This window comes from Guyanagaster necrorhizus (assembly GCF_019112545.1).
Source record: "Guyanagaster necrorhizus MCA 3950 unplaced genomic scaffold BT62scaffold_11, whole genome shotgun sequence".
NCBI lineage: Eukaryota > Fungi > Basidiomycota > Agaricomycetes > Agaricales > Physalacriaceae > Guyanagaster > Guyanagaster necrorhizus.
Genome location: NW_025064890.1, coordinates 523989 through 788961, shown reverse-complemented (window position 1 = coordinate 788961; position 264973 = coordinate 523989). Strand labels below are relative to the sequence as shown.

The window sequence follows — 264973 nt, the reverse complement described above, 5'->3', positions numbered from 1 at the left end:
TTACTTTCTGTGAGGCCATCAGAGCTGCCTGGATCATTGGGTCCTCCTGATCTATCTGATCTATCTGGAAAAGGGTTTGGTGAATTACCATCTGGTTCCTATTAGATGGGAGTATGAGTAGAGGTGTCTTTATTTCTGCCCTCTGAGTCTGGGCTGTCTGAATTCCTATGCATGTTGCTCAGAGATAAGAGGTCTATTGGGAGGTCAGTTCAAGCACTATACATCAGGCTGGCCCATTGGGCTCCATTGGTTAGGATGCTAGTGGTGTCAAAAGGGTTAGAGAAATTGTCATAATTAGGTTGGTAGGCAGTGAAGCTAGAGTGATTGTAGGTTTCTCTACAGGAAGGTTGTCCTCCACTGAAGGCTGATCCAAAAAGGCCTGATTGTTCCTTTGAGGCAGAGGCTGAAATGTCTTCCATGGAAAACATGTTTGAATGGGTAGACTGGGTTTGTTTGAGATTGGTTTCTGTGAGTTGAGTGAATGTGGTGGACATGATAAAATTTTCAACTCAAGGGTTTGAGTTCAAATATACTATTAGGAATATGCCAATTGAGTGGGCTTTAGTGCATGCATGGAGACCAGCAGAATGCATAGGCATCAATAAAGCTATTGGCAATGTCACCCTTAAGTCAGAGCCCAAGGATCTGGATGGACAGAATGGACTTCCATCAGAAAAACAAACAGAAGTATTCTTTGGAGTGGAATCTGATGGATGAGATAAGGAGAAGTTGAAGTGAGTGTGAAGTATAGATGGCTTATCCAAGTTGATATTTGAACTGAGTAGTTACAATAGTTATACATGGCTTTATATACTAATAGTAGCTAATTTCGAGTTAGATTCCATTGGGTTCTGATGTCAATATTTGCTATCAAGTTTAGGGTTTAGATATTACAATGTAAAATATGGATGTGAAATAATAATAGTAAAAATGAAATTAATAGGTAATAGAGAGCAGCCAGAGTCCAGTGGGTTTCCATGATTATATTCATGGTTGGTTGAGATGACATGAAGGCTGGTGGCATGCATGTAACAGAGTCTCAATTTGAGCTTTGGCTAATAGATCTCTGCCTGGAGTCTTAGATCATCAGATAAACTTCTGCAATCCTCTGAGTTCATCGAGCCATTCTAAGGCTCTACAGTGCTCAGCTTTTCTTATCTCTTTTATCACTTTGTTGACCACTTCTTTGGCTCAGGTCTTATAGATCCAGTTTCTGAGTATGGCTTTCACTGCAGCTTCATCCTTTGTGTCCTTGATGGCTCACCAAGTCCATTCAGTATCAAATGGCTTGAGCCAGTCAGTGGGGCTCTCTGCTCCTGTTCAGCCCATAAGTAGTTGAGTTTGTTTCTTAGACAATTTCAACTTTTAAGTGGTAATATTGAGTATATTCAAATGCATGCATAATTTAAACATAAATAGTACTACAGAGATTGAATCAGTCCATCCAGCATCTGCTTGTAACACACTACTTGTTATTCTGGCTGAGTCAGCAAAATCACTCACTGCTTGGCCTCCCTTTTTATCTCCTCAACCTTCATATTCAGTCTGAGGACTTCTTCCTCCTTTTATAACTCAGTGATTTGCATCCAGATGTCTTCTCAGGTGCACTTGTTCTTCTTCTGAGAGCAGTTCTATGCCATGTGACTCTTCTGGCTACAGTTAAAGCACTTTTCCTCCTTCTTGAGTTGATCCATGTCTATTGGCTTACTCATTCCAGTAAATATAGTGTCTATATCAGTTTTTTTCTCACTATATGAGGAAGTTGATTGAGCCACCAGGCTTAGTGGATGTGGTTAAATTGGAAGGGGTGGGTTTCAATCTCTGTCTCTGAAGCTTCTGCTGTCTCTCTTCCAGAGTTGTCTGTTCCACCTTCTGTCACTGCCTTTCTTTGTACATCATAATAATGTAGGCCTTCCATTCATCATATCCCTTCAGAATACTATGGCCAATATCCAAGATTATCTTCAGATAGGAAGGTGGCACTTTCATCTTCATATACTTGACCATTCAGCCCATGTCTGCAATATCATCCTGAACTCTGATGAGCTTGCTAAGTCATTTCAACTTGTCAAAGTATTCTATTGCCAATTTATCCCTCATCTTGTATTCTTTCATTTTCTGTTTGTATATTTTCTGCACTGTGAGATCTATAAACTTATCAATGATCATTTGCTTGAACACCAGCCATGAGGGCATCTGATGATGCTGTCACATAATTGACCAGAATGTGGAGGCTAGCAGTATCTATCACATTTTTGCTTTGTCTTCTATATGAGTCAAGGTGAACATCACCTTGTACATATCAAGCAGAAAGTATGAGGTAAATACTTAGAAGTATTGGTCACAGTCAGTGAGGAATCAATTGATGTCATCAGATGCTCCCTTAAAGGAATAGAGCTCTCTAATGAGAATAGATTTGCAGTTTAGAATAGTCATGTCAGCCACAAGTGTGGTCATTGGATTCAGAATCCCATCAAATAGCAGGACATTCTAAGATGTCAGGAGTCCTGGAAAAGAATGAAGGGAGCTGTTGTCAGTGACAGAACTTCTTAGTGGTAGGGCCTTCTTGTGAACAATATGTCTATTTTAAATAGTGAACCTGAGTTCTAGTGCTTCAGAGTCATCTTCCTCAGGTGGAGATGCTTCTGGAGCCTTGCTACTTTCTTCAGCTTTATTTGACAGTAGTTGGCCAGCAAAAGGTTGGTGCATAGGCTGGGCTCATAGATTCTGATAAGGGTTCTTTGGCTTGGGTCAGCTCTGTGTGAGCTAAGATGCTGTGCTGTAAATAGCTGAGATTGTGAACATGTATCAGGATGAGTTAGTTCATATCGACAGCACTGTATAGACAGCTTGACTGAGTGCCACACTCAGTGTCTATAGTATAAGCTCAATGTCAAACCTAGACTTGTATGCTGGTAGCAGCACTAGATAGTTTCTTAAGTGATTTTTATTATAAATAAAAATAGCCTGCTCCATAGCCACATATTGTAAAATATCTATGTGCTTGATCCTGTTAGCAGCAGTATACCTTAGTCTCATGAGTGACACTAACCAGGTGTCATCCATCCATAATGTGGCTGTCTCTTCCTGATACAGCTATAAGAACTCACTCTGGTGCTCCTCCTGCACCCTCCTGGCTAACTCTTTCTTTGTTGGTTGATTCATGAATGTACTTCTCCACTCAGAGAGAAGATCCCATTTCTCCTTATTGCTGAGCTCTCCCTTATCATCCATCTTGCTCTTATCCCCCTTGAGGAGAGAACTGTTGCACAAGTTATAGATGTCCAGAGTGATCTGGCTGCTGCTGCTGCTGGATACTGGATTCAGCATTGCTGAGTCCAGAGTGAGGAGAAGGCTCTCATCTTCTTCACTGTTGCTCTTCTGCTTCATTTATTGCTGCTTCTACCACCACTACTCTGTGATATCAGCAGAAGTTTTGATAGAAGTGGAGTCAAAGAAAGAACATTATGATATGCCCATCTAGGACTTGCTTAAGGTCTCCAGTGGGGTTGAGGTGCTCATCATCACCCCTGAGGTCTCCTCTCATGCTTGAGAGGTCACTTTCTCAGGCTAGAATATCATTGGTATCAGTGATTGAGTCAGTCCCATAGGATAATAGATGATTATCATTGAGATTGAGTGATGCCCTTTGGTGGATGTCATCTATATGGATAATGCCCTTAGAGAGTACTGCCCATGTGTTGGGCTCAGATATAGCAGGAGTGCTAGGTTTCCAGAATAGAGTGTCAGAGGATTTGATAAGAGTTCTGTTGAAAGTGAAGGAGTCAAAGCTCTCTAAGCCTCTTCTCCAGTCTGCTGCATCTTGAGCTCAGAGATATCACCTGAAGAGAGCATCCTCTCTAGCTGCCTTATGCTCAATTTGCACCTGCTCCTGAATGTATTTGGTAAGAAAATCAGTGTGTTGAACTTCATTCTCTGAAGGGAGGACCAGGTTGACAGAGTCAGTTTGTTATACTAGACTTGGTGGGCTTTGTATGCTTCTTGCTCAGTGAGTCTTGTAGCATCTCTGATGCTGCCCCATTCAGTCAGTGACTATGGCTGCAGCCTGCCAATATCTCTCTTTGCTGCTATTATAGTTAAAGTAGAGGTCATCCATCCTGATGACTTCTGTTCTTTCTTCTTTGCTGTCAGTGCTCTAGTTCCTGATGTATAGCTCAGCAGAGAAACTCTCTCTGCTTCCTGTTGGTGTTGCATATAATGAGTTGTGATCATTGTTTGGAAAGGAGCTCCTGCTCCCTCAAGCCACTCTAGTGGCATCAAGAGAGTCTCTGGCACAGCATCTAATGCCAGACTCAGAGGATGCAGTTGAGGAGTTGGCTCTCATTGTAGGAATGTGGCTGGGGATGTCTGTGCACTCAACATGCAGAATGGGCATGTTGGGTCTTGGTCTTCAAAACCCTGTAGCCTAAGGGTTGCTATCATCTCTGACAATTGCTATCAGGGGTTGCAGCAGATATTGATGTGTTTTTTCTCTAGGATGCTACATATGCATGTTCCCAGAGTCAGCTTCAGATATGATTTCTTCTGTGGGCTGAAAGGACTATCAGACAGAGAGAGAGATATCATAAAGAGAGAGGTCAGAGGTGACATTGTGTAAGATTCAATGGATGTACTGAAATTCTTGATAATAATAGATTGCCCAGACAGTGATTGATTAGTGTCTATAGCACAGCTGTATGATCACCAATAATCCTAATAAAGTTCCAATGATAGATGTGAGGAGTTCAAAGAACTCATGAGTGAAGTTTGGGTCTGATAGGTTGATTGCAGAGGGCATTTGGTTTCTTAGCACAATTGGGCTTGAGAAAGGGAAGCTAATTGTTAAGCCCAAATGACACATAACCTAAACATATGATAAACTGACACTGTCTCACACTTCAGACAATGATGTTAGAGTTCACTTGATATGCTATATAGCTCTGTATCTCAAGGCCTTTAGATTAGCTCAAGGTAAGATGATGAAGAAATAAACTTTAGCTCAAAGCTGGAGTTACTACAGTGAGAGCTATGCTACTTATATACTAGTCATTATCCATCTAAAGATAAAACTACCTAATTGTGCATTCTGGCATTATAGAGCATTTTGTCCAGTGTCATTAAGCTACCTACAAAAGAGTATTGTCTGTTGTCAAGCAGTTACTGTTGCATTGAAGGACAATAACTGACTGGGCATTGTTGTACTGACTAAGCCTATCCCACAATCCTAAGCACTGGTCTAAGTGCTCTGGCTAAGTGAAAATAGAGGTCAATTCTTGAATAAAAGATAAAAGTGAGGAAAAATCATAATAGATACAGTGGCACTGGTTAAGCTCATGTTGAGGACTTGGTTCTTTGGCAGGTTTCACATTTCTTCATGTACTTGTCAATATCTGGTCCCAACTTCAGCCACTAGTACTCTCTTAGTACCAACTCCTTTGTCTTTGAGATTCCAGGATGTCCAGCTATAGCATAATCATAGAAGAGGGCAATAATTTCTCCATAAAGTTGGGTTGCCAGAGAATATAGATGCATCCATCATAGTATAACAGACCATCTTACTTTATAACACCTCTTTCATGATTTAGCAATATTGCAATACCTTTGTCCCATAGCCTTAACTGTCATGTTGTGCTGCATATTCTGTTATAGATCTTCTCTTCAGTCAGCATTATCATAGTGTGAAAATACTCTAGTTTTAGCAATATTACTTCCTTATTGTCCTCTCTCTCTTGGTCATGGTCAGCCCATCAGCTTAAGAGATCAGCTTTCTTATTAGCTGCTCCTGCCTTATAGTGTAGGGTGTAGTCATATTTGGCCAACTCTGTTATTCATTGAGCTTGTCATTGATTTAACTTTTGGAGAAGTTGAAAGTACTATAGGTTTTGATAATTGATCTAAACTTCAAGTGTATATGTCACTCTAATCAGATAATGCCACTATTCTACTACTGCCAGCATAATAGCCAATAGTTTTTTATCATAGATTTTGTAATTTCTCTCTATAACTGATAAGGCCTTAGAGAGAAATGCCACCAGTCACCACTTGCCCTCTTGCTCCTGTGAGAGAATGGCTCTGACAGCCCTTTCACTGGAATCTACTTCCACCCTAAACTTCCTATCCTAGAAGAGTATGGCTAGAATAATATTCTCTACTAATCTCTCTTTCAGATTCTTGAAAGCCACCTGTTGTGCAACTCTCCAGGCTCATGAAGCATTGCTGGTGAGTTGTGTCATTGGCCAGATGACCTTGCTATAGTTGTGAATGAACTATTGGTAGAAGTTGGTAAATCTGAGAAAGGACTGAAGTTCTTTCTTCTTTATCAGCTCTGGCCATTCTGTTACACTGGCTATCTTGACTGGATCCATCTGTATGCTTCTTTTGCTGATAATAACATCTAGATATTCAGTCTCTAAGATCTCAAACTTGCACTTCTCAGCTTTGAGAAATAATTTGTGCTTTCTCATTAACTCAAATACCTATCTTACCAACCACTGATGTTCTTTCTGGTCCTTGGATATAATTAGTATGTCATCCAGATAAATAGTTACCTTTCTGGTGGCAATCAGATCCTTGAAGATGTCATTCATCATTCACTGGAAGGTTGCTGATGAGTTTGTCAGACCAAAGAACATAATAGTTGGCTTGAAGAGGCCCTGATTGGTGCAGAAGGCTGCCTTCCATTTATTCCCCTCCTTAATTTGTATATTGTTGTATCCTCATCAGATGTTGAGTTTAGTGTAGTATCAGGCACCTTGAAGCTTGTCTATAAGCTCTGAAATGAGTGGCAAGAGATATCAATTTTTGATGGTCATCTTATTCAGCCTTCAGTAATCTTGTACTGGTCAGAGCTTGCTATCCTTCTTTTTGATGAAGAAAAACAGAGAAGCCATCAGAGACTTAGATGATTGAATTTACTCACTGAAAAGATTTTCATCTAAAAACTTGTTCAGTTCTTGCTGCTTATAATGCCCAAAGAGGTACATCTTGCAATTGAGATTCACATTTGCATTCAGGACTAGCTTGATGGCATGATCCTATAGTTTTGATTCAGGTAATTTGTCAAAACTTTTCTTGGCAAATAAGTTATGATAGTCCCATGCTCATTCAGAAACCATCTCTTCAAATATCTTCTCCTTCTTCTTTTCATTTACTCTAGCTGCTAGCTCATTGGCATGATGAGTTGTTCATGCATATAAGGCCTGATTGTTGATGGCAAGAATCATCTTGCCATTCTCCATCTCCTCATCCCATTAATCTGCTGGATCTGTATCTGGAAGGACAAAGGGATTCTTTCAACAGAAGGCACCAGGTGAAGATGATTCAACCAGTCTTCCAGTTGATGAGTAGATTGTGGCATATTAGCTAATCATAGCTGAGGAATAGTTTCTTTGTTTCTAGATTGGTAATAGCTAGATTGATCCTTTCTGAGTGATCTCTGATAGTTAGCCAGAGTTCTATGAACTCAGTGATTGATCTGACCTGATTCTTCATTCTGTTAGTATTATAGATGGAGATGGAAGCTACTGTGGCCTTTGTTGGAAGTTCATGCTTGTTGACAAAAGCTTGATTAATAAAGCTCCTGGTGCATCCACTGTCAATGAGAGAGGTGACCATGAATGTGATCTGATTTGTGAGAGTGTGGATCTGTGCCTTGATCATAAGATCTTGACTGTAGGCTTTTTATCATTTGATGAACTTCTTAGGCTCTTGCAGTTCATCCAACCATTTCAGAGCCTTCTCCCACTCTGCCTTCTGTATTTCTTCTATTAATTCTCTGTCTACTCCTCTGACAGTGGTCTGATGTATTCAGTTTTGCAAGATAGCTATTGCCTCTTCTTGGGTTTGTGCTTTATTAATAGCTTACTAAGTTCATTCAGTTTTGAATGGCTTTAGCCAGTTAGTGGAGGCCTCTCTCCCTGTTCAGCCTGTGGGTGTTTGAGTATTGGGTTTTTGTGATTCTTTAGATGTTAGAGTAGTCTGAAAAACTCAGGATATATTCAAATGCACATAAATATTAGTATCTAGAGAGAGCATATGAGTCTGACTCATAGCTACTAGTAACACACCATTAAGTCTTTTAGCTGACTGAGTGAAATCACTCACTTGTCAGCCTCATCTTTTATCTTTTCATCCTTTGTGTCTATTCCTAGCTCTTTGAGCTCAGCTGCTTTGTTCTGGAGCTTGGCAATCTGAGCCTAAATATCTTCTCATGTCTGTTTCTTCTTCAGGCAGTCCTTTGATATATAGCCCTTTTGTCTGCAGTTAAAGCACTTCTCCTTCTTCTTAAGCTGATCTATATCTATCAGTTTTCCACTGCCAGTGTAGGTTGTTCTCATTCTGGTCTTCTGAGTGATATAGAAGAGTGTTGAGGGTGTTGTTATACTATTCTTAGTCAAAGATCCACTATCTGTATTCTTTCTGTTTCTGGTCTGCTGAGGCTTCTTCTGCTTGATCATAATTCCTGTGTTAGCCACCTTCTGCCACAGCCTTTTTTTGTTCATCTCTATGATTCTGGCCTTCTATGCATCATAGCTCTTTAGTATATTAGTGCTGATATTAGAGATCATACTGATGTAGGATAGTGGTACCCCCATTTTAAGATACTCCACTATCTGTCTATCATTATTAACACTTTCTCAGACTCTGGCCAATGTTCTCAGCTGTTTCAGCTCATCAAAGTACTTGCTGGCTATCTTATTGCTTATATGGAGTTCCTTCATCTTATTCTTGTGAACATCCTAAATAACTGAGTCTATGAATTTGTTTTGTACTATCTGTTTGAAGATGGCCCAGGATGAGTAGTAGTAGTGTTGGTGGGTGATGGAGCATAGGACCAGGGCAATTAGAATCTACCAACATTTGACCTTGCTTTTGAAATAGGAGGTAGTAAAGGTCACCTTGTTCATGTTCAATCTTAAATATGCAGTGTATATCTCAAAGTACTTCTTGCAGTCAATTAGGAACCAATCAATGTCATCTGATGCACTCTTGAAGAGTTGGAGGGTGTGGAGAAGATTGGGTTTGCATTGAAGCATGACTGCATTCTGAGGTAGCACAACTATTAGATTAGGGTATTCATCAAAGGGTGGGCATTTTCACTCTGCTGAAGGTCCTGAAAGTGAGTGTAGTGATCCATTGTCAGCTACCAGGCTCTCTTTGGGATGTGCTTCCTTTTGTATAATGTGTCCATTTCATATTGTAAATCTGAGTCATATAGTCTCAAGATCATTGCCTCCTGTTGTTTTGTCCATCAGATTTTGCTCTGCACTGACAAGCAGCCAGCTCCCATGGCTGGTCCAGGGGTTTCAGAATCCAATGGATTGTAGGAGTTCTTGAGGCTTGGGCTGGTTGATCCTTATAGCAGCTTCTCAACTGGTGATGGTGGCTTGTAAGAGTCAGCTGCTGATTGTTCAGATTGAGAGAGCATAGTATTTGGCCTGCTTTGGTGGTACTGGTAGTGTATTTGGCATGGGCCAAATCTCACTCTGATATAGTGGCAAGACCTTTAGCTAGTCTTCAGGGTCTATCCTGTTATAAATATAGATTGTATGGTCAGTAGCTGCATACTGTAATAAATGTTCTTTTTCTTTATTATCTGCATTTGGATATCTTCTTCCCAGTGGTATCATTAACTAACTGAAATTCTTTCACAGTGAAGCTGTCTCCTTCTGATACAGCTTCTCAAATTCCTTTTGTTGATTGTGGTCTATCTCTTCTTTAAGCACCTCTTTATTGGTGTTCTAGAACCAGATGTTAATCTTGGTGGAGACATTCTCCACATCCTCATTGTTCTCATTGTCCATCTCACTCTCCTTAAGATAGTTAGCAGGCAGATCATTGATGGATAGCTCAGGAGCCTGGACTATCACCAGGAAGCTCTCTATTAGTTTGAGTTCAAGTGGTGACACTGGTAGCTTGAGTAGAAGGCTGCTGGCTAAGTCAGAAGGGTCTCACTCTGCCAGTCTCTTGGTTCCTCCACTACTCTCTCTCTCTCCACTCTCTCACTATATTGGCAGAAGTCACTATAGAACTCATCATTGAGAAAGAGATCAGTGATACATCTATGTAGAAATTATTAGAGAGCTCATTTGAAGACTCTAGTTCTAGGAGAGACCTGAATCCCATATCTATCACAGATGAAACTAGCATCACTGGAGAGTGAGCTGTCACTGGTACTTTCTTCATAGGTGGAGGGTGGAGGCTTGTAGTCATCATCAATCTGACAGGCTTCATCAGTGGTGAGGACTTGGGCATCAGTCCAGCAGTCTCTACATGAGGCAGAAGTATATTCATTCAGATAATGATAAACAGTGGAATATTTTACAATATTCTGCCACTAAATATGCAATTGACACTTACAACAGAAGGCATCTAGAAGACCACCTTGGCAAATTGCCAAGGTACAAGTTAAAGTATGACATTCAGCTGATGCTGTAGACTCTGTCCACTATCCTGAAACAAGCTATTTACATGGCTCTATCAATCTGAACCAACAGAAGTCAATACTTATACACTATGCTATTGATTCAATCATTGGCAATTTAGCTCTCATGATTCTGATCTCAGCTGACCAGCCACTCTACTAAATTTTGAAACTCATAGACCAGCAAGGAGAGTCAGCTTCTTAGCAGACAGCCAGATGAAGCTAAAGACAGTGGCAAGGAACCAGTCAAAGACAACTCCAAGGCAATTCATCTCAGATTCACTATACAAAATAGAGTAATCATGTGAAAAGAAGTTGGACCAATGGAAAGTCCCATTATAGATGACAATTCACTTCATTCATTCTCTGGGCCACCAGCTGAGTGGCATCATCCTTCCTTCAATCAATGGCCAAATCTGATGAGGATATTACCTGAAAATGCCACTGTTCTACAATGTCATCCCAACCTACTTAGGAAACTCTGCTCCTTCAAGAGAGCCTCCAATGATATAGACCATTTTCTCATTAATTGCAAGCAGTACTTTGAGATATATATTACTTTTCTCAAGACTGATATGAACTATGTTGTGTTTACATTCTCATACCTCAAAGATAAAGCCAAGACATGGTGGATTTTGATCTCCTCTAACTTCTTCTCCACCTCCCACCAGCATTACCAACTGCCATCCTGGCTGATCTTTAAACAAATGCTCATGGATAAGTTCATCAATCCAACAGTGCAGAAAATCTATAAGACAAAGATCAAAGAGTATATAATGGATGACAAGTCAGCTACTGAATACTTTGATAAATTAAAATGCCTTGCCAAGCTCACTGGGATCTAAGATGATATAGACAATGATGGCCAGATGGTCAAAGCCCTTAAATAAGGTGCCCTGCCTTCCTATATTAAAATAATCTCAGATATTAGAATAAACATCCTGAAGGACTATGACATATAGAAGGAACAGGTCATCAAGATGTATAAGGAATAACAACATCAAAAGGCAGAACAAAATAACCTGTAAGAGTATCATAAACCAGTGCAACTGACAAACTCAAAGCCCAGGAATCAGACTGGCACTGGTAAATCAACTATATTGACAACCAGCATCCCAACATACAGGATATAGATGACAGGAACAGAGACAACATATATCAGCAGTGGAAAGCTGATGGATATTGATCAGTTGAAGAAAGAAGGGAAATGCTTCAACTGCAGCCAGAAGAGCCACATGTTGAGAAATTGTCTAAAGAAGAAATGAACATGTGAAGACATTCAGGCATAGATTGCTGAACTGCAAAAAGAGGCAGAAGAACTCAGCACAGAAATGAAGGTTGAAGAGGTAAAAGACAGAGCTGACCAGTGAGTGGTCCTATTGGGTCAGCCAAACAGAACAGTGTATCAACAGTAGTCAAAGGACAGACTAATAGTACCTCTGTAGGTATAAATATGTCTAAATTATCTGTGCATTTGAATATACTCTCTTTCCTGACTACTATATGCACACTAAAGAGACCACCAAACCAACAAGCTTAAGTATCTATAGGCCAAACAGGAGAAGAGACTCCCACCAAATAGCTCAAACCATTTGATACTAAATGGACCTGGAGAGCTATCAAAGATGTGAGAATCAAAAAAGAAGCCAAGACTGTACTCAAGAATTGAGTATACAAAACCAGAGCCAAGAAAGTAATCGACAAGATGATGAAAGGAATGTGACAAGCCAAATGCTGTCAAGCCTTAGAGTGGCTCAATGAACTCTGGAGATCTCAAAGATATGTCTGATAAACCAAGACCCCAGGTCAGGATCTGACAACCAAAACCCAAATCAAGACACTCACAAACTGCTCAATGTATATAGTAATCACCCTGATTGATAGTGGCTGCATCAGCAGCTTCATTAACTGTGCTTTTGTTGACAAGTATAATCTCTCAATCTGAGCAACAGCAGCATCAATCTCAGTGTATAATGCTGATAGCATCAAGAATCAGACTAGCTTGATTACTGAGTTTGTTGAGCTCTGACTTACCATTAGAGATCATTTGGAGTGAATCAATTTAGCAGTTACTGATCTAGAGATAAAGGAGGTGTTTCTCAGTCATGATTAGCTGATCAGGCATAACTCTCTCATCAATTAGAAACTAGACAAATCATCTTTACATAGTGCAAGTGCTAAAAAATCCTCTTTGAATTGCCCAATGAAGATTCTGAGAACCACTGAGATGAGAAGATGGAAGATAGTGAGACAATACTTGCCATCAACATGCAACAGGTGTTGCATATCCAGGTAGTACATCATGCTAATGATTTAGTGGCAAAGATCAATGCTGGAAAGGAGAAGAAGATGTTTGAAAAAATGATTTCAGAATAGGCTTGTGACTATTGAGACTTGTTCAATAAAGAAAGTTTTGATGAGTTATCAGAACCCAAGCTCTGAGACCATATGATCAAGCTAATTCTGAATGCCAATGCTAATCTCAATTGTAAAACTTATTCCCTCAGCAATCACAAACAGCAGGAGCTTGATAAGTTCCTAGATAAAAACCTCTCCAGTGGATGGATTCAGCCTTCAAAGTCTCTGATGGCATCACTATTCTTCTTCATCAAAAAGAAGGATGGCAAACTCCAGCTGATACAAGATTATCAGAAGCTAAACAAAATGACAATTAAGAATTGTTATCTACTTCTATTGATCTCAGAATTAATGAACAAGTTGTGAGAGATGAAATACTACACAAAACTTGATGTCTGATGGAGATATAATAACATGCAAATCAAGGAGAGTGACAAGTGGAAGGTGGCCTTCTGAACAAACCAAGGGTTATTCAAACCTATGGTGATGTTCTTTGGACTGACTAACTCATCAGCCACCTTCCAGTGGATGATGAATGATATCTTCAAAAATCTCATATCCAAAGCACTGACAGCTAGTTTGACAGGTTTTTGAACTGATAAGAAAATACAAACTTTTTCTTAAGGTTGAAAAATGCAAGTTTGAAGTCCTAGAAATAAAATATCTCAGAGTCATCATCAGTGAAGAGAGCATTTGAATGGATCCTGTCAAAGTGGCTAGAGTAACTGAATGGCTGGTGCCAATGAAGAAGAAGCTCCAATCCTTCCTAGGGTTCACTAATATCTATTGCTGATTCATCTGAGATTACAGCAAGATCATCAGACTAATAACACAATTGACAGAGAATGTCTCATGAAGTGGGAGACATTCTCAACAACAGGCATTTGATGACCTGAAGCAATGATTTGCAGAGGATGTCATCCTCACTATCCTGACTCAGGAAGAGAAATTCAGGATTGAAGCTGACTCTAGTGAGAGGGCAGTCAGGGCAGTACCATCCTAAGAACAAGATAGGAGGTGGTGGCCAGTGGCTTTTCTCTCAAAGGCCCTAATAGTCACTGAACACAACTTTGAAATATATAACAAGGAACTACTTGCAATAATGCTCACCCTAGAGGAGTGGCATCATTATCTGATTGGAGCAGTCCAGATCTTCAAAGTCTGAACCAATCATCAAAACCTTTAGTACTTCTGTTCTCCCCAGAAGCTTAACTGCTGACAAGCACACTGGATGACTGAGCTATCCCAATATCAATATATGCTACACCACAAAGCAGGAATGGCTAACAAAAAGGCTGACCTTCTTAGTCAATGAGCAGACCATAACTAAGAAGGCAATGAAAATAAGAGAGTGGTATTATTAAAGCTTAAACACTTCTGAGCAATGATAATGCCCATAGAGAGGGAAATTCATGAACAAATCAAGAGCACAACATGTGACACTAGCAAATGGGACCAGCAGGTGGCCCTATCACTCAACTGCAAGCAAGAAATGATGAAGAAAGGAGGATTGATCTATTATGATGGGTGAATCTATATTCTCAGAGACCAGCAACTTTGCAGCAAAATCATTGCCATATATTATAATCACATGACTGCAGGACATCCAGGGATCACCAAAACTAAAGAGTTAGTACTATGAGAGTATTGGTAACTAAAAATGGAGCAAGACATTGAGTAATATATAAAGAGCTGCAGAACTTGCTATTATGATTTTTATATTTTTCTTTACTTTTAACCTCTATTTATGCTTAGTCAGAGTGCTTAACCAGATGCTTAAGACCATGAGACAGGCTTAGTCAACACAACAAGCCTAGTTGGTTATTGTCTTTCAATGCAACAGCAATGCTTGATGATGCACAATGGATCTTTTGTAGCTAGTAATGATGCCTGAGAACAATAGGCATGGTAATAACCCTATGCACAATAGGTAGTAATAATTATAAACCAATGACTTGTAGTATATAAGATAGCTTGTTCTTACTGGTAATCTCCAGCTTTGAGCTAAAGTTTATCTTCATACTACTTTACTCTCAAGCTAATCAGTAATAGCCTTAAAGCATATAATCAATCAGCATATCAGTGAACTCTGACAGAACACTCAAATGTGAAGTGATATCAGTTTATCATGTGCTAATGATCATGTGCAACTTGGGCTTAATAATTAGCTAGAAGCTTACACTTTCTTTTTCTTACATACAATAAGTGTGAAGGAAACTGAATGCCACCTATGAACACCTCATCAGACACTCTCACCCACAATTTTTTTAAACTACTAGCAGCTATTATAGGCATGCTTCTAGGACTATTGGCAATCATTCAGCTTTGCTGAGGATGACAATCAGTAATAGCTTGGATAGTCAGGTATTATCAAGCTTTCCAACACATTCAACAAATTCTTTGTAACATAACCCCTGACCTTCTATTCCATGACATCCCTGACTCTATCAGAACATCCTTCCAGCCTCTGCATGGACTCTTATCTGAAGCTGAGTCTAATAGCTTGAATTTGAAGAACATTCAAGAGGAAGAAGAACACTGATACTCTCTTTGACCTGGATGATCAAACAACAGACACAGTAACCCTCACCTCACAGGATTCAGAAACCCTTAGATCCTGCCCCTCATCTCTAACCACAAGAATAAGGACCTCCCTCTGGACTTCTTTAATAACTTGCTATGCTCTGATCCTTCTACCACCCCAAGAGAGCCAGAGATTGGAGACCACACCAGAAACTCTCTTAATGCTCCTAGAATGGCTTCAAGACCCTGAAGAGTTTCATTGAACATAAGCTATGACTCACTATATGCAACCTCTGCCAGAAGCCTCACACTATCAAACAACAACAATCACAATAGCAATAGGATGAGCACTCTCAGAACAGACAGCAAGAGATGAGAAGCCACATGATGAGGAGAAACAGCCTGAGACCAAATCATCCAAAGGCTATTTCTGAACTGAGACCTTTGAGTCTCTTTTAATTATAATATAGCAGTACAGCAGCAGTAGCAGTGACAGGAAGAGCAGGCTCAGGCTGATCCTGAGTAAGCCTGAGAAGAACTTGCTGAGCAGGCCAGAGCAGCAGCCCAGCAAGAGTATGAAGAAAAATTTTATAATTAACAGTGGCAACAAGAGCAGCACCACTGAGAAGCTGCTATCTGGGGGTCTGCCTTCTCTATCTGGTATAGACTTGAAACCTCTGACTCCTCATTTAGAGAGCCTAGCATCACTGCACATAATGAGATCAATCTCTGAGCAGAGTTGGCTAAGACTGTCACCCCTAATGAGGCTGCCTGATACACTATGTATCTCCTCTATTTCTGAACTGACAGTATCACTGAGACTGATACTATTCTCTCTCATGCTGAGTTCATACTCAATGTCTATAGGCTTTGAGTTCTCAAAAAAGCTCATATCTTTAACCACAGTCTCTAAAGGTTCCTGAGAGGAAGAGTTGCAGCACTCTTTCTCAATCCTTGATACTATCAAAACTTCCATATCTATCACTGAGAACTGAAGGAGCAGAGAGTGTGCAGAGGCAGCTAGTACAATATCAACATCAGAGCTGGTCGATCTGTTGATCAGTCTCCTCCTCAAACTGCCTCTTCTAAAGCAGAACTGTTAGGCTCAAGCATCACGTGAACAGATACACGTGATAAACAGGTGTTCCTTCGCACTTCGAGGAATCACCTGAGTCCACTTGGTATGTACCCGTCTAATGTGACACAAGGTCAATTGAAGACTCGAGGTAGAATGGTGTGTATAAACTTTAGCTCGAAGCTGGGGTATCCCAGCAAGAGCTGTGGTTCTTAAATACCGTACGGTTGTCTGCTAATTATACTACTGCTTATTATGTATGTCTGCGTCCATTGTGCTCATTGTCCTTGAGCGTCGCTATCGTACATAAAAGGACGATTGTGTGTCGTCGAGCACGACCGTCATAATGTCTTGATGGAAGGTTTAGTTGTGCTGACTAAGCTTCCCATGGTCTTGTGCCTTCTGACTCAGCGTAAATAGGGGTAAAAAGGAAAGAAAAAGGGAATAAATCATAACAAGAACCCAGTATCTGAATTGATGATCAGCTTGCCAGTAACCATCAAAGCCTCCACCCAGTCCATCTATAATCAGCTCAAGAGCTCCCTCATCAAGGACAGTGAGAATAGAGAGGACAATAAGGGTAAGACTGGAGAGAACAATGAGAAAGGCCTTTATAGACTCAAGAACTTCATGAAATATGCTAAGAAGAATACAGATGAAAAAGCACTAGAGGAAGAAATACAAAGAGCTAGAGAAGAAGAGTATCAGGGCCTATATGAAGAAGGGGTCACTTTTTTATAGTGTAATGCTAAATGGCTAGCATCTCATATGGGACAATTATATATTAATGCAGAACCAATGAATAGTGGAAAATTTTGCAGTATTCCACTATGAGACATGCTGTCTTCATCTACAATGGGAGACACTCTGAAGACTAACTCACTGACTTGCTAAAGTACAAGTCAAGATTCAACATACAACCAATGCCATAGATGCTGCTCATAGTGCTAAAGCAAGCTATTTATATGGCTCTATCAATCTGAACAACCATGAGTCAATACTCATATACTACTCCTTCAATCTGGTCATCAGCAACCCAGCTATTCAGATCCCAACTCTTACCAACTACCTGGCTTATTAGATTCTGAAATCTCTGGATCAGCAAAGAGAGTTGACTTCTCAGCAGTCAACTCCTGCCAGATGAGGCTGAAGGAAGTGGAACAGGAAAGGACTCTGTATGAGATGATCCAGAAGTGGTAAAGTTAAGCTTTACCATCCAAAATGGAATCATTATCTGAAAAGAAGCTCCCTTTCAGAGAAGTTCTATTGCCAATAATAACTCACTATATTTATTCTTTGGCCCACCAACTGATTGGCAGTGCCCATCTTTTAATGAATGGCCCAATCTGATAGGCATGCTTTTAAAAAATACTGCAGTGTTGCAGTGCAAGTCTGCTCTACTTCAAACACTTCTCTCCTTCAAAGAGGCTTCCAATGATATCAACCAATTCCTTATAGACTGCAAACAATATTTCAAAGTCTACATCACATATTTGAGAAACAATATAAATAAGATCATATTTATGGTCTCATACCTCAAAGAGAAGGCAAAAATGTGATGGATATTAATTTCACCAAACTTCTATTTTACCACATGCCAACACTATCATTTTCCCTTTTAGCCTATCTTTAAACAGATGCTTAATGACAAGTTTATCAATCTGGCCATCCAAGAAGTTCACAAATCTAAGATCTAAGAGTTTCAGATGGGTGATAAAGTGGCTATAGAATACAGTTGACTATCTCACAATGCATATGATCAGGAGACACTAAAACCATATGCATTTATAGATTTATGCAGAATCAAAATAGTATGTGATGTGACATGTGACTTATGTGACAACATCATCATTGCCTCAAAATGCTGTCAGTGGCTTTTGGGTCAGCTTTCCATGCATCTTCTTGAATAATGCTCCTCTCAACTTCCTCAGCTGTGGTACTAATCCACTCTGGTCACCTTGTGAAACACAAAATGCCTCCAGCTTTTGAACAAGCTCAAATCCTTCCTTTGTAGTTATTAAGATCTGTTCTTTCTCACCCTCCTCTTTCTCATTATCATCAATGACAGTTATTTCCCCATTTTCTACTGCAATACCATGCTTGACAGCAGCAACAATCTCCTCATCTGTTGGCATTGCCTCAAGATCTTTAGTATACTCTTCTGCAATAGGGTTAACTATCTCTTCAATAGTTGGAATAGGACCAAACATGTGATTTTGTTGTTTCAATTTGACAAGGTGGTCCTTCAACATTATCTCTGCTGTCTGAAGCTGTTGAATAGAGGCAATTTGAGTGGAAGATGTGTTCATTTTTGACTGTGATGAAGGAGCCAACTGATTGACTGCTTCCAGTGCTTTATTAACATCATTCTCTGCATTCATAACAGCCATAAGAGCAGGATATCAGTCAGCATCAGCATATTGGTTTCCAACCAGATTCTGCAATGCCTGTTCAATTCCTGGAAGTGTGTATTTGTCTGTTGAGACAAAGTCATAAACAAGGTTTCATGCAGACTCAAAGAGTGAGGTGTCTTGGAAATCATTGGATAGTGTGGTGGACTGTGACTCAGATGCATTGTCAGGCATTATACCAGTGTGTTTCCAGCAGTTTGCTATCGTTTCACTGCCGACATTTGCCCAAGCATCATGAGCAATAGTCATAGCTTCAAGAGGATCAAGCTTGAAGATCTCAGACTCTCTAAGGTCATCAAGATCAAGTGTATGAATACACATGACATTCTAATAATATGCTTTGAAGCATTGGATAATACCAGCATCTAGTGGCTGGACATATAGAGTCATGTTGGGCTTGAAGAACTCCAGCTTTGTGTTATGGGGTGTATAAGTGATGGAATGCCCTCAAAAGTTGTCTAAGGTCAGCAGAACCTATTGCATCTCTCTCTTCATCTTTAAATCAAACATCTTCACCCACTCTGTAAATATTTTGCTCATCATCCAGGCCTTCTTGTTATTCTGATAATAGAATCCCATTGTTGTTGGACTCTTTTTTTTGAAACATTGTGGTTGCTTTGACTTTCCAATGAAAACAACTGGCATCTGCTCACTCCTATTTGCATTTACAGCAAAACACATGATGATATAGAACTTGTTTTGTTTCTGTCCACTCATAGGACTAGATGCCAAGGTATGATCTGGGATGGCAAAGATGACAAGACCAGATTTATCAATATTCTATCTGTCTCACATCATATATTTCACCATAATGCTGTGAAGGCATACATATTCTTTTTCCACTGTCACCATATCCACTGAGCCTGCTTCTCTATGTCATCAAACCTCCTGAATCTTCCATGCCTTGCAGAATGACCTCAACCATCCCTCTTCTTTTAAACACTAATCCTCTAGAATATCCATCAGATTTTCAATCCAATTTCACTTCTTTATCAGTATTGCATCAGTCACAGTCTCACCTCAGAGCTGCATATTCTGATACCAGGATGCAACAATATGCTCCACATCAGGTCAGATGACAATGCAAGACTTTTTGGATGATAGTGCATTAGAGTTCTTGTTTGTATGCTGTTCAATTTTTGTACAAGATGCCAGTTTCTATGAAAGAGTTGATTGGGTAAAGAGTAGTGCACCTTTCTTTCAGTTTGTGAAATGTGCCACAATATCAGCATGTTGATGGAAAGGATGGTTATCAACATATTTGAATACTATGAGCCAGTCTCCTGTTGTGAGGTGTGGGTGAGAAATCTGCTTTGAAGGCTGAGCCAATGATATGTATATTGGGACTTTCTTCTTCTGTTTTGTATGCTCATATGGATTTCCAGATTTAGCATGTGGTTTTCATGTTAGTTCAGGAGGCATGTTTATAGAGATATAGGCTGCACTACACCTAAATAAGATCCTGCAGATACCATGAATACATATCTCCACCAACATGATCACTGGACTCTCAGAGTGTAATAGCTATAATACTATTATTATCATCATCATTGATTGTTTCTTCAAAGCAATCATCCTAATCATATGCTCAACAGAGTTGACATCAGAAGAATGAGCTAAAATTCTATGAGATGAAGTCTATACCAAATATAGCATGCCCCAAGTAGTCATTTCAGATTGAGAGCCACAGTTTATATTAAAATTTCTTAACAATCTGTATCAACTACTTAATATCCATTAAAACACATCCATGATCTACTACTTCTAAATGGATGGCCAAACAGAATAAGCCAACTAAGAAGTTGAAAAATACCTCCAGCTGTTTATCAACTATTATCAAGATGGCTGGGTTGAATAGCTGGCATTTGCCACCTTCCAACACAACAACTGAGTCTATTCTACCATAGATAACACACTGTTTTTCATTAATTATAGACAACACCTGAACATCTCTTATACTGAATGCACACACATAATAATGTCCACCTCCTCTGATTTTGCTGCCACTATGACTAAAATCCATGATGAAATTCAGACTGCTCTTGAATAGGCAGCTAATACAATGAAAAAACAATATAACAAACATTACATTCTCTCATAAACTTACAATATCAATGACAAGGTGTGGCTCAACACCACAAACCTCCATCGTTCTTGCTCAAAGCAGAAACTGGATGACAAATGGACTGATCTGTTTTTAGTATTAGCCAAAGTCAGTGCCTCTGCATATAAGCTGTATCTTCTAATAAACTGAAAGGTTCATGATGTCTTCGATAAATCACTTCTCACCTCCTATATTCTATCTGCCTTCCCAAATCAAGAAAGACCCCCACCACCTCCACTGGATCTCATTGATGATAAGGAGCATTATAAAATTAACCAAATTCTCAACTATAAACTGCACAAAATTAAAGTGAAAGAGAGTGAAATAATGACAACTGTCAATTATTTAGTTAGTTGAAAAGGTTACAGACCTAAATCTAACTAATGGGTCAATGAAAAGCAAATGATGGCTGATAATGCTATACAGAAGCATGAATTATCCCTAAATTAAATTATCAGAACAACAATCTTAAGAAGAAGGTAATGTTATGATTTTTATATTTTTCTTCACTTTTAACCCCTATTTATGCTTAGTCAGAGCACTTAACCAGATGCTTAAGACTATGAGACAGGCTTAGTCAATACAACAAGCCTAGCTGGTCATTGTCTTTCAATATAACAGCAACACTCAATGATGCACAATAGATCTTTTGTAGTTAGTAATAATGCCTAAGGACAATGGGCATAGTAATGACCCTATACACAATAGGTAGTAGTAATTATAAACTGATGACTTGTAGTATATAAGACAGCTTGCTCTTACTGGTAATCTCCAGCTTTAAGCTAAAGTTTATCTTCACACTACTTTACTCTCAAGCCAATCAGTAATAGTCTTGAAGCATATGATCAATTAGTGCATCAGTGAACTCTGATAGAACACTTGAACATAAAGTGATATCAGTTTATCACATGCTAATGATCATATGCAACTTGAGCTTAACACTTGCCAATAAGGCAAATCATTAACACAACCATCAGCAGCACTGCTCTATCTGAATGAGATTCCTCAATCACTCTGGACCCATATTTCAGTGGATACAATTACTGAATTACCAGATTGCAATAGTTATAATGCAATCCTCATTATTGTCAACTGGTTCTCAAAGATGGTCATTCCAATTACATGCTCAACAGAGTTAACATCAGAAGAATGGGCCAAAATGTTTCACAATGAGGTATATACCAAATATAACATGCCTCAAGTCATAATCTCTGATTGGAGACCACAATTCATCCTGAAATTCCTCATTGACTTGTATTGACTACTCAACATCTGACAAAATGCATCCACAGCTTATTATCCACAAACAGATAGACAGATAGAGAGGATCAATCAAGAGATTGAAAAATACCTCTGACTGTTGATGTGCTTGGTAATGGCTAAGTGACTAAGAGAGGTGAATGAGGAATGAACTCTCAAACACCAACACCTAACCACTCAATACACAATCACCAAATACAGTTGAGGTCAGTTGTTTTGAATATGATAGAAGCACTCTTGCAGTCTTAAGTAAAATCAAAGAAACAGTCAATAAAGACAGTTATTCAACTCTATCTTGCTTTCTAAGATGCAATACTCATGAGAGTAGTTTATAGCAATGTTTAAGTATAATTAGGACTTAGAATCAATGCTAAATTGCCCTCCAAAGCAACTTAGAATATTCTGAAACCTAATAAACTCCAAAACTCAAATACTAAGTCTATCAAGCACTTAGGCTTGACTAGCTGCACTCTTGGCTGGCTAGCAGTCCTCAAAACTGAAGAACTTTTATTCTGATGCTGAAACCCTTATAGTTTGGAACCCAAATTAATCCAAAACCTAAAGCACAGTTATTATTCCAATCTAATCCTCTCTAAGTGACAAAGCAACTTAAATAAATCACTAAGTCAAAGCAAAACTCAAAATCTGTTGTCCCAGAGACTAGCTACAGTGGGCTAAAAGGCCTGAATGCAGAGGTGGGTTGCTTGCTTCCTATTTTTCCCTATTCTCTTCTTTTATATATCAACAATAGGTACAGAATCTATAAATAAAGCATTCAAACTAGTATTTCTCTTATTTAAAGTAGAATCATACTATTATTCTGGAATAGTGGTGCTCTTAGACTCCTCTAGGCTTGTCCAGACCTGCCTGGCCACTGCACAGCTTTATTTTAAGCCTACAGTGCCTGTGGGTATCTAACTTCTTTCTGTCTACCCAGAGTTTTAATTCTCTGAGTTATTCTTAGTAGCTCAATTGATCAGGCCCAGTCAGGCCTGGTCAACCAGTCTTATCCACTCTATTCCTCTCAATTCTAAGTCCCTTAGATCACCTGATATCTAAAAAATTTAGACTTAGGAATTTGAGTCAAAACTCAGAGTGCTAGCCACAGATCATTGAGTCCCTCTTCTTACTACTTCTGGATAATGCTATCTTTACTTAATACTCTACAACTGGCTATGGTATTACCTCTAGCTGTCTTAGAATATACTTGTCTTAGTGGCATATAGAATTGGCCCCAGTTGAGATACCATTTCTAAGTCCAACTTGGACTTAGTATTTCTCAAAGTGTGGTGTAGAACTTTTCTAAGTTCAAATCTGACTTAGGATTTTTATCTTTAGGCCATGTTATTTTATAAAGTCTCTTTTGGACTTAGTATTGGTGACTAGTGTGACTATCAGCTTGAAGCCTCAGCCATAATCCTCTACTGGCTAATAGTCTTCAGTTACTAGCATATTCTAATGTGTTATGCAGAATTTGCAAATTATAGAGCTGGATATGTATCCTGCATATCACTATTCCTTAACTACTGCCAAGATGATTGGATGGAGTGGCTTGCTCTTGTGGCCTTTTAACACAATAATCATGTCCATTCTATGACTAGTAAAATCCTCTTCTTTATAAACCACAGTTGACACTCTAATATCTCTCATATAGAATGCATTCATACAACAATATCCACATCCTCTGACTTCACCCAAATGATGGACAAGATCCACAATGAAACCTGCATCATCCTTAAAAAGCAGCCACTACAATAAAAAACAATAAGATAAACACTGCATTTCTGCCTGCTACTATAATACCAACAACAAAGTATAGTTGGATATGACTAATCTTCTGTTATGATTCTATCATTTCTTTTTCTCTTATTCTTGAATGACTCCTATTTATGCTTAGTCAGAGTGCTAATACAAGCACTTAACACTGTGGAACAAGGCTTTGTCAGCACAACAAGCCAAGTCCATTATTGTCTTTTAATGCAACAGAGTTGCCTGATGATGTACAAGAACTCTTTTATGTACAGTAGTGATGCTCAAGGACAATGGACACAAAGAACTCAACAATATACAATAGGAAGTAGTGTATTTAGCCATGACCTGTATAGTATTTAAACAGGCTCACTCTCACTGGTAGTCCCCAGCTTCAAGTTAAAGTTTATCTTTATACTATTCTATACTCAAGCCAATCCTAAGGCCTTGTGACACACCAATCAGAATATGCATCAGTGAACTCTGTCAATCACCCAAAGTGTGAGATGACTTCAGTTTATCATGTGTTTCTGTTTATGTGATGCTTGAGTCTAACAATTAGCTCAAAGCTGCTTCTTTTCTTTTCTTATGCACCATAGTGTGGAGAAAACTGAATGTCTGCCATCAACACATTAGACCCAAACTTTGATCAAGAGTTCTTTGAACTTCTAGCTTCTATTATCAGAACACTTTTAGGCTTACTTGTGATTATTCAGCTATGCTAGAGATGTCACTCGATTACTCTCTGGGCTATCTGACATTACAATGAATTCTAACACATCAGACACATCCTCTGCAATGTCACCTCTGACTTACCTCTTTATAACATCTCAGAATCCCAATGAATGACCTACCAGCCTCCAGGCCCCATACCTGAAGCTGGACCTAGCAATCCACATCAAGAGGATGGTTAAAAAGAAGAGAGAAACCAATATCCCTCTCAATCCATCAGCAGAAATGAAGATGATCAGCTCACAGGATTCAGAAACCTGTGAGTCTCTCTCTCTATCCCCAACTACAAGAATGAGAATCTCCTGAAGGACTTCTTTCAGCAGTCCCCCTCTCCCAATCCAACTACTGCCTCTTTAACCCCTGGAGTTGGCAACCATGCCAGAAATTCTATTAATTCCACTAGAGTGGCTCCAAGATCCCACTCTTTCTCTAATGAGTGATACAGACCTTCTGCCACTAGCTCTCCAATGTCAGGCTCCCCTAGAACCAGTGCTGAGATAGGGAGAGTATCAAGTGACTGACTTGTTAATAAAAACAGAGGAAGAGAGGCTCACAATGAGATCATCCACCATCTATTTTCCATCTGGGATCTTAACATTCCTTTCAACTATAAAGAAGCCATCAGACAGAAAGAGCAGCAACAAAGACAGACTCCAGAAGAGCACCACCAAGCTCTCAGTAGCCTCAAGCAGTGAATCATGGAGAAAGGACAACATGCTTAGAACACTATAGCATATGATGCATGAATCAGAAGTGAGCAGCATCAAAATGAGAGGGAGTGACTATAAGTGGGATTCTCAGACTGGTACAAGCTCTGTTTGCAGTTATTGCTCTCAACCCCTATATTCTATGAATCCAGTACAGCAGATAAAGATCTATAGGCAGGAGGACTCAGTGAAGTCCTTACCACTGATAAAGCCAAAAGATGGGGAGACAGAGGAATCTCTCCTCCACCATGGGATGATATTACAAGAGCTGCCTTCTGTCTCCCATCTCTTGAATATCCCTCTCTCAACAGAACCCCCAGCATCAACACCACCTTTGAGGATGATGAGTCTATTCTTAGGCACTATGGGCTTCAAGTACCTCTCAATGCCCATATCTTCACTCATGCTCTCTGAGAATATCTTAGAAGTAGAGTTGCTCAACAGTTCCTTGACAAGCAATATTATTGAAACTTCCACATCTATAGCAAGCAAGTGGAGATGGCATGAGCAACAGAGGGCAATTGGTATGACTCAAACATTGGAAGCTGTCTTAGAGACACCTACATTAACATCACCACTCTAACCAGTGTGAGCTCCACTGCTGGGCTCAGCACTCAGCCAGAGCAGCAGAACAATGATATAACCACTAGAGCATGAGGAGAGTTTCTTAAACCAGCCCAATGATTCTCTCCTCAAGGAAGGAGAGGATGAGAACAACAAAACTGAGAGCAGTGAACTGCTCTATGCTGGCAAAGAGCTCACATACTTCCTCACAGAAGACATAAACAAAGAAATATTGGAGAAAAAAATCTATAAGATGCAAGTAAAGGAATATCAGGATTTGTATGAGTGAGAGGTAACATTTTTATGGTGTGACACTAACTGGTTGGCATTGCACCTTGGAAAATTATATATTTCAGCTGAACCAAATAAACAAACAGAAATTCTGCACTATGCTGCTATGAGTTATGCCACAGAACAGTACAATCAGAGCCATCCCAAAGACCTGGTCAGAAGGGTATTAGAATACCAACCTCTGACCAAAATCCAATTAATGCCATAGACACCTCTATTCACTCCACAACAGGCTGTGTATATGGCTCTGACTATCTGAAGCAACTATTCATACTCCACTCTGTTAATTCGATTGGTGGCAATCCAGCTATCACAATCCTGACCTCAGCTGACTGTCTGGCCAAATGGTTATTGAAACCTCTGGATCAGCAGAGAAAGCTGAATACTAGAGGTCTAACTCTCAGCTGACAAAGCTACAGAGAGTAGGACCAGAAAGAAACTGATCTGGGATGACTCTGAAGCAGTGAAACTCAGATTCACTATTTAGAATGATGTTATCATCTGAAAAGAAGAAGCCTAGAAGAAGAGCCTGGTCACCAACAACTACTCTCTTCATTTATTCCCCAGACCACCATTGGAGTGGTGCTGACCACCTTTCAAAGATTGGTCCAATCCAATGGAGCCCTTACTTGATAATGCCATCACTCTACAATGCAAACCAGATCTACTTCATAAACTCTGTCCCTTCAAAAGAGCATCCAATGATATTGACAGGTTCCTAGTCAATTGTGAACAATATTTCAAGGTATATGTCAGATATCTTAAAACCCACATAAACAAGATTGTCTTTGCTGCCTCATATCTTGAAGACAAGGCAAAAATGTGGTAGATCCTCATCTCTCTGAACTTCTGATCAACAACTCAGGAGCATTATTGATGCCTCTCATGGCCAGTCTTTAAACAAATGCTTCATAACAAATTTATTGATCTAGTGGTGCAAGAAGTACATAAACAAAAGATCAAGGAGTACAAGATGGGAGATAAGGTAGCTACAGACTACTTCAATGAGCTGGAACAGCTCATAAAGCTTGCTGGGATTTGAGATGACATGGCAAATGACAGACAGATAGTAGAGACCCTCAAGAGAGGAGTCCTCTTCTCATATGTCACAATGATCTCTGCTATCAGCATCAAAGCCCTGATACTGGTAGAATACAACAAATGGAAGAAGAGAATCATTGAGATGTATAAGAAGTGACAAAGGCAGAAAGTGAAACAGTCAACTCTGCAAGACTTCCCCAAGAAATTAACCTCACCAACCCTGAACAACTCTAAAACTGTGGGGACAACTGCTGAGAAATCACAGAAAACCTCAACAGCCTCTACCTATCAAACTCAGAAGATAGGCACAGGCACCACATATACTGGGATGAGAAAACCTATAGACATTGACTGCATGAAGAAGGAAGGAAAGTGCTTTAATTGCAGTCAGAAAGACCATATGGCAAAGGACTGTCTGAGAAAAAAGAGGATCTGAGAAGACATACAAGCACAGATTGCTGAGCTCCAGAAGGAGAAAGAAGAACTCAGTGCTAAAACCAAGATAGAGAAAGTAAAAAACAGGGCTGACTAATGAGTGATTTTACTAGATCAGCTAAAGAATCTTATAGTGTGTAAACAGTAGCTGCTAGTCAGACTAATAATGTCTCTGTAGTCACAAATATGCCTAACTTATCTATGCATTCAAATATATCTGCTATCACTACACACACTGAAGAATTGCTAGTAAACACTCAACTGCCTTCAAGCCAAAGAGAGAGAGAGACCCCCAATAAGTGGCTCAAACTATTTAAAACTGAGTGAACCTGAAGAGCCATCTGTGATGCACCTATGGAGAAGGCTGCAAGGGCTATACTCAAAAATTGAATACAAAACTTGAGTAGAAGAGATTGTTGATGGAGTAATCAAAGAGATGAGAAAAGCTGAGAGATGTCAAGTCCTGGAGTGGCTCAACAAACTATGGGGACCAAGGAGATATGTTTGCTGCACCAAGACCACAGGATAGGACCTGATGATTAAAGCTCAAATCAAGATGTTAACAAACTGAGCCATCTATTCAGTTACTGTCTTAGTGGACAGTGGCTGCATGGGAAGTTCAATCAATCATACTTTTGTCAATAAGCACAAGCTTTCAACAAGGGCTACAGCTGCCCCTATACCAGTGTATAACACTGATGGAACAAAGAATCAGGCCAGTTCAATAATAGAGTTTATCAAACTGCACCTCATAATTGGGGATTACTCTGAGTGAATTGACTTGGCCATGACAGATCTCAGTACCAAGGAAGTCTTCCTCAGGCATGACTGGCTGATCAGGCACAATCTGCTGATCAACTGGAAAACTGGAAGAGTAACATTTGCCTAGTGTAAATGCCACAAAATACCATTCAAATTACCTGATAAAGACTCTGAAGACTGATGGGATGAAGAAATAGAAGACAGAGAAACCATCCTCATCATTGATATCCAGTGGAAAGTGCATATTCAAGCAATATGCTATGCTAATAATCTGACAGCCAAAGCTCACAAACAAAAAGAGGAAAAGATATTTGAAGAATTGATACTAGAGTGGACATAGGACTTCCTTGATGAAAACTTGTCCAGCAGAAGGATCTGACCATCAAAATCCCCTATGACATCCTCATTCTTTTTCATTAAAAAGAAAGACAGCAAACTCTGACCAGTTCAGGATTACTGGAAGCTTAATAAAATGATGATCAAAAATCATTATCCTCTTCTCTTAATTTCAGAACTGATAGACAAACTCAGAGGCACCAAGTATTATATAAAACTCAATGTTCAATGGGGGTACAATAATGTATGAATAAAGGAGGGTGACAAGTGGAAGGCTGCATTCTGAACTAATTGCAGGGTGTTCAAGCTGATGGTTATGTTCTTTGGACTCACTAATTCACCTGCAACCTTCCAGTGGATGATGAATGACATCTTCAGGGACCTCATTGCCACTGAAAAGGTGACCATATACCTTGATGATATCCTGATCATGTCTAAAACAAAGAAGGAACACAGAAAGCTAGTATGCCAAGTACTGGCTTTAATGAGGAAACACAAGCTCTTCTTTAAGACAGAGAAATACAAGTTTGAAGTACTTAAAACTGAGTATTTAGGAGTCATTATCAGTAAAGGAAGCATATGGATAAACCCCATCAAGGTAGCAGAGGTCATTGAATGGCCTGAACCCATTAAGAAAAAGGAATTCCAATCCTTTTTGAGCTTTACAAATTTCTACCAACAGTTCATTTGAGATTATAGCAAAATAGTCCAACCTATGATGCAACTCATAAGAAATGCCCCTTGGACATGGGGACCATCCCAACAACTCACCTTTGATGACCTCAAATGGTGATTGGCCAAGGATGTCATACTCATCATATTAATGCAAGAAGAGAAGTTCCAAGTAAAGGCCAACTCCAGTGAGAGGGCCATTGGTACTGTACTTTTCCAGGAACAGGATGAGAGGTGGCAGCCTATAGCATTTCTCTCTAAAGCCCTGTTGACCACAGAGAGGAATTATGAAATTTATGACAAGGAACTCCTAGCCATTATGCTAGCCCTCAAAGAGTGGAAACATTATCTAGTTGGTGCAGCCCAGACATTCAAAATCTGGATGGATCACCAAAATCTGCATTACTTCTGACAACTGCAGAAACTAAATCAGTGACAAGCATGATGGGTAACCAAACTAAGCCAGTACCAATATACCTTACACCATAAGGCAGAGACAGCCAACAAAAAGGCAGATCTGCTCAGTCATCAGGCTAACCATGATCAAGGAGAACACAATGATGAGAGAGTAATATTAATCCAGCTAGAACACTTCAGGGCAATGATTATACCCATGGAGGAGAAGATCCATGAGCAGATCAAAAGTGCTATAAGAGATACCAGTAAATGAGACTAATGTGTGGCCCCATTTCTGAATCACAAGCAAGGGATGATGAAGAAAGATAGGATGATCAGATATAACAGAAGAATCTATATTCTATAAGACCACATACTGTATAGTGAGATCATTGCCACCTGTCATAATCATGCTACTGCCAAACACTCTGGAATCACCAAAACCAAAGAACTAGTACTACAGGAATATTGGTGGCTGAAACTGGGGCAAAACATTGAACATTATATTAAAGCTTGTGAGACCTATTAGCAAGGGAAGTCATTGACTCAACCCCACACTGCACCTTTACATTCTAATGAAATTCCCCAAACACCCTGAACCCATATCTCAGTAGACATGGTAATAGGACTGCCAGACTATAATGGCTATGACACTATTATTGTTATAGTTGATCACTTCTCAAAAGCAATCATTCTGATTGCTTGCTCCACTGAGCTTATATTAGAAGGCTGGGCAAAGATTCTTCATGATGAGATATACATCAAGTACAGCATGCCTCAAGTTGTCATTTCTGATAGAGGCCTCCAATCCATCTCCAAGTTCCTAGATGACTTATACCATCTCTTGAACATCAAGCAAAATGTGTTCACAGCCTATCATCCCCAAACAGATGAACAGATAGAGTGAGTGAACTAAGAGGTGGAAAAATACCTTCACCTCTTCATCAACTACTGACAGAAGATTGGACCAAATGGCTAACACTCACTGCTTTTTAATATAATAACTAAATTCATGCATCCACTGGTAAAACCCCCTTCTTTGTCAACTACAGTCGACACTCCAATGTTACCAAAACTGAACAATTATGTATGACAACTCTGGCTTCAATAGATTTTACCATCACAATAGCAAAAATCCACAATGAAACAAGAGTAGCTCTTAAAAAGACTGCCACAGCAATAAAAAAACAATATGACTGCCACTGTCATCCTGCATATAAATACTCCATAAATGACAAGGTGTGACTCAATATGACTAACCTTCACCTTTTCCATCCAAAACAAAAACTCACTGACAAGCAAACTAGCTCATTTTCAGTTCTTACTAAAATTAGCAGCTCTGTATACAAGCTCCAGTTGCCTCCCACCTGGAAAATTCATGATATCTTTAATGAAACACTCCTGACACTATACATCACTCTGGCATTCTCCAACCAGGAACAACCACCACCACCACCAGACCTAATCAACAATGAAGAACACTACAAGATCAATTAAGTCTTAAATCACAAAATGCCAAAAGTCAAAGTGCACAGCAGCAGCATGACCATGACAGTGGATTATTTCATCAGTTGGAAGAGCTATGGACTAGAATCTAACTAGTAGGTCAATGAAAAACAAATAGATGCAGCAGAGACTATACATGACTATAAATTATCCCTAAATTAAGCCATCAGAATGATGGTCTTAAGAAGGGGGTAATATTATGATTCTATCATTTCTTTTTCTCTTATTCTTGAATGACTCCTATTTATGCTTAGTCAGAGCACTAATACAAGCACTTAACACTGTAGAACAAGGCTTTGTCAGCATAACAAGCTGAGTCTATCATTGTCTTTTGATGCAACAGAGTTGCCTGACAATATACAAGAACTCTTTTATGTACAGTAGTGATGCTCAAGAATAATAGGCACAAAGGACTTGACAATGTACAATAGGAAGTAGTATATTTAGCCATGACCTGTACAGTATTTAAGCAGGCTCACTCTCACTGATAGTTCTCAGCTTTGAGCTAAAGTTTATCTTTATACCATTTTATACTCGAGCCAATCCTAAGGCCTTATAACACACCAATCAGAATACACATCAGTGAACTCTGTTAATCACCCAAAGTGCAAGGTGACTTCAGTTTATCATGTGTTTCTGTTTATATAATACTTGGATCTAACATTTTCATCTCTCTCACCTGAAACAAAAGCTTGCAGATAAACAAACTGGATCTTTCTTGGTTACTGCAAAAGTCAGTACTTCTGCCTACAAGCTCCATCTCTCATCTGCCTGTAAAATTCATGATATTTTTAATGAATCTCTTCTTTCACCTTACATTGCTCCAGCCTTCTCAAATCAAGAATAACCCTCTCCACTACCATCAGATCTTATTGATGATGAAGAACACTATAAAATCAATCAGGTTCTCAACTATAAACTATGCAAGATCAAGGCTAAGAGGGAGGAAACTATGACAACAGTAGATTATTTGGTCAGCTAGAAGGGCTATAGCTCAGAATCTAATCAATAGGTAAATGAAAAACAGATGAATGCTAATGATGCCATATGTGAATATGAATTATCTCTTAATTAAGCTATCAGGATGATGGTCTTAAGAAGAGAGTAATATTATGATTTTTCCTATTTTCTTTGCATTTAACTCCTATTTATGCTTAGTCAGAGTGTCTAGACTAGTGCTTAAGACTGTGAGAGAAGCTTAGTCATCACAACAAGCCAATCTATCATTGTCCTTTAATATAGCAATAAACTCTTGACAATACATAGTGGTCTTTTGTAGGTAGTAATAATGCCCAAGGATAAAGAGCACAAGGACTTGGGCAAGTACAATAGACAGTAGTATAATTATCTTGACATATAGATAGTATATAAGTAGGACAGCTCTTGCTGGTATAACCTCAGCTTCAAGCTAAAGTTTATTCATATTACTTCATTCTTGAGTCATTTGCTTATAGCCTTAAAAGCATATTAGTCAATAAAGCATAACAAATAGACTCAGGTGTGACTGTACAAGTATAATACAGTGTCTGTTTATCACATGTTTTGATTATGTGTTCTTCAAAGGTGTCAATGAGACAAGTATCTGGGCTCCACAAGGAGATTCTGAACCTGAATACCCAGACAACAGAAGGTCTGTGCCACAAGGAAATCATATAAGCCTCTCATCAGTGACAAGGCTCAGAGTAAAAATCAAGACATACTATAGATAGTAGTGTCATTCATGAGACTCAAATGTGCTTCAGTCAACCTAGGTCTAATATCATCTCATGATCTAACTTACAGAGAATATCTCCTAGACCTAGAGAGTCACTCAACAATCTGCATTTAATGATTTGAAAAAGTGGCTATCAGAAGATATGGTACTTGCAGTATCAACAGAAGAGAGAAGGTTTTGAGTCAAAGCTAACATGAGTGAGAGAGCAATCAGTGCAGTACTCTCACAGAAGCAGGATGAAAAATAGTGATCTATTGCATTTCTCTCAAAGGTATTATCCACTACTGAGTGCAACTATAAAATTTACAATAAAGAACTTATAGCCATCATGCTGGCCCTTGATGAATAGAAAGAGGCATTACTTGATCAGTGCTATTCACACCTTCAAGGTCTAAACCAATTATCAAAATCTATGCTATTTCTGATCACTGCAGAAACTCAACTGATGACAAGTCTGTTGGATCACCAAGTTGGCACAATACTAATACACTCTACACCACAAAGCAGGAATGACAAACAAGAAAGCAGATCTGCTGAGTCACAGACCAAACTATGACTAAGAAGGGAAGAACAATCAAAGAGTCATGCTTTTGAAACCAAAGCATTTCTGAGCTATGATCATACCAACAAAAGAAGAAGTTTACAAATAAATCAAGAGTGCAATATGGCAGATAGAGTTATAGGACCAGTAGATTGCCTCTTCCATCAATCACAAGTGAGACATGATTAGATCAGAGAATCTGATTCACTACAACAACTGAACCTATATTCCATGTGATCATGCCCTCTAAGAGGAGATTATTGCAATGTCTTATGATCATATGACTGCAGGACATTCAGAAATTGCAAAAACAAAAGAATTGGTATTACAAGAGTATTGGTGGCTAAAACTGAGACAGAATATTGAGAAGTATATCAAAGGGTGTGAAACTTATCAGCAAACCAAGTCAAGCATCTAGGCATGAGCTGCTCCACTTCATCCCAATGAAATCCCCATAGAACTCTGAACCCACATCTCAGTTGATATAATCACTGGACTCTCAGAATATTATAGCTATAATGCAATTATTGTCATTGTAGATTGATTCTCAAAAGCAATCATCCTAATCATATGCTCAACAGAACTGTCTTCTAAGGGATGGGCAAAGATCCTACATAATGAGGTTTATGCAAAACATGAGATGCCCTAAGTCATCATTTCAGACCATAGACCACAATTCATCTCTAAGTTTCTTAATAATCTCTATTGCTTTCTTAACATCTGAAGCAATGTGTCAACCATCTATCACCTATGGACTGATGAACAAATTAAATGCATCAATCAAGAAATCAAGAAGTACCTGCAGATGTTCATCAATCACAGACAAGATGACTGAACAGAGTGGCTCACTCTTGCAGCATTCCAACACAACAACTGTGTTCATTCTGTGACCAACAAGACTCTCTTTTAGATAAACCATGGATATTATCTCCACATCATAGTTATAAACTGGCACAATACTACAACCTCTGCATCCTCCAATTTTGCACAACTCATGTCTATTATTCACACTGAAACATGCACTGCACTTGAGAAGACAGCTGCTGTCATGAAAGTACAATATAATAAACACTGACAACCTGCTTATGAATATATTATTAATAACAAGGTCTGGCTCAACATCAGCAACCTTCACCTTTTCTGACTGAAACATAAACTTGCTGACAAATAGATCAGACCATTCCTCATACTCACAAAGATTGGTGCTTTCTCTTACTGCTTTAAATTGTCTGACACATGATGCATACATCCAGTCTTTAATGAGATGTTGCTCACACCATATGTTGCACTGGCCTTTCCCAACCAGAAAACTCCATCTCCTTCTGAACCAATCTTAGTCAATGATGAAAAACACTATAAAGTTAAATAAATTCTAGTTCATAAACCTTGTAAGATCCAGTGCCATAGAGAAGACAGTCATTTTGTTATATATTATTTGGTAAAGTGAAAGGATTATGGACCAGAATCCAGTCAATAGATTCATGAGTGGGATCTCAATGCTGATGATGCAATCTATGACTATGAAATCTCTTTTAATTGATCCATCAGAACAATGGTCTTAAGGAGAGAGTGATGTTACAATTTTCTATATCTTTTTTTTTCTTATCTAATCTTAGATGCTTATCTTATCTTGAGCACTTCCTTAAAGGGCATAGAAATCTTAGGTAATTACAATAGATGAGGCACTATTATCCTCAGTCACCTCATCCACAGACAATTTCCTATTGTCATATCTTCAATGATCAGGCAGGATCAGCATCATAATTCAGAATAATACAATAGAACAGTAGTTATAATTATAACAGACAGAACAGTATGTAAGTAGGATAGCTCTCACTGTAAGAGTCTAGCTTCAAGCTATAAGTTTATTCTATACTATTCACACTCAAGCTGATTTGTTTTTGGCCTTATAGCACTTGTCAGCCTAGCATAACAGTGGACTCAGATGTGACTGTATGAACACAATACAGCATCTGTTTATCATATATTATTGGTCATGTGTAACTTGGACTTAACAGCAGCCAGCTTTGTATACATATTGTGATGGGTCTGATAGGCCACTTTAGAGTGCCATATGTATACCAATAATAACATATGTCTGATCAGATATCATGGTGCTGAGCCATGCCTATAGCACTTATTATTGATTAGAAAGTTCACAAGGTCAAGAAAAGTTGGCAGATAAAAGAAAAGTTCATATAATATATGATCTTTGCTCACAAGAGAATGTCTGTGAATAATAAATAGTTCTCAATACAATTACTGCCATTGAATCTGAAATGATTGGTTTACTGAAAGCCTGTCTAAGAGCAGAAGTCAAAAATAATTATTAAGGCCCATGATTTCAGAGCACAGAGCTTAGAGGCTTATCAATGCCTTTACTAGAATGTCTCCATTCTTTACTAACAAGGGTTACCACCTCAATATCACTGTCTATTCTGAATGAGATATTGCCTCTACCCAGGTCTGAGACTTTGTAGTTAACCTTGATAAGCTTTATCAAGTACTAAAAGATAAAATCTCTAAAGCTCAGTCTCACTATAAGACTCAAGCAGGCAGGCATCAGATCTCAGCACCACTCTTCAAAATTGATGATAAGGTCTATCTCAGTTTCAAGCACATCAAGACTATCTGATCTACTGCTAAATTTGCTGAAAAGTTTCTTGATCTGTTCAAGATTATCACTCAATCTGGCTCCTATTATTTCACTCTCAAACTTCCACTAGACCTCTGTGCTATTCACCTAGTCTTTCACATCTCTCAACTAAAACCAGTAGAAGAAAAAACCATCTCTAATCACATCCAGCCTCTGCTGCCTCTAGTCAAAGTCAATAGTAAAGAACAGCATGAAATAGCTCAGATTCTGGACTCTAAGCTTGACCACTGATTTCATTGTCCCCTACTGTACAAAATCCAGTGGCTAGGCTATGAAAATACTAATGAAGAATTTGCTTGGTTATCAGCCTCCAAGTTCTCTGCTAATGAATTCATCTAGGACTTCCATCATCATTATCTAGACAAATCAGGATTCTTATCAAAGGTTACCACTTGAACACTCACTTTCAAAGCTTAAGTTCACTCAACAGAAACCTTGACCCTATAGAATTCCACTGTCTCCAATCTATTATTAAACTTCATCTCCAACTCTTCTACTTGAATTTCAAAATAAGAAGTTACATTTTTTTTTTGATTCCACCTAGACTCCAAGCTCTCATCACACTTTGACCTATAAAATTTATATATACAAATTCTCAAAACAATGATATGACATCTGACAGACCTGCTACAGTGTCTTTCTGTCTAAAAGTCACCTTCTCACTCTTATCTTCATCTCTCCTCAACTTCTCTATATTTTCATCTAGCTGTAACTCTATTACTCTCTGCAAGGCCTCTATCTCTGACCTCTCTAATATGAGAAACTTTATACACACTGACACTCAAGCCTCCAGATCAGATATTACCAGCTCCTCCAGAAACTCCATTCCATCAGATTTGTAGTTGTTGAGAAGATTCTCCACTATTCTGTGAATATCCACTACCTTCTCCATCAACTCATTCACTCTACCCAGTATCTTCCCCACCAATTCCTCTATTCAACTCCTGAATTTCTTGAGGTCCTTATGAATTTTTTGAAGGGTGGTAGTGACCTCTATATTTCTGACAACTCTGTCACCACTGCCACTCTGATTAAAGAAACACATGGCCTTCTTGATCTTGCACCACATGCATATTCACCTGCATCCTGCTGTCATCCATACATAATATTGAGTATTGTCTTAATGGTATTGGTTGCAATGCTCTAAAAAACTGTTAGCCCAGATATCATCTCAGTCAAGGCCACTCACTTTTGCCCACAACCTTCTTTTTATCCTCTACTAGCACCACCACATTCAAATTCACTTGCTTCTAGAGATTTTTCCTCTTCTCAATATCAGTCTCCTCCATTATGCTACTTGATCTTACTCCCCTTCATCTTTTCTTCTCTGCCAGTCTCTGCATTTTCCTTTTGCCTTTCCAAACTGCTCTCCTCTCTTGCTCAAAACATGCCTATAACTCTGCAGAAATCCCACTCTCACTATCTTCAGATGAGGCCAGTGCCTGCAAGGCCCTCACCAACTGTGTGCCAAGGCCTGCTGGACTCAACTCTATTTTCACCAACAACTTTCTCTGCCAGTAGTCCACACTGTCTGCCAGTGCCTGAGCAGCCTTCTTCTGTGGCTCCTTCACCTCCCCTACATCTTCTGCTGCTCTTTTCTCTGTCTCTCTCTCTGTCTTCTCCACTCTCTCTCTCCTCAGCTTCTGTCTGTTCCTGTACCTCCTCTTCTACCCTCAGCCTCTTCTGCTCCTAGTGAAGCAGCTTCCTCTTTTTCTTTGCTAGTTTCTGCAGAGCTTTCATCTTCTTCTTGCAAACCAGATGCTCTGCCTTAATCTGGCTCTCCCACTCTCTTCTTGCCCTCTCCACTTTCCATTTTTCATGCCTTCCTATGGCCTTCATGTGTTCATTGGCTATGGCAGTCTGCTCTAAACAGAATACTTTGACATCCTTCTGAAAGAGGTCTGCCAGAGTCAAGAGGCCACATACAGCTTGGGTGTTTCAGAAAGGTGGTAGAACATAATAGTCAATATGTAGACTAAGATAACAGAGTAGACAACACAGAGATGGTGATGATTGAGGTTCAAGTTACAATGTTCCCAAGCTCCCATATATCTCTTTCAAAAACTTCTCTGAACTCCTCTTCCAGTCATCAGGATCTGTGCTCTTGAGAGCAAGAATGCTAAAGAAGAGGTACTTTTACATGCATGCTACTGAACTCACATCACACAAATGCTCTGTCAGTCACAGAAAACCACTGGAGCCTGATTAACTATCAATTCCCTTTATTTGAATTACTTTCAATATTTCACATCTGTATTTCACATTTTAACTGTCAATCTGAAGTTGGTAGTGAATAATTAAATTCAGAGTCCATTGGAACTCACCTTGGACTCTGACTCAGCAGTAGCTACCAGTATATAAAAATCTGTATAATCATTATAGATACTCAGTTCAAATATCAACTTGGATAGCCATCTACACTTTGTGCTCACTTCAGTTCCTCTCTCTCTCATTCACCAGATTCTGCTCTGAAGGATATTCCTCTTCACTTTCCTGATAGAACTCTGCTCTGTCAATCTAAATCCTTAGACCTCAACTCAAGAGTAACATTGCCAATAGCTTTGTTGATGCTCATGCACTCTATCAGTCTGCATGTGTGCACTCAAACTCAATCATTTGGCATGTTCTTAACACTGTCCAGCCTGATGACCATTGGGCTTGCACAATGCATATATAGTCAAAATTAGATGGGCATCAAGAGCTGCAGTAACAGAATAGTCATTATACTAGCTAGAGACTGTGTCATGCTATTCAGATTCAGGATGAACATGGTATAATCCTGTTTTCAACAAGAAGCTTAGAATTTATCATGTTTCTTATCTCAGTGTGTTTCTTTTAGTTCTTTCCATCTACCACAAGTTTTGGTGAGCTTTATTCTAATTTTATACATGCTAATAGTTGGTTTTTGCACTAGATATGTATATACTCATCTGAAGGAGTGGTCTCTAATATACAGTTGACTATCTCACAATGCATAATGTTGAAATGCATAATTCTGACTTTGCATATGGATTGAGCTAGAATACAGTTGGGGAGCAGGAAAATAGGCTAGAAATGCATATCACATAATGCATATGGTTTTAGTTAGAAATATGCATTGTCAGATTCAAAATTGTAGTAAGCTAATATAATATTGTGCATATATTAGAACAATAAAGAATATAATTTGTTTGTATAGACTATGACAAACACAAAAAAAATTATTGTAAAGCAGTGCAGCCTATATCTCTATAAACATGCCTTCTGAACTAACATGAAAACCACATGCTAAATCTGGAAATCCATATGAGCATACAAAACAGAAGAAGAAAGTCCCAATATACATATCATTGGCTCAGCCTTCAAAGCAGATTTCTCACCCACACCTCACAACAGGAGACTGGCTCATAGTATTCAAATATGTTGATAACCATCCTTTCCATCAACATGCTGATATTGTGGCACATTTCACAAACTGAAAGAAAGGTGCACTACTCTTTACCCAATCAACTCTTTCATAGAAACTGGCATCTTGTACAAAAATTGAACAGCATACAAACAAGAACTCTAATGCACTATCATCCAAAAAGTCTTGCATTGTCATCTGACCTGATGTGGAGCATATTGTTGCATCCTGGTATCAGAATATGCAGCTCTGAGGTGAGACTGTGACTGATGCAATACTGATAAAGAAGTGAAATTGGATTGAAAATCTGATGGATATTCTAGAGGATTAGTGTTTAAAAGAAGAGGGATGGTTGAGGTCATTCTGCAAGGCATGGAAGATTCAGGAGGTTTGATGACATAGAGAAGCAGGCTCAGTGGATATGGTGACAGTGGAAAAAGAATATGTATGCCTTCACAGCATTATGGTGAAATATATGATGTGAGACAGATAGAATATTGATAAATCTGGTCTTGTCATCTTTGCCATCCCAGATCATACCTTGGCATCTAGTCCTATGAGTGGACAGAAACAAAACAAGTTCTATATCATCATGTGTTTTGCTGTAAATGCAAATAGGAGTGAGCAGATGCCAGTTGTTTTCATTGGAAAGTCAAAGCAACCACAATGTTTCAAAAAAAAGAGTCCAACAACAATGGGATTCTATTATCAGAATAACAAGAAGGCCTGGATGATGAGCAAAATATTTACAGAGTGGGTGAAGATGTTTGATTTAAAGATGAAGAGAGAGATGCAATAGGTTCTGCTGACCTTAGACAACTTTTGAGGGCATTCCATCACTTATACACCCCATAACACAAAGCTGGAGTTCTTCAAGCCCAACATGACTCTATATGTCCAGCCACTAGATGCTGGTATTATCCAATGCTTCAAAGCATATTATTAGAATGTCATGTGTATTCATACACTTGATCTTGATGACCTTAGAGAGTCTGAGATCTTCAAGCTTGATCCTCTTGAAGCTATGACTATTGCTCATGATGCTTGGGCAAATGTCGGCAGTGAAACGATAGCAAACTGCTGGAAACACACTGGTATAATGCCTGACAATGCATCTGAGTCACAGTCCACCACACTATCCAATGATTTCCAAGACACCTCACTCTTTGAGTCTGCATGAAACCTTGTTTATGACTTTGTCTCAACAGACAAATACACACTTCCAGGAATTGAACAGGCATTGCAGAATCTGGTTGGAAACCAATATGCTGATGCTGACTGATATCCTGCTCTTATGGCTGTTATGAATGCAGAGAATGATGTTAATAAAGCACTGGAAGCAGTCAATCAGTTGGCTCCTTCATCACAGTCAAAAATGAACACATCTTCCACTCAAATTGCCTCTATTCAACAGCTTCAGACAGCAGAGATAATGTTGAAGGACCACCTTGTCAAATTGAAACAACAAAATCACATGTTTGGTCCTATTCCAACTATTGAAGAGATAGTTAACCCTATTGCAGAAGAGTATACTAAAGATCTTGAGGCAATGCCAACAGATGAGGAGATTGTTGCTGCTGTCAAGCATGGTATTGCAGTAGAAAATGGGGAAATAACTGTCATTGATGATAATGAGAAAGAGGAGGGTGAGAAAGAACAGATCTTAATAACTACAAAGGAAGGATTTGAGCTTGTTCAAAAGCTGGAGGCATTTTGTGTTTCACAAGGTGACCAGAGTGGATTAGTACCACAGCTGAGGAAGTTGAGAGGAGCATTATTCAAGAAGATGCATGGAAAGCTGACCCAAAAGCCACTGACAGCATTTTGAGGCAATGATGATGTTGTCACATAAGTCACATGTCACATCACATACTATTTTGATTCTGCATAAATCTATAAATGCATATGGTTTTAGTGTCTCCTGATCATATGCATTGTGAGATAGTCAACTGTACATAGAGTGCCTATATTTTCTCAATATGGGCTGGGCTTCATCAAACCATTGACAGTCACCATTTTGCATGATAAATACATTTCAGCTGGCTTGTAGTAGCAGCACATGTAATTAACTTTTGATCTGACAGTAGACTGGTATGTACCAAGTTGCCCATAAAAAGCTTGCTCAGATGACTCTCACTATAACTTTCATATAGCAGACAATTGGATGAGCCAAACATACAGCTAAATGCTTGTCTCTCTCATGAGAAGAATCCACAAGTGACAAAGAAAGGGAAGTACTGCTGAAGTGGACCCTAGGCCTGCAAGCTTCAAAAGTCACAGGACTGATGACAGACTGCCAAATTCACAACTGGTCTTGGTCATAGAAATATTTATTAAGCAGTTGAACCAAGATAGCTACAACTGTTTGTGATGGTCTATTGGAAAAAATAATGTTTTTATCATATTGTTTGTCCAAAGCCATTCATTGAGGCACTTGGCAATTTTGCATCTGAATCACAGTTCATAAGCAATATTTCCATTCTAAAAGACTACCATGTCTGACACTTAAGGGTACATGTACTCTGCTCACTGCTTCTCTCCTTGCAGATTTGTTCAGCAGTTGACATTGTCCCTTCATTTTGCCATCCTTTCAAATAATATGGACTTGCCTCCAGCCCATTTGCACGTTGACCAATCCTTCCTGGCCTTCATCATGCTTTATCATGGATCAATCATCATAACCCAGCCATATGCAGCTGACACGACTAGGTTTTCAGGACTGTGACCATCATGCAGTCCAAGATGAGAGACTCAAGTTCCAGATGCAGTACCCGGTTACTTGTCCGGATCCGGATGCCTGAACAAGAGGTATACAGTGGTGTCGAACACACTACAGCATGAGGTTGATTTGCTCGATGTATCTGCTGGCGGTAACAACATGAAGCAGAAATTTACTCCTGGACCCACGTACCAAGCCCATCTCGCACATGATGTGAAGAAAAGCAACCCTGGTTTGCTTGTCAGCGCTGTTGGGAGCATTACAGATGGACACATTACCCGAAATGTCCTTGATAGAGGCCAGGCAGATGTTGTGTTTGTCGGGAGGCTGTTCACGAAGAACCCTGGGGTGCTGTGGGCATTTGCCGATGATCTGGGGGTGACGATTAAAGTTGCAAATCAGATCTGGGGTCTTGGGGGACTGACGAGAAAGCGCGTTCATCCACATTGCTGTGTACTTTCTTGTCAACTGACTCTTGCAGGCTTTCTCCTGAGCTACCCTTGACCGAATAAGATAGATATATCATTTTCGGGCTTCTACCGTACAAGCAAAATCCCTTCGGCATCAAAGTAAATTTACTAATCCATATCCTGCGTAACATCTGCACATCGCTGGCATAGAACATCCTCAGCTTCCTTGGTGAAAGTCCAACACCGAGGACATTTCTCCCTCGTAGCAGGGCGAATCCGGATAGCGACGTCATAGGAATCCTCAGCAGATGTGGCAGGCTTCGAGAACTGATCTCCCAATATACTCAAGCTACGAATATAGATCCACTCCGGCGACGTCGTTCCCAGCGACCCTTCGTCCATTACTGTGACCCTTGACACGATGAAGTGCTTCGCCATGAAATCCTCTGCGAGAATTGAGTAAACGTACAGCTCCACCGAAGAGCTTATCAACACGCACCATGATCTCGGAAAAACTGGGCAATCCGTGTTTTTCCGTTGTCCTCGAGTGGTATAGCTTCCTCTTGCCCATCTGAAAGGGTGTTTGAAGCAACATCAGGAGGTTCTGGGAGGATAATATCCGCCTCAGCTTCCAAAGAGCTTCTGATTTGTCTGTACACGTTGTCAGCAAGTGTCAAAGAAGCGAACCAACTTGACTGACTTTTGCTCTCGAGCTTGTTCTAGCAGAGACGTAACAACAGGGCGCACTTCTTGCATCAACATGATCATGTCGTCCGAGTCTTTGTTCACTGCTTTCACATCGTCTTCTGTGTAGCCTTTGATTGCGAAGCCGCCATCCCGCCAATTCCACGGCTGCTCTAAGAAAACCGACCCTTTGCTCTTGTAGTACATTGAATCGTGTATTTCTTGAGCTAAATGGGGTAAAATGGGGGCCATGATGCGAACAATAGTTGCTAGTATCTGTAAAACACTGTTTAATACATGTCCCTTGAGAAAGAGGAACGACATACTTCTTTTAACACGAAAGCAGTAGCGCGCCGTTCGTACCCATTCAAAGGATTCGCATAGAGATTGTCTTTGTTTATATCAAAGTAGAAGGACGACAGGGTTATGTTGCAGAGGTTCTGGAGTGTCTTGACAACTTGAATCGAGGAAAGTCAACACATGAAGGACCATTGACAGCGTCGCTCCAACCTTTGGGGAAATTGTGTGCAGCATACGCCGTTGCACATCCCGCCTCGCATTTCTGCAGTTCGTTAATCATGTACCGGTCAGCCTGCAACCAGACTTAGTGTAGACCACAGCACTCATTTCGAAACAGACTTACCAAATCCATATGTTCCTTAAGATCTTCCCACGCGTCCTCATTGTCTTGCTCATAGATATCTCCAATATTTCCAAGTAGGAAACGCGCCGTGTTCCGAATCTTTCTCAGTGACTCTGCAGTCTGGTTGAGAATATTTGTTCCAAGAGGTACATCATTCCAATACTCCACCGAAGCAATACACAACCTCAAGAGATCGGCACCATACGCAGGTTCTTTCTTCTTGTCCTAGGACCAGATGAACAACCTCGCAAACTGAAACGAGCAATATTCACACACCTTACCACCAGCGACTACCGTTATGGGGCTTATAACATTACCCAGGGACTTGCTCATCTTTTTTCCTTTCTGGTCCAAGACCATTCCATGTGTAACGAGAACCTTGTATGGGATAGAGGACGACCTGGACCCCACAGCCGTAAGCAACTGACTCTGGAACCACCCCCGGTGCTGGTCCGAGCCCTCAACACAGACGTCCGCTCGATACTTCTCCCCCTGTTCATCTTCACGCTGTTCCAACATAGACCACGAAGACCCACTATCAAACCACACATCCATCGTGTCGGTTCCTTTGCGCCACACATTCGCTTCTTCACCTTCTCCTGTCTGCCGAAGGGCCGGAGGGATGAATTCCTCAACAGGTCCGTTCCACCAGTATTCAACGCCTTTCTCTTGGAGGATGGGGAGGATATGGGAAAGGGAAGCCGCGTCCAGGACTGCGCGGTCCGTAGGAATATGGTACAAAGCGGGTATCGGTACGCCCCACACCCGTTGGCGGGATATGCACCATTCTGAACGTGAGCGTATGAATGATTGTAGACGAGCTTTGAGGAATAAGTAAGAACTTAAGTGTAGCGAGAAAGAAGGGTTACACCTACATGAAGAAGGGAACATTTCTACATGTTCGAGAGCATTCAGGGCATCATCCTTGATCTTATCTAAATTAGCAAACCACTGGGAAGTCGCACTGATAAAATGTACATGATAAACGATGATGGCACTCAAGAGAAAGAAGGCCCAAACGTACGTGACGATAATCGGTTTGTCCGTTCTCCAGTCATAAGGGTACTTATGCTTGAACCGCTCTATTTTGACCAAACTATTGGTCTCCTTCAGTAGAGTCACTACCGCACGCGATCCATCTCCGAGTACGGGTTTTCCGACCAGAGTTTGAGCAGCCGCTTCACCAACGACATCAGCAACATTTGCTGTGAACTCTCCCTCAGAACCAACATGGCATAAAATCGATTCAGTGCCAGACAGTAGTCCTTGGTCCCGGAAGGTGTTGTAGTCCTCCACACCGTGGGCAGCAGCGCAGTGTACCAAACCGGTACCAGATTCGGCCGTGACGTGCGAAGCCCTAATGATTCTCATACAGTTTCCATGAGAGAAGATTGGTTTGTAGTATGCCCCAACGAGGTCAGAACCTAGTATGCAGATCAGGGAGGACAGAAAGACCTCAGAAAAAGCGACTCTGACCTTCGATGCTGCCGACATAGCGAATATTCCCTAGGGCAGAGAAGACGGGCTCCGTAGGGATGTCTCCCAGCCGACCAGTGGCGATAAGGAAAAGAGGACCATCCTTGTCATCCTCGCGTTCGACAAAGGTATAAGCCAGTTCCGGATTCACAGCAATTCCCTGCAGAGGTTGAGTGTTGCGAAGAAAAATGGCTCATAGCTTACCATGTTTGCGGTCAGGGTCCAAGGAGTCGTGGTCCAGACCAAGAACTTGATATCGCGACCATACTTTGCATATCTTTCGCCCGACTGTGCTACATCCAAATTGAAGGTAACATAGACAGAGTGGGAAATGTGATCATCCTTGTATACCAATTCTGCTTCCGCTAACGCCGACCGAGAAGAGGGAGAGAAATGAACTGGTCGATAGTGTCTGTAAATTAAACCTAGCAGTGGTGGTCAATTTTTCGCAATGTAAGCTAAACAAAGCATCCGCGAACCGTTTTCGACCATCCTTTGGAATATCGCTAGCTGCCGCATTTCGTATTCATGGTCTACAAGTGCCGTTAGAAGACCATATTTAAAGCAGGATGAGTACACATACCCAGAGTACGATATGTGGTTTCTTTACTCCAGTCAGCCATTATCCCAAACTGTCGAAATTCCTCTTTCTGTGTCTCAATCTCGCGCAGGGCAGTTTTCCGGGCAGCTGAACGAACGTCAGATGGGGAAAGCGACCTTGAATCCGACTTTAGTGATATGGGCAGGTGTCTTCAGTAGTAGTAGGAAACGACGAACTCCGAGGTCCTTTAATGCCTTGTTTTCGATAGGTAGGCCATGACAATCCCACCCAGGGATATATCTACGAAGAGAATGAGGGCTACGAGTTACTGGAAAGTTGACCGACGGACTGGACCCGGTCTCCAGAAATAACATGGAATCGGTTGATTATATCCTTGAGGATTTTATTCATGGAATGGCCTACATGTATGAGAAAAGACAAGGCAGAAATGAAGACTACTCACCGACATGCAGATTGCCATTGGCATACGGAGGACCATCATGCAAAACGAAGTCACGGCCACCCCTTCGACGTGCCTACGCAACCTGATGAGAATAACGCGCCTTGATTCGTGATTCGTGAGATGCTGACCTGTGCCCTATATAAATCCTCGCAAATCCTTGAACGTAGGGCGATTTCGCTCTTTTCGCGTTCGGCCCATAGAGGAAAGCAAGTCTTTGGCAAATTCAAGGTCTTTGAAAAGGCCTTGGAATCGACCTTGAATGTTACAGTCGATAGTCTACGGTGTTGTGGGGGTAGAGAAAATATTTTGCGACTGCATCCGAAAATTGCAGTTGAGTTCATGCAATCGAGTTGAAAAAAGGGAGGGCACTCTTTTTAGCGTAAGATGTGTCGACCATCATCACTTCATGTTTTCTACGACCCAACGAGTAGTAACTCCCTGGTAGTATATCGGTTAGTACACGCGCCTGTCACGCGCGAAAGCTGGGTTCGACTCCCAGCCAGGGAGCTTGTTGTGAGTGTTATAAATTTTTGTTCTGTCCGGAGCATGTATAGTAATATTTGGATTTTATTGAGAACTAGGATGATTCAACATAATTATCTGCGGCGGCTACTAATAATTTCAACCGAGCGTCGTTATTTTCCCAATGTTGAAGTGCACGCGACGCGGCTGTCTGTTACTGACTTTTTTTTTCTTTCAGTGACGCTCCTTGTAGCCAAATTTTGATTCAATACGAGCACAGCAAGTTGTGGATAATTCTGTTGGGCCCTCACATTGAATTTTCGTTTATTTTTATTTCCCATTTCTATGATTCCTTGGGGCTTGACTCGAATTGTGTCTAACCACCATCTGATAAGACGTCGCCTGATTCGAATTATCCTTCCTTCTTCACTTCGACCTTTTTCTGAGGTATCGTCCATGGATTCAGTAACACAGTCGCTGGCTGCCCTGTCCCTGAAGCCCAAGGCGACCGTGTCGCATGCAGCAACCGATTCTCCAGCAGCTTGGCGGTCAGCGCTAGCCACGACGTCCGTATCGGAGCCCTACGAACTCATCAAAACCCTTGTCTACAAACCCAAGACAGCGAAAACGGCCATCCCGGTCCCTGTCGTCGTTATCGCGCCAGAATCGGTCAATCCCAGCTCTGCGGCGATAGGGAAGAAGCTGAATCTAAAGGAATTGCGGTTGGCCTCCGAGGACCTTTTGAAGGAGTTTTTTGCCCTGGACAAGGACTCGCGTACGTTTTTGCTTTCTTTTCTCGTTGTCGCCGCGCTGAATGGCGTTCAGTATCTCCACTCGCTCTCAACGCGGGAAATTTCTCAAAAGTAGTCACCGTTGTCGACTCATCGATTGCCTCTTCATCGTCCCAGTTCGCACTCCACGCACATTCATCCAGTTCCACCGTTTTTCTCTCGGGGAAGGACGTTCTTACATATATCCAGAGCCTAGAGACGGCTGATACCAAGCTACAAGAGCTTGATCTATCTGATGCTGCTCCCGCAGCCGCTCCTGTACCAAAACCCGCCGCCAAAGAAAAGGAAGACGCTAAAATCGAAGGAGCTATCCAGATCGCCGTTGGTGTGAAGAAAGAAGTAGACTTTTCAGCATGGTATACCAACGTGAGTTACTATACCACTGCCATTCTTATTCTAATGCGCCGCTCTACAGGTCCTCCTCAAAGCTGATATGCTTGACTACTACAGTGTCAGCGGTTGCTATATTCTCAAGCCGTGGTCGTATAGCATTTGGGAAGAGATTCAACGTACGTTATGGCGCATAAAATTGATAATAAGCTCATAAGTGAAATCCACAGACTGGTTCGATGCCAAGATCAAAGAATTGGATGTTCAGAACGCGTACTTCCCTATGTTCGTCTCTGCTAAGGTCCTGGAACGCGAAAAAGATCATATTGAAGGCTTCTCCCCAGAAGTGGCCTGGGTCACAAGAGCAGGCAGCTCAGATATCGAGGAACCGATTGCTATCCGCCCAACTTCCGAGACTGCCATGTACCCTTGTACGGAATACTTAGCTGACCATATTTCCTTCACTCACAGAATCTTCAGACTACGCAAAATGGATAAAGAGTCACCGTGACCTCCCACTCAAGTTGAACCAATGGAACAGCGTTGTCCGTTGGGAATTCAAGAACCCCCAACCGTTCCTACGAACACGAGAGTTCCTCTGGCAAGAGGGCCACACTGCCCATCTCACCAAAGCTGAAGCCGACATCGAAGTTCGTCAAATTCTTGAACTGTACCGCAGAGTATACGAAGAGCTTCTCGCCGTTCCCGTCATTCCTGGCGTCAAATCGGAGAAGGAGAAGTTTGCCGGTGGTCTCTATACCACCACCATCGAAGGGTTCATCCCCACCTCTGGACGTGGCATCCAAGCCGCCACGTCGCACTGTCTAGGGCAGAACTTTTCCAGGCCGGAGATGTTCAATATATCCGTTGAAGATCCCGAGGACAAGGTAGGGCAGACGAAGCTCTACGTTTGGCAGAACTCATGGGGTCTGTCGACGAGGTCGATCGGTGTTATGGTTATGGTGCATGGTGACAACCAGGGTCTGGTTCTTCCCCCACGTGTGGCTAGCATCCAAGTCGTCGTCGTGCCATGCGGTATCACGGCCAAGACGTCTGACGAGACTCGCGCACAGATCAACGATGCCTGTGACGAACTCGCCAAGACGCTCAAGAAAGTGGGTATTAGAGCCAAGGCTGACTTGCGAGACGGATACACTCCTGGGTATAAATTTAACGACTGGGAACAAAAGGCATGCTTGGTTCTACTTGTACTTCCCCTTCATTAGATCTCTTACCTTTGCCGTCCAGGGTGTCCCTCTCCGCCTCGAAATCGGCCCGAATGACCTCGCCAAGCAACAGACGCTCACTGTCCGTCGAGATACAGGTGTCAAGAACCCCATCCCCACGGCCGACATTGGGAAGACAGTCACCGAACTGCTGCAGACGATCCAGAACGATATGTTCACCCGTGCTCAGGACACTTACTATTCCCACCTGAAGGAGATTACCAAGTGGGAGGATGTCGTGCCGACTTTGGATAGTAAATGTGTTGTGGTTATACCATGGTGCGAGGACGAGGCATGTGAGGATGATATCAAGGAGCGCAGTGCACGTGCTACTCTCAAGTTAGTAGCGTCTCCATCTTTTGAGCTTGAATGTTGCTAATATTTCTGCGAGCAGGGGTGAGGCGCAAGATGAGCGCGCGCCATCTGCCGGTGCCAAGTCGTTAGCTATTCCATTCGACCAGTCGAAATGGGCTCCCATTGAACCCGGCAAGACCAAATGTCCGGCTTGCGGGAAGGACGCGAAGCGCTGGACGATGTTTGGCAGATCCTACTAGTTGGCACTCGCTGTCTTTCGTGCCGGGGTGATGAGAAGATCTAGAATTTTGCGTGTGTAGAGATATTCGCCCAATAAAGAGCGTGGCTGTAATTCGATGTAGGTTCTCCGATGGGTGTGAGTGAGAGAAGATGATCTAGATAGACAAATGTATGCAAATACAATAAAATGGAACCTGTTGATTAAGTTGTGTATGTTCTAAGTAAATGCTGCCTCATAATCTACTGAACCAGGAATTCAGCCCATCATATACTAGAAAGACGATCCCACTGCTGGGCACTGCTCTCACGACGGTCATGCCGCACCCAGCATATAACCCTCTAATCCCATGCATAGAGTACATCCTCGTAGCTGTCCGATAAAAAGAGGTGGCCCCTTCCGTCATCTTTTTCCCCAGCTGAGAACGCAACTCCTCCTCTGTCTGCATCGCACTTTTCACTGTATCGGCGGGATACAGTGCCAGCACACACGCCGCGCCCGATATTGCACCAGAGACTGCCGACTCCCACGGCAGAAGCTCGCCGGGTATGCCCTCGCCGAGTCGCCGCCTCTTGAACTCTGACGCGAGCCATTCTTTGAGGACAAACCATGAAGCAGTACCACCGGCTTCGCGGAGTAAGGTTCCGGTATGACCTAACCAGAGTCCTCGAACACCGTGAGCTTGTACGACTGTCCTAATAATGGACGTGGGACCGGGTAGACGTTGACGATACGCCTCTGCCTCTGCAGGTGTAGACATTGACCGTGCAAGCGTGGATAGTGGTGAGCGCGATGACGACGGAGATGGAGACGATAGTGATTGTGTCTGTGTTACCATCTGTTTGATGGGCTTCGGTGTACTGTGAATGGGTGGAATATGTGCGCTCGTATGATGGTTCATCATCTGGACTTGCATTTTGCACTTTACGAGCTCAATGGGTGTTCTGGTGATGCATTAGTCAACGAACCGTTCCTTCCAATGTACGCACAGAATAAAACTGGTGACAAAGCCTGCACCAGCAGCTGCAAGGCCCAGCTGTGGTATCGAAAGCTCCAGAGATGATTCTTGAGGGTCTTTACGGAAGGAATAGGCACGGATGACATTTTGGAACGAGGAATAGGCGAAGAATAAGGCGGCGGTCTCTGCCATTGAGCCGACGAGAGGTGCAGGCAGGCCCTGCAGAAATAATTAAGCGACGAAGGCCACATTGGTCGCTACTCACCCTATAGAGTCCCTTGAATCCTTCGTCCCTCCATGTCTGCATCAAACAGTCCAGTGGTCCATTAAAACGTCTTCCAATATTTTCCGATGCAGGTGTCAGCATTTGCGACTGCAGCCGCACTTTTGCGAGGTCAAATGGATATTCGAACACCTCCGAGATCATTCCGGCTATCTGTGCAAAGTCAGAAAGAAGGGAAAAAGGCGTACTACGTGAGGTACATACACTCCCGAATGCGATATCTTTGAAGGCTTCTCTAGCCGTGACGATGGCGGATTCATCACCCAGCTCTGATACTGGATGGTATCCATCTGAATTCATATTCCTATAAGGCTCGTATCAATGAATTCGCATTGTCGTGGTACGGGAAGAAACTTTTTTGACGCGTTTTCGCGGCAGCGGGTCACCGGGTGTGATGTGACACATCTGTGACCCACTTCACAGAAAGGAAAAATGACGTTTGTCGAGTCAACGATTGGTGCGAGAAAATATGTGCATTCTGTTTTTCTACGACTGCTACGACCATTAGCACTTTCTAACATGATATTCGTACACCTGACAGGAATAGTGATCACGCCAATCCAACACTATAACATAACTAATTCCTGCGTTCCTCCCAGGGCGGATTTGTTGCACCAGTCGATCTGTTCCGTTTGTTAGTGGCATGGTTTTCAAAGGAAAAAACTTACGCGCATAATGTAAATCACCGTGAGATTCCGACGGCAGTGACGGTTAGACAACTAGATATGTCGTACTAACACATCAGTCGGCAGAAAGCCCGTCATGGTACAAGACGCGATTCACAAGTCCAATTGGAATATCGTATAGCTCCAGAACTGCATCAGGACGAGCGAACGAAGTGCATCCTTGCTTCCCCTCGCGTACGGGAAGATAATGAGACCGCGAATCTAACACCATAAATCACGGACTGAACACACATTGCAGCAAAAACCTCACCAGTAAAGGTACACGAGTCAGAGAGGGAAGGGGTGCCGTAGATAGCTAGCGCAAAGTACACAAAGTACGCCAGTAGAACCACAACAACAGAATATGCAGGAAGAAGGACTGCCCATTCTCTGAAAGAACATTGTTAGCTCCCCTGCTTTTCCTCGCACTCAACACTCGCCTGTTGGGATACCATGTAAGCCCAAGCCATTCAACGTATTCGTCTGGCAGAATCGCCCAAAGGAAGTATACGACGAAAAGAAGAGACGTCGACGTCCACGCGACGAACCCATAAAATTCCGGTGCTCGACTACGAAGCTCAGGAGGCAGAAGGGGAGGAAATGGTGCTAGGGGTGAAGTCGGTGGTTTTAATATCGAATCCCTTCTAGCCATTCCGCCAGGGATGTCCGATCCTTACTGGTCAAGTCCTTGTCAAGTTGTTGTGGACAGTCAAGATGGGGCGAGACCCTATATAAGTCACGTCGGTCCGGCATCCGAAGTCCTGTAAACGACTTGTCCTCATAATCTATTTATAATAAGTAGACGTATTGTACATCTCGTAGATAAATTCGACATGCTTATTAGTAACAATATGGTCGTTGAACAGGTAATACTAATTGTTATCTTGGATAACTTATTAGGCGGTTTGGTTCTTAAGCTCGGGCTTCAAGGCCGTAGGTCGCCAATGAAACTCCGAAGATATGAGAGGGGGATATCAAGTTGCCAGTAGGACAGACACCGCGGCAGTTATAAAACTGGTGGTTTCTTGGACTTCAAGCTTGTTGCTCTACGGGATTGCCATTTTCTCTAACAGGTCTCGCAATCCTCCTTCGCCAGTAAAAATAACGCAATGTCGGTCGAATGAAAAGGAATCCCAGCTGTAAGATATTTCGAGTCTGCGAAGGTTTAGAAAAGACCTGAGCCGTAAAGTGCTACGAGCATAGAACAAGAGACGAATACGACGGGTACATTGGAAAATTGATATTCATCGGTAAGGAAGGGTTGTGGATATGTGTTTAAAGATCGATGCTGAAGCTTGCTTGGCAAAAGGGATAAAATAGCATCATCCGTATAGCAGTTCGAAAGCGTTAACGATCGTAGATGAGAGATTTTTGAGACCAGAAATTGTCATGCTATGGCCTGGAAGTAGTATAGCACGGATATCCAGGGAGTGAAAGATGTGCCAGAAACAACAGCTCGATTCCATAATTCATGAAGATTCATGTGTGTAGCCGGACTATATCCATGGAGAACCAGCTGTGTCAAAGAGGGAAATGGTTCTCTCAGAAGTTCATCCACTAGTCCCGTCGGGATTTCCAGGCTTTGCAACACTGGTTCAAGATAAGGAGATTATGTATTTCTACACAACGTTGCTAATCATCCCGCCGTCCGGGATCTCGGATGAGTCGAAAGGGAACAAGATAACTGAAGCGACGTAGGAGAGAGCCACCGGCACATCCAATGGAGGAAAGATTTCGGTTTAGTATCTCCATTGGGCATCAATGTCCAGAATTTCAAGGCACGGCAAGGAGTTGAGGGACTGGAGAAGTGTGTTCCAAGGGCCACAGTAGAAAGCGGGATCGAAGTTGATATGGAATGTTTTCAGTGAAGGCATGGATGGCAGTGCCAATGCAAGCTTCTCGGATATATTATCTGGTGGCTCCAAACTTGCGATTTCTCGGCATGTCCCCGGGTATTGAAGCTCGGGTTGGGGTATTGCAATCTGAAGGGAAAAGGTTCTTTCAGAAGAGTTGAGACTCAAGAGATTTCATAGAAGCCGACAAGAACACGCACTTGATGCACTTCCACAGAGATATTAGGGGAAACTTGGAGCATTCGAAAGCAGTATCCGCCCCAAATCATACCACTTTGTCATGGACAAGTGGCAAACGTGCTTCCTTGAAGCGATGCCATACACAAACCAAAGATTTGAGATGCCGTAGCGTTATCTTTGACAGTAAGAAATTCGGATTCTGGTCTGCGATGGGTACAAGATATCGTGTAGCAGGACCTAGTACATCTTCATCAATTGTGTCCAGCTTCGCCATGTTTGACGTCTGCAAAAGTAAACTGGCGTCGGACGTCGTGGTTGAGTTGCAGTTTGAGTGGCCGAGATATTACCGAGGAAAGAGCTTTCAAAGTCACTGACTTCGTTAATATGTTTATAGTTTATGAGGGACGCAATACCGCGCAAATACTACGCATCTACGAAAGTAGCGAATCGAGGATTCAGGAATCCTGTCATTGAACATAAGCTATTTCTAGCTGCAGCGGGAAACTCACACTGTTTTTCTCGCCGAGCTCAAAGCACTCGATGGTTTCTCTTACATTTATGCATGCATCCCAATACAGCCCACTCCCTGGTTATTCTCGGTCTCATGAAAGAGTGGATATTTTGAGACAGTATCACTATATCTGAGGGAGATGCGATGTCTGAGCTTGTACATATTCGAGGGAGATAACAGAATTCAGTGGTTCCTAGACTGCGCAAAAGAGTCGAGCAGCCAGACACAATCGTGCGTAAAGACATATTCATGAGAGCATTTAAGCGCTTGCTTGTTCTCAAGGGGCACAAGCATCCATCATTTTCGAACGGCTTTAGGAATAAAAAAGCACGGAGGAAGAAAAACCGCAGAGCTCAAAGGACGAGCTGTTTTGGGCATTGTTGAACCTTTTTACACAACGCGGACAATTTTGTCATTTCGATCTTTTGGAAGTTCGCTCTGTGCTGATGATTTGTTCTGTTCGAGGTCGTGTGAGACTCTGCGGAACGCAATTAGTTAGTCCGCCTCTCCATGATGTCCTGGGTACGGGCGGCCACCGAACACACGCGCATCAGATATAGGGACCAGTGCCATGGCATATGCCAATGATTCGACTAGGAATTCGAACCCGTTTTTTCTGGTGACAAGAGATAAACAGGGGAAGGGCATGACGAAACATTCAATGGACGAGGAACCTGTATCCTTCTTTACAGAATGGCACTTTATATTCCTTGAATAACAACTGAAGAAAGAAGGCATTCAGATGAAAAGGCCATTGTTATTTTGGCATTCCATGCGAGTGCAGCGAATGACTACATGACTCGCCCATCTGCATCACCAGTGATCCTCGCAAGATTTCGAGCCAGTTCCCTGATCATGATGAGTGACGACTGATAGTATTCTGCGTTTCTTCTGTACAGTAAATCCTCCAACTGCCAAGGCATGCACTACCTGAGAAAACATCAGTCGCTTAGGCTCCAAGATGACCATCGTAAGTATCGGAAAAAGTTGGGCTTGACGGGTGGTCGATACACCGGATAAAGTATGACAGGGGTCATTTTACCGTATATAGGTCGTGCGAAAAAAATGCTGGACGCGCGTCGCGTTCACCAGCGATCAGCTTGCCCGTCACTTTTATACCACGATGCCCGTCCCGACAGAGTTTGCTATCTCCGTTCAGTCTGAAGACCCCCAGAAGAAGAAAGACGAGAAAGATGGTGAAAAGGACAAGCAGGAAGGCTCGTCAAAACTGAAGAAGGATGGGAAGGAGGTGGAAGGGGAAGAGCTGGTACGTTTTCTATCTTCTTTATCTCTGCAGGTTCTGAGGTTTTACGCTGCAGTCAGAAGAAGACATTCAACTGCGTACTGAGCTGGAAATGCTTGTTGAACGGTTGAAGGTGCGGTTAATTTATTGCCAGGTCCTCCGTGTTACTTCACACAGCACACAGGAATCGAATACGGACCTCTATCGACCAGCCTTGGAGACGCTCAGGACACTTATTAGGACCTCTACTTCATCGATGACATCCGTCCCTAAACCCCTCAAATTCCTTCGCCCACATTATCCTGAACTGCAAAAGCTATATGACACATGGCCTGCATCTGAAGACAAGGTGTGCCGTTTTCAGTACCTTACTGTACCATTGAATCGATTTTTGCACTTGCAGAGCTTGTTCGCAGATATTATGTCTGTTCTTGCCATGACCTATTCGGACACGCAACCTCGTGGCACCCTCCGCTACCGTCTTCTATCAGCTTCCCTACGTCCAGCCAATTCTCCTCTCGCTGATCCAGGCACCTGGGGCCACGAATACGTTCGCCACCTCGCGGCTGAGTTGGGTGAAGAGTTTGTAGCACAAGAGCAAGGAGATCTTGAGCCACCAGAGAAAGGTAAGGAGAAGACAGAGCCCATTGGTACCATTGAACAACTGCGTGCCATTGGAAGAGAGTGTGCTGTCTTTCTCCTGGCTCACAATGCCGAACCCGATGCTGTTGATCTCTTGGAGGAACTGGAAATCGTGGACCAGATTGCAGCTCTGGTGGACGAAAACACTTATGGACGAGTGTGCCAGTATATGGTTCGGTACGTCTCGTTTGTGTTCCTCCCTAATCGCCCGTTAATAATCTGTAGGTGTGTAAACCTCCTTCCTCCACCCGACGACACCTTGTTTCTGCAAACAGCGCATGCTATATATGTGCAACAACACAAGTTCCCTGAGGCTCTTGCCTTGGCAATTCGATTGGGTGACCCTGCCCTCGTGCGAGAAGACTTTAATGCTCCAGGGAACCCGTACGCTCGTCTTATTCTAGTCACATTGACGCGTGCCTAAATATACATTGCAGTCTAATGCAACGGCAGCTGGCATTTCTCCTTGCGCGCGCCCAAGTTCCTCTGGAATGGCTTAAACCATCCATTGAAGTGGGTGAGGGTGAGGATACCGACTTGGACGAACTACCCGAAGATCTCGTAGAGTGTCTAAGCAATACCCATTTGAGCACTGATTTCCGGCTATTTGGTAGAGAACTAGGCGTTCAGGATCCAAAGAGTCTTGAAGACGTCTATAAGACGCATCTGGAGCATACTCGTAAGCTCCAGACGTGTGATAACGCTCAAACAATGCTAATTCCCTGCCAGGTCCTGGGGTCCAACCTAATGTGGATTCTGCTCGTGCCAACTTGGCTGGTACATTTGTTAACGCATTTGTCAATGCTGGGTTTGGAAATGACAAGCTTATGGTAGAGGCCGAAGAGGGTAACAGCTGGATTTACAAGAACAAAGATCATGGTAAGCGTCTTTCAAGTTTCACGGTTCTAGGCTCTGAGTTATAGTAGGCATGATGAGCGCTGCCGCTTCTCTTGGTCTGAGTTTGCTATGGGATACTGACCTGGGTCTTACTCACATTGACAAGTATACGTATTCATCGGAGGAGTACATAAAGGTACACTCTCATGTTCTTAACAAATATCAATCTGATGTTTGCTTCTAGGCTGGTGCACTTTTTGCCACGGGTCTTCTAAACTGCGGTATTCGAACAGAAGCAGATGCCGCCATGGCACTTCTCGGAGAGTACGTGGAAAACAAGTCTTTACCCCTCAAAACCAGTGCCATAATGGGTCTCGGAGTTGCCTACGCCGGGTCACACCGGGAAGATATCCTGGAGTTGCTACAACCCCATATCTCGGACGACAGTGCGACTATGGAACTTGCCAGTCTTACTGCCTTATCTCTCGGGTTTATCTTTGTGGGCAGCGGGAATGGCGACTTGACCGGGACGATCCTGCAGACACTAATGGAACGAGCCGAAAGGGAGGACAAGGGATTAGATGAGAAGTGGGGCAAGTTCTTCGCGTTAGGCTTAGGGTTGCTATATCTTGGTGAAGCATTTTCTGCTCTCTCCATCAAGCGTAATCCATCTGACAATCATATAGGCTTGCAAGCTCAATCTGATGCGACGTTAGAAACGCTTAAAGCTATTGATCACCCGCTGTCCAAGACTGCGCAGATTATCGTCGAGGCTTGTGCCTTCGCTGGAACTGGAAATGTGCTCAAAGTTCAAGGGATGCTGCATCAGTGTGACGAGCATATTGTACCTGTCAAGGAAGAGAAGAAGGAAGAAGATAACAAGGACAACAAGGAGGAGACCAAACAGGAAGTCAAACAGGATGATACCTTCCAGGCCTTCGCTGTCATCGGTGTCGCCCTCATCTCGATGGGCGAAGATATTGGTGCTGAAATGTCACTAAGGCAGTTCAACCACCTGGTAAGATCGGCTTGTTTTCTTATTTAGTCACCCTCCGCTTACGCGCCATTCAGATGCATTACGGCGAGCCAACAATACGGAAAGCTGTCCCACTTGCTATTGGTCTTGTCAGCGCCTCAAATCCTCAGCTCCCAATTCTCGATACGCTCTCAAAATACAGTCATGACAACGACCTCCAGGTCGCGATTAACGCTATCTTCGCGATGGGTCTTGTTGGCGCTGGTACGAATAACGCACGCCTCGCGCAAATGCTGCGTCAACTGGCTGGATATTACCATAAAGAACCTGATTGTCTCTTCATGGTACGAATAGCGCAGGGTCTCGTTCATATGGGCAAGGGGACCATTGGCATCAATCCTTTCTTCTCAGATCGGAGCATCATGAGTCGACCTGCTGTCGCTGGGCTGTTGGCCACACTGACGGCATTCACTGATTCAAAAGGATGTATGTTTATTAAGTTTATCCATGGAGCGTACGCTGACTATCTTTCCAGTCATCCTTGACAAATACCACTGGATGTTATACTTCCTCACGCCCGCAATGTATCCTCGTTTCTTGATTACACTGGACGAACAACTCATAAGTACTCCTGTGACAGTCCGTGTTGGTCAGGTGAGTTTTTTCTGCTTTCTGTAACCGTACGTATCCATTGATGATACTTTTTCCAGGCTGTCGATGTCGTTGGACAAGCCGGAAAACCCCGAACTATTTCCGGCTTCCAGACTCACCAAACACCAGTCCGACTGGGAACGATCGAGCGCGCTGAGCTTGCAACAGAGGAGTTCATACCTTTCAGTCACGTACTAGAAGGTTTCGTCATATTGCAGAAGAACCCTGGCTGGGAGAAAGAAGATAAAATGGACATATAATGATTTCTCAGTCGTAGACAGCGCAAATCTAACGAATAATTATCCACTCTGGAAATGCCATTCAGACTATGTTCACAGATGATGCATATGAAAAGGAAGAAAATGTATAATGCTAACTGATGGTTGGTGGCTACGATATACACAGGAAAGCCCGATGGAATGGATTGGAAAACAGGTAGAAGTGTATAGTCTATATTATATACAATGAACAGTGGTGGCTGCGCATGGTGAAGGAAGACGAGTCGACAACAATTACCAATAAAAACAAATCGAGCGCGAGACGAAAAATGAATTTAAGGTCAAGAGGAAGAAAGGTCCGTGCTGGTATACATAGGTGAAAGATACGGAACAACGCCAAACCCACGGCGGAGTACAACGAACGGATCTAAGGAGATAGCGTGAACAGAAAGGGACAGCCTGTCGGCGACAGGGACAGGGAGCGATGCAAATGAATAAGATAGTCGGAGTTGAACACGTTGATTGGGATTAGATGAAATGGTATGCGACGTAGAGGATGCCAAAAATGAATGACCGACAGTGGAAACCATAAAAAGGTAATAAAGTCGGTCATCAGGGCAGAGAAAGGGTGATGAGGACCCTTATGATTTTCGTGAAAGTAAATGTGCATTCACCATTGCCTCTTCCTTGGCAAGTTCATTCGTCGCGCGCTGTTCCCGGATTTTTGCTTTCAGTCCTGGCAACACTTCCTGCAGTTCGACCTGCGAACCCTCCGTCCAATTCTCTAATGCCCACGCTCGAAGATATACACTAGCCTACGGTAACATTGTCAAAAGCTGACTGGAATTGATCAGGGAAAAATGCTTACTTTCATGTTTTGTTTGCGAGCGAACTTTTTATAGAACTGCTCGTGACAGACAGGCTTGAGGATATAGTTCAACATCAAGTTGGCCGTTGGTATGATTTCGCTCTGTGAGTATGTCGAATAATGCGCCAAATTAGGGGTCTAATATAAACCATGGATCAGCAATGCAACAAATTCAAAATCAACGGTCTTACCCAATCCTCCATGTTCAACGCTAGCCGCGCCAGCAACATTGCTGCAGCGGCCAATAACGACGGAGGGGCTGCAAGTAATCTCCACTCCATGCACCCAATCTCTAACAGATACTTCCCCAAAGTACGGACTCGAACATTGAAATCGTCAGCCTTGCTTATCCGCCTTAGGAAATGCATGGGATTGGGATGATTCAAGTTGTAGTCCAACGTCTTCAGGATGTATCGTTCAGCTTGAAACATCTGTGCCTCAGTGTATGTGCCGTCCGTAAGCGAGACAAAATCGGAAGCAGAAGGTGTGACAGTCTCTTCGTACTTTGCCGCGATGAACATACACGTTATGCCCACTAGCTGGAACTTTACGAGAGAACAGACACGCAGCGACATGAAGCGATCCATGATATTCGTGCAGAGGTGGAACGTCTCTGAGTTGAGCCGACATCGAGCATGCACGCTAATCAACCAGTCCAAAAGGATTCCGCGCATCCGCCATGAGAGTTCTTTGTGCGTTTGCATGTAGTTCGGATTGGGCATTGTTAAAGCCTATGAAAAAATGTGTCAGGCCAAGGAACATGACCAGAAAGTAGAGACGTACCTCGATGTCCTTCAAATGTTCGAAGATCTCAACAACGTACTCACTGACCATCAAAGGATCATCAGCGTCATCAGCGTCAAGGTCGTCCCACTCATTGCCATCAGGGTCAGCTTCAACCTCGAATTCAAACGGTTGTACATCTTCAAAGCCATCGGCTTCGGCATCTTCATCCCTCTGCGTCTCTGCCTCGGCTGACTGTGTATCGTTGGGTATTTCAGGCACGTCAGACGACGTCCTTTGCCTTTTAACGACCCGATGATCTTCCGCGTCATCGTCGGGGGGCACCAGAGTGCGACTGGACTGAACAGAAGGACGGCTACTTTGCCGAGTTGAGCGGGCACGAACGGCTACAGCGGGCGGGTCGACAACCATGTCGTTGACATCAAGGACTTCGACTCGCTCTGGCCCCTCTTTGACACTCTCCAAGTCGTGGTGAACTTTTACGGTAACATTCTGCCTCGTCGAGGCGATCGTTCGTAGTGGCTGACGGGGTGCAGGTTTGGCTTTACTGATGACGACACCATCGAACTTTTTCGATGCAGCATCCTTTCCTTTCTCCCTCACCGGCCGGCTGATGTGGTTGGTGACGAGAGAGGTGACCTCTGTGAGAACTTCGCGTTTCCTCTTGCCAGCAGGGACTTCCTTCGCGTCACTAATGGACTTTGCCTTCGAGGGGACAAGGTTTTGAGAAACTGATGAAAGGGGTTTCACGCGAGAGGAAATTCGTGACGGACGAGCATGGGCGTTTTCGTTATCCTTCGCGGTCGTGCGGGTCGTTCGCAACGTTCTCCGTACCTTACGAGGCTGTCAGCCAGTGCACACTCGCGAAAAGAAAATTAAGAAGGCGTACAGGAACTGTGGACATGATGACTGGATATTTGCGCGCCTTTAACTGCTACAGAAGGACTGGAAATAATGAAAGCAAATGGTGGTAGGTGACGATAAGTCCAGAATAATCCGGCGCCGTTTTCCGAAATAGTCTGAACATCATGTGATCGTTTTCCTAAATAGATCCAAATAATGGCGACGCGCCGGCACGTGCAGGATATCGGACCGGGGGGTGCCTCGTCGCGAAAATTGCTCTCCTAAGACCATTATTGAGTCTCAGGCCTCAGGTCAAGCATTGTTGACACCAGGATCAACCAAGGTGTTTATCTTATCAATGATTTCTTATCAAAGCATACGGAACAGTGCAAATCTGAATTCACCTCAAGTCGTCGCAACTGTATAGGGAGTCAATTTGTAGGTAAACGATTTCTTTCGCGAAACCCATTTTGTAATTTACCTGAGCAGGCGGTGCAGTATTCAGATATTGGACCACTTCTAGTTCAACGCCCTTGCAGTTACCTGCTCCATCCGAGTCAGTGAGTACTTACATCGATTTTGTCGCCTGCCGAAGTGCCATGAATCAGGCATTTCAACTGTATCAAAAGCCTCTGTAACAATGAGCTGACATTCTCTAGTTGTGTTCACCCTTCGTATAACTTCGAATGACTCGGACCTGCCTGTTTACTGCCTTATCTTCGTCCCTCAAACTGGATGTCATCCTGGAACTCTTCAGCTTTTTACTTTCCAGGTACTATGTAATCCGCCACGTACGATAGGGGTGTTCGACCATCACCTTCTTGATCTGACACTGGATCGAGCGGGAGACATCCACTCATCTTCATCAACGTTTTCCGGACGAAGTTCACATGCGACATTCCGGATGCAATTAATAAACTACATTCCGTGTTCTCGACAGCCACCACCTTCGACATATCAATACATGCCGTGGCATTACCTTTATATGTACTCCTTAGTTTCATTCGTACTGACTTCCTATGTTACAACTAGCTCGTCTATTGAGCAAACTGGCCATTACCTCGAGATGTCTCACGCAGCTACAAACCTACATTCCTTAAACATATTCAGGAAGTATTTGTTCAGCGATGAAACCCTCTGAATCCTATAGTCTTTCTAGGAGGAGAAGAGATTTCGCTGTTGCTCCTTGAGTTCGTTGATCAATTCTCACGTCTTTGACTTCGGTTTCATGTGTCTTGTCCGACTGTTCCCTCGCTCTCGAGCTTATCTTGGGGGAACCCACATCGACGACTTTACGTTAGAGATGGGGCATTGCATCTTACGCGACCTTACACCAAACTCTACGACGAACCCTTCTTCCCGATTCGATGAAATTCCGACTGTTTATAGTTCAGAGTGTGTGGGAGGCTGAACTGTCTGAAAGGCTTTATCGGCTTTACAAAAGGACGTAAGGACAGTCGGAAATCGGCCTACCTCAGTCTGGGATCGATGGTACTGCAAGAAGCCGATTCAAAGCACTTCGATGGGCCAGGTCTCGTCGCTGAGCGTTGAGAGAGTGCAGAGAAGATAAGCACGTTTCACCGGTTGACGGGAGCTGGAGCAGTGATTTCATAGGTATGTCAGGCCGGCAGAATCATGGATATATCTGCGTAGAGGTCTCATGTCTGCTCTATTCATCTAAATTTCTGACAATCGAGCCTAGATCGCAGGATTGTATAGTTTATGCAAGGCTTGCCCCAATACTTCGGGCCTTTCCCTCCGTCCGCAGTCGGAAAGGCGTTTTCCTGGAAGCCGTATCGCACCGTGTCTGGGAATCTGCGAGCACTCATAATTGTAGAAGTACAGTCGTCGAGTGGGCGATTGATAAAATATAATATTTTTGGAGTGAGCAGCTCATTTCCACCTACTATAGAGGCATTCATTCACGCATGAGAAACATCAAGAAAATTTAATTGCATTGTGTTTATCACCGGCTTGTGAGAAACAAAGGCAATGACCAGGTGGTTGGTGGTCAGTGCGGTGGCAGTACTGTGCAGTACCTTGCGGACTTTGAACAATTACAGTCAAAAAGCTGTCATTTTTCAAACTCTCATCGATTCTTTTCCCTTTCCACCACCATGCCTGGATATCGTCTGGAATACGCTTCATCCAATCGCGCTAAATGCAAAGGTACTTGAATTCACTGCCATTTCCATCTTTTTCATACTGAGTGTCGACGTGGTTGCAGGCCCCAAGCCCTGTGCCGGTAGGTCCCCAAGGTCACTCAAGCTGCATCCATAGCTGACCGTCGCGTACAGGGAGCGTTATCTCGAAAGGCACGATGCGTTTTGGGACGACTGTGGAATTCCAAGGGAAACAGTCATTGTACGTCGCGCTGTCTCACTATCAACGGACGCGTCTCACCGCCTTGACTACAGCGCCTGGCGTCACTGGGGATGTGTGACGAAAAAAGTTCTATCGAATGTCAAGGAACAGTTCTCGAAGGCATCTGAAATGGATGGTTACGAGGATATGAAGCCTGAAGACCAAGCCAAGGTCGATAAGGCATGGGAAGACGGCCAAGTTGCGGATGAAGACATCCCGGGGACGGCCAGGAAAGCTGAGGGTGAGGCTGAAGAGGAGGAAGAGGAGGAGAAACCGAAGAAGGCGAGGAGCAAGAAGAAGGCAGATGATGGTGAGGAAAAGCCCAAGAAGGCGAGGGCACCTAGGGCCAAGGTATGTGACGCTGGGAATGTCTTCGCCATATCCAGACCAATTTTTTTCTTTAGAAGCCGAAGGCAGATGAGGACGCGGAAGAAGAAGCTGAAGAGAAGCCTAAGAAGAAGCGCGCACTCCCTAAGGTAACCACAATGCTGCTGTTTCTCTTCTCGTCATTGACCTTGTTGGTTTCAGAAAGCCAAAGAGACCGAGGAAGAGGATGAAGGTGAGGCGCCCAAGAAGAAACGTGCAACCAAGGTTTGTCTTTCACGGCTCGGCTCTCCTCATCTGAATCATTCTTATCAGAAAGCAAAAGAGGAGTCAGATGGCGATGAGGGAGAGGAGGAAGCGACTAAGAAGAAACGAGCAACGAAGCCCAAGGCTGCCCCCAAGAAAAGGGTAACGAAGAAAAAGGTAAATCTATGTTGTTCGACAAGTGATGTATCTGTTAACCTATGATCCAGGCGGATGACGAGGAATCTGGCGAAGACTTTTCCAAGGACGTCGATGCTGTCGAAGGCGGTGATGAGAGTGAGGTCGAACCCGAAGATACTCCCAAGAAGAAGGCTCCCACTAAGAAGCCCGTCTCGAAGAAGGGCAAGGCCACTGTAAAGGTATGCTCTCAGCAGGATCCAATTCAATACCTACTGATTTCTGCTTCAGGAAGGTGAATCTGCTGCTGAAGAGGGCAATGCTAGCGATGCCGAGGCTGGCAAGAAGAGAAAGGTATACATGATGTCAACACTGTTGATAGCGAACTCATAAAATGATCACAGAAACCCGCCTCCAAGACCGCCGCCAAACCCGTTGCTAAGAAAGCCAAGGCTGCTCCACGACAGAAGAAGAGTAAGGTTGTCGTTGAGGATGAGGAAGAAGCCATGAATGAATAAGTTGTTGATTCGTGATTGCTGGATACCCTCGTGCTGGAATTTCTGGACTGTTTGTTTTTTTCTCTCCCTGCTGTAGTGTTTTATACGTTTTCCTTCGTGCTTCTTTGTGCAGTTGCTAATGATATATGATAACTTTTTTTTTTTTCGCCTGACAGCGCGAACACGTGATGATATCGCGTTCTCAAGTAGTTTGACGTTCGATAAAAAGACAGGATCAAATGCCAGTTTGTGTACCTTCGCAGTATGTCGATTTCTCGTTCATAATTCATGCAGATAAAAACTAAGATGCTCTTCGCCATCGTTTTCGTATCTGCTCAGATAGTCAGGGAAATATTACAGCAGCAGCCTGACTCGACAAGATTGAAAATGTCCAAATGTAATGTGGTGAACTTCAGAAAAGCGAAACAACTTTCGAAATGGAAGTTCCTTTGTCAACGGTGGGACGTTTGCGTGAGTAAAGATCTCCAAGACTTCAAGGAAAGAGTTCAAAAGACAATGCTAGTCGCGTTAGTATGGTTTGGGAGGGAGGACTCCCTGTCGACGAGTGACCTATAACTTAGTCAAGGATTCCTTGCGCATGCCATTCCAGGGTGATCGTCTGACTTGGTTCCAATGATCATGAGCGATTCGAAAGTGAGGATTCAAATATCCATCTCTAGGATGTTCGCCAGTCTCAATCCTAACAGTACTAGATCGGTATAATTATTACGTAGTCAATGTCTAGGCTGTCTATCAATCAACTCTATAGATCAAGCTTCCGCCTCCACTTCATCAGGGTACCCGATAACGACACTCAAAGCCTGCTTTACCAACAGCGCCTGCTCTTCTGGCGATTTGAACACTGTCGACAGGTCAAATTTTCCATCGCACGTAAGTCGGAACTCTTCTGCGCGCTGCGAACCAAGGGACTTGAGGTATGACAGTATCGCTTGCGATGACTGTACCAGGTTAGTTTCGTTCTTGGCAAGGCGATGAAGGAGGCGTACCTCCAGATCAAGCTTTGCATCTGGACCTAATGCAGCGAAAAGGGTATTTTCGACTTCTTGCAGAGGCGCTTGAAGCATTTGCGACACCTTGGCGGCTGCAAGGATAGCCTGTTGTGACGAGGGATGTCGTTGAAGGTATTGCGAATTGAACGTCTCCAGCGATACTTCCTCGGGTAGTAGTTCCAATAAGGACTCCTTGAAAAGAGGTCCAATAGGAACCGGAGGTTCTTGAGGAAGAGCGGACGCTAATGATAGGCACTTAAGGAGTGCATACCGAGGACTATAAATATACATACCTGTTCGTCGCACATGAACAAGACGTATGTGCAACTCGGGATTTTCTACATCAATCGAACACGCGTGTTTCAAGGCTTTAGCGGCCTGTAATAGCTTTTCTGCATTCCGGTTAGTCTCAGTGTAAAACTACCTAGGATGACATACTCACTGCGCCTAATCGCAACATCATATACTGCTATCCAAACTTCGATATTTTGCGGAGCCAACGTAGTGAGCGGATGGAGGAACTTGGCCGCACGTTCTAGAGGATCACTGCATCCTAATAGCTTGATGCCGTCAACATCGTCGTCTTTGGGAGCGGTTGGTTCGAGGCCCTTGTCCTCGTTCGAAGACTGCTGGCTATTGCCTAGGAGACAGTTAATATATCAAAAAATGGTGCGAATATCCTCGCCTACCCTTTTTGGAGTCATCCTGAACTTTCTGTGCCGCTTTCTTGGCCTTTTTCTTTGCCTTCTTTTCGGCATCTGTGAGTTGACCTGTTGGTCGTGAGACACCTGTAGGTTATGGTGATCGACTTAACAAACCGGAGGACGCAAGCGATGCTGCTATTGAAGGATCATCGTGGACTGCAACGAATATCTATAATTTGGATGAGGGCCACATAAAAATAGATAAAGAAATGACGAACTCTGCTCGCAGATATAGCTGCTTTCACGTATGCCAGATGCGACCTTAATCGGTCTTCCCATGCAAGAAGGCTGTATCGACAATGTCAAGACATGGAACAACAGCTTATCCCTAAGAAGACGCACTTCAAATATATGTTGATTGTGAATTTGCGCATTGAGTAGCCGTGGAAGTCATACTGATCGTCCTCGACCTCATCGAAGACCTATGACGGCTGTAAGTGGTGTTCGGCAACTAAGGGAAAATTTATACTTTCTGTATGGCGATATATTTCTTAAGGGCTAAATTTATCTTGCCACTACGGTTCTGAGCATCCGCCTCCTCGATAAGATACAGCAAAGATTGCATATCTTCGAGGTCCGCACCAGGGCTTGTGGCGTCTTTCTAGTTGCAAATTAGTCAATCGCTATCCAAACGTGAGTATGAACGCTTCCCACCTTCGTGAAGAGGCCCAGCAGAGCACTAGCCTCGTCCACAAGCCCGGCGCGAAGTCGGTATTTGGCACTTTTGGTGTTCAAGAAACGATCCTGACCATCTAATAACCGTGCTTCCTCTACTGACCGTGCGGCACCAAACAAGTCACCAGCACGTTTGAGAACTCGGGCTCTGCATGTATATAGTTCCGGGAGTGTTGGCGTGTGCTTGAGTGCCTCATCCAGGATTTCGAGAGCTCGTCTGAATTGCGAAAGGTAGGAGAAATGCTGTGCCTGGAAATACAGTATCCACAAGTATGTTGTGGGCTGTGAGGTAAATGTCGACGATGAGGGTGCTGCAGAATCTGGCGCATTTTCTGCTCGGATCTCTTCGAGCAGGGCCTGGATCTGACTCAATTTGGCTTGATCTTTGTATAGCAACTTGATATCAGCAAAGAGTGAAGGAATGCCTTTGGTGAAACCTGAGAGGAGGTACGGTTTTGCCAACTCTTTGAACCGATCTCCGGATGCGAAGGAGAGGGCTAGTCGGCGTGGGGCGTTCGCTCGGGGTATCTGCGAGGAGATATCTCGTAAAATGGCGAGTGATGCCTCATCTATGATATCGTAATCCTGATTAATGAGATCAATGAACCGGGGAAACGCGCTTACCGCTATCAATTCCTTGGCTGGCAAGATATCCATGATAGTAGCTGGTACAGTCTGGGTTGTGGTCAATGAGGACACGCCATGCATGTTCTGATTCGTCAGACTTGAGCTTGGAGAGCAGGCGTGCTGTAGTGGCGTTTAAAGGGACACATTAGGTGATTGAACTATGCCAACAGACCTCTGGCTTCCATGATGGCAGTTTTGTCCACAATTACACGGGATTTAGAGCTGACATCGAGTAAAGAGAGTGCCTCAGTGAACTCCCCGAGTTCTTCAAGTAACCGGACATGATACATTGTTGTTTCCGAATGCTCAGTGTCATAGTCGGGAACGTTCTGAGCAACGGTAAGCATTATTACATCAGAAAAATCGGCTACGACGGCATACCTTCAGAGTTCTTTCATATTGTTCTAATACCTTTTTGGCCTCAAGAAGATTCCCACTGAGATGGTATGCGACGGCAAGGGACACCCAGTTCTGGCGGACAGTTGGACGAAGGCGCAGCAATATGTGTCGCGTCTCGACAAGCCCGTCATACAGCCGAAGCTGCGTTTGTAAGTGGGCAGCATCTCGAAGAATATTCAAGTTTTCCTAGTTCGCAAATTGGAACCACACTCCGTCTCTATGACTTCGCGACGCACCTTGTCGAATCGCAGGGCCTGAATATACGATTTCAGAGCTTCCTCGTAGTTTTTCTCTCCCTTCTGAATGAGACCGAAGACATGCCAGCATATGTGAGAAGTGAGATCGAGACGGACGCCCTTCTTGACGAGGTCAATGCCTTCCTCTCGTCGACCCATGTGGGTGAGAATGAGACCTTTCATGCACATTGTCTCTGCAGACGATAATCAATACTATGAGGCCTTGAGGTCCCGCAACGCTCACCACCGTGCTCTGGAAATTTCTTCAATATCTGATCCGCCGTTTTGAGGCCTTTTTTGAGCTGCCGGGCCTCGTACATAGTCAGGACCTCCTTGAAGAGAGACGCCTCCTTGAGCGGCAATGCCCTCTTAGGTGGTATTCCGAGGACTCTAGACATGAGTAGGCCGTCGTGGACGTTGAGGTGGCTGTAAAGATGACAAAATTGTCTGATGCCGGCGGCGAGCAAACAAGACCAAAACAACGCGTGCAACTACCGTGCCTGCACTTATTCCTCTTTCCCACATCTGCTTTTTCTTCCGTCATGGTCGCGCAAACCCGCCACGGCGGCCAGACATCTCCCGGGAAGCTCGCGTTCAAGGAGAAGCTCGTCACAAAGGGCACGACGACCGACGCTTTGCTCAAAAAGCTGAAGAATTTACACGAGGAGCTCAGCGTGTTGGACCAAGACCGCGTTGACACCAAATCACTCGACAGCGTCCGCAGGGAGCTCATTCTCAATTCTATACTACACCACAAGGACAAGGGCGTCAGGGCCTACGCTGCCTGCTGTCTGGCTGATGTTCTTGGCCTATATGCTCCAGAAGCACCGTACACCGTAACGGAGCTTGTCGATATATTCCAGTTCATCTTCCAGCAGCTCAAATCTGGCCTCAAAGGAACGGAAGATACGTACTATAATCAGTACTTTCACGTTCTCGAGTCCTTGTCAACCGTGAAGAGCGTCGTCCTCGTCTGCGACCTCCCAAATGCCGATGAGATGATGAAGCACATCTTCAGCGACTTTTTCATCATTGTGCGACGCGACTTTTCTAAGCAGACAGAGAGTTTCATGGGCGATATTCTTACCGCACTCATTGACGAATGCCACACCTTGAGTGCGCCCGTGCTTGAGATACTTATGGCTCAGTTCATGGATAAGAACGCGGTGCGTGTTCTGGTACTCTTGGTCCCACAATATTTGATGTCGTTTCTTCCAGCAACCGGACCAGCCAGCGTACCGTCTTGTCGTGCAGATATGCAATCAGACTGCCGACAAGCTGCAGCGACATGTGTCCATGTATTTTACAGACATCATCGTAGCCAACTCTGGGGATGAGGAATTGAAGGAAGTCCGTAAAGCACACGAACTTGTCAAGCGGATACATCTGGCATGCCCTACACTTCTTCACAGTGTGATACCACAGCTCGAGGAAGAGCTGCGGGCAGAAGACGTTCAGCTCCGTTCCATCGCCACGCAAGTTCTCGGTGAAGTGTTTGCTGACAAGGGTGGGTCCGATCTCTCCAAGAAATATCCGACGACATGGAGAGTATGGTTAGCCAGGACAAACGACCGTTCTGTCACGGTCAGGCTGAAGGCTTTGGAGTCGTCACGAGCCATCATATCCGGAGGATTCCCGGAGATGAGAGAAGCGGTACAAGGTGCGCTTCAGTAATGATCTCAATCATCCATATTGACTTTATTTAGAGCACCTGCAACAGAAACTTTTGGATCCCGATGAGAAAGTGCGCGCGGCTGTCTGCAAAATTTATGGTCAATTGGACTATGAGACAGTCGCTCATCATGTTACAGAAGCACAGCTCCGTGCTATGGCCCAGCGCGCCATTGACAAAAAAGTTTGGCAGTCTTGCGAATTCAATGCACGAACTCTGCTCACCTTCTTTTCAGCAAGTTGTACGAACTGAAGCTTTAAAGAGTCTCGGCAAGCTCTATAATCTCGCTTACCCTCAAATGTACGACTCCGCCGCCGACTTTCCTTCTAAAGCTGATGGATTTCAGTGAAAGCAATGACCCTATTGCTATTTCCAATTTCTCGTGGATACCAAATACTCTGTTTCCTTTGCTAGGCATGAGCCACGAAGCCAAGTAAGATCCTTGCGACTTAATTGTGCGTCTTTTCTGAATGCAGGTGTTTCAGGCCTGCAGTCGAGCAAGCACTTGCAGATTACATATTGCCTATGCCTCGATCTTCGCCGCCCGAAAAGGGTAAATCTAGTGACAGTGAAATTGATGAGGTGCTCTGGACGGATAGACTGCTCAACACGATGAAGTTCCTCGTTGAAGAGCGCTCCATCAATGGCCTTCTTGCCTTCACGAATTTGAAGTCATCGTATGTACTTCGTCGCTACTTTCCGCCTATTATCCTAATGCTCTACGTAGTCAGCCGGCTCACGTGCTAGCTTTTATAGATGCGTGCATTCAGAATAATGTGCGTCCCACAATCAAAAATGGTGTAGTTTCACTGAACTAATGCGTCCCAGAACGGTATCATTGACGGCGACAAAGAAACTACAGAAAAGGTGAAAAGTGACTTGACCCGACGTGTCAAACAGCTCGCCGGTATATTTTCAGCCAGGTGTTCCAAGTGCGCTGACGCTGACGCAACATCACAGCTCTGTATCCTGATTCATCAAAAGCTGCTGACGATCTGTTCGGTTTCGCCAAGTTGAATGATCAAACAGCGTACAAGCTTCTGAAGAAGTGTATAGATCCCCAAACAGACTTTAAAACGCTTGTCAAGCGGAGAGTGAGTCGATACGGAGAGCGACGGTGTAAACTGCTAATAGAATTCTTAGAGCGAATTCCTGAAAAAAATCATAGATAACTCTCCTGGTGTCGTGTCCACAATGTCTATTCTTCTGCGACGGACGACATATCACGTCGTTAATCAGTCCTCCATTCCTACTCTTCTGAAGCGTCTAGAAAATGACCGAGGAAGAGAAGCAAATGTGACTGCGGGTCATATACACACGCTGATGAGATATATCTCCAAGCACATGCCAGCCATCTACAAGTCCCACGTAAGCGCCCTGGTGAAAGCCATTTCGGATGAGGATGCACCGCCCTTGTTGGTTTCGTCGGCCCTTCAAGCCCTATCGAGCGTGATTCAATGGGATGAAGATCTGGCACTTAAGGACTCGTGAGTGAATTGGCAGTCTTTTTGTTTGCCTTCTAAACTGATGATTTTTGTTGCAAGACATACGATAGACCGTATCACTCGATACGTCACAGGCCCCAGTTGGAAGCAGGCGAAATTTGCTGCACGAATACTTGCTTCTTGTTCCCGTCAGAGCGAAACCTGTACGGAAGTGGTCGAGGTATGTTTCCATTCATTGATCCCATGCGCATCTTTCATCGAACTTCGTTTAGTCAATGGCCGACGGATTGTCCGATGCGTCGCCTGAACTCTTGATAGCGCACATAGCTGCTCTTGCACAGTTTGCACTGCTAGCACCGGATGCCTTTGAGTCCAAAAGTGACGTAATAACGGAGTTTTTAGTGAAGGAGCTTCTTATGATACCTCAGCTACCAGATCCAGTCAGTGACATGTGCCACGCTGTTGAATATCTGGCTCAATACCTTATACAGGACGATGATGCGGACGAAGAATGGGTGAACGATGATGCTATGCCTGATCTTCTTCGAGCCAAAATCCTTGCCTTGAAGGTGTTTAAGAACCGCAGTCTGGCATACGCCGACTCGGATAAAGGACTGATGGTGTCGGGGCCACCGTTGAAAATCTTCAAACAGCTAGTTGAGATGAACGGCGCGCTTTCTTCTGATGTTGCAGAAAAGTGGGTCTATCGGTGTATCTTACGATGTGCCGTGCTCACGCGTTTTTAGCCCCAAATTTATGGCACGTCTGCGTCTACAGGCAGCTATTTCACTGTTACAATTGTCGAGTGTCAAGAAATACGAGACGTCTGTGGCAACGGCCTTTACTCGACTGACGTTAGTTGTTCAGGTTCGTTAGCCAGTCAGCAGATGAGTTATTATCATGATTGATCACAACTATTAGGATTCCTGCTACAATGTGCGGTATAATTTCTTGCGGAAGATCATCATTCTGCTGTATGCCCAGCGTATACCGATTACTTTCAATGTGGTACCATTTTTGACGATTCATGATCCCGAAGAAGATATTAAATTAACTGTATGTTCGTTCTATTCGCGGTGTAACTATTATGTTGACATTCCATAAGGCGACATCATATATATCCACCGCCATTCGAACATTGCCGGCCAGTTAGTCACTTCCTCTCTGGTGTTTCCTCTCCTTGACCGTGCCTTGTAGATGTGCGGGTGCGCTATTTTGACATCAGTGTCATTCGGCTGATGCATCTGCTTGCGCATCATCCCGACTTTTCAATAGCCCTCGAAGACTTGCAAGATATTGGCAAGTGAGTTGAGTCGACCTCTCCCGTTACGTCCATCACCCATAGTTTTCTCAGGTATCTCAAATATTTTGCCGATCAAGTGGTCCAGGCAGAAAATATTTCCCTTATCTATCATTACGCTTTGAAGGGAAAGACTGTCAGAGATCTTGAGTCCGAAGAATACAGCCAGGTATGGCTTCTGGTATTGGGTTCAAAACTGATGCTGATTTTTTTTTCAGAATTTCTACGTAATATGTGAACTGGCGCAAGAGATCATTAGAGGCCGGGCCCGCCATTATTCGTGGAGTGTCCCAAGCTATCCGGGGAAAATCAAACTGCCGTCTGACATCTTACGCCCCCATGCGAGCCCCGAAGATGCCAACAAAGTCAGTCACAATTCTTTGTGATCCGGAGGAGCGTCCTTACATTTGTTACAGACAGCGAACACTGTTTACTTGCCAAAGGAAGTTGCAAAGTGGGCGGCCGAACTGTATAAGTCTGCTCCTGCGGCAGTGAGTTGGTTCCTGGTCTCTGACATTCGACATGTCCTTACAACCCTCCAGGAGAAAAAAGAGCGCAAAATCCCTACGAAACGCAAAGCCCCAGCCACAAATGGAAATGGACATGCGAGGTATGCTTCACATATTGTATTATTCCAGTGTTCTCAATTGTCTTTTACGTAGGCGAACGAGGAAGAAACGTCGATCCGATGATGAATCTGATGAGCCCGACGAGTCGGAGAGCTCAAGTGATGTTGAGATGGCTGATGGTGCCGGTCCACTAGAAGAATCAGAAGACGACGAAGATGACCATGAGTCTAGTGAAGAGGTCCTGGGACGGGGTGCTCGAAGTCGCGCTAAGGTAAGCCTCGTGCGTAGCTGTCTGACAAATGACTGATCGTCGTTTTGCAGAAGAAAGCTGCGCGGAAGGCGAAAGGTGCCAAGAAGCGCGCATCTGATGGTTGAGGGCTAGTTGTTGTATTCTTATTCCGTTCCTTCTACACGTTGTATTATTTTGTGCATGCATTTTTGTCTATTTGATCTGTTCTTCGCTCGCACTTTCTGTATTTATCTTGTTCTATATTATTTAATGTGGACCAATGTACGACTATGGTTCGGACTTTTGGAGAGCTACTGCAGCTCTTCACCGTGGAAGCAAACGCTCAAGATATGTAAGAGCCAGTCTCATATATGTCAATCTTTACTATACATTTTACTACTGCTGAAATGCATCATACCAGTGTGATACCTGCAGCCAGCAATGCAATTGAAATCGATGCCAGATCGACTTGGATCATCGTGGCCGCGCTCTCGCTCCTCTTCACAGCCTCATTTTCGTCCCTTCTCACCTCCGTAGCACACGAACAAGTAGACTCCGCGGCAAGTGTGGCTGCGCTAGCTGACACAGTCATCGTCTGCAGTTCCCCATCTGTTGCCGTCACGGTGACAGTCTCCGCCTCTCCAGCAACTGTAACTGTAAACACTTCCCCGTCGAACGACACCGTCTGTGTTTCCACTGGTGGCAGCGTAGCTGTAATTGTTGCTGTTTGTACTTCACCATCTACTGTAACAGTGACTGTCTGGACCGCCCCGGTCACCGTAACAGTCGCTTCAGCCCCATTAGAAGAGTCTGTGAGGGTTTGTACGAATTCCGTCGTCTCTGCCTCGGTGACGGTCACCGTTTGGATGGCACTATTGACGGTGAAAGTAACGGTTTCATTTAAAGTAACTTTGGAAGGAGGCAATGTGACGGTAACAGTGGCAGTCTGCACCTCCCCATCGACGGTAACGTCGACAGTTTGCACAGCACCAGTAACTGTGACGGTCTCAACTGCTCCATTGGAAGAGTCAGTCGATGTTGACACGAGTTCCGTTTTCTCTGCTTCGGTTACGGTAATGGTCTGAACGACACCACTGACCGTAGCCGTCACGGTTTCGTTAAGAGTGGTGGTGGTAGGCGACTGGGTGGAAGAAGTACTCGTGGGACTTAAAGTAGTAGTCACCGTCGCGGTCTGCTCCTCCCCATCCACGGTCACAGTGACCATCTGAACGGCACCAGTAGCTGTGACAGTCTCGACAACACCATTTGAAGAATCCGTAACGGTTTGCACGAGGTCCGTCGTCTCTGCCGCTTCGGTGACAGTCGCTGTCTGAATAGTGCCACCGATGCTTAGCGTAACGGTCTCGTCAACGCTTATGGTCGATGAAGCAGTGGCCAAGACGGCATTCGACGTCGAGGATAGAGTAGCAGTCACTGCTGTCGTCTGTTCCACCCCATCTATAGTAAGAGTGACTGTCTGAACTGCACCGGTAACTCTGACAGTTTCCTCCGCCCCATTAGCAGAGTCTGTGAGAGTCTGAACGAGCTCCGTCGTCTCGGCCTCCGTTACCGTGACTGTCTGGACGGCACCCTCGACGGTGAAGGTGACGGTCTCGTTGATGGTTATAGTTGGGGATAGAGTAGCCGTCACTGTCGCGGTTTGAACCTCTCCGTCGACGGTGACATTAACCGTTTGGATTGCACCAGTAACTGTGACGGTCTCAACCGCTCCATTTGCATCATTGGTAGATGTTTGTACCAACTCTGTCGTTTCTGCTTCGGTGATGGTCACCGTCTGCACGGTTCCACCGACGGTAACGGTAACAGTCTCGTTGAGACTGGCGGAGGCTGACTGGGCGAACGAAGTGGTTGGGGGACTCAGAGTGGCAGTCACTGCTGCAGTCTGCTGGACCCCGTCAACAGTAACAGTGGCTGTTTGAATTGCGCCAGTAGCAGTGACAGTCTCCACAACGCCATTTGAAGAGTCGATAATAGTTTGAACCAGTTTCGTGGTCTCTTGGACCTCAGTGACAGTGACTGTTTGGACGGCGCCGCTAATCGTTACAGTGACGGTCTCGTTAAGACTGTATGCAGTCGATGTTGCGACGACTAAGGAAGAATCAACGGTTGTATACGTGGCAGAAGATTCGGTGGTAGAGGAGGCAACATCTGCAGCAGTAGAGACAGTGGCCGTGGCGGTCACCACTTCTCCATCCACAGTTATAGTGACGGTTTGCACATCCCCATCCGCAATAGCCGTAGCAGTGACAACTTCACCATTGACGGTGACTGTCACTGTGTGCACTCCGGAAGAAACGCCACCTGTAGTATCGGTGATCCACTCGCTTATACCTAGCGCAGTTCCATCTACCGACAATGCCTGCACAGCAAAGTACGTCGACGAATCGAAAGAGGTCGAGTTGACTGATATAGCGGTCTCGAATCCAGTCTTAGTCGTATTCGACACGGAGTAGTAAGTCTCATTAGAGGAAGAAGCCAGAAGCTCCCATGTCGCGACTTCCGTTGCTCCGTTCCACGAAGCATATATGGTGCTATTGACAATAGCGAGAGAGGGCGAATTAGTTGGTAAACCCGTCCAGTTGTAACGTAAAACTCGGTCTATATCCCAGTAAGTTAATGATGGGAGAGTGCAAAACACGAAGATGACTCACACGATTGAATATCCCCCACACCGAACTGGGCAGTCCAGAGGAGGTTCCCGAGGGCATCATATTCCCCGAACCATGGGATGTCGCCCCATCTAGGAAGATGTGTATTTAATGAAGGTAGTTGATTTTGGTTAAACCACATACCCCATAAGAACGTTTCCATTCGATTGCACCTGTATGCTCCCTTGATCTTCTGATACTTGGCTCGTGTATGGCAGGAATTCTTGTACCAGCTCAACCGTCCATGAATCAAAGTTCAGCTGGATAATGAGACCACGGGAGGTGGTTTCGTTGGTGACGAGGTCAGTACCACCATTGTCAAAGAGTCTAAACGAAGAACATACGTCAGAGAAGAAGACAAAGAAATGCATATACACACGAAATTTGTGTCTGCTGCCCATCATTCCATCGTGCGTCATGCTGGTAGAAGAATTGTGTCCCGTTTCCCATAGTGAATGAGGAATTGGCGCCCCCAACTTGCCAGAGTACTTCACCCGAAGAGCCAGAGACGTAATAAATTGCACTGCAATACCTGGAGGATATGAGATAGTTGGATGAATTGTCTTTCTCAATGGAATTGAGGTCCTAGGTTGATTGCATCGGTAAGATGATAAAGAAGAGCAAAAAAGTAACCAACGAAGAAGTTCCAAGGATCGTCCTCTGATGAATCATGGTCGCCGATACTGGAATAGCATAGTCTCGCATCGACGTGATCGATCGCACTCCAGTTCCATATTGTTACACCTAGAAGGAGGATCAGCGATTGAAAATATAACAATCAAAGGATATACACACACCTGTATCAATGCTGACTTCTTGTGCGACAGAGTCATAGAGCCAGCCATTTTCGGGCCCTCCGTATGTAGTAAGATTCATATTGACGGCGCGATAAGCGGCAGTCAATGTTGTGTCATTAGAAGTAAATTCGGCCTGCAATCGTGTCAGCAATCGAGGCTATCCAAAGTACGCAAAAGTACCCGCTTCGTTACAATCAGTATAGTTCCCAGGAAGATCGATAGTCCTGCGGTACTATCAGTGCATAGGATTCGATGAAAGAGGGATTTATTTACATATTATTAACTATTGAGTAGTTCTGGTCAATCAACAACACAGAACCAATACCCTGTCTCGTTGTGTTCCCTTGCCACATTAGTATATGTGGTGCATCGAGGTAAGAGACTACCCGGAAGGATGTGACGGCGCCATAATCGGCGCCAGACCACACGAGCTCGCCAGAACTGTCGTATATGACTGCACCGGGTTGTACAGTATCGTCACCCTGGAGGGCCATGAACAAGTAACCGGAGGGAATGTTGGCAGTGTCATTAGACTCGACGACCCAATTCCAAGCAGCACTGAAGATGTTATTGGTCGGCATTTCAAGACAAATAAGGAGAGAGCCACTTACGGCGTGTAATTAGATGAATAGAAAGATTGAGAAGGCGTTTGGCCTAATTCGCCTGCAGAATAGGCCTCACTAGAATTGTAGACATTTTCAGCATTGACAACATGTAGAAGGAATGCGAAGAAGAAAGAGAGAAAGGGGGCGACGAGCAACATCGCCCAAGGGTACCACCAGAGAGAGTGAAAGGGTGAACGAAGGTCTGTGTTTGGGTATTGGTATCGAGTACAGGTCAGGCTGTTTAAATATACTGCAAACTCGGGACGCGGTCTCTAGTACATCCATAGATTGCTTTCTGGAAAAGGCGGCCGAGACGAAGTGAGTTTCAGAGAAGTAGCTAAGACCAATCTAGATATACCTATGAGGAGACCTATTGATGCATCTGTCCTGTTGAGAAGGGAACGCATGTTCCGTGCGCGACGACGCCCCTAGCTAGTAACATTATATAGCTACCGTTGGAGATACAGAGAATCTCTGACAACGTTCGAGAGAAAGCTATAAAGTACAGGTATTAGCATATATATAATGGAAAGCGATGCAGATACGAATACTGATGCCGGGTTCTTGGACAACGTAGTAGTCGGACTGGCGTGTGAGCAGTTGGGACACATCCCGCTCACGAGAAACCACACAGGCAGGCAAAGGCAACCAACTAAAGCATATGCTTGGTCTTCCAGCTTTGTTGTAGCTAAGTGTCGGCGCCCTGGAAATCATACAGATTGTGCCCTTGCTGCGGCTCGACTTACACAGCTGCTACCGCCAACCCTCTTAGCATCACTCTCCATGGTATCCGGAGAGCGGTGGTTCTACTCGTGGGCAGGACGCCTTAAAAAGGATGCGCAGCCCCGACGAGCAAGCAAGACTGTCATCTGAGCTGATACTCATGCGCGTATAAGAATCATGCATACTGAGAGAACAGGCACAAATCTTGTATACCATTCACCGGCCTGTAATGTTCGCTGGAATCGGACGCTCTGCATGAATATTCCAAGCGTTTGAAGTAGATCACAGGTTGCGTTCTATAGTAGATGAAGAAGAGACGATGCAAAGACAATTCTCACTGAATAATCCGTCATTGCCCTTGTAATTATTTCCTCGGTTCAGTAGCGCTGTTACCTTCGATATCCACAGTGTATCATGCATTCGAGGTGTCTGTTGATGGGGAAGGACAAGGAGCTAATTGCAAATTGTGGACGAGAAGCAGTATTTGTCCTTGTTGAATTGCACCGTTATTAGCTTCCATCCCCACACTTATTTCTTTGGGGTAAAATAGCGCGCGTCGTGTCGTGTGCAGGCCTAGGTGTTCGTCCCAGAGTAAAAAGTGGCCTGATTATTAAAGGTATACATAGCACAGCACCGGTTATCAAAGCCTATTCGACCCTGGAGCACCCTGCAAGAATTTTTCAGGAGCGTTCAGAAGTAAGCGCCAGAATCATCGTCGAGACGTTCGAAGCGCCACAGCTGGGTAGGTTCAAACTCGCCATCGATCGCACCGGGACCGAGCTTTACCTGGAACGGATATCAGAGTATTTCGGGACGTTGGTGGCGAAAGACGTACGTGAACTTCGGGAAGCTGTCGTGTGGGAGGTTGCGAGATGTTCCAATAGAGTCCATCACCATCGGGTGCCTTTACCTGTCACAGATATTATTATTATTAATGTAGAGATTCATAGAGGATGTTGAGTCGGCAACGAACCGTGTAGAGACCATCCCCTATAGGTTCCACTAAGAAAGCAATAGGATTGCCCCCATTGATGATCATGACATCCTAAGAGAATTATGAGTACAAGGAATCCCCTTGACGCACAGATATCACTCACATTCTCTGCACCAACTTGCCCCAATGTCAGACCCATGCTCCTGATCAAGAATCCTCCTTTTTCCTGCTCGGTGAGCTCCCACTGTACAAAAACAATGATGAGACGTAGCTTGGGAAACAGGTGAGTCAACCTACCTGCTCAAATACACCCAAAAGTTCGTAACGGTGCGAAAGCTGAATGGGCTTTCCATGCTGATGGACCCGTATAGTCGAGTGAGATGCTTCACTAATAATTCTGTACACGCCGGAAACAAGCTAAAAAAGAACCTATACGGTAAGAAAGAGACTGGAGGAGGATGGATCATTGAGCTGACCTTGGGTGTGTGTGTCCTTGAGAGAGACATGGTAGTCGGAAGCAAAGTGGTGTAAGACATATTTTCCAAGCGTGCCCTTCGGTGTGTATGTCCAAAAATAGATTGCGTCTTTTCAATCCGCTAATCAGACCTTTTTGTGTATTGCTGTGGATCGGTGACAAGGTAAGTTAAGTGCTCGATTCGCGATGATTAACAATTATTGCTCTTTTATAAATGCTCTGGGATAAATTTTCGGCCGTCCCTTGTGCTGTACGTACATACATCAATCCATGTATACGCTATTATCAGATGATATGATGTTGATTCCTCCACTTCTGCTTGGAAATCGTGTATTGAACGCGAAGAAAACGCTGTCGGGCCCCACACAAGCCGAGCCCCCAAAGATTCTCTGAGTCTTAATTAATTCTCTTGACGCTAGCCTTCTCACAAACCCTTGCTTGCTCAGTGCTCACTCGCCCCGACTCGGGCTGAAATTCTTCCATGTCATTTCAGCCGCTTGTGTCCTAATGAAAAGATAGTGTGCTGGTGTAATAGATTCTTACACATAGATATAACACAAGTATCCGCCTTTCGTATACAAGACATCCCCAACCTATGAAACACAGGTCAGGAAGGAAGCCGAAACATTGGTCAATGACGCACCGTTATACTTGGTATGATATCGTATACGTATAAAACCGTGCCCTCATTAGTTTCCTATACAGATGTGCGTTCGATGGAGCTTATTCAAGGAAGCATACGCTCTTACCACATAGCCAGTGGAGGGTTCACCTTGCGTTTCATATCCCACATCTGTGAGATCATGAATCCTCGATTCGTCGTCCCCTTGCCATTTCCACCAAACCTAACAGAGCAGACATGAACACCTACGCAAAATCCACCAATAAAGATGGCGCACGTAGTCTAGATAAGCATGATGCAGCCAGAAAATCGGATCATTCGGCGACGTCATGATGTTGAGCATCTGAAAATAAGAGTAAGCACAACGCTGAGTACTAGACTCCAGACTAACGTCGCCTCCAACGCCAGCATGACCAGCGTCATGCAATGTATTAAACAGATTCTTTTGGAAGTCAGCGAAAGCAGTCTCGTTGTTCACAGCGTCCACATATGACTGTCCAGCATACAACGAACTCTCCGCATCTAGCCGGCGAGTCACGAGATGGTTAGCATTCTCAGCCCCAGGTCCAAGGTGAGCAGTCAGATTGGCAAAAGGACCGCTCGTGACAGCATAATCCGACTCTGTGTCGCCTTCACCGCCAAAATCGAGGATGGTGCTCGCGTTTGCGAACGATCCCGCGTCCGGGACTTCATTCCAGTATGGGATCTGTTAGAGATGGGTTCGTCACTTTCAGATCGGGAGGCGTGAATTCAATGTTAACTTACCAGTCCGGTGTATCCACATTCCTTCCGGAGCAGCGTCTCGTGGGTATATAGGTAGTAACGGTGGACCTAAGTAGTTCGAGACGCCAATCAGTTAAGTTGGTTACTTCTCTTCTAGCCGACGATGGCTCACGGCGAGGAATCTACAAAGAGTGAATTTACTTCATTTGATGAAGTTTTGCCAGCCGACGCACTGTCCAGTCAGATGCCAAGTATCATTATCCGCATAGATGTCGCTCTGCTCGGAGTGAACACCGACCTGAATTTCTGTGGGTCAGTGGGAGACCTTTTTGAGGGAAAAAAGGCGGTTTCGGTAGACTTACCAGGTCTTCGTAACGGGAAGTGACGCCAGGTATGCTTGTTTGAGCAGGCGCCTTGAAGAGGCACAACTCGGCGTCAAAGTATGCGGCTTTTTCCTCATCAGTGAACGTGTTCCTACGATAATGTTCCTTTCAACGGCTAAAGGCGAAGTCACAGTGGTTGCATACCATTCTACCCTGATAGCTGGAGAGGTGCAGTTCGCTGGGGTATCTGGTGTCGACTTTACGCATACGAAGAAGTCTTGTGCAGCGAGATAGACGAAGAGAAGGAAGAAGAGATGACCTCCCATACTTGTAAGTGGAGGGGCCAGTCAAAGTCTAAGGAAAGACAACCAGACCGAGGAAGAGTCTCTTCTATATAGTGAACATCAGCTTTCTGACACGACACCGTGAATGGTTCTTGCATCGGAAGTTGTATTTTAGCCCAGAAGCTTGTGTCGAAACGCTGATGGAGGCGCCTAAATGGCCGGAGTCATGTTTATTGCATTCATGTATGTAGCGATCTAAATAAATGTCACGAGCAACCGTGCCAGTTGTAAAGTACCTGCAATCAAATCATCAGTCCTTCCATTTTTTTACTCGGAGGAACAAAAGCTGCGATGGAATGTAACACATACTTGAGTTGTTCAACGTTCATTTGGCACGATAACTATAGAAATCTAGAATCTGTTCCTCAGCGGGGTCTCTTGTGTGTTGTGCTGGCGGCAGCTTTTAGAATTCTATCTCGGGGCGCTCGGAATCGTCATGTCACATCGTCACTACCGTGACAATAATTTCTCTCTTCTCTTTTTCACAAAGAAGAACCGTGTTAACGGTCTTGGATACTTGCAGGGCCTCCATAGGCCATAAATTCAACTGGAAAAAAAAAAAGTCAAAATGGCCTCTTCATCATCCTCAGGACCCTCCGTCCCTGTAGTATTCACCACACAAACACCATACCCTCTACCAACCCAAAAATTTATGATTCCAGCGACATGGAGGCGGTTCCATCTTTCCCAGCTGATAAACAAGGCCCTATCTTTATCTATTCCAGTACCGTTTGACTTTTTGGTCAAAAAGGAGGTCCTTGCCAGTAGTCTGGGAGAATGGTGTGCAGAGAATGGCGTTGCCGAGGTGCGTCCTTTCTATGAAATATGACTTCGTTGGTTCTTACGAATTGTAGGAAGAAACGTTAGAGATAGAATACATTGAATCTCTTCTTCCCCCCGAAAAAATGTCCGACCTGCCTCATGAAGACTGGGTTTCGTCGGTTTCATGTGAACTTCAAGGGTGTGTGAGTGTTCTTTTGGTGCCTTTTTGTATCTTGGCCGGCCGTATTCCCTCCTTCCGAAATTTATCTCTGTCCTAACAGTTTAAGGCAAACTTGCTAACTTTTTTTGAATAGATACTTCCTCACTGGCTCTTATGACGGCGCAGTTCGTGCATTCGACTACTCACAAAAGCTGGATACGGCTTGTCCCATCCACTCTGCGCCTATATCTTCTATATGTGTGGTTCCTGTGAATGAGGACGACGGTTCACACCTTGTAGCAAGCGCCTCGCACGACTTGACCGCTCAGTTGACGCGAATTACATTGGGTGCTGAAACATCGCGTTCACAGTTACTCGCGACTCTGCATCTTCACACGTCACCACTGGCATCGATCGCGTCGAATAGCACAGGCTCACACCTACTGACCGCCTCTTGGGATGGTCTCGTCGGCCTTTGGGATACCAAAATACCCACCAGCGACGAAGTACCAGAGGAAACTATCGATCACGAACGAAAGAAGAGGAGAAAACTCGACGCCACGGCCAAACCCAAGCGCAAAGCCCCTCAGGCCGTCCTGAAATCGCACACTTTGCGAGTATCTCGAGCTTTGTTCAGCGACAATGATAGCAAAACGGCGTACAGCTGTGGATTCGATTCCACAGTTCGGATATGGGACATCGAAAATGAAATCTGTACCCAGACTATAGTAAGTGCGGCGTATCTTTTGAACGGCCTTTGTAGTGATTCTCGTTGATAGACTGCTTCTGAAAAACCATTTTTGGATATGATCATCACGTCGGATGGCAACACGGCCCTCGCAGCCTCTACTGATCGTACCGTTTCACTGTACGATTTGCGCGCCGGCGTCGTTTCTAACACCTTGTCATTTTTGCACCCCGCAACGCCATCATGCGTGGCCAAGGCATCGTCGTCGCTCCACCAGATCGTCAGCGGTGCCTATGACGGCGTTGTTCGGATGTGGGACCTACGGAGCACCAAGGATGCGCTGACGAGCTTCAAGGCCTGGGAAGGGAAGAAAAAGGTGCTCGGTGTCGATTGGAAGAGAGGCCTCGTTGGTGTCGGCGGTGAAGGCGGATTAGAGGTATGGAAAGCGGGAGAAGACGGCAGTAAATCAGGATAGATCGGATAAGTAGTAGCTGCGGTATTTGACAGCAAATGTAGCCGATAATATTTTGCCGCATAATACTCTTTTTTGGCACAAGGTGTAACGCAGAACAAGACATGTCTACGGAATTTTTCTGGGATGCGTGTGTAACGTTGGTATCACCGGTAGTACCGTAGCGAGAAGCGAGGATTAGATCAATGCGGCACGTGCGCTCACCGCCACGTACACCGTGACTTTTGTACACGTCTCTTTCGTTCCGTTTCCTTCATTTTCTACCATGTCCTCCAGGATCAGCATTGCTCGTCCACAGTCGAGTTCATACAATATCGACCCCCATGGGCTTTCGAATTCTCGCCCATCGTCTGGCTATCGAGCGGCTAACCCAGAAGACCCTCTGGAGAAGTTACGAACGATTAGCAAGACCATCGAGGATAACGTCGAGATCTACACCCAACCATTGAAACCCCATTTGCCGGCAATTGGGCGTTTTCTTATTGTGGTTACCTTCTTGGAAGATGCGCTGAGGATCGTGACCCAGTGGGGAGACCAGATTTGGTACTTGCAGCAGTATGTGGTTTGACCTGGTTGCCCGTCTTTTCCGGGATTTACCTGCGATGAATAGTCACAGAAAGTTTCCTTGGGGCATTTCACATTTCTTCCTTATTCTCAACGTTGTCGTGAGCTTGTTCTTTACGGTGTAAATGGCGGTGTTTCCATAACGTTGGTTCGTTCCTAGACAATGTTGTCCGCGTCTTCTGCGGTTATTCTCAAGCGATACACGGAATATGCGGTTGCAGGTCTCTTGGGCGTGGTCATTATCCAGGGCTTCGGTTACGGACTCATATTCGACATGACCTTTTTCCTTCGCAACCTCAGTGTTATTGGTGGTCTTTTTATGGTATTCAGCGATTCGATGGTTACACGAAAGAAACTCTTTGCCGGCATCCCTACTATAAGCGAAACTGACCGCAAGAAATAGTATGTCTACTTGTCCTTGTTCTTGGAATTAGGCTAACCGACACCCAGCTTCCTTCTCGCTGGTCGCGTCCTCCTCATTTTCCTATTCCTCGGGTTTATCATCCAGGGAAAATGGAGCTTAGCGCGTGTCTTTGTTTCTATAGTTGGTCTTGCTGCCTGTGTCATGGTGGCCGTCGGTTTCAAGGCCAAGTGGTCTGCCGCGTTCCTCGTCATTGTCCTCAGCTCGTTCAACGTCTTTGCGAACAACTGGTGGAGTGTTCCCTCTGCACATCCGCAAAGGGATTTCCTCAAGTATGTCTTTCATGACATCCTTATGCACATCCTCTGACCCTTTTTAGGTATGACTTCTTCCAAACACTTTGTACGTTCGGTAGGATTTCATTGTATTCTTTTCGCTAACTTCAACCGTAGCTATTGTTGGTGGTCTTATACTTTTGGTGAACATGGGACCTGGTAAGCGTCCAAGTCGCGTTCTGCATGAGCATCTCATCATACTTTCCGTCTAGGTGGTCTTTCCGTGGACGAGAAAAAGAAAACCTACTAGGGAGATGGTGTATGAGGCGGTCACTATGTTGGACACTCCTACACTTTGTATGTAATTGGCATTCCCCCAAAACTGCAGCTTCAGCTTTCACATAAATCGAAGGTTTGTAACATAATATTCCAATAAGATCATATTCTCCGGAATACATTTTTACTTCCACTCCGTACGCCCTGTCTACGTTGGGTTCGGCCTTTACGATCATGCTCTGCCACCTCGGCCATGGATTCGCCACCCCGTTCAAGGCCGGCGCCGAAGGTCTCGACACCTTTGCGCTTATGTTGAGACTTGGCATCGGCTTTTGGGCCAGCGTTCGAAGGCACCCAGCTGAGTTCCACCTCGCCATCGTTTGGATTCGATCGAGATGCGGCCTTAGACGGACCTCTGCGGCGTTGACCCAAAGTGGCGTCCCGATTCATACCCGAGCCATTTTGCACACGCATCGGTACCATATTGACATTCGCCACTCGATTTTGTCGTCGCGTTCGGTCATAAGCTTCTTTTGCACGAACATTTTGTTGTCCAGGACGCGCTCGTCGGTCGAATTTGGTAAGCTCTGAGGTGAAGACGTTGAGTACATGAAATAAGAATACGAAGGAAAAAACGTACCTCCGGCATCGCTGCTATCACTTCCACTTTCGCTTCCGTTTCCACTATCGTCTTCATCGTTATTGCCGAGGCCATCGGACGAAAATTTATCGCTCTCCTCTTCCTCCTCTTCCACAGCCGTCTTACCCTTACCGGTTCTAGCCTGCGCCACTGACGATGGGTTCAGCAGTGCGTACTCCCGGCTTGTCTCGTCAATCGCAAACGCCGCATCTTCAAACACTTGAGAGAATCGTGGGTCATTCAGCAAACTGGGTTTGTTCTGTTGGCTGGTTAGCTCATCCACATCCACATCCATCACGCTCTCTCCTTTTCTCTCTGCCGTCTTGCGCTTCTTCTTCAGGGCGCGCTCCTCATCCTTCAATATCTTCTCCGCTAGCACCTTGTTCACCTTGACGCCAACATCCTTCTTCGTCCGGATACGCGTCTCGGCCATCTTTCCCATCTTCTCGTGAACCATTTTCTCTCGGTACTCAGCGTATGCGAATGGATTGACAATGAGACGCGCCGTCTCGTAAAGCTTGAGCGAGACAAAGTATCCGTGCATGTATGGCTTCAATGCGGGTGTGCCAACCAGGTGATCCAGGCCCAATCTGGAGATGTGTCGACAATCAGCCACATAAACTGTAAAGTAAAAGCAATATACGAACGTTGACAATTCTTTCCTCTCAACAAACTTGTAATCCTCGTAAATCGACCGCAGGGTCTGGTCTTCCATTTCCTCGGTAATATTCTCAAGGAAGCTGGCCCAACGTGGTGCGGGTCCAAGTTGGGGGATGAAGTAAGTACCCATTTGGATGCCTTCGTTGGCAGTCATTAGAAGCCCACTTCCAGGAACATGGTGAACGTGATTGAGGTCAGTGGCAGGTGTGATAGAAACGAAGTTGGCTGAGGGCTAGAAGTAAATCATTACCTTACGGTCGAAGCATGCACGGCGGGTACAACATACCGAATTCCGATCCCAGATTTTGATGACCTTCTTGTCGGCACTGAGGACCATGCCATCTCCTGCCATACGACTACCACCCTCGATCCACACGAGGCTTTTCACGGGAAGACCGTATCCCTGATCCTTCATGGCAAATGGCCGCGCTGCCCGAATATCATATAGCAGTGAATGGCCCGTCGTCGTTCCCACCGCGTAAGTGAGCCCGTCATCACGAGATGCCAACGCCGTCACACTAACAACATCTGTTGTTGACAGTCTATTCGTCGGTATTCGCAGGACCCCTACGCTAGATCTCGATCGGGGATCCCAGAAATGAACCGAACCGCTGCCGTCTATCCCAAAGCCCCACAGCTGATGCGCTGGGTTGACATCGATAACGTTCACTCCAGCAATTTCTTCGTCGGCCTGCAAGGCCAAGGGAGTCATAAATCGACCCTGATCCAGATTGAGACGATATATTTCATTACCAGAGGCGGAGATGAGCGCATCACACGAAGGGAAATGGTACGCAAGTGAGCGTCCAAACCGTGGTATTCGTGTCCGGTAGTGGAAGCCCCCCTGTGTGTGTAGCTCGATAGTACGGTCGTTTTGTAGGTGTATTGATTTAGTCCAGTCATCGGACAGCATCTATGATAACATATGATGAGCAAAAGAACCTTCCCTACCGCAACAAGACGACTCACGTACAACAAAATCAACATTTTCAGCATCTGTATGCCGTTCAAATTTCTGAGACAGCTGGCTTAAGTCCCATACCCTCATTTGAGGCTTGTACGTCCCGGTAGCGACGGCATGGGTACCGTCTCGCGTGGTTTTTATACGATTACTGGCCTCTGGGAATTCAAATCCTTGAATTAGCTCAATAGTCCCTTCGAAGTGTTCCCGTATAGCGCGTTTGCCTTTTCCAGCTCGTTTTCGGGTGAGCCAGTCGGGTAGAGAAGACGATGAGCCCGTTGGGGCACCATTAACAGTGTATACTTTCACATCTTGTGCATCCGCAGCCATGAGAATTTGCTCTTCAGGGCCCGGAATGAATAAGGGCTCTGCCTGAACGTCGTCGTTGAGAGGAAAGAAATTACCGTCACGCAGGTCACACAGTAACAAGAAAGGTCAGTTTCCCCATTTGGATTATATCTGCATTCAGTGTCCACACATCGTGAAAGAGTGTGAAAAAGGACTCCCGAGATCATCATCAAGTTGTGAAATTCGGGGCCTGAGAGTTCAGCAATTTTTGGGTGCAAAATCCATGCTGCTCTTCTCGTGCTCTTCCCCTCGGGCCGCAAAACATCACACCATCATGTGTAGGCATTCAGCGTACAATTCATTCAGCCCTGAAGAAGTCGTGAGATGTTGGTCTCACCGGACGATGTTGGAACCGCTCAGTTTCTTGCTCACTTCCATCAATGCAACAGGAGTAGTAATGACTCCGCTCGCTCTCGAACGTCTCGACCCTGTCGATAGGAGCGATAAATGGTCACATTTAAGAACCTTTATCAGATGGAATTAGTATTGGAACGTTAACCTTGTGGCCGGACGAACTCGTATACTCATGGTCATGGACTAGACTTGGATCTTGGAACTTGAAGAGCTTCTAATAGTGGTCTGCTCACGCAATTTTACAGTCCTTCTGCGAGAGAGTGGGAAGGTGTTATTCTAGTATACTATCAACGTCTGTCCATCGTGGGTCCGATCCTGTATTATCCATATGGTTTTTTTAATGGAAAAACATTCCTAAATATAGAAATCTACGCGACGTGGCGGACCCTGGACCGAGGTAAGGGCGGCGGAGACTTCTGCTTTGCTCCCCCCTTTGGCTTTTCTTATGCTATAGAAATTCCTCTGCTCTGTATCCTGCACGCATGGACCAGCTGTGATTTTCTTGGTACATCGTCGGCCATTGGCGGTATTTCATTTACTCAGACCTGAAGAGATCTTATATCCGTGGCATTCAGCACGACCAACCATTCTCAAGCTTCGGCGTTTCTGCTCGAATACACTCTGATAGCAACTGCCTCCTGTTTCTCCGGTCCTTCTCTGCATAGTCTCCCATCACTGCCTTCCGGCATAAAGCTTCAGGCCTGTGGCCTCAAGGGCATCATCGCTCACGGTGCGAAGCGGGAATATATAACGCCTACGAAGACACGTAATCGATTCAACATCTGGAAAATCGGTCTTCCCAAATGACAGGTTATCTTTGGCTCGACCTAACTGGCTCTCAAGGAAACGTTTCTCAGCAGCTGGTATTGTCATCCACATCGCGAGCTGCTTCGAACTTAGCGGTACAACCAACGGCTTCCTGAGCTCCATAGGCTCGTGTAGATATAATTTAGATACAATGGCAACGCCAATGTAGAATGCTCCAGAACAGGAAAAACTACGGGCTGGAACTTGACCCAATTTCTATCAAATACTTTGCCAATTACTAGCACCGGGAAGCCTCGGAGACTAACCTATGTTAGAGGCCGCTAGCTTTACCATGAAGACATTACATCGTCCAGGCGTTTTATCCTTGATTGAATTCTTAGGGGCACGGCTTTTCGCGATCCCAAGAGACTGATCCATCCTTACAATCCTTACAAGTCTCTGTATTCCAATTTTGCTCTACAAGTGCCGCCGGTAGGTCTCTCAACAAGCTGAGAGCACGTTCCCTTTTTACGTTGTGGCATTCAATCTAAATCCTAATTCAGTCCCGGTGGGTAGTCGGGGTAACAACTACGGGTGATCAGTGATCAATTGACCCTGAATAGCCGATCAGACAAATCAGAATGTCAGTCCTGCATGCTAGATCCCAGCTAAAAATTAAAGAATCCCCCCTCCTTCTATGGAGCATTCTCTTTGAGCGGGTCGCCGAGTCGGTGCCGGACCTGCGTAGTGACTTTGAGTCTGTTTGTTTCTCCGAGATACTACGATACTTGCAGAGTTTTCAGTCGACTGGTATTCAAGTGTGGGTCATATATGCCGATAATCTGACGAGAACACCGCTGTCTAGTAGTGTACATGTATCGATTAACTCGGAGGGCCTTATCGAGACACTTAGCGAAGATAAGCAGGTACCTAATTCATCAGTCTCCGTGCGCTAGCCGCATAGAACTGTTCCCACTTGGCAACCTTTGACAACGGATGGAACCGCGGAGCCGCTAGTTCCTACTTGGAGGTCTTTACTATGCCATGACCATTCGGAGACAGGAATTCGCCATGTACCGTTCTATCTCGTTCTATGTTGACATTGTCGTCGATGTGATCCCCATGACTCATGCTACTGCGACGGTTAGATTTTATTTTAAATCAAATCGTTGTGTCCATGTATTCAAACGCTTTCCAAGACCGTTGGGTTGCGCCTAGCGCGGACTCTGATACAAACGACCGTTTTCAGTGGAATCAGTTCAGTGTTGTTGTCCTATGCTTCGATCTTCTCACGATTCTTGCAGCTCATGAGACCCTTTTTGAATTTCTACAGTTGTGGTGGTGGAGCATATGCCACAGTGGCATCGTTCTGCCCTGGCATCTTTCCACCCCTTCGAATTCTTGTCATACGTTTACCACAGGCAGGTTGAAGTCGCCGGCGTCCGATTGGGCCTCTGTCAAGCGCCTCTTCTATGCCTAGCAGTTTCCATTCTTCTCGGAGGCGAGATTCTCTTTCCAATGCGGCCCTTACGACCTCAAACGGCTGTTGAAGGACGAAAGGCTTCTTGCGACATGTTGCCGACATGCCAGTTCGTACTACCGGAGGATAGATATCGGCTGGTGTGTGGGCTTGAGCGCAGCCGTCACAACATTGTTACGGGTCGTCGTTGTTAGACAAGTTTGAACGGGTGCAATCTAGAGGTACTACGGCGTCGGCAAGGTCTCCCCTTCAGTACTTGACCGTTCTTTGGAAGCAAATGGTAGTAAATCAAAATCCCGCCTAAGCGCCGTAAAAAAATATTATTCCCCAAGTTGAACGATTGAGGTCATCGACGCGTAATTGAGTGCCGGTCCGCTTGCAAAGTACGCGTGAAGACGTTCCTGGACTGGAGGAGTGTGATCTAAGATGCAAGGCCACGTGGTCCTCCCGTTTCAGGCACCCTGCGTGGCGGTCGTTTCCTATGACATCACAACCAAACTTTTTTTTGCAACGTTTTTGCCGACAGGCCCGCATCGGTTTCAGTCTGCCAGCTGCCTTCAGGTCGCCTAGGGACAGGACATATAATGAACTCCATGGATTTATCTGACAAGCAGGAACCACTTCTTTAGTGCGTCACCTCGTTTTCTGGAGCACTGTTCGTCGAATTGACGCGTTGCCACATTGAATAGCTCGGTGCTCAATATATCAGAGCACGCGTCATCGGCGGAAATACATGACAGATACAGGGAGCTATCGCTCATTTTTCATCCTGACAAGCAGCGCAACGATCAAACGCGAGAAGTTGCCGCAAAGAACTTTCTCGACATACAGAAAGCCTACGAAGGTTACTGATTTTCTAGCCTTAATTATCGTATTGATTGATGTATCCCCTCAAGTCTTATCGGATCCTTTTCTCAGGTAACCAGGTCTCTGTATCGTTCGATCCAAGCTACTAAATCAGTTTCAGAAACGTTTACGACACTTTGGGTGGGCTTTGTCCCCGTTGCACGTGGACTTCAATTCATTTTTCTGTTCAAAGGCAACGATGGACTTAAGGTGATCTGGCCAGAGAGTTTGCGAAAGCTGCCCTCGCAAGAGGCTGGTGTCTAAAATTTTATTATTCATGCCAGGCTGTTTAAATGCTTCGCATAGGTAAAAAGGATGCTCAGTCAGCTGAAATGGACGTCAAAGCATCAAGACCTGAGGAAGCTGATATCTCCCGAAGCTCGGCTCAATTGCAGTATCGATGCGTCGTCCTTATTCGAACCTGGATTCTCACATTATCGATGGCCCCAAAGAATGAGACATCGGCTGCAAAACATATCTCTTCTGACATGGGGGCTAAAGTATAACACAAGGGTACATTTAATTGTACTTCCTGTCGGTTTGCTCTTGCTTAATAAAGGCTAATATAGAGAGCCTTGTCGGACAAGACAAATCTGCTACTCATGACCCGCATGAATAGTCGCGGTGGAGAAGCTGGCGGCGATGTTGTTGGCACGATAAGACATCAATTTTCTCCTCGTCTGACCTTCAGTGTAAGTGGAATGTACTACATAAATGCTTTGACTTATGTCACTCGATTTCTTTCATACGGATGACATAGGCGACAAGTTCCCTGTTCTCATATCGTACCGTAACGTTGGACACGCTTTTTCGAGATGACAAGATTGGCAGTATCTCCGTCAGAACGTACCTGCCCTTGCGAAAGACGGGAAGAGTGCCACCTGTTACTCTTTCCTTCTCCCGGATTCTCTCAGCCAAACACCGTTGGAAAGGTGATCTCTCCTGCCATTTTGGGCCTCTTCCACAGCTCTCAGTTTTTGTGACTGCGTCATCACCTTTGGCCCTTACCTCAGATGCTTCTGACTCCCCATGGGAAGATCAAGATACTCCTTCGACCCCAGTTTCGCTCTCTGTATCCGGCCTGAAGTCAACGTTTTCTTTTTGGACCTATGGAGTTTCCTTAAATCCCGGTGAGCCCAAGGTCATAGGTCAGTGGGGTCTCGCTTTCTCGGAGTTGGCCTTCGAGATCAAGGCTGGGCTGCAATTCGGACTTGATGGATTGTCATGGCTGGTCTCCGGCGGATGGACAGGCGACACGGCGTCAGTGAAGGCCTCCCTATCCCTGGGATTTTTGGGCGTTGAACTTGACCTGGAGTTCGTTGATTTTGCCTGTGTTCCCCCAGAATTTTTCATAACCCTTAAGCAGCCTCTATCATTTAGGTCAACGTCTCCACGTCCCCATCCTCCTCTCGAATGAATACGACCCAGGCCTCGCCTTCTGGACTATCGTTATTCCATCATCTGCTTTGGTTCTGGGCTATCATTTTATCGTGGTTCCTCGTCGTCGAAGGCAACGTATCAGGTGGGCCGTTACTAATTTCCGCCAGTAACGACTTTATCTCTGATGCTTGGGTAGCCAAATTTCTGAGGCTTGTCAAAAATTGGAGGAAGACACTACGATAAAACAACAGACGCAGAATACCATTTCCATTCTCACGGAGCCTGCCAAAAAGCGCATGGCGGCGGAGGCCGCGAAGGATGGTATGTAAGCACCTTGTGACGTAGTAATGCTGACTGCTCACGTACGGAGTTAGGGCTGGTTATTCTTGAGGCCACATACGGTCCTGCTGAGTCCTTTGACTTTGGGAGTCAATATGATCTCGATGTAACCATCCCTGTCCAAGCGTTGATATCTAACTCTCAGCTCCACATTCCTGGCCACAGAAGCAAGGTGGGTCTCTGTTGTCTCAAGCGGTAATCAGCTCCGGGGGCTGTTGACACTCATGCTCCTCCAGGCTGGCCTCCAAGGCTTTTATGACCTCGCTCCGTTCGCTGCCAAGACGCTGCGCATACGCTACACATTCCAGGGCAGGATTCACTATGCGGAATTCCTTGACGATTTACCTGTTGTATTACCTTTGGCAGGTAAAATTTTCTCGTGCCTTTAATGTCATTACTGCGCTCACTCCAATATTCTTCAGATCATCTTGTTGACTAGAAAGGCTTTCGAGTAATGGGTCGGGAGCCAAATAATCATCTGGAATCTATGTAGTGTCTGTCTGTCACTATGGATTTCTAGTTTTTCGCCATAGGATACTGCTTGCCTGTAATCTCAGGCCCAAGATCTAGGTGCCCAGAGGCCACCGACAGATCTGCAAGGAACTCACGAAATCCAGTAGGCTGGCCCTGTACCATTCGGATCCGAAAGCCGACTATGTGCACTATAACAGCGAGATCCTTCGAGTGCACCCGCAACATCTTATCGTTGTGTGAACATAACAGATCCGACAACTAGGACGTTCGTAATACATGATCAAATTTCCATCCGTAGATCATGGCATAGGATGTAATATATATCTCCGCCTGTTACCACTCACACCCTCATTCCAGGCCTTTCCCACTCCTAAGCGTATCCCCAAATTCAGGTACGATGAACACTTTCTGATACTCCAACAACATTGATGCTACTAGCATGAAAACATGCGGCAACTGCAACAAAGCTCATCGCAGGGGTTTGTTTCCGATTCGATGATAATCGAAGCCGATATCAGAGCACTGGGTAGATGGCCGATCAATTCAATCACGGCGTCCCTAAGGTGTTGTGACATTCCCCCGGCATCCATCCTTGGGGAGGGGGGGGGGGGACATGGTAATCAACCATCTCTTGGGGCTTGCGAATCCTACGGTCCGTTCTCCAATTCCAAACCCGTTCATGCCGGAATGCTGATGGTGGCTTTCTATCGATATGCGAAGAAGCTGCCAGTCCGAAAACCCTTCCCGAGGATACGTCCAAACGTACCATGCATCCTTTCAATCAATATCACGCTACATATAAAGAATTTACATACGATTCGTAGGAAGCAAGTCCTTCCTTGTACGTATTTCCACCAGACCCGGGGAAGCTTTCTCTCATGGCCGGAACATGGACTCCCACAGCACGACTTCACATTCCCTGTAGCATGATGGTAAATGCGCACATGTGGCGCTTCATTGTATTCCCATCAGCTCACTTCTCTATGTTAAGCTTTCAAAATTCATCGACGGCCGTCGGCGCAGTCGAATTTCCTGGGTTTGTGTATTCTGGAACATAGAACTGCAAGGATCCTATGGTCAGAAGTCGAGCGATCCACGTAGAGTGTCAACCACTCGTACACAAAGAAGAGAATTGCATCCATAGTACCAAATCTGAGTTTCTCCGGTGTTTCGACACAAATGAATCAAACAGCCATGCATCACGAGATCCAAGATATACTTCACTGATCTGCCTTTTCCCCATATGTTGACCAAATGGCATTCCGGCGTGGCATACCTTCGTCTTACCACTTCATGTCACAATTTTTTTGGATCGCTATCGTGAGAACTTCCCAAGAACGGGTATTCTAAGGTTCTCTCGCGAATGCTTCCCTGACATTCTACCCGTTTCAACTCAATTTAAACCTTAAAATAATGACCATCTCAGTGGTCATATGCACCCTGTGTATGTTCCCTGAATATTTCATGCTACATCATGGTACGTATAAAAGCCACACTCGTACTACGTGACAGGGTTTTAATTTCGTTCCCCAATGGATAACACCCTCATGCAGCGCCCTACTCTCGAGAATGTACGGATCCGGACTCCCCGTGATGCTCTAGTGGTATTCCATGGGGTAGCACTGAATATCCTCCCCCTCATCACGCGTCGGCTCGACATCGAGGAACGGAGGGCGATTGTGGCCGGCAACGTGTACGTCTGGGAGGAGCGTGGCGTCAATACGGAGACGGTTGGGCTAGGCATGGAACGGTGGTATGCCGGTTACCTGTTTCGTTCAGAGCAGATGATTACATTGTCTCTAGGACGGATGGGATGGGATGGGGACCAAGTCGTATGTGTCAGATCTGTTCGCCATTACCTTGCATTGAAAAACTGTGGCGCTGTATAGGCGTTCGTGATGTAATTCTTGGCTCCATTTCATCGCCTGTGCCCAGTTGACACTTGCCTTGCAGGAATTCCTGTTCTACCACCAGAAGAATCCGGATGACGATTGCGGGCCTATTACTCAGTCTCCGCCATGGGCACGGTTAACGAGGTTCGACCGATATATACTTGGCTCCAAAATCTGAACTAATGCACTTACAGAAGAAATGGAGAGTCATCCCATTTTCCAGGATATTCTGTATCATCAACATTCCGAACCTTGCCCGAAACCAGAAATCTCATCAAGCAAACGTACAGCGTTCACGTCACCCTCCCCATAGATCGATCCAAAGGCATTACACGGAAGTGGCACCTCAGTGAGCCGCTTGTTTTATGCTTCCTTATTTGTTTTAGCTCAATAAGCATACCTAGCCGCCTATTTCAGTCAGGAGACACTCGAATCTCTCCATACTGTAGAGTCTATCCAAGGAATTGGAGGTGTGCTACCGCCTGAAGGATGGTTTCGAAGTGCAAGGACAACGAAAACATCCCGTCGCGACAATCAGAGTCCCAAAGCCTTGGCTTATCCTCCCCCATCACCTCACAGTCCGATATCTCGACCCTACGCTTCAACCAGTTCAAACCAACGGAAAGAAGCGCCCTCATCGCACGCCCTCGGCACTCCGTCGTCGGATTCGGAGATCAGCAATGATGCATCGTCACAATCCAATGGAACTCCGTCGCCTTCATCACCCACTTATCCTAAGAGGACGATGCTCGTCCCCCTAGACCGCTTGCAAAGCGCATCAGGTCCTCGTCGCGACCCAGCGGATGAGCAGCTCCTGAATCGATTCTCGAAAAAGTGTTAGACGTTTAAGGCTCTAATTGCACCACGGACAGAGTTCTCCCATTTGTGTACGAATATATCAACGTAGCGAAGCAATCCCGGACTTTACTACTACATTTTGGTCGTAGACATCATTATCATTGTACTATACGTATTATCTACATCCTGTCGTCGCTTTCGAATTGCTCTTCAATAACCTGGCACCTATCGTACCATGTCTATTCGAAAATGAACAGTACCCGTCTGAATGGTTCCTCAGCGGAAGCAAAGGACAGCATCACCTGATAGTATGACGCATAAGGTACGAAGGAAGACCACGATCGTCGCGGACTTTGATTTTAGTCGATCGCCTGGATGGATCGGGATCCGAGGGAAGAGGGGTAGTTGATCCCGCCGCACCTTCTTGGAAGTGTTGCTGTGGCACACAACATGGCCGCCCGAGTTCTCCACTAGTTTCGAACTGACCTGGTCCTATACTTACCGAGTATGGTCCTGCATTCTTCGTCTTTCGGGTTCCTCCTCAGATTTATCCGCAGATATGGACGTGGGATCCAGAATATGTTTATACTCATGCGGTTGGCGTGAATCGGTGAGAAAAAAACGGTTTACGTCTGATTAATACCCAATTAGCTTCAACTTTTTGATTAAGAGCATGAATGATCTTTCGAGCTCCCTCACAAAGTGCAATCCAAAGTCGATATTGCACGTCGTTCCCAATGTGATCCCTTTTCTGATCAACGAATGGCGCATCAGTCATCTGGTCTACAAAAAGGCTCGCCCGTGGCGCCGAGATTAAGAGATACTCGATGTTCTCGGTCACACTCTATGACCTAGAACTCGTTGTGAAATCCAACGGCGGTAAAGCGACAACGTCGTTTGCCGCGTGGGCCAAGCATTCACATCCCTAATTTTAGACATGATGCATCAGCTAATTGAAATCAATTCAAGGTGGTTAAAAGTCTACCGGAACCAGAGCGACCGCTACCCTCGCCAAAGTCGATTCCGTCACCGGGTGACACATCGTTTCAAAACATTCCATCGGACAAATGCCGTGCACATGAAAGTAGATCTGAAGGGAACAAGGGTATCCAACGTCACCTGCTACGGTAAAGTCCGACAAGGGAAGACTTGAATTGAAACGGAGCCGTACACTCGCAATGTTCAGATTCAATTGCAGGCCCCAAAGGATAGTTTAAGATTCCGATACTTGGCGAACTCGGCCTTCTTGAAGCCGCAAGCTCTTTTAACGGCGAAGAATCACAGGTGTTACGCCGGTTGGATGCATTTGTGAAGATCCAGAGAGAATAACCAAGTTTTCGAAACCAAAGACAGGTCCCGCTGAATTCGAACCTCCTGAAACGACCGTCCTCTCTCCGTATTTCATGTCTGGGTGTTTAGGTGTCAACGAGTCCTATGGCGCATCAGAGATACCATTACGGAATGGAAGGAAAGAACATCAAGGCTAAAAAGCAAGAAACAAAGGGTGGGTCCGTCCTTGTCGCGACAGATCGAACCACTCGTTTGAAATAAAAAATCGGTTTTCAAGGACCAGAAAGTCTAGAAGGACAGCTGGCATTTAGAGATGTGCTAACACAGCAGAGTATGCACAGAGATTAATGTTCGGCCAAGTTCGAAGCAGTACAGTTTGCCGGTAATCATCTTCTCAACGCCACATTATGAGAAACAAGCCTTACCACTTCATCTAGATTTATTGATTGGAGCCTACAGGTATTTCGTATTTCGTTTCTGTTTGCAGGGTTTAACATTGTACCCGATACCCGAAGAACAAGTATGATGTTGACGGAAAGAAGATCGAACTCGCGACCTAGAGGGGAAGGAGAGTCCGAGGACAGATTGCTGACTTGGGTTCGTTCGTTTCATTTACTGAATCACGGATGCTGAATATATGAATCAGAAAGAGGGACGTACAGGGTTCCCTTGGACCGATGCAATCATGCGACCATCATCTCGTCCGACACTCCGTGGCTGGAGGATTATGTCTTCCGCGTTACTTGACGAGGCCCTGAAATAACCTGGATCATGTTAACAGTGTTTCCTTACTCGAGGCCAATGTTATATATTTCATGGGAGCGCGGGCTGAAGTATTTGAGGGTTAGTATCAAGTTTAATTCAGGACTGATTCCCATTGTAAAAATGGAGCTGATATGAAAAAAAAAACTACTTAACTGATTGGGATACTTGTTCCAACCCTGGTAACTGGATGTATGAGTGAGATGGCTAGCATGTGTTTGCATTGAAACTGACCTGACATCCCGTGCTGCGCCGGGCTGTCTGCCTCGGTGTTCTACAGCATGAATTACAAGCTCTAGTCCATTGAATGTGGTCCTGTCAGGTGCTGATAGGTAGTTTAGATCATGTTTACAGTGTTACAATGTTCCTGGACAAGTTTGACAAGAGTGGTATGGAAATTCTGCCTGGAGCTGGGGCAGTTCCCCAACAAAGTCAGTCCACATTTCAGCAATCACAGCAGTAACGAAATCATATACACGTTACACCTTGGAAACATGATGAGGACATCAGCCAACAAGAACAGCATCCTTGTTACCCCCCCATCTCGCTCCCCAAGATATTCAAAAGCAGGCAAGCTGTGTCATTGAGCATGACTACCCTGCCCCAATTTTGCCTGAGCCAGAGAAGAAACGATGCATGATCGGAATCAAAGCCACATATGCTCAAGGTTTTTTTTCATGGAATAAAGAACAAAGTCTTGTATGGATCCGCCGGTGATATTCTGCGAGCGCCTACAAGGAAGCACTGGCATTCGGGCAAATGGATAATAACTGGCCGCGAGATCAACGGTTCCATGTCGACGCGGAAACAGGACGGCGGTGGCGATAAGGGCGACGATGCGCAGAAGAAGGCCAGGAAAGATACAATTTTGGGAAACACTGATGGTTATTTCATTCGCGAGAGGACGAAGCAAGCCTAGCGCACCGCCGGCGGCTATCTATTACCTTTTGTAGATGTTTATGTCATATCTGTAACGCAGTAACGTGACCTGTGACGTCAATTCGCATCGGCCTTGGACCGGACCTCCACCGTCGCGGGGCATGATTTTCCACGGTTCCACCACGAACAACGATGCCAGAGCCTTCTGTGTCAAAGCAAGCGCAGGGACTGCCGGAACCCAAGGCTCGTGGTGCTAATCGCTCGACAAAAGTAGCTGGTAGGTCATATGAATTGGGTGCCGTCTCCACACTGAATTCATATGTTCCAGGAAAGCTTAAAGTGCTGCCGGAACAACCTGAATCTATCGTCGTCGTTGGACATGTTTTGCCCAAAGCGGAGGAGAGCGTTGGAACCACCGGGGATAGTGATGAAGGTGATATCGAGTCGGATTCCAGTGAACCGGGAGAAGTAGAGGTGCATCCGTATTATGTCTTGCTTGGGGGCTGTTCTAATAACGATTCTAGGTATACAACCAGATATCCCTCATTCCTGCTGGTACCGCACGACGAGACGCTCAACGATTGACCAAGAAGAAAGCCAAATCGCTTCCCCGAGTCACTGCTTACGCGACGGCAAAGTACTTCATTACCTGCGCCATTTCAAATGTGTTTTGATACTTATTTCATCTAGCTCTTACCGCATGGGCGACCTGATGAAATTTCTAAGCGCCCGCAAAGCCGCCTACCATACGGACGCAAAACTGATCGACGAAGTTATTTACACACCTTACCTGTACCAACCGGCTCAGTCTACCGATACCCGACAGTCCACAGCCAGGGCTCAGGCGCTTCCTGAAGGTGATCTTCTTGGGATACCCGAGTTGCGGCCAGGCGATGAACAACCAACGAGGCAAAAGAAGAGAAAGTTTGACGCGGCGTCCACGGAGGCTGAGATATTTCTCTTCGAGTATGGGACAGTCGTTATTTGGGGTATGACTGAAGCTCAAGAAAAACGCTTCTTGTCTTCACTGTGAGCATGGGCACCATTGAAACTCATGGCCATTAACTCGACATGCAGGAAACGCTTCGAGGTCGAAAAACTAGGTGCGTATGGATATGGCCTTTACAATTTCCATATCTAATAAACCCGTTAGCGCCGGAAGACGTTGAAATGGAGGACCTCAATTATTATTACGCTAATTACAGCAGGCGAGTCCATCTTTGTCTATATTTCATTGAATGATTAATGATGACATGTTTACATCTTGTAGAATTTATAATGATGTGATTACTCTTCGCAAGGGTTCAAGCTATATGTTAGACCTATCGTTCATTCCTTTTTGAGCTTCGGTTTCCCTGATGCAATACTGCCACAGGACGAAGCTATCACTTTCCCATGCACTATCACAGAGCGTCAAATGCTCTCTTGTAAGCGTTATCATTTCAGAACTCAGCGGCCCTTTATAAATACTATCATTCAGTTTGAAGCGCTGATAAGCAGTACTATTGAAGACACGAAGGACATTCCAGAAATCATCAGCGAGACGGGAAAGATTGGAATGCCTCATAAGGGTATGCCTTACTTTTAGGTTTTCGCAGATGGGTCAATCGGTACTCAATTCAGTTCTATTACATCTAGAAATCATGCAGAACATCGGTCAGCTGTTTTTGCTGCGCACTAACATCAACTCTGTGGGTTCCGTTTTGGATTCTCCGGTAAGTTCTATTCTGAATCTACAGTTCCTTGAACTCACGAACTGTTTCAGGAAGTATTCTGGGTACGTACATTCCCTCGGTGCCTGGCACATCCATCATCTGAATCGGCGCCAGAGCTTTCCCGACCTACAGCCACTGTATGATGCCGCGAGAAGTTACCTGGAGATACCACAACGTGTTATTTTATTGAATTCCCGGGTCGAGGTGGGTTGTGCCTCGTTTGTTCTCCCACACACCATGAAGACTTTCTCCTCCGGTAGGTGCTTCAAGACATGCTCCAGCTGCTCAAAGAGTCCGTATCAAGTCGACACGCCGAACGTCTTGAACAAGTTGTTATCGTTTTAATTGCCATTGAAATCGGTAATTACGTTGCCCTCTTGAAATGAGCAACTTACCTTATGATTTGTGCAGTCCTTGGCATCGTGACGATCCTCGTGGATTTGATTCTGTGATTGGACCAGGGGCTATACCTAACCGCCCTACTTGGGTTTCCCCACAAACGTGTCTTTCTGTTTTGCGCAGTAGTCACACCCCCAACGAAGCCTTCTGGGAGCATATGGTATTGTTCCGACAATTGTTATACCCAACGATTCGCAAATAATCTTTCATGGTATTCGTATTTTCATACTATCCACATGTTTGGCTCTAAAATGTATTACAAACTACGGTATTTACAAACTTACATGGTATTCTATGAATAACTTACAGCTACAATTCAATCGACGCACCATGCGCACACACTATTGCCGCGCACCTCGAGACGGATCTCGCTCCCTAGGTGGTCTAGCATGCGTGGCAGAGCCCGCCGACCGGTTCGTCGTCTTTCTGAAGCAAAGGAACTCGATACCGGTCGCCCGACGTGCATCTGCCAATGTCTTTTTTACACGATCCAGATTGCTCTGCAAATTTTCATCCCCAGGACGTCGAGCGTAAGCGTGGGATATGTTGTTGTACAGCTCTGATAACGCCGCATCTGCAGAGTCTGTCACATACTTGAGTAATGTTTGGTGCATATACTCAATCTCGAGAGTGGCCTTTGAACGGTGCTCAGTTAGAGGTAAGTCGGCATTAACTCAAGAAGCAAAGCGTACTCGCAGCATGCCACCCATTCCAAACCGTTTGACTTGTCGGAAGCACCGTAGCGCTTCATCGGCTAATTCATCGACAAGATAATTCATCGTCCGTTCCAACAGCGTGTCGGCCGTACTACTGATCTGTGCATGTATACCAACGAGGTACACCATCGTCTTGTACATGTACTGCCGAATCTCTGCATCATTATCCAATCAATAAGTCATCTACATCACTCTCGGAGGTTCATGACTTACCGGTTGGCTGAGGCGTCTCATACCAGTCCATACCACTGTCCAAAATGCCGCTGCGAACGAGATTCTTCACAATTGTCGCTTTCGATTGCGCATAGCTCTCAAACAATTTCTTGTCGAGGTCTAGAACGGACGTCATTAAAGTCTATCAATGTTCTCAGTGTCAACGCCCCAGCAAGAGTTTTCTATTTGATCTCACCTGCCGATCCTCGGTAATGCTGATTCCAAACGCGTTTTCAAGTTGCGTAATCATGCTAGGTACAATTACTGTCGACAGATGACTGAAGTTTGACAACACCAACAGCAAGCGAACGTCCTGATTAATACGTTGCCGGTCAGTTAAACGGTGCATGTCTGGTCAAGAAGCCTTACACTATTCGACAGGTCCAATAACTCAATGGGATTGACCAGGTCTAATTCGGAGTTGGGGAACTGCCGCTTTCCGCGAGCATTAGGCATCCCATCGGAGACGAGTTGCACCATGCCATTAAGGAACGAATACAACACGTCTATAAATGTTCTTGTAATCTTCGTCACAAACGCCGCCGTGATGGGATTCTGTTTTGTCGGCTTTGTTAGAGACACCGACGACAAGTCAACACCCCCGGCCAATTTATATGCGGCGGTGGTGACATGTCGTTGGAACATCTCCATCTGCGTAAGGTACAGGGTCGCCGAGGGGTCTGTAGGATTGGCCGTCCATGTCTCCAGATGATAGAAAAGTTGGGCATCTGTCAGGACAATCCCGCCTGGTCAGGGATGATTTAAATGTGGGGGAAAAGGACGCACCTCTCGTCCACGCATTAACCAGTATGTCCTCGAAACGCCAACGAGCGGTCTCCAGGAAACTCTTCAAACTCGCCGTAGCTTCGGCGGATATTTCCATTGCATTGAGTTCGTTCACTGTGTCCTGGATCTCACCAAGAATCTTCATCAGGTAATGTGCAGTTGATAATGAACTTGAATTGGAGGGAACGAGAGGTGGCAGGACGTTATTTGTTCCCCCTGGAGAGGACATCACCGCCATGTCCGACAGGGTGAAGAATTCTGAAATTAAGGAAATATATAACTTGATGATATCCAGAGCCATGGTCCTGCACTGTGTTGGACTCCGCCTGGTTCCGGTTGGGGTTTGAACCTAAGGAGACAATTTGAATATGTGGACACGGGAGACATACAAAACCCTATGTCACCTTCTTAAATTTACCCTCCGTGAAACTGGATGAAATCTTCCAAAAATTGGGGAGGGATGCCATCATCACTTCTGATAGATTCTTAGCCAGGTCCATGATAGCTTGCCATACGGGTTCTCCAGCGGACTCTGCTGTAAAATGAATTGGCACAAGCGATGAAACAGGCAGACAAGTTTACATACCGACAACGGCCTCAGGTTGCTTGGCTTCTAGGGCCGCCAATGATGCCTGCAGCTGAGAAATAATGACACTTGTGAGTGTTTCAGGACCGTCTGGATCGGTAGCCGTTTTTTCTAGTGCAGCTGATCACCCGAGCTCCGTCAGTGAATGAAGTCTCATCTACGGCAAGGGAGACGCACCGTTAACCGCAGCAAGGGACGCTCGATGCGTCTTGTTCATCTGGGAGATGATATACTTGTGCTGGCTATCGAAATACGTCCAGGCGGGATCCTCGTTTGTTGGAAGATCTAAAAGTAGTCTGGGAGGAGGTTATTCAAATGTGGAGGAACACGGAAGCGGAAAGGACCCACTCAATCGTCTTTTCATGCTCTTCAGTGCTTCGGCTCGGGTCCTGTAATTGTGATAGTAGGACATTTCTCATCTCCCCTATGGCTCTCTCTACACTAGCCCAGACCTTGTCAAGAATCCGTTTTTGTTGTTGCTCCGCCAGTGCAGATGTCTGCCCATCTTTCGTAGCGCCAATTGGAAGAAGCTGACCAGGACGGGTCTCCAGCAGGGTTTTTCCTTTCTTGTAGTCCCGAATTGCGACATCGTAACGCCCCTGGATTTTTGTTCTAGTCGTCGACGATACGAAGGGGCTAGGAAGGCCTGCTTACCGCCTCGATTGACTCGATTATAAAGCTGGGGAGATTGAAGAAAAATTTGGATCGCTCGAAAACGCCCAGTGTTGTCCGGAGCTTCTGGGCTTTTGACGCATTTTCAAGTACAGGGAGGAAAACTTGATTGGCCTTCACCGCAGCCTCTTTATATATTGCTTGTCAGCGATTACAGTATCATGACGAGATCGGGCATTGCTGACGCTTTAGCTGATCCCGAAGCGGCTTAGAAGCATATTCCGTGGACTCGGCCAATAGACCTTCCTTCATTTCAGCATACAAAGCTGTGTGCTGTGCGTCAATGACAAATTCTCCGCCGCAGAGCGCATAACCATACCATCGGTGGAAGCCTTCACTGCCACAAATCGGTCAAAGTTATCCTCGACGAGAATGCGGATGGCCTCTGAGCGGGCGTCGATAGACGCCTGAAGGTGAGATATTCCAGAGGCAAGGTCCTGGTAAGTCGCGTTGGGGTGCACCACCGAGAGAAAGGCTTTAGGGTCGAATGACTTGGAACTAATTAGAACAGACGCCTCTGTGGATAGTAAGAGATGCATTTGGCCGCTACGATATTGCACGAGTCTCACTGGATTCCATGTCCATGTCCTGCACGCTACAGAAGAGAATGAGCACCTAAGCCTTGGCCGAATATTCGGTTGACATACTCGACAATTGACCCAATTCCCAAAGGATCTCCCTCACCATCACTGCTTCCGGTGAGGGCTCCTGCCACGGAGTCACCCAAATCGTGGTCGACCTCTTCCCATTGCCTGTCGATTCAAATGCGGTCAGGTAGGGCAATAACAACACGCTCTAGTCGTACGTGGGATTCAGTGTCGAGATCTTGTACGCTTTCAGGAGTGACGCTTCATCGATATTGAAGTTTAGCTTTGGCATACCAGGACGTGTACGATGCACTTAGACGGAGGACGGCAACGGTGGAAGCGGTGAATCCACATCGGGCATCGACGGCAGGGCCGGGCCGACCGCCGTGCGGTGTCGCGGGTCCCGGTGCCATAGTAAGTTCTGGGACATCGACCTAGCTTAAACCTTCACGGTAAGAATCACATCAGTAAAGTACAACCGAACAAAACCTGCAATCTTAAGTTCGCCTGCAATGACGAAGCCTTCGATTGAGTTCAATTAGCGGCGGCAAACCTGCCCAATGGGATGCGTGTGGGGCCAACTTAATACTCGAACTTCTTGAAGACGTGATAAACGGGTCAGCCGTGTACGGTACCGAACGCTTGAATGCGGCTCCAGATCATTTTGCCGGTACTTAATGGAATGTATCGGTTGGGGCCAACGCTTTACTTTTGTTGCATCTCGTAAATGAACAGGGACGGCAGCTAAAGGGCTTCAGAACGGCAGAGATATCATCTAATCCATTTCACACATCACGCATAGCTGTCGAAGGTTAAGTACTGCAGAATGATACCAGTACCTCCGAACAAGGTTGTGGTCACTATGCTCATTTCTAACCAAGAAATCTGGCAAAAGTGCAGTCGAGTTACAATATATACTGATTGCAACGGATCATGATAAACCTTGACGGCAGCATCAAACACAAATACGACTAGAGCCTTCAGTAGCCTGGAAATTGTTCGACAGCGTGAGATGGTATAAAAATGAGATCTTAGAAAATAGATGGGCCTTAAGTGGTATACATATTATTTTCTCTCTCAAGGCCGCTTCAGAGCGGTAGCACTGTCCCAAAAACGTAGTCCCAAAATTTGCCTGGAACATTTTGTCAGTACGTCTAGTTTCGGATAAGGAAAATATATATACTTGTTACACCAAACGCCAATTCATAATTTTTGTAATGATGTGCAAGATGGTACCGCTTCAGCTCTTTCAAGTATGCTGGAAGGTTTGTATGATGAAGCCTATCATATCCGGGTGAATATTGAGATCTGTCAAAAGTGCGGTTGATACTTACGCGTAATGCATGCAGTCATAAACCACGTCTAGACCAACGATATTAGGCAAGAGGCAAGAATTAGCGAGGAGGGATTGACAATTGACACATACAGAATGCGAAAGCCCCGGTAATTATTCCGTTTGCGATAGGTGTTGGGAAGAGCTTGTACGCCAACTGAGTGAAAGGGAATTGCAGGGCAGTAAATAAGACAGGCGGCATGACAAGCCTCAGGCTGTAAAAGGTTAGTCGCAGGAGGCCGAAGATAAGACGGCTACGCACCGATCCATAGGGAGATAGTGATGGACACCATGTAGAAGGAAGTGCATGGTAAGGAACACGCCCTTGTCAGGAAGATGATCGTCGAGATGGAACAAGAAGCGATGCATCAAGTATTCCAGGATGGTCCAAATGATGTTCCCGGTGACGAAACAGGCTGCGAATTTACCATACGACAGTGCAGGAATTTGGAAGAGTAACTCCAATGGAAGAAATGGGTTTTCAAAAACCGAAGGTAGTGGCGTGGTGAATTGAAGGATCGACCGCAGGCCAAGGTAGGTTGTAATCGGCAGCCAGAACATAGGCACTACGTACCACACGGTTTTCGTGAACACCTAGGAGTATCGTGAGAGCGAAATGGGCCAACATTCAACGCGTCACACCTCAAGATAAGCTGGTCCGAACAAGCGAGCAGAATATGACAAATGGCGCGGTTGGTGAATTTGTTTCAGATAGAAACTCTTGCTATGGGTCTGCTGAGTCGGGCAGCAGAAGCATTGATGGAGAAAGCATACCTGAAGTTGGCGAACCACACTTGAGGAAGTAAAGGCCGGCGCAAATCCAGAAATTCGTTCTTTTCAAAATCCTGAGTAGAGTCTGTGTTTTCCGGATGAAAGTCGTCGGCGGCGGTCCAATCTACGGCAATTTGAGAGACTTCATTCCACACGAAACGGCTGATTCGCGTACCTTGGGTGCAGGTGTGTTCCTCATTTCCCAATTTTCCAACCAAAAACTCATCTAGCATGTCGTACGCGGCCTCTGAGTGTACATGCTCGTTCTTGTCGGCCATTACGTCCTCCACTGGCTGCCCGGCATGACGGAGAAGGATATCCTCGCCTCCTGGATGGTCTGCCAGGAATCTGGAGACATCGTATACTTTGCCCTTGTAAGAGACCCAGCAGCTGGAGGCCGTTGCATGGCCTCTGAGGTCCTCCGGAGAGTAGATTCTAATCCTTTTCGACATGACGAAGGGCGAGAGGTACCGTAACCAGAGAGTTGGGCCACCTTCCTAAATGGAAATTGAGGATTCACACGATCCCGTGATGAGCTCTGGACGCGTTCCGGCAATGTTTAGTTTTGATGACTGGACCAAGACCGGCGTGAAAATGATGTGTGGTACACGGACTGGGCGCACGTCGAGGTCTGCCCATTCATGTATTCTCTATTACTTGCGTTTCCGACTCTATCCGCCAACATGAAATCGCCCCGTCGCTCGGCGAATGAGTCCTGGATATTCTAATCATATATGAGTCAGTCACTTACCTCCAATCTATACTCAGTCTATTGTTTAGTCCATTGCTGGGTGCCAGTGCGCGCTGGTGACTTAGTCTTCATAAACGTTAACCTGAGTTGTAGATAGAGACAGTAGAAATTGAATTATTTCCCCAGTGCTATACGCTAGGCAACCCCGGTAACGGTTCGTATTTTTGAAAAAATTGCCACGTGGCTTGCTTTCCTTCCATCACTGGCATCAGCATGAACTTTTCATAGAGATTTTCTGCATCTGCTTCATGAAGCTTAAAATCGGTCTCCTTTTTGTTCTCATTTCTTCTTCAATACCTGTGCTCAGTACGGATAGACAAAACTCGACTTATTCCACATCTTTCGACTCGTTCACTATGGTGAATCCCGTGCCGGTCGACCATACACCGCCGACGAATCTATACCGGCCCATTCAAGCACCCTTGGATGTAGAACGCTATCCTGTCGCGCCTGAAGGATTGAAGTTGGAGCAAGTTCACGTATACGTGAGGCATGGTTCGTGGTTGACCCGACGTTAACTGGATACCTCTTCACAACATCTACTTGCAGGGGAGCGAAGTCCAGTAGGCGTTCGGCTGTCTGATCCACCAGCAAGCATACCCCACCATTGGATGCTCTGCACAAAGGCACGTCGGTACCAGGCTTCTGTAGTGACGGGATCATTGGAAGAACAAACTCTAAGCACACGGAAACTGGTGGAACGTTCGGATGGATCCAGTGCTGAAGGAGAATGGTGAGTGCTTTTCTCGTCGGTATGTCGCCCGAGTTGCGCTTTCTCTTTCCTCCTGGTGTATTTTACATTGTCATTTATGAACCTCTTCAAATATACAGTTTGCTCGGTGAACTGACAGATATCGGTCGCAAGGTATGGGGTCGGCGCTTGTTTCCTTTTCTCTCAGACCCTGATAAAATCCACAGTCGACATATAATTACGGTGCAGCGCTGAGACAAATCTACATTGACAAGTACATCAGTCTCTCGACCGTGATTTGTAAAGGACATCTAGCTAATCCAGTATAGACTAGGGTTTCTCCCTAATTATCTTCAAACGGAAGGACTCACGTATTTCCGGTGCTGATATACTATCCTTATCTTACCCAATATTACCGTCTGAAACACATTCCAGGAGCACCAACATGCCTAGAACAATTGAATCTTTGCAACAGATCATACATGGCCTTTACCCTACAGAAAAGTGCCATCCAACTCTGACGCCTCCACTGGTTGTTCGGTCAGTTGCTCAGTGTTTATATCTCTCATCAACATTGAGATCCGTCGCAGGAATGGGAAAGATGAGAATATGCTCGGGAATACATATTCGTGTAAACGATTGGAGATTCTATTAGTAGGGTTTGCCCAAGGTAGTGTCATCTTTGACTGTTGGTTTCATAATTAAATTTCGTCTTCAGCCGCGGCCTCCGCATATAACCACACACTCGAGCCCCTTGATAAGAAGCTATCAAAATACCTGGGTGGAAACCCCATCCGTGTCGACGGGAAGCCGCGAGCTTCTGGCATTTTGGATACAGTTTGATCACGATTCATTTTCCTCGATGATCGTAGACTGATTGCGTTTTAGATTCGAGCTTCTTTAGCCCACAATATCAAAGTCCCCCCAGAGTTCGAGGAGAAACCTGTCATGGACTTGATCGTATGTACATATCATATCCTCCCTCCATCTACCTTGTACCGATGATCATCAATAATACCCTGGCAGGAACGGGCCGTTGTGAATGAGTGGTTTTCAGGTATCGCTGACACGCCTATTTTCTTAAACGAATTTCTGCTAATCACGAGTTCATAGGGTGTGAGATCCACTTTCCATTTCTTTGTGTATTTCTGTGGCCAGGACGTTTTGACCGAGATCTATACAGACAAAACAGAAGAAGTTCGCCGTCTTGGCATGGGACGCTTACTGGACGATATTTCAAGAAAGATGCGGACCAAAATCGAGCAAGGTGATAAAGATCCGCTTAAAATCCTTGTTCATACCACACACGACACAGCATTAGCTGGGCTATGTTCGACTCTAGATGTGTTTGACGACAAGTTAAGTTCCCTTTGATGATCATGCGACACTGTATCTCAACACACCTGATCGGCAGATGGCCTGCCTTCACAGCGTCAATTACCTTCGAATTGTTCAGAAAGAGTAAAGACGATGAGTCACGGTCGATGTTCCAGACGATAATGGCCCCGTTTCATGCCAAACCTGCTGATGAGCACTGTAAGTTGGCCGTTCTTCTGTCCTCCTCACCTCGTTATTCATGGCTATGATGAATAGTTGTCCGAATGCGATACCAGAACAAGAACTTGCACTTGCCGATCTGCGCAGATGAGGGTAAACACCTTCCTGGTTCTCCAGAGTTTTGTACGGTCACTGCCTTCCTTGATCGTATCAAAGAACTTGCCCCCGTGGACTGGGAGGCGGAATGTACGCCGGCCGGAAGAGCATCGATCCCATAGAAGTCAGATAATTTATTCGCATTCGCCTAGACTTCAGCCACGAGGCAGTTGTACTGATAATTATTAAGTTCTGAGCCCGTCCACCTGGGACCTTGAGGGGGCCTGTGTTCTCATATGTGGCCCGACGCATTACCCTAGTATTGCTGACAATGCATCTTGAGTTTTGCAATTCAATTTCCGAAAGAAGACAAGTCTCTTCGGCCCATGTCGCAATAACCGGTGGACGTAAATACTGGATACAATTGATGTAACTGACAGTCATTTCCTGATGCATCTTTAGGAAGCTTAAAGTGGATTCGGAAGGCACTACTTCAAGCGTCCACTAGAAGGCCCACTTGAAACCCACCAACCTGGGACCTTGCACGAACGTCGCCCGACTGTTGGCATTCAGTCCACATATACATGTTCTCTGTTGGCTCTGAGCATTCCATTCAAGGCATCCCAGCCGTATCTTATTCCAATGGCCATCGTGTACTTGGAAATTCCCAGAGCAGTTTGTTTCCACTTCGTATTATGTTTTTCCGACTAGTGTCGCTGACAAATTCTCAGGGTTACACCGTTCGTTCACTGTCCTCAAATTGCTCGGTACAGGACACAGTGGACGAGTTGCGCTATGCGACTGGAAATCCCCCGAGATCTTTCCCCCAAATACGACTCTGCCTGTTATGCAAACAGGCAAGGGTGCACGACGGGAGTGGGCATCAAAGCGTCTCGTGGCTGTCAAGCAGCTCCGCAGGGTATTCCCAGGCGGCTGGGATGAATGCCAACTCCTACGGGAGCTCCAGGTTAGCTCCAATATGTTTTTCTAGTGCCTATAGTATAAATATTGACATTAATGTTTTATCAGATTCACTGCGAAATGCCAGTGCACCCCAACATCATCTCTCTGTATGACTTCTTCCTGAGTACAGATACAAAAACTTTGCATCTAGTGCTGGAACCAATGGAAGGCAACCTGCAGCACCTTATCAAGGCTCGAAAGGGTCGTCCATTAGCAGGAGGGCTTGTGGCTTCCATCTTCTTCCAGATGGTATCTGGTATCGGCCACATGCACTCCCTGAATTATTTCCACCGCGACCTCAAGCCGGAAAACATCCTCGTGAGCACCACCGGGTTGTTTTCCTACCGCTCTGTCGTCGCCGCTACCAGCGGCCGCGAGACGGAAATGGATATCGTCGCGATAGTCAAAATCGGCGACTTTGGCTTATCGCGCACGGTCGATTCTAGGCAGGTGTATACGGAATATGTCGGTGTGCGTTGGTACAGGGCGCCAGAAGTACTACTGATGGGCGCGGACTATTCTACGTCTATGGATATGTGGTCCTTAGGGGTGGTCATGGCGGAGCTGTTGCTACTAAAGCCTATATTTCCTGGTACGAGCCAGCTGGACCAGATTGATAAGGTGATCTCGATCTTAGGCGACCCAACGCACGACTATGGCCGTGATTCGTTCGGTGACCCTATTGGTGGCGGGCCGTGGCCAGATGGCGTGGAACTTTGTCGTTCACGGGGATTTAGGTTTCCGCAGGTTGGAATTACTATCTTTAATTTTTCTTGGGAGGTTCTATTGACATCCCCGTTTTTAGGTTCGCCCCAAAGATCTTCATACGTACTTCTCAAGAAGGGTTCCACCGACGTTGATTCAGTGCATAGGGCAGCTGCTTCGGTATGATGCTGAAGAACGACTTACAGCTTTAGAATGCCTGGAGCATTCATACTTCCGACAGACCATGCCACTAAACGATATTCCCGACCTTTCTGCGCCTCACTTATTCTCTGGGAGCACGTAGATCCCGGGATTTGGTCATCACAACGAAGAGAAGTATGTACATTATACTTAGAGACGTATACTAGATAAAATAATAGAACATCCGGCGCCAACCGGTGTAATGAATTAGGGAATAAGTATAGCGTATGAGAAGTTTGGACCTGTATAGATAACGAATCAGAACGCGCCCTCTTGATTTTGACTGCAAGAAGAAATGTTCAGGATTGGGCGTCAGATCTCCTAGAGGTCACTTACGTTTGTCCCGTGGTAGGTGTCGAGCCCCCGGCTCAACTTGAACTTCTCCCGCTTGACACAGCTTGAATATCGGTCGCTGCTTGCGAACCTGACGCCGATGCAAGCCACCGGCGTCTACGCCTAGGCGGAGGAGAAAGCGGTATGATATATTCCTCCAGCGGCAACGAGAAGCGCATCACGTCCACCGAAGACCTCTCTCGAGTGGGCAAATCGGGAGTGATCACAATCTGAGGCATTCTGATGTCACTCAGTGTATCGAAGTCGTTCGTAATCTGTTTTGGCCCTGTGTATCGCTGGCGCCGGGTGTCAGAACGTGATGGAGGGAAGAAAACCGGCGGAATCACCTCTTCTACAGTCTGTGGCATAATGGTTTCCTCCATGACGGTGGTCATAGCAGAGATGTCCCCAGAATAAGCGCTGGCTGCATACCCCGAATTGACATCGTTTCTCTGCGACATCATCGCCTGGTCCGGCACCACGATGGTAGATACGATATCTACGTTTTGAGGCTCTGCATAGCCGCAGAACAGCCTACGGAAGAAACGCTCGGTATTCTTCCTCCAAGTTGAAGAACGATGCGTTTGGTACACTCGTATCCTTATCCTTATACTGTGGATGTGAGAGAGCCACCGCAGCGGTAAGGCAAGAGATGGAGCAGAGAGCGGAGAGAGACCAAGAGGAGCGCAACAACCGTACATCTCAGCAGCAGAAGTAGGCTGTTAAGAAGAGCACAGAACATGAAAAACTTAGAGGCCCAGTCGAAGGTGCTATATATTTCTAACCTAGTGACCTTGGCCTAAGTAGTGTCGCTCGAACAGGACTCGAACAATGGATAGATCGAAGCCTTTGTTCCGTAGATGGTCATGTTTTCGTTGCAACGTAACCTCCATTGTCTGACACGCCGAAATAGGACACAGATACCGGTTGCATCACAATTCGATTGTGGGGAAGGGAAGGGACCAGTATAAGAAACAATGAAGGGCGGTAGGATGTGGGATACATCGGACGGCCCATGCGCACCGGCAACAATTACAAGTTGTTCGGAAACTCGGGCCGGAAACAACTGCTGACTGTCGGGTCGGAGGTCCGAACCCAAACGAACTATCTCGTATCTGCCTCTCAATTCTTCAGGTGCAAGTCTCTCGCCGTACTATAAACTCATGCTACTTATCAAGTCTCTTAAATACCATGCTCTCTGAGTCGGAGGGCACATAATCAGGGAAGCATTTTAACTTTTAAGGTTGCCGTCAAGGTGCTTTGACATATTTCATTTGGACGTCATTCCAAAGATCCACATCCCCAATGCCGTGAACAGCTTTCAAGCAATTCATAAATATATCTGATGATACTACAGTAGGACGGTAAATAATCTACAGTGAATGACGATAATTATTCAATATTCAATAATCGAGATTCTTCTCTTCTTCCTACGGTCTGATAGCAATTTTAAGTGCGCGCCTACTGCTCATCTTGTCTAACGCGGCCTGGTAGTCGTCTAGTTGGAAGACATCTGTAACCATACCCTTAACTTTAACCTTGCCACTGTCAAGATAGGCCACCGCCCGGGGGAAGCAATACGTCTGCGAAAATGACCCAATGATCTAAAGAACTCACTTGAATTAGACAAGTCAGCGATTATTTCACAGTAGCACGCACCTTGATCTCATCGCCGAAGATTTTTGATGGTGGCCAATGCACCTCAGCCTTGTTTTCATAGACTCCGTACAGCATCAACGTGCCACCTCTTCGAACGTAGTTGATGCTTTCATTAGCAAGCTTCTCTACGCCAGTCGCTTCCACGACAACGTCAAAGCCGTAGGGATTGTCATCCTTCAGCTTCTTCCATTGTGGTCCAGGATTCTGGCGGTCAAGTTCAATGTACTCGTCAGCAACGTCGAGGTCTTTGGCGATGTTCATCTTAATACCCTTGTTCGCAGCGACGACAATTCGGGAAGCACCATTGAGCTTCAGCAGCTGAGCAAGAATCAAGCCAGTAGGTCCAGCCCCTAGAAGGAGAACCTCGATGCCGACAGGCGGTGCCAGCTTGTCGAGACCATGAACTGCGCATGCAGCAGGCTCAAGCAGAGTGGCCTCCTCATCGGTGAGATTTTTTATCTTGTACAGCTTGTTCTGTTGACTGGACAAACAGTGAGAAGCGATACAAGATGATCAAAGAAACGACATACTAAACTATGTACTCCGCAAATCCCCCATCCTGGGTAACTCCCCGTGCGTTGAAGTTTTCGCACATGAGTGATTGCCCTCTTCGGCAAAAGAAACAATTGTTGCACTACAGCGTGACCATTAAGCTTCGGCATGCTTCGACGGAATTTGGACGCACCGTAATGCCAACGTCTGCTACGCATCGATCCCCAAGGTCAAAGCCCTTGACGTTCTTGCCCAACTCGACGATGGTGCCAATGGCTTCATGTCCTGGAATAAGCTGGGCAGGTCTCAGGCTGCGGACCTTGTCGGATGAAGGGGCTACGTACAGGGAACTTTGAGATAAACTCGCCTACGGCAAATGAGCCCAAGGTAATATCCCCAACAGAGCACACGTACCATCGTGAATGTGCGCATCTGTTCCGCACACGCCTAAGTGACAGCCTTTATTAAATGACGTCAAAGACTCAGGGTTGGCACGTACCACAGCAGCTCACTATCGACGTCGTCAGCGAAGGCTGGCTGGAGCCATGGGACGAGACACACCTTTGAGCAACACCTCATCGTCGCCGACTCCCGGTATTGGGACCTGCTTTATCTCAAAGTCTTGGGGCTGCCAGCACCGTGCTCGTCAGACATTGGGCGCACAGGCATGTCCTAAAAGACATACCGCATTGTACCAAAGAGCTTTCATTGTTCCTTCAGGCATAGTGGAAAGTATTGAAATATTCAAGGCGTACAGGAGATGGAGTGGGTGATAAAATGGTGGAGTCAAGAGGCCAAGGAGAAATTTATATCCCCTGTGCGCGCCTCACGTGCCTGATCTCCATGACGCCCGGTCGACGATAGACGTCATGGCCTTTTTTGGACTTTGCACATATTTCATAGCCTCGTTTCCCCTCTTCCAGCCTAGATCTGGGATACGCTGCGGTGCTCGATGCGGGCTGCGATGCGATATGCGATACCGGATCATGCTAGACAATTCTCAAATCCCTTTGAGCATATGGCGAGCTTGTTGACGGTCAAATGTTTAATCTCCTGCAATCAGCAATATGCAATCAGCGTCACCAACGGGCCACTGGCAAGTAGCTGATTGCTAGTATGTATTCCAGTACTTATATGCGGTCTCGAGACACGGTGATGAAGATTTGCCTTGAAGCGCCCTGCCCAGGGTTTCGTAATTTCAATTCTCTGTCGCCGAAACATCCAAACTCCGTTATCTCCGAATTTGCAAAACGTTATACGTCATTCCGGAATTCCAAAAATATGGAAGATCACAGGCGGAAGAGAACGGACCGAGAAGCTAACCCGCCATTCAAAGTGTGTGCTCTATCATGCGGTCCAAGATGGATGTCAGGTTCCTGACATCGGGAATCATTCATGTGCGGAAAGTATACATGAAGTCCATCTGATGAGCTGTATAGAAAAGATGACTAGAGTCGCCTCGTACTTCACTTTATCGGACATCTCATCATCACCCTCACCTTGCTAGGGAATAGAACAGTTGATAAAAGAAGGGAAACAAAGAAGCTGTCTTTTTTGGGCACTCAAGAGCTCGGAGCAGGGATTACAGCGGTGGCGACATTGCTTCCCTCGCCTTCAGCAGGTGGCGGTGGAGGGGTTACGAATGAACCAACGGAGGCTTTTAGCATGCTATGAGCGGTGTACATGTGGTCAGCGCCAGAAGTAGCATGTGGAAGCTCTAACAACTCACTTGGCCGCAGCATCTCCATCAACTGGAGGGGAGCCCCCGGTACCGATAATAGTCTTGTGTCCAAAGCTCGGTACTCCTTCATCTGTGACAATGTAGAGGTAAGCCGGTCCGGGTGGATATAGTCTGGCGGTAGACGGTCCCGTGACGGTAAGGGTCGTGCCATCATCTGAGAGAGAACAGACGAGCTTGAGCAGACGTTGGTCCATGTGGACCGCATGTGTAGCAAAACCCAGGTCCATCAAAGACACTTCACGGGCATTATGCATTAGAGAAGAAGAATGTATCGGAATTGGAAGCGTACCAGAGGCATTCGTCGCAGTTGGAGGTAGATCAACGGTCAGAGTGAAAACTTCTCCGTAGTTCACTGTAGCAGGCAAACCGGTATAGGTTGGACGAGGTTTTGCCATATAGGGAGGAGAATAGAACTCCATCCTGATACAAGAACGATGAGAAGTCGAATCAAAACTCGATACGACATGGATACCTATATTCAGTGGGATATTTTGTAGTCGTCACATCGTCGTTTGGGTTGGAACCTGCTGTCCGAACGCACACACATATGAGATCATGTACAAATTGGGGGACTAAATATTTTTATACCGAGCATGATGGTTCCATTGGGCGTCAAAGACGCGGTCGAGTGATAAAGCCTAGCGATATTTGTGGCGGGAATTCCAACATCTGAAAACCGACCACCTGCTGGAGCTGACGGATCATAGACGACTGGGGTAAACGCGGGATTGTCGGCATTGCTTTGACCAACACGGTTGGCAACCTGTGCATTCTTTCTTTAGCCAAGTTGAAGGATTTTACGATGCTGATGCATACATTTCCATATCCTGCGACACCAGTTTGCGCCCCATTCACAATCAGAACTCTCCCATCTGGCAGCAATACCAGTTCTGGCATGACTCTGGCTTGTGGCATATGTTCCACCTGCCATCCAGCGGCTATGCCCGATTCGTTCAGAACTAGTCGGGAGCACTGAGCCGATGCAGGGACTTGTGAAGAAATGGTCGATGGTGACACACTGTCAGAAACTGTGGATCCTCCGCATATCATCACTTCTGGGGTATAGTTGTTCTCTGGAGTGAGAGGAAGAAGTGTGGCGCCTGCCGAGAACGGCGAGCTTTGGCAAAAGATGTGACGAGTGTAAAAGAACGATGAGTATGTTCTTACGTTATGCGAACACCGTTAGGGATTCCTGGAAGAGCTGTTTCAGTGTTGGTTTGCCAATTGAAGATCATTGCGTCTTGGTTCGCGGCAACGAAAATGGTGCCATCCGGAAGGTAAATCATAATGGGGAAATGGTTCCCATTAAGAGTATTAAGAAGGAATTGACTGGGGATCTGAACTCCATTGTATCCTATATCACTGAGGTCAAACGAGAGGAATTCAATTCGACGATAAAAAGATACCATTGATGTTCTTTGGTGGAAAGAACTCGTAGGTTGGATTGTTGATGGAATTTGAGTTGATGTATCTAAGTGGGTCAGTAAAAATCAATGAAAATGAGGCATATATGCGAAATTAAGTACCCTCCGCCGACAGAACCCCTGGAAGATGGTGAAATTCAGTATCGTGGACGATATATGAACGTCAAGGCCTTACCCATATATGATGATAGAACCATCCTCAATACGTATCTGCCGAGTGTCATAAATGATTGCTTGACAACCAGGAAGAGCTATAGAACCAACGCACGGATGATGGGTACCATCTGTTTGATGTCAAATGAATGTGATTGGGGTCTTCGAAAACATCGCAGGTTTTGTCATCGCAAGGTGTGAACATCCGGATGGCTTGCAAACCATTAGCGCCTACAGAGAGCCTCGTAAACGTCGTGTCAAGTAATATGCTCATGAGTGCTGACCGGTGATGACAACCGGATTTCCACCAGAATTGACTAGGGTGCCGTTTCCAAGGAAGCTACCGGTCGCGCACCAAGAATTACTCAGAGGGTTCAAGGCGCGTACAGTCAGAGTGCTGAGGTCAACTTCGACGGACCATGCGACATGTCCGTTAACTGTGAGGGGATTGTGCTCCCTTTGAAATATCCCATTCTGAATTCTGATAGACGCTGGTAAGAGTGACGTTGACGTACACTTTATCATAAATAATTGCGGTGGTTTCTGACACGATTGCGAGTTGCATCCCACTAACGCCGGTGGTTCTGTGAAATGTATCAGTCCCAGGTCATTGATTGGATGGAGAGGATCCGCTTACCCTTGTTGGAGCAAAGTCCAGTTACCATTAGCGAAAACGCGTCGCCCAAGGGAACCGTGACGGTGAGCAGGTCCGGCAAAGAACAGAGGAAAAACGGATAGAAGGATAGAGCATAGATACAACCCACGCGCCATCTTTTACAGAGAAAACGATCGATGTAGAAAACGCGAGTTCAGGAGATGTACTGGGTTGTCCTCCCTTTACTGCCAGTGATATTCCCCTGCGGCTTTAAAGGATCATCAACATCAGATTCATGAGCGATCCATGAACACTATTACGCAGAGACTGTAGGTTGACATCGGAGATGGGCACATCAATACCAGCCATTACGCCAGCCATTACGCCACGATATAGCAAATAACGGTGTACGAAGACCATCGTGAGCTGTGAAAACAGTACGGGACTGCTCATAGGACTCATGGTTGCCTCGCTACGAGCAGTGGCAAGTAGTAGGGTGACGGTTAAGTATCAGCGCATAGGTTGCGCCGCGGATCTGCCGTACTTTTAAAAGATCTTTACGGCAAGACTCATTCAATTGCTATGATGAAATGATAGGGAAAGAATGCATACAATGGTCTGGATTTTCGTTAGTATGACAAGGGCAGAAAATTACGAGACAGCCATTTCGCATGACATGTGATCGAGAGGAGGAATTTGAGCGAAAATACCTCGAGGCACATTCGTGCCGAAATAGCCGGCGGAATCGGCAAATGAAGCACCGGAACCTGACTCAACGATCCACTTAAAAGATAAGTCGTTCAATGGATGTAGACTTTTACCCTAGGGAGTGTAACAAAATTTTATTTCCGTTTTATTCAAGGATATTTGAAGGTGATGACATCTTGGCGCCAAACGATTGCTGTGAACTTGCAGTACGTGTTGTCTGTTCATCGAATTATCGGTTGATGGCAACACCTTCGTAGAAGTCTTTTGACTTCAAAGAGAACATATCAGCACGAGGACATTGGACCGACGACCGCACTGGCGTGAGTGAAATTATACAGTGGTCGTGTACGACAGTGAGCTGATGTCGTCACTATCCTCCTTCTGTGTATTGTGTCTCTCTGTCTGACACAATCATGGCAGACTACAAATCAGCTATTCCTTTGTATTTTTTATTATGTAGACTCGTTTTGGCTCACTGGTGAGGCTGGCTTCGCCTCCGTTTCAAAGACAGTTTAGCTGCACCTCTCAGCTACGTGTATCGGGTGATACTTGCCCATTTTTGCTCTTTTCTGGACGCGCATCGATACATAGGGACAACGTTGACCGACGATGAGAAGGCGGCCTATTTCGATGCCGAATTACGCCTGTGTGGCTGCCTGCTCAGTTACGCCGAGTCGTTTCGCGATGATCTGGTAGCATATGCTTTCCAATTTCGTTTCGAAATTCATTTCATTCTTCACAAAGGGACATCCCGGATATGGGCGACTGAGAGCTCCCCGCCTGATATGAGCGTTGCGAGTCATTGAGTTGAATGTATGGCTGACGGCAGGTTTGCCCATATTCTTCTCTGTGAGCACCCTTTCGAGAGCAGGCGGGTTCAACGTTCAAGCTTCTTAACTTTTGACATAGATTCATTGGCTCTTCGTCCACATCTACTAGACTCCGTTTCGCGAAGAATGCCGTTACACCAGCAAGATCCCGTATGTGAGTAAGTCCCTGATGATAGAGCATTTGCACCATCGTCTACCGTGCTCGATTTGGTGGTGAAGGGGTGGCGGAGTCTAACTGCTGTTGTCGATGGTCCTGTCGTCTTGGTCTCGGAACTATCAATACTAACCATCCACTCACCTGTTAGCCTGATGTAAGGAAACCACTGGGCAGGTTCAGGGATGGCCTTATTCTAGGAGATTCTCTCTGTTTCGCTTCAGGGAGCAGGCAGTGGGCAGTGGAGAAAATGTGAGTTTCTTTTTAGACAGCCCAAGAGTTCATTCTATTAACGTTAATTGTTTGATTCTGGATGGTCAATATCTTAACGGCTCTATCTTTCGGATTCGAGCCATTTGCTTTTATGAATTATTTGAACATTCAGTTGAGAAATATTTCCTTGTAGATTTATGAAATATCCTGTGTTTCATCCCTTGGGGCATAACTTATTTTCTACAAATTTAATATAACAGTGCAGAGATCTTCTTTGTGAAATGGTGATCCTAAAGTATACTTTTCTTCCCTAGGGAGATTCCATTCTGCAGCTCGTTGCGCCTGCAGCGCTGGAATAGTTTCTGATCGCTTGTGCATGAAACGGTACCTGCTGAAGCTGACAGGCTTTGTCACTTATAGTGACCGACGTCACAGAATAACTTTGAGATCAACGGTTGACCATTGAAGGAGGTAGGGATTGAATCTTGCAAGTGTCTACGGTAGACCTGAGACCCGGTCGTATTTCGCTAATGTCCATTTTATCCCATCGTCTTATCCATCCACCTATTCCAGCATTCACTTATCCGGGTCGATTGACTCAGGCCTACAGTACTAAATGGTTCGATACATCAAGTCTGAACTTGATACCGAGCCTAATACCTGGATGAAGGCATGCCTTCCGAGTAGTTTGAATTGTGTTATATTTACACCTGCTCATGACCTCCATAATATTACGTTGGAATGGTAGGCTGTCAGCAAGACAAACATCACGATGAAGCAGCGATGTGAAAAACCGGTGTAACTAGTTGCCGTTTTTGCACAAGTCCTGGGATCTCTCTGTCTGCTCTTTGAATAGGATTTTATTTCTCAGCTAACTATTATTGTTTACATCAGATTTCTGTAATTCTCTTAATTTAGTTTTGCATACAAAGCTGCTGGAAGCCACGTGATCGTATTCGCTCCATTCTTCCCACGACGATTCAACTTCATATTACTCACCACCACTAGCATCACGACCTATGGCCACTCCCAATATCGATACCGGAAGAATGCTTGAGAAGGCTGTTCATGAACCTGATGGACCGCTTCCTATTCGACGTCTGCAAGAATCGTTGATAAATCGAATTGCTGCAGGAGAGGTTCGCTTTTTCAGCCGGACTACGTACGATATGATTGAACTATCGTCTTCAGGTAATTCATAGGCCAGCATCTGCCCTGAAGGAGCTGGTAGAGAACTGTCTCGATGCGGGGTCGACGTCAATACGAGTCACGGTGAAAGACGGTGGCATGAAGCTTCTACAGATCCAAGACAATGGGTGCGGCATTCGTGTACGTTGATTTACATCCGGAGAACTGATTACCTGTTTCTCACTTTCCGAAGAGAGCAGACCTGCCGATTCTGGCGGAGCGGTTCACGACGTCCAAGCTGTCTACCTTTTCCGACTTGTCCAGGATTTCCACGTATGGCTTCCGGGGAGAAGCCCTCGCTTCCATTTCTCATGTTGCTCATTTGACCGTCGTGACCAAGACGAAGACAGAGACATGTGCATGGAAGTAAGGATCCCGAAATCCAAGATACTCGACACGGCTAATCTTTCTGAAAAGAGCTTCCTATTCTGACGGAAAACTCGCAGAGACGCATCCAGGGCAAACTTCTGATCCTAAGCCTTGTGCTGGAAATGATGGGACCACTATCACCGTAGGCACTTCTTACTTCTCCAGATTGAACTAACTCTGTCTTTAGATAGAGGATCTCTTCTACAATATGCCCACTCGGTTATCTGCCCTTCGAAGTGCGTCGGAGGAGTATTCTCGGATCCTTGACGTGTTAACCAAGTATGCTATTCACAACCCCAACGTTTCGTTCGTTTGCAAGAAGGTATCATTACCACATCAAGCGATCGTTCTTTGTGCGCTGACGGTGTCGAGATAGGCAGGCTCCGCCGCGCCGGACTTATCAACTCCCTCTTCTTCTTCAACGCCTCGAGCCATACGGATGCTCTATGGCCACTCCATTTCCAAAGAGCTGCTTCACTCTGAAGTCTCAAACAGCGATGACGATGGTGGTTCAGAGTCCTGGTCTGCCGAAGCACACTTCACAAATGCCAACTATCAGGCGAAGAGAATTATGTTCTTGCTTTTTATCAACCGTATGCGTAACACTTTTTACCGTGGGCATGGTCCGCTCATGTCCTTTTTAGATCGACTCGTGGAATCATCTCGGATGAAACGCGCACTTGAGGGTGTTTACAATGGCATCTTACCCAAGGGGTCTTTCCCTTTCATATATCTAAGGTACGTTGTTCTGTAGTTACACTTGCCGGTCTTATCATATCCCAGTTTAACCATTGATCCGCGGTCAGTGGATGTTAACGTGCATCCCACAAAAAAAGAGGTGTATTTCCTGAATGAGGAAGCTATTGTCGAACGCATTTGCGATGCATTGTTGCAAACACTTACCGCGAAGAATCATTCACGAGTATTTGAATATCAAACCCTGCTTACCGGCGGAGTATCGGACAGCCATAATCAGGTCATTTCTAAGAATGGCAAAGGAAAGGAACGCGAAGTTGACCCAGAGACTGAAGAAGCGGAGGAGAATGCACTATCATCAACTCGTAAGAAGTACTTCTTATCGTTCATATTATTTGACAATTATATCAGAGGCAGAATCTCGGAAAAAGACATACTCTCACAGTAAAGTTCGCACGTCCCTACAGGATCGAACTCTGGATTCAATGTTCCCAATCATAAATCCCGGCCAAATAGAGGGCCCTTCTGGTACTGCTGAAAATGTGTTGTCACCGGGAATGACAAAGACGCGGGGGATTAAAGAATCGGAATGTATTCTGACTTCTGTTCAGAATCTAAGACATAGTGTGGGCAAAGGGAAACACCGACGTTCGTGTCTTCTTATCTTGGCTTGCAGAGTTTCTGATCTTGGACCAAGTTCTCACTGAAATTCTTGAGAAACACATATTTGTTGGTATTGTCGATCTTAACCGGTGCCTTTCTCTAGTCCAGCACTCGACTAAATTATATCTTGTTAACCATGCGGCTCTTGCGTATGTGACTCATGCATTCATTTACTTCTCATATTCATCGTAGGGATTCCAGGGAAGAACTATTTTTCCAGCTGGCGCTCCGTCAATTCGGCGATATGGCTAAATTAAAGCTGGAACCGCCGCCGCCTCTTCGAAAGCTGGTACAGATTGCCGTAGACGCAGAAGATACAACGGAGGATTCGAAATTGACGAAAACTCAGATTGTTGATGTCAGTATATCACTTTTAAATATGATATGATTGCTGACTGAACCCTCAAACGTAGCGGATAGTCGATATTCTCGTGACACGGCGAGATATGTTAGCGGAGTATTTTTCCCTTGATATATCACCCGACGGCTTGGTTGAGAGTCTGCCCCTTTTGCTTCGAGATTACACGCCCAATCTGGACAAAGTCCCCTACTTTCTCATGCGCCTTGGTCCGCAGGTATGCACCCCCTTCAGGGGTTTGATTAACATTAATTTCTAAATTTTATAGGTGAACTGGACAGCCGAGAAGGAATGCTTCGAGTCTTTCCTTCGTGAATTAGCGTATTTCTATGTTCCTGGACCAGCGCCATGCTTTGACCCAGCCGCGACAAAAACGGACGAGCAAGAGGCGCAAGACAAGGCTGAACGATGGCAGATCCAGCACATCCTTTTCCCTGCAATGAGGCGCTATTTAATCGCCCCAAAATCTTTGTTGGAACGAGACGTGGTTCAAATTGCTGATCTGCCTAATCTCTACAAGGTGTTTGAGCGTTGTTAGATAGTTCTATATTTTATACGCAAAATACAAAGTACATTCTATTATTGTCAATAACCAACCAAAGTGCGTAATGTAATAATGCCAGTAATGTCCTGTAATACATGCTATGTGCGTGAAGTAAGAAAGGTATGCAATATACAGTGAAATGATGCTACTAATGATATCGAGAGCCATTTGGAACGCTATGGTAAACACTAGGTGAATCGAAAATAAAAGCATCCGCTTCATCGTCACTGTCAGAAAACTCATCTGATCCGTCATCTGAGCCTTCCACTGCGCTGACTCGGAAGACATCAACAAAAGGAGTTGGAGGTACATCAGAAATTGCTTCGGGAGCGGTTGACTTTGCGAGAATAGCAGCCACACGGGCTTCTAATCTGCGATTGGGTACCGACATGGGAGTTGGGCGTGAGGATTCGTCTTGGAAGAACGTCGTGAGATCGTGCAGATTCTGTACAAGGCCGCCTAGATCTTCCTCCGTAGGTTTGCGTGTGACGAGACCTTCTACCTCCTCTGGCTGGAAGTCGATACGAGATGGTCGTGAGGGCATTGAACATGTATCGAAAACGCCCATCATATTGGCACGACAAGTTTCACGCACGGTGTCAGCTTGGGCTACACACCATCCGGAGTCTTCCGGAACTCCGAAAACAATCGCTGCTGATTGGTCCTCCTTCATAAGATTATGAGCATGCATGCTCATCCTCAATACATGCTTTGCGGCCAGACCTCCAGACATAGTCATAGGCTCCTCCAGGACATCGAGTGCTTGTGGCGCGAGATCGGTCTCCAACAGTCGCAGCAAGGGCATAAGCATCTCTGATCCGAGACGTTCAACGGGACTCCGGGTTTGCTGAAAAAGTACTTTCACGATTTGCATTGCATGAATACGCAACCATCGTTCCTGATTCAACACCAATCCTAAAAGCAGGGTCACTATCTGTGTCCAGTAAGTAGCCCCGTAGTGCTCTCGCAAGCTAGACACCGATTGACGTAGAAAGTCATCTCGTGTTCTGAAATGACCTTTCGCAAAAGACGACATAATCTTTCCAATGCTTTGTCGACCCTCTTGTTTCGCCAATTCTCCAATGTTCTCGGCAAAGCGCGATAAATCCTCGTCAATTACGCCCTTATCAGAACTCATGGCATGAAGAAACCAGGGCAATGAAACTGTGTACAAATCACGGACACGCCCCTCTGTAGGATCAATTAGAGTACTGTCTTTGAACATGGCCATGGTCTGGAGGATTTTCACGGTCTTCGTACTGGTCGCCGACGAACGTAAGCCAGCAAGCAATACAGGTTGTAGACCGGATGATCCAATCCAATCTTTCGGTCGGTGATTGAGGAAGAGTTCCAATGTGGTTGGGTCATCAAGATTGACCCTGCTCAAGAGAGTGCTAACAAAGGAAAGAGCGTTGGAAAACTCTTTCTCAAGAGTCGTAGAGAGAGCAGCGCATGCACACCAGAACATTTGCGGGAACAACGATACGTTGAAATTCTCGTGAGCGGCAAGCGCATTGAATGTGAGAAGTATCTCTGACGCGAATGATCGCATGCCATCGTCAGGAGATGCTATGGTCATAGAAAGCCGGCCCAGAAGATTGGCGAGGTCTCCTATGGAGGTGCGTGGCATGAGTGCTCTGAAGGTCTGCAAGGATCGGAATGCGAAATGGCGAAAAGCACATTGAGTACTCCAATCCAGAGCCAGTGTACCCCAAGTTTCTCTAATGTCGGGACAAAGAGGCTGTAAAACGTCCAGGACTCGGTCACATAACCACTTCATCTTGGGTTCACATTCTTGGCTCGTCTCTTCCTCTCTCCAGTATCTCGTTGGTGCCTCCAACTCCATGTTCCTGATGGCTTTTTTGATAGCGGCGCGATTCCCATGCAAGGAACGATCCTGAAGCTCGTCGTAACCGGGAGCCCATGACCGCAGGATCTGGAACAACATATACTGCGCTCTGTGCCGCACAAAGGGAGTACGATGGTCAATGTGGATCAAAATGGAATGGAGGAGGACAGGTAACTGATCCCTAAGCTCCCAACACCGCTGCGGGGCGACATCAGCAAGGAAAAGCCACGCGAACTGGGCACCGCCCAAAGACAGCCGCGGTTGCTTATCTGCAAACAACGCATCCAGATCTGACCACAGTTCCATGTCATCGGCGGTAGGAAAGGCTAATTTGTGATCTATCGTGGGTATGACCCGCACCGGTTCAATTACCGTACACAAATCTTCATAGATAGCCCTCCCGATGGCTGTCTGGCAGATGCACGCGACAATGTTTGCTGCGCAACTGACGAAGACGATACTTCCAACTTTGTGCGACTGCTCCACAAGAAACCGAACAGTGGCATGGCCGTTTGCTTCATGGGGATGTTCTACCAACTTCGACCAGAGAGCCATGATTTGCTCTGTGTGCGAATTTGCATATCGTAAGGTCAAGCAAAGTAAATGGTAGAGCGCTGAATGGCCATGTTCGCGTAAGCCAATTTTGTCATCCGTCATGAGAGGAATATTGGAAATCCAGAATTCCAGACTTTGGAGGAGGAGGAGAATGATGGTGGATGATGACTCTGGCATACTTGGTAGCCACGCTCCCAGTTCCGAAAGTATGTTTAATGCCTCTTCGGGGTGCGCTCCAGCTAGAAATTCTGATACCAAAGCGTGCGCGTGAGTGTACATGGCAGATGCCGAGCTTTCAACCGTTGCCTCCAATTGTGACATGCTGAGCAGGTCAGATGTTTGACGATGAATTGCTTCGAGCATACTGAAAGCTTGTCGACGTAACTCGATACGCTGATGGCAGAGGTTCGACAGGCCTAGACACACGACCTGGGAAAAGGTAAAGCCATGGGCATCCGTATCATGTATCAAGTCCACGACGACCTCGAAGAAGCGGCTACTGCATGTTTCGCTATCATCGGTGCCAATCAGAGCTCGTCTCACTGACTCAGCAAGCAGAGCGGACTCTTTAGGGTTTGCAAGAAGCAGCGCTTTCAATGCTCGCCTAGAAGTGATTTCATTAAGAGTGCAGTTCCTTATTGTCAGATAGAACTCACTTTCCGCGATCTTGCGATGGGATGTGATCCGATGCAAGAATAGAGCTCAGCCGATCGAGGACAGCAGTTGCGGTCAGAGGCTTGAGATTCTCCGATGATGAACGCTCCAGCGGTGACCCAGACGAAACACCAGGCGGAGAGAAAGCCTTAGGCTAAGACAGAAATTCAGCACCACATATCAAAAGAGATGACAAGACATACACATAACGAAGCTAATGCGCCGACGGCTGCATAAGATAAGAGCTCCGACTCCTTCTTAAACGACTCGATCGTACTGCCGCACTCAGATTGAGAGTCCAACGCCGCAGCCCTTTGCATAGAGACCAAGCGCTGCTTCACTGCTTCAGGTTGAGGGCCAAGGGTACACCATTCCTCACACATCCTATATAGGGCAAGATGAGTGTTCCTTGGAATGAACCTATCGGAGCCTTCCAGCGTCGAAAGGCCATCAAAAAGCTTCTCGACGATACCGCAGAAATAAGTACGTAGTCGATGGAAACTGTGGCTGTCTCGATTTTCTGGGGTGCTCAGGAAAGACTGAGTGTTACGAACAAATTTGAGCACATTCGCTAGCGCGGCCTGTCTTCCCGTCGACCGCTGTTGTGGCAGATAATGGGCAGTCAGATAATAAATTCTAGCAACAGCTGCATGCAGGCGTTCCTGGCGACGACTTCTGTCACCAAAAACAACTCCCATCTTGGTATCATTAGGGGAGCGCGCAGCGAGAATGCCCATGTTCTGTTCCACCGCTACTGCTATGCCTGCCTTGCCTCGAGGGTCATCATACACTTGACGTCCTACGAGAGGACTCAAATCGTCCAGAAGCTGAGAATAAGCGCTGGATGGGAAAGAACTAATGCAAAGAACGGCTGCATCACGGAATGCGATATACTCCGAGTCTAAAAACGGTGTCAGATACCGAAATAAACCCCTTGTCGTCGTCAGACGCTCGCGCTCAAAGCTAACATCTGACGGCGCTCGGGAGTGCTCTCGACCTAGCTGTGTAAGAGCTGGCCGGGACGATTCGGAAAGTGTGGCTGTCGAGCTAAGAATCTTGACCCAGAGATACCATTGGTCAATGACAGCTTTGTTGTCCTTGACTTTGCGAAAGCCATCCGGTGGCCTAGACTGACCAGGCGAAACCCGCGTGTTTATCCCCGTCAGCCCAGCTAGATGTGACACGGTGGAATGATATCGGGAAGCGGCAAATACAACGGTGTCCCGGAACGTCGCAAGAGTTGGTCCTGCGTTATCGGCGCAGGTGTGCATGAACGTCGAGTATATGAATCGCCACAGCTTTCGGTCTTTGTCGGCCTTGCCTTCGGCCACCCTCAAGAGCTTATCAGTTCTCTTGGATTCCCCCCATTGCCGTAGACGATCAATGTCAACCTCGTCAAGGAATTCGTCGTAGCCGGTGAAATATGAGTTGTCCGTGCTTTTACAAAGCAACGATATGTAATACATCAAACCGTCAGGATGGTTTGACGATTCAGGCCACAGCTTTTCGGATAGCTGGGACAAAAGCCGTGCGATCTTCGCACCAGTATCGTGGATACCGACGGCCTCATGCGTCAATAAGAACATAACGCCCGCCTCGAGTTCGTGACACCTTGCCCAAATAGCTTTCTCTTCCTTGACGTAGGACTCCCGTGGCGATTGCATAAGATCGATAATCCATTTCTCAACAACTTCCTCCCACAGAAAAAGCAGCTGAACTGACTCGACCAGCAATTTATTCCCAATACCATCTTGCAATGAGCGAGGAGGGTTGAAAAGAAACGTGTTGTATCTTGCAAGAACTACGAGAGCTTGGACAGGATCTGCCATGAAGCGTCGCACGGCTTCACTCGCAATTTCAGTCAAAATAGGCTCGATGTGAACGACACCGCGCAAGAGCATGTCAACCGCGTCAGGGATAGAGATCGAAGAATGTCGGAATCGTGGCCACGTTTGAAAACACGCAGCCAAGGTGCTGATCTGGGGCTGAAGGTGGTTGGGATAGGCAATACGGACACCTTCCGGATGGCGCTTCACAACAAGGTTGTGAGGTTCCTCGTACGACGCATTCACTGTGTACACCCACTGATCATCGAGAACGGAAAATGATCCAACTGCATTAGAGCAGAACTTCGCTACAATGACAAGGATCGAACCGAGGCGATCAAACACGTCTTGCAGCGACGGTCTGGACAAAACAGAGGAAGGAAGCCATTCAGATGATGAATCATAATCTTCGGCGGAGACCGGGGAGAAGAAGTCACTGCTGGATGGCCAGGAGGGAGCAGAAGCTTCGTTTTCGACCAGCCTGAAGGACAACAAGATCGCCTGAATAGCAACGGACATTCGTTCGAAGGCTATGACATTTGCAACATTCCCCCCGGAAAGATTAGCGGCACAGATGGCAGATTCCTGGAGAAGGTCAAAGCAGAGATCTCTCCCGTAATCGAAATGTCGCGACAGGACGAAGTGGGTGATGTATATCAGTGGGTCCATGTCATCCTGAGAAGGAAAAATGGTAAGCCGATTAGGCGGGAAAAAGTGCTTCAGCAAATGGTCCAACTTTGAGGTAGTCGTCGAGGCAGATTCTTGGCATCGATAGAGGTACGTCCACATCAAGCGGATGACACCATTCATGACTGGGACTCTAAGAGACTTCTCCTGCAAGGGTAATTAGAAGGTGTACGATAGATAGAAAGAAATTCACCATGTACCTTGAGCTTGGATAAGCTTGATTCAAAGCACGACACCCAATGCTTCCGGAAGTAGTTCTCTGGAGCAACACATAAACTGGTGATAACCAGGGGAAACGCCACGTTCCAATACCGCGGTTTTGACATCATCTCTCTTGCTTTTGGATAGATAATCTCGATCGCCTTGGCCCACACGGGATTGTTAGTTTCGGCCTGAGCGGTCTACAATTACATTTTGAGATCGAATTCTGGCTCAGTTGTAGTTAGCCGCACCTTTCCTATTGGATGCAAGATTTGTACCAGGGTCTCAGCAAAGGCAGATTTTAATTTGAAACCGTGGGCGTGGGTAAACGACTTTGCGAAGGACTCTAAAAACTCGGCACCTTCCTCAAAAGCCTCTGGAGGCCAGACCTAGAGGATTTCTATGAAGCTCTAACCTTTTGAGAAGAATAAAAAGATCTACCTTCAATTGCACGTGTTTGATACCTCTAACGAGATTCTCAAATTTCATGTCATCTTTGGTAATTTGACCCTGAGCAACCGGCCCAAGTTCTGAAAGGAACCGATCCGTAATGCTCACGAACCTTTTCGTGAAGAGGGGGTCGGTTTTTGAGCATAACTCGAATATAACCAACTGTTTACCTGACATTGGCCAAATATCCCAGCATAGTCGCATATAATTCCGCATTAGTACGATGATTCGCAGACTGCAAGAGAAGTTTGAGGTCTGGCTTCTTGAACTGTTCGAAAGTGGTCTTCTCCAGACTATAGCCCAGAGCCTCTCCTAGCCCATCTTTTGGTAATGACTGTAACACTGCGACTAGAGCGCGGCACATGATATAAATCGCTGCGAGTGACTTGCGCTCATTGAGGAGCGCAGGAACGTCCGTTGTGCGCACAGTGCGCACAGCGCCTGGAGGAGACTGCGCCATGTGAAACCTGATGATGTCCGATCCCACGTTTTCCACTTGACTTTTTCGCCATCGCATGACGGAGTCTACGACAGGTTTGGCATGCTTCTGTGCAATCTTGCCCAAGGAATTTAGAATTCCATCGAATACCGAATCAACACCAGGTCCCATGAAATGGGTCAGCAAAGGTTCTCGTTCCTACGATTGACTCAGTAACAAAAAACACTACAAGGTAATCATGACGCACCAAGATCTGGCGTAGAAACGTATCAATTTTCCCTTCAGCCAGACTAGCAAACCGGATGAAGACTGCATGTAGTGCAAAATCAGAAGGCGTTTTAGGATCCATGACAACCTTGTCTTCTTCAAAATCTGGCGTCTCTGAGCGAACCATACCATTTGGAAATCGCGGCACGGGTGGAGGAGAGGATGAAAACTGCCCATGTCCATCGCTGCCAGTATCAGATATATGGAATATGGAACCGGACTGAGAGTGATACGACTTGGCATAGGAATGGCTTTTGGACCTAGCAGAAGGTAATCCGCGCATGTATCTGGGTTCGGAAGAAGCGGGGGTAGCTGGTCTACCAAACTGGGGGCTCATAGCTGGTGGTAGACCCTTTGCAGAAGTTGGCATCGGCGAAACATTGTTCAGGGAGGAGGCGGAGCGGTTGAAAGCATTCTTCAACACAGAATTAGACTGATAGTCAAGAGACGGTACGGGGGGTAGCTCCGTGTTCTTACCGCTCTTGAAAGCATTCCTCAAGGAAGCAAAGGAAGACTTTTTAGGAAAACTAGATGAGCTGGAAGCCGCAATGGAAGAATGTGACGAATGAACAAATGAGGTCTGGGACCTGTTGGGATACCGTGCAGTAGCAGAATTCGTGGAGTCAACAGACGTAACAGAGTCCCCTCTAGCATGGGCATTGAAGTAGCTTCTGTTGTCCACGGTTGGTGTCATTAGCGTAGGTGAATCCTGGCCAGAACCATTCGTGCTCGCCCCAAATCCTCCTCCAAATCCAAATTGGTTCCCAGCAGACCGACCGAACGGAATTGTAGAGGAGTTGTAGTCGTCATCCTCAAAGTCTATCGAGAATTCCTGGAAAGAACCAACAGAGTAACGATCAAGCAAACGCACCTGGAATCGTAATCTGAATTCCTTCGGACATCCTCAGTCGTCAATCAGTCGTGGATTGCGGGTATACCAATCCTCCCTACACGGCAGAGCCTCCCGTCCTGCCTCTGGCAGCGTCAAGCGACGTCAAGTCGATATCAAATGCAGCGCAACAGTAGACAAGGAAGAAATTCAGAACTTTTCTGCAGGTTACAGTTGATGCCTCCACTGGCAAACACATGCAAATTCCGTCTTCAATATGGGTCCATGTGTATATTTATTGGGCTTTTGACCCCACCCTATGCGCTGTACGAGATGGAGGCTTTCTTCGACAACAAGAACAACGTCGTGAACGCTCGAATTCGCTCTTCTGTAGATGAATCCGTGTTGTACACCTTGAAGACGACCTTTAACTTCCGTGGCCGGCATGTAACCATTCTTCAAGATGCTAATCCAGGGCCAGGCGGCGTAGTCACCGTTGGGGCAATACACTGGCAAGATAGGATCATAGAAGTACTAGGACACAAGAAGAAATTCTCCGATGTCAAGAGGCATGCAGGAAAGCCCTTTCGCAAGTGAGTCGTTCGCATCAGCAGCGACGAGTCCGTCTCTTAAAAGTCACCACTTTTGCAGGTGCAGATACTGGAAATGGGATGAGGGTAGAACCGAGTACTCGTTGAAGTATAACTATGAAGATTGGAAGGTGCGTGTATTGGATGTATTATTCACTGTGTCCGCCAGGGTTACATGTCGCTGTATAGGCTATTCTGCCGAATGACGAGGTCGCCGGAACTTTTGCTGTTCCCTTTAGACCGCATTTGTTCTCAAAAGCTACGCCGACGACACTTGAGCTCACACGGGAAGGGCTTGCGAAAGACGAGGTGTTTCTCATATTGATTTTTGTGTATTCCGAAGCCAAACGACAGGACCAAACAGTGGGCTCTTCTTCTTCTCTGACACTCCTAAGCTGATCAGGCTTATATAGAACAGCTCTGTGGGCGCGGGCTCAGAGGGCTGGTAATGACGATAATGATAATGACAGATGCTAGTGACTCAGACAGGCTTTTCCTGTCTTTCTCAGTGTACACTCAGACTCGGATATATCATAGAACGGTACATATGTAGTATCTTCATTGCTCAACGAACTTTGTACCTTACTATACCCTCAATGTCATGCAATTCTTCATGGAGTCGGGGCCAAAAGGGCTACAGTCGCACATGCAGTGGAACAGCTGTACATGGGGCCCTGTCAGTGCAAGATTAATCGTGAACATGAAATCACGCACGTCCCCAGCGCTGCATTACAAGCAAGAATGGCTGCAGGTGCAGCAGGCGCTGCGATGACCGTTCCAAACGTGAATCCGGCCGCCGCATAACAAGCAACGGCCATACCATTACAGCCTGTACACCGTCAGACAGCGTTCGCAGATGTCGGATTAGCACCCACCAGTTTGGCAGATACCATATGCAATTGGACCCGCATGGGCCTGGGGCGCAAGGGCCAGGGATGTGGCAAGAAATGCAAAGACTCGAGAGAGACGCATATCAGTTGACGACGTTGATCTGTGGGGTAGGTGATGGGGATTTTGCCCTTGCAACCGGGTTATTCAACGACTTATATACGGCTAGCACCTGGTCAGCTGTTTTTACGCGCTTTCCGTGTCGTCCAATTACGTCGAGGATAATAATAATAATGTTGCCAATAAGCGCGCCGCGCTTAGAGATTCGGAAATGAATTCTGATGCTTTAGCTACTGCAGCTGTCCCTCGGGGATACGCATAACGCAATTGAATGAAGACAACTTGGCAACAGAGTCCAGATGCAATATCCAAGCATGTGAAAGGTCGCAAGGAAGCAGCCGTATCAACGTAAACGTCCACTGCATTGGTATGAAGGCCATACTAGGACGGAGCTATCACCCAGCGCTAGTGAGGAAGATCTTTCATCAGAAGTCTCTGATAGCGTTCATACGTCAAGTTGTATAGCATGGTGAGTACAGCTTCTTGCCATGGAGCGCCAGGTTCCCGTCACTTTATCGTTTGACTCATAGCATGTAGCCTAGTGCACGATGCAAAGTTGGACGTTGATGGAGATGATTCAGATGAACAATCCTGGAGAATCAACAATAAGCAAATCGATAAAGCAACGTGTCCACGAACGGATACCGCGTGCCGAGCCATGGCAGCAGCGCTATACCTTCTACTTACTACATGAGGACGAGCTTTTCTTCCCTCTTCCGGTACATGGGTTCTGGACTTTCGTCGTCTAACGGTGCATAACGCCATATCCTCATTGCTCAAGATTCAAACATGCACATCCTACTACGGATACAGCCCTTCACGGAGTCGGCGAAAACAAAGCTACAGAGGCGCATGAAGCAGAGCATCTGCATACACGTGTAAATGTATGGCTAATTATACGGACGGAACCACATACGCTCCGAGTGCAGAGTTGCAGCTGACAATCGCAGCCGGTGCAGCTGGCGCTGCGATTGTCCCAAACGTGAATCCAGCGGCTGCATAGCACGCAACAGCTAGAGCATTACAGCCTAAATTTCACTATCAGGTCCGTACCCTTCTAGCCAGCGTGTTTGAGCTCACCAGTTTGGCATATACCGTAGCTGATTGGGCCTGCATGGGTTTGATGCACAAGAGCCAGAGATGTAACAAAAAACACAAAGATGGGAGAGAGACGCATTATATAAGTTGCCTGTGGTGTCAAAGAGATGCGGGGAGTTGGTCTCGCAGTCGGGTTGCCCGATGGCTAATATACGAACAGAGCCTTGCTAGCTGTCTTCATGCGTTTTCTGCATGTCCCGATGATTTTGGGGATGTGAATAACACTGGTAAGGGTGTAACGCTTGTGGGATCAAATTCAGCGCTGTCACAGGAGCACCATGCTATAACCCCAGTCCGTCACCAGAAGGTATGCATAATCTATGGCAGAAGACAACACGCAGTAGAACCTAGACACAAGATGGTACGGTGAAGTCCTCAAGGAGGAAGCAATGTCGAGGTTAGCGTACGCCGCAATTGAATAGAGTGGGAATGTGCATGCACATCAGCCATCTGTCAAAGCAGTGAAAGGATTGATCTTCGATTAGGTCCACATCTGTTACGAGTCGTTCCACGGCCCGATACTTTTACCTGACGTTTTTTCCTCTTCCCCCCGTCTCCCCTGGTTTAGCCCGTATTTGTTATTCCTACCGTATATATATGAGCCAGTACACGTAGCGTAGCGAGGGGTTTCCGCAATCGACTAGCCTTTACGCCTGTCAGTGACTGCGCGAGCCTCTCGTGAGAGAAGTGACTCTCGCCACCCTCTCAACATCACTTGAGTCAAAACTTCGTATTACATATGTGGATCCTAAGTAATATACAATTTCAAGTAAGCTTGAAGCGCTCCACCTACGACCCAGTTCGAGTTACTTCAACGTTCCGAACCTTGTACGTCGTTGTCCCCGTAGGACCTGGTGTTCCAGAACTGCCTTCCATCTGGTGGATACCAATGAGTATAACGCCCGATTCAAATGTTTACATAACAGACCTGTAGATTAATAATTCTGAAGAGGGGTATGAAATGAGTAGCAAATAAAAGGAGAAGGAAGGTGATTGACGAACAAGTACAAGGCACTTCCAACAAACCCTTCACCATATTGAGTGACTTTGAATTGATTATCCATATAAAAGTCGATCTTCACATCTTCCCCGTTCGATTCCGCAGTGAGGACCGCTTTCAGTGAATGAAAAGAGAGATCGGTGGGCCAGTCCACCAAAGTCGATTGGACTACTGAAGAGGTGTTGAACGTGTTGTACCAATTATCAGCAGTGCCTTTCCATTCGCCTATGCCCGTCTCAGGTGGTCAACTCTCAACTGCCTGTGAACGAGAGGAAAGATATAAGTTTGTGCCAGCGTCTTCAATGTGCTTACTGTCAACCAAAATGCAGGCCATGTGCCTACTGCTGTCGGAGCGCTGAATTCGCCATAGATTGTATACGAGTTTTTGGCGGTCACGGTGATGTAGTCTTTCGCATTGATTGCACCACTGGCGAACAGAATTACAGGATGAACGCAGGAAAGAAATCTTCTCGCGCTCACCTAGCGTAATGAATGGCGAGATGTGGATTAGTTGTGCTTGTAGGCGGGGAAGCATTTGATGTGGGTGTGGCTATGAGGCTCAGCGTACTTGAAGCAATAGCAATGTTGCTATGTACAGTCGAGTTTCCAACCATTCGGGCACCTAGAAGCTCGTAAATTGAGTACGCGCCAATTCATAATCGACTTACTGCCATTGTGATCTGATCCCCAAGGGTACAGATAATTCCAATAGCTTTCGAGCGTCGAGTAGGAGGAGAAGGAAGTGGATGGTATGACCGTCACAGCACCTGCAACGGGTACAAGTGCCGCAGCACATAGAGACACGGTTGAGAGCTTTATCCTGCAAGAACTTTGTCAGAAGGGGAAACAAAGCGAGGAAAGTAAGGCAACATACTCCAACATGACGGGATGACGACCAGAGAAGAATAGAATGTCCTGGTTTTAAACCCATGAACGAAGTCACTGTGAAAACATGTCATGAGGACGGCCACCAGATGGCAAGGCGCAATCTGAATGGCGACGGACCGTGCATTTATCCGAGACTTAAGCAGTAGAAGGAGGAGATTCACATTTATGGGAAAAAGCCAAATGACCATGACAGGACGAAAGCAGGCCTGGACAGTAACAATCTGAATGAGAGCAAACCGACCGTGTGCTTATTGCCGATTCGCTTACGAGCTTAGCCCGACTTCACCTGCTACCACGAATCAAGTCAATGTACGGTCAAGCTATAAGTTACGAGTAAGCCAAACAAATAGATAGGAGCGTAGAAGGAACTTACCAACTGTTTAGGCTTGAGTTAGGCGTATGCAGACATCATGAAGGCAAAGGCAGTCACAGCGACACTGAGCAACATGGCGATGATGCAGAATGAGTAGCGGCGGTGGTATCGCAACGAGTTGGGACGGGGCATACCAAATCACCCCGCCCTTATATACTGCAGAGATCGCGAGACGTCGAGGCACTGGCATTTAGTCGCCATTGGGTTCTCGTACGCATTTACTTGCATGTTCGTCCATTTCAGAGGACATTTCATTGTAGATAAGCTAGTATATGTCGTAGTTAGCCCTTCTGTCGCGTTTGCCACAGATGTAACCTATTTTTGCCACTCACTTGGGTTGAGTACGGCCCCGCGATTTTAAAATTATTGTGCCTCAATTCGACGGCAGATTCCAAGAGGCTGCTCTCCAAAGAACATCGGTACCATGACTTGAGCTGATCAGGAAAGGCCGAGCCCTGTCATCGTATGTTTGGGTACAAGTTAGGTGCGAAGATGAAAAACCGGCAAATTCGGGCCGGCCTTGGTGCAAAATATAAAGCAGTTGAACGAGCAGGTTGTATAACTTACGCCCGACTAAGATCGCAGTAGCTATATATTTATATTCATATGGATTAGCACATTTCAAAACTAGGTGACAGCGACAGCAGGGGCGTTTATCTCTGCCGCCAGTTGCTCCGTCTTCAATTGCTGAGCTGCCAAGTAGTTACGATGCATGGCATTCACAATATACTCTTTAGCCGTCTGTGCCGCATATTTATGGGAGGGGCCGTCGACAAGAACGCTTGGGCGCGGTTGGTTAAAGTACCTGATACAAGAGCAGTCAGGACACGAAGAAGGGGGGAAAAGTGAATTACCCAATACTCAGACGCGGCTTTTGGTTATCGTTTGGTCCTGGCGCACGGACTCTATGGAAAAGTGACTTGAACCTGTCTTCGCTCCAAGCCATCAACATGTCGCCTTGTAAGTAAATTGTTAGTGCATGAGCGATGTACGAAATCCCCACAGCATACCAATATTAACCGTAATTTCACCTGTCCGAGCAGGAACGGGAGTCCAGTCGTCTCCTTGAGCAAAACTAGTGTGAGCCTCTCTGCCGGGGCAAACCTCCAGGCCATCACCGCCATCCTGCTGATACAGCAACGTTAAACAATCAAAATCGGTATGGGCTCCTGCTCTCCACGCGTTCGGACCAAAGTTCTTTCCCGTCGCATCATGATACTTCAGAAGTCTCAAAGTCGACAAGCAGTCTCCCTTGCTGGTATCATGCGCCTCAGAGAAAAAATCTGGAGGGAAACCAAGGGCGACAGCGAAAAGCGAGAGGATCTTGAGGGAAAGTATCTGGGTCTTGTCCATGAATTCCAAACACTTTTCGCGGAATGCTGGTATACCAGGAAGGTCGGTGGGCCAGTAAGTATCAGCACGGAATGCTTGAAGTTGTATGGACTCTTTGGGGTCAGCAACGCCGGTCGATGGACGGACCTGTGCGTCCTTCTCCCAGCCGCAGTTCTCTTCCCGGATGAAGGGGACCTTTGCCTTGATCTCCTCAGGTAATGCAAAGTACCGCGCGCTACGAATGGTATTGGTCAGATAGGAACGGACTGGAAGCGCCGCGACCTTGACTCACGAGAGCTCAAATATGTCAGCAATATCTTGCTTGCTGGGACTCTCCTGGTCCACGAGGACAAAGAATCCAACGTTCTCAGCAGCATCAATGAGTTCTTTGGCGATTTCGTTTTTGCGAAGATCGAAGTCGCGAAGGGAGATGTAAGGAACAGTGCGAGCAGTCATTGTTTTGTGAGTTAGTGATCCGAAGCAGAGGGGTTATTTTGCACGTCGTTATCAATCCAGGCTTGTACTTATCAACTGATGATAAGGACAATGTTGTTTCTATACTTAACAAGCCGTACAGAAACCGCGGCCAAGATCCGAGGAAGGACAGACACCAATGCCAGGCACAATTTCAGAGGTAATGATATCTTGATGCTGCAGAGATTCTAATGTCGTAGTAAGCAGACAAGTAAAAGCGTCTATTATGCCGCGGCGAACCTCGCTCTCCTTACTTACCGCGTGGTTCCCAAATACAAATTCATCAACTTGAGTGCAACCTGTCCTATCAGTAAAGCCGTTGGCGGCTTCGCAGCAGTACTTTATATGGATGTTCGGTTGCGCTCTGCGCACTATTCCATGATGGCGAAGACTACGGATTCCGTCGTCATTGACAGTTACCCTGCCGACGAAGAGCATCCTATTCTTCGCAAGCGTCTACAGGTCGCGCACAATCCAAGTTCATATGCCCCCTCAAGCAAATGGTCCAACCGGGATATGGATCCTACTCCGCCTGCCGACCGTACCTGGGGTACGTCTCCTTAACCTTGGCACACCGATTTGTTTAATTAAATGCAAGGACAGGCGCTTGGGACTACTTTGCGTATTGGATATGTGATGCATTCTCGGTGAGAATATACCAGGGACATAACATGGAATTCTCAATTGACACAACTGGTGCTGGCAGATTTCTATTTGGGAACAAGGTAGTTCGATGGTCGCGGTTGGATTGAACTGGAAGCTCTCCATTGTGTGTGTGTCCATGGGATTTTTTATGATCGCCATCGTCATAAGTATCAATGGTGTCATTGGAGCAAGACTAGGAATCCGTATGCGCATCCATTTCGTGTCCCCTTGCTTTGTAATTAAAACTTCCCATTTGTAGCATTCCCAGTCATTATTCGGTGCGTGAGATACAATAGTAATGACTACAATAGCATTCACTTCGTCTTACCAGGTCATCTTTCGGATTCTTTTTCGCCTGGTTCGCAAGTGGGTCAATTCCTATATTCATGATTCCCGTAACTAATAGGAATACAGTCATTTCTCGATGCATCCTTGCAATTTTTTGGCTCGGTATAGGCGCTGTTACGGGTGGACAATCGTGAGCTATCTCAGTGCCAAGCCACGCTTCGTGCCTCTTACACGTACGATAGGATGCAGCAATTGATTAACGCTATCTGGCCTTCATTCCGGAACGTTCCTAATCACTTGCCAGACAACATTGGTATGACCACTGCTGGTGCGTGAAGATCATCTCTTTACATCTATCGCTATTAACTTTAACGGCAGGCATGTGTGCATACCTCATCTATTTCATTATCCAATTCCCTTTCCTCATCGTACCATACACTAAGATCCGCTGGTTCTTCCGCATCAAGTCAATCATTGCGCCGATTGCCATGCTAGCCGTAATGGGGGCGAGTTTTAAAACTATCCTTGTAGACGTCAGCGTACTAAGTGCATCCATTACAGGCCACCGTTCACTCTGCTGGTGTCTCAGCTGGAAGTACCGCATTATTGACCGACGCAAATCCGCTGCACGGATCTCTGCTCGCATGGAGCTTCTTGTCCAATCTTAATTCGTGTCTAGGAAGCTACGCTACGCTAGGAGTGAATATTCCGGACTTCAGGTGAGATAAACCTTAGCCGGTGCACGAGAAGAACTGATCGGAGTATTGTAGTCGTTATTCGAAGAGCTCACGAACGCAGTGGTGGCAGGCATTCCATATCCCGGCTATCTTTACGGTTGTTGCGATCCTAGGTATCATGACCGCAGCTGTTTCTGAGTCGTTATACGGAGAAGTTATTTGGTGAGTCGTTTGAATCTTACTCTTACCACTTCTACAGTTGTCTCAATTCGTCACTAGGAACCCTAACGAGGTATGATTCTACCTATATCCTGAGCGTACCTGCTCATAAAGTTACGAACTCTTCGAATGATAGATCATAACCAACTGGAGTAAGCATTTGACCTTAAATTTTGACAGCGTTGAATCTAATTAAAGTATCGCTCTTTTCTGTGTAGCTTCTCGCGGGGGGCGTGCAGGCGCGGCCTTTGTTTCAATCGGTCTTGTAATTGCGCAGATTGGGACCAATGGTATGTGTTTCGACGACATGTATCCGCAGCTCGAACCGATGATAGTTGTTTCCGTCGGCAGTATCGGCAAACTCGATCAGTGCTGCGAATGACTTGGTGTCTATCTTCCCAAATTATATTAACATTCGAAGAGGACAGATCATAGCGGCGGTAAGCATATAAAGTCTGCGGCACTCTATAGTTTTTAACATAATCCAGTTCATTGGTTGCTGGGCTTTCGTACCATGGGAAGTTTTGGCCAAGGTATACCACACCCTTCTTCGTGTTCGCCGCGTAGCTGAGTTCGTTCTTACAGGCATCAAGCTTTTTGGACTTTAGTAAGTATCAGAATGTTTGTGTCCGTCCCTAGCTAACCGTCCCGAATAGTGTCTGGTTATACAATTTGGTATGCTTCTATTTAATAATTTGCGGAGATTGTACTGACACCCAGTCAGGTTGGGTCCCATTTCAGCGATGATGATGGCCGACTACTATATCATCAAGAGACGCAAGTTGTCCATTCCTCAGCTTTACGATCCGAAAGGAATATACTCATATGGAAACGTTTATGGGATCAATTGGAGGTAAGTAGACTCCATCTGCCTTCCGAAATTTTATAACGATCATATACGCAGAGCCGCTGTGGCGATGTTTATCGGTTTTGTGCCTCCTCTTCCCGGATTAATCAACACAATCAACACGAACATCACTGTCACTGCTGGCGCTACTCATCTGTTCGATATTGGATATCTCTATTCCTTCTTTACGGCAGGGACTGTCTATGTTGTCCTGAGCAAGGTTTTTCCGGCGAAGGAGACACTCTGCGAGATGGACTTTGGTGAAAGGCATGACCATGAGAGTGCTCATTCCGATGAGAAGATGGAGGCTTAGAACTTGATAGATACAAGCTCCTACGATTATTTACAGATAGTTTGTTTAGATACTAGATATGTAGCTTAGACCTTAGTGCCCATTATGAAGCATGGTAATTTCGATAAAGCTCTTATTCGTTACACATTACACAGTTGATTTCAGAATTCGCACGACATGACTTGTCAGCTTCAACTGAAGTAAGGTTGACTTTCTTTGCATACGTCCTTCTCTAATTCCTCAAAAGGACCCACACATTTTATATCCTTCTTTCCCCGGGATAGAAGCTCTACAGATCCCAGATGAAAGCCGAGGTTTTGAGGATTCGAAGGACCACAAAGTTCCAGTAGGGCATCATTTGAGGCTGCCCAGACGATACGACCGATATTAGCTTCACTTGAGTCAGACATCTAGGCTGTTATGCAGAAAAAGGCGAACGAACCCCAGTAGATGGTGGAGGTGCACATCTAGTTTGAAGGATTAGTAGAGATTTGAATTTGAGGACCCGGACAGCTTACCGGACATGGCTCCCATACCGTGTATAACGTACACTTCCAGAGGAAAGGTAGAGAGTAGTGCGTTACTGGTATGAAAAGCTGTCAATCTCGTATAAAGAAAGGGACCTTCATGAAACAAACCTGCTAAACGAGCTAGAGAAGCTTCTGCGTGGTTGACAACGTCAATGCTCTATGGACCGGCGACATGATTTCAAGATGCTTGACGACTGTCTGAGATTGGAACATGCCTGATGTGTAAGCAATACTTCGCTTTCCGGCCCCACAAGGATGGCACCGAAAGGACGCTTCCCAAATGTTACGGCGCGCTTTTGGATGGCTATTGAATGGTTCAGATGTTTCAGCATCTTGACAGGTTTATCAGTCACTTTGTGCGGCGACTGAGTACGCAGGAACAACCTCGTCGCGGCTGGGAGTGGAAGGGCGCATTGGCATTAGCTCAGATGTGTACTTGATGCTGTTGGTAGCCATTGTGAAAGTCTTGAACAAATTCGAAGACGCGACGCGATCATGCTCACTTGTCAAAGCGCATGTTGGCCGTGGCCTCGATCCGCGGAATCGGAAGAGCGGGATTGATCCGAAAATTTTTTAATTTTTTAAAAATAACACTCGATAAGACTGCCAACATCAAATCCTCTACTCATAATATGTGTCATTCAAAGCCGAGTCTTCGCAGTGCAGCGCATCTTATCTTAGTGCACCTGGTGTTATTTACTGCCTAGCAATGACCATCCCACATGTTCCCGTTATCGGTCTCGCCGACTGCAAGGTGCCAGAGCGCAAGGCAGACATCGTGCTTGAGATTGGTGCAGCTTGCGCGTCGTCAGGATTCTTGTGCGTAAACAATCGCTGGTAACCGTAGAGCGAGCTAAATTTCTCGTCCTTCCGGGCCAGCCAGATAGTCGACCATCCTGTTCCTCAAGAATTGATTGAACGAGCGTTCGAAACCTCAGTTGGCTTCTTTGCGCTTCCAGTCGAAGAAGTAAAATTTCATGTGTTCTCAGAGTGTATTTCGCGCCACTAACTCATTCTAGAAACTCGCGTTTGCTCGCGATCCATGGACCAACCGCGGATATGAGATTCTCGAGCGCCAGAGCCTCCAGGGCGCGGTGGTCGGTCATGATGAACTTGGTATCTCTCTTGAAACCAGGCCCTCGAATGAAAATCTTGAGATGGACCTCAAAGAAGGCTTCCTGATTGGAGACGACAAGATGAGTGGGGATCATCCGTTCTTCAACCGGTTTGCTCAGGGTGTAAACTGCTGGCCGGACGTCGCTGGGATGAGAGACGTGATGAATGAGTATGTATTTTATCTAAGCCGCCGTTCGTAGTGTTAATATGTGACGGCAGGTACTACGAGGCATGCCTCAAGCTCTCGACGGATCTTATGGAGCTTGTTGCTTTGTCGCTTGATCTTCCGGAGAAATACTTTGCACCTTTTTGCAAAGACCCTACAGCTGCTATCCGTCTTCTTCAGTAAGTTCTATTTACCTTCCATGCGCTTATCTTATATTGACATCTTCCAGTTATCCTCCCCAACGTTGTAATACGAAGGAACCACAGATTGGGGCTGGGGCCCATACCGATGTCTGTCATTTTCTTTTTCGTTTCCGTTATATTGACTGACCTTCTGGCACAGTTTGGGGCCTTAACTTTACTTGCGACTTCTGGGACGTAAGTTGGCTCAGCACTTTGCGGCTGTTTTTTTTCTGATTGAAGACGTTAGTCCTGGACTGGAACTATGGTCTAACGGCAAATGGTTCCCTATCGAGCCGGCACATGGTGCCTATGTTGTTAACGTTGGCGGTTAGCCTGAGTTACTCTCTCAATCCACTCTTTACTCATCGTTTCATCCAGACCTACTTCAAATGTACACTGACGGGAAGTATCTTTCTTCTCTACACCGGGTGATTAATCGTTCTGGAAATGACCGTTATTCGATTCCCTTCTTCCTTGGTATGGGTTACCCTTGTTTTGTGCTCTGCTTGTTTAATCCTGAGGGTAGATGGAAACCTCGACGTAATCGTCAGATCTATCTACGACGCTTCGAAGTCTGTGAATGCAGTTTCGGTGGAATCTCATCTAAGGAATCGGTTTGATGGAACGTATCAACAGCCAATGCCTATAGAGATTTAGAAGCCTATCCGACCTGCTTAGCTATCAGATTAATGACATAACCCTTCATCGGCAATTACGATGCTCAAAGTTTCAATTGCGACCTGTCTCTACTACAGAAGCGTTACTTGTACTTATACCTTTACTTTTGATGCAACTTCTACGAATATAATAAATTAACTTTTTTTTTTTTTCGACGATAAGATCATTATTTAATGTAGGCACTCTATTTTTTTCTCGCTCCTGGATTTTCTTGCCGCCCCTTGCTTTACAATGAACTATGTTTGTCGGAGCCGACTCACAAATTCAGGCCAACTTGATTGCGCGCGTGATATATCATCTCTTACCCCAGACCCACGTCATGCGGGGCCTCATTACAATGCTGTCAAGGCTAGCATCATCTTCAAGGCGACGATGGACTCGGAATCTGACCATGTCTTCAGTGGAAGGGTCCCTTCATCCACCGCTGTGCCACAAGACACTACCCGACTACTTCGCCTCCGAAGTCCTGCCAAAACATGCTACGAAACCGGCTTTGATATGCAGGAATGAGCACGCTTGTTCTCTTGGAGGTCCTCTCTTGGCCAATCTCGGCGTAGAGTCCCACTTGGCTTGGGATTTTGCGGATTTCGACAGGTGCATTAGCTCTGCTGCTCGGGGTCTCTTGGTCATGGGTATCCAGAAGGGCGATCGTGTGGGAATTCTCATGGGGAATAACAGGTGAGCATGATCCATTCTTTATCTAATATCTAGCCTGAAAACTATTGTAGCGCCTATGCGATTCTTCAATGGGCTTGTGCGTCTATTGGAGCTATTCTCGTTACCATCAACCCGGCCTACCGGGTGAACGAGTTTGTAAGTCTCAAAGTTGCGTTCCTTCCTCCCTTTGATTAGTTACAGGCGACTGCTTTGAGACACGTGGGCGTCAAGCATCTCTTCGTCGTTCCCCGGATTCGCTCGTCAGCATATATCCAACTCCTAGTAGAGCTTTTCCCTTCGATACGAAGCGCTCATCCAGGAGAGATACAAGAGGAAGATCTGCCGAATCTACGTAATCTAGTCGTCGTTGATAACGAAGAGTCATGCAAAGCTGAATTAGACGCGCTTGAGGTGAAGTCACTTATAGATTGGCGTGAAGTATTCGTATGGCGGCAAGATAGAATCGGCCTGGATCAACAACGTCAGCTTGCAACGAAATCCCTGCACAAAGACGAGGTCATTAATTTGCAGTTCACTAGGTCACTCCACTGTCTGCGTACAATACCTTTCCTTATTTTAAAGTTTCAGTGGCACGACTGGGTCTCCAAAGGCTGTGTCGCTAACTCATCACAATTTATTAAATAATGCTCTTTCGGTAGGCAAGTGCATGCGTTTGACAGACCAGGATATCGTCTGTAAGTTCTACGTCAACACAGGAGACTTTTGTTTGACTCTGAAACAAGGCAACGTCCCCCCACTCTTTCACTGCTTTGATAAGTCCCATTTGTTCTACATAGCATTGAGAGTTTGCTTATTTCTCAACCCCACGTCTTGTCTTGGGTAATCTCGCAACATGGTCTTATGGAGCAGGTGTTGTCTACCCGTCAGAAATATTTGATCCAGTTGCTATTGTGGATGCCATAATCGAGGAGAAATGCACAGCGTTGCATGGTGTACCTACTCATTTCCTCAGGATGTTGGCAGAGATCGACGAGAGACGTGCTCGAGGGGAAGAGCCAGACACCAGGAGTCTGCGGTGACGAGTCGTTATTCTGTCTGCACCCAAGTTGGGCGCTGACTGCTCATGAATGTAGGACTGGAATTGCGGCCGGGTCACCGATACCTATAGCCTTAATGCAAGAACTCATCGCCAAACTGAATCTCGTAGATCTGACGAATGCGTACGGGATGAGTGAGTCTCTAGTGGTTGTCTTTCTTTTCGGCCGGTTGTTAAAGTCCACAATTATCTGCAGCCGAAACAAGGTAGATACCATCTTATTCAAGTACCGGCGTCCAGAAGATTCACTTCTTGCGTTATTCGCAGCCCTGTATCATTCCAAACAACGCCCGAAGATCCTATCGTCAAGCGCGTTGAAACTGTAGGGAAAGTACAACCACATGTTAGAGCAAAGATAATTGATACGGACGACCAAATCGTTCCTGTGGGTACCCCCGGACAAATTTGTGTTGCGGGGTATCTGGTACAGAAGGGGTGCGTAGTTCTGGGGTTTGTACTAATTTTCAATTTCATAGACATTGTACCGTGATGATCAGGTACTGGGAGGACGATGCACAGACCGCTCAGGTTATGCAAAGGGACGCCAGCGGGACGCTGTGGATGCATACCGGCGATGAGGGAATCATGGACGAGGAGGGATATTTGAAGAGTAATAAACTTCTAAAAGCATTGTCTCCATGCGCTGACACACATAACAGTCGTGGGCAGAATCAAGGACATCATCATACGAGGCGGAGAGGTAATTGTTTCTGAGATTTCATGAGGAGCGGGCTTTGCTGACCGGATAACAGAACTTGTTCCCGGTTCAGATCGAAAATGCCTTGACGACTCATCCAGGTATCCATGAAGCTGCTGCGGTAGCCGTGCCTGATACCCAATATGGGGAGGTCGTTGGGGCTTGGATTGTTCGCGCGCCGGGACACGATGACATTTCAAAGGAGGAAGTTCGCAAGGCGGTTTCTGATGCGATGAATCCTCAGGTGAGTATGAGCTGGGGTTGTTAGGGTTCGTTCATTGATTGGTATCTAGAACGCTCCAGCATGGGTTTGGTTTACGGATGAGCTTCCGAAGATGGCGAGCGGAGTGAGTGTTGTGTTACCGTTAAGGTTGTTCACTGCGTTACTTACGATGTTAACAGAAGGTCATGAAGCACATTTTGCGAGATCGGAGTAAGAAGTTGTTGAAAGACAATGATGGATGGGTAGAGAGGCGATGACGTTATGGAACGACAGCTCATGCAGCACATACTGTAGCTTCTCTTAAAGCGAGCATTTTCCGGTATATGACCATGAACTATGTCTTATATTCACTTCATGATCAATAACTCGGTATGATACACAAGCGTCCACAAAAAAGTTTTAAAGTCGCCCGCGACTTGGTAAGTAACTAAGGCTACATTAGACCAACTCGTATCGGACGTGCATGCTATGAGAACAGCGTGAGAAATACGCTTCTCCATATAACTGCCTGTCGGGACACTTACCAAGATTAAACCCCTGCTATGCTGAATCGTGCATGTCATTCGAGGTCGTTGGTCCGAGTAGCGTCCATGCGATCAACGATGTCTAAAAGAACGGCGTACAAAGAGAACGTGACATGTAAGAAAGAATGCAATTCAAAAGAAGGGCAGGAGTGGATGAGGGCAAGTGTCGCAGACGATGAGCTCTACCGCTCCGCTTTCCCATAGGCCCGAAACCGAACCAAGTCGACTCTTGTTCATAAGCGGAGGGAGTGTTTAAAAGTCCCAGAGGGTTCCCTGATTACAACTTGATTAGCAGGCGGCATATACAGGATTAAAGACATACAAAGCATGGAATCCCGGCTTCCTTCAGACCTTCCATCATCTCTTTATTTCCCTGCGCGTTGGTGGTAATTATTACCACCTCCGCGCCCCAGGCGTGATAGATGTCCTTGATAATCTTCACAGTATTCGCCCGTGTGCCGCGCGCCTTCGAGTCCCAGAGCGTCACTCGGTCGGGATACAAGTGCTTTTTGATCAGGCCTGAGATTTCGGGTCCGAATGTTTTCTCCTGGTCAGAGCCCATCCACAACAGATACCTATATGAATCGTGGTATGAGAACTAGAACGGCAGCTGAAAAGTGAGGATATTTACCAGTTGGGGTTCTTCAGAATAAATGTGGGATTAGTCTTATTTTTCGAAATCTGGAAAATATACACACCTGAATACATGTAGAAAGACATGCTCCCAAGCCTGTGCCGGTACATACACGGAGACCTCGTCGGTAAAGACTCGATGTAGCTCCTACAGCAGCGAACTAAAAAAAAAAAAACAGAATTATACCTAGGCAGACAACAGTTGTTATTCACAAACCTTGAGTTCTCTTGTCCAGAGATGTGTGGGTGGATTCTCTACAAGTCGCCGCGTGAACTAGATGCTTTATGAGTGCTCAGCAATCACCGCCGTGAATGAACTCACATCTCCTTGCACACCGGAAATCAAGTAGTGCTCTCCTGATTCGATACCTGTACTGATTGTGCCACTTTAACGTCGATCAATATTTATAAGTTCGGGAAAATGTTGCGTGTGTAATAAGGACTTACAAGGCGTGGTATTCCATCAATGGTCCTTCGGAAATTCGGCAAACCAAACCTTGGCGCATTCCTCGCTTAAGTTTAATTATAGCAACCTTCGGTGACGGCTAGAAAAAAGATTCAATGAAAAAGGTGAGGCCCAACAACTGACACCAGCTTACGATGGTTATCTCCACTGGAACTCTGCGGACAGTAAGCCATGGTATAATGATCCTGAAAATGAAAATTAGAAGGAACTCCGAAGCCGAGGGACTAAACGTACAGGATGGTCATGAACAACAAGAACCAGAAGTCCTGTTGGTGCGCGACCTTGCTTACGTAGAACGTCTTTGTCTGTGAATCATAAGCATCGCCGAGGAAAACGAAGACCCAGGCTAGAATATTTGTTATTTTGGACCCGATCGTACCCCACAAAGATCAAATTAAACGTACTGAAAACAACGCCAGCCCTATAGAGCACAATAGAATGATCAGAGGGAGAGGTATAAGCGAAAAGGTAGCACCCACCATCCCATGAACCTATGGTGTCGCTCGAAAACGCTGAAGAAAGCGTTGATTTGAAGGTAAATGACAAAAAGGAACGAGCACCCACTTGTGATGAGAGTTCCTCAGCCAAGGCAGAGCAGACAACATGGCAAAACCAACCGCCAAGTTTGTCAAAACACCAAATGCGAGAATGGCGCCGTTGAGACTGACGCGGTCATAAAAGATCAGGCTGCACTTGAAGATCAACCACATAACCGCCGAAATGGCGCATCCAGAGTGAATCCCACCGACATGTTGTAACGCTGAGGAGATACCAAGGCGGAACCACAGCGGTGGCCACTAAGACAAAGACATCAGCGACGACCACTTCATAAGAGATAAATCAGCCACACCTTCGCAAATGCGCTGCACAAGACAAGATATAAAAATCTAGTGAACAGCTCTGTCCGTACCAGAACAGCAAACAAGAGGTTCCCAAGGATCCAGGCGCCCGTGTAGTTACGAGGATATTCCCAAGTACGAGTGGCGGCGCAAATGAGCGAAATAAAGTTGAACAAGATAACGAGGGTGAAAAAGCGCCTGGAGGGGGGCCCTGAGTTTTAAATAATACGATATCACAAATTTCGCTACTCACCGATAGGTATTGTACCACAATCTGAACTTGACCCAACTGCTAACCCGCTTTTTGGTTGGTCTGCGAATGAGAGCCAGCTCATTCTGCGACAATTCTTTCGATGGAAGTGTAAGAGCGATCGTTTCAAACTTGGCGTGAGGCAGAGGGGGTAGAGGTAAACACGGAGGTGGCAAACCACCCTTGCCACTACAGGAGTCCTGACTGACTATAGAGGGTCGTGAACTCTGGAGAGTAATGGGGATGGCATAGCACCCCTCCGCGATGCCCTTCTCAGCATCATCGACGGAACAATCGGACGACATGAAGTTAAAGAATGTGGTTGGAAAGAAAGTGAATGAAGACGTCCTTCGGTTCGACGTTGGTTTTAAATAACGTCGTCATTTTCCGCGCAAAAATCATCCAGATCCGTCAGGGCCAATACTGACCCTTTACATCTGTCAACATCCAGGCTCGGCGTCCAGGCCAATTTTCCCACGTGCATGTCGCTGTTTAGAGGATTGTTATCGGCGTTTCTATGGTTATTCTGTTGTTAGACCATCGGAGCTACCGATGTAACACCAGATGGCCAATCGAGGAAAACAGAATGGTAAGCTCATTAAGACGCAGTACAACGGCTTGGTCAGTATCCGTCAGCCAGCCTATCAGCTGTCAAGTTTCGGTGTGTAGTTTTCCCTAAGTATTAGCTATCGATGTATCTCGTAGACCTTGATTGATGTCCCGATGGCCGTCAGTAGTCGCAACAAAAATATCCGAAGGGATTTATTCCCGAAGCAACTTGAATCAGATCAGGTCCACAGGCACACTTATTGCTCCGAAAATGATTTCTATCATGATAGCGAACGGGAGGCGGGTCCGTGAAGTCGGCTAGCAGGAATGCTATAGGTATAGAGCTGTGGGACTGTGATTCACTGAGTATACTCCAATGGGGAGGCCTATTACCATCAAGGAAACATTCAATACTGTACCGTCTTGTATCGTGAGGTCGAAGACGAACGGTCGTGGAATCTGAGATTGACTGTCAATAACCCGGCTTCATCGGCCCGTATCGGGCTCTTGACTTGCTCCCAACTTTCATGATTCCCGGGCCAAGTGTCTCCCAGGAAGAGGATTCCTGAGAATCCCTTTGTTTTAGGTTCAATGAATAATACAACTGACTGGTTTTCGCGAGCAAATTGTTGCTTGGATGCTGCGCTTCTACCCACAGTAACTTTATTCATCCAATGGCATAGTCTATCATCCTCTGGGGCTCTCACGGTTTGGCTGTTGTGCTCAGCTCTCACGCGATAACGCTACTCTGCGTGGTTCTCCTTCCTGTATGGTGTTGTAGTTGCACAAAGCTCAATTAGTTTTCACAGCTCATAATATCCGGTACAAAAGCTGCCTTCATCCGTGTTCAAATCAATATTTTATTTCTCTTTTCCCATCATGGCGGTGGTACATCGGACCAGGAGCGAAGAGATAGCCCTTGGGATGACCCTTCTGGGTTTACTCTTCTCCTCGATGTGGGTCGCTGCCCTCACAAATATGCATACCACATCTAACACATTGCCCAGCCTGTATGGGATCTCTCTGTCCCAGACATACACCTATTATAAGCGTTTCCCCAAGGATCCCCTGTCAACCAAGTTGATGGTAACACTTTGCGTGGATCCATGATTCGCAGCCGGTTCACGATGAATCTCTCTGTATAGGTTATTATCATGACGTATGTCAATAATTTTTTGACATTGAATTCTTGCCCGCCTAATAAGCGCGAAGGATTTTCAACACAGCGTCCGTCGTTCTCGTGTCTCATGCTTTTTGGTCAGTCTTAACTATTTTACGTCCTCTAATATGCATCCCAAAGAATCGTAGGTATTATTTTGTGACTACGGGTCCTTTTGGTCGGTATATCTGGTCTGTTGATTTCAGATCCATCTTACTTTTCTTACTCAATCCAATGTTCAGGAGTCTCAATGTATGAATGTTTACCTGAAGACCAATTCGATCTTTCATTCTTCAAGTTCAGGCAGAAATGGCATCTTCTGTAATGTCCTCTTATCTCGACAACTTTCAGATAATCACTCAGGCTTCGAAGATGTTAATATCAGGTCTTTCTGAAGGGTGCGCGCTCAATGACCGCCGTCATTACATGCATTGCTGATGAGTGGCGCCGCAACAGATTCCTTACATATCGTGTTTGGTTACGTTAGTCATTCCCCAAGATGCAGAATTTACAGAGATCTCAACTTTTATAGTCAGCGGGCGTCGGACGATCTTGACGTTGGTTTTGGTGGGCTTTCTGTCACTAATTGACCATGTTGCTAATACCTATCTCTAAACAGTTTTGTCTGGCTCTTGTGCACTTTGGTACGCTGTTGAAATCTATCATGAGCAGGATATTAAGCTGCATACAGTAAGCGGCGAAGGTGCGCTCGGATGTAATTCCCTTTTATATCTACTGGCTTATACATGTACAGTTGCAGCGGGACAGTCTTTAGCTCTGCACAATCTTGCGAAATTCGGTAGCGTGAAGGTACCTGATAGCAACACCCAGATGGCGGAATTCTGTTCGCTGACGCTCGGAAGATACCACATATTATCCGCCTCGGAAGCGCCGCCCTCTGTGATACTAGCTTGGCAATCTCGTCGTGTTACTTCTTGCGTCAGAAACGCACGGGTTACAGACAGTAATTACCCCGTCATTTTCGTGGGCTTTTATTCATTTGTTTCCAGAACGGACGAGATCATCGACCATTTAATAAAGTTTTCTATTAATACCGGGCTGCTGACAAGGTAAGTGGAAACTGTTATGTTGTTATCACTCTGACTGCATGATACCCCTTAGTTTCGCCTCAGTGGCCGGCCTTATCACGGTGAGACTGTCTGCGCACACCTTCGCTCTAACCACGGAATTCTATAACAAAATACATATAGTACCTTGTGGTGCCCAAGACATGGGTTTACCTCGCTCTGTGTTTCCTGATCAGTCGGTGTGCGTACATCATTTTTCTGTATCCGTACCGTGCAAATTTAGCGTTGAATATAGTATATGCAAATACGTTTTTGTCCTCGTCCGTCAAATTTCCAGATGGTCAACGTTTGTTACTCACGGAAATTAGCTTAAACACCCGTCACATACTACGAACGGCCCCTGATGAAGCAGAAGAATCACCGGCTGTGCCGCGATTTCGTTCGCGTATCACTCCACGGGCTTTGATTGCCAGGGAAAGGGTGCGTTAGAGTCCTAGTCCATGCTATTAACACCACAGATATATTATCTCCGCAGTTCGTGCAGCCGCCGACACAACTTGATATATTCATAGTGACTGAGACGCCGATTAGTGATTCCTTTAAAGTAAGTCCAGGAAAAATCCTCGGTCTAGATCCCAGAGGCGTTGATATATTCTCACCAGGATGGGGGCCTCGAATGCCAAGATCCCATTCCAAGCATTCCGGGAGCTTGAATCATTATTAATTTAGAAATACAGATCCGTAATTTACTCGAACATCACATGCGTGAAACACCGCGTTCCGAGGATTTCTCTTCACGGACAGAGAAGGCTCGATAAGATCGTCGTTAGGAACGAAGCGCCGAGTGTACAGAACAATCATGTGCCTAACGGTTGCACATTACACTAGGAAAATAGGACTTGTTGTAGTCTGGAAAGCCGCCTCATAACTACCCGTGGAACTCGTACCTTTATTCAATCTCGGATCATTTCACAAATAATATGGTAACTGGAGCAAACTTAGAAATATTGGACTCTCTTCGTATGTCATTTTTTCAGTGAGTCTGTTCCAAAGAGTACCATAAATTCAGCTTGTGCATCTGTGTGTGACATTGAAGTCTTAAATCCTTCCTTTAATGGGAAGATAGACGACGTAGAATAATATTATAAGGCGGAACTTGGAAACACACTCAGATTGATATGTCGGAAGCCACTCGAGGCGCCACTGTATGATTTCTCAGCATTACAACGTTCAACAATGAGCTCATAGTGACCAGGCATGGCTGCCAAGATTTTGAAGGATGCAAGACCCACTTTAATCACTGCAACTGAACGTTAAATTGCGACGGAGAAATTATTGTTGCTTCCCTCCGTTAGGTGACATATAAAATGATAAGTACTATTCCACAATTTTGAACATAAGGGATGATGGGAGGGCTACATAACAACAGTGCAGAGTGACCACAAACAAGGAAAGCGGATAACAGGGTTGGAAAGCAAGGCAAGTAGCAGTGGACAGCGACAGGTTCCAGGGCGTTAAGGAATATAGAGTATTCATAAAGGATTATTTAACTAAACGGAAAAAAAAGAACGTAATACCGATCATCGCCGAACAGCTAAGGGGAAGGATGCAATGGAGAAAATCAACGTAAACCGGAGCTAGAGAGTCTCTTTGCAAGTGCCTGTACCAAGTCGGCTTCAACACCAAACTCTCGAGCAAGGTCGTCAATCTGATCAACGCTTTGTACTGCAGCGAGCTGTTCATGATCACTCAGTGGCGATGCAGGGTGCTCATCATTACGAGTTGCGGCAGAGTTTGAGGCAATAGCGAGGCTGCTCGGCGTACGGTAGCCACTTTCAGCTTCACCGTCCTCATCTTCGATATCGGCGTCTGAGTTATACGAGGACAAAGAGTTGCAGTCGGACATTGAGGAGGGGGGTTGAGCTTCAAGTGCTTCAGATATTTTGCTCATTTGCTGCGGCGTAAAGGCTGCGAGAGTGTCAATATAATCATCAAACGCATGATATAAAAAACGCACCCTGACAAGACGTGGCAGTTCTGACGACTTCTTCCAGCAAGACGGCACTCGACTCTAGAGAGGCACTATTATCTCGAAGGCCTTCCTTCTCTTGCATGATGCGGCCTAATAAGACTTGGGCGGCAGCTGCGAAAGGGGACGTCAAAAAGACAGGCAAAGACTTATATGACATTGAAACTAACAGTATGTGACGTCTGAAATAGGGTGTTAGAACTGAGTGTTGATAACAGGTAAGGACCCTTACCATATAGTATGTCTCTCAATCCTGTTGACCAGAACACGCGGCTGTCTACATCAGCTGGAAATTTACTGAGAACGCTAATAAGCGAGTGGAAGGGCAAGGAGGGGACTTTAAGAAAATGTGCCTAAACGATTCGTTAGCAACTATAATCACGCAAATACAAGCAAAAAGTCATTACATCTGGGGACTGAATAAGGTACAAGAGGGCGGAAACTTCAGCGTCCGTCATAAGCCCATATTCTAGAGCACCGATGACACGGTCGTTATTCAACCCTGCAAGAGATGGATGAGAACCATCGAATGCACCACGCCATGATGGAAACAACTATTCAGAAACGTTAGTACGGGTCTTGACTGAGTGAACAACAGAAACCAACAGCAGCCATCAATTCCTCCTGAGAACTTCTTGTAACAGTGACGCCTCTGGCCCTTCGGCCCTTGCCAAGGACGCTTCCTCGACCTCTACCAGCCCCGACCCTAGAACTCATATCTCCTCTTACCCTGGAGGAAGGTGATGTTTCGCCACGAAGAATAGCCGCCGCAATCTCCTCAGATTGAACTTCAACAAAGGCATGACTCATAGTCTTTCCTTTGCGGTCTAATAGGACATGGACACGTTCAACTGGTTGCTGCAACCAAGCCGAAATGCTCGGAGGAGTAATATCCTAATCAATGTTTAGGTCCAACTCATACAAATTAATCAAAGTGACATACCCAGGGAACATTATCAATGCGCAAAACAACATGGTCTTTTAGTAGGCTCTGGCGTCTGGGGCTGTGGTCATGGTCAAGAGGGCGTCTTAGGGTAGCAGGCGGAGGAGTGCTCGCCCTAACGTCATCATTTGTGAAGAACGCTTGACCTCCAAATTCGAAGGCGCTTTCCAGACCTCCCGTAAAACCAGTGCTGACCGCACTGCCGGGAGAAGAAAATAGTGGGTCCATGAAGCCTTTACCTCTGCAAATTTGTTCGTCATCGCAGCCCGATCTCTGGTCACCGTTGCTTTCAACTGAGCCAAAGGACCGACGATCAGTCTTTGACTTTTTCTTTACTGGACCAGACCCGCTGATCAGCTTGAAGTCTTCCACGCTGTTTTTACAGACTGCACATTCCATATCCTTTTCCCCCACGATGTTAAGCGCGCTAGTTAAACACGCTGAACACAAAGGGTGATTGCAGGGTACGAGGATAGCCAAACGAGGTGGGTTGTGACGCGAGCAAACTGAGCATGACACAGGGTTGCTCGGTGGCTCAGGAACGGGGGTCTTCATAGGCACATGGTAGGATCCTTGGGTGGATGACTTTGATTGAGTGACAGGCAGAGGCATAGAAAGGTGGCCAGGCTCCAGGTTAGCGTTGGTTCGAGGAACTCCAATAGTGGGAAGGGAATGTTCCTGATAGGGCAACAACTGGCGCGTGAATGGATATTGACTGCGGTATTGCTGGAAATGCTGTTCCACGCTTTGTGCGATGCTGTTGTTTAGCCCAGTGCCAGTTCCAACGCCGCCAGCGGCATTGAAAGGGTCGGCAAAGTTTGGCTGGCCATATACAGGCATTATCGGGGCGGGAGGTGGCGCATTGTTACGTAGGTGGTATGTGACATAATCCTGCTGGTACTGCGACTGTGTGTCATCGTGGCGTGGCAAGAGGTGTTCATGGGTACGAGAGGTTTCGATTTCGAGTTGATAGTCATAGTCATAATCGTGCTCAACATCATTTTCGTCGATATCAAACAAATCCAATGAAAGGTCTAGATTCGTGGATGAGGCCATTTGTTGGGGCGTGTTGGAGACCTGTTTCGTATCAACTAAAGTATGAGTCAAGGTTCTAGGGCAGTTAATAAAAGGACGAACGACGCCAAAAGCTTCGCGCCTCCTTGTATGCGCTGGATCCGTCAGGCTGCCCCTTAGTTTGAGCTGGCGTGCTAAATTGCGGTTGGGCGGAGGTGTTGCCGTTATGGTGCTTTTCAGAGTTGAGCTGTTGTTGTACGTGAGAGGAGAGGTTGGAATCATTTGCTGGCTTTCATTCATCGCGAGAGATGCAGGCGCTTGAGAAGTCGAGAGAGCACGGCGACGGTTGTTTGAGAGAAAGGGCGGAGGTAAGAGAGCTACAGAGAACATCAGACATAGTAAAAAGTGGAATGCTTGGACGCACCTTCTTCAGCTGTGACGAAGCTAGAATCATGGACATCACCGAACGACATATCGGTGACTATATGTGCTATAACTTAGTAAATTGGAGGCGAAAAAAGGTGACTCTGCCAACCATCATCGTCAACAAATTGCGACGCGTCGCATGTCGCTACCTTGATACCATTTTTACTAGCGCAAGAGCGCCAGTTACGAGCGAGATCAGCGAGGCTCTGGTCCCTGGATACGTTCGGGGATGAAGTGTATGATTTTGCGACCTGAGGAGAGGAAAAATGGAGATGTTTTAAGCCAGCAGGCAAGTTTCTGATGCTGGCCGGGGTTGTCAATGCTGGGGAAGGGTTCGAAGACGCGAAAGAGCGCAGGCTCAGGGGCGTGTACGGTGTTGCAGGCGATGGAGAGCGAACATGGGAGTAAGAGAAAGAATGGGAGTGAGAATGGGGAGAACGGTTCGCGCGCTGGGGAGTCGAGGGAGTCATTGCGAAGGCAGAGAAACAAGCGGGGATCCGATCAACAAAACGGGGAAAAAGCGTGACGACGCGGTGAGTCACATCACGTGGCTTTCGACGCGCACGTCCCTTTTTTTCAGTCCACACTTATTTCAAGATTCTCATCATGATAAAATATTTACATTGTAACTTATTATGACTCGAAGAGATGGAGATGGCAGATACTCGTACCACTGCCACCCCACCGCCCGGCAAACTGCCTGTTTGCTCGATACACCTGTGTAAATGACCGTGAGATGATATTATGATACAGACGTGAAAATCGACGACTTGCCATGGAAAGACACAGGCAGCACACTCGCAGTGAGATCGAATAAGATCATATATTTGATCATTTCCAATACTAAGCGACTCGACTAGTCCAAAGAACAAATATGCCACAGATCGATATCGTGTTCGTCTGTGGAAGGACTGGATTATGAAGATCAATAAGGAATGCTGCGCGATAGAGGACCTAAAGGGACCACATGCTCTCCTACGAACGGCGATAGGATAAGAGGTAGATTGTGGCGGTTCTGGACCCCGCGGCCTCTGCTACATATCAGGAGAGAGCAGCACCAAGGCCAAGACCTGGTTTGAAGTTTTAATACATGCACTGCTAGATTCCTAGGACTGGATATCGTCCGATACTGTAAGATCAGCCTGCGAAAGATTTTTTTTTGAGAAGCGGCCAGATCGGCCCGGTCTAGAAGTTCTAGAAGTTCTAGTATCGCTCTCGCCTTGCCAACCAACGTTTAGGTCACCATGAACTGATCTGGCGAAGAGAAGTGCGTATACGTCCATCGCATCTTATGTCCTGCCATATTTGTTCAACTGGCGAGCTACTACTGATACATGTCAGCCACATTTGCTCATCGTGAGGGTTTCATATGTGTGCTGTTAACAGAGCCCTAATCGAACTGAACGGGGCATCAGGTCTCCAATTGTCTGGCCACGACTTCCTGTCTGATGTAAATGCAGGACTATTATCCTGGTGATGAAACCTACGACGAGAGCCGGCATTCGTATTCACTGTAACGAGACTCCCGGATTGTCGTCACATCTTTCTTTTTCAAGAAGGACCCCTGCTGCGTGTTCGTGCTTCATCTTGCACCACCATGGATGTCCTGGCCTCAAGGAGGTTGAACTTCCCATGCGTAAGTTGTCTGCTGTCTCGGACATACTATTGCGTCTAGTTAACGTGGATATTATTCTGGGCTTTCACAGTTCACGACATCCAGTTTCGCAGATGTCGATATCTATTCCAATTCCGAGGATCTTGGGTCCCATTTCGCCCGTCTGCAGCGTGTCCCAAATATTGCGAAGCAGATAGACGATGCAGTATTTGGCATCTGGGCGGCTGCATATAAAGAGTTGCTTGATCCACCAACCTTTATCTTTATGGCACGACAGATGATTGAGTTGAGGACGTTCTCTTTGTTGTTTCCTGCTGACTGATTCTCTCATTCTAGCGTCAGACAAGCCATCCAGGAAGCAAATGAAGCCTTTATGAACGAACATATCACGAAATGTAAACGGTCGATTAAGAGATTCCGATTTTCTAAACCAAAGGAGGACAATATTGCCTCCAAGCTCATCAAGTTGAATGAAGTAATAATGAAATTAGCGGTATGTGAGTCTGACCCTTACAATGCTGGGCTCATGCCTTGGCATTGTGCTAGATCGTCTTTGAAGCTGCAGCACTGTTGGATTGTATACCGCACTTGGATTATATGGATTATATGGAATTACCTTGAATAGCTCCCTGTAGATACCCACGAGTTACATATTATGAATTCAAGTTTCACGAACATATACTGATAGCAATAAGTTGAAAAGCTTCGGGAAGGGGAGGAAATAGTACAGATGTGAGTTTTCAGAGGGAGCGTGTACGGTAGGTAAGAGTGAAGATAGGTATCTGGACCTCGGCTTGTAGACCTAACTGAGCTCGGAAAAGAAGCCAACGGTAATGGTCCAAAGACGCTGGGCAAGATCGTCATCTCGTGCTACTTTGCTCGGATTGGTGATTCGCGGGGGATTGTCCTCAAGATAGATACCTTTGTATTTGTTCCGATTGTCTCTGATGTCCTTTCCCGCGGCCGCAAAAAAAGAGGTGTACGACCCACGTTCTATATCGGTCACGACCGGTGTGATCAGTAGTTTCCACAGAGGCGCAAGGGACCACTTATGAGTAAAGGTGTCTACACTGCCAGGGTGAAGTGAAATAACAGTTATAGGCACCGGTGGTTCCGAGGCATCAAGTCTCTTTTGAAGAGACTTGGTCCAGAGAATGACCAGCAATTTAGAGTGGGCTGGTTGGAAAGATAAACTTGACAAATGAGTGTAGGACCCATATAGACGCACCATACCGCCAGAAGCTGGAGAACCATCTCTTGTCGTATGACACATTCAGATCTTGAACTGTATCACATTTAAATCCACGAGTCCATTTATGTGATATGGAAGCAACCTGGAAAAAATTCCTTCGTCAGATGAGTGAAGCATCGAGCCAATTCGACTTGCATTGATGATTCTGACATCGGAATTCAGCTCCTGCGAAGTCGAGATGAGAAGAGGAAGTAGCGTTTGCGTGAAAACGAAGGGACTGAGATAGCTGAAGGGCACTGTATTCATGTATCAGCATGTAACTAAGTAGTCGGGGGACTAACTTGACGATGACTAGCTTTGACATGCCTGTCAAATAGATTAAGTGAGAATTCGGGACTGAAATTAATTGGACGCACCATCTGGCCCGGCTTCGTATGGTTCCAACATCCTGTCAAGGGCTGTCAGCTATTGGAAGAGAAATTCGAGGCTTTTCACGCCTACAAGCCGGCATTATTCACTGTTAATATGGGCGTCAGCACTGATGGACTAGTCAAGGAAGAGAGCCGAGAAAGAAAGGTTTACCTAGCACATCCAGCCGCTTTTCCTGCTGCAAGAAGTCTTCCGCGGACTGTCTTGCCAGTCGAGGATCACTGAGGTCGAGCTTTAGCCATACGATATCCATATTCCCAGATTCAAGAGACTCGGTCTTGAGCTTCACTATAGCCTCCGTAGCCCGTGTCTCATTTCTTGCTGCCAGATGGACCTTGGCACCAACTCAAGCGAGATGGCGGACGGTCCCATAGCCAATGCCTGAGCTGGATGTCACTATCAGAATCACTAACAAGAGTCCTTCAGCAACCACTCACTTTCCACCAGTGACAATCACAACTTTGCCCTTCATATCGACCATATCAAAGGTAGGCGACATCGTAGTCAAGGTAGGAAATGATCACGGTTCTTGATGGGAATGCACTGGTGGATACATGTGGCCCGTGAGACCATTGTTGGCACCTCCGTCGATAACCATAATTCATCTTGGAAAGAATGCCGAATGTTTGTCCATTTGATTTTTATGTGTCGGTCGATCTTATTGTGGCATAGCGGTAGTAGCTAGCTCATTATTCTATTCTGTCGCGGTACACCAACGGTCACGTGAAAGACGCGTTAGCATAAACACGCAAACAAACTGCAACAAGGACAAATCCTAACAACTTCAAGGCCTTCAGGGAGGCCGACTTTTCACCGCAGACCGCCAGCGACATCCCCACCTCCTTCATCAATCATTCTCCTCTCTCGATCTTTCCCCTTTGCTTCAGCGTATGCTTCTATATTATAGTTCGTAAATGGCCTCAAATATTCCTGTGTGTTGTCCTTAAATCGCTCTGTTCGTTGAGCGTCGCTGACCATGTTCACTAGGTTCGTAGGCCGGTCAGGACCGTCCGCACTGTCGTCAAAGATATCGAGAATGCCACCGCTCGCGCTTCTAGGATAGCAACGCGCTCTAAAACCATTTCCATTGCAGGCAAGGACGATGGTAGTGTGGTGGCACCATCCAGCAAGACCAAGGTAGCCGACTCGATGGCGGAGAAGGCAGGTGTAGGGAAGAGGAAGCGCGGGGTCTTGGCTGAGGTATCCGGACCAAATGGACCGAAAACGATAACGATGAGGGAGAAAGAGAAGGAGGGGGCCAAGCTCAATGATTCCATCGCGAAGCCAGTTCTGAAACCAGCGCGGCAGCCATTACGAACGACAGTAGGCGCTCGCGTTGCACCAGTGGTGAACAAGGAGACAGCTACTCGACGTAAGTTCACGGTGGCCAGCACAAATAAAGAAGTCTTAGGACATCGTCGTGCAATCTCGCACTCTTCAGCTAAAGGCAACAAACTTGTGACCGTCGCTTCAACTTCACAACATCTCGACGCCGTTGACGAAGAAGCACCACGTGTGTTCAAGCGACGTTACACCACACCAAAAGGATCACCGCCACCTTCACCCCGCGTAGCGCTTCCCCCTGTAGAAGTCGAAGCCGAAGTGGAGACTCAGCAAACTATTCAAGATGAGTCGCAGGTGGAGGCAGAACGCGTCGCTGCTCATCTTGAAGAACTTGCGGAAGAAGATGATGATTGGGATGATCTTGACGCTGAAGATCATGACGACCCGCTAATGGTTTCAGAGTACGTTGTTGAAGTGTGCCAGTATATGAAGGACGTCGAAGTACGTTCTGATTCCTACCCTGCATTGGTGAAGTTTATTGAGTCTTCACAGGCCAAAACGTTGCCAGATCCAACCTACATGAGCCAGCAAGAGGAACTCGATTGGAACAAACGAGCTATTCTCCACGACTGGATGTTGCAGGTCCACACCATGTATCGATGCGTCCCCGAAACATTTTTCCTCTATGTCAACATCTTCGACCGCTTTCTGTCCCTTCGTCCAATGGTGTCTATCTCACGGCTGCAGCTCGTTGGAATATCGTGTTTCTTTGTGGCCGCCAAATTTGAGGAGAGTATTGCGCCTAGTGTGGAAGACATCGTCAGGCTTGCTGGAGACCAATATACGGTGTCAGAAATGCTGAAGGCAGAACAATATGTTCTCAAAACGTTGAATTGGGATTTGAGCTACGCTGGACCGATGACTTGGTTGCGCAGAGGAAGTAAGGCTGATGATTTGGAAATCACTGCCCGGACTATTGCTAAGTACTTGCTGGAAGTGGGCTGCATAGAATGGCGTCTCGTGGCGACACCGGCTTCACTCCTAGCTGCGGCTGCTCTGTGGTTGGCACGCCTTGCTCTTGGTCGAGAAGAATGGGTGCGACCATTCTCGATTCTCATGTTGGTTCGTGCTGATTGTGCTCTACAGACACCAAATTTAGCGCATTATTCGACATTCAAAGAGAGCGAACTTCTGCCTACCGCCAACATCTTGCTCAACCATTTGCTACGTCCGGAAGCTAGGCAGTCTGCGACACTTGTCAAGAAATACTCGTCCAAGAAGTTTGCAAAGGTAGGTCAATTTTACACCGATATTGCCGGGCTAACATGCTTGCAGGCCAGTCTAACCATGCGTAGATGGGTGCTGAGCCATTGGCCTGAAGGAAGCCGAGTTGACCTTCCTGCCGTGTTGCCCCCATTAAAAGCAGCGATCCAGGAACAAAGAATCGCGGAGACAATCCGAAAGGCTGAAGAGGAAGAGTTCAACGATAGCGATTAATAGCGGGAAGCAGTGCGCATCACTCCTCATTTTTCCAAACTCAGGGGACATTCCACGGATTCATTGTCACCAATCGTCATCTCTCAAAGTTATTTGTATTATTTTTTTGTTTTCTAGCCCAATAATTTATTTTCTTTTGGACTTCGGCAATGGCCTTCGAGAGACACAGATACAAACACAGTCTTTTTCTGTCTCTGAAGAGTGCTGGGCTAATAATCCAGATGTCTCGATGCAAAGCCACATTCTGACTGACGGCCAGCCTGCATTTGCCAAGCCATAGTGGGCGCAAATTCGGGTTATCTTTCATTCGCAGAACGTTCTGTTTTCTTAGAACGCAGTGCATCACTCGACGACCCTTCCGTTTCTTCGTTCATTCGCTTCCGATGGCAACAACTACCCATGTTCGACCGGGCCAGAATTTATGATCATGTATGATTTCCTATGGTCTCGTTGATCTTCAGCACGGGCCGTCTGTGCACCGATGTGCTTATTTTTCCATTATACTCCCGCTAATGTGCCGTTCGTTGTTCAAAGGCTAAACTCTTCCTTGCCGATGGCCATTTGCACTCTATCAGTCGCTTCCAAGATGAATACATCAAGTCATGGGATGTGCTTTGCGCTTTCTGACAGAAACGAGGCGGGCCGTCAATGTATTCCAACTACAGTTTCCGAGGTTTTGTCTGAGCCTCTTTTCATCATGAGATTATTTCAGGTACCTCCTCATGAGGTGAAACGGCTGAAGCGGATAGTAAAATTTTTTTCTCTCACTATAAAAATTGGGGTGCATCTCATCGGTCCTTCCTTGGGTGACGGTCATGTTGTTCTTCGTTTTTGCTGCTGCGTTCCTCGCGTCGTTATGCTCGACAGCTGCTAGCTTCGGTCTCACTGAGAGCGGGGACTCGTACATTGTCGACACCTCTGCTGGTTTGATCTTCACTGGTACGTCTTCTGTACCCGATCTACAACGTTTTGCGTTTATGTCTACTCGCCGTAGTGGATTCGACTAGTGGAGATATAACTTCCATGAAGTTCAATGGAATTGAGGTTTGTGTTGGAGTTTTATGCTTAGTTCTCCGACCTGAGATTATCTCCAATTAGGCACAAGATTCCAGCAAATATAGCCAGATTGCATCAGGTATCGACGCTGACTGCTCATGGATCCAAGGGGGACATGATAACAACTGTGAGCAGAGTTTTATGGTATCATATACCGTTACTGACTCGTTCTTTCATCAGATATCACTGTAAGTCTATCGTTTTCACCTTTAGACATCTCGAATTCATTCTCTTTCCACAGATTACCTGTACCACCAGTACTCTGATTCAGTATTCATTCTCTCCTTGCCGATATATGTTTATGCTCAATTCTCTTTTACAGGTACTACGTTGCCAGATACACCGACCCAGCTATCCATATGGCTACATAGTAAGTCTATGACCGCCGGAGGTGAAGGCTTAACTAATAAAAGAGCAAGTACTACAGCTGAGCCGTCCGTCGGCGAACTTCGCTTCATCGCACGTCTCAGTCAGTCGACACTTCCCAATGGCTATGAGGTGTCAGACATTGTAGGCGGGACTGCTATTGAAGGGAGTGACGTGTACTTGGTAGGGACTGAAACAAGGTCAAAATTCTACTCGTCCAGGCAGTTTATTGATGACCAAGTTCACGGAGTTTCTGGATCAAGCATTGCCGCTTGGATGATTATCCCCGGCACCGGATATGAAGCCAGCTCCGGTGGACCTTTCATGCGCGATATTGATAACCAAGGAAGTCAGTGGTACCTTTTTTCATTTGGGCATCAAACTCATTCTACTTCGATCATGGCGTATTGACAGCCTCGCAGCAAGAGCTTTATTTCTGTGAGTTTTACCCTTTATTGATCCGACCTAGTCCTGATGTTTTGATGTAGACATGGTAGGGATCTCTGATCCATTGTTGTGTGCGACGTATCTCAGGTGTCCGTTTAGAACTCGGGGCATACACAGACAGAATGTTCGTCGTTGCCCTTCGGCGTTAATGATAAATGAGCTCATGCCAGGCAGCATTTCGCATGGGTCTGCATGGTCCTTAGTAAGTCTGGACACCCATATTCTGAAATGTTATAAGCTAAATATTCACTTAGTGCTTTATGGTTTACAACCGGATCAACTCCCTCGACCGACATCGGTAGCCGTCGTTGATCTACCGTCTCATTGGGTGTTCAGTTCAACTTTGTGTAGATACCTCATTCTGGGATGGTCTTGATGTAACAGGATGGGTCTCCGAAGATGACAGAGGTAGGGTCACAGGAAGTGCTTCGGGCTATCCTTCGGCGTACGCCGACTATATGTCTATTGGATTCAGTAACAGTGATGCTCAATACTGGTAAGTGCGGCGTCAATATTCGACTATTTCATCATTGGTCCGTGATCAAGGGTGCGAACGGACTCCGACGGTGACTTCGTCAGTCCCTACATGAAACCCGGTACCTACACGATGACGCGTTAGTATGTCCATTCAAATTTTTCGCAAAGCTAATAATCCGCTTCTCGGATGCAGTATACAAAATGGAATTGGCAGTCGCCACTCAGAGTGTCACTGTTACTGCTGGAAGCGTCCTGACGTCCAACATCGCGTCGACTGAGGCTGTAAGTGTCTTCCCAAACATCGGAGACCCGTTTCGCCTTCTAACGCATATATACCTTCAGACACCAACTGTGATTTGGCAGATCGGTGAGATTGATGGCACGCCAAGAGGATTCCTAAATGCCGAGTAAGCTACACGGATGTTTTATGTCGCAGCTTCGTCCTGAAATTCTGCAGCAAGATTGAAACGATGCAGTAAGTGGCGCTTGAGCGGTCCCGATCCGATTGAAGAGCGTCTTTTTTTTTCCAGTCCGAGCGACAGCCGAATGTCTGACTGGGGCCCGGGTATGCGCTTAAACCCTTGTACGCCTATCTTACCGGGCTGATGGTGCCATCAAGTTACTTTCACTGTTGGCGACGATGAGGATACGTTCCCTATGGCTATATTCCAAGTGAGTCGTAAATTCTGCATCCTGGATTTTCGATAATGCGTCTTCTATACAAGGACATCGGAGCAGTAACGGTGAAGTTCACGTTGTCGAGTTCACAGGGCACGTACCGACATCTATCGTAATGCCTGAACGCGGCGATTAAAGGGCCCCTTTAGGTGGCGCCCGAACCCTTGACATCGCAACCACTCTCGCCTTCGCAGGTAAGTTAGCCTGACGTCTCCGTGCTCCGCATGACTCATACCTTGCATTTAGGTGGTCGTCCTGTAGTCACTGTCAACAATTGGACGAGCTCCACGCCGTCTGTTCCAGATCAACCGGATTCGAGAGGTATATTCCCTATCCCATTTCAAGATAACTAACATACCTTGCATAAGGTGTAACTCGTGGTACATGGCGTGGAAATGTAAGCGTTGTCAAGCATTCGGTCGAATTTCTATTGATACATCTGACAGAACATCATGTACACATACTCAATCCGTACGTTCAATGTCTTGTTCCTGTCATGCAACATATGGTTGACTGGTCTTTTAGCTACTGGTTATCTGAACACGGGATCGGCCGTAAACACCCTCACCATTACCGTTGCCTCTGGTTCTTCTGGGTCCGAATTTTTGTAAGCACTTGATCCAACTCATGCTCTATTACACCCCACTAACCCCGACATAGGTCTCCCAATGTTGTCCTCGACGGCTTGAGACTGTACTAGGCCTCTCAGGTTTCTAGCTCTCTTTTTTGCCGGCTATCGCTTTTAATTCTGGGAGGAGAAACTTCAATTTGTCTCGGAAAATATCCATATCTACTGAATACATAATCATTCTTAAGATCACAAAATTTTCTTTTTTTTTGTCTTTTCCGTCTGATGCGCATACGGCGGATTGCAGAGATCTTCACCGAAGCGTAAATGTAAGCTGACTCGAAGCTAACATCAGCATCATTCAATGATCTCCGATAGGTATTTCATTATAATTGGAATGACAGGCGTTTCCAGCCGACACTCCACGTAGTCGCAACTTCGTACCTACCTTCAGTAAAATGGAGACCAGGGTCATCTCTGTGGCAGGACCACTGACCCGGCAAACCTGTCGGCCCGTTCTCAAAGAAAAACGATGGAAATGGCGTGGAATTAAGGCACCACGCGGCAAAGGGAGGCAAATACGTTGCTTCGGACCGCATCGAATTCGCTGTCTCCGCCTTCGAGAAGCATGCGGTAGCGTGTCGGTCGCGGTTTCCCACCATTTGATTTTTCGAAGATGAGGTACAATTCTCCTAATGGCAAGGCTTTCCACAGCTGATCAGACAAATTAATAAAAATCCATGATTGAAGGGGTTCACAAGGTTCTGATGCCGGCAGCGTGCTGCTGTTCTCCCTTTCCCTCTTTTTCCAACTTGCTGCATAGACCTGTGTGGCCACTGGTCGTCGTGGCCGGATGATGATCGTTAACTGAAGTACAACATGCTACCGTTCGCACTCAAGGTGGTATGGATGGTGCTATCACTCACAGGTGGGTTATTTGTGATCTACCTCGCGTGATCTCTACTGAGGCCCGATGCGAATTCCCCCCTCCTCCCCCCAGGCCTTGCTAGCTGCTGGGTTGTCCTTATGCTTTTCGCACGCTGTATTGGATCATACTGGGGCCCTCTGATCTATTGTGTCGCTTGTACGCTAATGCAAGGGGTCTTCTGCCTTGGTAAAAATTCGAAATATCGTGAAATGCATTGAAGTCGATGTTGACACCTTCTATGTAGGTATGGTTTGGAAGATGGATCCTTATGCTATGCCTAGGGCATTCTGCCTTGGTAGGTCGTACTCTTACTCTGCCATTATCCTTCTCCCTGACTCTATATCAGCCCAGACCTTTATTCTCGGATTTTCTACTTTTGTGATGACTGGTGTCTGCGCGTCTTTCTGTATCGCTACGTGTATAATTGTGTGGAAGCCCAAGTCATGGGCGGATGCGGAACGCTCGTACGTGATCCATCATCAGCTTGAGTAGATTCCATAATTTTCATTGACCATTGCCAACTATAGGGCGCTGGTGTGGCGGAATCATTACTATTTTACGCTCCTGGTCTTTCCTATTGTCGCCACAATTGTACAGATCGTCGTTGCCATCAAATTGGATGCTGTCAAGCCCACTGAAGACCTCCACTGTGATGCATCAGACCCTGTCTGGTGAGTGATGATCAGCGTCAAACGTTCCTAGTCATTCAATCAGTCTCTCATGATAGGGTGAGATTTTTCGGATATGCAGGCACACCGCTACTTCTTGCTGCACCCGTTTTATTTTTCTCCATCAATTCCATTGTGCGATCCTTGAAGACGAGCAAGCATATCCAGCGTTCACGCTCGGAAGAGTTCGAGAATCAGCGGTTTGACTCATGTCCACGCTTACCTTGGAGGTTCTACAGCCGTCGAGTGGTACCCAAGGTTGCTCCGTCGCCTTGTCCGTCTTCTATGAAGGCCGCACCTTCTGGTCGTGAACTCGATTCACCTGGTTGGCTTAATCTCATGCATTTGCTTCAGCTTCTGATCATCCCCATCTGTAGATCACTCAACCTTATCTCGCTCTTCTCTATTTCCACCAGATACTGACGTCCTCGACTCCCCCGTATCTTCTTCTTTCCCCACTTTCGCTAGTGTTGACCCTCCTCCCCCAAGTATACTACGAGATGGCTCACGACATCCTGATTTCTCTGCTATCATCGGAAATGACTGGAATGAAATAGCCCTTGCGACGCCCGAAGGGTCCGAGCAAGACAAGACGAGCTCGTTGGTGTGGACTCGCCCTGGAGACGATGGTATCCAACCCGATTCTAATGACTGTGGGGGAGAGAAACTCGATGAATTGGATTCACTGGATGTTTCATGTAGTGACTTCGACTGCAGATCGCCCTACTCTAAAACCCTATCTTTTGGCGGTAGGGACTACTCCTATTTCATCATTGAGAGTGGAAGCTGATGATAGCATTGCCCATAGCTATGCCGAGGCGAAAGAAACGACTTGCATACCTGTCACCTGCAATATGGCGTATCATGTTTTTTCAAGTGTAAGTCTTGGACTCAGATGGACAACATATCTGTTCATTCAATTCCTTTCCACAGTGCCGTCGCGATCGTTCTTCTCCTTACTTGTATATCACCTCTCGTCGATGTTATTGCCAGACATGAAACACCGACACCCTTTGGAACGCAGCACGTTGCACTGCTACTATCTGCTTGGGGGCCAGCGATAGTGTTCGGTGGGCATTTCAGAGAAATGCGAGTTACGATAAGCAACGCTGACACGAGGTCGTCAGGTCTCTTCCCTGGGGTGGCGCGGAAGCTCATGTTCTGGAGATCAAGTAACTCATGAGGCACTTACGTTACCTGCACATCGACTAATCTGTACAATTTTTAGCTACGTAGAAGAATTATAGGCGATAGGTCAGAACCGTAATCTGCTAACGGTGGTGATAGAGGACAACAACTAGGATAGAGCTTTACTATCTAATGTAAAATCGATTATCTTTGCACAATTGCAAAGCATGTTCAAGTTATTGGAAAGAATGGAGGTTGCTCTATCGTTGAAACATACATTGCATTGTTTATGAGTAAACGTAACTCGATGGTGTCTAGAAATCCTGATGAAGCATAACACATCTTGTCTAGGTGTCGTATGTCACTTCCTATATCGTAAACGCCGGTCCCAACCGCGAAGCGTAAAATTACAACATGCATATAACATGATTAAAACCAAAGATTAAAGAATCCGACCAGCAGAATCGCGGCCACCGCCCGTATCGAATTGGCTCGACGACCTTCTGCGCTTCCAGGGAAGAACAGACTCGAAACTGTGGGCGTCGAAGGCGCCAGCAAGCTTGTCGGAAGTCCGGTGGGTACCGAAGTTGAGATGCTCACCAGCGCGTTCGGTGTGGGCGCGGGCGCTCCAGTAGTATAAGCGCGAATGTAAGATATTTCAAAATAAGCATCGTTGAAGGTGGAGCCGGGCCCAACAACGCTATCAGTGTACTGCGGGATCGTCAGTAACTGGATGGCGAGAAGAGCGTCAATACGAACACAGGTGCCTGTGCCAGATCCGCAAGAAGGAAAGTACAGACTTGAGAGGCCAGCCCTGGAGCAGACGTGAGTTCTGTCGTAAAAAAGCAATGAGCAAAGTGTTCTCTTACCATTCCCCACAGAGTGTTATGTCAAGGACAAGATTCTGGGCAGAAAAGAACTCCGTGATGTTACAGTAAGTCGCCGGGTAACTAGCTGAAGGCGGACCCCAATCGGAAAGATCAACGCCTGTCGATGCTGTTGTTGCAGATATCGAAGCAGGAACATTCGGACGCTGAATGCGAAAAAATTAGTCTGGTTGGGTGGTAAGAAGTGACAGTGCGGCGTACACTCCAGAACCAGATGCTGGGCACATTCTATGTTTAGCTATCAACGACCACGGACGGGCTGAAACTTACAAAATTCTATCCGTACACACGTATTAGTAATTACGACATTGGACGAAAGCTATTGAAACCTCACCCGGATACGTCGAATTGCGTAGCCCATACCCCTCCACCGGCTTCAGCAAGACCAGTGTATAAACTGCTCTCCTTCAACTCAAGAACGGTACAACCGGAGGACAGAGAACAGTCTGTTTGAGTAGTCGCCCCACTTTGGTATTGTTGATCTTCCGGGACATGGTAGCACCCGGATGTCGTATGTAGAGCCATTTGGTTATTTGGCATCAGATTAATGGCTTCGATGATACTGCGGAATAAGTGGATAAGGAAACCTCAAAGCCAGAGAACCGTGTTTGGACGTGACTCACTCAATCTCACCGCCCACAGGCCATTCATCTTGGTAACCTTTAGTCCAAAAGGCCGGCCAAACCTAGGATGGACGAGTACTTGAGTCAAAATGCTTTGTGTAGGCGGTGGAAGCGTACAGAGCAACCGAACGGAATGTGTTTGACATCGATAATCCACAAGCTGCCAACGTGGTATATGTCTTGAGATGTTATCCGGACCTAAAGAAATACTTAAGATTTGAAGCTGGACACACAAGAGTACCCTCACCGAATTTCGTTTTTGCCCATAAACCACATTGTGCATGTTATCCACTTTTATAATCGCATTTCCCGCATTATTTACATACGTCAGTCCTTGAGCGATGGCATCCGCCTTGCTAAGCCACCAGACATCCCCTTCCTTCAATTCAGCACCAAGCCGTATGATACTGAAGGGGGGAAAATACATACCCAACGTGAGATTATCCCAGTTCCCGAAAAAATCCCATCGGTCGAAAAAGGAGCTCCCCGAGTAATCCCGTACGATGTCATAGGCGCTGCCCGGCTGGCAATGAAAAAGGGCATGGAGGAACAGCGATATGCATAAGAATCCAGGCCAGCTCATGGGGGACAGAGAATAAGGGTAGCTCGCGAGAAGCAGGAGCGGCTGGAGGGGGGCTGGAAAGACGGGCGAGTGGGGTAAGGATGAATCGATGCCATTTATTTAAATTTATGTTGGACGTCGCCCTTTTGCAGCGTGTCGGATCAGCGGCGGTGCTGCAAACACGCGTTGAATCACGTGATTAACGACGGCTTCCAGGATAGTGATAATCTTCATTGAACGCTGTTGGATTTCTTCATATATACAATTGTCTCTGCAGCATCTACGTTACCTACAAAAATCCAGCCTATTATGATGTTTTGATCTTCATGTGTACAGACTTGGCCCGGGTCAACTGGTCATATCCTGTTTTTAGCAGCCAATCAGTACATCGAATGTCGTGATTGACGGGTACTGAACGCACCAAATTTACTGAGACTGACGCCTCTGCCACTGTCCTTTATACCAGTCCATGCCAGTGCAGGGTCCAAAAAGTCACACCTACTTAAATTTCAGCAATACTTGTACATCTCCGTAGATAGTAGACAGACCTGTTCAGGAAGACTGTTCCAGTCTCCAATTCTTCAACAAACCTTGAGAACGCCTCCTCGGATGCTGGATTAGCAGATGCATTCATCCACACGGATGCTGTGAGTCCATATGGAGAATCGTTCATAAGCTTGATAGCTTCCTCATCAGAAGAGACCTTCTGTATTCCGATGATTGGGCCAAATGTTTCCTCCTATAAACAATCTATGAGCACAGAGGTAGAACCATCTCCTTCCGGACTTACCATCATGACGTTCATACCTGGATCGAGTTTCATCATCTGAGAAGTGGGATGAATAAATACGCAGACTCACTGTGATTCACATCGACTAGAACCTGAGGTGCAACATACGTAGTTCCACTGTGACAGCTTTCAGCATTGCACTTGAACATACCAAGTGTGTAAATACTCACGCTTTCGCCATCGGAAATAATTCTTCCGGTATAAGCGCCTTCGCCCCAGCTTTCACTGCAAGATGATCAGACGACCGTAAACAACGAGGCAGACTTTGACGTACCTGCATCCGAAACTTGTTTGCGGATTCTCTCAGCGCTAGCTAGGGAAACGACGGGACCTAGATTTGTTTCAGGAAGTGTGGGATCACCCAGTTTGTAGCCCTGGAAAGGAACTGTCAACACATGCTGCCTGGTTGTTTGTGAACACACATATACCTTGACGAGTTTCACAAAGCCTTCAACAAAAGTATTATATACTGCCTCATGGACGTAGATTCTCTGAGTGGAGAGTATGTGAAATAGCAGAGACACGAGGGAAGTTCATGCTTACTTCGATGGAGCAGCAGCTTTGACCAGAGTTAAACAGAGCCCCTTCATTTCATTAGCTTTAGGTGTGTTAAATTTGCAGAGCCATACCGTCGACCAGTTCAGCGATTGTGTAATCTAGATCTGCGTCGGGTCGTACGTAGGCGGGATCCTTTCCACCAAGCTAATGACAGGGTCGGATAAGCGATTTTGAATGAGGAGTGTTATCACACACCTCCAAGCCAACACCTTTGAAACCTTTCGCTGTAACGGCTGCTTCCTCAACCGCCCGTCCACCTACAACACTGCCGGTGAATGAAACAAAGTCTACGGAAGGATGCTGAACGGCATGAGAGGTCAACGCAGGCGACATGTGCACAACTTGGATGATATCTTTGGGAACACCTGCCCGAGTCAACGCAAGTGCGAAACGCTCAGCAGTCAGAGGCGTCTGAGGAGATGGTTTCAAGATGACAGCGTTCCCAGCGATAATAGCGGGGAGAACGGCGTTGATTGAGACGAGATAAGGATAGCTTGAATCTCATCTTTTAGTTCTCGTGTAAGTTGACCGGAGGAGCGTACGTACTTCCAAGGAGCGACGACAAGGACGACACCCAGAGGAGCGCGTTTGATGTACCGTCGGAAGCCAGGCTTGTCTGTGTCGGCTAGACTGATATCAGAGAGTGCGCTCTCTGCGACAGATAACATGTAATTAGCGCGGTCGAGGAATCCGCGAACCTCTCCGGCGCATTGAGATACGGGCCTAGTAACCAAGCTGGTCAGCAAGAAGCTATCCGCAATTCTTGAGCTTGCCTGCCCATTTGCAGAGTCAGTTCCATAGGGAGATCTTCGCTCAGGGCTTTGAATTCATCCTATTGCAAGTCAAAGGAGGATTCTACCAGATATTGAGGAAACACACGGTGAACTTGTACCCAATCGCGATTCTCTCCTTGAGTGGAACCTTGCACCATGCTTTCTGGGCCATAGAGGCAGCGATAATGAAGCCATCGAGCTCTTGCTCAAGGGGATAAGTACGCGTAACAAGCGGCTGCTGGGAGTGGGGGATTATTGTCGTCTGCACGGACATGGCAGATAGTAGTAAAGGTAGGAGTCAAATTCCGCGTCAAGGACGGCCGTCGGCGAAGGACCCTAACTTTATAAAATACCGGTTACAATGTCCGGATGTCACGTGGCAAAAGTACGCGTACCCTCCACACGCAAGCCCTCCTTTCCTCATTAACGGCCATGGCAAGCTCCTCTGTCTATTCGTCGCCCGGTTTCGACTTTTCTAATCAATTAAGGTGAAGAATCTTTCTGTGACCTATGTTAATGGCTAACAGGTCTCGTGTAGAAACAACTTCCTGAGCGAGAAGGGACTGCCGTTGCCCAAAGCCACCAGTACCGGTACAACTATCGTAGGATGCCTTTTTGAGGACGGAATCGTTCTTGGTGCAGATACACGGGCTACCGAGGGCCCTATTGTCGCGGACAAAAACTGCGAAAAGGTACGTCGCACCTGTGGTCTTCACAATGCTGCATGCTGAGCGCTTGGTAGATCCACTATATCTCAGAATCAATTAGATGTTGCGGTGCTGGTACAGCAGCAGATACCGAATTCACGACGGCGCTTATATCCTCCAATATCGAGCTCCATGCCCTCCACACAGGCCGTAAACCGCGGGTGGTGACGGCGATGACGATGTTGAAGCAAATGCTCTTCCAGTGAGTACCTATAAGTGTCCCTTCTTTTCTACTCCAACTTTGAGCAGATACCAAGGACATATTGGTGCTGCTCTCGTTCTTGGTGGCGTGGACGCTACCGGTCCCAACCTTTTCACCATCCATCCACATGGGTCGACTGACAAACTCCCTTACGTGACAATGGGTTCTGGAAGTCTTGCTGCGATGGCCGTTTTTGAGAGTAGCTGGCGACCGAATATGTCGGTGAGTGTCCTGTTGCGTATACCACGTATCGCCTGCTAATGGCCCTGCAGCGCGACGAAGCCCTCACCCTCGTCAAACATGCCATTTCTGCTGGTATTTTCAACGATCTTGGCTCTGGATCCAATGTCGACGCGTGCATCATCACGGCTACTCACACTGAGATGCTTCGCAACGTGGAGATGCCCAACCAGCGTGTAGAGAAGGAGAAGAAGTATGGATTCCGACGTGGAACGACGGCATGGAAACGGGAGACCGTGAAGAGTTTGATTGTGGAGGAGGAAATCACGCATGTCCTAGGCGAGGCCATGGATACGACTTAGTTGGCGTAATAATGAAATTTCTCTGTATCACACCGCGCCGTCTTTTAGCAATTGAACCTGAATCGGTTATAGCTTTGCATGAGTATCCGTGCGTAAATGTTATAGAAATGGTGAACAATGTCTAGGATATATACAACAAGCGCAATTACGCATAGTGCTTCATTCCTGTTCAGAAACCTCTTCGTGAAACAAAGTTCTCCAAGTCCTGGGATGTAGCGATGCCCAGGACGAATTTGCGCTGGTAGTCTGTCACTACAGCATGACAGTGTCAGACACCAAGCTACGGGAACGGGGACGATCGCACCTAGAGCAAATATATTGTCCTGGAGAAAAGCTTGGAGCTCGGCTAGAGGGGTGGCAGGCGTTATGAGAGTGTACGGCTCCGTCGTGTTTCGCTTAAACTTGGTCATGTACTGGCTAATGCGGTCGTCCTCCAAGACCACCAATTCAGTACATGTCTGCAGACTACAAGTTGGCAACATACCGGGTTGGCCTTGCTTGCTTCCCATTGTTGCTTCAGCTTCGCAACATCCAGATATCCTAGAGGTTTTCTATCGCGATCCAGGACTCTGTACGGAAGCTTTCAGTGTCCACGACGCCAATAGCAGGCGGAAGACGCACGGAATATGGGAGAAATCACGGTCGTAGGCGAGCTCGATGGCGCGTGAGATGACTTCGGTTGAAGGTAGGGCAAAGGCTGGCGGTAACTGCAAATCCTGTGATGAAGGGCCTCCAAATTAGAACCGCTCCAGATCAATTCGCAATCGAACCAAAACTTACTTCGACTACGGCGCCACGAAATTTATCATCGGTTGTCGAGGACTGCATTGTAGACATCGGTGAGACGAAAAATAATGTAGAGCAAGGTCAATGGCAGAGGAAACCCAATTGCAAGTCCGAGACGTGACTGCCTGTACCCGTTGTTGTTTTCCCCGTTTGGGAAATGTAATTATCATTCATATATTATTTAAATAAATTATATAACACTTATTTATGACAGCCGTCTCAGCAAGCTCTCACGGCGGAGGGCAATTGATCCCGTCCACCCCCTTGTTTTTACACTAAAGCAGGTCATCCACTACCCTGTCTTTGCTCCAGGCGTGAAGGGAATCTGTTCGAGAGATGAATCTAGACTTCCGGGGTCTGAATACGATGGCGGTAAGTCCAATGCTGCATCACGAGCCCGCCCCCCATCACGGTGTTGAACGTACACCTGCGATTGATTTCGTGACAAACTGTTCCCATCGAATGCACGAGACCACCGACGTTCACTCGGAGATGCATGCACAGAGGGCATCGGCGGACTTGAAACACTGGCAAGCCCGCGCTCTTCACGAGGCATTCCGAGTCCCTGGGGGTATCCAATAATAGCAGTCGACGATCTATGGTAGTTATAAGGTGAGAATGTTCCACTTCCTCTAACCGCTGCATTTGTCGTCGTCTACGACACCAGGTGAATGGCGCGACGAGTCCACTAGCTGTGAGAGCTGTGCCGCCGAAAAGCCCCCCAACTCCGGCGCGCGCGCTGCGACGGATCTGGCATGTTTGGCGTTTCTGAAGGTAGACATGTTCGAATAGTTTGAAAGACGATGAATCATGCAGCTTACACAGTTCCTGGAGCCAGACAGTCTGTGAGACCGAAGGCACCAACATGCATAGGTCCATTTGCCCAGACTTTTACTTCAGAGCTTACCATTGACATGAAGAATGGCATCGCGCGGGACTAGAGTTTACGGATCTAATTGACTCTCTCGGCGAATTCGTTATTGAGCGACACTTACAAGAGAAACTGTCCAAGTGATTTGGTCCATGGTGTTCGGTCAAGTTGAACGGAGGATGGAGCGCCGGTGCAATCTGGATCTGATCTTTAGCAAGCATGCTGAGATAGTAGCACCACCGGACTACCGTAAGAGTGAATGGGGGAGTTCCCTCGTTAGGCGTTACAGACACATCAGTGCACTGAAAATTAATCAAACGGTAACCTTGTAGACAATCCTGATAACGGAGAGAATAATATACTTGATTGATAAAACCATACTGGGACATAGGACCGCTAGGCTGAAATACCGTACCGTTTGCAGACAGAAGCGTAGAGGTGACATTTGCGCAGGTAACGTCGGTACCGTTAGAGTTCGGCATCATAGTATACATATCTTGACATCCCCCCGAAATTCCGTTGATATCAAACTGGAAACCCAGAATCAGATGGAGAGATTTAATCAATCGTAGTAACACATACCATGCATATCTGATACTGGATTACATCAAAGCCTTTATGTTCAAGTTTGAGATGACCACTGACGAGGAAAATATGCGTTCCTGGGGGAAAAGGTACCGCCCAATCCTGATACATGGGAGATGATCACTTTTTGGAGACATCCATCATTGGAAGTTACGACGCACAAAGCTCGGCCCACTTCCAGCCTCGATGAGGAATGTCGTTACACCAGTTCTAAGTCAACCAAACAGCTATCAAGTGCGGGGTTGAGCGCGAAAGTAGTTCTTACGATGTATACACCTTGAGAGAGTATGGGGCGATGGGATTCTGTCCAGCCGGTTCCTTCAGTAAAGATATTCCATCACACCACAGTAACTCACCCAATAGCTTCACTTCGGCTCCATTCGAGGTGGATTACTTCACAGTGCTCTGTGACAATGAAGTCAGGCATGGACATGACCCAAAGCAATAATATTGACGAGTAATGAGGATCGGGACTGGTTCATCCGCCTTGTTATAATCTAAAAAGAAACCCTATGTTCCACAAGACTTGGTGGGCTCCCTTTAGAACGTGTATGCAAAAACGCACTGGTTCTAGGAAGGGAACAACCTCAGCGGTTGTAAGATGAGAATGGGAGCTAGATGACTTCCCCTGAACCAATACCCGCCTCCGTAATGCTCTTGATCACGTCCAAAGCCTTGGCTTCATTTCTTGCAGCAAGGTATACCTTGGCGCCTTTCCTCGCGAGATGTAAAACAATCCAGTAACCAATTCCTGTACTATGAATATCCTCAGCTTCCGGATGTCGAGAGAGTTTAGTACAACTCACTTTCCACCGGTAACAATGACCACTTTTCCCATCAGGTCAAGCAAAGACGCGCCAGTAGGGTAGAAGGTCCATCTATCCACGATGCCATGGATGATATCCATGGTGATAACAGTCCAGGATACTTACGCCCGTGAAGTGACCAAACTGTAGTATAGTAAAGACTGAAGTCAAGGTAGTGGAACCTGCTAAGACTTACAATGCGGCATGCCCTATATAACCTGCTCCTAGCATATTCCATTAGTGTAATAGAATGTATGAAGCATATCGTCCGCAGCGACAGAAACTGCAGCTGAGTCACTGTACGAAGCCAAGTACACTTGCAGAAATTTCAAAACGCCGCATTATGCCGAAGAGCCCGAGAAATAATCTGGTAAACCAGACTCAACGATCCGTATGAAGATAAGTCGTTCAACGGATACCCGGGAAATTTCTTCTGCATAAAGACGAAAAATGTTAGTGTAACAGAGCATCTTAGTTTGCTATACTAGCACCCAACATTCCAAGACACTGTTTCACGCGTTCTTCAAGCAAACCTCGCACCGGCTTGCGCAATACTTGGATGGCCGAGTCACGTCCTAAGTTTCCTATTCTTCCTTCTCATCTCCCCGCGCAGTAGTATCAAAGCCAACTGCGAGGAGCTGCGCCATAATGACACCGCTCACGATCGCCAACGTTTCCGTAGCATATGCAGTAGTCATTCGTGATGTAGTATGCTTACATCGATGGCGCCTCAAAGAGGTAGGTAGGGGCACGAAAGGCACATATTAGAACTTCGTAGTATGCGTGTCCACCGTCAACTGTGATGCCGTTGAACTGCAGTCATTTCGGCGACTAATTCTGTGGTCTGGAAATGTATTAGAGGAGCAAAACACTTTCCCTCTTCCCAATCAAGTTCGAGGAGCAGTTTGTATCCGGCATACATGAGCACATCCGGACTATAGTCATCAACATAAGATGCAGATAAAACGTTATTTTTATTCTCGTTCTACTTGATTTGATTTACCGCCGTGATGCGTAAAACAGAAGGTACTGTTGTGCGTCCACCCTAAGCACCTGCGTCAGCACAGGTCAAAGGGATATTCCATGCCTAGCATGACGTTATCTCTAGCACTGCGATTAGTACTCGGTACGCCGAAAACAGCGGTATTGAACAGCAGGAGCAACGCAACAATGATCATCACTGGAAGAATCTTGGGTTTGGCAAGTCCTTCGGGTGCACTTCGAGATTTTACAGAAGATAGTCTCAAGGACGGGAGAAATATATGGACCGGAGGCATTCATGGAGAACATTGCAGTCCCATGATTAGAGGAAGTAGTACGAAGCATTGGAGCTTACATCGTGTGGAGCCTCAGAATTGAGCCGCAGCCATTTTGGTCCTCCACCGTCAAGATATGATGGTGGTCTCACCCAGAGAACCTTCATTTGCGGTGTGGAGTCTGTCACCCTCCCGTATAGGAAATTTGGTAGGAATTCGAATTAATCTTGCGTACACTGCATTAAAAAGGATAATACATTAGGATAGAGGTAAACGAACGGAGGAATCGTCAGAACAGATGGAAGACAGTAACGACACGCTTACTGATGCACAAGAATTCAAGCAAAGATATACGAGGTTGCGGGTTGACAGTATGGAAGAGGTGTTGGAAGTACTCATTATGTTCGAATTTTAGCTTTCAGCTCTGCAATGGACGCAGTGTATCAAAATGACTTGGTCTCTTCGCGTGTCAAAATCGCAGAACAGTACTAGTACTAAGAATGGTCAAGACTCGTGCCCTCATCGATTTTCCCCTTTGGAACCATTCCCCCCTCACGCAAGTTGGGAAATTAAAGCTTATCCGACACACTCTTATCAAGTAGCCGGCCATGCTTCGCAGGCGCAAATTGCACACTATATGCAACTATGCACACGCCTAGATGGTCTGGTAATACAACTTTTTGCCTTTTCCCAGTTAAATGGTGGTAGATCCGAGGATGCATGTCCAGGCCAATCCACGTCAAAAAGCGTAACATTGTGTCGGGTCCATAGGTTGAAAGTCTCGGATTAGGACACTCTTGTTCCTGAAAAGGCAAAGTTTTAGAGAAAAACAACATATTTCTATATTTGTGACAAGTTTTGTCCCAACTGCTACCCGCCCCGGCGGCTCATTTAGCCGCTGCGTGCTTCGCCTTCCTCCCATCGAAGAATTTTTATCGTCCCATTCAGTTGCCCTCGTATAATGATGCCGCCATGTGCGCACATTGCAACGTCTTCATTATCATCAAAACACGAAAATACCCTACCAATGGTCTGGTTGCAACGGTTTGAAATGATACTTGTTTTCCTGCATTGCCACGCTTCCGCCACGCCCCGATGGCTCGTCGTAACGACGAGAGGGGGCTATCCGATCTCAGAGGTAACATGTGTTCTCAGCCCGTGGTTAGTGACATTTCGGACATAACAATGGTGATATATTGGCCACCAACTGATGTATATTAGACGCCTGCAGTAATGCCGTCTGGTGGAGGCGGCGTTTCCACACACTTGCTGAGGCGTAATTGGTCACGAGGTTATTTCCTCCTTGCCTGGGATTCGGGTTATCTTGACTCTTTCTGGCTTGACACAATGTTCTCTTTCGGTTCTCAGGATCAGTCAGATGTCTCTTCTTGTTGTTCGATGTCAGAATTCAACGATGCGATGGTTATCCGTTTGGATGAGGGGATCTTGCATTAAGGTTTTGCGGCGCTATGAGCTTCGTCCCCTGACACCAGGGCTCTGGCTCTGCGCAATCCGCTATTTGTATTAATTTTGCGCCATTTGGGTAACCCTCCTAGTGCATCCTGTATCAAAATTCTTGCGGCGAAGGGGCCGTTTGGATGGCTTGTCGGCCTGGCAAAAATACGTGCAAAATCTGGGTTTTCAACAGGTCAACGGACCAGATCCGGCCTTGGTTTCTTGAGATGTTCCCGGATCCGAAGATTTTAACTCAATTAACAATTGCGGCTTCCTGTTTTCTAAAAACAAACGAGTTCTCAACGTGCTCATAAAGGATGATGTTGCTGCTATCTACACTTGTCACTTGTACCACTCCCACCTATTTTGCCGCATTGGATCACCACTTTCAAATCTCTCTTTCGAGGTCCTGCATCATCTTTCTATGGACACATTCAAATCACTTGTCCAACCTCTCGTGGGTGGTGCCGCTGGCTCCTCCGTTATCGACGGCATGAAGCTCGTCGTCCTGGGTGGCACCGTAGAAACCGCTAGAAGGGTATCGAGCTCTGCCTGGCAAGTAATTCCCCTCGACACACTCTCTTCATTCTCTAACATTTCTGAGGCGCTTTAGGTCACATTTTGTCAACTGTAAGCATATTCCTATCCTTTCAACCTTCTTCACCTCCGAGGCGAACACATGGATCCCGCGCCTCAATATCATTCAACTGCACGGACATCTCATGTCGCCATTATATTTCATTCTGATTGCAATGCATTCTGCCTTCAATAGCAAGTTTTACATCCTCTTTACCCTATTCTTTCTTCCATCTGGCCTCCAGAATGCTCGATGCCGCACCATAGTTGACGTCGATATCTTATCGTTCTTCCCCTTACTATTGCGTACTAATTGAACAATCTAATTTGTAGCCTTCTTTCTTACGGCACATTTTTCGGAGGAAGACTACCCTTATGAGTGGCTCAAGCTTTGGCTGTCACGAAGGCCAGAGTGGCAACAGTCGCGAGAATTCGAGACTACCACCCGTTCTTCCTCCGGTTTTGGACGGACAGTTGATAACTCCTTCGGTGACGACGAGGACGATTCGGATGAAGACGACATACCGGGAAAGGTCAAGACACGGGTCGTATTTCAGCCGACCTTCGACACCACGCACACCATCTTCTATGGAGGACATTGGCTTCGGGTCAAGCGGGGCAGGAAGAGTGACGGGAGTGGATGCGAAGTTCTGTCGATAAGGTGCGCATCCTGTTTCTATTATTTGTTATTTTGTTAATTGGACGCAAAGTGTGGTCGCCCGGAATAACACAATCTTGAAACAGGTCGTCCTCGAAGCCAAGCGAGGTTTGTACTTTCACTGAATGATAAAAGTATTTAGTCTGATGCCATTTTCATTTTGTAAGAATTTGAAGCGGAGGCTGTTCATCGCATCCAGATATACTTCGCGGATTTCTATGGGAGCTGGCGCTGGACAGACTCGCGCCATAAACGCCCAATGGGGTCAATTGTGCTCAATCCAGGCGTGAAGGAGATGCTTCTCAGTGACACTCGAGATTTTTTAAAATCTGAGCAGGTACGTTGCCATCTTTTCCTATTGCCCGTAAGAGCATGCTTATGGAGATTTGAATTATAGTGGTATGCAGATCGGGGCATTCCTTTTCGACGAGGATATCTCCTCCATGGTGTCCCGGGGTCCGGTAAATCCTCTCTGATACATGCAATTGCCGGCGAACTCATGCTGGACATTTACGTCGTATCACTTTCGTCCTCCTGGATCAGCGACAGTATGCTAACGACGCTGATGAGTCATGTTCCCTCGAGATGTATACTCCTGCTGGAGGATTTGGACGCCGCTTTCACGAGAAGTGTCTCGCGAGACAGTAGCTCTAATGGAAACCCTGAGAGGAATGACGATGAGGGTAATGATCAAATTGATATCCCTATTAGTTCTCCCACCACGGGCCGCAGTAGGAAACATCAGCGAGACCAAATGTCAGAGGTGAACACGTTGAGTTTGAGCGGACTCTTGAACGCCCTGGATGGAGTGGCGGCAGCAGAAGGTCGATTGTTATTCGCGTGAGTTCCTCCCTTCCACGTTGTGCACGCATTGTGATCCGTGTTTTTTTCTGCTAGTACGACAAATCATCTGGAGCGCCTCGATCCTGCACTCTCTCGACCAGGTCGAATGGATGTCTGGATAGAGTTTAAGAATGCGTCGAAATGGCAGGCAGAGGCACTGTTCCGGAATTTCTTTCCGTCTCTGGAAGAATCCGCGCCGTCAAAAGTTGGCTCTACACCGAGCGGCGACGAGCTTCAGGCCATAGACCTACCTTCACCTCCGCAAACGCCGAGTCCAGGCTCATCGACACTATGGTTCCATTTCCCTTCATTTGTGTCGTCATCCACGTCGCTACCCCTTTCGCCGAAGAAAAACGTCAACGACAAATCCAGGGGCCAGATACTGTCTCAATTCGGCGCGAATAACCGGGCCTATTTGCCACCACCGATAGAAGAGTATGTTGCGAACAGCCAACATTCTGCGAAGCCTCTAGCCAGCGTTGCATTGGCGTCATTGGCAAAGAAATTTGCAGATGCTATCCCACAGGAAGAATTCAGCGTGGCAGCGCTGCAAGGATATCTTCTGAAGCACAAGAGCCAGCCGTACAAGGCGGCAAATGAGGCGGCAGAATGGGTTACGAGCGAGAGGGAAATGAAGGAGCGTTTGAGGGCAGAGAAAGAGAAGAAGGACAGGGAGGACAACGAGAAGAAGGAAAGGAAGAGGAAAGCCAGAGAGGAGCAAAAGAAGAAGCTGCAGGAATCGGAGACTGCAGAGCTCGTGAAGTTGAAGAAGGAGTTGAAGAACAGGAAGGAAAGAGACAGGATGAGAGAAGAAATGCTGGAATCAATAACGATGGCTGAAGACCTCTTTGTCGCCGCTGTGCCTACTCCGGAGCCTCTGTCTATGTCTACGGTCGTTGCTGACGATGATTCTGAAGGCGACGGCGAAGATGGGAATGCACCTAATCAATTCATTTCTTCATGCGACTGGGCTCCATGGATGTCGAATCCTGACTGGATGTTGTGCTCACTCCCTGTGGAATCGGGAAAGTGGATAAAACATTGACCTGATTGGAGGGCTCTCCAGACATGACTAGCATGGAATCTATGGCCGTAGTTGAGCCTGGGACAGCCAGTCAATCACGGGAGCATCCTGGCAGGTATTCACTTACGCACATGTATATTATTCCATTAGCATCATACGGATTTACGTTCAACCGTATACCCTCAGCTGTACACGGCTCCATACTACTGTATCTCATCATTTGCTGTCTATACTACAATCTCTGTTTTTATTTAGATTGAATTTTGCTCTTTCTTTGTATAAAATCCTCGCTGGCATCGCGTTACGAAAGATATATTCCCAGCCGAAGGGAAATAGAAGGCACAGCCACTGAGGTGGTTTCAGCCTCCCTCCAGACGGTTGCAGATAGTTCAAATCTGGGGTTACAGCTGGCTTCGATTCGTAAACAGCAATTCTGAGAGCGTATGGCAGAAAAACTTCGAAGTGCTTCTTACCGTCGGCAAACAAAGCAGAAGCCAGTGCTCGCCGTCATCCCTGGTCGTCAATCCGACGACGGCCTTTAGCCAAATTTTTGCACTGATCAACTCTATCGCAAGCAGGTGGGTTTTTGATGTGTACGTACACCCTAGCCTTGATGCACTGTGTGCTTCAAGACATTAATTACAGATCTAGGACGCTACTTAGTCGTGCAGCATTCTTCTTTCCTCAACCTTACCGAGCGGTGATAGTCATTCTTATAATGCAAGGATGTTGGGATCACGAGTAACAAAGGATCTAAATCGTTATATATACGCCTGATGCGTACAGTTCATCCGCCATCCCCATGATCTACTGGTGCGCCTCCAGCACTAGTAGTCTTCAATAGACAGACGACGGTGCAGTCTATTACTCATTACAAACTGTATTGCAGGGCCAAAACGAACCTTTCAAATTCGGCGTCGCCATTCAATAAATTCATTGCAACCGGGCTTTGACCAAATCCAGGGTACACTGATTTTTCCATTTCTTCACGTCCCTGTTCTTTGAACTCTCTATCGCCCAGTGGATTTTATGGACAGGGAGGTCTTCAACCTCCACTAATCCGGCCAGTTGTCGTGGGCTTATTACTACGACAATAGTCTAGGTGATTGCCAAAAACTATATGAAGTGTAAAGGACTACAGGATACAAGGATAGTCCTTGGGTCAAGTAAGCCTCTCAGTACATGTACGTCTGTTCGAATGCCGAGATACTTTCTACTGTAGAGCCACGGTTGTTCTATTGTGCCCGAACGACCCGTGTATTCTGCGTCGTGGGTCGTCGTTCTTTACCGTGGATCATGTCAGCTGTTCCTTGGCCCTTCTCACATACCCAGTTGCCAATGCTATCTCCTCGATCTTGACGCACTAAATCCTTAACGATACAGTAAGCTCCAACAATTCTTTTTCTATACCACATCTTAACGTGAATATCAGAGCCAGTCATCTAGTGGAGAATAAAGTGGTCTATGTAGGGACCATGATGCTCTCAATGGGTAATTTCGTTGCTGCAATCATAAGTTCGGTCAACGTTTGTATCTTCACTGTTACTATCCTCAGTGGCATGGTCTGATCATGATTTCTGAAAGTTCTGGATGGCAACCCTTCTGATCATTATCAACATCTATGATCAACGAGCCCTCAAACTCAAGGCACACCTCATTTGCGTGGCTTGACATCCAGATAGGGGCCGACATTATGGTTTCAGGTAGCTCTCAGTGCTCACGATAATTGCAAGCACCGTTTCCTACGCGTTGTATCGTGTTCGTACAGGTTACCATCGCACAGACAATGTCATCTATCGGTCTTTTCACGGACTCTGATGGATACCTTGCAGTCTCGCAACCTACTACGCTTTCTGGTGCGATGGATGTATGAACGGTACTGTTTTTGTATGTATTCTTTCTGATATGTCTTGTCATAAGTCAACAGTTCCATAATTGGCGTGCATCATCGGATTACCCGAAGACATTCCAATTATCTACCGCCAAGACATATGTCATCCGAAGGTGGGCCTAGTACCAAATTAGTTTCTGGTCAAGATAGTGGCACTCGTGACACCGACAGGTCGGGTGAGTATCTTTCATAGCGTCCGTTGGGAATATATGATAGGGAAAAAAGATATATTCCAGCCATGTGTTGTCATTAGAAGTACGCCCGAACCAGTATATACATCCAGAAACAAGGTATATGTGAAGATCGAGATCACAGAGTGGCACCATAGTTGGGCGGAACCTGACCAGGAATTAATGCGCCCTGAGCTTGAGGATAAGGCTTGTACTGTCCGTTTCCTATGTCTACACGAAAGTATTCAGCTGTAACCGTGAAAACGAATGGCATCCATGACGCACATTGGAAGCCTCCAGCTCCGTAGCGCTCCTCGGCCTGCATCTTCTTGTAGATGAGCCAAAACACGTGAATATGACCAGGAATATAGCCGAGACTGAGAAGAGCGAAAATTCAAGGACCGAAAGCGGCCAAAGTGAAGAAAAACGTACAGAGTCAGACAGATGTTAATGAGAAGATCGCAGCTGCATCCCGTCAAGAATGCGGCTGCCGCTGGTGGAAAGATAATTGCGACCTTGAGATCTTTCAATCTACATACAAAGAGAAAAAAAGGAAGAAAGCTCACTAGAATAATTAGGACGTCTGAAGTTTTGACCATGGTGGCAAGATGAGAAAGACTTGGTGAACGAGCTGTGCATTTGATTACATCACTTCACTTCCCCGATTTAGCAACGCCGATTCTTGACTTTGAACCACCACCATGTTGCCGTTACCTTTCCCTAATCCTCCCACTACGTCGGGCCTTGCCGATGCTCGCAGCAGCCTGGAGACATTCATACAGTCTCAGGAGGCCCTTACTACCGAAATATCTGACGCGGAAGCGAATCTCGCCAAAGTAATTCAAGAGGCTCAACGTCGCATCGACGCCCTACGGCGCGAAAAGACTCTGCTCGACGAACAGATTCTCGCTACCCAGGCATATATCTCACCGATGAGACGGCTGCCGATGGAACTTTTACGGGACGTTTTCCATTGGTGCTTCGAGGGCCACCCTTGCTGTGCGTGGGTTCTGGCTTCAGTCTGTGTGAACTGGAGGCGATTGGCTTTGGCAATGCCCCGGATATGGGCCAAAGTGAGTATTCATTTCCGTTGTTCCATACTTCCAATTTCCTCCTTCTGTCGTGTTCTGGAGATACGGTGGGATATTTCGGTGCCTTTTCGTTGTCCGGGGTTCTGAGACGTCCGGCTGTCTCAGCAGTCACGCCCACGCGGATATAGTCGACAATGCATTCATTTTCAGTATTTCTGCATCGACTCGCCCGTAGTCTTATTTTTCAATGGTGTCTCCGCCACCGTTCGGGTCTCTGGTGTCGGAACAGATGACGTTCTTCTGTTGGCAGAAATAGGCTTCGTCTCGTTCTGTCCTAGCGGATTTCACCAACGGCTGTAAATCCAGCTTGACGCCACTCGTTATACCGGCATAATTGACCAAGACATCGGACTTTGTGTTTTGCAAATCGATGGCGCGCGCCAATGCAGACATGCGCATTAGTTCTTAACCCCATTTTCTTTTGTTGCTTTTCTCGTTTTTTATGATGTTCGCCGTGTACCCGTCTCCATGATTTTGATCGTTTCCTAGATACGCCTTGTCACAACCCCTGCCTCTTCTCCAGAAACCATTCGACTATGGCTTGAACGATCAGGCTCGTCAGTGCCGTTGGACATCGAAATATATCTCCATGTTGCAAAAGGCACCACCGATGTCCCAATTAGTAGCCGTCGGCGTCGACGGTCCTCCTCACCTCCAAGCTCGTTCCTATACCCAGTATCATTTCCGTCTACAGGACCTTCATACATGATATCTCCTACAGGAGTGCTCCCGCCTGCAAACACTCCCATTATCATACCCATGTCTGCGTCATCGCACCACAGTCATGATGTTTGGGTGCCCTCCTCTCCACCGGCATATCCCAGTGATCGTCCACGCGGCGATAAGTCAGCCTGGGGTCGCGGCACACCCTGGGGTTTTGTCGCGGTCTACTACCTCGTCGAACAGATGCATCGTTGGGAGCGGTTCGTGTTTCGATTCGACCGCCAATTTCCCTCTATGCTCGCTCTCAAATCAATTACAGGTGAGCTTGAATAAGGCTCGCCTGTCAGGTATCTGATTATCTTTGATAGGTGATGCCCCCTTGCTGAAGCACTTCGAAGTGTCAGCTGCAGAGTCTCTGTACTATCCTGATCACTGGGCGTGGCTTCCTAATACGCCGTCCACAAAGCAAATCGTGCCGGTCTTAGACACCGTTACTTTACAATACATCCCTTTCAAGTGGTCTTCGCCTCTTTTTCAAAGTAATCTCCGAAACCTCAATCTCCGCGCGCTACCTGCCTCACAGCACCCTCTGAACCAAATTCTCCATATCCTTCATGCAAATCAGCATTCCCTCGAGCGCGTTTCCCTTCACTTCCAAACAGTGCTGCCTCCCATCCTACCCCTCTCTCAGTTGACGCTCCCCCATCTGAAGGAGTTCAATCTAGGGGGCCACTATATGTTAACGAACCTTGTCGAGTCTCTCGTCCTACCGGAACTTGAGGAGCTGAACCTGGACATTGAAGCACGGGACTCCATCGAGGAGTATATACAAACCCTTCTTGCGAAGACTCCGTCGACTGCAATGAGTCTTAAGCATCTCGGAATCGCGTACGGTTACGGCACTGGACATCACGCGGAAGGATCCATTCCTGACACAGTCTCCGCGTCGTCACCGCCATTCTATTATGGGTCGGGAGGTGTCGTGGTGTCGTGGTTATTCCTGAACGACCTACCCCATCTTGAAAGCCTTCGCGTCGGTGGTTCGCACTTGGATGTGCTCATGGCTGGGCTTGGCATGCCAGACGAGGAGATGATGACTGGCGCGATGGCAATCGGAGTAATGGGGAGCACCGTTATTGCTAACGCATGGCTATGTCCTAAGCTGAAGGAGCTGGGATTGAGGAGCTGTCATGGGCATGAGGGCTGGGCAAAGCTTGTTCAGGCGGTGGAAGGCAGAAATCCTGACGGCGGTGCCACAGGGACCATTATAAATGGTTTGTCGCCTGTTAGGCTGAAGCGACTTGAGTTATACGAAAGCCAGGGTATTGGAGGGGATGTTATACAGTGGTTGGAGAAGAGAGTCGATGAAGTTGTTTGGACAGAGAACGAAAGGTATTTATATTTAGTTTCCACTCTTTGCTGTTGACCTGATTGTCCTTTACCAGATCATCGCCTTCTATGTCTCCATTTGCCTAGATATCTTTGGACTATTTATCTTTTGTATGTGTTGAGCTTTGGTTGCAACCTATCAGTAAGCACTAAGATGTATCTGTACCTATTTCAATTAAACTTATCATTGGAGGGCACGTGCGGTGAGTATCAATATAGAGCAGCAAGTACGAAGTATCAGCAAGTTGGGTGGTGAGTGTACTAAAAGTCTCAGGTTTTGAAGGCTTATGGCCGGAAATATTCAGGATAAAACACTACCCAAGGGGTCCTACATCTCACCGCCAAACGAGTCAGTTACTCAATTATTTAAGAAAATAACGGAGACTTGGCATATTGCTGTAACGTTGGTGATACCACAGACCTTCCATCCGAAGCCTGTTACAGGCGAACTCGTAACGTACGAAAGCAAAAACATGATCAACGCTAAGTCATTGGTGGATCTAGCACAAGTTGAGATGATGTGACACTACTGATCTTTTCATATTCGCAGTTACCAACTGGACGTTGCAAGTCAAAACTGAATGACTTGATTGGCCGAGGACTACGCGTTCGACATCAACACATTTCGAGAGATACTTTCCTTGAGCTACTGTTGGCCTGGATACCGCCCTTGATCAATGACATCCCATGATACACCTCCTGGCCAATAGCCTAGCTTCGTCAAAGATTCAAGAACTCGATATCTCGACAGGTAACCCGCTTCGTCGCTTCCCACTCTTTCATCCCCCTTGTCATTCATTATGCTAACAGCCTTGCTGGTTTTGATTGTTATCCTCATGACGTGAAGGACCCGAGACTGACCAAGAATGCTGCAGAGGACTTTTTGAGTAGAGAGAAGAGGCTGGATGTTCTCAGTGAATCGTGCGGTGTCTCTAGCACTGAGCTGATGCCGTGATAGTCAACAACGCGGCTTTGTGCGCATTTCATGTTGCTTGCAGGGACAAAGTTACCTAACATTCTACAGTTTGACCGGTCCTTACAACGCCGACCAGGATGGTACGTACATTTTCATCTTCGCGTTCTTATATTTACGCGTTTTTCAGGTGTCTCCAAAGTTGTAATGACAAAGTGAGTAGACGCTCGGCTGGATGGTCCTTATCTCAAACATCTCCTAGTCATATCAGCACCTTCCTTTTCACCCAGACACTTTTATCTCTCATGATAGAGACGTCCAAAATGCCAGACTCGGATGTCCGTCTTGTCAACGTTGCGTCAAACGCACATCTAAATGGCCCATCCGCAAACCCTGACATTCGTTTCCAAAGCATTGACGATTTCAACGGCGAATATAAGGAGATGTTTTGGCCTGATTCAGGCCGCTACGGTACGTCAATAGATAATACCGCACATCAACGACTTATTCCTATAGGCAGGAGTGTCGAAACTCATGAATGTCATTTATACCACCGAGTTGCAGCGCCGCCTATCTACCAAGTCGATTCCTATCACCTGTATTTCTCTTCATCCTGGAAGTGTCGACACCGGCTGGGCGTGGAGAGCCCCCTACCCTCGGCTCGCGACCATCGTTTTTAAGATCTTCTTTATCGGGCCTGATCAGGGGGCGTATACGTCTTGTTTTGCTGCCGCGTCCCCTCTCGTCAAAGCGGATCCGGACAAATATAAAGGACAATACATCAGGCCCGTGGGGAGGATTGTGGCCAAGAACCCGAATGTTGCGAAGGCTGGTCTTGCTGAAGGAGACGACTGGGAAGTTTTTGCTGGGGCTGGCTTTATACAAGCCTATGTCGGAGTGGTTGTAAGCTCGACTGGTTCTAATTGCTTTACATACGGAATTTTGAAAACAACATCACAAAGACATTTTGGAAGTCAACGCTCCGGTATACGAACTTCATATCTTTCCACCGCTAAGCCGTCTCGGGTACTTGCTTGCTGCGCACCGGGTAGTTGCTGTCTGACGTCAAGTTGATCACCCGTGCTTTGACACTAATCAACAAAAAATCCGTGGAACATACTACATGTCAAATGATGGTAGCTATAAGAGATATCCCGCTCCAGGCCTTAGCTCTTGTTAACATATGGTGCTTTTATAATGCAGTTTCATGACATCACTCTCTTCAAGTTCTGTGCACACTGACTTCATACCGTAGACAATTTGATCGCAAATAGGACAGAGTTCGCCCAAAAGCCAATGATGACCTTTTTCCTCTTCAACGTGCCTCTTTCCCTCCATTCTAGCCGTCCCCACACATGCTCACATCAAATCGTAAGGACCTGGATGCAGCTGGACGAATTCATATATGCGCGAGCTGAAACACGAACATCGAAACTTCGTGACCAAATTTTTACTGATATTGTAATTGGATGAGTATATAAAGCATCATCGATGAACGTTCCTGGTAGTGCAATATGCGTTCGCAACTGTCCATCACGCTCTTCTCTCTTCTCACTACAGCTTTCGCAAGCACTGGTGTGCTTCTTCCGCTTTATGTCTATCCTGACGATAGATGTACTGCGTGGGAGCCCGTCTTCGAAGCGTAAGCGTGTTTTCCTCATCATCATCGTCAACTTCTGATCCTTTGACATAAACAGCATAACTTCCTTCCCCTCTCTCCTCTTCACGGTCATCATCAACCCTTCGAGCGGTCCCGGCACCGGAGACTCTACATATGAAACATGCATTTCCACCCTCAAAAGCACTGGAAGCAATGTGGTCGTCGTAGGCTACGTCTCAACGTCGTACGGTAGCAGGGCACAGTCTGACGTCGAGGCCGACGTGAGCACCTACACCAGCTGGGCAGAGTCGTACAGACCATCGGGAATATTCTTCGATGAGGCAAGCACGGAGGCATCGGATGTGTCCCTGTATCAGACATACGCCTCCGCCGCTCGATCTGCCTTGGGAGGCACGGTCGTCTTGAACCCCGGGACGACTACGGACGAGGGTTACTTCTCGTTTTCGGATTTGATCGTCACCGTGGAGGATTATTACTCCAACTTTGAGTAGGTCATCCTGAAGTTTCTGGGTTGCTAGGTTGTTTCTGATAAAATGCTGCTCAGATCTTCGAACCTCCAAATCAGCGACTCGACACCTGCTTCCAAGCAGGCTGTAATCTTGCATGACGCTCCTTCGCCTTCGTCTCTGCCCGACGGATTTTTGTCTGACCTTACTGGGGAAGGGATTGACGCGGTGTTCATAACCGATGAGGATAACAGCAATGCGTATTCTGTCATCTCTAGCACCTGGCTGGAGTTTTGTGAAGATGTGGCAGATGCGCAGTGATCTCGTATGAGCGGGTTAGTACCTATTAGTACTTATATCTGTACTGCCCAACGTAAAGAACATACGAACATGAAATGGATTCGTCGCTTCTAGGGCAGAAAGTTCCATCGAATCAATGAAGTATAGTATGTATAATTTAGTCATACAGTACAAACTACAGGCATCACAGGTGCTCTACACTATGACGAGCCGGACAATGCTACGATACCAATGTATAATCAAGCAGATACCAGCCAATATAACTAGTGGGGCAGGCACACGAAAAGAAAAAGTAAAAAATTTTAGGCGACATCCGGAATCATCAACATCACGTGAAGCGTGACATGTGACATCACAGCGCAAAATCAGGATGTCAGTTGACCCAATCTCAACAAATTGTAGATTACAGGCTGCAGAAGCCTTTAAAAAATCAAGTACTAATTTTTCTTATAAGCCTCATTAATGTCAGCACCATCTGGGCTTATTATTGCACTTGTCTCACATTCAAGCCCACTCTGTTGCTGAGCCTTAGATAAGTGTTATCCTTGTTGAACTAATTTTGAGGCTCACCTCACACTTCTTTGAAGAATAACACTTCATATACTTTATGTCTTGTGTGCTGGTGTTATAGGCATGGCTGGAGGCTGGAGGCAGCCAAAATTTCACTGTTCTTTGCTATGTAAGCTTCTATACAATCAATTTCCTCTTAACTCATGGTGATCAGTAGACACTCTGAGTATGGAGTTGGAGGGAACTTGTTATAGGTTGATCTTGGCAGTCACAAACTGCTTGTATATCATTTCTGTGTCTTGTAATGTGCATGCAGCAGACCTCTGCTATACAAACTGACTTAAGGGTTTTCATATAATGAAAGATTGATGAACAAGGTTGTTGTTCATGTTAAGTTCAAGTGACACATGATCTAAACATGTGATAAATAGGTGCTGTATTGAGTTCATACAGTCATGCCTAAGCTCACTATATGTGTTTTGTGTGGTGTTGTGTCTCAAGGCCAATACAAGTTGGCTTGAGATAGAATGATAAAGATAAAATTTAGCTTGAAGCTGGGGATATACAGTGAGAGCTATGCTACTTATATACTGTTTGAGTCCAAGTTAAATATATACCTACTAATTGTATGTTTCTATGCTATGGTGCTCTTTGTCCTTGAGTGCTATTACTATCTACAAAAGAGCATTGTTCATTGTTGAGAGTTGAGGCCTATTATAGTGACTAAGTCTGTCTCACAGTCCTAAGCACTGGTATTAGCACCCTGACTAAGCAAGATTCATAGAGGTTAATTAAGAAAGAAAAAGGAAAAATCATAACATTACTCCTCTCTTAAGATCATCATCCTGATGGATCAATTTAGAGAGAGTTCATAGTTGTGAATTACATCAGCTGCATTCATATGACATTCATTGACCCACTGGTTAGATTCAGAGCCATAGTCTTTCCAGCTCACCAGGTAATCAACTGTCATCCTAGATCTGCCACTATAGGCACAGATTTTGCAGAGCTGATGATTGAGTACCTAATCAACTTTATAATGTTCTTCATTGTTGACCAGTAGTGGTTTAGGAGGAGAGAGCTATTCTGAGTTAAGAAAGGCAGGAGTGATATAAAGTATGAGGAGTGACTCATTGAAGACATTATAGATATGCCAAGCAGTCAGAAGGTGAAGTTTATAGGCTAATAAGCCTATCTTGGCAATAATTGGAAAGGGACTGGTTCACTTATTGGACAGTTTCTGTTTGAGGCATAGCAGGTGAAGATTGATTGTATCAAGCCAAACCTTGTCATTTGTGGAATACTAGTGGATGGGACATCAATGTTTGTCATATTATGCTTTTATTGATGTAGTGGCTTTCTTAAAGGTGATATGAGTCTCATTATGAATCTTGGTCATAGTTGTTGCAAAGTCTGAGGAGATGGGTGTTATGATATGGAGATGTTCTGTATGTGTGATGTTCAGATGGTGGCTGTAATTAATGAAAAAGAGGGTTTTTCCTGCAGTGGAGTGGATATAGTTGTTATGTTAAAATGTGACTAATGTGAGCCATTCAACCTAGTCATCCTGTCAGTAGTTAATAAATATGCAGAGATATTTTTCTATCTCTTGGTTTACTTGCTTTGTCTGGCTGTTGGTCTGGGGATGATATGCCATAGAAGCATTGCTGCAGATGTTTAGGAGATGGTATAGATTATTGAGAAACTTTGATATGAATTGGGGGCCTTGGTCAGAGATAATGACTTGCAGCATCTCATACTTTGCATAGACTTCATCATGAAGAATCTTTGCCCATTCTTTAGATGATAACTCTGTCAAACATGTGATCAGAATGATGGCTTTAGAGAATTGATCAATGATAACAATGATCATATTATAGCTATTGCAGTCTGGTAGTCTGGTGATCATATTGACCAAGATGTGGATCCAGAATGCTTGTGGAATCTTATCCAGATGAAGTGATGCCACATAGGATTGAGTAGATGCCTTTACCTATTGGCACATCTCATATCCCTTTATGTATCTTTCTATATCCTGTCCTATTTTCAGCCACCAATACTCATGTAAAACTAATTCCTTAGTTTTCATAATTCCTGAGTGTCCTGCAGTTGTATGGTTGTGACAGGTGGAAATGACTTCTCCACACAGTTGATGGTCATAGAGAATATATATCCTCTCATCATAAAAAATTAGCCTGTCTTCTTTTGTCATCTCTCATTTGTGATTGAGCAATAAAGCCACTCATTAGTCCTATTGGCTGGTATTTTGCATCACACTCTTGATCTGCTTGTGAATCTCTTCCTCCATTGGCATTATCATAGCCCAAAAGTGTTCTAGTTTTAGTAATACTATTCCATCATTGTCTTCTCCACTCTGGTTGTGATCTGCTCATTGACTTAGGAGGTCAGCCTTCTTGTTTGCTGCCTTAGCCTTATGATATAGCATGTAGTCATACTTGAAGAGTTCTGTGACCCAGCATGCCTGTTGTCAATTGAGTTTCTGGGAAAGTCAGAAGTATTAGAGATTCTAGTGGTTGGTCCAGATCTTGAAGGTCTGGACTGCTCCAATTAGATAGTGATGCCACTCCACAAGGGCCAGCATGATGGCCAGTAGTTTTTTATCATATATTTTATAGTTGTGTTCAGTGATGGTCAGTGCCTTGGAGAGGAAGGCCACTGGTTGCCACTTCCCATCTTGTTCTTGAGAGAGTACCATGCCAATTGCTCCTTTACTTGAGTCTGCTTCCACCCTGAATCTTCTGTTCTGTGTCAGAATTGCCAAAACAACATCCTCTGTGAGATGCTGTCTGAGATCATCAAACACAGCCTGTTGGAAGAGTCTCCAGAGCCAAGGAGCATTACCTGTGAGTTGTGTCATTAGTCAGATAATTTTGCTATAATCTCAGATGAATCATCAGTAAGAGTTTGTGAATCCCAAGAAGGATTGTAATTCCTTCTTCTTGGTCAGTATCAGCTATTTGACCACCCTGGCTACCTTGACCAGATCCATTTGTATGTTCTCTTCACTAATTATCACTTCAAGGTACTCTGTTTCTAACATCTCAGACTTGCACTTCTCCACCTTGAGGAATAATTTATGTTTCCTCATCAGGGCCAACATCTGTCATACAAGTCATCAATGTTCTGCCAAAGATAACACTATCTGCAATTCTGTTCCCTCAGATGCTAGCTCCATTCTCAGGGCTTACAGACTCTGATCCTCTTTCTCTATCTGAGTTAGCAAGTAAGCTCTCTGATGATTTCTATAAGGCAATATTGCTGCCCTCTTTTTCAATAACTGATTCTACTGCAACTTCCACCAGTATTGCTAAGAATTGGAGGAAGGCAGAGAGTGCAGCAGCAGCAGTGAAGGGAGCCTCAAAGTCAGGACTTATTGACTTCAGACAGAGTCTTCTACTAAGGCCAGATCTAGTATCAGTTGAAATGAAGAACAACTCCTCAGTGATATTATGGCCTCAGACCCTGTCTATCTTTGATCAGCCCATCAACTACCCTGCTGAGGAGAGTGAGAGGAATGAAGAGAATGAAGAGAATAAGGATAAAGAGTTGGAAATACCTCTTAAATAGAGAGACTGTAAACATGCAATAGAATCAATAGACAGTGAAGCCTTAGAGGAGGAGATACAGTGCAAGTGCAAGAAGGAATATTTGCAATTATACAGGGAGAAAGTAGTTGCACTCACTCAGAACATCACTTGGAGGATGACACTCATGGGATAGGACTATACAGTAGCAGATGAACTGGAAAAAATTGACATTTTACAGTATGCTGCCACTGAGCAGGCAATTTTTATGTATAACAGAATGCATCTTGAAGACCTATTGATGAAAATGCCAGCATATCAGTCCAGATTCCAACTTCAACCAATGCTGAGCACTCCTCTTATTTCTCTAAAAAGAGCTATCTATATAATACCATCTATCTGAAGCACCCATATTTGGCTCACTTGGCTGGCACTCTAACTAATGAAATGGCCAACCAGATTCCAAAATACCTGGATTGGTTCAGGAAGCCAACTCCTTGGCAGCCAACCACTATCTGATGAAGCAAGCACAAGCAGAAAAACTCTCAAAGTGAATGATCCAGAAGCCATTAAACTTGGCTTCACTATGTGAAATGAGCACATCATATGCAAAGAAGATAGACCAACTGGAAGTCTGGTCACTGACAATAACTCACTTCATTCCTTCCTCAGACCACTGATAGAATGGCAATGATCAACATTCAATGAATATCCAAATCTGATGGAGATGCTGCCTACAGATGTGGCTATGATTCAATGCAAGCCCAACCTTTTATGAAAGCTCTGACTCTTCAAAGGTGCATCAGATGACATTGATTAATTTCTAATTGACTACAAACAGTACTTTGAGGTGTACTCTATATATCTCTCCTTTAACATCTACTGTGTATCATTTGCTGTATCCTATTTTGAGGACAAGACAAAAACATGGTGGATCTTTATCTCCTCCAACTTCTACTCTATGACCAGGCAGCACCACTGACTGCCATTCTAGCCAGTATTCAAACAGATGGTTTGTGACAAGTTCATTAATCCAGCAGTCTAAGAAGTACACAAAAACAAGATGAAGGAGCTTCAGATAGAAGATAAGACAGCAAACAAGTACTTTGACAAGTTAAAATGATTCAAAAAACTTGCTGAGATCTGAGACAATATCACTGATGATAGCAGAATAGTTGAAATGCTCAAGAAAAGGGTACCTTCTTTCTACATAAAGATAATCTTAGATATAGGCATCAACATTCTGAAAGGGTATGATGCATGGAAGGAATATATTACTGAGATGAATAAAGAGCAACAACAACAACAGAAGGCAGAGAATGCCAATTTACAGAACAACCAGAGACTGAACAATCTCTCCAGTATAAAGTCTGGCAATACTACCAGCATTGCCAAAACCCACACTTCCTCCTCTTTCACACCAGCCTATGGAATGCAGAAGACAGGTATCAGCATCACATACACTGGGAGTGGAAAGCCAATAGATATAGACCATCTCAAGAAGGAGAAGAAGTGCTTCAACTGCAGACAGAAGAGACATCTATCATGAGATTGCCTGAAGAAGAAGTATATGAGAGAAGACATTCAGACACAGATTGCTAAACTGCAAAAGAAAGCTGAGGGACTAGAGGAGTTAGGCAAAAATACAAAGATAGAAGAAGTAAAAGATAGGGCCAACCGGTGAGTGATTTCACTGAATCAGCTGAAGGACTTATTGGTGTATCTCACATAGCTGCTGGACAGACTCATGTATCCTCTGTAGTTAAACCTATTTATGTGCATTTGAATATACAGTTGACTATCTCACAATACATATGGTCAGGAGACACCAAAACCATATGTATTTATAGATTTATGCAGAACCAAAATAGCACATGATGTGACATGTGACTTATATGACAATGTTGTCATTGCCTCAAAATGCTGTCAGTGGCTTTTGGGTCAGCTTTCCATGCATCTCCTTGAATAATGCTCCTCTCAACTTCCTCAGCTGTGGTACTAATCCACTCTGATCATCTTGTAAAACACAAAATGCCTCCAGCTTTTGAATAAGCTCAAATCCTTCTCTTGTAGTTATTAAGGTCTGTTCTTCCTCACCCTCCTTTTCCTCCTCTTCCTCCTCATCATTGTCAATGACAGTTATTTTCCCATTTTCTACTGCAATATCATGCTTGACAGCAGCAACAATCTCCTCATCTGTTGGCATCACCTCAAGATCTTCAGTATACTCTTCTGCAATAGAGCTAACCATCTCTTCAATGGTTGGAATGAGACCAAACATGTGATTTCATTGTTTCAATTTGACAAGGTGGTCCTTCAATATTATCTCTACTGTCTGGAGCTGTTGAATGGAGGCAATTTGGGTGGAAGGTGTGTTCATTTTTGACTGTGATGAAGAAGCCAACTGATTGACTGCCTCCAGTGCTTTACCAATGTTGTTCTCTGCATTCATAACAGCCATAAGAGCAGGATGCCAGTCAGTATCAGCATATTGGTTTCCAAGCAGATCCTGCAATACCTGTTCAATCCCTGGAAGTGTGTATTTGTCTGTTGAGGCAAAGTCACAAACAAGATTCTATGCAGACTTGAGGAGTGAGATATCTTGGAAATCATTGGATGATGTGGTGAACTGTGACTCAGATGCATTGTCAGGCATTATACCAGTGTGTTTCCAGCAGTTTGCTATCATTTTACTGCTGATGTTTGCTTAAGCATCATGAGCAATAGTCATAGCTTCAAGGAGATCAAGCTTGAAGATCTCAGACTCTCCAAGATCATTAAGATCAAGTGTATGGATACACATGGCATTCCAATAATGTGCCTTGAAGCAGCAGATAATATCAGCATCTAGTGGCTGAACATATGGAGTCATGTTGGGCTTGAAGAACTTCAGCTTTGTATTATGGAGTGTATAAGCAATAGAATGCCCTCAAAAGTTATCCAAGATCAGCAGAATCTGTCACATCTCTCTCTTCATCTTTAAATCAAACATTTTTACCCACTCTGTAAATATTTTGCTCATCATCCAGGCCTTTTTGTTATTCTGATAATAAAATCTCATTACTGTTAGACTCTTTTTTTTGAAACACTGTAGTTGCTTCGACTTTCCAATAAAAACAACTGGCATCTGCTCACTCTCATCTGCATTCACAGTAAAACATATGGTGATGCAGAACTTGTCCTGTTTCCATCCACTCATAGGACCAGATGCCAAGATATGATCTGGGATGACAAAGATGATAAGACCAGATTCATCAATATTCCATCTGTCCTGCATTGCATATTTCACTATAATGCTGTGAAGGCACACACATTCTTTTTCCACTGCCATCATATCCACTGAGCCTGCTTTTCCATGCTGTCAAACCTCCTGAATCTTTCATGCCTTGCAGAATGACTTCAACCATCCCTCTCCTTTCAAACACTGATCCTCTGGAATATTCATCAGATTTTCAATCTGATTTCACTTCTCTATCAGCATTGCACTAGTCACAGTCTCACCTTGGAGCTGCATATTCTGATATCAGAATGCAACAGCACACTCCACATTAGGTCAGATGACAATGTGAGACTTTTTGGATGATAGTGCATTAGAGTTCTTGTTTGCATGCTGTTCAATTTTGTATGAGATGCCAGTTTCCATGAAAGAGTTGATTGGGTAAAGAGCAGTGCACCTTCCTTTCAGTTTGTGAAATGTACTATAATGTCAGCATGTTGATAGAAAGGATGGTTATCAACATATTTGAATACTACAAGCCAGTCTTCTGTTGTGAGGTGTGAGTGAGAAATCTGCTTTGAAGGCTGAGCCAATAATATATATATTGGAACTTTCTCCTTCTGTTTTGTATGCTCATATAGATTTCCAGGTTTAGCACATAGTTTTTATGTTGGTTCAGAAGGCATGTTTATAGAGATATAGACTGTGCCACTTTACAATAATTTTTTTTGTGTTTGTCATAGTCTATACAAACAAATTATATTCTTTATTGTTCTAATATATGCACAATATCATATCAGCTTACTATAATTTTGGATCTGACAATGCATATTCCTAACTAAAACTATATGCATTATGTGATATGCATTTCTAGCCTATTTCCCTGCTCCCCAACTGTGTTCCAGCTTAATCCATATGCAAAGTCAGAATTATGCATTTTGACATCATGCATTGTGAGATAGTCAACTGTACCTCAGATTACCACTACTATGAGCACATCTAAGGAATCACCCAAATAAAAACCTCAACTGTCTGCAGGCCAAATAAAGAAAGTGACCTCCACTAGATGGCTCAAGCTCTTTGATACCAAATAGACTTGGTGCACTATTAAAGATGCAAAGACTGAAGAAGAAGCAAAGGCAGTACTTAGAAATTAGATCCACAAGATGAGGGCAGAAGAAGTAATTGATGAGGTGGTTGATGGAATGAGGAAGACTGAAAGATGCTGAGCACTGGAGTGGCTTGATGAGCTCAGGAGGCTGAAGAAATATATTAGATGACAAAAAACTCCCAGATGAGACTTAACCACCAAGATATAAATCAAGATACAAACATCTTGAGCAATATATGCAGTAATAGTCCTAATCAATAGTGGTTGCACTGGCAGCTTGATCAATCATACTTTTGTCAACAAGCATCAGCTGCTCACTTGAGCTACAGCAGCCTTTATTCTTATCTACAATGCAGATGGAATAAAAAACCAAGCTGGCTTAATAACTGAGTTTGTTGAACTCTGGTTGACTATAGGAGACCACATGGAACAGATTAATTTAGCTATAACTGACTTAGGAACTAAGAAGATATTTCTTAGTCATGATTAGTTAATATGACACAATCCTCTGATCAATTGGAAAACTGGGTGAATCACCTTTATGCAATATTGATGTTGCAAAATCTCTTTTAAATTACCAGATAAAGATTCTGAGGATCATTAGAATAAGGAGATGGAGGATGGTGAAACTATTCTCACTATCAATATGGAACAAGCAATGCATATTCAGGCCATACACCATGCCAACAATCTGGCAGCAAAAGCCAATGCTGGAAAGAAAGAAAGAACATTTGAAGAAATAGTGCCTGAATGAGCTTAAGATTATCAGGACCTATTCAGCAAGGAGAGTTTTGATGAACTGTCAGATCTGAAGCTATAGAATCATGCCATCAAACTAATTCCAAATGTAAACACTAATCTAGACTGCAAAATATACTCTCTCAGCTATCTGAAACAGCAGGAACTCAACAAGTCTTTAAAAGAGAACCTCTCCAGTGGATGCATTCAACCCTCAAAATTCCTCATGGCATCCCTCTTCTTTTCCATCAAAAAAAGGATGAAAAACTCTGATTCATCTAAGACTACCAAAAACTAAATGAAATGATGATCAAGAATTGATATCCTCTCCTACTAATCTCAGAACTGATGGACAAGTTATAGAGAGCATGCTACTACATTAAACTGGATATTAGATGAAGGTATAATAATGTGTGGATCAAAGAAAGCAGTGAGTGGAAGGTGGCTTTCCATACCAACTGAGGACTATTTGAACCAGTTATAATATTCTTTGGTCTCACCAACTCACCAGCAACCTTTCAGTGGATGATGAATGACATTTTCAAGGACCTCATTGCCACTGGAAAGATAACAATCTATCTTAACAACATTCTTATCATGTCCAGAGATCATAAAGAACATTGGCATTTGGTTTGACAGATACTTGCCCTAATGAGAAAGCACAAACTGTTCCTCAAAGCAGAGAAGTGCAAGTTTGAGATGCTGAAAATGGAATACCTCAGAGTAATCATCAGCAAAGAGAGTATCCAAATGGATCTGATTAAGATATCCAGAGTAATAGAATGGCCAGTGCTAACAAAGAAGAAGAGATTGCAATCCTTCCTGGGATTCACCAACTTTTATTGCCAGTTCATACAAGACTACAGCAAGATTATATAATCCATAACACAGTTGACCAGCAATACTCTATAGGCCTGGAGACTTTCTCAGCAGGCCATGTTTGATGATCTCAAGAGGCAACTGGTGGAGAACATAGTATTGGTGATACTAATGCAGAAAGAGAAGTTTAGAGTGGAGGCAGACTTGAGTGAAGGAGCAATCAGCATTATACTCTTCCAGGAATAAGACAGGAAATGGTGGCTGATAGTCTTTTTTTCAAAGGCTCTGATGGTGACAGAATGAAACTATGAGATATATGATAAGAAACTCCTAGCCATTATGCTGGCTCTTGTGGAATAGCATCATTATCTGATCAGAGCAGTCCAAATATTCAAAATTTAGACTGATCATCAAAATCTCTGATATTTCTGACTATCACAAAAACTTAACTGATAACAAGCACACTGGATCATGGAACTCTCTGGGTATGACTATATGCTACACCACAAAGGTGGAGTAGCCAATAAGAAGGCTGATCTCCTAAGTCAATGAGTGGACTATGACTAGGGCAGAGAAAACAATGATGGAGTAGTATTGTTGAGGCCAGAACACTTTCAGGCTATGATAATGCTAACAGAGGAGAAAATCCATAAGCAGATCAAGAGTGCAACAAGAAATATCAGCCAATAGGATCAACAAGTGGCCCTATCACTCAATCACAAATAAGAAATGATGAAGAAAGATGGACTAATCTAGTATAATGAGAGGATCTACATTTCCCATGATCATCAACTTCACAGAGAAATTATTGCCATCTGTCATGACTATGTGACAGCAGGGCATCTGAAAATTATAAAGACTAAAGAATTAGTTCTATGTGAATATTGGTAGCCAAAGATGAGATAGAACATAGAATAATACATCAAGAGGTGTGAAGTGTGCCAATAGGTAAAAGCATCTACTCAACCACATGCAGCACCACTCTATCTGAATGAGGTCCCATAAGCACCTTGAACTCATATCTCAGTAGATATGATCACTGGACTACCAGACTGCAATAGCTACAATGCTATCATCATTATTGTTGATTGATTTTTGAAGGCCATTATTCCAATTGCATGCTCAACCAAATTGTCATCAGAAGAGTGGACAAAGATTCTTTGTGACAAAGTCTATGCAAAATATAGTATGCCACAAGTCATCATTTCTGACTGAGGCCTCTAATTTATGTTAAAGTTCCTTGGTGACTTATACCATCTTCTGAACATTCACAGCAATGCTTCCACAGCATATCATCCACAAACCAATGGACAGACAGAGCAGGCCAACCAGAAGATAGAAAAATATCTCTGCATATTTATTAATTATCAACAGGACAACTGAATGGAGTGGCTTGCATTGGTTGTATTCCAGCACAATAACTACATACACTCTGCCATAGGGAAGATGCTCTTTTTTATTAACTATGGCCAACACTCTAATATCATACACACTGAATAGTTACACACTACAATGCTCATTTCTTTGGATTTTACCTCAACTATAGTGAAAATCCATAATAAAACTCATACCACTCTTGAAAAGACTGCTATGTTTATGAAAGCACAATACAACAAACACCATTGCACTGTGCATCAGTATTCCATCAATGATAAGGTTTGGCTTGACACATCCAACCTCTACCTCTCATGCCTCAAATGAAAACTAGCTGACAAGTGAACCAGTCTATTTCCTATTGTTGCCAAAATTGACCTGTTGGCCTATAAACTCTGTCTTCTGGTCAGTTGGTGAATTCATGACATCTTCAATGAAACTCTCCTTATGCTGTATGTCACTTCCATCTTTCTTAATCAAAAACATCCTCTCACTCCTAAGCTAGAACTAATCAATGATAAAGAACACTATAAGGTTGATCAAGTCTTCAACTATCAACTGCAGAAAGTATGCACCTATAGCAGAGAATCAAGGATGACAATCAATTATTTGGTCAGTTAGAAGGACTATAGTCCTGAATCTAACTAGAGGGGGTAATATTATGATTTTTCCATTTTCTTTTCCTGATTAACCCCTATTTATGCTTAGTCAGAGCATTTAAACTAGTGCTTAGGACTGTAGGATATGCTTAGTCACTATAATAGACAGAGTCAGCCATTGTCCTTTAATGATGATGACATCTCTTGACAACAGACAATGCTCTTTTGTAGATAGTAATGATACTCTAAAGACAACAAGTATCATAGCTCATAAATGCACAATTAGTAGGTATATATTTAGCTAAGATATGAACAGTATATAAGTAGTATAGCTCCTGCTGTATATCCTCAGCTTCAAGCTAAAGTTTATTATTTACCACTTCATCTTAAGCTGACTGTCTTTGGCCTTGAAGCACACAACTCTATGAATGCATATAGTGAACTCTGATATGATGGTACAAACTCAATACAGTGTCAGTTTATCATGTGTTCTTATCACATGTGACTTGAGCTTAACAATATATACCATATAGCCTTCACTGTCTTGTACTTTGAGGACAAGGCCAAGGACTGGTGAATCTTACAACTTGCAGATTTGTACTCTATGACCAAGGAGCACCATTGACTGTCATTCTAGTCTATCTTTAAAACTGCTATATAAGAGAAATTCCTTAACCCTATAGTTCAGGAAGTACACATGGGTGACAAGATGACAGTCAAATACTTCAATGACTTGGAGTGGCTCACCAAACTTGCCAGAGTTCATGATGATCTTTTCAAAAACAGGTGACTTGTTGAAGCCCTCAAACTCAGAGTTCCCCCTCCATACACTAAGATTACCTTGGACATTGGAAATAATATTCTGAAGGGATATGATGAGTGAAAGGATAGAATCACAATAATGAATAGGAAGCAGCAGCAACAGAAAGCAGTTGGAAACTTCAATCAGAATGATAAAAAGACTAGAAGAAGCAGAAAAACAAATAATCAAACAGCATTGGCAAAACAGAGTATCACATCCTCCTATAGCAAAAAGAAGAGCAGCTCAGGCACCATCTTTATGAGATCTAGCAAGCCAATAGACATTGATTGTCTCAAGAAGAGAAAGTATTTTAACTGTGGAGAGAAGAGACACATGTGAGAAGACATCAAAGCCCAGATTATCAAGCTACAAAAAGAGACAGATATAATCAAGAAAAATAGCAAAGATATAAAGATTGAGCAGGTGAAAGATAAGGCCAACAAGTGAGCAATTTCACTCAGTTGGCTGAAAAACTTCATGGTGTGTCTCAAATAGCTATCAAGCAGACTTACAGTATCTCTGTAGTTACAAATAAATTATCTGCACATTCAGATATACTCTGATCTGCTGCTATACCAAGAACACTGAAGGAATTACAAAAACCAATGACTCAACCATCTATGGGCCAAACAGAGAGAGAGACCTCTATTAGATGGCTCAAACTATTTAATACCAAGTGAACCTGATGTGCCATTTAAGATGCTATGCTTTCATTGCTAAGCACAATCTCTTCACCAGGTCAATGGTAGCCTCTATTTCAGTCTACAATGCCAACAGAGCCTGAAATCAAGCTGAATCCATCACAGAGTTTGTTGAACTTTAGATGGTGATCAGAGACCATGCTGAGCATATTGACTTGGCAGTTACTGACTTAGGATCAAAGGAAATCTTCTTTGGTTATAACTGGTTGATCTGCCACAATCTCTTAATCAACTGAAAGATAGAATGAATCATGTTTGCTAGGTGCTGGTGTTACAAAACTCTGTTTATACTATCTGATGAAGATGAAGATAACAAATGAGATGAAGAGATGGAGGATAGAGAAATAGTTTTTGTCATCAACATGAAAGAAGCCACCCATATAAGAGTAATGCACTATGCTAATGACTTAGCAGCAAAGGCCAACACAGAGAAGGGGACTAAAACCTTGAAAGAAGTGATGCTGAAATGGGCACAAGATTTCTAAGATCTCTTTGAGAAAGAGAATATTGATGAGCTTCTAGACCTGAAACTATGAGACTATGCTGTCAAGTTAATTCTCAATGCCAATGCTAATCTCAACTGCAAGGTCTATTCTCTCAACCACATAGAGCAGCAAGAGCTTGATAAGTTCTTAGACAAGAATTTGTCCAGTGAAAGAATCTGACCCTCTAAATTGCTGATGGCTTTGCTCTTCTTCTTCATGAAGAAGAAGAATGGAAAGTTACAGCCAGTTTAGAATTACTGAAAACTTAATGAAATGACAATCAAAAACTGATATCTGCTGCTGATTATTTCTGAATTAATGGACAAGCTGCATAGAGTCCAATACTACATTAAACTCGACATACAATGGGGATACAATAATGTACAAATCAAAGAGAGAGATAAATGTAAGACAGTCTATCAAACCAACAAAGGACTTTTTGAACTGATGGTAATGTTCTTTAGACTCACAAACTCACCAGTGACTTTCTAATGAATGATGAATGATATCTTCAAAGATCTCATCACTACAGGAAAGGTTACCATCTATCTTGATAATATTTTGATTATGTCTGATGATCAAGAAGAGCACAGATGCTTTGTCCATCAGGTCCTCATGCTAATAAGAAAACATAAATTGTTCTTCAAGACCAAGAAATGTGAATTTGAGACATTGGAAATAAAGTGTCTAGAGGTGATCATAAGCAAAGGAAGCATTTGCATGAATCTGGTTAAGATTCAGAAAGTACAGGAATGGCCAATGCCAACAAGAAAAAAGAAACTGCAATCATTCCTTGGATTTACAGACTTCTACTGACAGTTTATCTGAGATTACAGTCATATAGTATGATCCATAACTCAACTAACTGAAAATGCCCCCTGGTCATAGAGAGTAGCACAAGAAGACATGTTCTAAGAATTAAAACAAAGGCTGATAGAGGATGTAGTGCTCACAGTACTAATAAGAGAAAGAAGATTTTGGGTAGAAGTAGACTTCAGTGATGAGGCTATTAGAGTGGTACTCTTGCAGGAACAGAAAGACAAATAGCAGCCTGTCACTTTTCTGTTGAAGGCCTTCATGATCACCAAAAGAAACTACAAGATATATGATAAGGAACTGCTTGCTATTATGCTCACTCTAGCTGAGTGGTGGTATTATCTCATGAGTGTGATACAAAAGTTTAAAATTTAGACTGATCATCAAAATCTCTAATATTTCCAACTTTCTCAGAAGCTGAATCAATGACAGGTGAGATGGGTCATAGAGTTGGTGGAATATGACTTCATTCTCCAACACAAGGCTGAGACTGCAAACAGAAAGGCAGATCTCCTTAGTCAATGAGTGGATCATGACCAGAAAAGAGATGACAATAGAGAGATAGTGTGTTACAATTTTTTTCTTCTTTTTACCACTTTTTTTTATCCTATCAGAGTGTCTATCTTATCTTGAGCATCTATCTGCAAACATGAAAAGGCTTAGGCAATCACAACAGACAGGCAGCCCCATTGTACTCAGTTATCTTGTTCATGAATAATTCCTCATTGTCTACTTCTCAATGACCAGACAGAACAGGCAGCATAGTACAGAATAGTACAATAGGCAGTAAGTTATATTTATCATCACTAAACAGTATATAAGTAAGATAGCTCTCACTGTAATAGTCTAGCTTTGAGCTATAAGTTTATCTCATATTATCTTCTCTTAAGCCTAGTCTGTCTTTAGCCTTGAAGCATTTTACCTGGTATAACACATTAAGTGGACTTTAGCATGACTGTATGAACATGATACAGCACTAGTTTATCACATGTTCAGGTCACATGCCAGTTAGGTTTAACAGTTAGCTTGAAGCTTCCTGCTTTCCTTTTTTTATACACTCTAGAGATGAAGGAAACCAAATGCTATCAACCCATGATATCACCTTAGACTTTTTCAAGCTTTTGAGCACCATCATTGGCATCCTGCTCAGACATTTTGTTATTGTATATCTTTGCCAAGAAAACCAGTCTGTCACTACTATTAGACTGTTAAGCTCAAGTCACATATGATCTAAACATATGATAAACTGACACTGTATTGAATTTGTACAGTCACATCAGAGTTCACTATATGTGCTTGTTGATCAAATGCTTCAAGGCCAATAAACAGTCAGCTGAAGATGAAGTAGTAGAAGAATAAACTTTAGCTTGAAGCTGAAGATATACAGCAAGAGCTATCCTACTTATATACTGTTCATTCATAAGCTAAATATACTACTACTAATTGTATATGTTTAAGCTAGTGTCTTTTGTCCTTGGGCATCACAACTATCTACAAAAGAGTTATTATCCATCATCAAAAGACATTGCTGTGTCAGAAGACAATGATGGACTTGGTCTGTTGTGATGACTAAGCCTATCTCATAGTCCTAAGTGCTTGTCTAGATGCTCTGACTAAGCATAAATAAGGGTTAAATCAAGAAGAAAAATGAAAAAATCATAACATTACCTCTCTCTTAAGACCATCATCCTGATGAATCAATTTAAGGAGAGTTCATAGTCATGTATAGTGTCAGTGGCATTCATGTGTCATTCATTGACCCACTGGTTAGATTCTGAGCTATAGCTCTTCCAACTGATCAGATAATCAACTGTGGTGTAGGTTCCTCCACCTTGTGTGCATACTTTGTGGAGTCTATGATTGAGGACTTGATTGACTTTATAATGTTCCTCATCATCAATGAGTTCAGATGCCAGTGGCAGTGGTTGTTCTTGATTTGAGAATGCCAGAGCAATGAATAGAGTGAGGAGTGTTTTATTAAAGATATCATGAATTTTTCAGGCAACTGAGAGATGGAGTTTATATGCAGATACACTGATTTTGGCAAGAATCAGAAATGGCCTGGTGCACTTATTGGCAAGCTTTTGTTTGAAGCAAGAGAGATAAAGGTTGGTTGTGTCAAGTCAAACCTTATCATTTATAGAATAGTTATGAGGAGTGTGATGTTTGTTGTATTGTTTTTTCATGAAGGTTATCACTTTTTTAAGAGTGATATACATTTCATTATAGATCTTAGACATTATTGCAGTGAAATCAGAGGAGGCAAGTGTTATTGTGTGAAGTCATTCTGTATGTGAAACATTTGGGTGATGGCTATGGTTTACAAAGAAGAGTTTTTTCTGTCACAGAATAGACACAGTTGTTGTGTTAGAAGGTGGCAAGGGTAAGCCATTCTACTCAATTGTCTTGTTGGTAATTAATAAACAACTAGAAATATTTTTTGATCTTCTGATTGACTTGTTCTGTTTGGCCATTGGTTTGAGGATGATATGCAGTAGAGATATTGCAGCAAATATTTAGAAGCTAGTACAGATCATCAAGGAACTTTGAGACAAATTGAGATCTTTGATCAGAGATGACAACTTGAGACATGCCATATTTAGCATAGACTTCATCTCTGTTACATGCATGCTGCCAGCCTCTGTGTCACCTCAACCAACCACAGATTCAATCATAGAAATCCACCAGACTCTGACCACTCTCTATTACCTATTAATTTTATTTTCACTATTATCATTTTACATCTATATTTCACATTGTAATATCTAGACTCTGAACTTGGTAGTGAATATTGACATTGGAACCCAATAGAATCTAACTCAGAATTAGCTACTATTAGTATATAAAGCTATATATAACCATTGTAACTACTCAGTTTGAATATCAATTTGGATAGCCATCTACACTTTGTACTCACTTCAACTTCTTCTTCCTCATTCATCAGATTCCACTCCAAAAGATACTCCTCTTCATCTTTCCAACAGAGCTCCATTCCAATCCTTAAGCTCTGACTCAAGAGTGACATTACCAATAGCTTTGTTGATGTCCATGCACTCCACCAGTCTCCATGTGTGCACCCAAACTCATTCAATTGGTATGTTCCTAACAGTATATTTGAACTCAAACTTTTAAGTTGAAAATTTTTATTATGTCCACCACATTTACTCAATCCATAGAAACCAATTCTGAACAAACTCAGCCTATCTATCACAACATGTTTTCCATAGAAGACATCTTAGCCTCTACCTCAAAGGAACAATCAGACCTTTTTAGATCAGCCTTCAGTGGAGAACAACCTTCCTGTAGGGAAATCTACAATCACTCTAGCTTCACTGCCTGCCAACCTAATTATGACAATTCCTCTAATCCTTTTAACACTACCAGCATTCCAACCAATGGAGTCCAACAGGCCAGCCTGATGTATGGTGTCTGAACTGACCCTCTAATAGACCCTTTATCCCTGGGCAATATGCATAACAGACTCAGAGGGCAGAGGTGAAGACACTCCTATTTATACTCCCATCTGATAGAAACCAGATGGTAATCCACCAAACCCTTTTCCAAAAGGACCAGATAGACTATGTGGATCATATGGATCAGATAGACCAGATAGTTCTAATGGCCCAGACAGCTCTGACAGCCCTACAGGAAGCAACAACCTAAACCAGCAGAACATGTTCCTAGAATTCATGAACCTGTTATAAGAAGTCTCCACTTCTCTCAATAACCCTCAACCAGCCACTATTCATACCAAAGTCAAGAAACTGGAACTATTTGATAGCTCTGACCCTTGCAAACTGAAGGCCTTCATTGTCTCCCTTCAGTTAAACTTCAATGACAGGCCTACTGTGTTTGCAACAGATGCTAACAAGGTCAACTATGCTATTTCCTTCCTGGCTGGCATCATGCTTAACTGGTTTGAACCAGACATTCTTAACTCTAATCTACAGAATCCACCAGCCTGGCAATTCTCCCACATGGCTTTCTTAGATAATCTTTGTAGCAACTTCAGCCCCTTTGATGCCATTGAAGGTGCTGAAGATGCATTAAAACACCTTCAGATACATGATAGAAATTGGATCATGAAGTATATAGTCCAATTCAATCAGTATGCCTCACAAATTGGGTATAGAGATAACTCCCTCTATCACACTTTTTATTGTGGTCTCTGCACCTATATCAAGAATGACATGACACACCATGGGAAGCCAAACAATCTTTGTGATATACACTTCCTTGCCCAAGAACTTGATGCTTGCTACTGGATCTGAAAGACTGAAATTGCTTGTGAAAACTGAGACAATAAGATCTCCAATCAATCCTCTAATCCCAAATCTAAAGGGTCCAACTCTTCTTTCTTGGACTCCAGCTCCACACTGAAATCTATCATCTCTAAGCCCTATGCTGATAAGCTAGGCAAAGATGGCTATCTTACTCAGGAAGAAAAAGACTGCCAGTGCCAGAACAACCTTTGCATGTTCTGTGGAGCCAAACACAAGACTGAGAACTGCAACAAGCAGAAGGCAGTGGCCTCTGCCAAGGGTCATGCAGCTGAAGTCAACACTGCTCTTATAGAGCTGGCTCCTATGGAGTTGAAACACTAGGAAGCAATCTTATTCCCTCTGTGTGAGTTTAGGGTTGCATTGACTCTATTTGCACACTGGAGGTCATCACTCTCAATGCAACATCTCTTTCCAATCACTCCTTCCACATTCTCCTTTCAGCAGAACTACTGACTACTACAGAACCTGATGGCTCTCCAACTTATATCATTCTGCATTTTCTTACTCTTATTGATTCTGGTTCTAGCCACTGCTTTGTTGACACTGAGTATGTAGCTGCCAATGAAATCCTCATTAAAACCATTCCTAGTATGCAACTTTAATTGTTTGATAGCTTCATTGGAAGCTGAATATCTCAAATTACAATTATTCTCATCTATTTTCTATTTGGAGACACCTTCCTCATCAACTTCTATATCACTCCTCTGGATTCATCTTGCAATCTTGTTCTAGGATACAACTGGCTCTCCCACTATAATCTACTGATTGACTGGGCTGAGAACAGTATCACTTTCCACTCAAGCTACTAAGATCTCACTCCAACTAATTCTGCAGCCTCCACTATATTCCAGGGACTTTCATACTCACAGGACAACAGTCTACCCCTCTCTGAGCCTTCCAGCTCAATTCCAGGACTTCTGTGCCCACTAGACTCCATCAGTCTAACTTCTAAGACTTTACTCCATTTCAAATCCACTTTGAGTAGCTGGCAGACTCCATTCTCATATGAACCCATCTATTCCTATCCTCCCTCAGAGTCTTTTACTATGAAAGCACACCTAAAGATCTTCATCATATCTGCTGCTGCATTTGTCTGAGCCAGTGCAGAAGAAGGTGCTCAGCAGTTCACACTGCAGCCTTCCTTGCCTAATATTGGAGACAAAGCTGCATCTGTGGAACCAGCAGATCTTTCATCAGTGCTAGTAGAGTACTATGATTTTGCAGATATCTTCAGTGATACTCTCTCCAAAAAGCTACCTGAACACAGGCTGTATGTCCTCAAAATCAATCTTGAGGAAGGAACATCTCTACTGCTTGGACTCATTTATTCTCTCTTAGAATCTGAACTCAAGGCCTTACAAGAGTTTATTAATGATAATCTGTGCAATAGGTTCATTACTCCATTCTGCTCTCTGCATGGAGCTTCAGTCCTATTTGTCAAAAAGAAGACTGGTGAACTCTGACTCTGTGTTGACTACCATAGTCTAAACAAAATCTCTAAGAAGGATCACTACTCTCTTCCTCTCATTTCTGACCTCCTTGACTCTGCCCACTCTGTGCACATCTATATCAAGCTCAACCTACAACATGCCTACTATCTTGTTCATATATCCAAAGGGGATGAATGGAAAACAGCTTTCTAGACCTATTATGGTTCCTTTGAATGGCATGTCATATCTTTTGGCCTCACAAATGCTCTGGTGGCATTTCAATGATTTGTAAATGATATATTCTTGGACATGCTCAATATATCAGTAGTAGTCTACCTTGACAACATCCTCATATATTCTGACAACACAGAAGATCACCAGAAACATGTTTATGAGGTTTTACATAGGCTTAAAGCTAATAGACTCTACTGCAAAGGTTCCAAATGTGAATTCAACCAGAATTCCATAGAATACTTAGACTACATCCTATCACCTGAAGGACTTCATATATCTAAAGAAAAGGTCAAGACCATTATTGACTGGCCAGTGCTGCAAAAGGTCAAGAACATCTAATCTTTTCTTGGCTTCACCAACTTCTATCATCACTTCATACATGAATATAATAATATCATTCTTTCTCTTACACAACTCACCTGCAAGGGAACTCTATGGAAATTTGATGATAAATACTTGGCCACCTTCAATGAGTTGAAACAGGTCTTTACATATGCTCCCATTCTTACCCACTGGGTCTCTGATCAAAAGATAGTGGTGGAAACTGATGTCTCTGATTATGCAATTGCAGCTATCCTCTCTATTTATCTTGAAGATGGCAAAATTCACTCCATTGCTTTCTACTCCCAGAGCCTCCACAATATTGAACTCAACTATGACACTCATGACAAAGAGCTTCTAGCTATTTTTGAAGTCTTTAAACATTGGTGGCATTATCTTGAAAGCTCTATAGACTCCATTGATATTATAACAGACCACAAGAATCTTGAATATTTTGCCACCACCAAGATTCTAACCCACTGACAGATCTGCTAGTCCAAATACCTATCCCAGTTCAATTTAGTAATTTAGTTCCACCCTGGAAAACTTGGTGGAAAACTGGATATGCTCACTAGATGATAAGATATCTACCCTAAAAAGAGAGATAGCCAATATGCCCAAGTCAACTCCTACAATTTCTGACCTATGTTCATTCAAGAATAACTCTCTGTATCACTCCATGCAACCTATCTTGAAGGCTCTATCCTATAGACTAGTGCCATTATGGATATTGATAAACTTCACACCAATATCAAACAAGCACAATTGTCTGACCCTACATGCTCTGATAGCCTCTATCAGGCCAAGGCCACTTCTGAATCCTCCCCCTCTTAGTGGTCCATTGACAAATCCAACATTCTTTGATTTGAAGGCCACATCTATGTTCCAGACTCTGACAATCTCTATCTCTATATACTATAGAATAATTATGACCACATTTTGGCAGATCATTTTGATCAAAACTGGACATTGGAACTAGTCTGGCAGAACTATATCTGACCAAAGATGTATAAATATGTTTGACACTATATTAAGTCCTGCACAGTTTGTGGATGCAATAAGGCATCTAGACACTGCCTCTATAGATTACTCAAACCTCTGCCAGTTTCTAAATGGTCATGGGATTTCATTTCCATGGATTTCATTGAACAACTACTAGACTCCAATGGATTTACCACTATCTTAGTAGTCATAGACTGAGCTAGCAAGCAAGCCATCTTCATCCCCACTCATGATGCCATTAACTCTGCAGAGCTTGCCCAACTTTTTCTTATCTATGTGTTTTTCAAACATGAGGTACCTAGTTATATCACCTTGAATCATGGCTCTGAATTCATTTTCCAATTTACTCATACTTTAGCTATAGCTCTTGACATGGAACTCTATTTTACTTCTGGTTACTATCCAGAGGCTGATGAACAAACTGAATGGGCAAACCAAACTCTAGAACAGTATATCCACATCTACTGCTTCTACCAATAGGACAACTGAAACACCCTCCTATCTATTGCTGAGTTTGCCTCTCTCAACATCTCCTCCATCTCTTTCACCTGCCTCTCCACCACCTGCTGGATCTCCTCCCTCTTCTTCTCTAATCTCTCTTGCTGCTTCTTTCTTCACATCTCTCAGACCACACAGTCTGCCTGGACCTTCTCCTCTCTCTCCTGCTCTCTTTTCCACTCTAAGTAGACTCTTATGGCCTCTGCATACTCTTCCTCCACAGTCTGCCATTTTAGACAAAATAATTTCTTGGCCTCTTCAGGGCCATTAGAGGTAGATTCTCTCATTAAAGGCTTGAGAGTATGTGAGTGGCAATATGTGGCAGGAGGTGATATAGTTAGAGTGATAGTGGTGGTATCTGATCAAGTTGCAAAAATTCCCATAGCCACTAACAATCTTCTATATGGTCCCATCAGCCATCAGAATCTGCACTCTTGAGGGCAAGAATGCTAATGGGGGGATACTGTTATGTGCATGCTGCCAGCCTCTATGTCACCTCAACCAACCATAGATTCAATCATGGAAACCCATCAGACTTTGGCTACTCTCTATTATCTATTAATTTCATTTTCACTATTATTATTTCACATCCATATTTCATATTGTAATATCTAGACCCTGAACTTGGTAGTGAATATTGACATTGGAACCCAATAGAACCCAACTCAGAATTAGCTATTATTAGTATATAAAGCTATATATAACCATTGTAACTACTCAGTTTGAATATCAACTTGGATAGCCATCTACATTTTGTACTCACTTCAACTCCTTCTTCCTCATTCATCAGATTCCACTCCAAAAGATACTTCTCTTCATCTCTCCAACAGAACTCCATTCCAATCCTTGGGCTCCAACTCAAGAGTGATGTTGCTAATAGCTTCATTGACACCCATGCACTCCATCAGTCTCTGTGTGTGCACCCAAACTCATTTGATTGGCACATTCCTAACAATCTCAGAGGATTTTAGCCCACCCTTCTGACATCAACTCTATTGAACACATAACTGAGATGATGGCTTTAGAGAATCAATCAACAATGACTAAGATAGCATCATAGCTATTGCACTCAGATAATCCAGTGATTATGTCAACCAAGATATAGATTCACAGTGCTTGTAGAATCTCATTTGAGTGCAGGAATGCTGTGCATGATTGGATTGATAACTTCTCTCTCTGGCATGTTTTGCATTTCTTTACATACTGCTCTATGTCTTGTCCCATCTTTGGCCACCAATATTCATGGAGAACTAATTTCTTGGTTTTAGTGATTTCTGGATGTTCTGCCATTGCATGGTCATAACATATGATGATAATTTCTCTTTGAAGTTATTGATCTCATGGAATATAGATCTGCTCATCATAGCAGATCAGTCTGTTATCCTTCATCATTCTTTGCTCATGATTTAGTGATAGGGCTATGTGTTAGTCTCACTTGCTGTTATCCCATGTTGCACTCTTAATCTGCTCATGGATCTTCTCTCCTGTTGACATTATTATTGCCCAAAAATGTTTGAGCTTTAACAATACCACTCCTTCATTGTCATCACTCCTCTGGTCATAATCCACTTATAAACTGAGGAGGTTGGCCTTCTTATTGGCTGCTTCAGCCTTGTGATGCAAGGTATAGTCATATTCAGAGAGTTCCATGATCCAGCAGGCTTGTCATTGGTTGAGCTTCTGAGAGAGTCAGAAGTATTGGAGGTTTTAATGATTAGTCCAGATCTCAAAAGTCTGGACTGCCCTGATCAGATAATGATGTCATTCTGCAAGAGCTAATATGATTGCCAGCAGCTTCTTGTTATAGATCTTGTAGTTGTGCTCTATGACAGTTAGTGCCTTAGAAAGGAAGGCTACTGGCTGCTATTTTCTGTCTTGCTCCTGCAAAAGCATTGTGCTGATTGCTCCCTCACTCAAGTTGGCCTCAATTTTAAATCTCCTCTCCTGTGTCAGGATCACTAGGATGACATTCTCAGTGGGTCATTGCTTGAGGTCATTAAATATGGTTTGTTGAGAATGTCTCCAATTCCATGAGGTATTTCTGGTCAGCTGTGTCATAGAGCAAATGATCTTGCTGTAGTCTCAGATGAATTGGCAGTAAAAGTTGGTGAATCTGAGAAAAGATTGCAATTTCTTCTTTTTTGTCAGTGTCAGCCATTTTATAATCCCAGCCATCTTTATTGGGTCTATTCAAATACTTCTCTTGCTGATAATCACCTCAAGATACTCTGTCTCTAGTATCTTGAACTCACACTTCTCTGCTTTGAGGAACAGCTTGTGTTTTCTCATCAATGTCAGCATCTGTCAGACCAACTGTCAATATTCTTCTTGATCTTATGATATGATGAGAATGTCATTGAGATAGATTATTATCTTTCCAGTAGTGATGAGGTCTTTGAATATGTTATTCATTATCTACTGAAATATTGCCAATGAGTTGGTGAGCTCAAAGAATATTACCATTAGTTTAAATAGTCCTCAATTGATCTAGAAGGCTGCCTTCTACTTGTTGCCCTCTTTGATCCTCACATTGTTGTACCCTCATCTGACATCCAACTTTGTGTAGTATTATGCCCCATGTAGCTTGTTCATAAGTTCTGAGATGAGCAGCAGAGGGTAATGATTTTTGATCATCATCTTATTCAGCTTTCAATAATCCTGGATGGGTCAGAGTTTTCTATCTTTCTTTTTGACAAAAAAGAAGGAGGAGACTATGGGAGATTTCAAAGGCTGAATTCATCCACTAGAAAGGTTCTCATCTAGGAACTTATTGAGTTTCTGCTGTTTAAGATTCCTGAGAGGGTATGTCTTGCAGTCCAAGTTGGCATTGGCATTTGAGACTAACTCAATTGTATAATTCTATGGTTTTGGCTCAGGTAGCTCATCAAAACTCTCTTTGCTGAATAGATTCTGATAATCTTGGGCCCACTCAGACACCATCTCCTCAAACATCTTCTCCTTCTCCACATTAGCCTTCATGGCTAAGTCATTAGTATGATGGATAGCTCAAATATGTAGTGTCTGCTGCATATCTATAGTGAGTATGGTTTCACCATCTTCTATCTCTTTATCCCACCTGTCATCAGGATCTTTATCCAGTAATTCAAAAGGAATTTTGCAGCATTAGCACCTGGCAAACATAATTTTGCTGGTCTTCCAATTGATGAGTGGGTTGTGATGGATAAGTCAATCATGGCCAAGAAACACCTCTTTGGTTTCCAAGTCAGTAACAGCCAAGTTGATCTGCTCTAAATGATCACCAATGGTTAGTCATAACTCAACAAATTCAGTAATTAAACTGGCTTGGTTTTTGGTGCTGTCAGCATTGTATACTGGTATCAGAGTGGTGGCTCAGATTGATAGTTTATACTTGTCAATGAAAGCTCAGTTAACCAAACTCTCAGTGCAGCTACTATCTATTAAGGCAGTTACTGTATGGACAGTCTGGGAGATAAGGGTTTTGATTTGGGCCTTCATAGTTAGGTCTCATCTCAGGGTCTTTTGTCAACAAATGAACTTTCAGAGTCCTCATAGTTTGTCAAGCCACTCCAATGCTCAGCATCTTTTGGCCTTCTTTATTTCTTTGATTATTTCATTAATTACTTCTTCAGCTCTGATCTTGTGTACCCAATTCTTGAGTACTGCCTTTGCTTCTTCTTCTGTTTTCACATCTTTAATGATGCACTAAGTTCATTTGGTGTTGAACAGCTTGAGCTATCCAATGGGGGTTGCTCCCCCTATTTAGCCCATAGGCAGTTCAGTCTTTAGTTTTAGTGATTCTTTAGATAGTCTTATAGTGATAGAATGGGATATATTTAAATATGCTGATAATTTAGGCATAAATATAACTACAGAGGTACTATCAGTCTGTCTAGCAGCTGTTTGAGACACACCACTAAGTCTTTTGGCTGATCTAGTGGAATCGCTCACTGGTCAGCTCCATCTTTTACCTCCTCCACCTTGATATCCTTACTGAGTTTCTCAAGTACATTGATCTCCTTCTGCAACTTGGTGATCTGCATTCTGATGTCTTTACATATTCTCTTCTTCTTTGGAAGTCTCATAATAGGTGTCTCTTCTGTCTACAGTTGAAACATTTACCCTCTTTCTTCAATTGATCAATGTCTATCAGCTTGCTGCTCTCAGTGTATATAGTGCCAGTGCCAGTCTTCTATGTCTCATATGTGAGAGCATTAAATAATGTAGTGCTGGCTTTAGCAGTACTGGTTTAATTGCTGAGCTTCATAGTTTGTGGTTGATAGGGCTTTCAATCACCCTAAAGGTTGGCCTGTTTTACCTTCTGCTGCTGTTGCTCCTTGTACATTTTGGTGACTTATTTCTTCTATATGTCATACTCCTTTAGTATGTTCATCTTGATATCTGAAATTATTTTGATGTAGGAGGGAGGCACTTCTCATCTGAGCATCTTGATCATCCTTCTATCATCAGTGATGTCATTTTGAATTCTGACAAGTTTGCCAAGTCATTCTAACTTGTCAAAGTACTCAGTAGTGGGCTTGTCTCTCATCTTATACTCCTTTATCTTGCTTTTATGTACTTTCTGCATGGCTGAGTCAGTGAATTTATTATGGAGAAGTTGTTTAAACACTGGCCAAGACAGCAGTCAGTGGTGCTGCCTGGTCATCAAATAGAGACTAGAGGAGAGCAAGGTCCACCAGATCTTGGCTTTGTCTTCTAGGTAGGTGGAAGCAAAGAAGACTCAATAAATGTCAAAAGAGAAATAAACTGAGTACACTTTAAAATATTATTCACAGTCAATGAGAAAGCAATCAATATTATCTGATATGCTCTTGAATGAGTGGAGCTTGCAAAGCAAGTCAGATCAGCAATTAATGATAGCAGCATCTTGTGGTAATGCCTCTATCAGGTTGAGGTATTCATTGAATGACAGCCATTGCCATTTGGCAGGCAGGCCAGAGAAGGAATAGAGTGAGTTGTCATCAGCAACTGGACTATTCAGAGATAATGCTTCTTTTTGTTAAGCCTAAACTCCATATGACTATTAACATGTGATAAACAGTTCAGAATCTCACACTTCAGGTTAGATTGACTGAGTTCACTGATGTGTTAACAGAGGTGTGTGGTCAAGATGTTTGCAAGTCGCTTGAGATAGGATGATAGAGAATAAACTTTAGCTCAAAGCTGGAGTATTACAGTGAGAGCTACTGTTACACACATGCCACTGGCCTCTGTGTCACCTCAACCAACTGCGAATCCAATCACACTACCCACCAGACTCTGACCGCTTCCCATTACCACTAATTTCATTTCACTAGTATTATTTCACATCTGTATTTCACATTGTAATATCTAGACCCCGAACTTGGTAACGAATACTGACACTGGAACCCAATGGAACCCGACTCGGAATTAGCTACCATTAGTATATAAAGCCATGTACATTATCGTAGCTACTCAGTTCGAATATCAACTTGGATAAGCCATCTACACTTTGTACTCACCCTTCTCTATCTCATCCATCAGATTCCGCTCCAAAGGATACTCCTGTTCACTTCTCTGACAGAACTCCATTCTGTCCATCCAGATCCTTGGGCTCCGACTCAAGGGTGACGTTGCCAATAGCTTCGTCAATGCTCATGCACTCCGCCGGACTCTGCGCGTGCACTCAAGCCCACTTGATTGGCACGTTCCTAACAGTATATTCGAACTCAAACCCTTGAGTCGAAAAATTTTATCATGTCCACCACATTTACCCAACCCATAGAAACTGATCCTGAACAAACCCAGCCTACCCATCCAAACATATTTTCCATGAAAGACATTCTGGCCTCTGTCTCAAAGGAACAACCAGGCCTTTTCGGATTGGCCTCCAGTGGAGGACAACCTTCCTGTAGGGAAACCTACCATCACTCTAGCTTCACTGCCTGCCAACCTAATTATGATGATTCCTTTAACCCTTTTGATGCCACCAGCATCCCAACCAATGGGGCCTGACAGGCCAGCCTGATGTATGGCGTCCGAACCGACCCCCCAATAGACCCTTTATCCCTGGGCAACAATCATAGGAATCCAGACAGCCCAGACTCAGAGGGCAGAGATGAAGACACCTCTACTCATACTCCCATCTGACAGGAACCGGCTGGCAATCCACCAAACCCTTTCTCAGGTGGACCAGGAGGACCAGGGGGTCCAGGAGGACCAGATGATCCCAATGGCCCAGGCAGTGCCGATGGCCCCACAGGAAGTAACAATCTAAACCAGCAGGACATGTTTTTAGAATTTATGAACCTGTTACAAGGAGTCTCCGCCTCCCTCAACAACCCTAAACCAGCCACTGTCCATACCAAGGTCAAGGAACCAGAACCATTTGATGGCTCTGACCCTTGCAAACTGAAGGCTTTTATTGTCTCCCTTCAGTTGAACTTCAATGACAGACCTACCGCGTTTGCAATGGATGCTAACAAAGTTAACTACACCATTTCATTCCTGGCCAGCACCACGCTCAACTGGTTTGAACCAGACATTCTTAACCCCAATCTGTGGAATCCACCAGCCTAGCAATTCTCCTACGCAGCCTTCTTAGATGAGCTTTGTAGCAACTTCGGCCCCTTTGATGCTATCGGAGATGCTGAAGATGCATTAGAACACCTTTGGATGCATGATGGTGATCGGATCATGAAGTATATGGTCCAATTCAACCAGTACGCTTCACAAATTGGGTATGGAGATAACTCTCTCTACTACGCCTTTTACCATAGCCTCTGCACCCATATCAAGGATGACATGGCACACTATGGAAAGCCAAACAACCTTTGTGATATGTGCTTTCTCACCCAAGAACTTGATGCTCACTATTGGACTCGGAAGACCAAAATTGCCTGTGAAAATCGAGATAATAAATTTCCCAACCCTAAATCCAAGGGGTCTAACACATCTTTCTTGGACTCCAGCTTCACACCAAAATCTACCACCCCTAAGCCCTATGCTGACAAGCTGAGCAAAGATGGCTGTCTTACTCAGGAAGAAAAAGACTGCTGGTGCCAGAACAACCTTTGCATGTTCTGTGGAGCCAAACACAAGACCAAGGACTGCAACAAGCGGAAGGCAGCAGCTTCTGCCAAGGGTCATGCAGCAGAAGTTGACACTGCTCCCATGGAACCAGCCCCGACAGAGTCGGAAAACTAGAAAGCAACCCTGTTCCCTCCGTGTGAGTTCAGGGTTGTGTTGACTCTATCCGCACACCGGAGGTCATCACTCTCAATGCAACATCCCTTTCCAATCACTCCTTCCACATTCTCCTCTCAGCAGAATTACCGACTGCTATGGAATCCGACGGTTCCCCAACCTGTATCATTCTGTGTTTTTTTGCCCTTATTGATTCTGGCTCTAGCCACTGCTTTGTTGACACTAAGTATGTAGCTGCCAATGAAATTTCCATTAAAACCATTCTTAGTGTGCAACTTCGATTATTTGATGGCTCTATTGGAAGCCATATATCTCAAATCGCAACTATCCCCATCTGTTTCCCATCCAGAGACACCTTCCCTATCGACTTTTATGTCACTTCTCTGGATTCGTCTTGCAATCTTGTCCTAAGATACAACTGGCTCTCCCGCTACAATCCACTGATTGACTGGGCTGAGAACAGTATCATTTTCCATTCAAGCTACCAGGACCCCACTCCAACCAATTCCACAGCCTCCACCGCATCCCAGGGACTTCCATGCCCACAGGACAACAGTCCACCTCTTTCCGAGCCTTCCAGCTCAATTTCAGGACTTCCGTGCCCATCAGACTCTATCAGTCCAACTTCCAGGGCTTCACCCCATTCCAAGTCTACATCGGGTAGCCGGCGGACTTCATTCTCGTATGAACCCATCTACTCCTATCCTCCCTCAGAATTTTTTACTATGAAAGCACACCCAAAGATCTCCATCATATCTGCTGCCGCATTTGTCTGAGCCAGTGCAGAAGAAGGCGCCCAGCAGTTCACACTGCAGCCTTCTTTGCCTAATATTGGAGACAAAGCCGCATCCATGAAACTGGCAGATCTTTCATCAGTGCCAGTAGAGTACCATGATTTTGCAGATGTCTTCAGCGATACTCTCTCTGAAAAACTACCTGAACACAGACCGTATGACCTCAAAATCAACCTTGAGGAAGGGACATCCCCATCACTTGGACCCATTTATTCTCTCTCAGAATCTGAACTCAAAGCTCTATGAGAGTTTATTGATGATAATCTGCACAATGGATTCATTACTCTGTCCTGCTCTTTACATGGGGCTCAGTTCTATTCATCAAGAAAAAGACCAGTGAACTCCAACTTTGCGTCGACTACCATGGCCTAAACAAAATCTCCAAGAAAGATCGCTACCCTCTCTCTCTCATTTCTGATCTCCTCGACTCCACCCGCTCCACGCGCATCTACACCAAGCTCGACCTTCAGCATGCCTACCATCTCGTTCGCATAGCTAAGGGGGACGAATGGAAAACAGTCTTCCAGACCCGTTACAGTTCCTTCAAATGGCACATCATGCCCTTTGGCCTCACAAATGCTCCAGCAGCATTCCAACAATTTGTGAATGATATATTCTCAGACATGCTCGACATATCAGTAGTAGTCTATCTCGATGACATCCTCATATATTCCGACAACCTGGAAGATCACCAGAAACATGTTCATGAGGTCCTATGCAGGCTTAGAGCTAATAGACTCTACTGCAAAGGATCCAAATGTGAATTCAACCAGGACTCCATGGAGTACCTAGGCTACATCCTATCACCTGAAGGACTTCGCATGTCTGAAGAAAAAGTCAAGGCGATTGTTGACTGGCCGGTGCCACAAAAAGTCAAGGACATTCAATTCTTCCTCGGCTTTGCCAACTTCTATTGTCGCTTCATACACAGATATAGTGACATCATCATCCCCCTTATATAACTCACTCACAAGGGAACTCCATGGAAATTTGATGACAAATGCTTGGCTGCCTTCAATGAATTGAAACAAGCCTTTACACATGCTCCCATCCTTACTCACTGGGTTCCTAATTGAAAGATAGTGGTAGAAACTGATGCCTCCAATTATGCCATCACAGCTATCCTCTCCATCTACCTCGAAGATGGCGAAATTCACCTGATTGCATTCTGCTCCCAGAGCCTCCACAATGCTGAACTCAACTATGACACTCATGACAAGGAGCTTCTGGCTATTTTCGAAGCTTTTAAACATTGGCAGCACTATCTTGAAGGCTCTATGGACTCCATCGATGTCATAACAGACCACAAGAACCTTGAATACTTCGCCACCACTAAGATTCTAACCCACCGACAGGTCCGCTGGTCCGAATACCTATCTCAGTTCAACCTAATAATCCGGTTCTGCCCTGAAAAACTTGGTGAGAAACTGGATGCGCTCACTAGATGATGGGATGTCTACTCTAAAGAGGGGGATAGCCAATATGCCCAAATCAACCCCCACAATTTCTGACCCATGTTCACCCAAAAACAACTCTCTGCATCACTCCGAGCAACCTATCTCGAAGGCCCCACTCTATAGGCTAGTGCTATCATAGATATCGACAAACTCCACACTAATATCAGATAAGCACAATCCTCTGATGCTATGTCCTCTGATGGCCTCCGCCAGGCCAAGGCCACTTCCGAATCCTCTCTCTCTCAATGGTCTATTGACAAATCCAACATCTTCACTTCGAAGGCCACATCTACATCCCGGACTCTGATGATCTCCATCTCTGTATACTACAGAACAATCATGACCACATTTTGGCAGGTCACTTTGGTCAAAACCGGACATTAGAACTAGTCTGGCAGAACTACACCTGGCCAAAGATGCATGAATATGTCCAACACTATGTTAAGTCCTGCACAGTTTGTGGGCACAACAAGGCACTCAGACACTGCCTCTATGGGTTACTGAAACCTCTGCCAGTTCCTGAATGGCCATGGGATTCCATTTCCATGGACTTCATTGAACAACTATCGGACTCCAACAGATTCACTGCCATCTTAGTAGTCATAGACCGAGCTAGCAAGCAAGCCATCTTCATTCCCACTCATGACACCATCAACTCCATGGAGCTTGCCCAACTTTTCCTTATCCACGTATTCTCCAAACATGGGGTACCCAGTCACATCACATCTGACCGTGGCTCTGAATTCGTCTCCCAATTTACTCACACCTTAGCCATGGCCCTTGACATGGAACTCCACCTTACCTCTGGGTATCATCCAGAGGCCGATGGCCAAACTGAATGAGCAAACCAAACTCTGGAACAATACATCCGCATCTACTGCTCCTACCAGCAGGACAACTGGGACACTCTCTTACCCATTGCTGAATTTGCCTACAATAATGCCTCTAACACGTCCACCGGAATTTCCCCATTCTTTGCTAACAAGAGTTACCACCTCAACATCACTGTTCACCCTGAAAGGGATATCGCCTCCACCCGGGCCTGAGATTTCGTGGTCAACCTTGATGAACTCCATCAATTACTGAAGAATGAAATTTCTGAAGCCCAGTCTTGCTACAAGACCTAAGCAGACAAGCACTGGATTCTGGCACCTCTGTTCACAGTGGGAGACAAGGTCTACCTCAGCTCCAAACATATCAAAACCACCCACCCGACCAGAAAATTCTCGGAGAAATACCTTGGTCCTTTTGAAATCATAGCCCAACCTGGTACCCACTCCTTTACCCTGAGGCTTCCGCCAGACCTCCGGTCCATTCACCCTGTCTTCCATGTGTCACAATTGGAACCCATAAAAGAAAACACCATTCCTAATCAAATCCAACCACCACCGCCTCCAGTCAAAGTTGACGGAGAAGAACATTTCGAAATAGCCCAAATCCTCGACTCTAAACTGGACCACCGGTTCCGCTGCCCACTGCTGTACAAAATCCAGTGGCTAGGATATGAAGGTACCAATGAAGAATTTGCTTGGTTACCGGCCTCTGAGTTCTCCGCCAATGAATTTATTGAAGAATTCCACCACCAATACCCAGACAAACCAGGACCCTTGTCCAAAGTTATTCAAACATCCCATTTCTAATACAGTGCTACTCTGGACACCACCAATGCCCCACCTTACCATTTCAATTCTAACCACTAATTACCACCGTTCAATCACCCTTCCTACACTTTCAAAGTCAAAAATTTTTTTGCATTTACATTTTTTTCCACTACCAACATCTGATGCCCTTTTCTATATACATTTTGTATAAAATATTTACAAAGAAGCAGAATCTGACGGGCCTGCACTGGAACCCGAACTCTCCCCCCACTCCTTCAACTCCTCTATATCCTCATCCAGCCCCTTCAACATTGCCTCCCGAAGATCCTCCATCTCCTGATCCCTCTCATCCTTGAAGATTAATCGGGCCTTCTTCCAGACCTCCACCTCAGACTCCGAAAACAGCTCCGAAGGAGACGACATATCATCAGAACTGTAGTTGTCTTGAAGACCTGCCACAGTATTGTGAACATCTGCCACCTCGTCTGCCAACTCATCCATGTGATGCATCAACTTGCATATCAATTGTGAAAGTTGGTGGAGACCAGTGGAGACCTCCACACTGCTGATCATCTCGCTTGCGGTGACTCCCTTGTTGAATGAACAGGCGGTTTTCTTGATCTTGCAGCGAGAGCAAGTCTGCCCTGGACCGGTGCCTTCGGTTACCAGGCATGCATAACACTGGGCATCATCTTGATGACAGCACACACAACTCTCTAAAAAACAAAAAAGCTAAGTTGAGCCATGAAAGAAAACCAAGACACTTACTTTCACCATCCAACAATTCCTTGCCCCCTGCTGGTCCCGCCACTTCCAACTTTGCCTGCTTTTTGGGGCTAACAACCACCTCTGTTCCACTGCCATCCACTATGCTCCTCGATCTGAACTTGCATTTATGGCCTTTCTCCACTGGACCCGCTGCCCTTCTCTTCCCCTCCCACACTCTCTTTCTCCTCTCCAGAGTCCCCTCGGATTCCTCAGACTCATCATCCCCCTCAGTCCCCTTGTCCTGCTCATCATCGGACCCTGGAGGCATATAGTGAGTCACCTTCTTGAAGTGAAGACTGGGGTCAGGACCAAACCGTTCTGCCAACACTCGATGCAGCCGAAAATCAATGGCCTCTGTGGGGGTCATTTGCAACCCATCCTCTGCAACCATCCTCTCCGGCTCTACCTCCTCAGCCTCAGCCCTCGCTGCTGCCTCCGTGGCCTCCCTCTCCTCAGCTTCCCTCCGAGCTGCCTCCTTCAATGCCTCCTCTGCCTCCTTAGCCCACCTCTCCGTGGCCTGCCGAACCTCCTCCCTCTTCCTCTCCAACTCCTCCTTCTGCTCCTTTTTCCACACCTCCCAGGCCACATGGTCCACCCAGACCCTTTCCTCCCACTCTCGCTCCTCTTGCCATTCCACATGGCTCTCTATGGCCTCCGCATATTCTTCCTCTGCGGTTCGCCATTTCAGATGAAACAATTCCTTGGCCTTTTCAGGGCCATCGGAGGTGGATCCCCTCACCAAAGGCTCAGGAGTGCGTGAGCGATGATATAGGCGAAGATGGTGGTTTCAGATCAAGCTGAAAAAACTCCCATGGCCACCAACAATCTTCCATGTGGCCCCACCAGCCATCAGGATCTGTGCTCTTGAGGGCAAGAATGCTAAGAGGGGGATACTGTTATGCACATGCTGCTGGCCTCCATGTCACCTCAACCAACCACGAATCCAATCACACTACCCACCGGACTCCGACCGCTTCCCATTACCACTAATTTCATTTTACCAGTATCATTTCACATCCATATTTCACATTGTAATATCTAGACCCCAAACTCGGTAACGAATACCGACACCAGAACCCAATGGAATCCGACTCGGAATTAGCTACCATTAGTATATAAAGCCATGTACATCATCGTAGCTACTCAGTTCAAATATCAACTTGGATAAGCCATCTACACTTCGTACTCACCCCTCTCTATCTCATCCGTCGGATTCCGCTCTGAAGGATACTCCTGTTCACTTCTCTGACAGAACTCCATTCTGTCCATCCAGATCCTTGGGCTCTGACTCAAGGGTGATGTTGCCAATAGCTTCGTCAAATGCCCACGAACTCCACTGGACTCCATGCGTGCACTCAAGCCCACTCGATTGGCACATTCCTAACACATTCCAATGACTTGTGAATGATATATTCTCTGACATGCTTGACATATCAGTAGTAGTCTACCTTGACAACATCTTCATATATTCCAACAATCCAGAAGATCACCAGAAACATGTTCGAGAGGTCCTACACAGGCTTAGAGCTAATAGACTCTATTGCAAAGATTTCAAATGTGAATTCAACTGGGATTCCATGGAATATCTAGACTACATCCTATCATCTGAAGGACTCCGCATGTCTGAAGAAAAAGTCAAGGCCATCTAATCTTTTCTTAGCTTTGCCAACTTCTACCACCACTTCATACATGAATATAGTGATATCGTTCTTTTCCTTACATGACTCACCCACAAGGGAACTCTATGGAAATTTGATGACAAATGCTTGGCTGCCTTCAATGAGTTGAAACAGGCCTTTACACATGCCCCCATCTCTACCCACTGGGTCTCTGATCAAAAGATAGTGGTGGAAACCGACACCTCTGACTATGCAATTGCTGCTATCCTCTCTATCTATCTTGAAGATGGTGAAATTCACCCTATTGCTTTCTGCTCCCAGAGCCTCCACAATGCTGAACTCAACTATGACACTCATGATAAAGAGCTTCTAGCCATTTTTGAAGCCTTTAAATATTGGCAGCATTATCTTGAAGGCTCTGTGAACTCCATTGATGTTGTAACAGACTATAAGAACCTTGAATACTTTGCCACCACCAAGATCCTAATCTGCCGACAGGTCTGCTGGTCTGAATACCTATTCCAGTTCAACCTAGTAATCCAGTTCTGCCCTGGAAAACTTGGTGGGAAACCAGATGTGCTCACTAGACAATGAGATGTCTACCCTAAAGAGGGGGATAGCCAATATGCCTAAATCAACCCCCATAATTTCCGATCCGTATTCACCCAAGAACAACTCTCTGCATCACTCTGAGCAACCTATCTTGAAGGCCCCACCCTATGAGCTAGTGCCATCATGGATATCAACAAACTCCACACTGATATCAGACAAGCATAATTTTCCAATGCTACATCCTCTGACAGACTCCGCCAGGCCAAGGCCACTTCTGAATCCTCTTCTTCTCAATGGTCTATTGACAAATCCAACATCCTTCGCTTTGAAGGCCACATCTATGTTCTGGACTCTGACGATCTCCATCTCTGTATACTACAGAACAATCATGACCATATCTTGGCAGGTCACTTTGGTTAAAACCAAACATTGGAACTAGTCCGATGGAACTACACCTGGTCAAAGATGTATGAATATGTCCAACACTATGTTAAGTCCTGCACAGTTTGTGGGCACAATAAGGCATCCAGACACCACCCCTATGGGTTACTGAAACCCCTGCCAGTTCCCAAACAGCCATGGAATTCCATTTCCATGGACTTCATTGAACAACTACCGGACTCTAACAGATTCACTGCCATCTTAGTAGTCATAGACCAAGCTAGCAAGCAAGCCATCTTCATTCCCACTCATGACACCATCAACTCCATGGAGCTCACCCAACTTTTCCTTATCCACATATTCTCCAAACATGGGGTACCTAGTCACATCACATCTGACCGTGGCTCTGAATTCGTCTCCCAATTTACTCGCACCTTAGCTATGGCCCTTAACATGGAACTCCACCTTACCTCTGGTTATCATCCAGAGGCTGACAGACAAATGAAACAAGCAAATCAAACTCTGGAACAATACATCCACATCTATTGCTCCTACCAGCAGGATAACTGGGACACCCTCCTACCCATTGCTGAATTTGCCTACAACAATGCCCTTAACATATCCACCAGAATTTTCCTATTTTTTGCTAATAAGAGTTACCACTCCAACATCACCATTCACCCTGAAAGGGACATCGCCTTTGTCCAGGCCCAAGACTTCACAGTCAATCTGGACAAACTCCATCAATTACTGAAGAATGAAATTTCTGAAGCTTAGTCTCGCTACAAGATCCAAGCAGACAAGCACTGGATTCCAGCACCTCCATTCACAGTGGGAGACAAGGCCTACCTCAGCTCCAAACATATCAAAACCACTCACCCAACCAGAAAATTTTTGGAAAAATACCTTGATCCTTTCAAAATCATAGCCCAACCTGGTACCCACTCTTTTACCTTGAGGCTTCCACCAGATCTCTGATCTATTCACCCCATCTTCCATGTGTCACAATTGGAACCCATAGAAGAAAACACCATCTCTAACCAAATCCAACCACCACTGCCTCCAGTCGAAGTTGATGGAGAAGAACATTTCAAAATAGCCCAAATCCTCGACTCTAAACTAGACCGCTGGTTCTGCTGCCCACTGTTGTACAAAATCCAGTAGCTAGGATACGAAGGTACCAATGAAGAATTTGCTTGGTTATCAGCCTCCGAGTTCTCCACTGATGAATTCATTAAAGAATTCCACCACCGATACCCAGGCAAACCAGGACCCTTGTTCAAAGTCATTCAAACATCCCATTCCTAATACAATGCTACTCTGGACACCACCAGCACTCCACCTTACCATTTCAATTCTAACCACTAATCACTACTATTTCAATCACCTCTTTTACACTTTCAAAATCAAAACCTTGTAATTACATTTTTTTTCTTCTTTACTATCAACATCCAACACCCATTTCTATATACATTTCATACAAATATTTTACAAAGACATGGAACCCGATGGGCCCACACTGGAACCCAAACTCTCTCCCCACTCCTTCAACTCCTCTATATCCTCATCCAGCCTCTTCAACATCACCTCCCGAAGATCCTCCACCTCCTGATCTCTCTCATCCTTGAAGATCAATCAGGCCTTCTTTCAGGCCTCCACCTCGGACTCTGAAAACAGCTCTGAAGAAGATGATATATCATCGAAACTATAGTCATCTTGAAGACCTGCTACAGTACTGTGAACATCTGCCACCTCATCCACCAACTCATCCACATAATGCATCAACTTATGTATCAATTTTGAAAGTTGGTGGAGACTGGTGGAGATCTCCACACTACTGATCACCTCACTCACAGTGATGCCCTTGTTGAACGAACAGGTGGTCTTTTTGACCTTGCAGCAAAAGCAAGTCCACCCTCGACTGGCACCTTCGGTTACCAGTCATACATAATACTGTGTGCCATCTTGACGACAACACACACAACTCTCTGAAAACAAAAGCTAAGTGAAGCCATGAAAGGAAATCAAGACACTTACTTTCACCATCCAACAATTCTTTGCCCTCTACCGGTCCCACCACTTCCAACTTCATCCACTTTTTAGAGCTAACAACCACCTCTGTCCCACTACCATCCACTATGCTCCTCAACCTGAACTTGCATTTATGGCCCTTCTCCACCAGACCCGCTACCCTTTTCTTCCCCTCCCACACTCTCTTCCTTCTCTTCAGAGTCCCCTCAGATTCCTCAGACTCATTGTCCCCCTCAGTTCTCTTGTCCTGCTCATCATCGGACCTTGGAGGCATATGGTGAGTCACCTTCTTGAAGTGAAGACTGGGACCAGGACCAAACTGTTCTACCAACACTTGATGCAGCTGAAAATTAATGGCCTCTGTAGAGGTCATTTGCAATCCCTCCTCCATAACCATCCCCTCCAGCTCTACCTCCTCAGCCTCAACCCTCACTGCTGCCTCTGTGGCCTCCCTCTCCTCTGCCTCCTTCATCTGCTTCTCCATGGCCTGCTGAACCTCCTCCCTCTTCCTCTCTAATTCCTCTCTCTGCTCCTTTTTCCATGACTTCCAGGCCACATGGTCCACCCAGGCCCTTTCCTCCCACTCCCGCTCCCCTTGCCACTCCAAATGGCTCTCCACAGCCTCCACATATTCTTCCTCTGTGGTTTGCCATTCTAGATGAAACAATTCCTTGGCCTCTTCAGGGCCATCAGGGGTGGACCCCCTCATCAGAGGCTCGGGAGTGTGTGAGCAATGATATAAGTGAAGATGATGGTTTCAGTTCAAGCTGCAAAAAACTCCCATGGCCACCAACAATCTTCCATGTGGCCCCACCAGCCATCGGGATCTGCACTCTTGAGGGCAAGAACACTAAGAGGGGGATACTGTTATGCGCATGCCACCAGCCTCTGCATCACCTAAACCAACCATGATTCCAATCATGCTACCCACCAGACTCCAGCTGCTTTCCATTACCTACTAATTTCATTTCACTATTATCATTTCACATCTGTATTTCACATTGTAATATCTAGACTCCAAACTCAGTAGCGAATATTGACACCAGAACCCAATGGAACCCGACTTGAAATTAGCTACTATTAGTATATAAAGCCATGTATATCATTATAACTACTCAGTTCAAATATCAACTTGGATAAGCCATCTACACTTCGCACTCACCTCAACTCCTCCCTATCTCATCCATCAGATTCCGCTCTGAAGGATATTCCTGTTCACTTCCTTGACAAAACTCCATTCTGCCCATTCAGATCCTTAGGCTCTGACTCAAGGGTGACATTGCCAATAGCTTTGTCGATGCCTATGCACTCTACCAGACTCTGTATGTGCACTCAAGCCCACTCGATTGGCATGTTCCTAACACCTTCGCTGATAATGACTCTGAGGTATTCTGTTTCTAATACCTCAAATTTGCATTTTTCAGCTTTGAAGAAGAGTCGATGCTTTCTCATCAAGGATAGCATCTGTTATACTATCTTTCGGTGTTCTTCTTTGGTTTTGGACATAATAAGTATGTTGTCCAAGTAGATTGTGACCTTTTCCATGGCGATGAGATCTTTGAAGATGTTATTCATCATCTATTGGAAGGTGGCCAGTGAGTTAGTCAGTCTGAAGAATATAACTGTTGGTTCGAACAACCCACAGTTAGTTTGAAAAGCAGCCTTCCATTTGTCGCCTTCTTTGATTCATACATTGTTGTATCTCCACTGGACATCGAGTTTAGTATAATATTTGGCACCCCAGAGTTTGTCCATCAACTCTGCAATCAATAGAGGTGGATAATGGTTCTTGATCATCATTTCATTGAGCTTCCGGTAATCTTGTACTGGTCAGAGTTTCCTGTCCTTCTTTTTAACAAAAAAGAAAGAGGATGCCATCGGTGACTTTGATGGTCAGATCCTTCTGCTAGATAAGTTCTCCTTGAGAAAGTTGTCTAATTCTTTTTGTTTGTTATTGCCTAGTGGATAACACTTGCAGTCTAAGTTGGCGTTAGTGTTAGGGATTAGTTTGATGGCATGGTCTCAGGGTTTCACTTTGGGTAGTTCATCAAAACTTTCTTTTTCAAATAAATCCTGATAGTCACATGCCCATTTGGGTACCAATTCCTTGAATGTCCTTTCCTCTTTTTCAGTATTGGCTTTTGCTGCTAGGTCATTAGCATGATGTACTGCCTGAATGTTAATGGCCCTTTGTAGGTTGATGGCAAGAATGGTTTCACCATCTTCTATTTCTTCATCCCATCAGTCCTCAGGATCTTCATCCAGTAGTTGGAATGGAATTTTCCAGCATTGGCATCAGGTGAAGATAATTTGTCTGATTTTCCAGTTGATTAGTGGATTATGTCTGATCAGCCAATCATGATCAAGGAATATCTCCTTTGTTCCTAGGTTGGTTACTGCTAGGTCAATTCTTTCCAAATGATCGCCGATAGTGAGCCTAAGCTCTATGTATTCAGTGATCAGTCCAGCTTGGTTTCTTGTCCCATCTGTGTTATAGACTGGGATGGGTGCTGCTGTTGCCTGAGTGGGCAATTGATGCTTATTGATGAAAGCCCAGTTAATGCTACTTCCTGTGCAGCTGCTGTCAATTAAGACAGTGACTGCATGGGTTGATTGGGATGTTAATGTCTTGATTTGTGCTTTGGCTAGTAAATCCTTTTTCATGGACTTGGCTTATTGGATGAATTTTCGTGGCCCATGCAATTTGTTGAGCCATTCCAGAGTGTGGCATCGCTCTGCAACTCACATTCCAGCAATTATATCATCAATTACTTCCTCAGCTCAGGACTTGTGTACCCAGTTCTTGAGCACAGCTTTTGCTGTTGTTTCATTCTTGGCATCTTTAATGGCTTGCCAAGTCCATTCGATGTCAAATAGTTTTAGCCAATCTGTGGAGTTCTCTACCCCTGTTTGGCCTGAAGGCAGTTGAGTCTGTTTTACTTTTTTAGCTTGAGAAATTGTCGACGATGATGCACCTTTGGGACTCTCTGCCCCTCTTCGGCCCTTCATCAGTGCTTGAGTTGTTGGAGTCAGTTCCTTAGGCAATTCTGGGTTCTGAGTAATAGAGTCAGGTATATTCAAATGCATACATAATTTAGACAGGGGGGAAAACTATAAAAGGGGAAATGTCAGTCTGTGGCCTATTACTCTTGTCCTTGGCCAAAGCAGTCAAATCACCTACTGCTTGGCCCCATCTTTTACCTCCTTGGATTTGTCATCATCTCTGAGATCTTCATCTTTCTTCATTAGTTCAGCAATTTGCACTCAGATATCTTCCTGCATGCACTTGTTCTTCTTCTGGGGGCAGTTTCATGCCATGTGGTCTGGTTGGCCACAATTAAAGCACTTCCTCTCCTTCTTGAGGTGATCCACATCAATCTGCTTGCCCATTCTGGTACTTGGACCCTTACCAGTTCACTTTCCATCATTCTGGAAAGTTGAAGCTGAGCTGCTGGGCCTGGCAGATATGGTCATATAAGAGGTGGAGGGCTTCAAGCCCTGTCCCTAGTACCTGTGCTGGTCCCACAGGTTTACTGCTTCCATCTTCTGTTGCTGTTGCTCCTGCCACATTAGGATGATCTACGCCTTCCAATCATTATAGCTGACTGGGATGCTATGGCCGAGGTCCAAAATAGTCTTTAGGTAATGAGGCAGCAGTCTCTGCTTCATGTACTTGACCATTCGCCTCAAGTTGGCTATGTCTTCTCTGATCCTGGTGAGTTTTCCGAGTCACTCCAATTCATTGAAGTAGTCCAACGCTGCCTTGTCACCCATTTTGTATTCCTTTATCTTCGACCTGTGGACTTCTCATACTGCAGGGTCCATGAACTTGTTGCAGATCATCTGCTTTAGTACTGCCCAGGAGAGATACCAGTGGTGTTGTCTGGTAGTTGACCAGAAGTTAGGGCCCAGTAGTACCCACCATACTTTCATCTTGTCTTCAAAGTAGGTGGTAGCATAGTTTACCTTGTACATATTGTGGAGGAAGTATGAGGCAAAAACCTGGAAATATTGGTCGCAGTCCATAAGGAAATGGTCAATATTGTCTGCAGCCCCTTTAAAAGGGAGGGGCTCCCACCCAAGTGTTGGCCTGACATTCAATATATGTGCCTTCAGATCAAGAGGTGATATTGGATTTGGAGATTCCCCCTCAGAGGGACTAGCCCAATCCGTCAGAGGCTCTGGAAAGGAGTGTAAGGATCTATCATCAGTGATGGAACTTCTTGGAGTTGGTGGCCCTTCCTTTCGGATGATCTGTCCATTCTTGATGGTCCACCTCTATGCCATTGCTTCAGGGTCATCCTTCTTCAGATTGGTCAGAACCAATCTGCTTTCTTCGGCTTCATTGGGTGGCAGTTGTCCTTCTAATAGTCAGCTCTCTGTGCTGGTCCAGGGATTTGGGTGGTAGGTTCTCGGCTGTCCATAGGATCGGGTTAGCCAAGATGCCATGCTGCAGATAGCCAATATGGCAAGTGAATATCTTGATGTTGCCATTTGGATTGAGGATGCCATGTTTGCTGACTTAGGTGGCATCACACTTGGAGTCCACAGCATCGGTGCCTCCCATTTGCCAAACCTGAGTCGATATGGTGGCATCATCATCATCTGATAATGTAAGAAGTGCTGATTGAAATTAAAAATAGTGCATTCAGTTACAGCATACTGTAAGATCTCCTCTCACTCGACATGGTCAACAGCAGTATACCTTTGTCCTAAGGATGATCATAGCCAGCGATCATCTCTTTATAATTCAGCTACCTGTTGTTGGTATAGCTGAATAAATTCTTCTTCTCGTGCCTCTTGTTCCTATCATTTCTTCTTCTGTTCTTAGTGCATGGTTGTGCTGACAATACTTCCCCACTCAAGGATGGGGTCCACTGTCTGGCTGCCTTTGTCCTCCTCCTCAGCCTCATTGTCTTCTTCGGCCCCTCTGTCGGTGGTCCCCTTGAAGAGGGAACTGCCTTGCTGGCTGAAGGTTTCCAGAGTGAGTGGGTCGGGGCTGAGTACTCAACTTGGCATCATCAGGTCTGGGTCGAGAAGCAGGCTCCTAGTCAGGCTGCTCTTCTTCTCCTTCTGCTGGCAGCACCACTGCTCTGCAATACCAGCAGAAGTTTCTATAGAACCAGAGATGAAGGAAGAGGATGGCAATTGGCCTATTAAGGATCTTTTTGAGGTCTCCGATAGGATCAATATGCTCATTGTCACCTCTGATTGTTCCCTGATCTGATAGTATCCTATCTCCCCAGATGGAGATATTGTCAGTTTCAGCAATGGTGTCTGTCTCATATGATAACAGACAGTCGTTGTCAAGGAGTGTTGGCTCCCTGTGGTAGTAGTCATCAGCATAGATGACTCTGGCAGTTGGCCCAGTCTAAGGGTCAGGCTCACTGGTGAGAGTGACTGGTTCTCGGAATGGAGAGTCAGTAGTGCCGATTGTAGTGGTACCAGTCCATACCTGTCTTTCAATGAACTCAGCAAGAGATTGTGGGGTTGGTTGTATTGGGTTTAGTACCACTGGATCACGTCTTAGTAGATGTGATGCTCTTCCTCATTCCTGTTCCAGTCTACTGGCCACTCTTGACACTGCTTGCCAGTATCAGACCTCATCCCTGTTGGTGTCATTAAAGAAGGGGTCGAGACTACTGACCCTTGTTCCCCTTCCACTGCTCCTTGTTGATGAGGCATGTCGGGATTGCTGTCTGTCGGTGTTTCTGGTGCTTAGAGCCATCCAAACGGCATCCAAGGAGTCTCTAGCCCAATGCTCAATTCCAGACTGAGCGATGGTGGTTCTTGATGCAGAGATGCTGCACTTAGGAGAGGGGATGGGGGTGTCAGGTCAGTGTCATCAAAACCCTGTAGCCTAAGGGTTTTCAGAGTCTCAGATGATTGCCGACAGGGGTCTTGGGGGGTACTTGTGTTGCCACTGCTGCTCCTTCTCTTCCCTAGAATGTTCTTCAGTCGAGCCCTCAGGCCTGTCTTCTGTTTCTTTGGGCTGTCGGACAGAGTTTCAGACAGAGGCAGGGATGTCATGGAGGGGGAGGTTGGGTGTGACATTTTAGAGGATTATATGGATGCATTAGAACTCTTGGTAGTGTTGAATGGCCCAGGTGATAATGGATTGGCATCCATGGCACAGCTGTATGATCACCAATAAACCAATCAGTGTTTCGATGATAGAAGCCAAGAGTTTGAAGAACTCATGAGTAAAGTTCAGATTGGACAGATTTAGAGCAGGGGGCATTCAGTTTCTCAGCACGGTTGGGCCTGAGAAAGGAAAGCAAGCAGCTTTAAGCTAATTGTTAAGTCCAAACTCTATGTGACTATTAACACATGATAAACAGTTCAGAACCTCGCACTTCAGGTTAGACTGACTGAGTTCACTGATGTGTTAACAGAGGTGTGTGATCAAGGCATTTGCAAGTTGCTCGAGATAGAATGATAGAGAATAAACTTTAGCTCGAAGCTGGAGTATTACAGCAAGAGCTACACTACTTAAATACTATTCTGTTATTGTGCTATAAATAAATGTTCACAAAAGATATTGTCTGTTGTAGAGCTGTTACCCCTGCTGTTGCCAGGCTCTCCACAAAAGCTGTTGTCTTGCTGTTGTGCTGTTGTCATTGCACTGCAAGTTAAAGACAAAAGAAGTACTGTCTCTCTCTTTACAGCACACAGCAACATGATAGGAGAGTGACCAACTGGGTTGCTGAGCTAAGCATTCCCATGGTCCTAAGTGCTGGCTTAAGCACTCTGACTAAGCAAAGGTAGAGGTCATTTCTGAGGAAAAAGAAAAGAAAATAGGAAAAATCATAATACTTTTCACATGATAATCTCATTTTGTATAGTGAATCTGAGTTTTACTACTTCTGGATTGTTGACTTCAGGGGTCTTTCTGCTGAACTCTGCTTTATCTGATGGTGGCTGGGCATCAAGTAGTCAGCTTCTTTTGCTGGTCTAAGAGTTTCAGAACCCAGTGGTTTGGCTGGTCAGTTGTGGTCAGGATTGGATAAGCTAAGTTTCTGAGGTCCAGATTGATAAGATTGAGTAAATGTATTGAGTGCTGGTTGTTTGAATAGATAGTGCCATATAGATAGCTTGACTTAGTACAACTGAGAGGGTCTATAGCATTAGTTCAATCTTGTATTTGGACTGGTATGCCAGGAGTTTCTCTAATTGGTCTTTGGGATGTGTCCTATTATAAATAAAAATAGCTTGTTCAATCATGGCATACTGTAAAATGTCTCTTTTCTTAGTATCATTCATAGCAGTATACTCTTTGCCTAGAGGTGATATTAGCCAACTAATGTCCCTTTATAAAACTGCTGCCTCTTTCTGGTATAGTCATAAATATTCTTTCTCTCATTCTCACTGAATTTCCTCCTTCAGTGCTTTTTTGTTTATGTCTTTCTATACATATTCTATAAATTTGCCCCACTTAAGCCAGACATTCTTCTCATCTTCAGCCCCATTATTAGCCTCTTTCTTACTGTCTTTAGTAGAGAAGTTGCTGGGCTGGTCATAGATAGATAAGGTGTTAGGCTTAATCATCACTAGAGAGCTGATCTTCATTCTGGATACTGAGTCTGATGATGTCAGGGCCATTCCTAGAAGGAGACTGCAAGAGAGATTGGCTAGTGCCAATCTTCTCATCTTTTTGGTGGCCATCTTGTGCTCTCTGTTCCTCCAGTTCATAATGATATTGGCAGAAGTTTCAATAGAAGAATGGATTCAGGAATAATCCTGCAATTCTTTCTCTAAGAAACCTCCAGATACTTAGTCACTGATATAGATATCAGAAGGGACTTGTAGTCTGTAGGCATTGAGAATGGATCTGGCATCTGAGAGAATGATATTTGTTCTGAGGGTGCTAGAACATTAAGGAAGAGAGATAAGTATCCCTTCAAGCAGCTTCACTGAGAGTGACAGCTTCTGCTGACTCAGTCTAGAAGTCTGTTTCTGCTGGTGTACTAAGCTTCTAAAAGAGAGAGCCTGAAGTTTCTGTTTGGAGCTCATACCACATTGGAAAAGTGGATCTCCAGATAGTGGTCTCAAGCTCCCACTGGTGGCAACAATACTAGTAGTTATACTAAGCCTCCTCATACTCATTCTGAGTCTGGGCTGCTATGTACTCAACAGCATCTCAGGCTTGTTCTTCTGTGTCTTGTCTTGCCTACTCTGCTTGAGTGGCAGCAGAATATCTTCAGGTTCAATGTGCTCAATATCTCAGCAGGCATTGAGATCAGATCCTGTGACATATATATCACTGGAGGTTGATGGGAGTGAGCTGAGAGTCTGGGAAATTGGGCTTCTGGCTGGTGTTGCATAGAGGGAATTGTGTCTGGAGTCAGAGGACACATAATGGAGTCTTGAAGCCATCTCAGTGGCATCAAGAGAGTCTCTGGCATGCTCTCCAACTCCATGCTCTGGCAGGATGGTGAAAAGGTTAGAGGATGGTTCAGCATCAAAGAAGTTGTCAGAGAGATCTTTGTCTTTGTGGTCTGAGACTAGAGAGAAGGGTGTTGGCTGCATTTATGAGTTTCTGAACTCTGTGTGCTGATTGTTGCTGTTTCTGTTTTTTGTTTATCAGGGTCTAAGAGGGTATCAGCATCTTTCTTCTTCTTCAACATCCTGTGAATCCAAGCTGCTAGGCTGGGCTTTGAATACAGGTCTGAACATGGGCTGAAAGGAGGTTCTAGCAGAGGCAGAGATGTTGTGAAAGAGGAGGTCAGATGTGACATTTCATAGAATCAATTGTACTTGCTTAAAAGTGTGATGGTACCTGACTATCTAAGCTGTTACTGATTATTGTCTGCAGCAAAATTGTATGATGGCAAGAAGACCTAGAAGCATTCTGATAATGAAAGCCAATAGTTTAAAGAAGTTGTCAGTTAAATCAGAGATTGATGTGGCTGATAGTGGCATTTGGTTTTTTTTATGCTAGTGCATGTAAAGAAAAGAAAGCAGAAGCTTTGAGCTAATTGTTAAGCTCAAGTTACATATGATCTAAACACATGATAAACTGATGCTGTATCAAGTTCATACAGTCACATCAGAGTTCACTGTATATGCTTATTAATCAAATGCTTCAAAGCTAATAAACAGTCAGCTTGAGATGAAGTGGTAGAAGAATAAACTTTAGCTCAAAGCTGGAGATATACAGCAAGAGCTGTCCTACTTATATACTGTTCATTCATAAGCTAAATATACTACTACTAATTGTGTATGTCCAAGCTATAGTGTCCTTTGTTCTTGGGCATTATAACTATCTACAAAAGAGTTGTTGTTCATTATCAAGGAGCATCATGGCATTGGAAGACAATGATGGACTCAGCTTGTTATAATGACTAAGTCTATCCCATGGTCCTAAGTGCTTGTCTAGATGCTCTGACTAAGCATAAATAGGGGTTAAATTGAGAAGAGAAATAAAAAAATCATAATATAGACTTAGCTTGCATATAATCTAAACACATGATAAACTAGTGCTATATCACATTCATACAGTCATGCTAGAGTTTACTTAGTGTGTTATTCCAGATGAATACTTCAAGGCTAAAGACAAGCTGAGTTCAAGAGAAGATAGTGTGAGATAAATTTATAGCTTGAAGTTAAACTACTACAATGAGAGCTATCCTACTTATATACTGTTTAGCTATAATAAATATAACTGCTTTCTTATTATACTGTTCTATGCTATGCTGCTTGTTCTATCTGATCATCAGAGAGTAGACAATGAGGAATTGTTCAAGAATAAGGCAACCAAGTACAATAGCACATTATTGTGATTATCTAATCTTTCCCACACTTGCAGGTAGATGCTTGTGATAAGATAGATGCTCTGATAAGATAAGAAAAAGATGATAAAGTAAAGAAAAATCATAATATCACCTCTCTCTCTTAAGACTATTGTTCCAATAGATCAATTAAAAGTAATTTTTTAGTCTTAGATAGCATCATTTATATACATGTCCTGCTTATAGATTCACTGGTTCAATTCTGGTCTATAACTCTTCTATTTCACTAAACAGTAGACAACCATTCAGGTGCTCCCTCTCTATATATGGATTTTTTGTAATTTATAATTGAAAATTTGTTCCACTTTATAATGTTCTTTCTTTCTGATCAGGTCAGGTTCAGGCAGCAGTGGCAGTTCTTGGTTGAAGAATGTGAGAGTGATATATGATATTAGAAGTGTTTTATTGAAAACCAGATAAATGTGCCAGGAGTCTGATAATTGTAATTGATATGCAGAAGCACCAATTTTTGCTATAATTGAAAAGGAGCCAGTGCATTTGTCTGCTAGTTTGTGTTTCAGACAAGTAAGGTGAAAGTTGGTCATGTTTAATCAAACTTTATCATTGATAGAGTATTTGTGTACTAGACAGCAATATTTATTGTATTGTGTCTTCATTGTAGTGATGGCTCTTTTGAGGGCAGTGTGTGTTTCAATATGAATGAAAGTTATAAGATCAGCAAAGTTGGATAATGCAGGTGTTATGACTTTGTGTTAGTTTGTGACAAAAATGTATGGGTGATGGCCATGATTAACAAAGAAGGGGGTCTTATTGGTTGCCAAGTGCACACAGTTATTATGTTGGAATGCTGCAAGAGCAAGCTATTCCATCCAGTCATCCTATCTGTGATTGATAAACATTCAAAGATACTTTTTGATCTCTTGATTGATGCATTTAGTTTGCCCATCTGTTTGTAGATGATAGATAGTTGATGCATTGCTTCAGATGTTGAGTAGGTGATACAGATTGTCAAGGAATTTGGACACAAATTATGGACTCTGATCTGAGATGATGACTTGAGACATCTCATGTTTTGTATAGACTTCATTGCATAAGATCTTGGCCTATCCCTCAGAAGATAGCTCTATTGAACATGCAATAGAAATGATCATCTTTGAGAATTAGTCAATAATAACAATAATGGCATTATAGCCATTACAGTCTGAGAATCTAGTGATCATGTCAACTGAGACATGAGTCTATGATTCTGTGGAAACTTCATTTGAGTGAAGTGGGGCAGCTCATGTCTGCATGCTCATTTTGGTCCACTGGCAAGTTTTATATCTCTTTACATACTTTTCAATATCTTGCTCTGTTTTCAGCCAACAATACTCTCATAGTACCAGTTTTCTTGTCTTCATGATTCCAGGGTGCCCAGCAGTGGCATAGTCATGAGACATGATGATAAGCTCTCCTTGGAGTGTGTGATCTCAGAGAATGTAGATTTGATTATTATAGTATGTCAAATTCTCTGATTTAGTCATACTCTGCTTGTGATTGATTAAAGAGGCAATCTGTTAGTCTCATAATTTTATCTGTCACATTGCACTCTTGATTTGCTCATGGACCTCTTCTTCCATTGGTATGATCATGGCATAAAAGTGTTCTGATTTCAGAAGGGTTACTCCTTCATTGTCTTTCTCTTCCTAATGTGATCAGGCCTATGACTCAATAGATCCACTTTTTTGTTCACTGTTTCCATCTTACAATGCAATATATATTGATATTGCATGAGCTCAGTAACCCAGTGGGCTGTTGAGGGTATGAGCCATAACTACAGATACAGTCATATGGACTTCAAATTAGTTACCAGTTCTAGAAATTTTTATCATTAGCATAGCCACACATCTTAGTGATTTACTGCTGACACTCTCTCCATGTTCAGGCATGTAAAATTGCAAAAATTGAGAATACATAGACTGCATTCCAGTCTAGTAAGCATGTAACTGAGAATAGGATAGGAGTGCACAGAAATCTAGTTACCATAAGGCTAAACTGAAGTAACCATGAGCAGAGTGTATGGCCTAGTAGCAGACTAATACCAGAGGAGTTAGACTGCATGTGAGGTCTCAGTGCTTGGCCCTAAATGTGCCAATACCATTCTAAAGAGACATGCTAAAAATAAAAAGAATATGATCAAAATATGATTGGCAATCCTGATCACATTGATTAAGAATGCACAGCTATTGATGCACTGATAGAACACACTTTAGAACAGGGAACTGAGACCCAAAGAAAGATATCTGAATAACAGGGTGTTGAACAGAGAAATAAAATGATGGCAACAAAGGAATAGATAGAGAAATACTACTCTCAGAGATAAATAGCACACATACTGCTTAGAGACTTGCATGCATACCTATAGTGCCTTAGTATGCATAACACAGTGAAGGACTCCACATCATACTGAGGTATGACATATACCTATTAGATTGGTTAATTGATGCATGTCAAGCCAGAAGTGGTGCATTTTGTAAGCTGGATGAAATGTTGAAATACTGAAAAAGAGAACATAACCAATGTGGCTGACTCCAGACATGAAATATAACCCCAGGGGTCCAAAACAGTTTACTACTATTAGAGATGTATCACTAGAAATATAAGAAAGCAAGCAGACTTGGCTAGGCCAGCTAGCCAATGTCAACTAATGAGGAAACAGTGGACAGTCCTGGCTTAAAAGAGAATAAGCACAGCAACTGTGATATGCATGCAAATAATATCCACAGGATCTGGCATGGAGTCTCATGCTTTGAAGATACTATAGTAGGATCATATTAGTAAGTACCACAGTAGAGTATTTAAATACTGCATTGTATGAGTAGGATACAAGTTTCCAACTCCTATAGTTGCAGTGTATTGGGCATAGAAAGCCTTGCACTCTAGCTCTGGATTTGTGTTTGTAACTTCAGATAAGAGAATAAACACATTATTGAATATTACTGAGAGAGGTCTGAGAACTGAGCAAGGCACTTAAACCCAGTTTGATAAGAGGTTTTAGATTGCACTCTAATCTGAGAATAAGAGAGCAGTGTCTAAAGGATATTATCTTGAGTTTTTGAGGTATTTGTGATATGCAGCACTACAGGTGGCAGAGATTCAAACTGTTTGGTCTATCAGATGGTATTTTATTGTGTTTTGTGTCTCTGGGTTGCATAGGTTTGAATCCTGTGGGTCTATGATCAGTTTGGAAACTTATGAATAGAGATCTGTACTCTTTAGCACTTGTAGACATGTTTGTGATTAGTTTCTGCTTAGAGCACAAAGCTTTGAGGTATGTATTGTGTGTGTTAGAGATTTTGAGTTGATTTAAGCTGTGCTTAGGGCCCTTTTGAGAGTTTTGTGGAGATGTTTTGATATATTGTATTGAGCTGCAGTACTCTTTGCCTTAAGGCCCAGCAACATCTGTTGCCACCTCTTGTTTTGATAAAATGAAAAGCTTTGAGACTTAGAGAGATCTAAGACTGTTGTATGTGTGCTATTGCTGTTTGTGCACCATGGATTTATTGAAGAAGACAATTATATTTGTTGATTACTCCTTTTATCACATTATAATCCCCCTATAAACTAAGAGTTTTGTGTGTGTGTTGGTGTGAGTGTGATCAGTGGATGGTGCTCTGCTGTATCCATTTTCACCTTGTGCACACTCAGATCCTCTTCACCACCTGCTAAGATATGAGTACATTACATCTATTTATACTGTACCTTACTAATCTATAGTAGATACATCTATTTTCTTGCTTCAGATACTATACATATTGATCTTAGTGACTTACCACCTGCTAAGATATACACCTATTTTCTTGCTTTAGCTTCAGACTAATTCTCATTGCTCTCATGTTGCTGCACAGTCTTGCTGCCATATCTTCTAAGGTTCTCAGGTCCACTGCTCAATATGGGCTTGTTGTCAATTGAGTTTCTGCAGCAATCAGAAGTAGCATAGATTTTGATGATCAATTCAGATCTTGAAGGTGTGAATGGCACCAATCAGATAATGCCTCTATTCAGCAAGTACCAGCATGATGGCCAAGAGTTCTTTATCATAGATCTCATAATTGCATTTGGTGGTGGCCAACATCTTTGAGAGGAATGCAATAGGCTGCTATTTTCCATCCTGCTCCTGTGAGAGGACTGCTTCTATCACTCTCTTGCTCAAGTCAGCCTCAACTTAGAATTTTCCTTCTTCCATTGGTACTACAAGTACCACATCTTCAGCTAATCATCTTTTTAAATCATCAAATATGGATTGCTGGGCTATTCCCCAGATTCAGAGAGCATTCTCTTGTGAGCTGGGTCATGGAGCAGACAATCTTGCTATAATCTTGGATAAATCAGCAGTAAAAGTTTGTAAATCCAAGGAAGGATTATAGCTCCTTCTTCTTAGTCAGCTTCAGCCATTCTGTTACTTCTGCCACCTTGATAGAGTCCATTTGAATGCTTCCTTCACTGATAATTACTCTGAGATACTCAGTTTCTAGCACCTCAAATTCACACTTTTCAGTTTTGAGAAATAGTTTGTGTTTCCTCATTAGTTTCAGTACTTAGCAGACTAGACAACAGTGTTCCTCTTGATCTTTTAACATGATTAGAATGTCATCCAGATAGATTGTGATCTTTTCCATGGTGATGAGATCTTTGAAAATATCATTCATCATCCATTGGAATATTACAGAGGAATTGGTCAATTCAAAGAATATGACTGTTGGCTCAAAGAGTTCATGATTGGTTTGAAAGGCTGCCTTCCACTCATCTCCCTCCTTAATCTGCACATTGTTGTATCTCCACTGCACATCAAGCTTAGTGTAGTATTAGTCACTGTGCAATTTGTCCATCAATTCAGAAATCAGTGAGAGAGAGTAATGATTCTTGATTATCATCTTATTGAGTTTTCAGTAATTCTGGACCAGTTGGAGTTTGCTGTCCTGCTTCTTCATGAAAAAGAAGAGTGATAGTATAGGAAACTTCAATAGCCTTATTTGTCTGCTAGACAAATTCTTCTTCAAAAACTTGTCTAACTTGATCTGTTCTGGTGTGCTAAGATTGTATACCTTGCAATTGAGATTGACACTGGCATTAAGAATGAGTTCAATTGCATGGTCTCAAGGCTTCAGCTCTGGTTGTTTATTGAAGCTCTCTTTGGTGAACAGATCATGGAAGTCATGTGCCCATTCAGATACCAGATCCTCAAATGTCTTAGTCTCCTTCTTTTTGTTGGCTCTTGCTGTCAGATCATTAGCATGATGCACCACTCAGATGTGGATCATATGGTCCAAGTCTATGGCCAATATTGTTTCTTCTTCCTTCATTTTCTTGTCTCATTGATCCTCTGGGTCTTTATCAGATAGCTCAAAAGAAATTTTTTAGCAACAGCATCATGCAAAAGTGATCTGCTCTGTCTTCCAATTGATTAATGAGTTATGCCATGTGAGCCAGTCATGACTGAGGAAGATCTCTTTGGATCCCAACTCAGTCACAGCTAAGTCAATCCATTCTGAATAATCCCCAATCATTAACTGGAGCTCAACAAACTCCATAATTGAACTGGCTTGGTTCTTGGTCCCATCAGCATTGTAAACCAGAATTGGGCTGGCAGTGGCTTGGGTTGGTAGATTATGCTTGGTGATGAAAGCATGATTGATGGAACTCCTGGTGCAACCACTGTCAATTAGAGCAGTGACCACATGCAGGGATCAGTTGGAGAGGGTTTTGATCTGTATCTTAGTGGTTAGATCTCTCTCTACAGCCTTCTGTTCCTGAGTATATTTTCTAAGTCCTTTTAGTTCATTTAGCCATTCTAAGGCTTAGTTCCTTTCTGTCCTTTTCATTCCTTCAATCATCTCATCACTGATTTTCTCAGTCTGAGTCTTGTGTGTCCAGTTTTTGAGCACAGCCTTTGCTTCAGCCTCATCCTTGGCATTTTGAATGGCTTGCCAAGTCTATTCAGTCTTGAATGGCTTTAGCCAGTCATTAGGGGGTCTCTCCTCCTGTTTAGCCTGTGGGCAGTTGAGTTCTAGGTTTTTGTGATTTCTTCAATATGTTTGGAGGAGTAGAGTCAGGTATATTCAAATGCACATGTATATAAGTACCTATAGAACTAGCATAAGTATGACCAGCAGTATTCCAAGACACACTATTAGATTCTTTGGCTGACCAAGTGAAATCTCTCACTCATCAGCTCTGCCTTTTACTTTCTCAATCTTTGTCTCCTTTTCATTATCTTCAAGTCCATCAGCCTTCTTTTGCAATTCAGCAATTTGAGCTTATATGTCTTCATAGGTTCACTGCTTCTTTAGACAGTTCCATAATAGATGACTCTTCTTCTCACAGTTGAAACACTTTCTCTCCCTCCTTAATTTGTCAATCTCCATGGGCTTCTCCTGTCTGATATAAGTGGTTCCAGTCCTGGTCTTTTGGGCAGAATAGGAGGGTGTGGAAGTTGAAGAGGTCATATTAGACTTGGCAAGGATCAGTGTACTAGCCTTTCTCTAATTGCCAGTTCTTCAATCATCTTGCTGGTAGGCATTTTCTGCCTTCTGTCAGTATCACTCTTTGTTCATTGTAATGATGCATGCCTTCTATTCTTTATATCTCTTTGAGATGTTGAAACCAATGTCAGCAATCATTGTAATATAGGAGTGGGATACCTCTCTATTCTTTAGATACTCCATTAGGTATCCATTATTCTCAGTGTGGTCAATGAGCCTGGCCAACTTGGTGAGTCATTTGAACTCATTAAAGTACTCAGTGGCTCTCTTGTCTCCCATTCAAAGATCCTTCATCTTCTGCTTGTAGACTTCTTGAACAGCCAGATCAATAAATTTGTTGCATACCATTTGTTTAAATATGAGCCAGGATGACAGGTGATAGTATCTTCTGATTGTGGAATAAAGATCTTGACTCTTCAAGGTCCATCAGACTTTAGCCTTGTCCTTGAAATAGGATGCAGTGAAAGTGACCTGATAAATGTCAGTAGATAGGTGGAATATACTTTGAAATATTGTTCACAATCAATCGAGAAGTGATCAATATCATCAGACTGTCCTTTAAAGGGCCAAGACTTTTATACAAGATCTGGCTTGTGTTGTATGAGGACAGAGTCAGAGGCAAGTGGCCCCATTGGATTTGGGTAATCACCAAAGAGTGGTACCTTTTGATGCAATATAGGAAAGAAGTGAAAGGAGTCATTATAAGCAACTGGACTTCCAGGTATTCCTTCTCCTGGTTTTCTGATGATCCTCCCATTGACAACTGTGAATTCCTGTTTCATGGTCTTAGGGTCATCCCCTTCAGGCTGGCTACTGGTCTCAGCTTCATCAGCAGGCAGCTATCCTTTTATTAGTCAGTTTTTCCTCAGCTTCTAGAGATATCTGATCAGGTTTTTAGCTTATAGGGTTTGTGGTTGCCAATATCAGATAGAGGCTATAATAGTGGTTCAAATAGTTGGTGCTGAGTAGATGGCTTGTTTTAGGGGAACAGATAGAGTATTCAGCATCAGTCAGATCTTGAACTGAGATTAATATCCTGGGAGTTTAGCCAGGGGGTCTTTGGGGTGGGCTTTATTGTAAAGAAAAATAGTCTGTTCAGTCATGACATACTGTAAAATATTCATTTATTTAGTATTATCTACCATTAAATATTCCTCTTTCAATAGTATTATCTGCCACTCTACATTCTGAGAGAGCTCCACAACTTTTTTCTGATATAATCTGATAAACTCTTACTCTTTCTCATATTATATTTCTGCTTTTAATAGTTCTTTATCCTTGATCTCATAATACTCCTCAGGTATTTCAAGAGATACTGCAGCCATATCATCATTCTCCTTACTGTCTCTGCTGTCCTCCTCAAAGAAGTCACCAGGCAGATCAAAGATGGATGGCACCTGGGATTTCACTGTCATGGATGAGTTGTTCTGGAGCACTGGATCCAGAGTCAGCAGGAGGGGTATGTCAGAGAAGGAGTCTCTTGCTGGACTTGGTTCTCCTATCTGTTGTCTCTACTGCTGCATGATACTCTTAGAATGGGTCAGTATTCTGCTCATTGAGAAGTACTCCAGCAATTTGATCTTAGATGAGTCACTGGATAGTTGAGTCAGAGATATAGGCTGGCAGTGGAAGATGGATTCTATAAATGAATAAGGAAATGTCAGGAGTTTAGAGAAGGGAAACTTCTGCAGAGAGACTGAAAGCAATGGATCTGGGCCAACTTGATTCTTGAAAGAGACTTGGAGAGTAACTATGATACTCATTCTGCTTATAATAGTCTCAGTTTTGTCATTGCACATACTCTTCTTTATATTGTTGCTGCTAATAGACTTCTTCAGCATTATGTCAGACTTCAGACTCTGACTAAGTCCTTTCTGGCTGTGCTCCATATGCTCTTGCAATGTTTTGTTCTTCTTCATCATGCCAGCCACCATAGTTGTTTGGGGTTCCAGTCTCCACAACTTGAAATCTTTGGTCAATACAGGATCTGTGGCTTTCAATGTTAATGCTGAAATCTGTGGGGCTTCTATCAAAAATTGCATAGAGAGAGTTGTAGCTGGACTCTATAGCCACTTTAGCAGCATCAAAGGAGTCTTGAGCATGATTTCCAATTCCATGCTCTGAGAAGGCAGTAGTAGAGATGGGAGACAGTTCTGCATCAAAGAAGTCATCAGAGATATCCTCATTCTTATGGTCTGAGACTGGAGAGAGATTTAGCAGGTTGTGATAGATGATATGTCAGTAGTATCTTCTTTGGTATCTGGGTTCTTCTTGTTTCATCAGAAGAACCTCCAGATCTGAGTTTTCAGAGGCAGCTTCTGGTATGATTCTATACATAGACTCATTGGTGACTTGGGCAGCCTCAGGAGGAAGATCATGAAGGGAGAGGATGGGCATGACATTTTGGGTTCAGCAGTAGATCATTTGGAGCTCATGGTAATATCTGATTACTCAAGCAGTAACAGACTGGTTTCCTTGGCAGAGATAAACAATAATGAAAAGCCTGAGCAGGGTGCCAACAATGGTGCTCAAGAGCTTGACAAAGTCAGAGATAATGTTGCAGGTTGATAGCATTTGGTTTTCTTCACCACTAAGGTGCATAAGAAAAGGGAAGTGGGAAACTTCAAACTAACTGTTAGACTTAGCTTACACATAATCTGGACATATGATAAACTGGTGCTGTATCACATTCATACAGTCATGCTAGAGTTCACTTAGTGTGTTATTCCAGATAAATGCTTTAAGGCCAAAGACAAGCTGAGTTCAAGAGAAGATAGTGTGAGATAAACTTATAGCTTGAAGTTGAACTACTACAATAAGAGCTATTCTGCTTATCTACTGTTTAGCTATGATAAATATAACTGCTTTTCTATTGTACTGTTCTGTGCTATACTGCTTGTTCTATCTAGTCATCAGAGAGTAAACAATGAGGAATTGTTCAAGGATGAGATGACTAAGTACAATGATACATCATTGTGATTATTTAACATACACTTGCAGGTAGACACTCATAATAAGATAAATGCCCTGATAAGATAAGAAAAAGATGATAAAGTAAGAAAAAATCATAACCATCTGAATAGTCAGGTACTATGATAGTCTCTAAATAATCTACTGCTAAATCTGAAATACCACACTCATTCTCTCTCTCTATGACCTTCCCCTCAAGCCTTCCTGAGCCACTGATGAGCCTGTGCAAGAAACTATATCAGAAGCTGCCATCTGAATCTCAGATCATGAAGCTCTTTTGATGGAACAAGAACACTGACACCACTGATGATATTACTGATACATCCTCTATTATAATCTGCTGAACCTCCCTCCAGTCTCAGACCACAAGGATAAAGATCTCTCTGATGACTTCTTTGATGCTAACTATCTCTCACTTCTTTCACTGCCCCCTTAGAGCACAGAATTAGAGACTGTGCTTGAGACTCTCTTAATGCCTCTAGGATGACCACAGGCTCCAGCCACCACTCTAATGTGACCACTGACAAAGATCTCACAAGCTCCCATCTTACTGTCCAGAGCAATGGGCACAGCAACCTCAGCCTCTACTGACAGAGTATAGAAGAAATGGATTGAGCTGTTGCAAGAGCCCACAGAGCATAATCAGCCAGGATCTAATTGGAGTCTGAGACCTGGTATAGCACTGAAGAGGCCTACCAGCAGGAGCAATATAAAGAAAAAAGAAGACAATAACAACAAAGAGACTACTATGAGCAAAGTGAGTACTATAGCAAGCCTCAGAGCCTCTTCCAAGAGCCAAGCTGATGAGGCTTATTGGCAAGTTAGCCCAGATTTGAATCTCTCAACCCTCCTGCCACAAATTCTCTTCCCTGAACTCTCAACACTCCTCTATCTGCCTATAGAATCCACCCCTCATCTCTAGCCTACATCTCTGAGTTGACCATCCAGCAACTCATCTAAGACAGAATTGCTGGAGTACTCCTTGACAAGTGAAATACTGACTAATTCTGAGAGTATCACACAGCAGTGGAGGCAACAGAAGACAGGAACAAGTCCAGTGAAGGACTCATCCCACATGCCTTTTCTGTTGACTCTAGACCCAGCAACTAAAGAAAACTTGCTTATGACAGTGAAACTCTGGGTGCTGTCTATCTTAGACCTGCATGATAACTCCCTTGCAGGAGACAGCAGAGGCAGTGAGAAAGAGGATGAATATGATATGGCATCTTTTGACTGGCCTGAGAGATTCTATGAACTAGAAGACAAAGAATTGATTGAGGAAGAGATATAGCATGAAAGAGAGAGAGGTTTTACAAGGTTATATTAGGAGAGAGTCATGGAACTCTCTTAAGACATAAGCTGGAGATTGATGCCACTTGGAGAGGAGTATTTAATAGTGGATGACAGTGAAAAAATTGATATTTTACAGTATACCACCACTGAGCAGACTATTTTTCTCTACAATAAGACTTATTCCAAAGACCCCTTGGCCAAACTCCTGGACTATCAATCCAGGTATAGGGTCCAACCAATGCTGAACACCTCTTCTATTCTCCTGAAGTGAGCCATCTACATAGCATCATCAATCCAACCCACTTTCACTCAAATCTTACAATAATGATCTTCACTGGCTTCTCAGCCAGTGATGGTCTGATATTCTTAGAGGGGTAGAGAAACCTGACTCTTCAGTGGACAACTGCCTGCTGATAAAGCCACTATAAGCAAACAAGCCAAAGAAGATGATTTAGAAGCCATCAAATTAGGCTTCACTGTCAGAAACAGCTGAATAGTCAGAAAGCCAGCTAGCAACCTGACAGAGAGCTCAATAGCTAACAGTGAGTCACTACACTCATTCTCAGCCTCACTCAAAGAATGGAAGCATCCACCTTTTGATAGGTATTTAAACCCAATGGAGTCCTTTGCTGTAAATGCCTCACTAATTCAATACAAGCTCAACCTTGTATAAAAATTGCACCCTTTCAAGAGGGCATCAAACAATATCAATTACTTCCTCACTGATTGCAAGCAGTATTTTGAGGTATATTCTGCCAATCTAACAGCTGACATCTACAGAGTTGTCTTCATGGCTTTATAGTTTAAAAACAAAGCTAAAGTATAGTGAATCCTGCAATCAATGAATTTCTATTTCAATACCAGATGGCACTATCAGCTATCATTCTGGGAAACCTTCAAACAAATGGTTCAGGACAAATTCATCAATCCTGCAGTACAGGAAGTTCACAAGAACAAGATGAAGAAGTTGTGAATGGGCAACAAGACCACCACCAAGTACTTTGACAAGCTGGAATGACTTGTCAAACTAGCCAGAGTCCTTGATGACATCAATGATGATGGGTGCATAGTTGAAATGCTAAAGATTGGTGTTTCCCCATCATATACCAAGATTATCTCTGACATCAGTGTCAATATCCTGAAAGAGTATGATGAATGGAAGGAACAAGTAACAATCATAAACAAGGTGTGATAATGGCAGAAGGCAGTCAACATCTATCAGCAGAATGACTCTAAACCAAAATATCTGAACTCCAATAAGTTCAGTGGATCAGCCATCTCTCTGAAGTCTAGTATGCCAACTTCTTCATACACTTCACAGAAGACTAGGATGGAGACCACCTATACCAGAACTGGGAAGCCAATAGACATAGACTAAGTGAAGAAAGAAGAAAAGTATTTCAATCATAGAGAAAAAGGTTACCTATCATGAAATTGTCTGAAGAAGAAGAGAATCTGAAAAGACATGGGCTCAGATCACCATATTGCAGAAGAAAGCTGATAGGCTTGAGGAACTTGAGAAGGATATGAAGGTTGAAGAGATAAAAGACAGAGCTGATGAGTGAGTGATTCTACTCAATCAGCTAAAGGACTTCATAGTGTGTCTCAAAATACCACTAGACAGACTTATGCTAGTTCTGTAGTTACCTCTATTTATGCATGTTCAAATATACTCTGTTCAATGACTATTATGAGACCACCCAAAGAATCACCTAAACCTGAAACTCAACTGCTCACAAGCTGAACAGAAGGAGAGGCCCCTAATGGCTAGCTAAAACCATTTGAAACTGAATAGATTTAGTGAGCCATCTGAAATGCCAAGGATGAGACCAAGGCAAAGACTATGCTCAGGAACTGGATACACAAGATTTAGGCTAAAGAAATAATTGATGAAATAATTGAAGAAATGAAGAAAGCAGAAAGGAATCAAGTCTTAGAGTGGCCAGACAAGCTAAAAGGGTCCAAGAAATATATTTGACAACAGAAGACTACAGAGAGAGATCTAACCATGTGGGTACAGATTGAGAACCCTCACCAACCAGTCCATGCATAGTATCACTGCACTAATTGACAGCAGCTGCACTAGGAGTTCCATCAATCATACTTTCATCACCAAGCACAATCTCCCAATCTAAGCCACTGCTGGTCTGATTCTGGTTTACAATGCTGATGGGACCAAGAACCAAGCCAGCTCAATCACAGAGTTTGTCAAACTCTGATTAATGATTGGAGATCACTCAGAATGGATTGACTTAGCTGTGACTGAGTTGAAATCCAAGAAGATCTTTCTGGATCATGATTGGCTTATTTGATATAATCTATTAATCAACTGGAAGACCAGATGGATCACCTTTGCTCAATATCAGTGTTGCAAGATACTATTTGAATTACCTGATGAAGATCCAGAGGACTAATGGAATGAAGAAATAGAAGATGAGGAAACAATATTAGCTGTAGACATGGATCATGCAATTTACATTCAAGCAGTATATCATGCCAATGACTTGGCAGCAAGGGCAAATGAGAAGAAAGAGACTAAAACCTTCAAAGAGATAGTGCCTAAGTGGGCATGAGACTTTCACAATCTATTCACCAAGAAGAGTTTCAATGAGTTACCAGAACCAAAGCTATGGGACCATGCAATTGAGCTCATTCCTAATGCCAATGCTAATCTCAATTGCAAGGTCTACAATCTCAGTTCACCAGAGCAGATTGAACTAGACAAGTTTCTGGAAGAGAACTTCTCTAGTGGACAAATCAGATCATTGAAGTCCTCTGTAGCATTACCCTTCTTCTTTATGAAAAAGAAGGATGATAAACTCTGACTGGTCTAAGACTACTGGAAACTCAATGACATGATGATCAAGAATCATTATCTCCTACTATTGATTTCTGAGTTAATAGACAAACTGCATGGTGCTTGGTATTATTTCAAGCTTGATATTTGATAAGAATACAACAACATGCAGATCAAAGAGGAGGATGAATAAAAGGCTGCATTCTGGACTAACCACAGACTCTTTGAGTCTATAGTCATGTTCTTCAGACTACCCAATTCTCCTGCAATCTTTCAGTGGATGATAAATGACATTTTCAAGGATCTCATTGCCACAGAAAAGATCACCATCTATTTGGATGATATTCTAATAATGTCAAAAGATCAAGCTGAACACTGATGCCTAGTCTGCCAGATACTGAAACTGATGAGGAATCACAAGCTGTTCCTTAAAGCTGAGAAGTGCAAATTTGAGATGCTTGAGACTGAATACCTCAGAGTAATTATCAGTAAAGAAAGCATCTGGATGAATCCCATCAAAGTAGCAGGGATAACTGAGTGGCTGAGACCAACCAAAAAGAAGGAACTATAATCCTTCCTCATGTTTATGAACTTTTACCACTGATTTATCTGAGACTACAGCAAGATTGTTCACCCTATGACCTAACTTATAAGAAACACCCCTTAGATCTGCAGAATTGTCCAACAATCTGCATTTGAGGACCTAAAGAGATGACTGACTGAAAATATGGTACTTGCAGTACTAACAGAGAAGGAGAGATTCTGAGTCAAAGCCAATTTAAGTGAGGATGTGATAGAGGCTGTACTCTTATAAGAGCAAGATAGAAAGTGATGACCTATCATCTTCTTCTCAGAAGCCTTGACTGCCACTAAACAGAACTATGAAATCTATGACAAGAAACTTCTAGCCATCATGTTGACACTTACAGAGTGAAGACATTACCTGATCAGTGCTATTCACACCTTTGAGATCTGGACTGATCATCAAAACCTGTGCTATTTCTGATTGCTGCAGAAACTCAATTGATGGCAAGCCTGCTAGATCACTGAACTCATGCAATATCAGTACACTCTGCACTATAAAACAGGAACAGTGAACAAGAAGGCAGATCTGCTGAGTCACAGATCTAATCATGACCAGAGAGGAAAGGACAATAATGGTGTCACCCTCTTGAAGCCAGAACACTTTCAGACCATAATTATGTCAATGGAGGAGGAAGTTCACAAGTGAATCAAGAGTGTGACATAACAGACAGAATTATGGAATCAATGTATTGCCCTCTCTATCAACCATGAATGAGGCATGATCAGATCAGGAGACTTGATTTACTATAACAATTGGATCTACATTCTCTATGATCATACTCTCTGAGGAGAAATTATTGCCATATCTTATGACCATATTACTGTCAGACATCCAGAAATTGTGAAAATGAAGGAGTTGATCTTGAGAGAGTATTGATGGCTGAAGCTAGGACAGGACATCAAGAAGTATATTAAGAGGTGTAAAACTTGCCAACAAACTAAGTCAAGCATGTAGATATAAGCTGCTCCACTACATCTGAATGAGACCCCTACAGAATTATAGACCCACATTTCAGTTGACATGATCACTGGACTTCCAGATTGTAATAGCTATGATGCCATTATCATTATTGTCAACCAGTTCTCAAAGATGATCATCCCAGTCACATGTTCAATAGAACTATCTTCTGAGGAATGAGCAAAAATTCTGCATGATGAAGTCTATGCAAAACACAGGATGCCTCAGATCATCATCTTGGACTAGGGCTCACAATTCATCTCCAGATTTCTCAACAATCTTTATCACCTTCTTAATATCCAAAGCAATGTATTGACTGCTTATCACCCATAAAGTGATGGGAAAACTGAACATTTCAATTAAGAGATTGAGAAATACCTTCAGATGTTTATCAATCACAGACAGGACAACTGGACTGAATGGCTTGCCTTAGCAGCATTCCAACACAATAATCATGTACACTTAGCAACCAATAAGACCTTCTTTTTTATTAATCATGGCTGCCATCCACACATCATGATTACTAACTGATATAAAATCACAACTCCTGCATCATCTAATTTTACAGATCTCATGATCTTTATTCATACTGAAACACATACTGTCTTCAAAAAAGCCACCACCACTATAAAGATGCACTACAATAAACACCATTGCCCAGCACATGAATACTCCATTAATGATAAGGTCTAGCTGAACACAACCAACCTTCATCTTTTTCACCCAAAATATAAATTTACCAACAAACACACCAGCCCATTTCTAATCTTAGAAAAGTCAGTGCTTCTGCATACTATCTAAAACTGCCCAAGTTCTGGCACATTCATCTGATGTTCAACAAAACACTTCTAACACTATATATTGCATCTGCCTTTTCTAACTAGAAAAAACCCCTCCTCATTAAAACTTAATCTGATCAAGGATAAAGAACACTACAAAGTGGAATAGATTCTAGACTATAAATTCTGAAAGGTCTATATATGGAAAGGGGGCAGCCATACTATTATCTATTATCTGGTCAAATAAAAGGGATATAAACCAAAATCCAATCAGTGGACCCATGAATATGATATAAATACAGATAGTACCATTTACAACTATGAAATTTCTATCAATTGATTCACTGGGATGATGATCTTAAGAGGAGGATGATGTTATGATTTTTTCTTCTTTTTACCACTTTTTCTTATTCTATCAGAGTGCCTATGTTATCTCAAGCATTTATCTGCAAGCATGGGAAAGCTTAGGCAATCACAACAGATAAGCAGCCTCATTGTACTTGGTCACCTTGTCCATGAACAATTCCCCATTATCTACTCTCCAATGATTAGACAGAACAGGTGGCATAGCATAAAATAGTACAATAGACAGTAAGTTATATTTATCATCACTAAACAGTATATAAGTAAGATAGCTCTCACTGTAGTAGTTCAGCTTTGAGCTATAAGTTCATCTCATACTATCTTCTCTTAAGCCTAGCCTGTCTTTGGCCTTGAAGCATTTTGCCTGATATAACATATTAAGTAGACTCTAGCATGACTGTATGAATATGATATAGTGCTAGTTTATCACATGTCCAGGTCACATGCCAGTTAGGTCTAATATAATAGTGCTCAAGACAGAATATTTCAGAGTGATGATTATATCAACAGAGAAAGAAGTGTATGAGCATATCAAAAGTGCCACTCAATAAATGGAGCTGTGGAACCAGAAGATAGCTTCTTTCATCAATCATAATTGAGGGATAATAAAGAAGAGGGATCTGATCTTCTATGATGGGCAGATTTATATTCTCTAAGATTATGTCTTATAAAGGGAGATTATTGCCTGGTCATATGATTATATTATCACAGGGCATCCAGGCATTATAAAGATGATAGAGATAATCCTGCAAGAGTATTGGTGGCCAAAGTTGAGGGCAGACATGGAGAAGTATGTGAAAGCCTGTGAAACCTGTCAATGAACAAAGTCAAACATTCAAGCAAGAGTGGCACCACTCCATCTAAATGAGATTCTGATAACACTATGGATGCACAGCTCCATAAATATAATTACTGGATTGCCAGAATATCACAACTATGATGTTATTATCATCATAGTTAACTGATTCTCTAAAGCAATTATTTCAGTCACATATTTGATGAAACTGTTTTTAGAGAAATAGGCAAAGATTCTGCAGGATGAAGTATATGCCAAGCATGGCATGCCACAGATAGTGATCTCAGATCATAGACCACAGTTTGTCTCTAAGTTTATAATAGACTTATACCATCTTCTCCAAATTCAGAGCAATATCTCACTGGTCTACTATCTATAGACTAATAGACAAACAGAGTATATTAATCAAGAAGTCAAAAAGTATCTCAGGATGTTCATCAATTGTCAGCAGGATGATTAAGTTGACTGGCTGCCACTTGCAGCTTTCCAATATAATAATCATATTCATTCAGCTACCAGCAAAACACTATTCTTCATCAACTATAGCTAACATTCTCATATCATTGCCTTGTCCTGTCATTTCACCTCAACTTCCACCTCTGATATTTGCAGAACAGATGGCTAAGATTCATGAAGAGATGAAGATTGCCCTTGAAAAAACAGCCACCCTCATGAAACACCAGTATGACAAGTCATAGTGTTTTGCCATTCAATATGACATTGGAGACCACATCTGGCTTGACACATCAAACTTACATCTTTCATGACCAAAGAAGCTCACTGACAAATGCATTGGCTCTTTTCCCATCATAAAGAGAGTTGATGCATCTGCTTACCAGCTCACATTACCTCTCACATGAAAGGTTCATTCTGTCTTTAATAAAGTCCTTCTATCCTCATATACTCTCTGCATTTTCTAATCAGAAAGTGTCACCTTCTCTGGAACCTGACCTGATAGAAGATAAAAAACATTATAAAATTGAGCAAGTACTTGATCACTGCCTCTGAAAAATATATAGCCACTAAGGTGCCAGATCCAGCTCCCACATCAAATATCTCATCAAGTGGAAGGAGTATGAACTGGAGTCCAATCAGTGGGTCTACAAATGAGATATGAATGCTGACAATGCTCTTTATGATTATGAATTATCCCTTAATTAAGCTATTAGAATGATAGTCTTAATAAGAGGGTAATATTATGATTTTTCTCTCTTTTCTTATCTGTTATCTTATCTTATCAGAGCATCTATCTTATCTAGAGTGCTTATGAATAGGTATGGGACAATTACTCAACCACAATAGGCATATGATGCTATTGTCCTCTAATACACAACAATTGTTTTGTCTATAGACAATACTATATTGTCTCATCTTCAACAATCAAGCATCATAATGGAAACACACACAAACATACAATTAGTAGTATACTATATTTATTAGTCAGATAATATATATAAGTAGGATAGCTCTTGCTGTAATACTCCAGCTTTGAGCTAAAGTTTATCTATATCACTTTTCTTCTTGAGTCTTTTCTATAAACATCTTGTCTGCATGAACTTGAACATAGATAGTAAACTCTAGTGTGACTGTATGAACTTGATACAGTGCTAGTTTATCATGTGTTCCAGTCATGTGTCAAGCAGGTCTAACACTTGTAATGAGACTGTACTTAGGAGATTTCATTTTTTAAAACTTGATATAGTTTATTGAGATTGACTGCAAAGTCTTAGGCCCAGGTAGAGGCAATATCTCATTCAGAATAAACAGTGATATTGAGATAGTAATCTTTATTGGTGAAAAATGGAGAAATTCTGATGGAGGCATTAGAAGTATTGTTGTAGATAAACTTAGCAATGAGTAAGAGGGTATCTCAATTGTCTTGTTGGTAGAAACAGTAGATGTGGATATATTATTTCAGAGTTTAGTTTGCATGTTTGGTCTGTCCATCAGCCTCCAGATAGTAACTAAAAGTAAAGTGGGGTTCTATGTCAAAAACTATAGCTAGGGCACAAATAAACTGAGAAACAAATTTAGAGCTGCAGTCAAAAGTGATATGATTGGATATCTCATGTTTAGAGAAGACATGGATAACAAAAAGTTGGACAAGCTGTATGGAGCTGATAGTGTCATGAGTGGGATAAAGATAGCTTACTTGCTAGCATAGTCAATGACTACTAGAATAGTGGTGAATCCATTGGAGTCTGATAGTTGTTCAATGAAATCCTATAGCTGTTTGAGAACTGATAGGGGTTTGAGCAAACTATAGGAGTGGTGTCTTAGTATCTTGTTGCATTCACAGACTGTGTAGGACTTGACATAGTGTCAAATATATTCACACATCTTTGGCCAAGTGTAGTTCTGCCAGACTAGCTTTAATATCTGGTTTTAACCAAAATAGCCTGCCAGGATGTGGCCATGATTGTTCTGCAGTATATAAAGGCAGAGATTATCAGAGTTCAGGACATAAATGTGGTCTTCAAGATGAAGAATATCAGATTCATCAATAGACTACTAAGAGAGGATTCAGAAGCAGATTTGGCCTAGTAAAAGCTGTCAGAGGATGTAGAGTTAGAGAATTGGGCTTTTTTAATATTGATGTGGAGTTTGTCAATATTCATAATGGCACTAGCTCAGAAAGTAGAGCCTTCAAGATAGGTTGCATAAAGTGATGTGGAGAGTTGTTTTTGGATGAAGACAGATTAAAAATTATGAAAATTAACTTAGGTATATTGGCTATTCTCCTCTTTAGAGTAGACATCTCATTATCTAGTGAATGCATCTGGTTTCCCACTGAGTTTTCTCAGACAAAACTAGACTACTAGGTTGAACTGAGATAGGTATTCAGACTAATAAACTTGTCAGCAGATCAGAATTTTGGTAGTAGTGAAGTATTCAAGGCTCTTGTGATTTGTTATAATATTGATAGAGTCTGTAGAGTCTTTGAGATAATAGTGCCAATGTTTAAAACCCTTAAAAATAGCCAAAAGCTCTTTGTCATGAGTGTTGTTGTTGAGTTTAGCATAATAGAGGCTCCAGGAGTGGAAGGCAATGAGATGAATTTTGCTATCTTCAAGATAGATGAAAAGAATAGCAGCAATTGCATAGTCAGAGGTGTCAGTCTCCATGACTATCCACCAATCAGGAATCCAATAGATAAGGATGAGTGTGTGTGTAAAGGCCTGTTTTAATTCATTAAAGGCAGCTATGCATTTATCATCAAATTTCCATGGTATTCCTTTATGGATGAGTCATGTAAGGAGAATAATAATCTTGCTATATTTATATATGAAGCAATAGTAGAAATTGGCAAAGCCAAGGAAAGATTGGATATTCTTAACTTTTTTCAGTACTGGCCAGTCAACAACAGCCTTAATCTTTTCTTTAGACATACAAAGTCCTTTGAATAATAGGATATAGCTTAGATATTCCATGGAGTTCTGGTTGAATTCACATTTGGAGCCTTTGCAGTAGAGTCTATTAGCTCTAAGTCTGCATAAGACTTTACAAATATGTTTTTGGTGGTTTTCTAGATTGTTAGAATATATGAGGATATCATCAAGATAGACCACTACTGATATATTGAGCATGTCAGAGAATATATCATTGATAAAACATTAGAATGCTGCTGAAGCATTTGTGAAGCCAAAAGACATGACACATCATTTGAAGGAACTATAGTGAGTCTGAAAGGCTGTTTTCCATTCATCACCATTAGCTATACAAACAAGATGGTAGGCATATCAAGAGTCAAGCTTAGTGTAGATGCACATAGAGTGAGTGGAGTTGAAGAGATCAGAGATAAGAGAGAAAGAGTAGCAATCCTTTTTGGAGCTTTTGTTTAAGCCATAATAGTTGATGCAAAGTTGAAGTTCTCCAGTCTTTTTCTTGACAAAGAGGACCAGAGCTCTATGTGAAGAGTGAGATAGAGTGATAAACTCATTGCACAGATTGTCATCAATAAATTCTTATAAGATCTTGAATTTGGATTCTGAGAGAGAATAAATAAGTCCAAGCAGTGAAGATATATTTCCCTCAAGGTTGATTTTGAGATTATATGGCCTGTGTTTGAATAGGTTCTCAGAGAGTGTATCACTGAAAATGTCTGTAAAATCATAGTACTCTACTGGCACTGATAAAAGATTCATTAGTTCTGCAAATATGACTTTGGCTCTAATATTAGATAAGAAAGGCAGTATAAACTGCTGAGTGCCTTTTTCTGCACTGGCTCAGACAAATGCAGTAGCAGATATGGTGGAGATCCTTGAGTGTATTTTCATAGTAAAAGACTCTGAAAAAGAGTAGGAATAGATGGGTTTATATGATAATAAAGCCCACCAGCTACCCAAAGGAGATTTGAAACAGAGTGAGACTCCAGAAGGTAGACTGATAGAGTCTAGTGAGCATAGAAGTCCTGAAATTGAGTTAGAAGGCTCAGAGGTGGCTGGACTGTTGTTCTGTGGGCACAGAAGTCACAGACATGTGGTGGAGGCTGCAAAATTGGTTAGAGTGAAATCCCAGTAGCTTGAGCAGAAGGTGATACTATTCTCAGTCCAATCAATCAGTGGATTGTAATGAGAGAGCCAGTTGTATCTCAAAACAAAATTATAAGATGAATCTAGATGAGTGACATAGAAGTTGATAGAAAAGGTGTTTCTGAAGAGAAAACAAATAGAGATAATTGTGATTTGAGATATATGGCTTCTGACAGAGTCATTGAATACTCAGAGTTGCACACTAGGAATGATTTTAATAGGAATATCATTAGCAGTTACATACTTAGTGTCAACAAAGCAGTGGCTAGAACCAGAATTGATAAAAGCAAGAAAATGCAAAATGGTAGAAGCTGAAGATCTGTTGGGCTCTATACTAAGTGATAATTCTGCTGAAAGTGGAAGATAGAAAGATTGGTTGGAAAGAGATGTTGCATTGAGAGTGATAACTTCCAGTATGCAAATAGAGTCAATGCAACCCTGAACTCATATGAAGGGAACAGGGTTGCTTTCTAGTTTTCTGACTCTGTCAGAGCTGATTTCTCAGGAGCAGCATCTATTTCAGCTGCATGACTCTTGGCAGAGGCTGCTGCCTTCTGTTTGTTGCAAATCTCAATCTTGTGCTTAGCTCCACAGAATATGCAAAAGTTGTTCTGATGCTGGTGGTCTTTTTTTTTCTGAATAAGATGGCTGTCTTTACCTAGCTTGTCAGCATAGGGTTTAAGAGTGGTGGATTTCAGAGTAGAGCCAGATTCCAAGAAAGCAGGGTTAGATCTCTTGGATTTGAGATTGAAGGCCTTATTGTCCTGGTTTCCAAGGGCAATTTCAGTCTTCTGGATCCAATATCAAGCATCAAGTTCTTATGCCAGAAAGCACATGTCACAAAGATTGTTAGGCTTCCCATAGTGAGCCATGTCATTCTTGATGTGAGTACAAAGACTATGATAGAAGATATAGCAGAGAGAGTTATCTCTGTACCTAATCTGCAAGGTATACTAATTGAATTAGACTATACACTTCATAATCCAATCTTCATCACACATTTAAAGATGCTTTAATGCATCTTTGGCATCTCTAATAGTATTGAAGAGGTCAAAATTGCTATGAAGCTCATTCAAGAGGGCCATATAGAAAAATTGCCAGGCCAGTGGATTTCACAGGTTGAGATTAAGAATATCTAGTTCAAACTAGTTGAATGCAGCACTAGACAGAAAGGAGATGGCATAATTGACTTTGCTGGCATCCACTATGAATGTGGTAGATCTGTCATTGAAGTTCAACTAAAGAGAGATGATTGTTAAGCCCAAGTCACATGTGATCTGAACACATGATAAACTAATGCTGTATCAAGTTCATACAGTCATACTAGAGTTCACTTGTATATGTCTGTTGATCTGATGCTTCAAGACTAAAGATGATCAGCTTGAAATGAAGTGGTAGAAAAAATAAACTTTAGCTCAAAGCTGAGGATATATAGTGAGAGCTACACTACTTATATACTGTTTGTATCTGAGTTAAATATATCTCTACTAATTGTGAGTTTCTATGTTATAGTGCTCCTTGTCTTTGAGTATTGTTACTACCTACAAAAAAGTATTGTCTATTGTTGAAGGTCATCATTGTGTTGGAGGACAATGGTAGACTCAGCCTATTATAATGACTAAGCATGTCTCATAGTCCTAAGTGCTAGTTTAGACACTCTGACTAAGCATAAATAGGAGTTAATTAAAAAAAAATTATAATATTATCTCTCCCTTAAGATCATTGTCCTAATAGTTACTCAAGAGAGTGTTCATAATCATATATTGCATTGTCTGCATTCATATTATTTATTGATCTATTGGTTAGATTCAGGACTGTAGCTCTTCCAACTAATCAGATAATCAACTGTGGTCTGAGTTCTCTCACTATATGTCTAAACTTTATGAAGTTTATGATTAAGAACCTAATTGACTTTATAATGTTCTTTATCATCAATCAGTTCTAGTTTGAGTGAGAGCAGATATTTTTGAGTTAAAAATGCAGGAGTGATGTATGAAGTCAGCAAGATTTTATTGAATACATTGTGGATCTTCCAAGTGATGAGGAGGTGAAGTTTATATATGGCAGTGCCAACCTTGGCAAGAATAAGAAATAGACTAGTGTGCTTATCAGTGAGTTTTCATTTTGGATAAGATAGATGAAGATTGATTGTGTCTAGCCAAATCTTGTCATATACAGCATATTTATAAGTGAGAGCATCATGTTTATTATATTGTTTTTTCATAGATGTTGCTGCTTTTTCAAGAGTAACATGTGTTTCATCATGAATTTTGATCATTGTTGCAGTGAAGTCAGAGGAGGCAGGCATTATTGTATGGAGTCATTTGATATATGAGACATTTGGATGGCAACTGTAGTTTACAAAAAAAAAGAGTTTTCCCAGTGGCAGAGTGGATGTAGTTGTTGCACTGAAAAGCAGTTAAGGCAAGCCACTCAACCCAGTCATCCTGATGATAATTAATGAATAATTAGAGATATTTTTTCAATCTCCTAATTGACTCACTCTGTTTGGCTGTCAGTTTGAGGATGGTATGCAGTAGAAGCATTGCAGCAAATATCTAAGAGTTGATACAAGTCATCAAGAAATTTCAAGACAAACTGTAGTATTAT

At 44.4% G+C, this 264973-nt stretch overlaps 61 protein-coding genes and 1 non-coding gene across 62 annotated transcripts; 33 read left to right on the top strand and 29 right to left on the bottom strand.

The window, feature by feature from the left end:
- Positions 1–42474: 42474 nt before the first annotated feature.
- On the top strand, positions 42475–42765 carry BT62DRAFT_870811 (uncharacterized protein; the record flags this gene model as incomplete). The annotated part of the gene is made up of 1 exon (XM_043182518.1): positions 42475–42765. A coding segment is annotated over one exon (291 nt), but the record flags the coding sequence as incomplete, so codon positions are not given.
- A 100-nt stretch (positions 42766–42865) lies between these two features.
- On the bottom strand, positions 42866–46919 carry BT62DRAFT_931428 (isoleucyl-tRNA synthetase; the record flags this gene model as incomplete). The annotated part of the gene is made up of 17 exons (XM_043186124.1): positions 42866–43216; positions 43270–43421; positions 43471–43730; positions 43781–43911; positions 43965–44046; positions 44098–44322; positions 44374–44918; positions 44973–45061; positions 45122–45521; positions 45574–45733; positions 45778–45998; positions 46053–46106; positions 46157–46301; positions 46351–46414; positions 46464–46533; positions 46578–46650; positions 46706–46919. Coding segments are annotated over 17 exons (3163 nt in total), but the record flags the coding sequence as incomplete, so codon positions are not given.
- Positions 46920–47012: 93 nt separating this feature from the next.
- Positions 47013–47084, top strand: BT62DRAFT_t73. Its single transcript has one exon. It is a non-coding gene; the product is annotated as a tRNA-Asp (tRNA).
- A 106-nt stretch (positions 47085–47190) lies between these two features.
- BT62DRAFT_931427 (prolyl-tRNA synthetase) lies at positions 47191–50125 on the top strand. Its single transcript, XM_043186123.1, has 7 exons — positions 47191–47814; positions 47865–48196; positions 48246–48339; positions 48391–48591; positions 48641–49350; positions 49409–49725; positions 49781–50125. The coding sequence occupies exons 1-7, from the start codon at positions 47496–47498 to the stop codon at positions 49938–49940; spliced, it is 2133 nt and encodes a 710-aa protein (XP_043040353.1). The 5' UTR covers positions 47191–47495; the 3' UTR covers positions 49941–50125.
- On the bottom strand, positions 49987–51539 carry BT62DRAFT_931426 (mitochondrial carrier). The gene is made up of 4 exons (XM_043186122.1): positions 51364–51539; positions 51142–51312; positions 50908–51095; positions 49987–50862 (listed from the first exon to the last, which is right to left on the bottom strand). Exons 1-4 carry the CDS (start codon positions 51457–51459, stop codon positions 50154–50156), a joined length of 1164 nt encoding a protein of 387 aa, XP_043040352.1. The 5' UTR covers positions 51460–51539; the 3' UTR covers positions 49987–50153.
- A 111-nt stretch (positions 51540–51650) lies between these two features.
- BT62DRAFT_948730 (PIG-P-domain-containing protein) lies at positions 51651–52555 on the bottom strand. Its single transcript, XM_043188082.1, has 3 exons — positions 52265–52555; positions 52096–52214; positions 51651–52046 (listed from the first exon to the last, which is right to left on the bottom strand). The coding sequence occupies exons 1-3, from the start codon at positions 52474–52476 to the stop codon at positions 51901–51903; spliced, it is 477 nt and encodes a 158-aa protein (XP_043040351.1). The 5' UTR covers positions 52477–52555; the 3' UTR covers positions 51651–51900.
- A 1008-nt stretch (positions 52556–53563) lies between these two features.
- Positions 53564–55016, bottom strand: BT62DRAFT_1075603 (uncharacterized protein; the record flags this gene model as incomplete). The annotated part of the gene is made up of 5 exons (XM_043179132.1): positions 53564–53806; positions 53878–53909; positions 53975–54153; positions 54763–54846; positions 54895–55016. 5 exons carry the CDS (start codon positions 55014–55016, stop codon positions 53564–53566), a joined length of 660 nt encoding a protein of 219 aa, XP_043040350.1.
- A 433-nt stretch (positions 55017–55449) lies between these two features.
- Positions 55450–59159, top strand: BT62DRAFT_948727 (26S proteasome regulatory complex, non-ATPase subcomplex, Rpn1 subunit). The gene is made up of 13 exons (XM_043188081.1): positions 55450–55635; positions 55688–55744; positions 55796–55960; positions 56015–56430; positions 56479–56637; positions 56691–56932; positions 56983–57132; positions 57180–57286; positions 57335–57722; positions 57777–58108; positions 58162–58552; positions 58602–58720; positions 58777–59159. Exons 1-13 carry the CDS (start codon positions 55492–55494, stop codon positions 58975–58977), a joined length of 2871 nt encoding a protein of 956 aa, XP_043040349.1. The 5' UTR covers positions 55450–55491; the 3' UTR covers positions 58978–59159.
- Positions 59160–59576: 417 nt separating this feature from the next.
- BT62DRAFT_980469 (uncharacterized protein) lies at positions 59577–61451 on the bottom strand (the record flags this gene model as incomplete). Its single annotated transcript, XM_043189516.1, has 5 exons — positions 59577–59750; positions 59804–59941; positions 59995–60534; positions 60587–61381; positions 61437–61451. 5 exons carry the CDS (start codon positions 61449–61451, stop codon positions 59577–59579), a joined length of 1662 nt encoding a protein of 553 aa, XP_043040348.1.
- Positions 61452–62618: 1167 nt separating this feature from the next.
- Positions 62619–63264, top strand: BT62DRAFT_1075600 (uncharacterized protein; the record flags this gene model as incomplete). The annotated part of the gene is made up of 4 exons (XM_043179131.1): positions 62619–62771; positions 62814–62945; positions 63014–63039; positions 63093–63264. The coding sequence occupies 4 exons, from the start codon at positions 62619–62621 to the stop codon at positions 63262–63264; spliced, it is 483 nt and encodes a 160-aa protein (XP_043040347.1).
- A 165-nt stretch (positions 63265–63429) lies between these two features.
- Positions 63430–65197, top strand: BT62DRAFT_931422 (zf-PARP-domain-containing protein; the record flags this gene model as incomplete). Its single annotated transcript, XM_043186121.1, has 10 exons — positions 63430–63559; positions 63618–63635; positions 63688–63754; positions 63808–64105; positions 64159–64230; positions 64283–64345; positions 64394–64501; positions 64552–64701; positions 64751–64813; positions 64864–65197. Coding segments are annotated over exons 1-10 (1001 nt in total), but the record flags the coding sequence as incomplete, so codon positions are not given.
- Positions 65198–65612: 415 nt separating this feature from the next.
- BT62DRAFT_931421 (N-terminal acetyltransferase A, auxiliary subunit) lies at positions 65613–69055 on the bottom strand. Its single transcript, XM_043186120.1, has 15 exons — positions 68852–69055; positions 68608–68801; positions 68354–68557; positions 68145–68301; positions 67970–68092; positions 67325–67914; positions 67140–67271; positions 67013–67092; positions 66889–66958; positions 66785–66839; positions 66656–66736; positions 66409–66606; positions 66260–66358; positions 65964–66208; positions 65613–65915 (listed from the first exon to the last, which is right to left on the bottom strand). Exons 1-15 carry the CDS (start codon positions 69003–69005, stop codon positions 65727–65729), a joined length of 2571 nt encoding a protein of 856 aa, XP_043040345.1. The 5' UTR covers positions 69006–69055; the 3' UTR covers positions 65613–65726.
- Positions 69056–69098: 43 nt separating this feature from the next.
- On the top strand, positions 69099–74111 carry BT62DRAFT_931420 (cohesin-associated protein Pds5). The gene is made up of 23 exons (XM_043186119.1): positions 69099–69773; positions 69826–70267; positions 70314–70462; positions 70515–70579; positions 70626–70712; positions 70765–70956; positions 71007–71055; positions 71108–71186; positions 71240–71373; positions 71423–71766; positions 71824–71944; positions 71997–72164; positions 72216–72421; positions 72471–72591; positions 72646–72780; positions 72830–72872; positions 72922–73027; positions 73079–73193; positions 73243–73389; positions 73441–73519; positions 73570–73634; positions 73687–73864; positions 73915–74111. The coding sequence occupies exons 1-22, from the start codon at positions 69150–69152 to the stop codon at positions 73714–73716; spliced, it is 3501 nt and encodes a 1166-aa protein (XP_043040344.1). The 5' UTR covers positions 69099–69149; the 3' UTR covers positions 73717–73864; positions 73915–74111.
- Positions 74112–76622: 2511 nt separating this feature from the next.
- BT62DRAFT_893517 (uncharacterized protein) lies at positions 76623–78051 on the bottom strand (the record flags this gene model as incomplete). Its single annotated transcript, XM_043183148.1, has 7 exons — positions 76623–76818; positions 76871–77076; positions 77129–77235; positions 77289–77421; positions 77469–77520; positions 77562–77846; positions 77900–78051. The coding sequence occupies 7 exons, from the start codon at positions 78049–78051 to the stop codon at positions 76623–76625; spliced, it is 1131 nt and encodes a 376-aa protein (XP_043040343.1).
- A 2423-nt stretch (positions 78052–80474) lies between these two features.
- Positions 80475–82019, bottom strand: BT62DRAFT_919413 (Di-copper centre-containing protein; the record flags this gene model as incomplete). Its single annotated transcript, XM_043184156.1, has 11 exons — positions 80475–80529; positions 80569–80618; positions 80669–80722; positions 80775–80870; positions 80925–80990; positions 81039–81353; positions 81413–81478; positions 81543–81552; positions 81604–81668; positions 81733–81844; positions 81898–82019. 11 exons carry the CDS (start codon positions 82017–82019, stop codon positions 80475–80477), a joined length of 1011 nt encoding a protein of 336 aa, XP_043040342.1.
- Positions 82020–82605: 586 nt separating this feature from the next.
- Positions 82606–84122, top strand: BT62DRAFT_1005230 (ribosome biogenesis protein YTM1; the record flags this gene model as incomplete). The annotated part of the gene is made up of 4 exons (XM_043177117.1): positions 82606–82842; positions 82892–82998; positions 83114–83687; positions 83739–84122. The coding sequence occupies 4 exons, from the start codon at positions 82606–82608 to the stop codon at positions 84120–84122; spliced, it is 1302 nt and encodes a 433-aa protein (XP_043040341.1).
- A 251-nt stretch (positions 84123–84373) lies between these two features.
- BT62DRAFT_948708 (SURF4-domain-containing protein) lies at positions 84374–85770 on the top strand. The gene is made up of 7 exons (XM_043188080.1): positions 84374–84674; positions 84730–84784; positions 84844–85085; positions 85134–85376; positions 85424–85446; positions 85497–85538; positions 85592–85770. The coding sequence occupies exons 1-7, from the start codon at positions 84385–84387 to the stop codon at positions 85627–85629; spliced, it is 933 nt and encodes a 310-aa protein (XP_043040340.1). The 5' UTR covers positions 84374–84384; the 3' UTR covers positions 85630–85770.
- Positions 85697–88186, bottom strand: BT62DRAFT_967613 (NUC153 and WD40 repeat-containing nucleolar rRNA processing-related protein; the record flags this gene model as incomplete). Its single annotated transcript, XM_043188874.1, has 5 exons — positions 85697–86182; positions 86236–86825; positions 86883–87127; positions 87182–87808; positions 87869–88186. 5 exons carry the CDS (start codon positions 88184–88186, stop codon positions 85758–85760), a joined length of 2205 nt encoding a protein of 734 aa, XP_043040339.1. The 3' UTR covers positions 85697–85757.
- A 3093-nt stretch (positions 88187–91279) lies between these two features.
- Positions 91280–94129, top strand: BT62DRAFT_967611 (DnaJ-domain-containing protein). Its single transcript, XM_043188873.1, has 13 exons — positions 91280–91413; positions 91475–91629; positions 91682–91703; positions 91753–91772; positions 91825–91883; positions 91938–92144; positions 92201–92323; positions 92392–92945; positions 92998–93153; positions 93208–93332; positions 93386–93522; positions 93587–93716; positions 93773–94129. The coding sequence occupies exons 1-13, from the start codon at positions 91370–91372 to the stop codon at positions 93787–93789; spliced, it is 1749 nt and encodes a 582-aa protein (XP_043040338.1). The 5' UTR covers positions 91280–91369; the 3' UTR covers positions 93790–94129.
- Positions 94130–94161: 32 nt separating this feature from the next.
- BT62DRAFT_90061 (uncharacterized protein) lies at positions 94162–95032 on the top strand. The gene is made up of 5 exons (XM_043183426.1): positions 94162–94216; positions 94263–94303; positions 94355–94665; positions 94728–94756; positions 94816–95032. The coding sequence occupies exons 2-5, from the start codon at positions 94272–94274 to the stop codon at positions 94966–94968; spliced, it is 525 nt and encodes a 174-aa protein (XP_043040337.1). The 5' UTR covers positions 94162–94216; positions 94263–94271; the 3' UTR covers positions 94969–95032.
- Positions 95033–95301: 269 nt separating this feature from the next.
- On the top strand, positions 95302–96779 carry BT62DRAFT_931408 (uncharacterized protein). The gene is made up of 6 exons (XM_043186118.1): positions 95302–95577; positions 95628–95656; positions 95714–95724; positions 95778–95860; positions 95911–96065; positions 96121–96779. Exons 1-6 carry the CDS (start codon positions 95357–95359, stop codon positions 96555–96557), a joined length of 936 nt encoding a protein of 311 aa, XP_043040336.1. The 5' UTR covers positions 95302–95356; the 3' UTR covers positions 96558–96779.
- A 1550-nt stretch (positions 96780–98329) lies between these two features.
- On the top strand, positions 98330–98567 carry BT62DRAFT_893636 (uncharacterized protein; the record flags this gene model as incomplete). The annotated part of the gene is made up of 2 exons (XM_043183153.1): positions 98330–98401; positions 98451–98567. The coding sequence occupies 2 exons, from the start codon at positions 98330–98332 to the stop codon at positions 98565–98567; spliced, it is 189 nt and encodes a 62-aa protein (XP_043040335.1).
- A 1010-nt stretch (positions 98568–99577) lies between these two features.
- Positions 99578–101866, top strand: BT62DRAFT_931404 (DUF155-domain-containing protein). Its single transcript, XM_043186117.1, has 14 exons — positions 99578–99722; positions 99774–99919; positions 99970–100082; positions 100136–100474; positions 100523–100548; positions 100599–100653; positions 100716–100760; positions 100821–100872; positions 100926–101016; positions 101084–101160; positions 101211–101222; positions 101275–101364; positions 101421–101520; positions 101572–101866. Exons 1-14 carry the CDS (start codon positions 99638–99640, stop codon positions 101610–101612), a joined length of 1272 nt encoding a protein of 423 aa, XP_043040334.1. The 5' UTR covers positions 99578–99637; the 3' UTR covers positions 101613–101866.
- BT62DRAFT_967605 (uncharacterized protein) lies at positions 101770–105597 on the bottom strand. The gene is made up of 16 exons (XM_043188872.1): positions 105338–105597; positions 105180–105284; positions 105102–105127; positions 104852–105049; positions 104718–104798; positions 104515–104660; positions 104209–104459; positions 104038–104156; positions 103861–103980; positions 103679–103809; positions 103275–103623; positions 102858–103216; positions 102685–102801; positions 102489–102630; positions 102252–102430; positions 101770–102194 (listed from the first exon to the last, which is right to left on the bottom strand). Exons 1-16 carry the CDS (start codon positions 105409–105411, stop codon positions 101901–101903), a joined length of 2691 nt encoding a protein of 896 aa, XP_043040333.1. The 5' UTR covers positions 105412–105597; the 3' UTR covers positions 101770–101900.
- Positions 105598–105894: 297 nt separating this feature from the next.
- BT62DRAFT_986725 (Inositolphosphorylceramide-B hydroxylase) lies at positions 105895–107801 on the bottom strand. The gene is made up of 8 exons (XM_043190015.1): positions 107399–107801; positions 107227–107347; positions 107095–107176; positions 106715–107046; positions 106546–106667; positions 106454–106481; positions 106303–106400; positions 105895–106251 (listed from the first exon to the last, which is right to left on the bottom strand). Exons 1-8 carry the CDS (start codon positions 107673–107675, stop codon positions 106208–106210), a joined length of 1104 nt encoding a protein of 367 aa, XP_043040332.1. The 5' UTR covers positions 107676–107801; the 3' UTR covers positions 105895–106207.
- A 529-nt stretch (positions 107802–108330) lies between these two features.
- BT62DRAFT_893315 (phosphoglycerate mutase-like protein) lies at positions 108331–110440 on the top strand (the record flags this gene model as incomplete). The annotated part of the gene is made up of 13 exons (XM_043183138.1): positions 108331–108469; positions 108524–108707; positions 108806–108839; positions 108893–108939; positions 108995–109045; positions 109101–109205; positions 109256–109335; positions 109384–109502; positions 109554–109625; positions 109692–109722; positions 109849–110023; positions 110080–110201; positions 110259–110440. 13 exons carry the CDS (start codon positions 108331–108333, stop codon positions 110438–110440), a joined length of 1341 nt encoding a protein of 446 aa, XP_043040331.1.
- A 107-nt stretch (positions 110441–110547) lies between these two features.
- Positions 110548–112449, top strand: BT62DRAFT_89585 (Pkinase-domain-containing protein). Its single transcript, XM_043183232.1, has 4 exons — positions 110548–110933; positions 110990–111225; positions 111288–111968; positions 112027–112449. The coding sequence occupies exons 1-4, from the start codon at positions 110843–110845 to the stop codon at positions 112228–112230; spliced, it is 1212 nt and encodes a 403-aa protein (XP_043040330.1). The 5' UTR covers positions 110548–110842; the 3' UTR covers positions 112231–112449.
- Positions 112278–113242, bottom strand: BT62DRAFT_89588 (uncharacterized protein). The gene is made up of 3 exons (XM_043183238.1): positions 112808–113242; positions 112464–112756; positions 112278–112410 (listed from the first exon to the last, which is right to left on the bottom strand). The coding sequence occupies exons 1-2, from the start codon at positions 113159–113161 to the stop codon at positions 112496–112498; spliced, it is 615 nt and encodes a 204-aa protein (XP_043040329.1). The 5' UTR covers positions 113162–113242; the 3' UTR covers positions 112278–112410; positions 112464–112495.
- A 520-nt stretch (positions 113243–113762) lies between these two features.
- Positions 113763–115485, bottom strand: BT62DRAFT_1075582 (GroES-like protein). Its single transcript, XM_043179130.1, has 9 exons — positions 115297–115485; positions 115173–115239; positions 115111–115122; positions 115026–115058; positions 114956–114978; positions 114805–114906; positions 114650–114753; positions 114120–114600; positions 113763–114064 (listed from the first exon to the last, which is right to left on the bottom strand). Exons 1-9 carry the CDS (start codon positions 115333–115335, stop codon positions 113891–113893), a joined length of 1035 nt encoding a protein of 344 aa, XP_043040328.1. The 5' UTR covers positions 115336–115485; the 3' UTR covers positions 113763–113890.
- Positions 115486–116167: 682 nt separating this feature from the next.
- Positions 116168–119159, bottom strand: BT62DRAFT_967591 (uncharacterized protein). The gene is made up of 15 exons (XM_043188871.1): positions 119137–119159; positions 118567–119079; positions 118445–118513; positions 118214–118386; positions 118045–118160; positions 117952–117986; positions 117879–117896; positions 117759–117823; positions 117520–117706; positions 117169–117469; positions 116941–117115; positions 116825–116879; positions 116642–116772; positions 116341–116587; positions 116168–116279 (listed from the first exon to the last, which is right to left on the bottom strand). The coding sequence occupies exons 2-15, from the start codon at positions 118698–118700 to the stop codon at positions 116174–116176; spliced, it is 1812 nt and encodes a 603-aa protein (XP_043040327.1). The 5' UTR covers positions 118701–119079; positions 119137–119159; the 3' UTR covers positions 116168–116173.
- A 2243-nt stretch (positions 119160–121402) lies between these two features.
- BT62DRAFT_1075580 (DNA mismatch repair protein MutL) lies at positions 121403–124336 on the top strand. The gene is made up of 13 exons (XM_043179129.1): positions 121403–121568; positions 121621–121758; positions 121811–121983; positions 122035–122128; positions 122174–122308; positions 122363–122579; positions 122631–122724; positions 122770–123047; positions 123094–123330; positions 123380–123494; positions 123547–123703; positions 123759–123920; positions 123972–124336. Exons 1-13 carry the CDS (start codon positions 121449–121451, stop codon positions 124239–124241), a joined length of 2190 nt encoding a protein of 729 aa, XP_043040326.1. The 5' UTR covers positions 121403–121448; the 3' UTR covers positions 124242–124336.
- BT62DRAFT_1075579 (uncharacterized protein) lies at positions 124230–132222 on the bottom strand. The gene is made up of 9 exons (XM_043179128.1): positions 132047–132222; positions 131156–131994; positions 130640–131106; positions 130461–130581; positions 130271–130408; positions 130019–130219; positions 127509–129965; positions 127308–127459; positions 124230–127255 (listed from the first exon to the last, which is right to left on the bottom strand). Exons 1-9 carry the CDS (start codon positions 132075–132077, stop codon positions 124396–124398), a joined length of 7266 nt encoding a protein of 2421 aa, XP_043040325.1. The 5' UTR covers positions 132078–132222; the 3' UTR covers positions 124230–124395.
- A 115-nt stretch (positions 132223–132337) lies between these two features.
- On the top strand, positions 132338–132993 carry BT62DRAFT_967583 (uncharacterized protein; the record flags this gene model as incomplete). Its single annotated transcript, XM_043188870.1, has 3 exons — positions 132338–132597; positions 132656–132740; positions 132784–132993. The coding sequence occupies 3 exons, from the start codon at positions 132338–132340 to the stop codon at positions 132991–132993; spliced, it is 555 nt and encodes a 184-aa protein (XP_043040324.1).
- Positions 132994–133007: 14 nt separating this feature from the next.
- BT62DRAFT_931391 (uncharacterized protein) lies at positions 133008–133587 on the bottom strand. The gene is made up of 3 exons (XM_043186116.1): positions 133470–133587; positions 133309–133423; positions 133008–133254 (listed from the first exon to the last, which is right to left on the bottom strand). Exons 1-3 carry the CDS (start codon positions 133564–133566, stop codon positions 133206–133208), a joined length of 261 nt encoding a protein of 86 aa, XP_043040323.1. The 5' UTR covers positions 133567–133587; the 3' UTR covers positions 133008–133205.
- Positions 133588–134300: 713 nt separating this feature from the next.
- Positions 134301–135066, bottom strand: BT62DRAFT_931390 (uncharacterized protein). The gene is made up of 3 exons (XM_043186115.1): positions 134623–135066; positions 134459–134570; positions 134301–134408 (listed from the first exon to the last, which is right to left on the bottom strand). Exons 1-3 carry the CDS (start codon positions 134717–134719, stop codon positions 134360–134362), a joined length of 258 nt encoding a protein of 85 aa, XP_043040322.1. The 5' UTR covers positions 134720–135066; the 3' UTR covers positions 134301–134359.
- A 363-nt stretch (positions 135067–135429) lies between these two features.
- Positions 135430–136716, bottom strand: BT62DRAFT_980446 (uncharacterized protein; the record flags this gene model as incomplete). The annotated part of the gene is made up of 7 exons (XM_043189515.1): positions 135430–135516; positions 135639–135875; positions 135897–135899; positions 135953–136067; positions 136121–136262; positions 136309–136460; positions 136646–136716. 7 exons carry the CDS (start codon positions 136714–136716, stop codon positions 135430–135432), a joined length of 807 nt encoding a protein of 268 aa, XP_043040321.1.
- Positions 136717–137479: 763 nt separating this feature from the next.
- On the bottom strand, positions 137480–138911 carry BT62DRAFT_986718 (Clavaminate synthase-like protein). The gene is made up of 4 exons (XM_043190014.1): positions 138526–138911; positions 137912–138468; positions 137756–137858; positions 137480–137706 (listed from the first exon to the last, which is right to left on the bottom strand). Exons 1-4 carry the CDS (start codon positions 138687–138689, stop codon positions 137529–137531), a joined length of 1002 nt encoding a protein of 333 aa, XP_043040320.1. The 5' UTR covers positions 138690–138911; the 3' UTR covers positions 137480–137528.
- Positions 138807–141819, top strand: BT62DRAFT_986717 (cytosine-purine permease). Its single transcript, XM_043190013.1, has 20 exons — positions 138807–138867; positions 138908–139257; positions 139311–139354; positions 139414–139555; positions 139612–139630; positions 139684–139718; positions 139767–139830; positions 139883–139968; positions 140019–140146; positions 140202–140359; positions 140411–140539; positions 140597–140609; positions 140673–140688; positions 140755–140826; positions 140888–140976; positions 141025–141069; positions 141122–141143; positions 141193–141211; positions 141261–141389; positions 141441–141819. The coding sequence occupies exons 2-20, from the start codon at positions 139053–139055 to the stop codon at positions 141694–141696; spliced, it is 1671 nt and encodes a 556-aa protein (XP_043040319.1). The 5' UTR covers positions 138807–138867; positions 138908–139052; the 3' UTR covers positions 141697–141819.
- On the bottom strand, positions 141790–142669 carry BT62DRAFT_1075573 (cytidine deaminase-like protein). Its single transcript, XM_043179127.1, has 6 exons — positions 142590–142669; positions 142421–142537; positions 142314–142362; positions 142194–142258; positions 142118–142142; positions 141790–142066 (listed from the first exon to the last, which is right to left on the bottom strand). Exons 1-6 carry the CDS (start codon positions 142659–142661, stop codon positions 141867–141869), a joined length of 528 nt encoding a protein of 175 aa, XP_043040318.1. The 5' UTR covers positions 142662–142669; the 3' UTR covers positions 141790–141866.
- Positions 142670–142908: 239 nt separating this feature from the next.
- BT62DRAFT_993734 (Clavaminate synthase-like protein) lies at positions 142909–144469 on the top strand. Its single transcript, XM_043190425.1, has 9 exons — positions 142909–143024; positions 143085–143172; positions 143225–143490; positions 143541–143666; positions 143717–143777; positions 143830–143864; positions 143917–143996; positions 144048–144146; positions 144196–144469. The coding sequence occupies exons 1-9, from the start codon at positions 142915–142917 to the stop codon at positions 144324–144326; spliced, it is 996 nt and encodes a 331-aa protein (XP_043040317.1). The 5' UTR covers positions 142909–142914; the 3' UTR covers positions 144327–144469.
- A 30-nt stretch (positions 144470–144499) lies between these two features.
- BT62DRAFT_967577 (acetyl-CoA synthetase-like protein) lies at positions 144500–147302 on the top strand. The gene is made up of 13 exons (XM_043188869.1): positions 144500–145025; positions 145076–145160; positions 145206–145543; positions 145593–145710; positions 145811–146040; positions 146099–146196; positions 146258–146267; positions 146329–146496; positions 146559–146671; positions 146721–146761; positions 146814–147002; positions 147052–147105; positions 147161–147302. Exons 1-13 carry the CDS (start codon positions 144586–144588, stop codon positions 147236–147238), a joined length of 1962 nt encoding a protein of 653 aa, XP_043040316.1. The 5' UTR covers positions 144500–144585; the 3' UTR covers positions 147239–147302.
- A 455-nt stretch (positions 147303–147757) lies between these two features.
- BT62DRAFT_1019907 (uncharacterized protein) lies at positions 147758–150397 on the bottom strand (the record flags this gene model as incomplete). The annotated part of the gene is made up of 14 exons (XM_043178259.1): positions 149697–150397; positions 149455–149641; positions 149169–149401; positions 149084–149116; positions 149009–149025; positions 148839–148950; positions 148738–148789; positions 148586–148683; positions 148461–148524; positions 148356–148412; positions 148204–148299; positions 148137–148147; positions 147828–148080; positions 147758–147778 (listed from the first exon to the last, which is right to left on the bottom strand). The coding sequence occupies exons 1-14, from the start codon at positions 149996–149998 to the stop codon at positions 147758–147760; spliced, it is 1536 nt and encodes a 511-aa protein (XP_043040315.1). The 5' UTR covers positions 149999–150397.
- A 364-nt stretch (positions 150398–150761) lies between these two features.
- BT62DRAFT_967573 (uncharacterized protein) lies at positions 150762–151659 on the top strand (the record flags this gene model as incomplete). Its single annotated transcript, XM_043188868.1, has 6 exons — positions 150762–150997; positions 151052–151198; positions 151250–151328; positions 151388–151401; positions 151455–151499; positions 151551–151659. Exons 2-6 carry the CDS (start codon positions 151122–151124, stop codon positions 151657–151659), a joined length of 324 nt encoding a protein of 107 aa, XP_043040314.1. The 5' UTR covers positions 150762–150997; positions 151052–151121.
- BT62DRAFT_88345 (uncharacterized protein) lies at positions 151559–153504 on the top strand. The gene is made up of 16 exons (XM_043182748.1): positions 151559–151592; positions 151644–151722; positions 151774–151799; positions 151858–151883; positions 151934–151968; positions 152021–152045; positions 152093–152104; positions 152156–152211; positions 152265–152365; positions 152412–152471; positions 152524–152551; positions 152613–152670; positions 152725–152749; positions 152798–152909; positions 153021–153033; positions 153092–153504. Exons 2-15 carry the CDS (start codon positions 151711–151713, stop codon positions 153021–153023), a joined length of 579 nt encoding a protein of 192 aa, XP_043040313.1. The 5' UTR covers positions 151559–151592; positions 151644–151710; the 3' UTR covers positions 153024–153033; positions 153092–153504.
- Positions 153505–153775: 271 nt separating this feature from the next.
- BT62DRAFT_1075568 (uncharacterized protein) lies at positions 153776–157322 on the bottom strand. The gene is made up of 10 exons (XM_043179126.1): positions 156951–157322; positions 156840–156896; positions 156539–156792; positions 155402–156478; positions 155065–155352; positions 154866–155012; positions 154691–154811; positions 154629–154640; positions 154447–154572; positions 153776–154397 (listed from the first exon to the last, which is right to left on the bottom strand). Exons 1-10 carry the CDS (start codon positions 157309–157311, stop codon positions 154051–154053), a joined length of 2790 nt encoding a protein of 929 aa, XP_043040312.1. The 5' UTR covers positions 157312–157322; the 3' UTR covers positions 153776–154050.
- A 746-nt stretch (positions 157323–158068) lies between these two features.
- Positions 158069–159129, top strand: BT62DRAFT_931380 (uncharacterized protein). Its single transcript, XM_043186114.1, has 5 exons — positions 158069–158197; positions 158257–158477; positions 158548–158741; positions 158793–158949; positions 159003–159129. Exons 2-5 carry the CDS (start codon positions 158439–158441, stop codon positions 159075–159077), a joined length of 465 nt encoding a protein of 154 aa, XP_043040311.1. The 5' UTR covers positions 158069–158197; positions 158257–158438; the 3' UTR covers positions 159078–159129.
- Positions 159130–159258: 129 nt separating this feature from the next.
- Positions 159259–160576, bottom strand: BT62DRAFT_1005198 (NAD-P-binding protein; the record flags this gene model as incomplete). The annotated part of the gene is made up of 9 exons (XM_043177116.1): positions 159259–159632; positions 159685–159790; positions 159859–159934; positions 159990–160014; positions 160065–160096; positions 160150–160165; positions 160231–160365; positions 160424–160458; positions 160515–160576. The coding sequence occupies 9 exons, from the start codon at positions 160574–160576 to the stop codon at positions 159259–159261; spliced, it is 861 nt and encodes a 286-aa protein (XP_043040310.1).
- Positions 160577–160891: 315 nt separating this feature from the next.
- On the top strand, positions 160892–163006 carry BT62DRAFT_931377 (A/B/D/E cyclin). Its single transcript, XM_043186113.1, has 5 exons — positions 160892–161009; positions 161065–161862; positions 161914–162456; positions 162508–162651; positions 162697–163006. The coding sequence occupies exons 1-5, from the start codon at positions 160992–160994 to the stop codon at positions 162856–162858; spliced, it is 1665 nt and encodes a 554-aa protein (XP_043040309.1). The 5' UTR covers positions 160892–160991; the 3' UTR covers positions 162859–163006.
- A 667-nt stretch (positions 163007–163673) lies between these two features.
- Positions 163674–166582, top strand: BT62DRAFT_893913 (polysaccharide lyase family 4 protein; the record flags this gene model as incomplete). Its single annotated transcript, XM_043183164.1, has 23 exons — positions 163674–163797; positions 163853–163902; positions 163957–164081; positions 164237–164284; positions 164334–164629; positions 164695–164756; positions 164827–164851; positions 164902–164929; positions 164982–165025; positions 165079–165223; positions 165274–165341; positions 165398–165486; positions 165547–165611; positions 165662–165679; positions 165735–165769; positions 165824–165876; positions 165930–165979; positions 166021–166076; positions 166129–166203; positions 166251–166279; positions 166329–166353; positions 166408–166489; positions 166543–166582. 23 exons carry the CDS (start codon positions 163674–163676, stop codon positions 166580–166582), a joined length of 1632 nt encoding a protein of 543 aa, XP_043040308.1.
- A 618-nt stretch (positions 166583–167200) lies between these two features.
- BT62DRAFT_931372 (uncharacterized protein) lies at positions 167201–169438 on the top strand. The gene is made up of 9 exons (XM_043186112.1): positions 167201–167378; positions 167451–167564; positions 167623–167673; positions 167725–167842; positions 167906–168049; positions 168106–168371; positions 168424–168795; positions 168855–168924; positions 168980–169438. Exons 1-9 carry the CDS (start codon positions 167330–167332, stop codon positions 169227–169229), a joined length of 1434 nt encoding a protein of 477 aa, XP_043040307.1. The 5' UTR covers positions 167201–167329; the 3' UTR covers positions 169230–169438.
- Positions 169359–171446, bottom strand: BT62DRAFT_967563 (uncharacterized protein). The gene is made up of 10 exons (XM_043188867.1): positions 171114–171446; positions 170932–171059; positions 170802–170882; positions 170685–170746; positions 170396–170623; positions 170332–170337; positions 170263–170278; positions 170044–170207; positions 169934–169988; positions 169359–169885 (listed from the first exon to the last, which is right to left on the bottom strand). Exons 1-10 carry the CDS (start codon positions 171265–171267, stop codon positions 169604–169606), a joined length of 1176 nt encoding a protein of 391 aa, XP_043040306.1. The 5' UTR covers positions 171268–171446; the 3' UTR covers positions 169359–169603.
- Positions 171447–171458: 12 nt separating this feature from the next.
- BT62DRAFT_931371 (succinate semialdehyde dehydrogenase) lies at positions 171459–173665 on the bottom strand. The gene is made up of 14 exons (XM_043186111.1): positions 173474–173665; positions 173368–173426; positions 173141–173317; positions 172790–173087; positions 172666–172738; positions 172580–172620; positions 172465–172527; positions 172311–172410; positions 172207–172261; positions 172107–172153; positions 172037–172053; positions 171795–171985; positions 171668–171744; positions 171459–171609 (listed from the first exon to the last, which is right to left on the bottom strand). The coding sequence occupies exons 1-14, from the start codon at positions 173639–173641 to the stop codon at positions 171554–171556; spliced, it is 1422 nt and encodes a 473-aa protein (XP_043040305.1). The 5' UTR covers positions 173642–173665; the 3' UTR covers positions 171459–171553.
- Positions 173666–173799: 134 nt separating this feature from the next.
- BT62DRAFT_967560 (20S proteasome subunit) lies at positions 173800–174955 on the top strand (the record flags this gene model as incomplete). Its single annotated transcript, XM_043188866.1, has 5 exons — positions 173800–173855; positions 173906–174059; positions 174110–174276; positions 174324–174498; positions 174549–174955. The coding sequence occupies 5 exons, from the start codon at positions 173800–173802 to the stop codon at positions 174816–174818; spliced, it is 822 nt and encodes a 273-aa protein (XP_043040304.1). The 3' UTR covers positions 174819–174955.
- BT62DRAFT_931369 (uncharacterized protein) lies at positions 174877–175724 on the bottom strand. Its single transcript, XM_043186110.1, has 5 exons — positions 175599–175724; positions 175440–175534; positions 175303–175387; positions 175123–175249; positions 174877–175070 (listed from the first exon to the last, which is right to left on the bottom strand). The coding sequence occupies exons 1-5, from the start codon at positions 175644–175646 to the stop codon at positions 174988–174990; spliced, it is 438 nt and encodes a 145-aa protein (XP_043040303.1). The 5' UTR covers positions 175647–175724; the 3' UTR covers positions 174877–174987.
- A 172-nt stretch (positions 175725–175896) lies between these two features.
- On the bottom strand, positions 175897–177967 carry BT62DRAFT_1005192 (uncharacterized protein; the record flags this gene model as incomplete). Its single annotated transcript, XM_043177115.1, has 14 exons — positions 175897–176259; positions 176294–176372; positions 176426–176447; positions 176512–176541; positions 176600–176777; positions 176838–177005; positions 177058–177162; positions 177222–177270; positions 177337–177363; positions 177417–177465; positions 177516–177557; positions 177626–177646; positions 177701–177816; positions 177867–177967. The coding sequence occupies 14 exons, from the start codon at positions 177965–177967 to the stop codon at positions 175897–175899; spliced, it is 1350 nt and encodes a 449-aa protein (XP_043040302.1).
- A 483-nt stretch (positions 177968–178450) lies between these two features.
- On the bottom strand, positions 178451–179143 carry BT62DRAFT_1005191 (uncharacterized protein; the record flags this gene model as incomplete). The annotated part of the gene is made up of 4 exons (XM_043177114.1): positions 178451–178523; positions 178585–178679; positions 178870–178911; positions 178964–179143. 4 exons carry the CDS (start codon positions 179141–179143, stop codon positions 178451–178453), a joined length of 390 nt encoding a protein of 129 aa, XP_043040301.1.
- Positions 179144–181001: 1858 nt separating this feature from the next.
- Positions 181002–183944, top strand: BT62DRAFT_1075558 (P-loop containing nucleoside triphosphate hydrolase protein; the record flags this gene model as incomplete). Its single annotated transcript, XM_043179125.1, has 7 exons — positions 181002–181136; positions 181213–181459; positions 181487–181814; positions 181864–181919; positions 181979–182148; positions 182209–182651; positions 182709–183944. 7 exons carry the CDS (start codon positions 181002–181004, stop codon positions 183697–183699), a joined length of 2370 nt encoding a protein of 789 aa, XP_043040300.1. The 3' UTR covers positions 183700–183944.
- Positions 183945–184873: 929 nt separating this feature from the next.
- BT62DRAFT_87625 (uncharacterized protein) lies at positions 184874–185873 on the top strand. Its single transcript, XM_043182545.1, has 5 exons — positions 184874–185060; positions 185111–185204; positions 185263–185325; positions 185382–185554; positions 185606–185873. The coding sequence occupies exons 2-5, from the start codon at positions 185154–185156 to the stop codon at positions 185760–185762; spliced, it is 444 nt and encodes a 147-aa protein (XP_043040299.1). The 5' UTR covers positions 184874–185060; positions 185111–185153; the 3' UTR covers positions 185763–185873.
- BT62DRAFT_948643 (uncharacterized protein) lies at positions 185743–186338 on the bottom strand (the record flags this gene model as incomplete). Its single annotated transcript, XM_043188079.1, has 4 exons — positions 185743–185970; positions 186025–186116; positions 186172–186254; positions 186306–186338. The coding sequence occupies 4 exons, from the start codon at positions 186336–186338 to the stop codon at positions 185879–185881; spliced, it is 300 nt and encodes a 99-aa protein (XP_043040298.1). The 3' UTR covers positions 185743–185878.
- A 102-nt stretch (positions 186339–186440) lies between these two features.
- Positions 186441–188969, top strand: BT62DRAFT_980431 (uncharacterized protein; the record flags this gene model as incomplete). Its single annotated transcript, XM_043189514.1, has 5 exons — positions 186441–186812; positions 187320–187812; positions 187862–188386; positions 188432–188885; positions 188939–188969. 5 exons carry the CDS (start codon positions 186441–186443, stop codon positions 188967–188969), a joined length of 1875 nt encoding a protein of 624 aa, XP_043040297.1.
- Positions 188970–189714: 745 nt separating this feature from the next.
- BT62DRAFT_893644 (uncharacterized protein) lies at positions 189715–190869 on the top strand (the record flags this gene model as incomplete). The annotated part of the gene is made up of 3 exons (XM_043183154.1): positions 189715–189803; positions 190058–190266; positions 190316–190869. Coding segments are annotated over 3 exons (852 nt in total), but the record flags the coding sequence as incomplete, so codon positions are not given.
- A 249-nt stretch (positions 190870–191118) lies between these two features.
- Positions 191119–192406, top strand: BT62DRAFT_948636 (uncharacterized protein). The gene is made up of 3 exons (XM_043188078.1): positions 191119–191437; positions 191493–191903; positions 191961–192406. The coding sequence occupies exons 1-3, from the start codon at positions 191310–191312 to the stop codon at positions 192181–192183; spliced, it is 762 nt and encodes a 253-aa protein (XP_043040295.1). The 5' UTR covers positions 191119–191309; the 3' UTR covers positions 192184–192406.
- The last annotated feature ends 72567 nt before the right edge of the window (positions 192407–264973 follow it).

Bases quoted from the DNA above. Each gene is read 5' to 3' on its own strand.
- BT62DRAFT_931427 (XM_043186123.1), top strand. From the start codon at position 47,496: ATGGATTCAGTAACACAGTCGCTGGCTGCCCTGTCCCTGAAGCCCAAG. The intron at 47,815-47,864 runs GTACGTTTTTGC...AATGGCGTTCAG, and splicing joins TGCCCTGGACAAGGACTCGC to TATCTCCACTCGCTCTCAAC. The intron at 49,351-49,408 runs GCATGCTTGGTT...TTTGCCGTCCAG, and splicing joins TTAACGACTGGGAACAAAAG to GGTGTCCCTCTCCGCCTCGA.
- BT62DRAFT_931426 (XM_043186122.1), bottom strand. From the start codon at position 51,459: ATGAATTCAGATGGATACCATCCAGTATCAGAGCTGGGTGATGAATCC. The intron at 51,313-51,363 runs GTATGTACCTCA...GACTTTGCACAG, and splicing joins AAGATATCGCATTCGGGAGT to ATAGCCGGAATGATCTCGGA. The intron at 51,096-51,141 runs GTGAGTAGCGAC...TTATTTCTGCAG, and splicing joins GATTCAAGGGACTCTATAGG to GGCCTGCCTGCACCTCTCGT.
- BT62DRAFT_948730 (XM_043188082.1), bottom strand. From the start codon at position 52,476: ATGGCTAGAAGGGATTCGATATTAAAACCACCGACTTCACCCCTAGCA. The intron at 52,215-52,264 runs GCGAGTGTTGAG...ATGTTCTTTCAG, and splicing joins CTTACATGGTATCCCAACAG to AGAATGGGCAGTCCTTCTTC. The intron at 52,047-52,095 runs GTGAGGTTTTTG...TTATGGTGTTAG, and splicing joins TGACTCGTGTACCTTTACTG to ATTCGCGGTCTCATTATCTT.
- BT62DRAFT_948727 (XM_043188081.1), top strand. From the start codon at position 55,492: ATGCCCGTCCCGACAGAGTTTGCTATCTCCGTTCAGTCTGAAGACCCC. The intron at 57,133-57,179 runs GTAAGCGTCTTT...GAGTTATAGTAG, and splicing joins TTACAAGAACAAAGATCATG to GCATGATGAGCGCTGCCGCT. The intron at 57,723-57,776 runs GTGAAGCATTTT...ACAATCATATAG, and splicing joins CTTAGGGTTGCTATATCTTG to GCTTGCAAGCTCAATCTGAT.
- BT62DRAFT_931421 (XM_043186120.1), bottom strand. From the start codon at position 69,005: ATGTCTAGAGTCCTCGGAATACCACCTAAGAGGGCATTGCCGCTCAAG. The intron at 67,915-67,969 runs GTAAGCGCGTTT...ACGATATCATAG, and splicing joins CAGCCAAGGAATTGATAGCG to ATGAGGCATCACTCGCCATT. The intron at 66,209-66,259 runs GTATGTATATTT...GCCTATCATTAG, and splicing joins TGTTCATGTGCGACGAACAG to CGTCCGCTCTTCCTCAAGAA.
- BT62DRAFT_931420 (XM_043186119.1), top strand. From the start codon at position 69,150: ATGGTCGCGCAAACCCGCCACGGCGGCCAGACATCTCCCGGGAAGCTC. The intron at 72,592-72,645 runs GTTCGTTAGCCA...CACAACTATTAG, and splicing joins GACTGACGTTAGTTGTTCAG to GATTCCTGCTACAATGTGCG. The intron at 73,635-73,686 runs GTATGCTTCACA...TCTTTTACGTAG, and splicing joins AATGGAAATGGACATGCGAG to GCGAACGAGGAAGAAACGTC.
- BT62DRAFT_948708 (XM_043188080.1), top strand. From the start codon at position 84,385: ATGTCCTCCAGGATCAGCATTGCTCGTCCACAGTCGAGTTCATACAAT. The intron at 85,377-85,423 runs GTATGTCTTTCA...GACCCTTTTTAG, and splicing joins CCGCAAAGGGATTTCCTCAA to GTATGACTTCTTCCAAACAC. The intron at 85,539-85,591 runs GTAAGCGTCCAA...CTTTCCGTCTAG, and splicing joins TTTGGTGAACATGGGACCTG to GTGGTCTTTCCGTGGACGAG.
- BT62DRAFT_967611 (XM_043188873.1), top strand. From the start codon at position 91,370: ATGAACTCCATGGATTTATCTGACAAGCAGGAACCACTTCTTTA. The intron at 91,704-91,752 runs GTAACCAGGTCT...AATCAGTTTCAG, and splicing joins TTATCGGATCCTTTTCTCAG to AAACGTTTACGACACTTTGG. The intron at 91,773-91,824 runs GTGGGCTTTGTC...TTCTGTTCAAAG, and splicing joins AAACGTTTACGACACTTTGG to GCAACGATGGACTTAAGGTG.
- BT62DRAFT_90061 (XM_043183426.1), top strand. From the start codon at position 94,272: ATGCGGCAACTGCAACAAAGCTCATCGCAGGG. The intron at 94,304-94,354 runs GTTTGTTTCCGA...AGCACTGGGTAG, and splicing joins CAACAAAGCTCATCGCAGGG to ATGGCCGATCAATTCAATCA. The intron at 94,757-94,815 runs GTAAATGCGCAC...CTCTATGTTAAG, and splicing joins ACATTCCCTGTAGCATGATG to CTTTCAAAATTCATCGACGG.
- BT62DRAFT_931408 (XM_043186118.1), top strand. From the start codon at position 95,357: ATGGATAACACCCTCATGCAGCGCCCTACTCTCGAGAATGTACGGATC. The intron at 95,861-95,910 runs GTTCGACCGATA...ATGCACTTACAG, and splicing joins CCATGGGCACGGTTAACGAG to AAGAAATGGAGAGTCATCCC. The intron at 96,066-96,120 runs GTGAGCCGCTTG...AAGCATACCTAG, and splicing joins TACACGGAAGTGGCACCTCA to CCGCCTATTTCAGTCAGGAG.
- BT62DRAFT_931404 (XM_043186117.1), top strand. From the start codon at position 99,638: ATGCCAGAGCCTTCTGTGTCAAAGCAAGCGCAGGGACTGCCGGAACCC. The intron at 100,083-100,135 runs GTACTTCATTAC...TATTTCATCTAG, and splicing joins ACTGCTTACGCGACGGCAAA to CTCTTACCGCATGGGCGACC. The intron at 100,654-100,715 runs GCGAGTCCATCT...TACATCTTGTAG, and splicing joins TATTACGCTAATTACAGCAG to AATTTATAATGATGTGATTA.
- BT62DRAFT_967605 (XM_043188872.1), bottom strand. From the start codon at position 105,411: ATGCCAAAGCTAAACTTCAATATCGATGAAGCGTCACTCCTGAAAGCG. The intron at 105,285-105,337 runs GTACGACTAGAG...TTGAATCGACAG, and splicing joins ATCTCGACACTGAATCCCAC to GCAATGGGAAGAGGTCGACC. The intron at 105,050-105,101 runs GTGAGACTCGTG...TACTATCCACAG, and splicing joins GGACATGGACATGGAATCCA to AGGCGTCTGTTCTAATTAGT.
- BT62DRAFT_986725 (XM_043190015.1), bottom strand. From the start codon at position 107,675: ATGTCGAAAAGGATTAGAATCTACTCTCCGGAGGACCTCAGAGGCCAT. The intron at 106,668-106,714 runs GTGCGTAGCCGT...AACCTTTTACAG, and splicing joins CACTATCTCCCTATGGATCG to CCTGAGGCTTGTCATGCCGC. The intron at 106,252-106,302 runs GTATATATATTT...AAAATGTTCCAG, and splicing joins ATTGGCGTTTGGTGTAACAA to GCAAATTTTGGGACTACGTT.
- BT62DRAFT_89585 (XM_043183232.1), top strand. From the start codon at position 110,843: ATGTTCTCTGTTGGCTCTGAGCATTCCATTCAAGGCATCCCAGCCGTA. The intron at 110,934-110,989 runs GTTTGTTTCCAC...ACAAATTCTCAG, and splicing joins ACTTGGAAATTCCCAGAGCA to GGTTACACCGTTCGTTCACT. The intron at 111,226-111,287 runs GTTAGCTCCAAT...ATGTTTTATCAG, and splicing joins AACTCCTACGGGAGCTCCAG to ATTCACTGCGAAATGCCAGT.
- BT62DRAFT_89588 (XM_043183238.1), bottom strand. From the start codon at position 113,161: ATGTACGGTTGTTGCGCTCCTCTTGGTCTCTCTCCGCTCTCTGCTCCA. The intron at 112,757-112,807 runs GTGATTCCGCCG...ACCCGGCGCCAG, and splicing joins TGCCACAGACTGTAGAAGAG to CGATACACAGGGCCAAAACA.
- BT62DRAFT_1075582 (XM_043179130.1), bottom strand. From the start codon at position 115,335: ATGCCTGAAGGAACAATGAAAGCTCTTTGGTACAATGCG. The intron at 114,907-114,955 runs GTACGTAGCCCC...AGACCTGCCCAG, and splicing joins AGTTTATCTCAAAGTTCCCT to CTTATTCCAGGACATGAAGC. The intron at 114,065-114,119 runs GTGCGTGCTACT...TGAGTTCTTTAG, and splicing joins TCTTCGGCGATGAGATCAAG to ATCATTGGGTCATTTTCGCA.
- BT62DRAFT_967591 (XM_043188871.1), bottom strand. From the start codon at position 118,700: ATGGCGCGTGGGTTGTATCTATGCTCTATCCTTCTATCCGTTTTTCCT. The intron at 118,514-118,566 runs GTAAGCGGATCC...TACATTTCACAG, and splicing joins TGGACTTTGCTCCAACAAGG to AACCACCGGCGTTAGTGGGA. The intron at 118,387-118,444 runs GTACGTCAACGT...GATATTTCAAAG, and splicing joins GCAATTATTTATGATAAAGT to GGAGCACAATCCCCTCACAG.
- BT62DRAFT_1075580 (XM_043179129.1), top strand. From the start codon at position 121,449: ATGGCCACTCCCAATATCGATACCGGAAGAATGCTTGAGAAGGCTGTT. The intron at 123,331-123,379 runs GTTCGTGTCTTC...TCTTGGACCAAG, and splicing joins GGGCAAAGGGAAACACCGAC to TTCTCACTGAAATTCTTGAG. The intron at 123,921-123,971 runs GTATGCACCCCC...TAAATTTTATAG, and splicing joins TCATGCGCCTTGGTCCGCAG to GTGAACTGGACAGCCGAGAA.
- BT62DRAFT_1075579 (XM_043179128.1), bottom strand. From the start codon at position 132,077: ATGTCCGAAGGAATTCAGATTACGATTCCAG. The intron at 131,995-132,046 runs GTGCGTTTGCTT...AATTCTCGATAG, and splicing joins AATTCAGATTACGATTCCAG to ACTTTGAGGATGACGACTAC. The intron at 130,220-130,270 runs GTGCGGCTAACT...ATGTAATTGTAG, and splicing joins TCTTGCATCCAATAGGAAAG to ACCGCTCAGGCCGAAACTAA.
- BT62DRAFT_931391 (XM_043186116.1), bottom strand. From the start codon at position 133,566: ATGCGTCTCTCTCGAGTCTTTGCATTTCTTGCCACATCCCTGGCCCTT. The intron at 133,424-133,469 runs GTGGGTGCTAAT...GACGGTGTACAG, and splicing joins ATATGGTATCTGCCAAACTG to GCTGTAATGGTATGGCCGTT. The intron at 133,255-133,308 runs GTGCGTGATTTC...CCCCATGTACAG, and splicing joins TGTAATGCAGCGCTGGGGAC to CTGTTCCACTGCATGTGCGA.
- BT62DRAFT_931390 (XM_043186115.1), bottom strand. From the start codon at position 134,719: ATGCGTCTCTCTCCCATCTTTGTGTTTTTTGTTACATCTCTGGCTCTT. The intron at 134,571-134,622 runs GTGAGCTCAAAC...AGTGAAATTTAG, and splicing joins CTACGGTATATGCCAAACTG to GCTGTAATGCTCTAGCTGTT. The intron at 134,409-134,458 runs GTATGTGGTTCC...ACGTGTATGCAG, and splicing joins TGCAACTCTGCACTCGGAGC to ATGCTCTGCTTCATGCGCCT.
- BT62DRAFT_986718 (XM_043190014.1), bottom strand. From the start codon at position 138,689: ATGACTGCTCGCACTGTTCCTTACATCTCCCTTCGCGACTTCGATCTT. The intron at 137,859-137,911 runs GTATGCTGTGGG...TTTACTTACAAG, and splicing joins TGAAATTACGGTTAATATTG to GCGACATGTTGATGGCTTGG. The intron at 137,707-137,755 runs GTAATTCACTTT...CTCTTGTATCAG, and splicing joins AAGCCGCGTCTGAGTATTGG to GTACTTTAACCAACCGCGCC.
- BT62DRAFT_986717 (XM_043190013.1), top strand. From the start codon at position 139,053: ATGGATGTTCGGTTGCGCTCTGCGCACTATTCCATGATGGCGAAGACT. The intron at 139,969-140,018 runs GTGCGTGAAGAT...CTTTAACGGCAG, and splicing joins CATTGGTATGACCACTGCTG to GCATGTGTGCATACCTCATC. The intron at 141,070-141,121 runs GTATACCACACC...TCGTTCTTACAG, and splicing joins CATGGGAAGTTTTGGCCAAG to GCATCAAGCTTTTTGGACTT.
- BT62DRAFT_1075573 (XM_043179127.1), bottom strand. From the start codon at position 142,661: ATGGCTACCAACAGCATCAAGTACACATCTGAGCTAATGCCAATGCGC. The intron at 142,363-142,420 runs GCATGTTCCAAT...GCCGGTCCATAG, and splicing joins AAGTATTGCTTACACATCAG to AGCATTGACGTTGTCAACCA. The intron at 142,259-142,313 runs GTTTGTTTCATG...TTTTCATACCAG, and splicing joins TTCTCTAGCTCGTTTAGCAG to TAACGCACTACTCTCTACCT.
- BT62DRAFT_993734 (XM_043190425.1), top strand. From the start codon at position 142,915: ATGACCATCCCACATGTTCCCGTTATCGGTCTCGCCGACTGCAAGGTG. The intron at 143,491-143,540 runs GTATGTATTTTA...ATGTGACGGCAG, and splicing joins ATGAGAGACGTGATGAATGA to GTACTACGAGGCATGCCTCA. The intron at 143,997-144,047 runs GTTAGCCTGAGT...CGTTTCATCCAG, and splicing joins CTATGTTGTTAACGTTGGCG to ACCTACTTCAAATGTACACT.
- BT62DRAFT_967577 (XM_043188869.1), top strand. From the start codon at position 144,586: ATGTTTGTCGGAGCCGACTCACAAATTCAGGCCAACTTGATTGCGCGC. The intron at 146,497-146,558 runs GTGCGTAGTTCT...CGTGATGATCAG, and splicing joins GGGTATCTGGTACAGAAGGG to GTACTGGGAGGACGATGCAC. The intron at 146,762-146,813 runs GTAATTGTTTCT...ACCGGATAACAG, and splicing joins TCATCATACGAGGCGGAGAG to AACTTGTTCCCGGTTCAGAT.
- BT62DRAFT_88345 (XM_043182748.1), top strand. The intron at 151,884-151,933 runs GTTAGTCATTCC...CAACTTTTATAG, and splicing joins TACATATCGTGTTTGGTTAC to TCAGCGGGCGTCGGACGATC. The intron at 152,552-152,612 runs GTGAGACTGTCT...AAATACATATAG, and splicing joins CAGTGGCCGGCCTTATCACG to TACCTTGTGGTGCCCAAGAC.
- BT62DRAFT_1075568 (XM_043179126.1), bottom strand. From the start codon at position 157,311: ATGACTCCCTCGACTCCCCAGCGCGCGAACCGTTCTCCCCATTCTCAC. The intron at 155,353-155,401 runs GTATGTCACTTT...AACATTGATTAG, and splicing joins GCATTGATAATGTTCCCTGG to GATATTACTCCTCCGAGCAT. The intron at 155,013-155,064 runs GTTGGTTTCTGT...GTTTCTGAATAG, and splicing joins AGGAGGAATTGATGGCTGCT to TTGTTTCCATCATGGCGTGG.
- BT62DRAFT_931380 (XM_043186114.1), top strand. From the start codon at position 158,439: ATGGATGTCCTGGCCTCAAGGAGGTTGAACTTCCCATGC. The intron at 158,478-158,547 runs GTAAGTTGTCTG...GGGCTTTCACAG, and splicing joins GGAGGTTGAACTTCCCATGC to TTCACGACATCCAGTTTCGC. The intron at 158,742-158,792 runs GTTGAGGACGTT...CTCTCATTCTAG, and splicing joins ATGGCACGACAGATGATTGA to CGTCAGACAAGCCATCCAGG.
- BT62DRAFT_931377 (XM_043186113.1), top strand. The intron at 161,863-161,913 runs GTACGTTCTGAT...GAGTCTTCACAG, and splicing joins AGTATATGAAGGACGTCGAA to GCCAAAACGTTGCCAGATCC. The intron at 162,457-162,507 runs GTGCGACCATTC...TGTGCTCTACAG, and splicing joins CTCTTGGTCGAGAAGAATGG to ACACCAAATTTAGCGCATTA.
- BT62DRAFT_931372 (XM_043186112.1), top strand. From the start codon at position 167,330: ATGCTACCGTTCGCACTCAAGGTGGTATGGATGGTGCTATCACTCACA. The intron at 167,674-167,724 runs GTAGGTCGTACT...ACTCTATATCAG, and splicing joins GCCTAGGGCATTCTGCCTTG to CCCAGACCTTTATTCTCGGA. The intron at 168,925-168,979 runs GTAAGTCTTGGA...TCCTTTCCACAG, and splicing joins CGTATCATGTTTTTTCAAGT to TGCCGTCGCGATCGTTCTTC.
- BT62DRAFT_967563 (XM_043188867.1), bottom strand. From the start codon at position 171,267: ATGAGCTGGCCTGGATTCTTATGCATATCGCTGTTCCTCCATGCCCTT. The intron at 170,747-170,801 runs GTACGCTTCCAC...CGTCCATCCTAG, and splicing joins ACATTCCGTTCGGTTGCTCT to GTTTGGCCGGCCTTTTGGAC. The intron at 169,989-170,043 runs GTAAGAGAACAC...CGTCTGCTCCAG, and splicing joins ATAACACTCTGTGGGGAATG to GGCTGGCCTCTCAAGTCTGT.
- BT62DRAFT_931371 (XM_043186111.1), bottom strand. From the start codon at position 173,641: ATGTCCGTGCAGACGACAATAATCCCCCACTCCCAGCAGCCGCTTGTT. The intron at 173,088-173,140 runs GTACGTACGCTC...ATGAGATTCAAG, and splicing joins CTTGTCGTCGCTCCTTGGAA to CTATCCTTATCTCGTCTCAA. The intron at 172,262-172,310 runs GTACGTCAAAGT...ATCATCTTGCAG, and splicing joins CAAACAAGTTTCGGATGCAG to TGAAAGCTGGGGCGAAGGCG.
- BT62DRAFT_931369 (XM_043186110.1), bottom strand. From the start codon at position 175,646: ATGCAGTCCTCGACAACCGATGATAAATTTCGTGGCGCCGTAGTCGAA. The intron at 175,250-175,302 runs GTATGTTGCCAA...GTGGTCTTGGAG, and splicing joins AAGCAAGCAAGGCCAACCCG to GACGACCGCATTAGCCAGTA. The intron at 175,071-175,122 runs GTGCGATCGTCC...GTCATGCTGTAG, and splicing joins GGACAATATATTTGCTCTAG to TGACAGACTACCAGCGCAAA.
- BT62DRAFT_87625 (XM_043182545.1), top strand. From the start codon at position 185,154: ATGATGCTCTCAATGGGTAATTTCGTTGCTGCAATCATAAGTTCGGTC. The intron at 185,205-185,262 runs GTTTGTATCTTC...GATTTCTGAAAG, and splicing joins CAATCATAAGTTCGGTCAAC to TTCTGGATGGCAACCCTTCT. The intron at 185,326-185,381 runs GCACACCTCATT...TTATGGTTTCAG, and splicing joins AACGAGCCCTCAAACTCAAG to GTAGCTCTCAGTGCTCACGA.
- BT62DRAFT_948636 (XM_043188078.1), top strand. From the start codon at position 191,310: ATGCGTTCGCAACTGTCCATCACGCTCTTCTCTCTTCTCACTACAGCT. The intron at 191,438-191,492 runs GTAAGCGTGTTT...TGACATAAACAG, and splicing joins TGGGAGCCCGTCTTCGAAGC to CATAACTTCCTTCCCCTCTC. The intron at 191,904-191,960 runs GTAGGTCATCCT...AATGCTGCTCAG, and splicing joins GATTATTACTCCAACTTTGA to ATCTTCGAACCTCCAAATCA.